The sequence below is a fragment of the Eublepharis macularius genome, chromosome 16, assembly GCF_028583425.1.
Source record: "Eublepharis macularius isolate TG4126 chromosome 16, MPM_Emac_v1.0, whole genome shotgun sequence".
Classification (NCBI taxonomy): domain Eukaryota; kingdom Metazoa; phylum Chordata; class Lepidosauria; order Squamata; family Eublepharidae; genus Eublepharis; species Eublepharis macularius.
Window position 1 is genome coordinate 46,412,588 of NC_072805.1, and position 288,358 is coordinate 46,700,945.

Consider the following 288,358-nt stretch of genomic DNA (forward strand, 5'->3'; position numbering starts at 1 on the left):
GAAAAAGGAATTAAAGTTCAGTGGGGAACCCAGCATACGCGGTTTTAGCTTGCTTTGTATTTCTGAGATCTAGCAAGCTATATGCCTAACACAAATTGAGGTACTTGTAGAGAATACCTCTCACCTACATTATGTCTGATTAATCAAATGGAACACACATTAGTGTAGAAGCTAGTGCCAGACTAAGGTCAGGGAGACAGGTTCGAATCCTCACTCTGCCATGGAAGTTGGCTGGGTGACTTTGGGCCAGTCATACTCTCAGCTGCTGTGAGGATAAAATGGAAGAGAACCATTTAAGCCACTTTGGGTCCCCGCTGGGGAGAAAGGCAGGATATAAAAGAATAAATTTACCAGCTACTGGCCACATCTTTTATAACCAATTTGTAGTTCTGAACCAAGGTAACGTTTTTAGAGTGAACAGCCACTTAAATCTCTTGCCAGGATCAGTACTACTCCGTTATCATATCCAGAGGTAGCAAATTTTTAGAGGAATCTTCAGGACCATAAAAAGAATGCAACACACATCTTGGGCCCAGATCCTGCAACATGTCGTTGAACCAACTTGCAAAGACATCCCTGGTGCAACCATGACATGCCATTGAGGGGGGGATTTAGAAGGCCAAATTTTTAGAGGAATCTTCAGGACCATAAAAAGAATGCAACACACATCTTGGGCCCAGATCCTGCAACATGTCGTTGAACCAACTTGCAAAGACATCCCTGGTGCAACCATGACATGCCATTGAGGGGGGGATTTAGAAGGCCAGGACAGCCCAGCATTCCCAGAGAGGCCCTTTATGCTTCACGAACTGCCGATTTGCAGAACTGAACAAGACGAAAAGCAGACAGTTAGCTTAGCGTTCTTTGTAGCCGCTGCTCAAATGAAGAGGCAAATACACTGGTATTCAAAACACACAAGTTTGCTTTTGAAGTCCATGTTCTGTGCATAATGAACCGTTAGATTATTCTGCAGTGAATTTGGCTCCCGCCACAGTGGGCCATTGTTTTTCCAGTCCAAGCACGATGCTGTTCAGAGCGGTCGTTATCTAGCCACCGGGTTTTGAAAAAAAGAATAAAACTGAAATAAATTTGGGCCACAGATTGTAAGGAATTCATAAATATTTATTATGTTTAACAGATGCAGCAACGTTAATGATTTAAAAAAAAATGTAACAGCTGAAATGTTCTTCGCCTGGTCTCTAAACTGAAGACATAAATCCCTCTAGAATCAGCATACCACCTTATTACTAATTTGAAGAGAGAGAGACAGAGACAGAGACAGAGAGATTGCAAAGTTATGGGGAGGATGTATGTACGTATGTATTTACTAAAAATACAGAGGCCCACAAAATGATGAGAAATAAACCCTGCTTGACATAAAAAGGAATCCGAAAGAGCACCCTGGCGCATACACGTTGATTCCATTTCCTGACAGCATCAGAAATGCAAACGTCTGTACATCTCTCATCAGCAACAACCAGCTGCCACAACGGAGCTCCTATTCTCAACCCTTATACCGTCTCAGAATAAATTAGTTTGAAGATAGTTATGATGGTGTGAGCTGCACTCTAATTTTTGCCACACTTGAGTTATATTTGGCGCAAGAAGATAACCAGTCTGCGTCAGAAAGGAGAAAATAAACTATGGCAGAAAAAGAACACTCACATTTTGTAAAGCTTGATAAAAATACAACACATGTAAACAAAAACTTTACCCCATGAGATCCCAGCACAACACGGTTCCCAATTTACTCCAATGTCAATGCATTTTACCAGACATATAAAAAGGGTTTAAATAAGGTTTGTTTTTGTGCTTTGATGTATAATGCAGAAACTGTAACATTTGACTCCCCAATACAATCATGTAGTATTGGGTAAAGAATGGAGTGAGGTGAACTCGACCCCAAAAGCCGTTAATTTAGACAAAGGATAGCTTTTAAATATTGTTAACGGTTATATTATAGGCACAAATACTTTGAAGTGTATTTATTAACCTTGAAAATCAAGCATCTATTCATAAGTTGTACGCATGATAGTACTAGAGACACCAGTGTGTATGTATACACAACTCAACAGCCCAAGCCCTCTACCTGGAAGTTGCAGTGAAATCCTAAGCAGAGTTACTCCAGTCTAAGCCTTTTGAAATCAATGGGCTTAGACTGGAGTAACTCGGTTTAGGATTTCACTGTCAGTCCCACTGGTTTTAATGGAACTGGCTTCTAAGGAACTGTTTTTAAGATGATACTTTGAAGACCACTGAAAACCAAGTCTTTGCTAGTCTGCCAAGCAAGTGCTTCTTTCTCATTTTCTGGCCCCAAAATAGCAACCGCAGAACATATCTAACCTTCAGCAAGACACAAAGATATGGTGAAAAATAAAGAAATTGCACATAAAGTTAGAGCTTATGTATTTCAGAGGTAGATAAGATTGGACCTTGTGGAACAGAGAAGCATCAAGTTAAGAAAGAGCCACCCCCTTAAACCCAAAAGGGAATATAGACCTCTAATATGCAGCCAGATTTATATATTACAGATTTATATATAAAGTGCTAGTAACACTTCTGATCTTGTTTTCCTCTTAAAGATGTACAGTTCCCTTGAGGGACCTTTGTTGGCTGGCCCGTTGAGAATGCTCCTCTGACCAGGCTTCGATGTTCAGCCGGTGCTGGCTTGGGAAGGATGAACGGACCATCCGATCCATCAGTGGCTGAAGAGGACGGAAGTTGTCCACCATCTTCTTTTCTTCCTCTCCGAGGGAGGTAAAGAGTAACATCCGAAACATCTCGAGCTGAGAATGAGAAATGGTGAAATCAGGAGGGCAGAGAAGACAAAGATTCACACACATGCACAAACACATGGACTGTGCTCATGTCCAAAGCTGTGTAAGATCAGATATGGCTGCCCTCTGGAGATGAAATCCAACTACAGCATTTACCACTTATTCCTAAGAGTGTGATCAGTCTACAGCAAAGGAGCGGCAAGTGTCCTTTAAATCAATCTTCATTTTTAATCTGTCCTCAATTCCCATTTCCATGATTTACTTACCAACAAGCCAGAGGATCAATGCAGAAATAACACTCATGGGGCAACCCTATGCAGAATTACTCCAGTCTGAGCCCACTGACTTCAGTGGACTTGGAATGGAGTAACTTTGCATAGGATGGCACTGAAAGCCACCTTAACCCTGGCTAAGCTCCCAGTCATTCATCTAAAGCCTGATTTAGCTGGCTGAGCTAAGCCTCACACGTGCCTCCTGGGAGGAGAGCAAGATTCGGGCCCAGCGGCACATTAAAGACCAACTAGATTTCCACGGTATGAGCTTTTGAGAATTAATGCTCCCTTTATCAGCTGAAATCAGCAGGGCTTGCTTCTAAAGTAAGAGAGCAAAGGATTTCATTGGTTCCCAAGAAAGCCATTGTTTTACTGTCCCTGTTATGGACGAGGTATATTTTTAAAAACATACTTTTTTTTGCAGATAATACTTTAAAATGATAATATTATAAGAGCAAAAACCTAAAATCTTCACATTCAAGATTTGTCAGCTAATTATGCAGGGGTCTCTGGGTAGGCAGCCCCTTCTATATCATTCAAACAAGTTTTAAGAAATGTTTCAAAATCAAACAAAACGGGTGTGAATTTATCAATATTCTTGCCCCGCCACATTCTGTTACCACAGGGGTGGGCAATTGTTTTGGCTCGGGGGCCACTTTGTGGGAGCGGAGGTTAGCGGAGGGCTGCACCTTTTAAAATGATTGCATTCATTAGTTAACTGTGCATTTCAGAAAAGGTATAAATTGTATCATAAAAATCAATAAATATAAATTAAATAAAATAGTGGTAATTTTATTCAATTTATTTATTGTGCTAATTTCGTATTATCTATAGCTGCAAGCACATTTAATTTTAGAATCAGTTTAATGAGACAAATGTACCCTATCACACTTTTCTACTGTCTTGGCGGGCCACAAAAAACTCTGTAGCGGGCCGCATGTGGCCCGCGGGCCGCAATTTGCCCACCCCTGGGTTACCAGAAAGTAACATTCAGATTGCGAGTTACACCCTTCCTTCCCCTTTCCTCTCCTCAACATGCAAGAAAGGAAAATAAAGAGTTTTCTTTCGACGTACCTGGTCTTCATCAACTTCTACTGGCTTCTTCTTGATGATCCAGGTGACGGACTCGGTCAGTGGCGGGGTGGTCAAGGACCCAGCGTAGGTCCAGTAATCCGGGCATGACGGTAACAAGCAGGATGGATCAAATTCATCAAATTCGACAAGCATATCCTGGCAGATTGAAATATCAGGATGAGTTTGGGCCATTTGGGATGGGAGGCTTGGCTTGTCATGTCCATCTTCCACCGACCAACCACGGAGAGAGAATCCTCCGTACTGTACAGGACAACCAGCAACATGTACTGGGTAGAGTGGCTTGACTGACAAAATCCAGTTTTCAAATCCTTACTCTCATAAGGAGCCCACCAGGTGACCCCTGGGCTAGCCTACCTTACAGAGTAGTAAGGGGATGAATGCTGTGTCATCCTGAGTTCTTAAGAGGAAGAGCACGGGGAGGCAGAGGGGAATCTCTCCCAACTCTGAGAGCAACAGACATCACAGATGGATCCATAGTCCCGACAGAGGATAAGTGAGATTATAACTGATCAACAGACTTGGGTCAAACCTCCCAAAGAACGCAGCTATAAATGGTACGGAAATGTTAAGGCTGCTTCAAACATTCTAAGGCCTCTTAACCACTACACCAAAGACAGCAAGTTTGTTGTAGTGGTTAAGAGCGGCAGGACTCTAGTCTGAAGAGCCAGGTTTGATTCCCCACTCCTCCACCTGCAGCCAGCTGGGTGACCTTGGGTCAGCTCTTTTGGGCTGCTCTCAGCCCCACCCACCTCACAGCGTGATTGTCATGAGGACAACAACAACACACTTAGTAAACCACTGTGAGTGGGAGTTAAGTTGTCCTGAAGGGCAGTGTATAAATCAAATGTTATTAGTTAAGACTTAGTGGTTCAGAGAGGCAGGACTCTGATCTGGAGAGCCAGGTTTGATTCCCCACTCCTCTGCTTGAAGCCAGCTGGGTGACCTTGGGTCAGTCATGGCTCTCTCGGAGCTCTCTCAACCTCACCCACCTCACAGGGTGATTATCAAGAGAATAATAATAACACATTTTGTAAACGGCTTTGAGTGGGCGTTATGTTGTCCTGAAGGGCAGTATATAAACTGAGTGTTATTATTGTTATTACCTTTTTCAGATGTGAACTTAACAATGTTTTAAGTGCATGTGTGAATGCAACAAAGTCACAAGTGTATTGTTTGAGTATACTCCTCAAGGATTCACAACTGGTAGCAGGTTTGTTATGTGTGAAGTCAGTAGTGAGCCTTGGCTTGCACCATATGAAACGGCCCTCAGATACAGGAAGGCAAGTCACATTACAACCCTTGTTACCTTGTGTTTAATCGATGGTAAAACCTCAACTAGCTCCTGCAGCCCGCTGTGAAAGGCACCAATCTGTTAAGGCAAAGATGAAAATGGTTGGTTTTCTTCTTTCAGAGCATCCAGAGGTGGCAGCTGCTCCAGGATTAGCAATAAACATTGTTGTGCCTGATCTCGTTGAGTAGGGAAAGAAAACTCTGAACCAATAAAACAACTGACTTTATGTTTACCTGTAAAATCAAAAAGAGTCCAGTAGCACCTTTAAGACTAACCAATTTTACTGTAGCATAATTTGGTTAGTCTTAAAGGTGCTGCTGGACTCTTTTTGATTTTGCTACTACAGACTAACACGGCTAACTCCTCTGGATCTATGTTTACTTGTGTCTGACTTTGCAAGAAACGGTGAATTCCTGTTTTCCCCCTTCTCTCCTCCCCCTTCATTTTTCCTTCCTTCGTAATATTTTTGGTCTCTGTTACCAACTCCCATCATTATGACGTTTCCTGGTTCCCGATATTTGTGATAATTGTAGGCCTCCCATAATATTCGGGAACACCAAATGAAATTGTTGGGAAATAGATTCAGGGCAGATGAAAGGAAATACTTCATTACTCAACAAGTAATTCAATTGTGGAATTCACTGACAGTGAGCATTGGTACCTTTAAAAAGTGAGATTCGAGTCCAGTAGCATCTAAGAGACCAACTAGATTTCCAGGGTATGAGCTTTGGAGAATCAAAGCTCCCTTCGTTAGCTACTGGACTCAAATCTTGCTCTTCTACTGCAGGCCAACCTGATTCAGGCCACCTGAATCTTTAAAGGGCGGTTAGACAGATTAATGGAGAGCGAGTCCACTAAATGGCTACTAGGTGTGATGATCAAAGGGAACCTCCATATACAGGAGCAGTAAACCCCTGAAACCCAGTGCTAAGAGGCAATATTAAGGGAAGCCCTTGGCCTCTATGCCGTGTTGTTGGCCCTGCCCAATTGGTTGGCCTCTGCATGAGACAGGATGCTGGAACAGATGGACGGCCAGTTTAATCCAGTAGGGCTTTTCTGTTGTTTTTATGGTATATTTTTACTTATTTCTGTGATAACGTAAACAAAAAAACCAGCCAACAAAAATGTCAAAATAAGAAGTTATTTAAGTGGCTTTTTTGTGCAAAGTTCAGAATGGAAGAGCGGCAGTTTTGTCGAGAACATACCTTCAAAAAGACTCCAATGACCGCCAGGCCATTATCCTCCATCACAGCTTCTTCGAAACTTGAGTACTTGCAAGAATTCCAATGAACTAAATGCAGCTGAAATAAAATGTAACCCGTATTTGAGAGAGAAAGAAAACCAGAAGCGTGTTTTCTTCAAGAGGCATAACAAACTGCGGTTGACTTGCAAAGACCAAAAGATCTGCAACTGGCAACTTCTGAATCCGGTTGATTCTTTAACATGGATTTGACTTTATTAAATAATTTTTAGCAACATAATACAATCCTAATCAGCCAATGGGCTTAAATTGGAGTACCAATTTAGGGCTGTATCATAGGATCTCACTGGTTTAAAAACACCTGTGCATCTATGGGGGCAGGCAAGACTGCCAAACAGTTTCTCAATATAGTTGTGCTATGGGGGATGGAGATGCTTAGCCCTTTTCTCACCCCAAATCATCCCCTCCATGTGAAACTAGCCTATGGAGAAAAGGATATAGGTCAGTACCAATGTATTTCTCCTGCAAGGTTAATAGCAGTGGGGAAGCGAGGGGAGAGATTTCAATAAATTGACACCCCACCCTACTCCACTGTACACATTGCTACATTTCAGGAAAGGAAAATATTGTGAGATTCAGTTATTCACCTACCCCAAAAACATGTAGGCTGGCCACCATACACACACAAACCCACCCCTTTTCTTCTTCTTACCTCTGCAGGAAAAACTTTACAGTCAACTGTGTGCTCTGAGCCCCAGTCATTTATGGCCCCCCAATGAAAGTGGAACTGCTTCAGCCGGTAGTTGTTTTCCAAGGGGCCTCCTGTAATAACTTTCGTAAAAAGATACAGACGTTAGGAGATGGATGCTTAAAAAGAGACCACTGAACGAAAGATATGCACTGAAATGGCATTTGGGCTAGCAGGGACAGAGCCGCCACAATGCTTGGGAACCAAACGTCTAGTCTTTTCAAAGGGTGGGGAGGTGGGATGCCAAGATGAAAGCAGGTTGGTAGAAGAACTTGGCAGAAAGTAGCTGGAAGGTGGAAACAGCAATAGACAGAGATGGGAACTGCCTGGGTCTAAAGCACAGCTTGGCTTTGCATTGGGAGAGAGGAGGGGGTGGGGTGGGGGGCGTGCTGCAAGAATGGCAAGCAAGCATCTGGCACCCAGAGACTCGTAAACAAAAACACTTTCGGAGGAGAACAGCCACAGCAAGTCTCATGAAATGCTGACGGAGAGTCAGAGCGGGTCTGGTCTGCTTCCACGGGCAAGTGCCTCTCAACTGGCTCACTGGGATATTATAAGACACTTGCAACCTCAGCACCCAAACATGGTCTCTGCTTTGGCTCCGTGGCCAGCCAACGGTGCTTCTGGAATCACGATAAACGCGGGTGACTGCAAAAGCCGGAGTTATTCTCAGAGTTCTCGTTGCGGCAATTATGTCCCACCGCAGGCCCCCTGGTAACAACAACATTTCACGCCAAGTTGTTATATTTTTAATCCACATCTAAATGCCAGGAGATTCATAGTCACTAACGTCATATGCGTCTGTCCATGGTAACGGCTCAGTAAGTCATTGGTCCTTGTTTGCCAAGCCCCTTCTTTCAACAGGGGTGGGGAGGGGGTGGACGCTCACGTGTCAGCTTTCTCAGAGCCAAACTACAAGTGACGCCTGACACAGGTTGGACACTTGTCAGCTTCCCTCAAGTTCTGATGGGAAATGTAGGCAGCTTGGTGGAATGTTGGACAAGTGACAGTTGAAAAGTCCATTGGACAGCAGTCAGAGAGCCAAGCTGCAAGACCAGGACGCCGACATTTCCCCTCAAAACTTGAGGGAAGCTGACAAGTGTCCAACTAGTGTCAGGCATCACTTGTAGCTTGGCTCTTAGAAGCAGGACTGGGTTTCATGATGAGGTCAGCACCTGCCGCTTCTGTCTATGTGAATTACCAAATGAAACCCTTTCAGAGTCTGTAGTCATTTGGCTAACTCCAACGACAGTGCCTCATCTATGTGGGACCCAACCTGCTCAGGCTAAACTCTGTCTCTTCCCCACATCTCATTATTATTTCCCTTTGGCAGGAAACGTAGAATAAGGTCTGTGGAACGTTTGCAAGAATTCTGAGGACGGGCTGTATTTCTGTTGTGTGAATTCAATGAGGACTGCAGCCCTGTGCTGAAAAAGCAAGAAAGGTACCTGGTATACTTAAATAACGTACCAACAGGGGCCAAAGTATAAAAGCTTGAATTCTTGTGAATGGAACTCTGGTTGTGTTAACAACTTGTCCTTTAAAAAGCAGACTGGGGTGGGGATAAATATACTCCCGGCACTTGGGAAGAGAGGTGGCTTAACTCTTTCCCTTTGCCCCACATCCTTAATCAAAAAATGCCCCCCCACTGCTTTAACTCAGGGGTGGGGGGAGGCAGGCATAATATATTTTCCAACCCCATTGAGGATTAAAGTAGAAGCATGTTCAATCACAGAAATGGTGCATGGGGGGGGGTGGAGGAAGGAAGTTAAACACTCCCCCTTCAGAACCACAATCCCAGTCCAGTTTGCTTGTGACATACCCTGAGCGCCATCCCAGAACTCCAGCATTGCTGGCCTTATACAAGGAAGTACTGAATTACCCACAACTGTCTGGTTTTGTTCATAGCTGCGCCCAGAACAAAAAGCTGCCCCCTGGCAAATCTGCATCTATGCATTAACCAGACACCACAGGACTCCCCTCCTGTCCTGTCCCAACAATAAATGTTCCATTAAAGAGATCTGTCACAAGATTTAATCTCCCGTGTGGCAAGACCTTCCATTCATACTCCTGAACCAGAATTGAAAGCCCTTTGTCCCTGCGTGGAGTTTGGAACTCCTGAAATCCACACCGCTTCTGTGATCCACTGACAGACCCTGCATTCTGCATTTTGGAAGGGCTGCCTACAACAAATGCCATGTGCTCAGCTCACTGTCAGCCAGCAGATGGCAACAGCGCAACCCCAGCAAGAATTTCACAGTTGCTTTGTTTTCATGCCACACGACCAGCCTCACCGTTTGCAGGACTCCCCTTCCGATTTCGTCCCCGATGCTGTACTTCTACTTCTTTTCCAACATAAGTTCCTCTTTCCAGCTTCCTGCATTGTTCTTTGTTCTTACTTTAAATCCACATTTCTTTAACTCTTGTCTACCTGCATCTCTCTACTTTTGCTAAAGGGCAGAAGCAAGAAGAGAGAGTAGAGGGAAAGAACATAAAGAAGGAAGCACAAGGGAGAGGTGTTTTTTTTTTAAAAAAGAGAAAGTTAAGCATGTAATATGCAGAAATAAACACAAAGGAAAAATGTTAGAGTGAAGCAAGAGCATGGCTGTCTTTTTAATGCCATCTCAGGAGGTAAACTTGGTTGGCACCAGAAGAAGTAATCGCACATCACAGCCTGAGGAAGAGGCTTTCGCTCATCGGACTTCTAAATAACAATTACACTGCGCCAAATAATTATCTAGTACACTAAATAATTAATTAATAACCAAATAATTATCTAGTACACTAGATGGTATTCTCTTTGTGGGGAGGTGGTGCTCTGTTGTCTTGGTGCTGGAAGGAAGGCAGTGGGAGGGCTTCTAGTGTCCTGGCCTCACTGACAGTCCTTTAGATGGCACTGGATTTCTAGCCACTGTGTGTGACAGAATGTTGGACTGGATGGGCCACTGGCCTGATCCAACATGGCTTTGCTTATGTTCTTATGATGCAATAACAGCAATCGAAGTGATTGTCTGTTTTAACACACAATTTGAAACTGTGATGTCATTCGGACTTCCAGGGAACGAGGGGTGGCAAACTCACAGGCCGAAACGGACATAGCAAATGTTTCCCCTGCAGCAAGGCACAGGGCCCAACTAGAAAGTGCAGAGAGGTGTCTCTCTGGAGGCAAGGACTGCAAGAAAAGCAGCTCCCGGAGGCTGCCGCAGTTAGGGAGAGCCATCCAATGAAACCTGGCAATGCGCGATTTTGTTTAGCAGCTACAGAAGAACGACATACAAAAGTACAGGACAACAGGAAAATTAAGCAAGAGGATCCTAAGAACTCAGACTGTGCAAGGGAAGCAGAGTTATTTCTGTCTGCTGACGGATCAGCCAACATTTCACCTCTACCTCTTTGGGCTGGTAACACGCAAGAAGCCTGCAAGGGGGAGGAGACTGCTCGCTGACTGGCATTATTGATAAAGGGCAATGCTATTTATTAACAGAGTAATCAGAGAACGTTAAGAGTTGGAAGGAATCTCAGAGGTCACCTAGTCCAACCCCTGCCTAGTAGAGGTCTCCCCATATGGGCCCTTGACCCATAACCTGCTTAGATGTTGCATCATGCACTCTATGTCTTGAATACCTTACAGTGCTATCCTATGCAGTATTACTCCGATCTAAGCCCTGATTTTATATAAAACCAGCCAAAGCCATTCTGCAAACAGAAGCAGTGAAATCCTGCGCTGAAGAGCTTCCCTAAGATATTTTCCCCCTGGATACCTCAAGCCTGGCCTGGCTACTGTAAGACAGCCATGAGATTTAAGAGTGAGGACAGACACTGTGCAGTCCACGGCTACCAACTGCAGCCTTCCACCCTGCAGCCATGCACAAACTGAAGTGGCAGCCAACTTGGATCAAGGTCAGCCAATGCCTTCCTTGCAAAATAGCTCATCGGGTAACTAGGTTAAATCAAAATGTGTGCAATACAGCTAACTGACTGAGCGCTGCCAGATCTCTCCAACCACACAGAAACCACATGCAATAAAAAAATCACCATTTACACCTATTGGCTAAACAGCTTCGGGGCTTTTGATGCTCTTCCTTATCTGCTTACACGTAAACATCCATAACATTTGCAGAAAGTACTCCATTACAGTGAGCTCATTAAACTTGGGTCCCCCCCCCCGCTTTTTAAAAAAGGAACTCCTGCAATTTTGGAAAAGCCACTCCGTTTTGTTTCCCCTGCCATTTACTCCAGCTCAAATAATTCCAATAAGAACCAGAGCAAGCTTTGCTGAAAAGCAAGCTCCTATCTTGCCTTATAGATATTTTCAAGTACATTATTCGAGCACTTATCTTTGTTAATGCAAGCAAAGAGATAAGCACCCTCTTATTTCATTAGTGGTTAATGGCTGGAGTTCTGCTTTTTATCTGGGTACCCAGAAGCTTGAAGCGATAGGCAATAATATTGCAGGTTTCCTCCCCAAAACAGTCATGTGAAAACCAAATATTTTTGCAAGGAAAGTAATGTCACAGCCTCCATGGAAGGCAGCTTGCAGAAAATTTCTGCAGAGAGAAGAGTTTTGGAAGTCATACTGGAAGAAAGCCTGCGTTTGGAGAGTTGGATGTAGAGCCGGGAGGCTTGGATTCTGGGCCCTACAGCTCATTGATCCCCTGGCTCTCAGACCAAGCTACCTTACAGGATTGCTGTGAAGATAAAATGAAGATACCACATCACTGCCCTGAGTTTCCTGAAGGATTGCATAAAAATATAACAAACAAATCAGAGGAAAAGGGTCTCCATTTAGGGTCAGTTCTTGTTTGGCATTTACAGCTACAGTTGTTTCAACATTCACAGCCCATACTAATGAATTAGCAGTTTCGAGGGGAAGGAAAATACCCAACGATTCTCACAATTCTCATCTGGTTTATCAAAAGAACTTTACAGAGAGATGTTTGGCTCCAGAATAGACAAGCGCCACTTTCCACTACAGCAAAGCTGCAAAAGCCACACTCCTAAGCTAAGTGGATAACTGTCTCTTTTTTGGCCAATTTAAACGCTTGGCTGGCAAGGCAACGTGCTTCCCTCACAACTTTGCAAGGGCTCAACGTCTTGCTTAAAAGTGGGTGCAAACCATGCAAGGCAACCACACCAACAAGCAGTTGCAAGGGCTACAGAACTCTGGTGCGCCGTCTAAGCACACACCACGGCTCTGCATAGGCTTCAGTACAATTTAGAAGGGGCATTGCGCCTGGACAAAGTCCCACAGGGAAACCCGCTGGCTTTACCACGCTCACACTTAAAATCAGGCTTTCCATTTTTTAACATGTGAATGAAGACTCACAATTCAAGCACTGCACACCAGGGTCCATTCACGCTGTATACAACTGTTTGGATTTTCAGAGACACAAAACAGCTCTCCGGGGCCCAGCTCACGCTACTTATTTCTAAGCACAGTTGTTGCAACTGACCACAGTGCCTACACTTACGAAAGCTTACTCTCGCTACTCTTACATGATTTGTCTGTAGAATCCTCAAATTCGACCAGGAAGCAGTACCCGTTGTTCCACATATGGAGGCAAGAGGCTGGATCGTAGCGTATTTCCAAGGGTTTAAGATGAGGGTCATAAACGCTGTCTCTCCACTGGATGTTGATTGGAGACTGTCGACTGCCCCCAGGAATCGTAATGGGGCTCTGCCACAGAGGGTGCACTAGACAAAAAAGGAGACAAGCGGTACTCTCTCAGGCTGCATGGGCCTCGTATAATTTTTTTTAGATGACTCGAGCAGCAGCAGATGCTTGGAAATGCAGGGTCAGGATCCACAAAATCATGCAAATATTTCTGACTGCCGAAGGGGCCTTTGCTCTTAGATCATTTTCCCTCCATGTCACGTGACAAACCGGTTCTGAAACCGAGTTTCAAAAGCAGCATTCAACAGCCTGTTGCTCAAAATAAAAAGGTAAAGCGAATCCCACCAGGCATGTGAAATAATTCCTTGGATCCCAGCCACGGTCTTTAAATTAACAGTCATATTACACAAAATCAACACGCTGGCACAATTCAGGAGCGGTTAGATTTGCACGGCATTAATGTTCACCTTTCCACGCTGCAACAAGCTCTTTACGTGATCCAATAATTCATAAGGTGGCTTTCGAGATCTTGTTGCAGATTTCACAATGAGCCTTTGACGTTCTAATTCATCCCACCCCCTAATCTGTGCATGTTACCACTGTTATGCAATAAATATAAACACAACCCCTGAAAGGCTTTGCAAAGCTGCTCTGGAAGGGAATTTTACCCCTTTGTCACTCTTTAAGTAGAATAAAACCAAAAGCAGGGACATGTTCTCCAAGGCAAAGAGAAAGGCAGCGTGAAGAAGAGCTTGAGAGAGAGAGAAAGGCACAGTCAACAGTTAGTTTCCATGGTGGAAATGTGGCATGTCTTGGATTTCTGCCTGTCGTTGCTGCACTGTCTCAAAAAAAATCACCAATGAGAGAGGGCAGCTTTTACTGAGGAATATCTGTAGCAGAACAGCAGCCAACACTTTCTTTTTACAATTTCTCACTCTGTTTTTGTCAAGCTGTGGCCAAAAACAAATAGAGGTGTATGCAGAGATGGAGGGAGAACAGCAGGCAAAGATGTAAGGACCCCTTTCCTAACTCTCTCCTGCAAACACCCCCCTCCCTACACAGCTCACCCCCAGATTTTTGAATATGCTTTGAACAGGACACTGTTTTCCTCCTTGTTAAGCAAGGTCATTATGAGCTAATGCAATTTATTTGCAGAGGAAACTCTGGAGGGAGGGACATGGAAATCGGCACCCAGTGAAGACTGCAGAAGTGGAGAAGAAAGGGGAGAGATAATTATAGGGGTGGGGTGAGCAACTATGCCAAATGGGGGGGGAGGGAGGGGTGAAAAGGCTATGCTGCTCCCTATGAAAATCTCTAGGGAGTCATCGATTAGTCTCCCACAGCAGAAAAGCAACCAGGAGTCTGTTGGGACCTCAAAAACTGGCCTGTTTGGCCACGATAAGTTCCAAAAGAATTCCAATCCCTAATTTTCACTGAGCAGCAACTTCCATGGGGCAGAGCCTCCTTTGCCAGATGGGTAAAGATTTATGCTCTCTGGACAGGGGAAGACAGAAAAGGAATTAATTGCCAGTGGCACAGGCGAAGGGGCCACAAACAGAAAAGGGGATCGCGTCTTTCTAGGCGTAGCCCAAAGAGAGACATGATAAAATCAGAATAGCAAAGAGTCCAGTAGCACCTTTAAGACTAACCAACTTTATTGTAGCAAAAGCTTTTGAGAACCACAGCTCTCTTTGTTAGATGATGCATGCATCTGGCGAAGAGAATTCTAGTTCTCGAAAGCTCATGCTACAATAAAGTTGGTTAGTCTTAAAGGTGCTACTGGACTCTACTATTTTGTGACTACAGACTACCACGGCTAAGTCCCCTGCATAAAACCAGAGCGACCCCTTCACCATAACATGAAAAATGCCAACAGCAGCCTTGGAGAATTCTACTACAGGTCAGAATGGAAAAATATGATACAGAGCAGATATGTTAAATGTGGAATGAAGGCAGAAGAAGAGGGTGCATTCGGGTTATCCTAGAGAACTCCAATAGGAAACCCAAATTGCACTCATCCTAGAGAATCCCAGCCCTGCGGATGGAAAACTGGGGGGTGGATCTAGAGAGAAAAAGAAGGGGCAAGCAAAATGTGCTGGTGGGGGGCTCCTGCCAAGGGTACCTACCACCTAGCCTTTGCCATATATTTCTGGAGGGGGTTGGGAGGTGGCTCCTGGAGGAATCTGCTGCTATGTATCTTTTTAAAATCTGCTGCTGGATTGTTTGTTGTGCGTTTTTAAATATTTAAGGCGTTTTATTGGCTTTAAAGGTATTTGTATTTTATATTCGTGTATTGATTGTAACCCGCCCTGAGCCTGCTGCTGCGGGGAGGGCGGGAAATAAATAAATAAATAAATAAATAAATGGGGGGAGGCGTTTGGGATCAGCCCCGGAAATCGCGCAGCACAGACTCGGGGGCGCCGCTGCAGGAGAGCCTGGCAGGGGGGGGGGCAGCGCGAAAGGCGCCCAGGGGAAGAGGCGGCGGCGGCGGCGGCGGCGGCGGGCAAGGGGGCGGGCGGGCCGGGGGGCACTCACGGCGGTCGCGGAGGCGGTAGGAGGCGCAGCAGCCCAGGCTGCACAGGCCGGCGCGGCCCGGGCCCGGGCCCGAGGCGAGGCGGAGGAGCCGGGAGGCGAGGCGCGCCATGGCCGGCCGGAGAGGAGACGAAGCCCAGGCGCCTCGGCCCAGCCGCAGCCCCGGCCCCGCCAGCCCCTTCCGGGCCCGCCTCCGCCCCGGGGAAAGGGAAGGGCCGCGGAGGGCGGCCGGCAGCGCCGGGCGCGAGTCGGTGGCGTGCCCACAGCAGTCCGGGAGGCGTGGAGGGAGCGGGGCGCGGGGCGTGCCAGGCGGCAGGGCCGGGCCCGCTTGCTGGAGAGGAGCCCCCCCCCCGAACGGAGGCGGGCTGGCGGCGAGGCTTCGGGGCCCCCAAGGGGGCGAGCGCGCGGCCGGAGGGGCGCGGGGAGCGGAAGGCGCCCGCGCGCAAAAACGCACGGAGGTGCCGCGCCCTGGCCAGCCCCGCGGGACGTCGAGCCCACTTTTGCCTCCTCCGGCCGGCAGCGGCTCCCCGGGGTCTCGGGCAGAGTCTGGCCCAGCCCCTCCTGCCCGGCCCGCATAACGGGAGCGGAGGCTTCCTGCGGGCCAAACAGATGCGCTGCGCCTTCCCCATCAGGAGCTGCTTTCTACCGGCTCAGCTCTCGAGCTGTCCAGGTCAGCGTTGCCTGCTCAGACTGGCCGCGGCTCCCCAGGGTCCCGAGCAGAGGTCCAGCCCAGCCCTTTTAACTGGAGATGCCGGGACTGAACGGGGGACTTGCTGCATATCGAGCCCAGTGTAGCCCCTTCCCTTTGCTATGGCCTGTTTGTTCCTGCCTTGATGGGAGAAAGACGTGCTGGCCCGAGATCTGTTGGAGACAGATGCCCAGGGTAAGGGGGGCCTCTGTGCTCCTCCTGGGCATGTTGGAGACCATATCCAAGCACAAAAGCCCTGCTGTACTTTTTATTAGCCCCAGGCCACAAAACAGTGCGCAAGATTTCAAGTTCTCCAGAACCCTGCTTCCGGCTGGGTGTTTCGAGAACCACAGTTCTCTGACGAAGAGAACTGTGGTTTTCAAAAGCTTATGCTACAGTAAAGTTGGTTAGCCTTAAAGGTGCTACTGGACTCTTTTCTGTTTTTAAGGGGGGCTGTAAAAAGTTGTTTCAGACCCAGATCTTAAGGCCTGTTGCCTACACAACTGAAGAAGTGAGCTGCGGCTCACGAAAGCTCATACCCTACCACAAATTTTGTTAGTCTTATAGATGCCACAAAAAACCAAATAAGTAGGTACTAGATCAAATCAAGCCTGAATCGTCCCTAGAAGCTAAAATAACAAAACTAAGGCTATCATACTTTGATCACATCATGAGAAGATAAGACTCTCTGGAGAAGTCAATAATGCTAGGAAAAGTGGAAGGCAGTAGGAAAAGAGGAAGACCTAAAACGAGGTGGCTTGACTCAATAAAAGAAGCCACACCCTCCAGTTTGCAGGATCTGAGCAAGTCTGTTAAAGATAGGACGTTTTGAAGGTCTTTCATTCATAGGATTGCCATAGGTTGGAGGTGACTTGACAGCACATAACACACACACACACATAGGCGCTACTGGACTCTTGCTCTTTTCTACTGCTACAGACAGATTAACACAGCTACCCATCTCGATCTGCCTACACAACGAAATACTTCTGCTGATCATAAGAGCTTCCCCCAGGCTGCAAGCTTTGGGCCGTTCCGTCATGTTCCAAACTTCCTCTGTTCCTACCCCCTTTCCTTGCTTTTTTAAAAAATAAAGTGAGCAGCCTGTTTAAAAGCTTTGGGAAACTGAAATGTTTGCTGACTACTCTGCAAAGATTTGGGTCCACCAAGTTGTTATAGTGCTGTTTGCTTTGTGTGGGTGTGTGTTTTTTGGCAGCTGTGTTGGCCTATCTGCAGTCTCATTTATGCAAAGTACTATCTAATAATGCTGTGAAGCTTCATCTTTAATATATTTTAATCAAGGGGGCACTTAATGTTCAATTGGCACACATATTAACAATCACTTGAGTTTTCCGTCCAATAAGAAGAGTCCAAGACTTTGTGCTCCCTGACCTGGATCGCCCAGGTGAGCCTGATCTCGTCATAACTTAGAAAATAAGCAGGGTTGGCCTTGGTAAGTACCTGGATGGGAGACCTCCAGCGAAGACCAGGGCTGCAGAGGCAGGCAATGGCAAACCACCTCTGATAGTCTCTTGCTATGAAAACGTCACCAGGGGCCGCTGTAAGTCAGCTATGACTTGAAGGCACCACACACACACACACACACAAGTCTTTGTGCAGATCTTCCAAAGCTATTGGATGTGCGTCTGAAGAATGGGGAGGTGGGAAGAGAGGAGTCATGTTAAAAAAATACCTTTTGCAAGCTTAGAAAATGAGGGTGGTAGTATTTGTTGTGAAAAAGAATGCACCATAAGACCACAAAATGAAAAATAGGAGAGAGGTCAGCATTGCACCATTAACAGCACAACTGCTACGTTTGGGGCTGAAGGCAGAAACTCGACCCTTGGCATTCCTCTGCCTTGTCAAAGGATGTGGGTTGCTAGTACCAGTAACAGATAACATTCTTTGGAACTGGTGTAGGAAAAAACTGAGGCATTTCCCCTCTTTCCTTCCCTGTATTTTAGATTGTGGCTTCATCTGGGCAGGGAATCGTCTTCCTGCTACTTTTGAGAGTCACGGGTGCCCCTCTGAGCACCTTGGAAGAAGAGTAGAATAAAAACGTATTTGATTGTAAAGCGCCATAGGCATTAATTGCGTAAGAGGTAGTGTTTTGCAGTGGTTAATGCCCAATCAGTATTTGGGAGTGGATCCTTATTCAAATCTCACTCTGCCATGAAGTCTGTTGCTTGAGAAGCATGGAGCAGTCGTGCATTTGGTCCAAACTGCCTCACAGTGCTGCTACTCTGTGCTAAAATGTGATGTAGAATGGTGCCATAATGCATGGACAATTGCATCTGATGAAGTGAGCTTTAGTCCGTGGAAACCTACAGCAAAATTGTATCGGTAGCCAGCTTCGCTTTCTTTGTGTTAGAGCCAAAAAATAATCTCGAGTCCAGCAACACTTTAAAGACTAACAGGATCTTGTTCCACCATAAGCTTTTGTGGACTACAGTCCACAGCTGTGATGAACGTGGGCCAGTTTGGTGTTGTGGTTAAGAGCATGGGACTCTCATCTGAAGAGCCGGGTTGGATTCCCCACCCCTCCACTTGAAGCCAGCTGGGCGACCTTGGGTCAGTCACAGCTTCTCAGAGCTCTCTCAGCCCCACCCACCTCACAGGGTGATTGTTGTTAGGCGGGATAATAATAACATACTTTGTAAACCACTCTGAGTGGGTGTTAAGTCGTCTTGAAGGGCGGTATATAAATAGAATGCTGTTGTTGTTTCCAGACTGTCTATGCAGAAATCTTTGTTACCACTGTAATCTGAGAACACAGAGTATGATCCAAGGAAAGGTATTGCCTCTTTATTAATTCCTAAAAAGAGAGTTTTTTTAGAGCATCAGGGCCAATACGTATAAATCTGACTTCTAAAAATCCTAGTCAGTAAGTATGACGGTATTTGTTAATATGGGTATGGCTAGAAGCCACAAAAGAGCTGAACGGCTCTGACAGATGGAAGTAGCAGTCCTGCCCCTCCAAGAAGAATGCTGCACAAAATCCATAAACCAACAGAGCCGCTTTCTAACACCTGGAGCAAAAGGTGCCCTTTTTTTGGACAGACCTCAGGAGCTCCCTCTAGTGCCAGATGCGGGTAACAGCACAGTGAGAGGAACTGGTCACCTCTCTGAGCAAATACGACTGTTTTCCCTGGACGCTTTTCGTGCAGGGGCCATCGATTGAGTGGGCCTGGCTGCATTTTGGCTGCTGTGTGTATGGTGTGAAGGGGGTAGAACCCACCCCTTCAGAGCAGCCCGTGCATTTTGCATGCGAAAGACCGGCGGTTCAATTCACAGTGGTGGGGAAAGAGTTTTCTTCAGCATCTGGAGAGCAGCTGCCAATCAAGAGGAGACAATGCTGAGATGGCTGGGCCCATCTCTAGAAGTATAACTTAAGGCATCTCCATGTGAAACTGGATGTAAAACTAACAACAACAACAACATTCGATTTATATACCGCCCTTCAGGACAACTTAATGCCCACTCAGAGTGGTTTACAAAGTATGTCATTATTATCCCCAGAACAAAACACCCTGTGAGGTGGGTGGGGCTGAGAGAGTTCTGAGAGAGCTGTGTCGAGCCCAAGGTCACCCAGCTGGCTTCAAGCGGAGGAGTGGGGGATCAAACCCAGCTCTCCAGATTAGAGTCCCATGCTCTTAACCACTACACCAAACTGGCTTTCAAACGAGAACCCAGTAGGGGTCCCCTTTGGAAACTGCCCCCCCCCCCAATTCTTAACTTGCATGCTTTCGTTACATAACTCTGATCTCCCATACCTTTCCGTTCTGTACAGTGTATAAAACGGAGTTCATCATGAGAGTATTCTTATAAAGAGAACAGGGTGGTTGTTCAAATGACCGTTAAAAAACAAAAACCCTTTAGGCAGCTTAACTGCGTTGCTGTGTGTGTTGTACTAGTTTTACTGCTTTTTTGTTTAAGTTTTGTAACTTGCCTCAAGCCTTGGGGAGAACGGTAAAGGAAGTAAATATTTTTATGTACCTTTCTGTTAATGTTGACCTGTGGAATTCACCGTCACAGGAAGGGCAGGTTAAAATAGCTAAACTGAAGAAAGAGCTAGGCCAGTTTGTGTGAGTTTGGAGATCCTTCATTGCTAAATAGGGTGAGGACAATAAAGCCTCAAATGCATTCCACATTTTTAAGTGTTCTATTCTAGGTAGGAAGCAATGCACAAGTTACAAGCGTTATGTTAGTAATTTAATTTCTTTAAAGGCCCCCAAATTATCACTGCCAGTGTTATAATTGTGGCGTTTTTCTTTATATTCTACACATATGTAGCATATAATGCATAATTATTCTGAGCTCTAACAGTTGGAGTCCCTTTGGGTTTCCCCCCATTTTGATATTTTTTAGTGTTGTGTTCACCAGAAAATAATCAAAAGGTCAATCAGTTTAGCCTTCTAAATATTTTTAGGTTGCGTGATAAACTTAGATAAGTGCTAAGATCTGGAGGGAAACGAGGATGTTAAAAACCTGCCTCTGGATTCTTTTTTAAAAGGGAGATTTTTGATCTGTTCTGGGGGAAATCCCAAGAACATGTTGTACCCCAAAACAGTGCAAACTGGATGTGAGCAAGGCCGGCAATACCAAAACCACTCCCAGCTGCCAAAAAGGTTATTTTTGTCAAGAACGGAGTTGGCATCATTACCATGGCAACACATTCCAAATTGAAAACAAATACTATAATGTAAGTATTTTTCTTTCTTTCTTTCTTTCTTTCTTTCTTTCTTTCTTTCTTTCTTTCTTTCTTTCTTTCTTTCTTTCTTTCTTTCTTTCTTTCTTTCTTTCTTTCTTTCTTTCTTTCTTTCACATCCCAATCAATCTACGTATCTCAGCTAAGAGGTCTTTAAAAAGAAAACCCTTTTCTCCTCCCTTGCTCTAGTTCTGGAAACCTCAGTCTTCCAGCTTAATCTCATCTTTTGGTTTTGCAGAGTTTGGCGTTTCTATTTATCGTCTAATTTGCCCATCTTTGTCCATACTTGATTCTGCACAGGAAATATAAGAACTCTTTGCACCAGGACTGGATAGCTTAGCCTCTTCCCCCATATTTCTTCTAACACTTCTAAATATATTGTATGGAATTCATTTTTGCAAGCAATTGCCAACTGACCACACAACCTGTCTTGGCCTGCTTCTGGGTCTATAACAATAACTAGGCCTGCAAAAGCTGCAACTTGAAACTTCTCACAACATACAGCTTAGATTTTTTATTGCACAATGTCTGCCAAACAAGTTGTGCAGGGGCTGGTAATTTTTTTTTTAAGCTGGCAATCCTTTATGTACTACAGATCAATTCACATGTTCATTTCCCAACATGGTGTAATGGTGAGCGCGTGGGACCAGAATCTGAGAGACCCTCGTTCGATTCCCCGCTCTGCCATGGAAGCCTGCTGGGTGACCTTGGGCCATCAGTATTCCCTCAGCCTAACCTACCTCACAGGGTGGTTGTGAAGATAGAATTGAGCAGGGGGGAGGAATCATGTTGTAAGCCACTATGGGTCTCAATCAAAGAGAAGGGCAGGGAATAAATATCTAAAATATCATTTTGTACTGTTGTTACGGCACAGTGACAGCTGCCCTGTCCGTTTCCTGCTGTGTCCCATGTATTGGGAACCTCATCTGCTGAATATTGTGACTTTGTCCCCATTCACAACCGTTTCAGAACTGGGGACAGCCTTGTTCATGGGTCCCCACAGGGTGCTCTGCTGGAGGCCACCATATTTATGGCAGGCTTGCAACAAATGCCCAAATCCTTAAGTGTCTCCTCTCTATTTGAGATGACATTTTTATGGTGTGGAAAGGGAGTCTGGCAGAATTTCTCCCGGATTGCAACGTCCGCCATTCGGGTAAGCCCAGGCAGATCGGCTTTCTAGATGGCTCCATGATGGACATATAACCACTCACTGTATGGGGCTGTGAGGCCAGTTCTCTACCGACCGCTTGCAGCGCCGCAAGGAAGATGAGGCCATTGGTCCCCGGGGGGTTGTGTAACTCCAGGCTATCAGTGGTGCAGAAAGCATTGGGCATTCCATTGTGGACTCGTGCTGCTGCCGGCTGGCCCTTAGCGGCTCGGATCTGGCTAGTTGGAGGAGCTAGTGGGTGTATCTTGTTTGGGCAACAAAACATCTTGCACCGACCCTGTTGGACTGCCACGCTTAGCTACAGGCCACCAGGTACCATCTGGAACACAATGCACAACCTGTTGTCTACAGCCAAGGCCTAAGAGGTCACTGCACCTGCAAGACTCCTTTGGAGAAGGACCTGCTTCTTCAGGATTTACATCAAGAATTAAAAAACACCGAGGTGGGGAAGCGGAGAGGCAAAGTGAAGAGCCTGAAGTATCACTTCCCATGGGACAGGGCCCTCGGAGGAAGTTTCTACTGCTCACCTACATCTCCCAGCTAAAATGTCTGGAGGGCTCTCACACAAGCTGGTGGTGTGGGGGGAAGCCCTGTCTTTGCTTACAGACAGCCCCTCTGACATGCAGTCATTACTGATTGGTAAGAATGGACCACCCAATGGAGATACACACCTAAGGCTTAACCTTGCACAGAATCCTGGTGCCAACTCTGTTCCCATAATAACCACTCAAATGATGCCGTTTCAAGAAGACCCACAACGTGAGCCAGGCCAGCAAAGCTCATTCCCTTGCATGTTCTTGAACACGGTATAGGATATTAAGGGCCAGCAATGCCCTTCTGGCCTATGTCAACACAGCCCAGACATTTAACAGTGGAACCAGAGACCAGCAGAGGGGTTCCTCCATATCGGGCGTTGAATGACTAAAGCTTAAAAGGCAGAAGAATCCCTGAGGAAAAATGAACTTGTGAACTGGAATTTCTGATGATGCATCTGAGAAAGAGAGCTGTGGTTCTCGAAAGCTTATGCTACAATAAAGTTGCATCTGATGAAGAGAGCTGTGATTCTCGAAAGCTTATGCTACAATAAAGTTGCATCTGGATGACTCTTCCAACCCTATGTCCCTTCCAACCCTATGATTCTTTGATGAATGACTGGACACTGTGGCTGCATCTGACACAGTCACGTGGCTTATGTTTTGAGCATTCTTGCAAAGTGAATTTTTCTCTTACTGAGTCAGCCCAAAGAACCTGTGTGTGGCTTAAGAGCAACCCGAGATGGGTGTGGTCATACAATGGAATCACACGCTTGGAGACATCCGGGTATCACTTCATTCCCTGAGGACAGGGAAGGCAAATTTGTTTTCTCTGTATTGGGTGCGTTCACAAGAACAGAGTTTAAAACTGCAAGGGAGGGGGGAGATGCAGAGAAGGCATTCCCCACCTTATGCAGCTCTGATGTCATCACGGGCATGGTAAAAATGGGGAACAGGAATGGTGGACTGTAGGGATCTAGGTTCAGGTTCTAGGTTGGCCATTGGACACAAGTCATGATGCTGTTCTAATTAAATGTACTTCCTGGACAGAAAATATCTTCGGAATCGGCAAGATTTCCTTCTCAGTTTAGAACTGTGCTGCCAGTCAAGCCAAGCTCTTCATCTATAAAATTGGAACAGAATGGCGATCTATAGGGGATTCTTAGAATGTGCTTGGCTTGTTGGGGCTATGATCCCTATGCACATGCTTACTTGGGAGTGAGTTCCACCAAACAGAGTGAATTTTACTTCTGTGAACACAAAGCCAGGGTACTGCAGAGATAAAAGAATTATTCCGAATAATCATAAACAATAACTGCTGTTCTCTTAGTCTGAAGACTCAACAGAAAAGCCCCAAAGCTCTCGGAATGCAACTCTAGTTGCTGTTGTATTGGAACATGAGGAAAATGTTCAGGCTGTTGGCATTTGTTTAAGAAAACATTCGAAAAAGCCAGAAAATGGAAAAACACTGTCAGAGAGACGCATGTGAGTCATACACACTGTGTGTGCTACCATAGGAACCAATGACTAGAAATTTCCTACAGATTTGGTTCAGTGTTAGATCTGGCAGTAATTGTGGCTCGAGATGAGTGAGAGGGAATACGAAAGAGCAGCAGAGAAACTGGGAAATGGTATATATGGTTGGGACATCTGTTCCGTATTTTGCCCCTTGCATGAGCACAGACCTTGACCTCATTTTCTCAGCTCTCCATTCCAGAGAAATCTCTCCCAAGGAAGAAGTTTGTGTTAATTAGCAGGAGAGATTCATTACTGCAATTCGTTCCGCGGGATTGATTGACTGTTCCAAAGGGACTGAGCAGCGTTTCCCTTCATTCGAGGCTGTTTCCAAAGCGTAAATGAAAAAGACGGAGCTTTTCATGGCTGGAGCACAGAAGAACTGCCCTTCTACTGGATGCATGAGCCGACAAGTGCATTGGTTGCAAATGAATCATTCTAAATATGAGGTCTTGCTGCTTGGTTGCTAGAGAGCTTTTCCATCCGGGAGAACAGCCGTACTCTTCCAACAGAGTGAAATGTTGATTTCTGAGGGGCGTGCTATGCCCTGGGCTTATTGAAATGCCCGACAGGCTATGGGAAAGGGCTTGTTTTGACACTTCAGTCCTGCCCAAATGCTCAAATGAATGCAGAACCATTCACCAATCTAGTGGCAACTTCTGGTCAACAACAAGGGGGGGGCTTGTGTGCAAGGAAAGGCGTTTGAGTGACAGGCCAATAAGGCTCTCAATAATTGTTGACGAAGCCTAGATAAATTGGGTGAAGTGAGGCTGTAGACAATTGGATTTGCAGGGTTGGATCCAGACTAAATTTTCTACTGATGGAAGAGGAGATGTAACTTTGCACTGATTCCCCGTTCCTGATGCAGATCTTTGATCTGCCCCTTGTGACATGTCCCCCATTCCCCAGGAGTAGCATTGTGCAGGGCTCAAAGGACTGCAGTGTGGAGGGGGGTACAAGGAGCACATTATGTTCCTCCGGCAGATGTGTCTTCTGTTGCAGAAAATTCAGTTTAGATCCAAGCTACAGACTGCATCACCTGCCCAAGGGATTCCTTCAACTGGGCCCTTTGAAAGCAGTGGTCCCAGAGGGGCAACGCAGGACAGAACACAACTCTTGGCTGACGTGCACCTGTGAGAACCAGTTCGGTGTAGCAGTTAAGAGTGGCAGGACTCTAATCTGGAGAGCCGGGTTTGATTCCCTACTCCTCCGCTTGAAGCCAGATGGGTGACCTTGGGCTAGTCACGGCTCTCTGGAGCTCTCTCAGCCCCACCCACCTCACAGGATGTTTTGTTGTGGGGATAATAATAATTCGCTTTGTAAACCACTCTGAGTGGGCATTAAGTTGTCCTGAAGGGCGGTATATAAATCAAATATTATTATTGTTATTATTATTCAGGAGCAGCACTGTGGATTTGAACTAGCCCATGTTTAGAAGCGCCATTGGGGTTGGATTGGGGGGGGGGGAAGAAGTCCAGGGCTCTGGCTCATGGATTCTGCAGGGGGTCCCCTGATGCAGGCTGCAGGTAGCAGCGCTACTGAACACAATGAGACTGCTTCTCAATATGCCCAGGATCAGGTTACACCCTGAACTGTTTGGAAAGGTGGCATAAAACTGGTTTACATAGATAACTGCTCCTTGGAAAAGTAATTCCTCCAGAATGGTGGTCAGTCCTTTACGGCACCAGTGCTTGCTGCAACCCACGTGCAAATATTTGCACGTCTCCGGGTTCTTTGCACACCTTGAGCAATAGAACTGATCACCCTTTTGAAAGCTCGCTTAACTTTATAACTCTTCTAGCAACAACACCACAATTATTTCTAGATTCAACCTTCCGTTCACGGCACTCCCTCGAGAGACATTTTGGAGTGTTGTTTGCAGGGCTTTTTTTCTGGGAAAAGAGGTGGTGGAACTCAGTGGGTTGTCTTCAGAGAAAATGGTCACATGGCTGGTGGCCCCGCCCCCTGATCTCCAGGCAGAGGGGAGTTGAGATGGCCCTTGGAGGGCCATCTCAACTCCCCTCTGTCTGGAGATCAGGGGGCGGGGCCACCAGCCATGTGACCATTTTCAAGAGGTTCCGGAACTCCGTTCCCCCGCGTTCCCCCTGAAAAAAAGCCCTGGTTGTTTGTATCTTTTCCATAGTTGCTCGTGGCAATTAGCTCAGTCTATTAGGGTCCTGCACATCCCTGTGTTGAAGTTGAGGCCGGGAAAGAATGGTTCCCCGAAGCCACCCGGAACCTTTCTCAGCCAAGGTGGAGTCCCACATCTAATGCTGAAAACCATCCTGAAATTGCAGGATGAATAGTAAAGATGCCCCCGAATGTGTGCAGAGTCCATTCTTGCCACGAGGAGCAACTGCTCATGCAAGAGACACTATTTCTAGGGTGTACTTACTCAAGGTTCTTCAGTATCCGCACCTCGCTTTTCAGAAGTTACGATGAGAACATAACATTTGTGTGGTTATTTGCACCCTGTCTTCCTGGACTATGACCAGTTCTTTATCCTCTACAATGATCCCGACCCCAGTCTTAGATAATCTCAGTTATTTATGGCCTTTGGCATTCAGGGTCCATTGCAGAGAATGAGAACTGCTCCCACTTAGTTTGGTTCCTCAGAGATAGAAGCATTTCCATATTGCAAGACAACAGTTCCAGCTGTGGCTTTCTCTGGGCTCATGATTTGCAAATAAATAATTATGAGCTCTAATATACTGGCCGGCTCTGATGAGCAGCATTTTAATCCCCTGCAGCTGCAAAGGAGAAGGAACTGAACGCTGAAAAATAAAGGCTTTGATTCTTCTCCCACCTCTAATTTCCCAATTTGAATTGTGGCAAGAAATTCCGTTTCCCTCAGTCTTTTTTTTACTTCAGTCTCAGCATAAATCTCCTGGCTATTACAGTGGTTCTTACCTATGTCAAAGGGATATGATCTTGGCTCTCGTACATGCATTTATTTACTTCAGCGGCGCTCTGTATTTTTTCCCAAGGGAGACCCGAAGTAGCTCACATGGCCCTCCTCTCCTCCCTTTCATCCTCATAACAACCCGATGAGGTTGGTTAGGCTGAGTGTGTGGGACTGACCCAAGGTCACCCAGCGACTCAGAGTGGAGATTCGAACCCGAGTCTGTCAGTGAGAAAGGAGGGCTACAAATAAAGTAAAATAAAACAATGGTGCCATTTCAACAAAACCTAACCATAGATATGGGTACTTACATGAAGCATACCTGTTTTTATGAGAGCAGGTGACCAAGCTACAAGGTCTTAGGGACGTTGGACGCCGACTCCAGACAACCCGCAGCCCCTGGCTTAAACGTACAAGACTCATTGCCTTCTTGCTTGCTAGAAATACCATTTTGGATCAGCGCCAAATCTTTTGGTCCTGTACCCCGGGGAACTAGTCCTCCAGCACCACAATGCTGGAAGAGCAAGCCACAAATGATCAGGTTTAAGTCAACCCGAAGATCTCCGCTCCTGTTTATGAACTATTCTGTCCACACAGGACACACCCATGGGGGGGGGGGAGAACCCTAAACAAATAGTTAAATTTCAACCCATCCCTGGGCAGGGTTCTTGTTTTGGTGGCGGGGCAGGCCTAGAGAGCTAATGCCCCCCCCCCTTTCCTCTGCTTTTCCAGACAAATTTGGCACTGAGAAATTCTCTGCCTCACAGAGAAGGGCAATTGCTCTCTCCTTGAATGTCATGGCAGCCGTGGAATTTTAGATGCTGGTTTTTGTATAGCTTATTTTAAAACAATCTTTGAAAATTACGTTTCTTTTGCTTTCCAAGACAAGCAGTTTACAGAAGGCAAGGGACAGATAAATCAAAATGGTTTCAAAGAGAAGAGAATGTGAGTGCTCTCGCTGGAGAATAGTTTTAGGAGGGTAGCCGAGTTGGTCTGCAGTAGAACAGCAGGATCTGAGTCCGGCAGCACCTTAGAGACCAACAAGGTTTTCAGAGTATACATTTTTGAGAGTCAAATGTCCTTTGTTCAGTTTCCAACAGATTCCAGATACCAAAGGTATTTGCAGAAAGGAGCTTTGACTCTCAAAAGCTTATACCCTGCAAATCTTGTTGGCCTCTAAGGTGCCGCTGGACTCAAATCCTGCTTTTCTGGCTAGAGAGATCTGTTGGTGACGGACACCATCTATTGCTGATGGCTTCGGTGTACGATGCATACGATATATATGTTACTTGTGTTCTCCGTTATATGAAGCTCTCTGGAGTTTCCCGGCGTAGCTTCAGCCGTGCTGCTACGCCTGGTGCTTCTAGGCTATCCCGGGCTCTACATAATTTAAAAGCCTGCATGCGTTGTCAGTAGAAGCCACGGCAGGAGTTACTCCTAGGCCAGCAAAACCTCTATCCAGCGGTCTGACAGTGTTCTCTCTGACTCTGTAGGCTGAAGGTGGAAGGTGCTGCAATCGAGGCACTTCTGATTACTGGCAGCTTTGCTGAGGCAAGTCGGGTGATGTGGAGAAACCCTCTGATTGGTTTTGCCCATGGATAGCCCTGGGGCTCTTCGATGCGTTTCCCATTTGTGTCTCAGCTGCACCAAAAGACTCTGCACCTATAGTAATGTGGATATGTCATATTTTCAACGAAGTCAAAAGGACTAGTGTCTTGCTTTGTGTTTGCAGGCCTGCTTTACTCCAAGGCTCTTGTGGTTGCTACAATAAAGTTGGTTAGTCTAAAAGGTACTACTGAACTCTTTATTATTTTTCAGCTACAGGCTAACATGGCTAACTCCTCTGGATCTATGGACCTTTTAGGCCAGTTACCTGTGCACGATTCCATAAATTTTGAGAGGTTGATGTTGGCTCCAAGAATCTGGGATCCCTTTTCCCAGCACTGTTCCAATTGACAATCTATTTCTACTCAGGGTCTTTTATGTAGTTGAGGTGTGAGTGAAAAAACCTCTGGCTTGATTCTTGTCTGCCTCCTTTCCCAAAGCTGACCCAATAAGGGTACTAAAATTAAATAATAGTCTAACGGCACCATAAAGAGTAACAACATGTATTTCAACACGAGCTCTGTTGTGATTCACAGCTTACTGCTTCAGGTATGTGGAAATCGAACTAAGAATCTTGCTTAAGAGGGAAGATTAGAAGGGGGGAGAGAGGAGTTAGGGCAGAGAGAGTAAATTCTGCATGTAGAAAAAGGGAGGTGGAAAAGTTAGGTGTGAACCCTGTCACAAAAATCCAAAGTGTGAGCTCTCTGAAAAACAATCAACAGCCACAAATAAGGTCACAGGTTTGAACTGAGAAGCAAGGTGAAAAGCGTAAATTAAAAGTTACAGATACTGGCACAAGGTTAAGAACAGCCAATTAAAATGTCTATAAATTGAGTCCTGTAGAACTGTTTTCGATGGTTGTAAGGAAACCCAGATCTCTGTTTAAGCCAGGATGATGTGATGTTTACTTTCTTGATGAGTTCCAGTTCAGCACTTTCACGCTGTATATTCCCTTTGAAGTATTTTTTGCTGTAGAGCAGTGACTTTCAGACCTGTAATAGCACGTCCAGGGAGATTACAGCGTTCTCCCACTGGTTTCTGGATGCGGTGGTTTCTTGTCCAATTTGTCTTCATTAATTCTCTCACGCAGAGACTGACGTGTCTGTCCGGTGTAGGCACTAGAAGGACACTGCTGATATTGCCTGACTTTACAGGGTTGCCATGGGAGCAACAGAGCTTCGGCTTGTGAAGTGCTTTGAGCCCTCAGTGTTTGCAATAAGAAAGCCAGGCCTTATTCGCGTGCTACTCTCCTGTTGCTCTCCTTTTCAGGCTGCAGGAACAGTCCGTTCCATGGAAAATGATTATAGAGGGCAAGCATCTATGATTCTGATAACTCTTTATGCAGGGCAACCTTTGTTCTGGCCTGGGGCAGGAATCTTTGCAAAACTGTGTGCACAGAGAGTTAATTTTTTACCTTAAATCATACACCGCAGCTCTCGAGTTGCTTGCCTCTGAACAAAGAAGCCCCCTAAACGGATGAAGGCCCTGGACACAATGTCAAATATCAGTTCAGTTGCTGATGCAAAAAATCCGGCTGTACCCTAAAGACTAGCACATTCATTTTGATATTGTACGTGTATTCATTTATTCTTTTCTGTTACATTTTATTTATTTTATTTTTCATTTCATTAATATCCTGCTGTTTTCTTCAATGAGAACCCAAAGCAGTTGACATAGTTCCCCTCTCCTCCAATTGATGCTCACAACAATCCTGTGAGGTAGCTGAGTGTGTGTGAATGGCTCAAGGTCACCTAGTGAGCTTAGATATGGGCCGGGGGTGGGTGTGAAGGAAGAGCCTGCCATCTCCACCCTCCCCAGCTCCAATGGGGATCGGGGTGGTGCGGGAAGGGGCTAGTCAAGATTTCCAAGGTGTAAGCTTTTGAGATACTTTGTATTTGAAAAAGGGAGCTTTGACTCTAAAAAGCTTATTCTCTGAAAATCCTGTTGGGTCTCTAAGTTGCCACTGGACTCAAGTCCAGAAGTCTCAGAGTGATATCATGTCCTTTAGAGCTCTCTCCCTTCCCCAGGCATCATATATCTCTAGGGATTACCCAGATTGAAGCCGGCAACATAGTTTGATGTATTATATATTGAGATTCTCAGCTCTTTATTATAGTAAACATCTTCACTGGAAACCGGAAGCAGACAGACTGCAGACAGGCTCAACAGTAACTAATTTATACTTACAGAAACCACACCCACTTTTAACAACAACCAATAAAATGTGAACAGCTAGAATCCTTCATTTGCATGAACAATATACAAAGTAACTACTTGCAACACAGTGATTGGACTATAAGGCAACAGTTATGATTGGCCATTACCGGCACAAAAGACCAATCGTCTTGTAGGCCTCAGGAGCCTTGGTTCTTGCTCTAGTAATACATAACAAGATGTTTATTACAGATTTTTAAAAAAAAAGATAAGAAAAGGTACAAAAAGGTGAAATTAATAAAAGTTCTATCATGGCTTTTACTTATTTATTTATTCTTAGATTTTGGTTTAGACCCACAGAACTACCTACAACTTCGGTCTGTTTTGGAAACACCCACAACTGGCGAATAGAGGGATTTTTCAACTGGAGGAAAATGAGCGGGGAAGAGGCTCTGCTCACTAGATTGTACTACCCACTGAGGCTTCCAGATAGACTACCTAAAATTAATCTCCAGTTTTGTTTAGAGACAGACAGGGTCATTTCCACTATGCTCTGAGCCAGACTTCTGCTCCGCTCCTGGCTTTCATACTTGCAACTGGGAGCAGCTATTCTACCTCTCCTTTCTTCTTGGAAGGTCAGCAGAGGCACCCAGGTGCCAGTTCCGCCTTATCTGTTTTAGCCTGCTGGGCAATTCTGCACAAGATGCCGTCAGATCAAGGCCAGAAAGAGCTCCCCTGGTTTTTGTTTTTTTAACATCCAGACTGATCGATTGTTCTGGGAAAGCCGGAAACTTCCACCGGGTTTGGTGGTATTATTTTGATGGCCTTATGGGATTTCTGCTGGTTTAAATATTTGCAAACTTGCACTCATACACTCTATTACATTGTTTATTTGAAATGTCACACATTGTGTAATCTGTCTTGACTGAGTCTCAGAGAGAATGGCAGATTACAAATAACACTAAAAGGAAATGGTCTCAAAGAGAAGCATCAGGGATAGGGTCTACAGACTTCACTTCTATGCACTGTCTGTTGCTGTATGATCCTATGGGGTAGTTCTATGTTGACTTTTTAATATGTCACCCTTAGAATAGCGTATGCTTTGTTTCAGCATTTCTTCAGCTCTGTATCAGATTTTCACCGGTTTTAAACGTTTGCAAATTTGCATTTATGCACTGTATTACATTAAACGTCTTTGAAATTGTTGACTGTACGGACTTATCCTGTGTAATCCATCTTGAGTCTCCCTGAGAAAGGCGGACTACAAATAATTTAAATAAAGGTTTTCTTTCAAATGGTTTTTTTTAACGCAACTTCATAGTAATTGCAAGATCTTGTTCCGGATGGACTTTTACGGGGAAGAAAAACGCCCCCGTGTGGAAGCAGCGGGACACTTCAACAAGTCTCTTTAGTAGTTCCCCCAAGAGCCACGCTTGCGCAGCACTCAGCCTCCCCTTCAGCACTACACTTCCCAGCATGCCTCGATCCGTCCCATTTTCCTCCTTTTGCACTACATCTCCCAGCATGGCCCGAGAAGGAACGGAGCCCGCAGAAACCCGGTACGCGCAAAGCCCCCTGGGATGCGTAGTCCCGCGCCTCTCGCGCCTCGCCTCGATTGGTCGGGACCGAATGACAGGGAAGAAGCGGCCAGCTGTTCCTCTTTGCGGCTGCGCGGCCTCTTGAGGCAGGAGACGGGAGAGCGTCGCGAGGGGCGGGGGAGGATCACTGCGCCTGCGCAGTAGCGAATCCGGAGGATCTCTCGCGAGGAAGGACGCCATTATCGCAGCCGCCCGACCAAACACCACGAGAATTCGGCAAGGCAAACGGTAACCTCGCTTCCCCCGCGGATGGCCGGCTCGGGTCGAGCTCCGTGGCTGGGGCTCCGGGAGGGCCACGGCGCGGCTCGTTCACGACACCGGAGCCCCGCTTGGCTCCCCTCAGCGCGGCTGGGCCGCCAGCCGGGCGGGGGAGGGAGGGAGGAGGCGAGGGGCGGGGCCTCTGGGTCTGTCCACGCCTCTTTGCCCCATTTCTGCGAGGGAGGGGGCCGTGGCGCGCATGCGCGGCTTTCTTATTTATCTTTGCATGGGGGGGAGTCTTAATAAGAGTTAATTGATAAGTCATTTATTCCTTTAGTTTAAATATCTGGCTGCAGGTTGATTTTTTTCAACATTTCACAGTGCAGTGCTGAGCAGACTTGCGCCAGTCTAACCCACTGAGTTTTAGTGGGCATATAGTGGCGTAACTCTGTTTAGGATTGCACTGTTACGCGGTTTATAGTGATAAGGAAAGGGGAAAATTAAACATTGCTTTAAAAAAAAGCCCCTCAGTGGTCTATTTTATTTTAAGCATCTATTGAATGTTATTATTTCTAATAATAGAAATGCTTCATTTTTAAAAATATTCTTCTTGCAGGGATGTGTGAGACTTATGTGACATTCCTCCCCTCTTTTAAAAACACCTTTGGACGTACTATTTATTTATGTTATTTATAATCTGCCTTTCGCACTGAGACTCAAGGCAGGTTACCCACGGAGTCAGTACAGTCAGTTTCAAAGACATTGCAACAAACGATGTCATAGGGTATATAAATGCAAGTTAGCAAAGATTTAAAACCAGCACAAATCCAGTACAGAGTTGAAGAAATACTAAAACAGAGCATACGCAATTCTAAGCCTGACATATTAGAACAACACAGAAACTGGCCACTAGGATCGTACTTACGACATCTGGCAGTACACAGGAGTGAAGCCCAGTCTCTGTCTCTTTACTGATACATCTCTAGTTCCAAAAGACATTTTTAAAAATTGTATTAAGAAGCGAAAATGGATAAAAAACAATGCTGTTATTTGAAAACTCTTATAAATAAGAGTTTATTCAATTTTGACATTATTGTTAATAATGAGCATAGATTTTTTTAAAAAAATGTCGCCTTTGTTCTAAAGAACATCCATGGTCCCTCATCCCCTTCCTATCTCTTAGACATAATTGTTTCATGTTTTTAGAAGGAAAAAAAAAGTTGGGCAGAGAAAACCAGTTAAATTTAGACCAGATTGCTTACAAACAAGCAAACAAACAGAGCACGAGAATAGCTAGCAAAGATCCAAACATAAAACCAACAAGGTGAGCAGAATGAAATATACAATAAAGTATTTTCAAAATGATCGAAAGAAGTTGCAGCAATCCTAGCATTTTGGATCTTTTTAATAGGTTTGTCATGGCAGAAGGCTTTGTGCGCCAGAGTTCTCTCTGTCAGGCACATGACATATCACACTCCATATGCAGAAATGTATGGTTCAGGGTAAAAAAAAATGCAAGATTTTGCAGGGGGACTTAACACCGGGAGGCTAACGATAATATAATTCGGTGTGATAAGCACTGTTTTACAACTGGGCATTGATCAGCCAAACTCAAGGTTTTTGCCAATATTGCTTTTAATACCACTTTGCAGGTGTTCAAAGAGTTTCTGATAGTGTTTTATTAATTGCTGCACCAATTCTGTAAGGCAGTTTAGTTGCAGACGAGTTGGGGTTAGGAAGTGGCAGCTCCTCTAATGCCACACAGGTGGAGGTGAGATTTGAGCCCAAGCTTCCGTGGTTCAGAACTCACTCTCTTGTTAGACGGCACACTGATTGAAACTCTCTTTCCCCTCTCTTTTAATTCCTTTAATGCCAACAGGGAGGGTGTAATTGAACTGAGGCCATAGTACTGAGGAAAGAGAAGATTTTAATCCGTTCTCCTGTATCATCCTCATCTCCTGCTGGGGGAACTCTAAAGAGATTGCTGATACTGTGATAGATCGCCAGCATTTTCTGTGGGCAAGCCTTCGGCTTCTACCTCTTATTAATTAAGCAAAGCACCTTACATTTAAAATACACATATCTTTTAAATTTTAAAGATTCATGATGCAGAAACCATCATACTGCCCCTATTAGCAAGAGAAAAAAGGTAGATGAACAAAGAGGAATCGCGATAATACATTGATACTGTAAATGGGAGAAGATGATTAAGAAGCATGTGTATAATCATTTTTTTAAAAAGAAACTGCCTTCATTTGGATGCTCACCTTGCCTATTCAGTAAAGGATCTGGAAGGCTAATCTAGAGGGATCTTGAAGGGTGATAAATTGACTGTGGCGTAGACTTTCATGACTCAGAGCCAGCTTTGCAGGGACACGAAACGTTACGCTCAGTGGGCAGAAACGTTGTAAACACACATGCGCATGGGGGTTAAAAAAGAAGAGAGAGGTGTGGGAGGCAGTTACTGCCAGCAGGTCCGGCATCAGATAATTCCTGGGCCTTTTTTTTTAATACTGCCATCCATGTTTTGATCTCACCTTTCCTCTGAAGAGCTTAAGGTGGCGAAAATGGTCCTTCCCTCTTTCATTTTATCCTCACAACAAGGTAGATTTGACTAACAGAGCATACTGAGAAAGAAAGATCACTCAGTGCATTTCATGGTGAGCAGAATTCGAACCTGGGTCTCCCAGATCCTAGGCCAACACTCTGTTACTATGTGCACATTTAGTCTAAAGATTTTTGTGTTGATTGCTGCAGACTCCCCCTCTGGAATTCCTCATTCAGGAACATGCATTTTAAAATGCCTCCCTGTTTGCTGCAGAAAGTAAGCTCAACATAGAGCAACTTGTGTTGCTTATCAGGCACCTCTCTCAGGGATACTTTATCATACAACTTAGGCAGTTTTGCACGACTGAGAGAGTTGGTGCTTGTGTGTGTAACTTCTGTGTTCTTAAGGGGTTAGAACTGCATGAAAAGGAACTTTTTTGTTGTCGGCTATTGTTTATACAGCACCATCTGTGCTTGGCATTATAACACCAGCCCCCTCCCTAAGCCTAAGTAGCTCACCATGTAGTTATTGGGGTGGGGAGAAAAAAGAAGGTAGCGCTTTAAATTATGTTGTAAAGGTCCTTGTATATAGACTGAGTGATATATAAGGTAAGGGAAGAAGCAGGAGGGAGCAGAGATGGGAGAGGCAAAAATGAGCCAATTAGAAAACAGGAGGAAGATTTCAGCTTAATTTGTGTTACTGAATGCACTTGGAACAAAAGTTGACTGAAGCCCCCCGTATTTGGGGTCAGAAGCAAGCAAGGCAGATTCCTGTTGCTTTAGTTAAGAGGATTTGGGGTAGACGGACTACCCCAGCTCCTTGATGCTCCATCCTTTCTTCCACTTTGGTCGAGAAATTATGCTGATGTTGTCATTGCTGTTTTTCTCTGTCCCAACCAACTTCCTTTCATCTTTACCATCTTGAGCAAGAACAGTAAGAGTCAGGCAATTGATGTCTCACAAACCAGCAGTCCAGCTCTCTTCATCTCTCGTTTTCTGCTGCTCTAGATACTAATAATCATGTGCCTTCATGAGAAGGTGGCATTTCACCAGGTGGCGCTCTTCCCTCGGACATTTCGCCATTCCATCACTGCAGTGCAATACAAAAATTGTGGTCCCAACAGATCAGTTCTTGCAGCAACTGTACCCTGTTTTCCACGTCCTTAAGGTAACGCCACATAGCTGTTGCATGCAGGGTTTGATATTTTGTCCAACTGGTGGCAGTCATCTGAAATATGCTTGGAGTATGACCTCCTTTAAAATAAGCACTTGAACTCCAAACAGTTTTTCTGAGTAACTTGTTTCGATGTGATTTCAGTTGCATCAGTTTGACAAAGCTGCATGGCTATTGGCTTTGTTCAGATTTATCTAACGCGGATTATAAGCAACCCCCCTCAGCTATTGCAAACAGTCTCCATCTCCTTTACTGTCTGATCTGGTGAAACATCCCGTATCGTAAGGCTCTTGTGTAGACCTGTAGTGCAGCCTCATAGGGAATGCTGTGCGCAGTGCTGAAGGCTGTTTCCCAAAAAGAATATTGCAGAGCTGGGAAAAGTTCAGACGAGGCCAGCCAGGATGATTAAGGGAATTAAGGGGTTTCCTATGAGGAAGGCTTAACCACTCTGGGAGGGCTCTTCCATTTAAACTGTTGAGTGAGAGAGAAGTATTTCTTGCAGTGAGCGGTTGCCTTGTGGAGTTTACTGGGTGGTACAGATGGATTTGAAAGATTCCTGGAGGAGGAAAGGGGGTCTTCACAGTCAGGGGCAGCAATCTTCTGAATGCTGGTGCTAGGAGGCAATATCCATAGAAGGCCTGGGCCTCTGTGCCCTTTGTTGGGCTCTGGGTCAGCTGCTTGGCCACTGCGGGAAACCAGATTCAGAACTAAACAGATCGCTGCCCTGATCCAGCGGGGCACCTCTAACGTTTTTCAAATGAATAATGCAAAGTCCAGGTAATATCCTGCATTCACTTACTTGGAGGCGAGTCCTGCTGACTTAAACAAGATTTAATCTCAAGTAGATGTGTAGAGAATTGTTGCTTTAGTTTTTTCCCCCCTATCCCTTATTAACTTGGGGTAAAGAAAAGGTTAGGCATATGGCTTAAAGTGTTGAAATAGTGTGCTGGGAATGTACGAGAGCACGCCCTTGGCAGCACAGAAATGGTAACTTCATCTAGTGTTTGGGTTTATTTTAGATGGCAGAAGGCTGTGAAGCGGGTCTGGAGTATGTTGGAGCTCAACATCCTTTGTCCTTCTGTGGGGCGGAGTTGCAATCCACGGGATAGGTGCTCAGCCCTCTTGCTCGGGTTCCTGCCATTCCTGCTGCCAGAGAGAACAGTGGAAAGGAGAAACCCCATCTGTATTGAGGTCTCCATCTGATATCGCATAGTGAGCCTTGGGCCACCGTCATGCTTTCCCCAGTTCTCTGTTTTCACCTTCTTATAATAAAAGTTATTTTGTACCTGAGAATAATCATCATCTTTTGAATCTATTCTACCATTCCTGCCGACTCCAATCAGTAAAGCGCATCTGCAATTCTTTTTCAAATGTGGTAATTATTGTAATCGAGTCTCGTGAAATTAAAAAAGAAGAAGAAGAAGAAGAGCTTCCCGCTATAAACTGGCAACTGTCCATCTTGGTTTGAAAAAGAGAGAGCTCTCCCCCTCCACTCCCAAGTATATCTACTCTATCAAGAAAGATGACAAACTCCATTATCCCTCATGAGGTGGTTTGTAAAAATAATGTTCCCTCTACTGCGGGAAAGGGGGGGGAGACATTATTTTTACAATAGACATGTGGAAATAAAAGATTCTCTTTGTGTACTTTGAAACAAAGCTCCAACCACAAAACCCCTGTATCCAAGCTATCTGTTCTCTCCCACATATTATCTTTTGCAGGTTAACAGCCTTCTGACTAGGAGTGGTCAGAAGTTAGTTATTTCAGGTATAAAATGAAAACCATATTTCCAGCCAATTAGCACTCTGTATTGTCTTTAAGTCATTTATTAAAAATGAATCTAATCAATCTTGAAATAATCTGTTATACACAGACAGAACACAAATACCTATTACAGTTCCATATATAAAAGAAATTAGAAGCAGATAAGCATACATGTCATAATTCTGTATCCTATATATATCAGATCTAAGAGAGAAACTGGAAGTGTAGGAATCTCACCAAAGTGTTTTCTAAAAGATAAAATAGCATCATGTAACTCAGGTTTGAGGGATTCAGGGCAGGATCTTTTGAGTGTGGCTATTCATTGGCAGGAAATCCATGTGGCTGCCAACATCCTCTGATTTGTCACTTCCGATGGCCTGATACAAGTTTCTTTCTGAACTTAAGAATTCTCTCATAGAGGAGATGTTACTTCTCAGTGAGCTACTTGTTCTTCATTTTGTAAAGTTTTATTCTGGGCAACAACCTCGCTCTAGAAGATTATGCCTTGCAAACATGAAAATGAATTTATTGTCAGGCAAGAGTTTGCCATGTTTTCTGGGCTGTCTTAAAGATAACTTCACAGTTAAATGCTTAATCTAAATATTTCAAGTAATTTAAGGTAAGATCTGCTCAGGTAGTATTTGGATCAAGATGCACAAACTGATGTTTTGACTTGCACAAATGCTAACTGCGGAGAAATATTTCTTTCCACCTTGTACGAATGTCTAAACGTTTTGGTCAAAAACTGTGGACAAACACGAATATTTTGTCCACCTGAAGGCTCCCAGTTTTGTGCTACTTGATATCATTAAAAAGCATCTTGTTTGCTTCTAGTCTTTTAAAGATGCTTGTACCTGGGATCCTTGGAGACGGAGTGCTGCAGCCCGCGGCAGGGGTTGTAATGGAAGAGGGTTGTTTTGTCATTCTTCTCCCTGTGATACTGGTGGTAATGCTTAAAGTTTATCTTGTGGGTGGGTGGGCCAGTATCATGGCGCTGGGGCGGGGGGGGGGAGACAAATCACTGAAGCTCTGGGGGGTGTCTATATTGTACTTTAAAGAAGCACAGACAGGGATCTTGTAGAAAGTTTTCAAAGCCATGCTAAACCCATACTGAATCTTGTTCTGTCTGTGAAAGGTAAGCGATGCTTGGGGGATACACAAATTATAGGATGTGCTTATGCAGGACGAATAGCTGCAGCCAATTGCCCAACAGAAGTAGGGAACCAGATATCTGTAGCACCCGGTCATAAGGATATGCAGATAATATCTGCATGTGATCAGGAATCTGTGGAGTGTCAAAAGTCTCACTACGGAGGTAGATGTCGCAGACAACTGACTTTCCCTGTTCTGGCCTGCCCACCACGGTCAGTTGTCTATATTCACTTGCAGTTGATTTGGAGGAGGTTGAAATGCTGAAGCAACTGTTTTTATATGTATGGATAAAGGCTTACCGGATAGTTGAGCTACACACCTTGTTCATGATTATCAGGCTGTTTCTAGGTGACTGCGTGTGTTTATGGAAGTCTGCACTCCACAGTGCATACGAGACATGACAGACTCAGAAAATAAAATTGTACTTGGTAGAAAAGAACAGCAGGAAAAAAATCAACGGGGTTCAGTATTTTCTCGTTTGAGCTTTTAAAAGGAAGGTAACCAGGGTCAGGGTTGGAAGGTGGTAAACACATTAAGAGCGTGGAGAAGACTTGGGCCAGTGTCACAATGACGTCGATTGCAGAGTCCGGCCAAAAGAAGTACGGTTTGACAGACGCGCTGATGCCTTCGACGACTTGATAAAATTACTGGGCACCAGTGAGGAGGTCTCTTCATAAAGTTAGTTATAATAACTAGATGGAGCCTCCATGCCCAGAGGCAGAGTACCTGAATATCAGCTGCTGGAGGCAAAGAGTAGCAGCTCTTCATCAACATCATACTCGTGCCTATGATTTCTCACCGACTTTTGCAAGGCCAAAAAAGAATGCCGTGTTATGGTCTAATTCTCGCAAGGCAGTTTCGCTGAACACTCTGTTGCTGCATCTGTTAATAACGCTTTTGCCATGATAGCAACATGTGGTGTTTGCCAAAAAAAGAAAAGCGAATCATTGAAACGAATCTCGGCCTGTTCCAGCCAGGAGACCCTAAGAGGGCTATTTCAGAAATATTTGATTGTCGCAAGACGTTTTGTGATCCTGTGTATGCTTAGTTGGGAGTAAACCTCACTGAACTTGGGTGGACTTACTTTCAAGTAATCATGCGTATGTTGGGCTGAAGGCCTTTGGCTGCTGGGAACACCAAAACGTTACAAAGAATAGCAGCAGCCTTATGGACTAATGCTGATCAGTGCTCCCCATTATGCAATCTGGGAACATGGAATATTTTTAATGATTGATGGAGCCTGCCATCCACGGCAGGGAAAAGGACATACATTCTTGAAAGCCCACACCCAATATTTGTGAACGATAAGAAACTGAGAAAACCTCAGCGGTTTTCGAGCATCATTCTCACATTTTTAAGATCCAAGGTGATCCAAGATGAGTTACACGGAATTTTTCCAGCCCATGTGCAAAGAACTGTGGAATATGTTTTCTTGCTACAGCTTTCAGTTGATGGCAGAAAATCAGGAAAGATTTCAAGATATTAAATGAGAGGGAAGAAAAGTAAAAAGCTAATAGCAGTCTCCTCTTACTCCCTTTGCTCATCAGTCCTATAATGTTAGATTTCTACATGCCGAGGTTTTTGTAGTTTGGAGAGGTGGCCGGTTCTGCATGAAGCCTCTTGTTCCAATTGGAATCCTTTTGAGGTCTCACATCCTGGCTAACTCTTGTCCTAAAAGTGGCGCCTTGAGGCCCTCGGGGAGTTGGCATCGCTCCTGCTTACAATACGATTGACCTCCTCTTACTCACAGGCTGCTTCTTATTATGTTATTCTTCTTAATCAATGTTACAATATGTTGACATATGATGTAATTGGTTAGGGAGCAGTGGGCTAGCTTGAGGTGACTCAGATGTAGCTGCCAGCGGGACTGGAGGTGGGAGCCAAGTTCAGGGTATATAAAGTTAGAACAAATCACAGAGGCGAAGGTTTGTGAAAGAGCCGTGTTGGCTGCTTGCATCGGAGTTGGATGCAGGTCCAGTGGACTACCAAAGGACGGAGGAAAACTGGTTGCTGTGACAACTCTGTGTTAGAATGTTCATAACTTCTTACTAGATTTATGAGCTTGAATTTGTCCAGAGGTTTTAAAACACTGGCAAGGGATGTGTGTTTGTGAAGGAAATTACTACAGTACCAAAGACATGTGTGATAGAGGAAAAATGATCCGGAAAGCATAGCTGGTGATTAAAACGGCCAAATATTACACTTCAGATATTGGAAAAACCTTCCTTGTGTCTTTACAAACGTCTCCAGTTAGAATGAGTGGCAGGCTTTGAGAACAGATTTTTGGATGAAAACGTTGAAATGCCCGGGTTAAAATGTTGGTGTAGCTTTATTTTAGCTAGAAGAAATGTTATTACAGTTGAGATTGTAACACGAGAGTTTTTGAGACGTACTAGCCCTACTCAGGGTTGGAGATCCCTCAGTGGCGTGATCAAACCCTAAGGGCCTAACTTGACATTACAGCATCCATGGATCCGACCTGCAGGCACCACTGCAGACACCATTTTGGACCTGAACTTTAGAGTCTGCTCTAGTCCACAAAAGTTTATGCCGCAGTAAATCTGTTATTTTTCATTACAACCGATTAACATGGCAAACCCTCTGGATTTGGCACAAGCTCCTTATTTATTTTGCAAACATTTTGTACTGCTCTGTAACAAAAATATTCTAACAGATTCACAACAAACAGCGACAATTGTAAACATAATAAAACAACCATAAAACCAACAGACAGCGGCACAAAAATATAAGCGACATAAAATTCCAGTTTCCATTATTTAGCCTAGAGGTGGCTCTTACAATGTAGTAGCTAATGTTTGGCTGGAAGGACACTGCCTTTACCTGTCCACAGAAACAGGTGAAAAGTGGGACAAGCAAACATCTCAGGGAAACTTGCAAGAAAGCCCCCTTAAATAGCCCCCGTTTCTTTTTCTTGATATGTTAGCATCTGCTTCTATGCAAAAATCTAGAAAATGTCAATGGCTAGATTTATGTGAGAGACAATGTCCTATTGAAGTCAGTTGTGGAATCCCACTAGTTGTACAGGCTTCAGGTTTCTTATTTCCACCATGATTACCTGGTTAAGTCACTTCCGTTTCATACCATGGGACTTGTTTCCAGGATGCAGTTTAGAGCTGAGGTCTCTGTAATGTTGCATCTGACGAAGAGAGCTGTGGTTCTTGAAAGCTTATGCTACAGTAAAGCTGGTTAGTCTTAAAGGTGCTACTGGACTCTTTCCTATTTTGCTAGTACAGACTAACATGGCTAACTCCTCTGGATGTAATGAGCAGGTAATTAAAAATCTGCAAATCTATCCTGGCTCAGTTTTTCTTGACCACTGGGCTCTTAACCAAATCACAATAATTTTAGCTTTAATTAAAATGAAAAGCACTGAACAAAGAATGGGGATGACAGTATGCCGCTTTTCTGGCTTTGAACCAACTCATAGAAAAGATGTCTCCGTGAAACCCTAAGACACATTTTCAGGAAATGACTCAAATGAGTTATAGCTACATACAGTATCAGATTGATATTTAAATGGATAAACCAATCTAACGCATGAAAATAATCTTATAAAAAAAGATGTTGTCTGAAGAAGGGAGCTCTGACTCTCGAAAGCTTACACACTGACAATCTTGTTGGTCTCTTAAGGTGCCACTGGACTCAAATCCTGCTTATCATAGAAGGGGAAAGGATGCCTTCCTTAAAACGTGTGTGGCTAACGAAGGAGTGTAGCATTTCCAGTTCTGGTGGGGAAAAGCATCTCAGAACAACCCCTTGCATTGCCCCAAAGCGACTCCAGCAGGAACGCTGACAGGGTTCTCGACGTGGGGCCTGGTGTGGTGGGACACTCTGCAAAGGCACGGCAGCATGGGGGCCTGTTCAAGAACCCGCAGAAGTGATTCCCATGAGACACATTTTGCATGCCAAAGGGAGGGAGGGGCTGTGGCTCAGCAACGGGGCATCTGCTTTGCATCTCCAACTAAAAGGCCTCAAGTAGCAGTACATTTGGGGGAAGACTTTTTACAGGCTGAGCCTGTGGAGAGATGCTGCCAGTCACAGCAGACAGTACTGATCTGGATGGCCAAGGGTCTGGCTTGGTATAAGGCAGCGTCGTATGTTTCAGAAGTGCTGTTGCTTAGGGGTGTGGCCCCTGTTTGCTGCAGAAATCCTTTAGTTCATCTCCTGGTAAAGGATCTTTGCTAGCAGTCACTGAGAGGATGCCTTTCTCTGTCTAGGAGTCTGAAGAGCTGCTGCTAGAGTCGGTAGGACTAAGAAAGATGGACTGATGACTGGACTCAGTACTCGGCAGCTTCATATGAGAGCATCCTTTGGAGAAAAGCAAGATTCGGGTCCACTAGCGCTTTAAAGACCGACTAGATTTCCAGGGTGTGAGCTTTCGAGAGTCAGAGCTTCCTTTATCAGATGCCAGAGCCAGACTGGGAGAGCTCTGACTCTCCAAAGCTCATAGCCTGGAAATTGAGTTGGTCTTGAAGGTGCTGCTGGACCTGAATCTTGCTTTTCTGCAACAGACCAGTGTGGCTACCCACCTGAGACGACCTTTGGAGAAAGATGATGGTTCCGTGTTAGATACAGCACATGCGTGGCGCACAAAAGATCCCAGCTTCAGCTCCTGGTATCTCCAGTTAAAGGGTCTCACCTAACAGATGTGGTGAAGTACCTTTCTCTGCTTTGAGTAGACCTGGAGAGCCACTGCCCGTCAGGGTAGGTGGTACTGTGCCAGATGGAGAAAGGGGCATGAGCAGGATTAGTATGTAGGATTTAACAGGGCCTCTTCAGCCATGGCCCCCCGGTCTTCCCTTTGAGGCTTGCCTGGCACCTACCCTAGCAGGTGCTTAATTAAAGTCTGCTTTTAGCCTGGAAACCTTAAAACTCATTTTAAGCTTCTCAGTGTCTTATGTTTTAATGCCGTGGCTGTTTTTTTAATGCTGAGTTTTAAGAACTTTTGATGGTATTTTATGTTTTTTATTATGTCTTGTTTTGTAAGCTGCCTTGGGCTGCTTTCCTGAAGAGGCAGCATAGAAATTTTCTGAATAAATGAATAATAAAGTAATATCGAAACAGATGTAGTTTTTTATAGAGAAGGAACATATTTGGTACCGTTCATAGATGGAGAAAAAGCCTATGATAAATCTGAGCCTGGGCTGGAGATACAAATGTTCTAAAACAGAGTTTTAATCATATTCTTAAATGTTCTATGTACATGACCCAAGATGGTCAAACGCCCTGAAGAAGTGAGCTGTGGCTCACGAAAGCTCATCCCCTACCACAAATTTTGTTAGTCTCGGGGCTCATTTTGAGGGGGAACGCACAGGAACGCAGTTCTGGTAGTTCTCCAAAGAGGTCACATGTCAGGTGGCCCCGCCCACCTGATTTTCAGCCATTTTGGGCCCATTGCGGCCTGGATTCAGGCCGAAACAGCCAGGATAGGTGATGTCAGGGGGTGTGGCATATGCAAACCAGTTATGCTAATGACACACTTTTGGTGATGTCAAAGGGTGTGGCATATGCTAATCAGTTCTGCTAATGAGTTCCTGCAGCACTTTTTCTACGAAATGGCCCCTGGTTATTCTCATAGGTGCTACTGGTCTCTTGCTCTTTTCTACTACCCTAGTGAACAGTAAACCTTTTGCATCATACTTGAAGCTAAAAACACAAAAGTTGTGATATCATGTTGAAAACGGATAGTGAATTGTTTCATATGTGAAGGTTTATGTGCTTTTGACTCCTCTTACGCATAACTGGTGCACGTTGTAAGCTGGTTATAAAATAAAACAGAAGGACTGGGGTCCTAAACCTTGTTGTGCATATGGGCACTTTTGAAATGAGTTGTGAGCACCAACACAAAAATAGATATTAGAGAAGGTGCGAGCAAGCACAAAGTATTTGTGGGAACCGCTATTTCAAATTGGGAGTTCCTCGCAGACTCAAAGGTGGTGCTTTCTGGGCCTTCTGAAACATTTCCTGCTCCAGAGAAGCGGAGGACAGCCAGGGCTGTCTCTTTGCTTTGGAGAAGAAGTATTCGGGGGGGGGGGGGGAAGAAGCATGTAGGTGACTAGAAGCCCATTGGCAGCCTCCCAGGTGCCCATGGGCACCAGGTTGGGGATGGGGATTATTAATTTATGTGAAATATACATGTGACTTTGGTTTTTTTTACTGAGAAGTCAGATTAAAAGTTTTTTTTTAAAAAAAAGATTTTGACTAGGTTTGTCCCTTCGTTAATGCTTGAGTTGAAAGATTCAATTCTTCACGCAAAGGGCTGGGCTTTCAATAGTGTTTGCAGTTAGTGACATTATGAAACAGTAATCCTAGCACAGCTGTTTTATTATGTTAAGACTGGCCAGTTCCCAGGACTTCTGAGAAATGGCAAACTTAATTTGCCAAAATGATAGAAATGGCAACCACATGCCCTAAATCTCTTGCCAGATTTCTTGGGCACCTTGCCACAGTGAATGCAATCATCATAGTTTTCACGGTGATCTGAATTTCAAATGAATCTCTCTTGGCAGCAGAAGTGTTTTGAGTAAACAGCTCTGATGCCGTGTGGTGTCCTCATTTGGAAGAATTTAGAATGCATACTTTTTTTTTGTAATAAGCAGCTGCTGCCTTGGCTGGTCCGGAGGCCTTGCTAATACTATGGTGTTTGCGTTTCAGTTGCGCTCCACCTGCCTCTTTTAATTGCATTCCTGTATTCAAGCGGAAGACAGGAAAAAGGGGAAACGGTCATGCGTAGTTGGTTTTGATTCAGCGCCGAGGGTTAATGATAAATGGCCATCCACCCTGGCAGCCTTTAGATTTATCCTGCCAGTATCTTTTTCTCCGGGTATTAAAAAAAGACCAGGCTGCCCGCCCTTCTCTCTCTCCATTTCCCCCTTTCCCTAACGGTGGGAAATGCAGATCTGGATTGCTCCAGTGGTTTTAATTCAGCTTTTGGAGTCTAGAGATTTCCTTTAATAAGATCTCTAACAATCCCTGACAGGGAATTCCAGAGGGATGGTGCTGAAAAATGTTTGGCTTTAGAACCAGTGTGGAGGGCTGGGGCTGGAATCGAATTTTGCAGGAGCTGAACTGTAGAATCTCTGGAGACCAAAGGGAAAAACCTGATTCAGTTCAAACCTGAGAAGCTTCCAAATCTCATTTTGTGCTGACAAAGAACCTGTAAGAAGGCTTCATTTCTTATATGGAGTTATGCAATTTTTTTGTTCTTGTTATGCAGGCTGTATACGACTTACAGTACAATCAAAAGTCAAGCCTAAATTAAGCAGCTAAAAACTGAGGGCGCAATCCTGCCAAATGTAAGCGTTGCTGAGTCCCGTTGATTTTGATCTGCTTCACTCTCTCTTGCTCATCAAAATCAGCGGAGTTTAAAAAGTGGCTGGATTGTGCCCTTACACGTGAACAATAAAAAATTAATAATCTCATGAATGGGTCAGTCCGTGAGCACTATTAACCATGGGCATTAGAAGCCACACTCCAAAGGAGGGTATTGTAGCAATTCCTAAAATAGCTTGGGCTTTGGTGTATTTCAGAGGTGGCGGCCACCCTCCCTGTGTGTCCTTGTCTACAGACAGAATAACCAAGAGGACTTCCTGAACCGGCCGGGGAATCTCAGTGAAGCAGCTGTCGGAGCAGCAGCCCCAGTCATCCTGGCAAGTAACCATGCCAATAAATATCAGGGAAGGGGTGGAGAGAACCTCTCTCTCTACAGCTGTTTACGCGCCTTTTACAATATTTTCTGTGTAGCTGCCATTATTTTCACAATCAAGTTGCTTATCAGCGCAAGGTCCTAGAAGATTAAAACTGTTTAGGACCTTGCCCGCTAACTTCAGTGGACTTAGTAAGGTTTAACTCTGCTTCGGTCTATACTGACATTGTATATGCTTGTAATGAGAGAGGCTGAAGAATGCTAAAAAGACAGATTCTGCTCTGTGCCCACCCTCCATCAATGCAAACTTTAAAAAATGGCCCAATTTTCTGCCTTCACTGATCCCCAAGATGGGTTACGGTAACTTGAAAAACAAACAAAAATACGGTAGAAAACAATACCCAGCTAAAAACATCCTAATCAAAATATACTACAAAAAGTCTCCCACACCTTAAAACCACAATTCTAGCAACAAAACCAAGAAGTCCCAAGTCTAGAGTCTATGCAGCAGCTGAAAGGGAGCACGGCGTACCTGCCCAGTGGAGGCTCCCGTTGAAAGGGCTGCCCTCAGATGCCTCTGCAGCAGTCATAGGAATGGAGCCAGGAGGGGCCCTTCCACTCTTGGGAGGTCATTCCACAGTTGTAGCACTTTTGGGTGGCCCCCTTTTGTCTAGCCAACTACCATTCTTCTGGGGGGGGGGGCACACAGTGAAGGACAACTGATGATAGTGCCCCAGGAGGTCTGCAGGAGCAAAGTTGATTTTTCTAATCTGCTATAGTGTTTATTCATTGAGGATGAAATTAGAGGGATTGTGTTATCTGGAGTGTGCCTGGTGTCAGTTATGTGCTTTTTCTTGCTCTCAGAGGTGGTAACTGCTGCTAAACCCCGTATTAAGGGGCTCAATTGGACATATTCCATCAGAAGTCTCAGTTGCAAAAAGCTCATAAATTGCAGGGTAACATGTGATGAATGCTGTATAATATATCCAGAGTGTAATTGTAACAAGTCTTGTCTTAATGATGTTTTTCAGCTTTAGATTTGAATGCATTGACGGCTCCTTGCTGCCGCCTGATTCTGAATGATGACAGAACATGACTTAGCTGATGTGGTTCAGATTGCTGTGGAGGACTTGAACCCGGATCACCCAGGTATGTTGTTGGGAGTGACGCAGGGTGGGAGAAGCAATATAGAGAGGAATACGCACAATAATTGTTGCAGCTGCCTCCACGTGCCACTAGGGTACAAAGGTAGAATGATAAGAAGCGGCCGAAAGAAGGTCCTTTCCTTTGGAGCTGAATAAAAATATTAGGCTAGCGAGGGTGAGAGGCTCCACCTCTCCAGTGCCCTCCTCCTTCAGGTTCGTACTGAGGCCCAGGCATGGTTCAGGCTCCATTCGCTTTCTTGCTTCCAAGTTAGCCTTTGTCATTCGATGGTATTTAGTGAAGCACTGAGAATCTTCTGCTTTGTTTTTGTTTTTTGCAGTTGTGTTGGAAAATCACGAAGTAGCGGACGAGGATGTAGACCCGCCTTTAAAGCGTCCCCGGATAGAGATCAATTGCCAGGACCCCTCAATTAAGGTTTCGTGGATGAACCCGCCTTTTCCCTGATTTATTAAATGAAGTTAGCCTTGGAGTGATAGGAGTGCCTTCCCTTGTGGTCTCGGGTCCTCCGAACTGTCCAATGCAACCACAAGGCTCTCTCGTTATGAAAAGTGGCGCAGGTTAAGACCTAGTCAGCTTTATTATGAGGGTTACTTTGCAAAGAAAGACAACGCTTTCCTAAAGTTATGATGACACCAGCTTGAGCTGGGTTCGTAGTACATGGAATTACACATTTGAGATTGCGAGTAACCATCTATTTCAGCAGCACGGATTAGCAAATACTTCCGTTCCTTAGCCTTGTGTAAGAGATGTGCACTGCACTTCCTCTCTTAACCAGACTAGCTTTAAATTAAACCCCAGCACCAATGTTGAGAGAAGCATGTGTCCTAAGAAGCTTAACTAATCCTATCAGTATCAGATTCTAAGACCTGTGGTTGGCTAGGAAATAATATTTCAGTTGCTAGTTTCTCCACTTTTAAATAGGATCGTAACTTTTGGAAAAATAATTCCTCCTCAGTAAGATCTTCTTTACTTGATGCAACCTCCAACTTAAAGCAAACTTTAATTATAGCTAACAACAAGCCTTGTGTATTTGACACAAACTTCCAACATCTCGCTAGCCTTTGGACAAGTGAGATTGGAAACTTCTGGCTTCAAATCAGATTGAAGTTAGGAAGTTACAGTTCTTTAATATCAAACATCAAAAGGACATATATCTTGATCCTCCCTAGTACAGTTGCAGTGCAGTCCTAATTATGGTTGCTCCGCACCCTATCCGTGGAGTTTTAGGGAAGTTTCAGTAGCTAAAGAAGCTACAGAAATGTTTCTGTACCATGCATCTGACGAAGAGAACTTGATTCTCGAAAGCTTATGCTACAATAAAATTGGTTAGTCTTAAAGGTACTACTGGACTCTTTTTGATTTCAATATGCTGTCATCATGGGGGCCCGCAGATACCTGATGTTGCACCCCTCCCACCCCTAACGTAATACCTAAAAGTGGCTTTGAATGCTACAAGATTGCTAGGTGGCTAATTTAGGCATCGTGTAGGTTTTTTTACCTTTCTTACCGTGAATGGCTTTGATTAACTTCCAGAGGAGTTAGCCATGTTAGTCTGTAGTAGCAAAATCAAAAAGAGTCCAGTAGCACCTTTAAGACTAACCAATTTTATTTTATTGTAGCATAAGCTTTCGAGAATCAAGTTCACTTTGACTTCGTTTCTCTAACTTTTCTGTTACTTTTAAATAAAAATCCACTAGAGGGCGCACTAGAAGTTTCTTAAAGTTTAGCAAAATCAAAGCCAACTATTATCTTTTTTGTAACAGGGAATGTATGGAAAAGCAGAATAGAGAGATTTTGCTTTTTTAAAAAAAAACAAAAACACAAAAACCACAGGATTATTTCTTTATGCATGCTGATTCAGAGTGTGATCCGTTAGGAGTTTTTCTGTCAAAGACATGCTCTTCAGAACCTTCCATTATTTCCAGGGGCATTTATTCTGCAGAACTAAGAACGGTCCCAGTTTTCTGAAAAGAAGGACATTGGGGCTTTTGGCATTTCTGATCTACGATGGGAGTCCTTTCCCGTATCATTTTGAAAAAGGGCAACAACGCCTTTTCATTCCAGACAGGTCCCAGGTCTTGTCTCATATTTGAGCCCAGTGGCGCCTATTATTATTATTGTTGTTGTTGTTATGGTTGCTGGTATGGAGTATAATTATTTTAAAATCTAACTCCCTTTTCATTACCATGGGTATTGCATGTTTGTAAACGTCTCATCCTTAATGCCCACTGAAGGGATAAGTAGGTGAAATAAACTAGGACTTGCAAGTGGAACCTGCTTTCCTGCAGGTCTCGCCGTGGTAGGCTAAGCCTCGGTAATGCAGTGACGCTCTTATCAGTTTTTTGCAAAGGATTACGTTTAGTAACTGGATAGCTAGATAGTGTTCCTTGGATACATATTGCATTTATCTGGATTTATATATATATGTGTGTGTGTGTGTGTGTGTTCTCTGAAGATAATTTTTAAAAATTAAATCCTTGATTTTATTTTTCTTCCCAGTCGTTCCTGTATTCCATTAACCAAACAATATGCCTGCGCCTGGATAGCATCGAAGCGAAGCTGCTGGCCCTGGAAGCCACCTGCAAGTCCCTGGAAGAGAAGCTGGACCTTGTCATGAATAAGCAGCACAGCCCTATCCAGGTCCCCATGGTGGCTGGCTCCCCGCTGGGCGCTACACAGACGTGCAACAAAGTGAGATGGTAAGGCGCGGGTGTGCCGGCAGGTGCATGCTCTCTGCGCCGTATCTGCTTGGCGTTGGGCAACTCTCTGGGTAGCTGTTAGGGGCTTGGTATGCAGTCTAGAATGAGGAATGAATTAATCTCGGAGGCGGTTGAGCTGCCAGCTGTGTGGTGGTACTTTCAGTTAGACGGAGACTAAACAAACCACCTTGATTTGTGTATGACTTGGAACTATTGCCATGTAATGCCTGGGCTTTGGCCTCTGTGCATGGGGAACATTCCCTGTCGAACAGCCTAGCCCCCCCCCCTTTTTCCAAAGAGGGTGTCCTACTCTCCTCTTTCATCTGGCAGATGGATGGCTCCTTGGCTTGGCCTGTCCAGGATCTTCCTTTGGCCCTCTGATTGAAGAATTTATCTTCCTGAATTAAAATCTCAGCTCTCCTTTTAGTTTTTTAAAAAATTAAGTTCTTACGACTGTGAAGATGAACTTGGAAAGTGCCTCTCACTTCAGTCATTCCGATTGTAGCACATCACTGGCAGAGATTACAGGAAGATTGCACCAGATGTACAAAGGAAAAATCTGGATTGAAATGAATAGTATGCGGTTGCTAAAGCCATTGTCTGTGCTGTGTACTGGTTAAGTAGTTGGGCTGCGATGGAACACTTCTCTGGTTCAAACCTCACTACTGCCATGAGCTCAGTAGGTGGCTCTGGGTAAGCCACTCTTCTCAGCCTCGGCTCTGTAGATGCATTGTGAGGATAATAATAACCCTGACTGTGTTCACCACTCTGAGTGGAGCACTAATTTGTTCCGAAGAGCGGTATGCAAATGACCTGCTGTTATAAACTGATGAGACGTGAGTTCATGTAGGCAGAGCTTTTTTTCAGCGGGAACGCGGTGGAACGGAGTTCCGGAACCTCTTGAAAATGGTCACATGGCTGGTGGCCCCGCCCCCTGAGCGGCGTGGAGGGCAATCTAAGCTCCCCTCTGTCTGGAGATCAGGGAGCGGGGGCCACCAGCCATGTGACCATTTTCACAGAGGGCGATTTAAACTTTAAAAACTCCTCCTATGTTCCAGCTGACCCAAAGTGACGTCATTGTGCGGTCTTCAGTTCCACCACTGAGTTCCACCACCTCTTTTCCCAGAAAAAAAGCCCTGCATGTCGGTATTCAGTTCCTGTACTTAGACCTTAGTTGTGAAAATGTTTTCTACTTAATAAATCTGATGTTTTTTCCTCATGCAAGGATTACTCTGGTTTCACCTTTTGTAATTTATTCTTGGTTACACTTCCCTGGAAACTTCCCTTTGAGCGCTTCATTCTCTCCTGCACAATCGTGTATTCTTGATCTGTGTTTGTAGTCTTTAGCGTCTTTGTTTTAATGCACTGGCAACTCCGTAGGTTTCTGAATATTTTTCTGGTATGTGACGTTAGAAAGCGATCTCAGTATTGCAGGTGCCTTGGATACTGTACAGAAAGAACCTGTTTGCTTCTCGCCTCGTAAAGTGAGTCTTCCACATCAGCAGTACAGAACGTCTTTTGTTGGCATACAGATTCATTCCTATCTGATTTGGCATCCAAGTTTAGCTATAGTCCCCTCTTGCATGGTTTCTTCCCAACTCTTGTACCTCTCATGCCCAACTCTTTACTATTTCTTTCCTGATGAACATTAACAGTCATATGCCGGTATGCCTGTATATTTTATGAAAGGACTATTCATATTCTTGCTAGGTTTTGGTGCACACATTAAAATGCTAATAGAGGTTATAGTACAGTCCATCTCAGTGCAGGTTAGATATCCCCACTCTTATAGTAATGTAAAATATCGTGCTAGTAATCCTACTTCTCTTTTCTGTAGAGTCCTTTTTTCAAATGTCTTAGATTTTTGAGCGGGAAGCGCCCCCCAGTTTCTTACAAACAAAAGACTATGGAAGTCCTGCATTTGTATCACAAACTGGTTCCCACACCAGTGGGAATTTCAGCATGCCTCAAGTTTTGGGAAACCTTTTTTTTTTCATATTTGAATTTTTCGAATCAGAAGCTTTCTGAAAAGTTGGGAGCAGGGGTGAGACTCTGTTTCCCTTAGAAATTTTGGAGTCTTGAATTATGTCTGTGACTACTGATAGATGACTTCGAAACATGCAAACATTTCTTCTTTATTTATTTATGTCATTTATAGTCCGCCTTTCTCACTGAGACTCAATTACACAGTGCAAGATTAGTACAGTCAGTATCAAGGACATTTCCATAAACAATGCCATAGGGTAAATAAATACAAGTTTACAAAGACATAACATCTGCAGGAATCTAATACAGAGTTGAAGAAATGCTGAAACAGAGCATAAGCAATTCTAGGACTGACATTAGACAACATAGTAGGATCATAATTTCTGAATGTGTAGAATTTTGGGTATGTTGCTATATCCGTGATATGTAAGGAAGTTATTTATATGTCACCTGTTCACCCTGGAATACATAATCTTAAACTTTGTTTTGCTTCTGTTGGCCTCCTTCTCAAAAGGCTCTTTGAAGGAGATTTCTGGAGGCAGCTAACCTGGTAACACATCTGGGATGAGCACCCTCCTTCACTAGTTTTTGCTCATTAGGGCCTGATGCGTCTCCGATGGATTTAGTGTGCGACCTGAGGCTGCGTTTCGCCTGTGAAGACTTGGGGGCCCCTGATAGGCTTTCCGAGGGAGTTCAGCCATTTATCTCTCACCTGGGGAAGTCATTTTATTGAAAAGGTTTTTCCCCAGGTGGATAGTTTTGTGAGATGAGATACGTTATAGAGAGATGATGTATGACCTTGCTCTGTTTTTTGCTGCTGTTAAATACCGGCAGAACGAGCCTGGCTGTTTTATGGTTTCATCGTAAATACCGTCTTCTGTAAGAGGGAGCGGAAGTTTTCCCTCTTCAAGGCTGTGCTGTAGGTAGGCAGCCAGAGCAGGTGGAGGTCATTATGACTTGCCTTATATTTAAAAGCCTTTAATTAGATTGGATGCTTTACTAAATTGTTTTGCTCTTTGGGTTTAAGGCAAAATAGCTTTGGGATTTCCCCCTTCTAAGAGGCATTTCTTTTTGCAGAGAGCATCAGCATTACTATATTAATGAAATAAGAGCAAAATGGATTGTGTACCGACTCCATCTCTCCCCGCTTCAAACCCCTGGTAACTTTGTCAGCAAGGAAGTAAAAAAAATGTTTTTACTATCTTAACATGCTTCATTGCTCCAGGAGCATTACCTTCCCTTGAAGTTGTAAGTTACTATAATTCTGCAGGAAAGACCTTGCTACTCTTCGGGAAATGATGGTTTCAGTCCATCAAACGATGTAGCGACAACGGCCTCTTCCGTCACTCTGGCTTGTGACTGTCCTTAAAAGTGGCAGTGATCCTAACTCCAGAGGTTTTCTAATCTGCATTTGATGGGCAAGGCGGTTCAGTGGACCACTTTTTTTCAAGGATATGACAGGGAAATATAAGGGATTTAGATGCCAAAGGTATAATGCATTCCCCGACCGGTATAATGGTCAGGGAAATGCAGAAAGAGTGAAAAGGAAGTCCCTGGCAGCTTTCACAGAAATGCATACATTTGACTTGAAGACTCTCTGCCTTAACAGTCTCCTGGGTGGAGACTGTGAATCAGAGAATGTAAGCCTCTCTTACTCAGGAAGTTTTACGCCTGATATGGAGTCACTGTGGTAAAAGATTGCCTTGGTTCTGTACTGGTACATTCCCCATCTCTCCCTTCTTGTTATTTCTAAGACAGATGTGACGCTGACAGTCCTTTTGCATCCACTCTGTCTCTCTTCTCACTTCTCACGCCTGGAAAAGCAAATGGTTTGGAGGCTTGTCAATTTCAGCGGGTATTTTTGGTACATTCCCTGAGCAGGAAGCGCCCACTTCTGCCTCCTTGGTGCACTGGCAGTTCCGCATTTTTTTTTTGCATTGCAATGAAAAGATTGGGCGGAGCAGCAAAAGAGTGCAGAACAGATGGTGTTACACGCCACCGCAGTGTCTTGTTTGTATGCCCAAAGAAGTAGATTGGCTCTTTTTCCTCCTCAAAAACAAACTGCCTCTTGACATTGTGGTGTTTTCTTTCCAGTAGTTCCTTCTGGCATATTCATTTCAGAGCCTGTCGGGGGGATGGTTTGCCCTGCTTCTCTAAGTGTCAGTCTGTGGTTGGAGAGCCATTCTTCCCAGATGCTGTCCCGTTTATGATTGCTTGGGCCAAACACTGTGTTTGCATGTAAAAGCGTATTTCTTCAGCAGGTTGTTGTATAGATTTTTAGAGACCTGGGGACTGAATGTTCATTTGAGCCCTGGCCACGTTATTTCTAATTTCACCCTGTGTCAATGTCATATTTTCCCTCAGCTGGAAAAACTAGATATGTGTGCACGTATTTAACATGTGGATTTAACACAGCAGAATGTTAAAGGTTTTTGTTGGGTAGCCATGTTGGTCTGCGGTAGAACAGCAGGATTCAAGCCCAGTGGCACCTTGGAGATGAACAAGATGTTCAGGGTATAAGCTTCTGAAAGTCAGGCTCCCTTCTTCAGACACATATCTGAAGAAGGTCCAGAGGAGTTAGCCATGTTAGTCTGTTGTAGCAAAATAGTAGAGTCCAGTAGCACCTTTAAGCCTAACCAACTTTATTGCAGCATAAGCTTTCGAGAGCCACAGCTCTCTTCATCAGATGAGAGCTGTGCATCTGATGAAGAGAGCTGTGGCTCTCGAAAGCTTATGCTGCAATCAAGTTGGTTAGTCTTAAAGGTGCTACTGGACTCTTTACTATATCTGAAGAAGGGAGCTCTGACTCTCAAAAGCTTGCACCCTGAAATGTTGTTGGTCTCTAAGGTGCCACTGGACTTGAATCCTGTTCTTAAGGTTTTACGTCCTGAATATTGAAAGGAAGGAGGGAGGAGGTATTGAACTGATTTGCCAATTTCAGCATCCTTCCTAAGGGTACTTATTTTCACATTTCATCAGTTAAAATAACATACGATGTCAAAGAGGATTTTTTTTTTACCTCTTCAAGAGTATGTTTATACTTAGTGACTAACAGTATTCAGTTGATTGTAAAAATTATATTTTCCCCTTTTCATGGAGAAAATTTTGGGGCAGTTTCACTTCTGGACTGACAGGAGGCCAAATTGTTGCAAGGTTGTATTTAGTAAATCCATCATAAGCAGGTGTGAAGTCTTTGGATTGAAAGGGGTCTGGGTGTAAGCTCACCCTGCTGCATTGAGCAGAAAGTGATCGGTTGTTTCAAAATGGATCAAATGATACCCCTCTCCCCTTTCAGGCACACGCTCATGCTCTTTCTTTTCAAAACAATGTTTTAATATCCCATAAGTAAGGAAAATTGTAATAGTGATTAAAGCAATAGATAAGACATAAATATGTAGCTTTCAGCCTTATCTACCAAGCCAGGCCTTTGTGTTTCTTTACAGATACTCTATTAAATTTTGTTGCTAAGTTAATATAATAGAATGAGAGAAGTTTTCAGGTTTGTGTTTCACCTGGAGCTTTCAAGTAGCCAGGAATCATCTGCCGTTATTCAGAGGTGCATGTGTGTGCATAAGCCCCAGGAGAGCAGCCATATTATTCTTCTGCAGCAGAACCCGCAGAGACTAGCACGTTTGTCACGGGGTGATCTTCCATAGGCCTATTTCGATAGGTGACATGTGCATTCTAAATATTTTGAAAACATCCCAGCTCTCCTCAGCCTTGCCTGCCTTTATTCGGCTCTGCTCATCTGCCAATCCCGCTTGTTCGTCCCACCGCTCTGGCCCCGTGCCCCACTCTCTTTAATTTCCTGACGGACCGGCTCCACACATACCCTACCTTTCAAGAAAATATGCTGACCAGCCTCAGTTTCCAGCATGGAAACTGGCACTGGCCTCCTCTTTCTTCTTTGCAGTGTGACATCCGACATCATTGTGTGGTAGCCTTTACAGTTCTGTTGATGGGCTCTTACGTTGTGCAAGTAGCACCCGGAAGAATATTTGGCATTCAAGGACCAACACGTGGGTCGGGAACCAAGAGAAAAAATCTATACATGGATAAAGAAGGAGGGATGTTTATCACTTTCTTGGGTGAGGTTATAGATGCAGAGAAGTTAGCCGTGTTAGTCTGTGGTAGCAAAATCAAAAAGAGTCCAGTAGCACCTTTAAGACTAACCAATTTTATTTTAGCATAAGCTTTCGAGAATCAAGTTCTCTTCGTCAGATGCCTGATACAGAGACTGGACAAACACAGGAGAGCAAGAGAGGGAAGAGGCAATTAGGGGGGGGAAGGAGCAATCAAAACATTCCTTTGCCAGTATATGTAAACATCTCCTTTTGGTGTGTGTATCAGTTGGCTTCAAAGGAGTTTGCCCTGTTAGTTTGTAGAAGCCAAACAGCTAGACCATCCAATTCCAATGCAGTATGGGCCTTCGACAACCACAGCTCTCCCTGCCAGATGCATCTGACAAAGAGATCTGTGGTTCCCGAAAGCCCACGCCAGGTACCACTGAGCTCCCCCAGACCCCACCCTCTGTAAAGAAAATCTGTTACCTGTGGTAATGTGATAACCATTCATAGTCCCTATTCAGTCCCAGCTTGACAGAGTCAAATTTGCATATGAATTCCAGTTCAGCAGCCTCCCGTTGGATTTTGTTTTTGAAAGGTTTCTGTTGAACTACAGTGACCTTTAAGTCTTTGATGGAATGTCCTGGTAGATTGAAGTGTTCTCCCACTGGTTTCTGGACGTTTCCATTTCTAATGTCAGATTTGTGTCCATTTATTCTTTTGCGTAGAGGTTGGCTGGTTTGTCCAATGTACAGAGCAGAAGGACATTGTTGGCACATGAGGGCATATATCAGATTGGAGGATGAGCAGCTGTAAGAGCCAGAGACAGTGTAGTTGATGCCATTGGGTCCTGTAATTGTATTCCCTGGGTAGATATAGGGGCAGAGCTGGCATCTGGGTCTGTTGCAGGGCCTGGTACCTGTGCTGGTGACTCTGCTGGCCGATTCATGGTTGTGAGTGAGAAGTCGTTTAAGGTTGGGGGGCTGTCTGTAGGCAAGGAAAGGTCTTCCACCCAGGGCTTCTGAGAGAGAGGTATCATTTTCCAGGATGGGTTGTAGCTCCCTGATGATACGTTGGATGGGTTTGAGCTGGGAGCTATAGGTGACAACCAGTGGTGTTCTGTTGTTAGTTCCTTTAGGTTTGTCCTGGAGTAGGCTGTTTCTGGGTACTAGTCTGGCCCTGTTGATTTGTTTCTTCACTTCATTTGGTGGGTACTGTAGTCCCAAAAATGCTTGTTGTAAATCTCTTAAGTGCATCTGACGAAGAGAACTTGATTCTCGAAAGCTTATGCTAAAATAAAATTGGTTAGTCTTAAAGGTGCTACTGGACTCTTTTTGATTTGGGTGAGGTTAGAAAGACAAGACTGTTGAGTGCACAGTCTTTTAAGGCTTGCTAGCATATTCTAGCTGGAACAATTAATAATAATAATACAATTAATAATAACATTCAATTTATATACCGCCCTTCAGGACAACTTAATGCCCACTCAGAGTGGTTTACAAGGTATGTCATTATTATCCCCACAACAAAACACCCTGTGAGGTGGGTGGGGCTGAGAGAGTTCTGAGAGAGCTGCGACTAGCCCACGGTCCCCCAACTGGCTTCAAGTGGAGGAGAGGAGAATCAAACCTGCCTCTCCAGATTAGAGTCCCATGCTCTTAACCACTACACCGAACTGACTCTCGTCAAACCGTCGCCCCTTTGATACGTGATCGGTGTGTGTTGTGATTGACAAATGGGCTACCAAGCTGTCATTAGGGACCTAGTGCACAGCCATCATAAACAGAGGAACAGATTTGTAGCAAACTTAGTAAGCTTTGCTGGGACGTCTTCACTGCCCTTTGCAAGCTAAGGAGCACCAGTTCTAGTTGGTGAAGGAGGAGTGCTAACTTTCTAAGTTTCATAGACCAGCCTATGACAACCACATTTCTTGAATGTTATCCACCAAGCTACAAGACCCTTTCATGCACTAAGTATCCAGATTGATTGCAGTGAACCCTTTAATTCATGCAGCTCCCCAAACCCAGTTTTAGAAGCTTTTACTTGGTATGGACTGACTTGTTGTATAGATGTGTTCTCTTTTTTAAAATAGTTGGATGTGAAGTTCAAAACAATTGAGTTGGAGATTTGGATGTTCTTAGAAACAATCATCCCATAAAATTATTGGGAAACCATGCATCTAAAATTTTCTTTCAGTGTGGCAACAAGACTGGAGAGCCGGTTTGGTGTAGTGGTTAAGAGTGCGGGATGCTAATCTGGAGAACCGGGTTTGATTTCCCACTCCTCTGCTTGAAGCCAGCCGGGTGACCTTGGGGCAGTCACAGCTATGTTAGAGCTCTCTCAGCCCCACCCACCTCACAGGGTGATTGTTGTGGGGATAATAATAATAACGTAATTTGTAAACCACTCTGAGTGGGCATTAAGTTGTCCTGAAGGGCGGTATATAAATCGAATGTTGTTATTATACGTTCCCTTTCAGTTGCCTACTTTATCAGGTATGCACAACAATACCTTCTTGTGTGTGTGGAGCCCAGAATCTCAGAAGCCACTGAGGTTTTCTATCTGTCTAGGCGATGTGCTGGACGTAGGTTTGGGTTCAGTTTCAGCCATGGTGTTAATGGGAGCCCTTGGACAATTTGTGGCCTCTTGTCTGCAGCTGCTCAGTTACAAGCCTGTGAACTTTGATGGCCTACCTCCCAGGGTTGTTCTGAAGATGCTCAGAGGTGATCTTTATCGAGTCATCTGTTTTTTTATGTTTAAATAGTTTCATTTTAGTCACTGATTGTTAGAAAAGCGTTTATTTTAACTCAAGCAGCTAAGTGCGGAATAAAATCAAAGGGTCATGATGGGAATTTGCTGTGTGCAACAAAATGTAATCTTGGTTTGTATGTGTTTGTTGTAGGTGTGGCTGGATAATAGGCAGGGTGGCTTGTTCTCTAGCCCAGTAAGATCCACTTGATTTGGGTGTGTTTGGCGTTGATTAATGGGACGTACCCTGGGATGTATCCTTGGCCCTGCTGCTGGGAATGCTCTTTGGCTCCGGATTCTCTCCCTCTCCCACTTCCCCCCTGAATTGTACCTCTAGAACTGCTCTAATCTTTTGTGATGTATGCTGTAGTGTAGGTGTTTAAAAATGAGCTTCAGAAAAGGGAATTACTTTAGAGCTGTAATTCAAGGATGAAAGTGAGAGAGAAAGAATTGTCAGAGAAACTGAGGTCTGTAGTGCCTCTTGGGAGGTAATGCGCAACAAGAAATGTGGGCCCTGAAATAAGTGAGAGCTTAGAATCCTAAGGGGAGAGTAATTAAGTTGTAAATATACACATTTGCCATCAACACCAGTGCTAGGCTGTCTTCGAGTATAAGCAGCAGCGTTGGGTGAGCGGCCTTTTTTCCCCTCTTCATTATGTTTGAATCATAAAGATGTTCATTGATTGTAATAAACTATCCCGCAGACGTGGCCAAGTGGTTTTAAAAAGGAAAATAGTTTGTCAGTTTTAATCACAGAATGTTGATGGCTTAGTCTCCGGGGTATGCAGTAATCCTTTTCTTTTTCATATACTTAAGAGTAGCAGATGTGGTAACACTCTGGATAATGTACTTGGCATTAGCTTATAGCAGAATCCTCCTTCCACACACCAGACCCCAAGCACGCCGATGAAGGCAGCTGGTGACGTTCAGGGCAGGGCTGGGGCTGGGGCCCGTTCCCTTCTTTGCTGTATCGGCATAGCTGGAAGATTTTTGATCCTCATTGCAGATAGGAACTGCAGAGTCAAGGAATGAAGCCAAGTGAACAAGCAGCTCATCTTAGATACTCAATAGTCCTTCCTTCCTGCGCTGCGTTTTAATTCCTGCTTTGTGTGCTTTTAATATGCATTTTAGTTTTGATTTTAATTGCGAATAATAATGTTTCTATAATGTTTTGTCTTAACTGTTAGCTGCCTTGGTGGTCCTCCTGATTTGGCAGAAAAGTGGCACACAAATTTTGTAAGTAAGTAAATGAGTAATAGAACGTAGCCTAGTCATACACGACAGAGTTCTTAGAAGTTAACTGGGAAGGGAAATCACTGGTCGCTCTCATTTTGCATGTGGAGAACTGAGCCCAAGAACAATGTGGCCAATATTTTTATGCTATTGTTTTTGCTTGTAAACAGCCTTGAGCAGAGGAGGCATGTACATTCCCTAAGCAAAGCAAATAAAGCAATCCAGTCCCCCAAGCAGGTTCATGAGTGAGGACTGTGACTCTCAGGCAACACGGAAGACAGAGTCGTAGAGAATTGGTAGGTCTCCATGGAATTGCATGTTGTATCATTTCTGTAATCAGAGGTGAAGGAGAAACCATTTTGAGCCTCCCCAAAACAGCTCTTTCACAAGGTCAGTGGAAAAATTAAAAGTAACCATTTACCCCCAATTTGGCTGTGTGTTTGTGAGTGTGTGCGCACGCTCGCAAGTGGAGCACAATAATTCATGCGCACATTGCAGGATTACATTCGACACACCTCCATAAACTAAGTGAGATCTGAAATGAGCTCTCATGGTATTTCCCAAGGCATTAGCTAAGCGGTTTCTAATAAGCCGTTTTTTCTTGATAATTGAAGGCCTCAGGTGGCATCTTGTGTTTGTCGGGCAGCTGATAGATAAACAACAGGATCGGGCGGAACTTGCTGGTTTTTTTGAGTGTCTCGAGGGGACTAAAACGGAGTGCGTTGGAATTTTTAATCACGTCTCTTAAGGCAAAAAAACAATACAGTTTCACGTTATGAAACATTACCGTAAAATATCTTGTAAAATCTTTAAATCTCTGCAAGCCAAGAACTTTATGAAAGATTTAAAAGAAGAAAAGGAGCAATTAAGAAGGTGACAACCCAAACTAGAGAAGAAGAATGTAAAAACATGAAAAATGAGACGACTGTGTTTTGAGTTCAGATATTGCCGATCGTTGAAAGACTGGGTTTCCTTCTAGACAGTCCAAAATAACCAATTGTGAAGTGAGAACCAGTTGGGTAGAAAGAAGGATTAGTTCTGAATTTGTGTGATTGTAGAGTGAATTATTCAGGAGGGATTTCTACTTAGATTATAGGGCTGTGTCGTATAAGAAGCAGCTCAAAGAGACACTAAGCGTAGACCAGAATATTGGGTACTATCTGCTGTTCTAGATACTTTCCCACTGGGTAGTTCGACATTGCTTTAATTCAGAAAAGTTTCATCTCTGTGTTGCTAGTTTTCAGATTTGTGGCTACCATGTCCTACTGTATCTGTTTTCATTGAATGTTCCAACTGTTGATTATTCACTTGCAGTATGTAATCTGCCTTGGATCTCGGTGAGAAAAGCAGACAGTAAATAAACAACAACAGTAATAAAATAATCCTAAACTGCTTCTTTTGGAAAACCCATAGACACACTGCCTTCTTCACAAGAAACGTATGTGGGGTTGTGTCCCCCTGTGCGTATTTTGAGGTCCCAAAGGCTCCCGTCGGGGCAGGTAGACAGGACTGGAAAGGTTCTTCCTGGAGGAGTGGAGAAGTCCGTAATCACAGAGGAGGCAAAGTATTGTCATATTCCCCATTTTTAATTGGTTGCCCTTGTATTTCAGGTGCTTGTATGAGGAGGGGCTGATCTTTCCTTGATTTGTCCTCTTCTGTTTCAGAGGTTTAGGGCATGTTCTGTGTAAGCCCCGGGTTCCATTTCAGTAGATTTTGCGGGTAGAGAAATTCTCTGTGGGTCGCCCTCCAGTTGGATTGGCAGCTGTTGTCAAGGGCAAGAGGATATTTTCAGAAACCATTTTTCAGAGCTGTCATCTTTAGCGGTGGACGGTACTTCTGGAGGCCCGTAAGAAACATCGACAAGGCCTTGCCGTTATAAAGAACACGGTTGCATTTGGGCTGCAGGGGGCAGAAAAGCTTCGGCTGAAACGTTGGCACTGAGTGCTCAGAATGCTTGGCAAGGAGAGTCCTGGCTTTAAGTGCCGCCTTCCTTGTAGCATGACTATGAAATGGGGCACCTGACGCCCAAGGTGCCCTTAAGCAATGAAGGACTGGAAAGGATGGCTGCGGGGAGATGCGTGCGTGCATATAACGTCTGAGTCCTAAATAAGCATAGTGATTGCTAATTGCTCCAGAAGATTCTGAGAATGTAGCGCCAGCCCCCCATTTAAAATGTCTGGCAGAAAAGAATGTCCCTGGCTACCGTATTAGCCTCTGTGTGTTGTAAATAGGTTAATTTTAGTCTAAAAAGCCTACAAGGGTATTTTATTCAGTTTAGCTTATTTAGGAGAAATTAAGCAGAACTCATAGTGGCTTGGGCCCATTTCCAGCAAAGTAAGTCTTGGGAAAGTGTCCACAAGTTCATCTTCCACATGTCTCATTGGGTTCTGGTTGTCTTCTCTGTTCTTTGCAGTCAAAAACTGATAATAAGGACCCGAATTTGAAAAAAGCTTTGATTTCTTCCTGCCCATTGTGGATGGGTGCCCTAGAAGATGCTGGCCCGGTTTGTGGAGTAGCGGGCAAAAGGAGACATGAGACTGCTTGCACCCTTTATTGGGGGCTGAGGTATTGCATTAGTCCAGAGGCAAGGCTGAAGGTGCTCTTTGCCAGATGGAAGACAGAAACCCAGGCTGGCCCCCCAGGATCGGGCAGGGGCTTCTCCGCAGGACCTCAAAAGGAAGTATGCTGCCGCCAGTGGTGGCAAAAGAAGGTTTTTGGCAGAGGTTGTTCCCACAGGTGCTGGGCTTGAGGCAAGGACAGAAGTAGATAAGCCTGGTTAACAAAGGTGGGCATCTTTGCTGGAGCTGGAAGACTAGCAGCTGAGCTTTGTTAAAAGGGAGACTCCGCCTGTGTGTGCCTCATTGTAACGTTTGATTATTTTGCTTGATCCCAAAGGGTCTAAGGAGGTTTTTCTGTGGTTGGAATAGAAAAAGAGAGAAAAAGGACCTGAAATGGCGGTGGAGGGAGGATGCCTGGATTTCAGGAGCAGCGGCCGTGGGGGGAGAGCGCAAGGACCAGTGCAGGGGACCGAAGGTCCTGCTCTACCCCCACCCTCCACAACTTAGTTTGTGAGGCTTCGCTGTGGTCATAAAAGTCTCTTGGTGCTTGCTTTAAAAGATCCCAGGCTGCCTCCAACTGCTGGCTCTCCTTAGCAGTGACACTGGCCAGATTTCTTCCCTTCCTCAACCAGCCCTGTAGCTTAAAAAGAAGCAAGGCGAACTGGTTCTTCGGAGACCCTGTGTCGCTGCAAATTTAATTATCAAAGTCTTTCGGTGGTGTTTAAAAATAACAGGCCTCATTAAAAGAGAGTCTGAGCAAGCTATTTTTACGAACATCCAGGTCCCGTAAAGCCCAGGCAGCAACAAGCTGCTCTCTTTCTTGGAGGAGGATCTGTGAGTCTTTGGAGCATCGGTCTGTGCTCTTTGCAGTTGAACGTGTCCTTTTTATGAATGGTTGCAGTGGACGATGCCTTTTGTTAAATGGCCGTCCCCAGAGTGGAAGAAACCACAACAGACTTGGTCTAAAATAAGTTTTCCTTATTGGCTGGCAAAGCTTGACTTGCATCCAGGAAAGCACCCCCATGTACTAGTCTGCTTGTGCAAACTTTAAGGGCTCTTTGTAGAGCTGGGTTTGCAGGAATGAATCCCCCGCATAAATGTCTTCTGTAGCTTAGCAGAATCCCCAAGTTTTTCTCGCTTGGCTGTGTTGAGAAGATTTTTTTCCATGCCTAGAATGTTCTTGTTGTTTTAATAAATGCAATGTTTGCCTATTGAGTTTGCAAATTGACCACAACTTCATAAATCGTTCGTATCCTTGAATCACATTGGAAGGATAGCTGGCATGTTTTGGCTTTTGCCCATCAAGGACAAGGTGACAAAGGTCATTATTAGAATGTCTTGCTTGTTTTGTGCTCTGGATGGACCCCAAGCCAATGCTAGGGATGCTAGCAGGCCCGGCGCGTCCATGGAGGCGGTGCTGGCAGCCGCCTCGAGCACTGTACTCTGAATGAGGCGCTGTGCCGGCCCCTGATGACCCCCCCCTGACCCGGAAGCAGGCCGCGTCTCCGTTCGCCTCTTCGCCGCTGCTGCCTGCCTCGGCTCGGCTCCCTGCAAGCTGGGCGCCCAGGCGGCGTGGCAGCGAGTGGCAAAGCGAGCGGGGAAGCGGGCCGCCTCCCTGCCCCCTCACCACTGCTGCCTGCCTCAGGTGAGGGGGGGCGCTCCTGCGTGATGACATCACTTGTGAGGTCATAGCGCAGGGCTGGAATGCGCGTGCTCTTTGCGTGCGCACACAAGGTGAGAGGCACAAGTAGGTATCTCGCCTCGAGCGCCAGAAGCCCTGGCACCAGCCCTAGATGCTAGGGACCCCAAGCAAGGTATGAATTAACTATTATAGTTTTCTGGGTGATGGAATGGTGATTGTGTGTGGTGCTCTGCTCTGACCAGGGAGATGCTTATGACATGAAATGCTTTGAAAAGTTTTCCCATGCAAGCATTTCATACATTCTCCTCACTCCATGCCCACCCTTGCTGGTTTCTCCTTTTTTTCTTGCAAATGACGAGTAGTGGTTAATAAGAGCGGCAGGACTCTAATCTGGAGAGCCAGGTTTGATTCCCCACTCCGCCACTTGAAGCTGGCTGGGTGACCTTGGGTCAGTCACAGCTTCTCAGAGCTCTCTCAGCCTCACCCACCTCATAGGGTGATTGTTGTGAGGATAATAATAACACACTTTGCAAACCACTCTGTGTGTGGCATTAAGTTGTCCTGAAGGACAGTATATAAATCGAATGTTGTGGTTGTTTTATTATTATAATATTTGCTTTATGTCAAGATTTCAGAGGTTAGGGCAGAAAATCATGTAATGTACTGGCAAGCAGCATTTCATATTAAAGCTTAATTTCTATAAGCTGTTTTGGTGGGTGATTTTTGTCTGAAAAGTATTATAAAGATAATAGACTACGTCCGCATGCATAGACTCATCTGAGGTCTTGCAAGAAAAGCTGGCATTGTATCAGCCTAGTAAACCTAGTTGAATTGAACAGCATTCCTCCATATCGAACATAAATGTACACACCAGCAAGTGGCACATGTTGAGAAATGAGGTTGTAAACCCCTTAATTGGGTTGCGTTAGCAGAGCCTATTGTAAGAGTGATGAAACAGTCTGTCCGATGAATCTTTAAAAGTTCTTTAAAATGACACGCTGTTTTCAAAACGTGTGTAAGAAAAGGCATCTATTCAGCACGTAGCATTCTTGAGGCAAGTACATATAGGATTTTATTCATAAAGCCAGAACAAAGAATCTGTTTCGAGCCTGATCTCTCTGCCCTCCTCTCGCCTCTTTCACCCGGTGGAGTCTTTCTATAAATAGCCCTTTTGGTCTGAGGCTGAGAGGGGAGTAAGCCCTTGTCCAAAATGTTCCAGTGTGAGTTTTTCCATACTTTGTTTCCATCCATCTGGCAGAACTCCTTTGATCATTTACCTTGAGGGCAGTGAAATGTCATTTTGGTTCCTTCTGTTTTGTATTTTTGCTTTCCCCTGCTCTCCAAAATAGTAAAGCCATCTTGAAAAGGAAGAGGAGAGGAGTTAAAGTGGCCTCGTCAGATGCCAAAAGTTCTCATCTTTTGTTGGCCACCTTCTAGATGAGTGACAGGTTCTTGGCCAGGAAAAGCTAGAAGCTAATGGTAATGGATATGAGTCACACACAGTTTCCATGTTAAAAATCACCTCTGGCAAGAAAATATTAGTGAAGACCCCCCCTCCCCCCTTGCAAAACAGAGGCCAATATATGAGTACTTGAAAAATACAAAACGTGTGGTTTTATTAATGCTTTGAGTTTCAGGTATGCCATATATCATTGTCCTAATAAATGTGTGTTTGATTTTTTATTTTTCCCCACATTGAGACACAGACAATATAGCTAATCAAAAAATTGTTTGTGGTTGGCATTCCCCGGATAAACAGAGTGTTCTGAGCTTTCAGTATTTCAGGGGACTGGAGTAATGGAAAAAGGCCTCTGAATACAGCCTTATCCAAACGTTGCATTTGTTTCTGACCTTTCTCAGATTCCTAAGTCAGTTTGATGAAGCTGAACTGGCAGCTAAAGAAGCAAGAACCTTCATATTTGGAGTCTAGACAGACAACAGTGATACTGGCTAATGCCAGTTAGCTCAATGACAGGTTTCCTGGTTGACCTTCCTGTATGACAGCAGAATCTCCTTTTCATTGGAATGGACTTTTAGAAAGATAAAATAAATCCTACACCTTCTGTACCTGCCATTCATCTTGGCAGTGGAAATGGGCTGATGTGTTGGCTTGGTTGTGTGTTTGTTTATGGCCTCAAGGGCAGCGCCCCCAGTACTATCCATCTGATTGAGGTTGTTTCCCCGTATAGACATGTGATATCATGTGGCAGCCAGTGTGGCAAAATGTGGCAAAATGGTTGAAGCTGGGGTTTGAGTCCCTGCTCTGCCATGAATCTCACTGGTGGCTTTGGGGGCAGGCACTCCCTCTCTCTCACTCCCTCTCTCTCACCCTAACCTGCCTCTCAGGATTTGTCATGAGGATAAAAAGAAAGAGGTCAGCAACTTGTGTGTGCTACCCTGAGCTCATTGGAAGAAAAGTGAGACTAGAAATGTGGTTCACTGAATGTCATCAATGTATAGAAGTTTTCCTTATGGTTCTTAATCTTATCCAAGATTTAGGCTTGAGACTCAAGATTTAGTCTTGAGATTCCTACTTAGCCCAGAAAATACCCAGTTACTTGGAAGTCTTATTGTGATTGCAGTGTTTATCCTGGCAACCTGTGGATTGTAAAAAGAAGCCTGTGCATTTGAGTTGTGTCTTTTGGTCAGAATGTCGATGCCCGTCAGATATTGTGACAATAACATCAAGTAATGGGAATCTTGACCACAGCTGGGTAGCTAGCGAATCTTGCCGTCCTTGCAAGCCCATTCTAAATAACTGATATGCTGAGCCAGTAGATAAAGTTGTTATAGTGTTAGGAAAGAGAAAACGTCAATCCTTGTGAAATGAGCACATTAATTTAATTGCCCACACCTTAGATTGCTCCTTCCTCAAATGTTTTCCTCTGGACTTTTATTGAGGGCCCATCTTCCCTGGCTTGAGAGTGAAACCAACATCCTGTGCTGTCCTCAGTTTTTGCTCCTGAGAGCCTAAAACTGGGATGGGTGTGCAGAGAGGCAGCTTGCCTTCAAGATCTCCTTTTTGGTGCATGAGAGAAATGTATTATTCTGTTTCAAAGTCAAAAGAGTTTATTGTCTATAGCCATATTCTATTTTTGTCTATAGCCAAATATTCTATTTGGTAATGAATTTACCAAACTTCACTGCATCCCCTTATCAGAGAGCTTCTTAATAGGCAATGAGATTATATAATTTGGCTCCCCTGTCTTGTCTTAATATTTTGTGAGCCATCCCCTTTCAACTGGCTTTATTACCCATACCTACAAAACTATGCAGTACTCCATATCTTGCATGTGCAGTGATAGAGAGCATTGTTGAAGAGCCATTTCACCTGGAAGAATTTTCCTCCCAGGCTTGTTAATGAATCCAACACATGCAGTATCAGTGGCCACATTGAGCAGTTCATCAGTTCGTGGGGCTTCCGTACCAGCTTGAATCTTGGCACCTCTGTTTGTACAAGTGGAGCTGTGAGCGAAGGCAGCTTGCACGTCTCTCCAGTCTCTGAGAAGTTCCTTTTGCCAGAGATTTTGCTGAGCTGGACAAGCAGATGTGTGGCCTAATTCAGTGTCACTTTAGGAAAGGGCACAATTAAAATGGAAAAAAGCACGGGCTGGGTGAAACCAAATTCTCTGCAGTGCAGAGGATCCGTAACCCCTTGTGCTAGTTAAATTAATTACTAATGGCTTCTATCAGGGCATTTCCTCTCCTTTCATTTTTTAAGTTGTTTTAAGTTAATTAAATGCCATCAGGCACACTTTAAAATGGCCCACAAAAATGAATTAGTTCTTTAAAAAAAGAACTTTCCCGTTTTATATCAATTTTCATTTTTAAGATTTTCTATTCAAAGGGAAACTAAAGAACGAGCGAAAGCCCGAGGTCTCCATAAATGGAAGCTTAATTTTATTGCATTTATCTCTCTGGCTGCAATTAATTATTCAGAGTGTTCATTAAAAATTACAGTCTTGGTAAGTGACACTTCTTGAACAGGCATTCTGAGTTTATTGAAATTGAAGGATGCGATGATAAGGAATTGGATGTCCAAAGGAACAGCCATAAAGTATCTCAAAGGAGCTTCAAAATGTCATTTAAAACTCAGAAGTGGAATTGTAGAGTACCTGAAAAGTTTTGGTGGGACGTGAAGCGAGGCATTCAGTCTTGTCTTGGGTGGAGTTCTTTCCACCCACTGGAACTGGGAAGCATCCAAGGGGAACTGCTGCTCTGTAAAAAGTGCATGGCGACCGACGGCTTGTTCTCACAATAGCCTCCTTCCTGTGTGCTGCTGAGCCCGTGTTGATCACTGGACAGAGCAGGCTGCGAACATATCTTGGACTAGCATTAGTGAGAGTTGAGACAGCTTAGCAAAACTTGGGGCGGTGGGGGGGGGGCGTGTTCTATGGGACAACTAGCAATCTGCAGGGAGCACTGGAAAAAATTCTAATGAAATATTTTCTTTTTAGAAAGAATGAAATGCTTTTTAAGACAAGATTTTACTCACTCATCACACGCAGGGTGAGATTCGAGTTCTGTAGCACCTTAAAGGCCAGTAGGATTGCCAGGGTATAAGCGTTCAAAGGATCTGACGAAGGGAGCTTAGACTCTTGAAAGCTTACACCCTGGTAATTTTGCTCACCCACTGCAGACTAGCATGGCTGCCTACTTGAAACCAACAAGACGTGCAGGATGCATATTGTTTTTGTAAACTACCTTTAAGACTAACCAACTTTATTGTAGCATAAAGCTTTCGAGAACCACAGCTCTTTTCGTCAGATGTATCTGACGCAGAAAGCTGTGGTTCTCGAAAGCTTTATGCTACAGTAAAGTTGGTTAGTCTTAAAGGTGCTACTGGACTCTTTACTAATTTGCAACAACAGACTAACACGGCTAACTCCTCTGGATTTGTAAACTATGACAGCATCAGAAAATGGTTCTAGGTACACTGAATGTTTTCAAGGGTATATGTGGCTAATTTTTGTCCAGAACTGATGTATTGTTATGTGTATGATGATAGAAGGCTATCGAAGAGTTCATTGTTTTCAGTGTTATAAGATTTACCATTATAGCCAAATATATTGCTAGTCCTGCTGGGACTATATGAGGCTGTTTCTGTCCAAATCAATTTGTTTCTTCTGATTACCACAAAATCTGTGTTCTCTGTTTTCAGTGTTTATTTTCAGGTGGTAAAAACTGTGTGCTAAGACAACACATGGTGCTCACAGTTTGTGTCTCTCTTCATTTCTAGCATTGATTATGTTTGCAGCTTTGCTTCTTGAGATTTTAAGAAATAAATGCCTCACAGTGCAGACCTAAGCAGAGTTACACTTGCCTAAGCCCATTGACTCAGCCGGGTATAACTCTCCTTATGGCTGCACTCAGAGGCGATTATGCCTTAAAATCAAATACACATGCCGAGCAGTACAATCTCATAGCTAACATTTCATATTGTTAAAGCATTAAGATGAGCTTGGGGTTGAGAGGAAAGCATGTATCACATATATTTCAATTTCCCCTGACATTTCTGGGTTTTTTTCTCCTGGAGGGCAGGAAAGCCCCAATTTTTTCAGTTAGTGAAGGCCGACATTACACTTGACTTCCCCCCCTGCTCTTTCTGCCACCTCCCTTGTTGAATTGGAAGGGGGGGGGCATCTGTTGCTTTCATAACTTCCCACAGAGGAAACTTGAACCGTTCTTGGATTTGTAGGAGTTTGCAGACTCTTTTCTTTCCCTGTGTATGCTTTGCATTGATAAAATACGAATAATTGTGCCAGAGGTCAGAGGGCATTACATAATTCCACTGAACCAATCATCCCCTTGAAAGAATTATGAGTTCTAGGAATAGCACAGAGATCAAAATGTGATGGATTACAAGCTATAACATTTGGTACATAGTAAACAGCCTTGAAACCAGGAAAGAGGAAAGGGGAGAGAGAAACTAAGCATATCCAAGCTTTGCATAAGTTGCTGTACTTTTTATGGAAGAACTCATTAAAAGATCAGGCTGTAGTTTAACAGATGACTGCAGAGCCTCTTCTCCTTTTCATTCTTTTTATATTTGTCTCTGTTTATTGTCTTTACAGTGTCGTCCCTCAGACCACGGTAATACTTAACAACGATCGTCAGAACTCCATCGTAGCCAAGATGGTGGGGCAGGAGGAGCCACTGAGCAGAGGAGCAGATTCACTGGAAAATATCCTTAGCAAGTTAGTTGTTGCCCCTGTGTCATGTCCCCTGCCCCCCCAACCCCTTTAATGCTGCATGCACTGTTTCCAACAAGAAAGCAGCTCTTGATTCTGTACAAAAAGAAACCAAAGCAAATATTCTAAGCAAATATTCTCTTAATAATGGGGGCGGGGGGGGAGGGACAGAATAATTTCTAGGACCTTTACACAACAGAGTATCATACCTTGGACCCACGGAAGAAGGAAAATAACATTGGGACACAGGGTGTGTGTCTGCTATTTGTGCATGTGTTTTGTGAGGGAAACTTTCCCATCTCTAAAGAGCATGTGACCAGTTCTGGGAGAGGCTTTCTGAAGGATTAGCTGGACCTGCGTCTCAGCAACAGAGAAACAGGCTCCAGTTTATTGCCTCTCTACAAATACCTCTCCACCCCTCAAACTTGTAAAGGAAAGGAAACAGTTGAGGATGACAGCTCTGTCGAGGGGCTTGATTCCCTGAGCAGATTCTTTAAGTCAGCTCCATATTTGGAAAGTGGCTACAGTTGAGGTTTATGGAGTTGTAAAGAAAATGTCCCAATCCACATGGGAAGCTCCGGCTTGCATGTCTCTTCCATGTTCCCAAATATACCACTTTTCAGCTGCACCCAAGGCTAGGTTTTCATCTACTCATAGTTATTGCTGAAGCCCTGTCCGTAGTATATTGGTGGCATCTTAACTAGATTTTGCTATACTGTTCCCACTGATGGAATCAGTGATTCAGCAGAGCTGAGAGATGTGTAGCCCCTGCACTGATACCAACCAACCTGCATGATTGTGCTTTCTCCAAATTGCGTGAATGCCCTTTTTCTTTCCCAGTGCCATTCCTGGACGTAGACAGAACACCATCGTAGTGAAGGTCCCAGGGCACGATGACAGTCACAATGAAGATGGGGAGAGTGGCTCTGAAGCCAGCGACTCAGTCTCCAACAGTGGCCAATTAGGAAACCAGAGTATTGGAAACAACGTTACCCTTATTACCCTGAACTCTGAAGGTATGTGGAGCACAGTTTAAGGACATGGGCCACATTAGGGTTGGCGTGAGTGCTGGAACCGCCGTAATCTGAAAGCGCAACAGTAGCTTATGCACACTTCTGTAACGACTTTGTTCAAAGAGCACCAGAGTTAATGGGACAGCTTTGAAGTGAACCCTGTGGCTATTTTCGAAATGGTCCACTGGGGAAGGTATTGCTTTGCTTTGTCTCGAGGAACAACGAATGACAAGCCTGGTGGTAGTTTGCAAAAAGTTGGTGGCAGTGGAGAATAATCTCTCCCCGTGGTTTAATGTCACTAGAACACAGTGTACTATAATTTTTAATGCAGCAGATGGTATGAGAAGCACAATGCATTAAGCAATATCAGCGTGCAAATAAATGAGCCAGCTTTCTTTCATTAGCTGCTGTTATTGGTGCAAACAGAACTTACATTCCTGGGGCATATCCAGAACAGTGTCGGTTTTTCAAGGGACCCTGGTGGTCTAATAGATCAAAAGCACTTGATTTAAATTTTTAAAAATGTATGAGGATTTCAGAATGGTTTCTTCAGGCTGCAGTTGTGCCTCAGAGTTGAAATGCAGCTCTTTGGAAGCAGCGAGGAAGCAACAGAATGCACCAGCATGCTGCCTCCTGTAAGTCATTATACCCCTTTGTTAACGTGGAACTCTTCTGAAAGTAAACAGTTATTTTGGCAATTCTAAACCCTTTTTTTAAAAAAAACAACACAGGAAATTCCCATCAAAAATGTATTGTTTATAAGATAGCCTTGTCAGCAATTTCTGTTTCCAAAGACGGCTCTGTTCTGCTCCTCAAATCTCAGAAAATCAACAATACTGGAATGCAACCACCATTTTCAATATGTCTCTAATAATCTTCCTTTAGTGCGCTGTGTTTAGCAACCATGTTCAGTGCAAAATAAAAACGTTCTACAACTATCAGTCCAGTTGAGCATGGCAAAGAATATGCAGAGCAGAGAGGGGGGGGGGCGCTAAGGACCCAGTTATCACTGTCAGCCTGTACCTGGGCAGTCCCATTTTAGACTGCAGGCAGAGGCTTCCATCCTGTAATGGTCTTCCATTCCCCCACCCCCACCCCCCATTCCTTCATAGAGAAAACTAGATGTCTGGGAAAACGAAATGTGCTGGAGCCACAGAACAATCTAGCTGGGACAAAAACTGGGTATTGTTTCAGGATTTCAGAGGAAACAAGGTAGAAAGTTACAGGGCGAAATGTGTCAAATCATCAGGGTAAAAAAAACACCCGGTCTCACAGTTGCATAGACCGAAAAGATTTCTGGTTTTCTGCTACTAGGTGGTAACTTGTTTCTGATCGGCCTGACCACCTACGACATATGCACTAGGGTCAACGTTGCCTAGAGCAAGAGATCCTTGCATCCATCGGCAGCGTGGACCCAGAACTTGTCTTTCCTGGAGGAGACAAAATAGCCGCCAGCGGAAAGGGTGATTTGCAGTTTTATTGAGCAGCAGGTTTGTAGGGCTAGCTCCTGATTAGGTGGAGTCATTAAACCTCCAGGCTAAAAGTGGTATGGAATTTGGCGGCTCTGTGGCCTTGCTGGATTTATCTGTTGGTGGATGTTCCAGTTTCCCCATGTCTGACTTGTTACTTGGTGGGAGGTGGTTCTGGGACTGTGGCCTTGGAATAGGAACAGGAAATTGCATCTTCCTGGCTTCCTGGTTTGGAATTGTGGCCTTTTCCTTCTCTAAAAGCACCATGACTGGCAAGATATAATTCATTCAGAGCGCTCTCTCTGGTTTGCTGGAGCTAAAATATGATTGCAGAATTGGTGCCACTTTTTTGTGTGTTTCCATGTGCGGCTCTATATTGCAATAACAGCCTTTGCAAAAAAAAAAAAATTACGAGTGGTTTCTTTCTTCCCTCCCTCAGCTGAGAACTGAGAGAGTTGGCATAATGTGGTCCAGTATTCAAAGCAGCAGATGACAGTTAACACCTCCTGCCCCCAAATATATATAGGGAAAGGCAATAATTTTGGGTAAGTTGTTTGTTTAAAGGAAGCTGTTTCTAATGGATTAAAAAGAGGTTGCCGCTGTCTGACCTTTTCAACATGATTCTTTGGCTCAGATTTTCACACAGACAGATGTTGACTTTTTAGCTGGATTATTGTATTTATAAATGCTGACCAAACAGCCTTCGGGAGACTCATCAATTAAAGCTTCCACTGAAATTTATGTACAGATTTGAGGACTCAGATTAATAATAGCTGTTCCCTTTAGCCACCCCCACCCCTTCGGCGCTGCCCTTGTGATTTAAAATAATAGGAGTTACAATAAAATGTGCAGTGCTTCAAACAGCTGTATATAATTTCACACTCCATGCTTGAACAACAGAGTTTTGAGGAAGGCCGCCACTAGTCCAGTTCTGAAGGAGGAAAACTGAGACTGTATGACTTAATGAGGCCACCTTTCAGAAAGGACTTTGATCAAAAGGCTTGTGGTGGCTCTGTGGCAGAGCATCTCCTTTGCATGCATAAGGTTCCCAGTTCAGTTCCTGGCCTCTCCACTTACAAGGATCAGGTGATGTGAGAGACCTTTCCCTGAGACCTGGGAGAGCTGCAGCCCGTCGGAGTGGGCAACACTGACCTCGATAGACCAGTGGTCTGACTTGGTATAAAGGCAGCTTCATGCGTGTTCTGCTGCCGTGCAGAAAAGTATATAATTAATCCTGTGCATCCGATGTGCCTTTCAACCTGTATCTTAACTTAACAGTAGCCTTACAAAATAGATCCAGAGGAGTTCACCATGTTAGTCTGCAGTAGCAAAATAGCAAAGCGTCCAGTAGCACCTTTAAGACTAACCAACTTTATTGTAGCATAAGCTTTCGAGAGCCACAGCTCTCTTCGTCAGAAATAGTTTACAATATGGAACGGGCTGTGGGTGGAAGAGATACGTTCAGCCCAGAGGCTGTAGAAAATTCTAAACTGGTCCTAAAATGTTTGTTCCTTGGTGAGTGCGCATAAGGGTTGAAACCAACTGAAGGGCCATAGGGGTGATGATGAACCCAGCACTTCAAAGCCACCCTGCCCCCTGCAGTTCTGTTATTGTTAAAGTGGACTCCAAACCATTCTGTTTTCAGATTCGCTGTCCCCAGGAAGCTGAAACGAGTCAGGCCAAGCCCTGTCTCTGAATGGCTTGCGCTCATCCAGGGGAGCCCTTTATTTGGAGGGCAACAGCTTGAAAACTGTAGCTGTCAACAGCTCATTACTGAGACACAGAGCAAGCCTTAATTGACACATTGAAAATATATGAAAATGCATAATTTTCTTATCACCATGAACCAGTGGCTTATTTTTACAGTATTATTTTATGCTCTAGGGGGAGCTCTATGTCAATTGAACTTAAAATATACATATATTTGTATATTTGTGTGTGCCTGTATGCTTAGTGCAGTATAATATTTTGCAGATATTTCCATTTTCTTTGTCTCTTTAGAACCTATATAACAATGTTGTTTTATAAATGCAGCCCTGCTCAGTTGACCTCTGGGCAGTGCTGCACCCTACTTCTTGGGTGCAGGGTTAGTTTAGGAATGGCATAGCTGAATCACTTTTTTGCTTCATTCTTTATGCTACATTCTTTATGCTAAGGAATTGGATGGGCGGTATGGGTTCCTAGCATCAAATATATTCTTCCACGGCAAATATGTTCTTCCCTATATTCCTCCACGGCAACTTCGCTCGTCTGAACAGGGTCTCCTCCAGGTGCCACCCTGCACATGGGTGAAATCAACAGCCGCTCGTACGTGGGCTTTCTCTGTGGTGGCCCCTACCCTGTGGAACAGCCTGCCTGAGGAGGTCAGGAGAGCCCCCACTCTCCTGGCTTTCTGCAAACGATTTATTCAAAATGAATTATTCAAAAAGGCTTTTGTGCTGTAGGGAGGGGCTCTCAGATGCTTCGCTAATGAGTTAAGGACCATACACTTCACCACTACGTTGTCTTACATACCACCTGCTGTATGTGCTCCTATGAGCTACTTGTGCTTCATGTAGTCTAATGTCAGCCCTAGAATCGCTCATGTTCTGTTTCAGCATTTCTTCAACTCTGTATCAGATTTTTGCTAATGTGATGCCTTTGTAAACTTGCGTTTACATACCCTATGGTATTGTTTATGGAAATGCCCTTGAAATTGACTGTACTAACCTCACACTGTGTAATCCGCCTTGAGTCTCAGTGAGAAAGACGGACTATAAATGAGATAAATAAATAAATAAAAATAAATAAACCTCTGGGCAATTAAAAATTATGTGCATTGCTTAACTTCTCCGGCTTTGGCAAACCACCTGGGTGAATCTCTAAATTCAAAGACAGCTTCTAGAGGGCCTCTATTCCTCTGTGCCCTGGGTGCTTGGAGAAAATTGTGGTTACTCTTGGCATTGGGGGCATAGAGAATTCTTGAGGACAGAGATCTGTGTGAGGGCTTAAACTTAGTTGCTTCTGTCTCAGGTGGTGCAAACTTTCTTGGGGGACTGCTCGCTAAAAAGAATTCCTGCTTGAATTTGGTCGAGTCATTGTTTGGAGGAGATTCTATATTTGTACGTCAACCACCAAGAATACCTTTCAACACACCCTGATACATCAGGTGAACGGTATTTGTACTAGTTGGTCTCAAGGAGCAAGCGGTAATGGGGTGTAGGGCAAGGTGGCCTACGTTTGGCTCAAGGTATTCAGGGCCAGACCGTTGGATTAGGGACAAGAGATGAGGAAGGCTCCGTCCACTGAAGGAAAAAAAACCTGGTTGGTGGAACAGACCCACAGCACCCAAGTCACTGTCCGGAAGACCAAACAAAGCTAATACCTGTGCTAGTCTTTTCTGGGGTGGAAAAACAAGAGCGTCACATCTGTGTCCTCCACAGTCTTTCCCAGACATTGACAAGATAACGGTTAAAATGTTTTCCAAGTTAACCGTTAAGCGTTCTTTCGAAGCCATCCTCACCTCTCAGATGATTTCTGGAAACTTAGTGAGTTGCTCAACTGTTTCCATGTGCACAGGGTTCCCATCTGGCTTGGCTGTCTTTTGGGAACTACTTATTTTTTGATTATACAGACATTCTTATTTTAGTATAAATGTTTGCTTTTAAAAAATTCTTACAAGTTATAGCATAGCCCATCAAATATTTAAACAAAGCATTCTGCAATGCCAACATTGATCAGTGTGGACGGAGGCTGGACTTGTCAGAGGTTTTGGTAGATGAAAACAGAGTAAACATGCAAGTGAATACAGATTTTGTTTTGCTGTTTTTTCCACAGACCTGAATTTATTACAGAATATGGAATTATTTTTGTTTTTCTTTGCTAACATAAAAACTTTTTGTGACAACATAATTTTGTGGCGAGGCATGGTGGGGTGGCGGGGTTGCTCTGTTTAATCACAATTTCAGTGTCCAGTGGTGCTCAGAACAGGTTATTGTGTAAGGATATTATGTAAGCATACAGATGAATTAATCCTATACATAAATTAACTCAAAAAGGCTTTATTTATCAGACAAGTTAGGGGTTGGAAACTGTAAGCAAATAAGTCAAGCGTGAAAGAAAACTGATGTTATAGCTTAGTACCATCTCTGAACATTAAGTGGCAACCTCTCCTGAGGTAGTATTTTGCTTTCCAGTTGCCAGTCCAGAGGCAAAATTTGGGTATGGGGCGAGCATAGCTGTGCCCACATGAGAAGCCCCAAGGTTTAGGGGCTAGTTCTCTGCCTGGGTGTCCTGTCTGTCTCCAGCCTCTCCCATAACAGGTAGACATTGGGGTGGGGAGACAGAAATGGTTGTAGTTTATTGCTATTTTTCACAGTAGCAAAGCCCCATGTTCAAATACCTGATCACAGCCTGAAGGTCTGTCTATTTATTTCTTCACATTATTTATATCTACCTTTCTCACTGAGTCTCGAGATGGATTACATAGTGCCAGTCAATGTGAGCAACAGCTGGGACATCCAATAAACAGTGCAATAGGGTATGGATTGCGGAAACTTGAAAGCAGGCAGAAATCTGATGCAGAACTGGACTAATGTGGAAACAAAACATTATCCCTTATCCCTTGAAACAAATTTAATTCCTGATCTCCTCCTCCTGTCTCAGTCAAGGCTCTGGTCCTTCTCCTTGCCACTGGGCCTGTAACCGTCCTTGCCACATGGTTAGGCTATAGGGGCAGCAAGCCCTTCAGAGAGTAACTTGCTGTTCTCCAGGCCAGGCTGGGAATACCGCCTCCTTGGTCCCTTATGAACTCCCAGGCCTTGCCAGCCAGCTTTCTCTCATTCTCTCCCTCCTTCCTCCAGCCCTGGCCTTTAATCCCTTTTTCTCTTGCCATGCCCACTCCCTGGCCCCCTTGACCTGCTCCTGAACAGGCCTTTCCTCCCAAGGTAGCCTTTAATCCAAGCAGTCCTTGCCGCACCTGCCTTTCCAATTACTTAATGTGCAGGCTCTCTTAGGGCTGTTCCACTTTCCCAGTCCCTCTGCCTTCACATCCCACCTGGGGATCTCATGGGGTGTGACATAGCAGCCCTCATTAGCAGTACAGCAGGAGAAGGCAGAGATGAGGACTGACTACTCTCCCCTCTTCCAAGTGGCCCTGGAATAAAGCTAGTTGTTAACCAGAGTAAAATGACTTGTGAGTTACAGGTGCAGGCCACAGCAAACACAACTTTCCCAGTCTCATCCAAGTTCATCAAAGGCTCAGTTAGTTGCCTGCCAGCTCAGGGTTTGAGGGCAGGCTGTTCTCGTTATTGTTGGCATCCTTCTACTTTGGCTGGTTTCAAACATCACAGCAAACGCCGATCGGGCTTAAGCAGTTTGTTGCTGTACTCGCTGTTTTGATCTCCCTCTTCCACTCGTGTTGGGTGCATGATTGAACAGGCAGTTTCTGGCTTGATCAAGCTCTGGTTTGCTGTGGCATCTAAATGCAGGTGCCTCGGAGAGTCAAAGTTCACTTTTACACCTGGATTCTGAACCGTTGTCCTGGTTTGTGCGGCCTGAAAGAACTGAACTGAGGCGCTTGCACATGGATGCCACGATGAATTGGAGCTGAATCAAGATGGAAGATGTGTTCATTCAGGTTCTGAACGTTGGAAGAGGAGGGAGGTGGGTGGAGGAAGGAGCGTATATGAGCACAGCAACAAACAGTTGATTGGTGTTTAATTCCCAGCCTGTTGTGACATCTGAATGCAGCTGTACTCTCTGTGGATCTGCTTCCTATATTTCAGAAAGCTTTTTCTGCGTGGTGTGTAAATCAGCGCTGCAGTGAAGGCTGTGGTCTCCGCGGTTTTAATTAGGTCAGTCACAGTTATAAAAATAAACAAGTAAGACAAATGCTGATCGCTGTAATATTCTTAAAACAAGTAATAAACTAAAAATGTTAACAAAATAAGGAAAGCTATTAGTATTCGCAGAAACAATCTCGGTGATCATTGTTCAGCTAATTAAATACTTCAGTTGGACTTCCAGATTGCTTCCAGATATGTGACTGAAAAGCCATTCCGTTATATAAGCATGTACTCTTGCAAGGAGAATTGCACAGCCTGGAAATCTGTAGGGAATTTTACAATATTTCAAATAATTCCTTATTTGTAGTGGGACTCAATACTCCTGTAATACAGTACTAACAATATTCACATTTTGTTCATAAAGAAATCACTTGATGGAGCTGGGAGAACAGCTAGCTGCCATGGTATAGATGTGAGGTGCCTCGGTACCCCCTAAAGAAGTACCTAATGATAGAAGACCTCCAATGTTCTTGCCGTGCCCTAAGATCCTCTACTGTTCTTCTGAGCCTGGGCGTTCTCCCTGATCGCCTGCTGCCTTGAGAAAGAATTGGGAAGCGGTGACGCCTGATGCTGGGCTTTGAGGCTCGTGCTGCTTAACAATGTCCCTTCTGCGGGCTAAGGAGAATGGTGGGGATCCGGTGGGCTTTTCATTGAGCTTCTCCGAGGCTTGGAACTCAGAGTTGGGGAGGAGGGTGAAGCTTGCCTCCACAGTTGCTTTGAATCTCAAAGGGGCTTTGGCCTTTGGAAACTTGACGTCTCAGTCGAGATGCCGGACTTCCCTCTTGGAGAGAAAAGCAGAGTTGGTGGCAAGTGCAGTGTTTGGGTGACTACCGAGACATGCTGAAAGTTATGGTTTCCTATTTAAAACTTCTTGCAGTTGGAAATTATGGAGGGGGGACATTGGGTGCCTTGTGTGCTTTGGTTTCCTCTACACCTGTGGAGCGATCCGGATCTCTGTTGAGATGAGTGCTGGGAAAGAAGCACATACAAAGTTGTGCCTGTTTTCTGGCTCCCTCCCGTTGCTTTCCCTTTTCTTTCTCAAAAGTCCTTGACTGTTGAAACGAAATTGATGGTGGGAAGGACAGGCTCTGAGAGTCTCTGTACGCAAGATGCCTCAATATGTGTTCGTCAAGTGTGGGGAGACGCAATATAAGCCAGGAAGCATAGTTTAAAAAGACAGAGCCAGTGGAGATTGCTCCTCAGAGGATTTGTTAATTTCATCTTTGCCTCCCTGAAGGCTCTGTCAATTTCCCCTCTCCAGTCTAAAACTGGGTGGGATGGCAACCAGAGGGCAGCGAGGAATGGAAATGGGCTGGAGCTGCCTTCCGGAGCCGGGCTTTGACCAGGAGAGATTATAATGGGCTGAAGTTTCCCTTCTGGCATTCCACAGCCCCCTCACACAGCTCCAGTGCATAGCAAAGCCTTTGCCCTGCCCCCGGCTCTGTCTTTTTAAATTACCCTTACCGGCTACCATTGCATCTCTTGACATGTGTTCTTCATGTGTCAGATGTCTTGCGTAGAGAGAGCCTCAATTGTCCTGTGGCACTGGATTAGGAGAAGGCTCCTGGAGAGGAGCTGCTCCTTGAGCTTGCATGTTGCTTGCACAAGCAGCAGCCTTCCTTCCTATTAACAGCTGATCTTGAAGGCTTTTTTTGTGCTCGAGGGGGCTGAATTGAGCAGGCCTGAGCTCCTTAGGTCTTCACTCTCAGGCTTTGTGTAAACCAATAGTTACACTGATGTTTCAGCCAGCAGGGTACTGGCTAGTAGCTTTGGCAGAGGTGCATGCCCTAGCCAAACCGAAGCCTGCCACGACTGAACAGCAGTTCGGAGCTTCATTACCTGAAAAATGCTTCAGTTTTATTGCATGTGTTGATCACTTAAGGGGAAAGAATATGGCGTTTATATTCTGTCAAACCTCCCTATAGATGGTGGATTTGTAAGAGTTAGTAAAATACTACATTAGAGGAAGATTAACTCAAGAAATGACATGGATTGTACAAACTGTACAGGAGCCTGGGACGGTGTTTTTTTCTTTTCTTTTTGGCTACTCTTGTTTTTCATGCGCATCTCTTCTAGGTATCAGGAGAACATAGTAAATGAATAACATCATGAATGGATCTTTGGGTTCTTTTGCAGTTTTTCCAACTGTGTTTTCCCCAGTGCGTCCGTAAGGTATTTGCTGAAAAACAAATCCCATTGTCCCAAGAGAGCTGTGGTTCTCCTTCCAGTGGGCCTTTGGTAGTAACTTATTCCATATGTTTAGAACCCTTTGGGTGATAACATTTTGCCAAAATAATTTGCGTTCCCAGTTTCCTAAGGCTGAGATCATTTTCCTTGGATTTGTTTTCCTGATCATTTTTGAAGAGTTTGTCAGTTTAATAAATCTTCTCCGTAATATAAGGAAAAAAACAATTAAGTCACCAGCAATCCATTTGTCTTGGCCAAAGATAATACATCAAACAGAAGAGCAGCCAGTGTTACAGTAGAACTTGGAAACGGCGCTAGGTTGGAAATCACGGAAGGGCCTGTGTGTGCTACATTTGGGATGAGCTGTTGGGCAACTTAGCAAAGAATGAGACTTGGAAGTTAGTTCTTTCATAAGTAGTAGTTATGCTATTGTCAGGGCCAGGAATTTGCAGTTGAAAAATGGATTGTGATGGGTGATTAGCTCTCTTTTTGGAGGTTGGGAATTACTCTTGTATGTCATAGGCTGATGGGGTGGATTAGGATGCCAGCGAAGGTCATTGGGTGCCCTTGGGACAGTCATCTCTCGCTTAGCAAATTGGAGGAAAAAGAAAACCATGTAGGCTGCCTGAGCTCTTCAGAAGAAGGGCGGAATATTAACTTGACCGATAAATAGAGTGGCTCTTGTAGTCCTTATAGTACAGAGGTTAGAAAGTTGGGCCATTGCTGGGGTGGCTTGGGATGAAATCACTGGTGACTTTGGCCCAGTTGCTCTCTCTCACCCTAGCCTATCTCACAGGGTGGGCATGGGGGAGGCTTTGTTGTTTTTTTCTAAGACCTGTTGAATGAACTAAGTCTGTGCCAAATGTTTCGTAATTTCAGTGTTGGGTTTGGAAATGCGTACTTGGACGGATAGGAGGAATATTTTCCAGAATATCTCTGAATTTTGTCAACATTCATTTTTTTTTTTTTTTTTTTTATTAATTTTTATTGAATTTTGTTGCAACATATAACTTACAATCATAAACATCATTTCAAGTCAGATTAAAAGTTTAGTTTACAATACATTATTAACCTTGTGTTCTTGAGAATTAACAATAATATCTCTTTATGATGACTCAAATATACAGTTAGTTTAGTAGAACGAGAGGTAACCATTGTTTGTTATAACTTGGAAAATTTTTGAGTTGGGCTGCAAATTGTGTTCTTCTATATATTCCAAGAAAGGGAGCCATTTATCAATAAAACCGGTATTTTCTGTGAAACGCTCTGCATTTTGTATATCGTTGCTTATTTTTTCTAAAATAAAGTGATTCCAAACTTTGGAGAACCAAGTCTCAATTGTTGGTAGTCTCTTTGATTTCCAGACTGTTGCAATAGTACTCTTAGCTGCAATAAAGAGTGATGCAATGAGTTCCTTTCTGGTTTTAGGGATATGCAAATTTCCCCATAGGTCTAGAAAAATCATTTTCGGGTCAAAAGGAAGTTCATAATTAGTAATGTCTTTAATTTTCATTAATATCTCCTCCCAAAATTGTCTAATTTTTTTACATTCCCACCAACAGTGGGCAAAGGTTCCCTTTTCGCCGCAATTTTTCCAACATTTAGGGGACGATTTATTAGATATCAATGCTAACTTTTGGGGGGTTAGATACCATCTATGTATCACTTTGAAGGTTTGAAGTTTTGTTACAATGACTTTTGAGGTAAATATGCCAGATGACCATACCTCATTCCAAGCCTCTGAGGATTCCTCAATCGAGCAGTCCTTACTCCAGCTATTTTGGCAACTTAATTGCTTGTTCTCCGTTGCGTTTAATAGTATTTTGTATAGACGAGCTATCATCCCTTTTTTTTGTTGTGAGGAGGAATTTAAAATTTGTTCAAAATCAGTCAGAGGTTCTTTCATGATGTTCCTTAGTTTTATTTTCTCCGTCATGTGCAAAAGTTGTAGATAGCTAAACCATTGTAGTTTACTTTTTAGTTTTCTCTCTATATCTACCTTCTCTAATAGTCCTGACTGTGTGGTGATGTCAATTAGTCTGGTTACTTTTGCCTGTCGCAGTATTAGAATGAGGGACCGGTCCCACCCCGGTGAGAACCATTCTTGATTTATAAATGATGAGAATCTGGATAGTTTTGGGACTAATTTGCTCTTACTTTGGTCCCACGTCTTTAAAATAGACGATATCACAAGACCGGTTTTAATATTTTTTGGTCTATTAATTGGTTTATTCCAAATTATATCTGTGATGTCATAATGCCTTAAAGAGGATTGCGTAATTTTAATCCAATCCGGCAGAGTTGAATTAGATGTTATTTGCAAGAAGTTGGCCAGTCTTGCTGCTGATTGGTATAGTGATAAATCTGGATAGTTGAAACCTCCATTTAGTGATTTCCTCCTCATAGTATTAAACGCAATTCTCGGATGTTTGTTTTGCCATAGGAATTTATTGATCAGTATTTGCCATTGTGCTATTAGCGATCTGTTTATGGTAAGAGGGATCGCTCTAAACATATAGAGAAATTTTGGTAATATAAAAGCCTTTATTAAATGAAATCTGTCATACCACGTGAGTTTTAATTTATTCCAGTTAGCAATGTCTGTTTTAATTTGATTTGTTAATTTAAGATGATTCAATTTTACCAGTTCATTTAGGTTAGGAGAGATATTAACACCTAAATAAGTTATGTGTGATGGAGACCACTGATAATTATATAATTTATTTATTTGTTGGATCATTTTGCTATGGATATTAATGGCAAGGTAATAAGATTTTGTTTGGTTAATTGTTAATCCTGATATTGCTCCAAAATTTGTAAGTAGGGTTGAGAGATAGGGCAGCGAATTTAATGGGTCAGTTATGTATAACAACATGTCGTCTGCGAACAGGCTAATTTTGAATTCTGCGGAATTAACTTTTATTCCCTTTATTTGATCATTTTCTCTGATGGCAGCCGCGAAGGGTTCAAGGGCAAGAGCAAATAATAGGGGAGATAGGGGACATCCTTGTCTTGTGCCTCTTTTTATATATATGTTTTCTGAGTGCATAGCATTTACTTTAATATTTGCTATTGGTTGATGGTAAATTGCTCTAATTATATTTAAAAAATTTTCTCCAAATTCCATGTATGACAGTGTTTTTAAGAGGTATGATAGTTCTACCGAATCGAAAGCTTTTTCGACATCTAATGATAACAAAATAGTTTCCATGCTGTTGTGAGTACAATGATCTATAAGGTTTAGTGATTTATAAATATTATCTGTAATGTCTCTTTTTGGTATAAATCCTGATTGATCTGTATGTATGTAGTTAGATATGAATGTGTTTAAACGATTCACTATGATGGAAGTGAAAATTTTATAATCGTGGTTGAGCAACGATATGGGGCGGTAGGATGCTGATTTCAAAGGGTCTTTTCCCTGTTTGTGAATCACAATAATGTCAGCTCTCTCCCAGGTGGGAGGCATTTTACCTACATCTAGAATTGAGTTGGCCAAATTAGTCAGATGTATTGCTAATAAATTTGTATATTTTTTATAAAATTCTGCCGGATAGCCATCCGGTCCTGTTGCTTTATTATTTTTAGCATTTTTTATTGCATTTATTGTTTCTTGTATAGTGATGGGTTTGTCAAGAAGCGTTCTGTGTACTTCCTCTAATTTCTTGAGACTTTTTAGTGATTTTAGAAAATAGGCTATTTTCTTTGGGTCAGGATTATTTGAAGTATATAGTTGTGTGTAATAGTCTTTGAAGACCTTGAGGATTGATTCTGATTTATATTGTATGACATTTTTGCTGTTATAAATTCTGTTGATATTATTTTGTGACCTTCTTTGTTTTACTTTGTATGCTAAAATGCGAAGAGTTTTGGGAGAGTTGGACCAGTGTGTCTGCTTAGCAGCCAGCAACTGTTTATATATTGTATGACTTTCCAAGGTCTCTAAGATTTTCCTTTGCGTTAGGAGCTCACTATATGTTTTTTTACTACCTGTTGACTTGTGTTTGATTTCTAGAGCCTTAATATTATTTATTAACTCTTGCTTTTGTTTCAGTTTTTCTCGATTGATTTTTGCTGTAAGAGCTATTATGTGACCTCTGGTCACTGTTTTTATTGTGTCCCAAAGTATGTGCGCCCCAATTTCATTAGATAGGTTCTCTGCAATAGCTGTTTCTATTATTTTCCCAATTTCCTTAGTTGCGTATTGATTAAATAATAAATGCTTTGGTAGGCACCATTGATTGCTTTTCTGTGTCTTGTCATCTAGGTTGAGTGTCATTGTTACCCATGCATGGTCTGAGATTGTATTATTTCCAATTTCTATTTCCTCTACCTTGTCTATAATAGTATTGGAGCTTAATATGTAATCTATTCTTGTATATGTGTTATGTCTTTGTGAAAAATATGTAAAATCTTTTTCTCCTTCATGATAGTGTCTCCAAGTGTCTATTAAATGATATTTCTTTAAAATAGCTGCTAATTTTGTTGTTTTGTGTATATTTTTTGTGTTTTGGTTATTGAAGTTCGATTTATCTAATTGATGATTTATTATGTAGTTTAAGTCACACCCGATTATTAAGTCTCCTTCCTGAAATGTAGTTAATTTCTGCAATGCTTCCTCTATAAAGTCTAATTGGTGTATATTGGGAGCATATAACGAGGCTAGTGTAAGTTTGTGTTCCCCTATTTTCCCTTTAACAAAGATGTATCTACCTTTTTTGTCTTTGAGAGTTTTTATTTGTTGAAATTGTATATGTTTTGCAATTAGGATGGCTACTCCTCTTGATTTGGAATTACCAGGTGCATGGTATTGTGCTTGTAGCCACCTAGCTTTCAATGAATCAGTATTATTATATCGCAAGTGGGTCTCTTGTAGAAAAATTATTTGTGCTTTAGTATGAGCTAAATTCGAAATCACTCTCCTTCTTTTAACAGGATTTCCCAAACCTCTAACATTGAAAGATAAAGTTTTGATTTTAGAACACATTTCTATCCTTGATTGTAATAATTACTCAAGTTCTATTCTTGTTTTCTATATTGTTGTTGACTCACTCTATGTTTTCCGACTTGGCTTATATTTTATAGTCTGAAGTATAAACTACTACTGCAAGTTGAATTTTCCCAATTATAAGCAGGCATACATTATAATACCGGTTTTTTTGATTAATCCGTCTCAAAATGAAAAAAAAGGGGAAATTATTTAAAAAGGTATTGCTATTATCACAATATTTTCCTTAGTGTGCTGTTTCAAAGATATTCTGTTTAAACCACTCTCTTCAAAACGATGTATATATATTATTAATACAATTCTTCTTTATTCTCCTTGTATCATAAACCTTTCAAATTATTTAGAGTACAGTCCAATAAAACCACTTGTATCTCTTCACCTCTTAGTACTGTTTTAATTCCTCTCTGTGTAAGTACCTCGTAGTGTTGTTCTTTCTCCCTTTTATGACCTTTCCTTCTCTTGGTTTCCTATCTTCGTTGCAAACTTTGAACTGCTTGTATTCGTCTCTTTTTTTTTTTCCCTCCCCCTCCCTATAACCACCCTAACCCCCCTCCCTTTCTTATACCCCCTCTCTCCCCTTCTATACTAATGAACTATATCAATGAACTATAGAATATAGATTTTTATTACTTTTACTTTTTTTTTTAAATTATTGCTATTATTTTTTTTATTTATTATTATTTTTTGTTTATTAATTTTTGTAATATTTATATATTTTTTTTTAACAAATATTGTTTTTTGTTATAAAGATTGCTAACTATATAAATCTATATGACTGATATATGCAACTAATTAACTATTCCAACACCCTCCCTTTTTCCCCCTTTTCTTCCCTCCCACCCTCACCCCCACCCTCACTCCCTCCCTATTACCACCTTGTACCGTAATGAACTAAACGTATCACTTCGTTGATTATATTATCAATGTACTATATTCCTATTAAAATTTATTCAAGGTTAGCCCTCTCAAACTGATGAGTTAACTTCACTCACCGGTTGTGGAAATCAACCTCCCTCCTTATCCACTTATGAGAGCTAAACAGATCTATATGAGCTATGTTAAGAGCCCCCCCCCCCCAAACCTCTGAGTTTGTACTTCTATCTACAGTTACACCACTTCTTATTTAAACAGGCTGTTATACTATCAATCATTTTACCAATACGTTGAGAGACAATGATGAGATAATTCAAGTGTCTCTGATGGGGATCTTGCTCCCTTTCTGAGGGGATAGTAGTTCAGAAGATTTTCTTTTTTGGTTTTGCTTGTTCGTCTCCATCGGCGTTTCCAGCCCGACTGCGTTTAGTAACTCCAGTCCCGTGTCTATATCTGTTGCTGTATACCTTTTGCCTTGATGAAAGACCATAAGTTTGCATTGATCCAGCCATTTATATCTTCTGTTCGCTCTTTGCAGAGTCTCAGAAATTGGCTTGAGTTCTCTTCTTTTGGCAAGTACTTCCTTTGGCAGATCAGCAAAAATATATACCAATTTGCCTTCACATTTGAATGATCCTCGTGTTCTGGCTTCTTCCATTATCTTTCTTCTTGTTCTTTGATCTGGTATCTCGATAATTATATCTCTCGGGCGGTCCTTATTTTTATTTTGGTGATAGGGTCCCACACGATAGGCTTTTGTGATATAGGGATAGACTCCTTCCTCTAGCTTTAATTGCTTAGCAAGCCAGTTGGCAATAAAGTTTGTGAGATCTGTGTTATACGTATGCTGTTCATCTATCCCCCTTATCTTAACCTGATTTTGCCTGGCATTTAGTTCGAGTTTCATTAGTCTGTCTTGTTGTTCTGTAATTAGTTTTTGCATGTCTGTGACGTCCTGTAGAGCTTTCACACTCACTTCCATAGCTTTATCAGCTTTATGGTTAACTGTTTGTAAATCGTGTTTTATGTCCGTGAGTTGTGTTGTGATCGGATTAATGAGTTTGGCCATTTGATCTATAATGTCTTGCTTTAATTGTGCTAGCTGGGGGTCCAAATATTTTTCTGGTTGATTTACCTCAGTCGCGCCGTTTTTTACAATGAGGTCCGCCATTTTAGTTTCCTCCGTCTTGCCGCGTTCCTTCCCCTTCGGCTCTCCCGGGGTCGCGAAGAATGTTTGTAAGTTTTTCACCGCTTTCGTGTTGTTTTTCTTTTTCTTGATGGGGTTTGTAAGCATTATTTTCTTTTACTTTTTCCTTCTTGTGGTGTTTATTGGCAGGGTTTGGGATCAGGAGGGTCGGAGCGCTCTTAACATGCGTCCATTCCTCTCCGCTGCGACGCCACGCCCCCTTCTGTTGCCAGACTTCTATTTTTGATGTTTTTAAAAAACTACATTTGCCTGATCTTTTCCCCCTCTCTCGCTTCAGCGTTTCCTGGAGGCTGCCATGCAAAAAACGTCAACATTCATTTTTTAAAAAAAAATGCTGTTTCCTGACATTTTTTCCCTGATTGGCTATTTCAATCCCATTTTTTTTTCCGTTTATGAAGTCATTTTGTTCCTGGGAATAGCTACATGCGCAGTCATAGCTATTGGGCGGGGGGGGGGGGGTTACATTATTTTGTGAATGGTCACAGTGCAATGTAGCCAATCAGATCAGGTTATGGCTTCAGATTATAGTCACATGACTATAGTTTCAGGTGGGTAGCCGTGTTGGTCTGCAGTGGAAGAGCAAGATATGCATGCAATAAAAGCATCTTAATGACCAGATTTCCAATATATGAGCTTTCGAGAGTCAAGGGAGCTTTGACTCTTGAAAGCTCATACCTTGGAAATCTGGTTGGTCATTAAGGTGCTATTGGACCTGGATCTTGCTAGTCATGTGAGTGAATCCAGCCAGTTGGGAATCATGTAGTAAGAAGGTCGATATTATGTAGCCAGGTAATTTTGGACATTTGCAGCAATCATTGACAAATATCCCAAAGGTGTGTGCTTTTTGATGAGGCTGAAAACATTTATCAGTAAAACTCTCTTTTCCGTTAAGCCCTTGAATAAAAGCTGTGTAGTATTTCAGCAGATACATTTAAGACCTCACAGCTCACATAAAATCAGGACTATTTCAAGCACGCTGTTTGTTTATCACAAAGGAGGTTACATTGGCCTGAGTGTAGCCATTTATAATATTAAATAGTAATAACAACAACAACAACATTCTATTTATATACCGCTCTTCAGGACAACTTATCACCACACTCATAGTGGTTTACAAAGTCAGTGTTGTTATTATCCCCACAAACAGACACCCTGTGACGTAGATGGGGCTGAGAGAGCTCTGAGAGAGCTGTGACTGACCCAAGGGCACCGAGCTGGCTTCAAGTGGAGGAGTGGGGAATTGAACCCGGCTCTCCAGATTAGAGTCCCGTTGCTCTTAACCACTACACCAAAGACCAAACTGGGGCTGTTCTATTTTTTAAAGTTAGTTTTCATGTTATTCTCCATGATGAGACTTAGAACATCATTTTTGGAAAAATAAATGTTAAAAATACTTTTGGAGGTGAAAGGAAGTGTGAAGTAATTTTTCTCCCATGGCTGAAGGCAGGGTTGGTCCATAGTTTGTTTAGACACTAAACCCCTTTTATTAACCGAGTGGCATCATAATGATTCCTTTCCGCTCCTCAGAAGTCCTTTAAAGGCATAGCACTATCAGTCTCTTTGCCAAAATTCTCAGTTTGCTGGGGTATATGAATAGTTAACTTTGTAGGCTTTTCCATCAAACACTCTTGGGGCTGTATTATTAATAGTTTGGGAACCACTTACATAATTACTGCGTTGTTTTGGCAGCTCTGGATTTTGTGGAGCAACTTCATATTTTTAAAAGTGATGTCAGCCAAGGGTGTACTATGTAAATTGGTATGAACCTCTGCCACAGAGGAACTAGAATGGGCAACTGAGCCCTGGTACAACCCCCAGGTTTACCTGGGTTCTTGGGCAAAACATGGTCCAAGAGTCACACTTCATCTCCTGGTGATTTTAGGGGTGTAGTACATGAATTCTCAAGTGCATCCGTGGCAACGGGGAGGTAGAAGGTAATGAAAGATGTGAGGAGCAATGAAGTTGCAGGAGCCATGGAGGATGGTGGCAGCAGCGTCTAGATCTGAGATCCTAGGGACCAGGCATTTGTGGTCCCCTCCCATCTGTGATTTGCCGGAGAGGCCACCAATACTGTAGTACTCAATAGATGCTAGCAACTGTTACGCAGCATGACATAATACTGCTGTACCTGGCAAATAAGTATAATTTGAGTATTTTGTTTCTTGCTTCTACTTGCTCGTTTTCCATCTCTGTTTTATTTCCATCGCTCAGCTTATTTTTTTTACATTTGGGTCCTAATTGCATGCATCTTTCCCTAATTAGCTTTATTTCTGTTGTCACTTAGACCCTGAAGTATTTTGCAACGAGGGGTACAGAAACTGGATTCTTTTCCTAACTGTTCCGTAAGTGCTGTGCCCGAGAATCGTGCTTAATGTGGTCTTTTCCAATAGCTGGAAATGTTCTAATTAACATTTCCTTCATTCCATCACAGTTTTCTTGAAGGGGCCGCTGCTTTAGCACTTTCCCAAATGTCATTTTAAATTTGGTCTCTTGGATACATCACATCCCTTCCCTTTGTTTGTGGTTTCTGTATTTGCAGAATGCGCTTGCAATTTCACCTTTCGATGTCTTTTCAATGAAGCCTTTTTAAAACAAGGAATTATCTGACTTACAAGCAGGGCTTTTTTTCAGCTGGAACGCAGTGGAACGGAGTTCCGGAACCTCTTGAAAATGGTCACATGGCTGGTGGCCCCGCCCCCTGATCTCCAGACAGAGGGGAGTTTAGATTGCCCTCTGCGCTGCTGAGCGGCGCGGAGGGCAATCTTAACTCCCCTCTGTCTGGAGATCAGGGGGCAGGGCCACCAGCCATGTGACCATTTTCTCCGAGGGCAACCCACTGAGTTCCACCACTTCCTTTCCTAGAAAAAAAGCCCTGCTTACAAGCAAAAATTAAATGAAATCTTTGCTGTTTGTTCATCATGGAGACATTGAATCCAGTGGCTCCCTTCCACGAAGTCTTTCTTCAACAGAGAAAGTCTTCTATTGGAGGAAGACTTACAGTGCAATCCTAAGGAGAGTTACTCCAGTCTAAGTCAATTGAAATCTGTGAGTTTAAGACAGGAGTAATTCTGTTTAGGATTGCACTGTTAGCGGGCAGTGATTGTTCGATCAAGTTGGGTGGAAGAGAATAATTGGATCCATTCTGACAGCAAATTGCTGTATAAAGCTTGCTAGAATTCTTGCAAAGGATGCTACAGGTTGAATTTTGGTCTGACCAAACAAAGTTGATCTGTTGTTCTTAGGCTACACACTCAAGAGTCACTTATTAATAGAGGTCAGCTGGACCTTAAGTGGTAGGACACTCTACAGACTCTTTATTTGTAAATGTAAAATGCATTGGACCATGGGGATTCTAGTTTTTTAAAAGTATATATTTATTTAGAATATTTCTATGCCACCCCTTCAGAGCCCTGCTTAAGGTGGCTTACAATTAAAACACACAGCATTAAAAAAGCTATTAAAAACAAGCCATTAGACTTAAGCAGCATTAAACAAAAGCAGACTGTTTAAAAACGTATAAGATAAATCCCCTAATTAAAAGAACGAAATGATGTGTTTTAGCCTGGGCCCTAAAAGACAGTAAAATAGGCGCCAGGCAAGCCTTAAGGGGCAGGGGCGTCCCAGAGGTGAAGTGCCACCTCAGAAAATGCCCTGTCTCTAATTGCCGTTCTCCTCAGTTCTGAAGGTGGGGGCACAGAGAACAGGGCTTGAGAGACAGATCTTAGCGAGTGTGCTGGATAGTATGGGAGGAGATGGTCCTTCAGGAAACCTGGCCGCAAGCTGTTTAGGGCCTTGAAGACAAGAGCCAGCCCTTTGAATTGTACCTAGAAACTAGGTTGCCAGGTCCCCTTACCCTCCTGGCGGGAGGGGGTCCCAGTGCCTGCCTTCTTTGTGCTCCAGGACCCTCCTCACATGTGTGCGGCCCCGCCAGTGCGATGACATCACTTCCAGGAAGTGACGTCATTGCACAAGGCTGGGGAGCACGTGTGCGCTTTGCTGCGGGCGCTTTGCTGTGGGCTCGATTCAGCCTGTTTGGGGCCCAAATTGGCCCACAGTGAGTGCTCTCGGGGCAGTATGATGATGTCAGTGCTGTCATCATGCCTTGGGGGCCCGTTCCCTGCCTTTTGCCCCGCTGGCCAGGTAAGCGGTGATGGGGGGCAAAATGTGGGAGCAGGGGATCCCTCGCCCTCATGGGGGGAATGGGATCCCTACTGGAAACAGATGGGCAACAAGTGTAGATCTTTCAGCGCAAGGGTAATACCTGTAACCTTACAAGTCGACCTGGCGGACTTAAGTCAGTCCTTTCCTATATTTATTGGTATAGTTTGCATTAGAGAAGTCGTGATGTTCCTGGCTGCCTCCGGCTTCCACAACCTGAAGCCATTTTGGAAGTTTTGCAACCCAGCCTTGCATCCTACTCATGTTGAGGATCTGGTTATTCTGGCGAAGCGGACTTCCAAGCCTAGGTTTCGAGGGAGAGAGACCTGAAAACACCCTTTGCACACTTTCTTTCTAACCAGGATGCCCTGAGTTGTGTATCAAATTTAATTTTTCTTGGTGTTGTGGACGTAATTTTGCTATCACTTGCAGTGGATTTGGAACTAGATATTTGCATGCGTCTTTGTCATATCTGCTAAAACATTTTGGCCTCAACTTCGTAACTCAGAACCACCTGGGCTTCTTGTGCTCTCAAAGGCTGGAGTCCATCATGCCTTGCTCAGAATAAATGGGCTTCTTGTTCTTTTTTCGTATACGGGATACGACCCATCCTGTTTATACCACAGAAACGTCCCAGCGGAGAACATCTTTGTATTCTCTCTGCTAAGCTTGATTAAAGGCAGGGTGTTTTTGTAAAAGTCTGAGCAGATTTTTAAAAAAAGAACAAAGAGGCTTTGGCCAAAGCTTTTAACTTTTCAGAGAAGGATGGCATTGAACTAAAAACACGTGTGCATGCCGCACATATGCATGTTTCCTGCGAAGGTGTTCCGTAATTTTTGTAAAGACATCACTATTCAAGTAATTAAACTGTGCAAAAGTGACAGGATTCTGAACCAGTTCTATGAGCTTTAGAAGGGTTGCAGACTAAAGTGTGGTAGAAAATGAGAAATGGACATAAGAAATGGATTTTTTTTTGTAAGGCATTTGTGGAGAAACACATTTTATAGTTTGGGAATCAACAGTGAATGGTTTCTGAAGGCTGGTGTGGCAAAGAGGAATCTTCTTGTGGGATTTTTTTTGCACAGCATCTACAATGTTTTTGTATCATCCTTCTGTTTCTTTGCCAATAGTCTCCATATTGGAAGTTTAGATGGTTGCACCTTTAAAAAAAAAATCTGGAATGAATATTTCAAAAGCTGGTGTGGTGGGCCCTGTCTCGCTCCCACACCCTCCATTGCACCTCAGATCCTTGTCTGTCAAGATTTGCGTTCAAGCTGTATCACAGCCGACATTGGTTGACAGATGCGTAAGAACAGCTTTTATTTGACTCCACAGTGACATATGAAAGCCAAATCAAACTGAAAAAACTTAGCTCTCCAGCCAAATGTTTCTGCTTAAATTCCTTTTTGTTTTGAAAAGATTTCTATTTATTTTCACATAAAAGGCACAGACAAATAAATAATTGTTCTGAGGAGAGTTTCCTGCTTTTTTTTTTTTAAATACGGCAACACCTGGAGCAACAGAAATCTAAGTTAGCATGAATAGACGGCTGTCGCGAAGCGTATATATCGCTAGGAGCCTGCCCTCTAATCCCTATGCTTGCCACTCACTCAAAGTCTGCCCTCCCCCACTCCCCCACTCCCCTTCCTTCCTTCCGCTGCATGAGTCCAAGGCCAAAATATCAATGTGATGCTATCCTGGATGCAGGGCTTTTTTTCTGGGAAAAGAGGTGATGGAACTCAGTGGGTTGCCCTCGGAGAAAATGGTCACATGGCTGGTGGCCCCGCCCCCTGATCTCCAGGCAGAGGGGAGGTTAGAACCCTGAACTCCCCTCTGTCTGGAGATCAGGGGGCGGGGCCACCAGCCATGTGACCATTTTCAAGAGGTTCCGGAACTCCGCTCCCCCGCGTTCCAGCTGAAAAAAAGCCCTGCCTGGATGTCTCCTTGGACTCACAGACCCACAGTCAAGGATGATTAAAGTGTAGTTCAGACATAACAGTCAAGCTATGGAAAAGAGCAAGAGTCCAGTAGCACCTATAAGACTAACAAAATTTGTAGTAGGGTATGAGCTTTCGTGAGTCACAGCTCACTTCTTCACAAAAGCTCCTACCCTACCCCAAATTTTGTTAGTCTTATAGGTGCTGCTGGACTCTTGTTCTTTTCTGCTGCTACAGAGAGACTAACACGGCTACTCATCTTGATCAGTCAAGCTATGGTTTAGCTGTAATGAGAATGAGGTTTGGGTATCCTTGGGCCTCTGTACTCTCTCCACCCTTCTGCTTGCATCGTACCCTCCTTGCATAAGGTGACTTAATGAAAGAATTCTGGATTTGTAACAAATCACAGTTTCTCTTCATGTCTGAATTACAAACCTTGGTTTCTGCTCTTCCCTCCAAATCAAGATTCCAGGATACGTTTAGAATCCTAGTTTTGAGGGAAGAGCACCGGCCATAGTGCGGCTCTAGAAGCCTTTATCTGGCTGCATGAAAAGGGAGAGGCAGGGAGTGTGTGAGCATCGGATCCCCCAACCTGATCTAAGCACACTTGGCTGAGCCTTTCAGTGCCAATTGCATAGCCAAGCTAGAGGTATGGGAATTCTAAAAGGGTAACTGGCACCAATAAATCAGTGTTATCTTGTGTTTTCACCTGTCTTGAGATTACAAGTCCTCCATGATTTGTGCTCTGACATCATTGTCTGAGTTTTGAATTTTTCCGGTGTTAAAATTGATGATAGTTCATTAAAAATCTATACATATAGGATATCCTGTGCATTTGCCAAAGTATTATTTAATTGCTCCAGAGAGAGGGTTTTGTATTCCTAGTGCAAGAAGTGGTTTATTTTCTTAAGGCTGTTTCATCATTGTGCCTTTCTAATACAGCTACCGGGCATCCTTCCCTGGACTGGATGCCAGATTTGCACCCAGCTTTAGTTAGTCAAATAAATAAAAATTATTTTGATGAAAAGAACCAGTTAATTCTTTAAATATTTATACAGGCAGGTGTTTCATTGGCTTTTATTTTATTTTAAAGGGATGATTGATGGAACCTAGGGAGAAATCGGCGGCTGAAATTTGCCTCTCGATTTACTGCTAATGCTCATATGTCAGGCTAGTTAAGGCTTTGCTTCCCAGCAGAATAAAGGAAGTAGCAGCAAAGGGTCAGCTGTCTCCTTGGGAGGGATCGAGACACACGCGTGCACACATTATTGGCGGGGAGCGGATTCATTTTGGGTTGTCCTCATGACACCGGGTTTCTGCATACCGAGAGTTTAGATTCTCCCCCGTGATTTGTTTCTACAGCAACCAATGTTTGTGTTACTACCCTATTCCTCTGGCCCTTGCAGGCATGCTCTGCGAAGGCAGCCTCCTCTTTAGTCGCAGCAGGTGGCCGGCTGACTTACAAGTTTAGAGGGCAATAAACATAATACCTCTCGGAAGAATTGGCTTTGTGAAGGAAAGGGGTTTTCTTTGTGCAGTGGAATGAGATCAAAAACGAAATGTCTGACCCAGAAATTACATTGAGCGGAACTTGCGTGAGCGAGTCTTTGCGCTCAGAGAATAGGCAAACGTTAAACGGATAGGCTGCCCGCCCCACTGGAAAATGGGTTAAAAATAGCAGTGCCTGCTGATAATGCTTCACGTTTTGCTTTTCACGAACACCCTGTGCCTTTTTTGTACGTTCTGAGAAGTCCTATGTCCAGTGAGTCAAAGCTGTGCCTTTCGTCCCGTATTCTGAGCAGGGATTTCTCTTAAAAGTGTCTAGGGGGAGGTGGGAGGGGGTGAATAAAGGAAAGCTGCTTATTGTCAGGTTGCATTTTCCAGTCCATGATCTTTGCAGCACAGAAGCCCTTTGATGGTCCTTTCCAGGTCTCTGTCAGGAAAGGCTTCATTTCAAAGGCATCACTCTTGACACAGAGAAATTAAATAGAATGACACAATCAAGAGTCTTCTTTGGATTCAGTCAGAGAGAGACCCTTTGGTGTTTTTGGGTAAACCAACCAAGACATAGTGGCAGTAATACCATATTACTGACTCAGTCTACATTTACGGTGCAAACAAACAGAATTTAAAGTGGTTTAACTGTGATGATGGAGCTGGGCCTGGGCACAGTTTGAGCTGATCTGCTGCCCACCCAAATGACCTGGACATTTTCTGGACTAGCATCTGCAGGAATGGCTAGGGGTGAGGGTGGGCGAGGAGGAGGCTTGGAAAAAACCAGCTAGCCCACAGAATAATCCCTTGGCAATAGTTCTTGCTCTGCCAAGTACGGAGGGCAGCAGGCTTGACTCTCAGTGTCTGCAAGACTTGCTCAGATGGTGCCGTGCATCTTCTCAGTTTTTCACAGCAGTTTTGAAAGCTAGATGGTGAGTAACCTCAGTTCCCTACCTAGGAAGTGAGGATTACAGATTACACCACATAGCCCATAGATAAACTGAGTTTCGAAGCCTGCCCCACACTTCGCCTGTGCCAGCTCCCAAAGGTTCACGTGGGCGGTGGTGTGTGGGTTTTTTTTCCAAAGTGGCCCTGCAAAAGCCTAAGCGGATGGACTTTGAAAGCTCTTCTAATTTAGCCTTTCATGCTGCCCCAGTTCACCTGCATGAATCCTGGATCAGTTGCTAGTTACATCAGTGTGCCTTTTATGAGGTGTTCGACAAATGATGCTGAGCATCGAAGCCGGTTGTTGTGCTGGGGTTTTATTGCTTTCTTCTTGGCATGCCATCTAAGAGAAAGCAGGCCACTTAACTCAAGCCAAGGGCAGGAAATAAAGACCGTGATTTTCAGGGGTCATGCAAAATGTGGAAATGGCTCCTCCATCTGAGCTCCTCATGGTTAGAGCCTGAAAACAAAACATTTATGAAAAACAGCAATCCGTGACTTTGTGTCGATCGTAGCAAAGAGGGTGGGGCTCCTAAACAGCTAAAATAAATCAGCAGAAGAGTTTCTGATGTGCCTGCAGGTTCAAAGCACACCTTGCACCAACTTCTTTTATTGATGGGCTAGGCAGAGGTGATGCTGCAGAGCGAAAGGTGTGGGCAGGTGCTCCCGTTGACAAATCATCAATCTCCTTTCTTGGGAAAGCAGAATTGATGGCACCGATGGACACTTGGAGCTGCCTTCCATGGAGTCTGTCAAGATCAGTCTTGTTGGCTCTGACCGACGGGCGCTTCAGGGTCTCATAACATCTATAAGCTGGATATGCTGAGGGTTGAACCTGGGACCTTCTGCTATATCAGTACTAGTGCTGAAAATTTTTTGGAAGAGTGGAAGTGGCAATAAAGCCAAAGAAGGGCCCGATAGCAGTGAGAAAGGGAGAGAGGGAAGAGGGAAGGCGGTAGAAAAGAGCTGGGGTAGTAGCAGACTGTAGGTAAGGAAAGCAGGAGGGGGCAAGCAAGACATGCCTCGTGGCTTTTGGCTGTCCAGTGGCTCTGGTGTGTGGCAGTTGTGCTTAGGAGCTTGGCTGGACCTGGGACCTTAGTGTATGCCTAGCCACTCTGTAAAAGATGAGATTTCAGATGCATTGTGCTTTGTTGTACAAAAACCATTGCAAAAGGGGGGAAAAAAGAGAGAACAAAGCATCTTTGTCTGGTAGTTGGTGGCTTAAGAAAAGTGTTTCCTCTGCCCCTGTTGCCTCAAACCACTTGCAGAGTTTGGCATTTTTCAGTGCTTGGGGCCAACATCATAAAATTTGCCTCCTGCTTCTTCTTATGACCTTAGTCTGGATCGGCTAGAAGATGCATGGGAGATGAGCTACAGTGATTCACTTTCACGGCTGGGTCTGCTGATTTGGTAAATGACGTGTTTAGGAAAGAACGCAGACTCCCCATTCAGTAAGTCTGAAAGAGGACACAAATCCATTTGTGTCTGAAAGCTTTGGTTACAGTTGAGTGACTGCCCTTAATAAACCCTGTAAGTAATTAATCAAGTAAATTGCCACTTGCCACTGCTTATGTGTTGCACTTTCCAAGTTTGTTCCCAGCTCTTGCTGAGTCAACAGTCCTGTTCCCATGACTGTAGTGACTCATACTCCAGATTTTGCTGACAAAGATGACTTCCATTTTTTGTGAGCTGCTCTGCTTATCTTCTGTGGTTTTCTGCTTATCTTTACTGAGGTTTTCAGTACCCCGTGGTCATGTTGCATTTCACAGGACAGGAAATTCTGGCTGGTTTTCCTGACCTTATGATTGAAGAGTAGTTTTGAAAGGTGACCATATTCATTATTTAAAGAAGACCCCGGGCCTCCCACCTCCCTCCCGCCGACTGACACCCACAGTTTCTACTGCTACGTTGAATGCTACCCGCAGCCAGAGTATCTTGATCATCGCTGGAATTGCTTCATGGAAAATGGGACCGTGGCTGCTGCATTTCTGTTCAAAGTGTGATCAAGTTTATTCCAGAGTTAGGGTTGGTAGTTTGCACAATCGGAGCCCTTGTCACAGTTTAGTCCCCTTTCAGGGCCTGCCTACTCTTGTTGCTAAATTTTTAGTTTTCGTTTGTAGGAAGCTTGCCAGTTAGAAATCCTGTGAGTCATCCGATTTAGATCTTCGTGAAAATTAATGACCAGATGGATAAAATAATGCATGCTGTCATCATGCTGCTTCCTCTGCACGTTTAATGATGAGAGCAGTGATGGGGTCTGAGGGGCATCCGTTCAGGTCTCCACTCCGCTATGAAGCTTTATTGCGTGATCTTGATCCAGACACTCCTCCTCACAGCCTAACCTACCTCAGAGGGTTGTTGTGAAGATAAAACAGAGGAGGAGGAGAAAACCACATTTGCCACCTTGAGCTCCTTGGAAGAAGGATAGGCTAAAATAGCGTGAAATCAGAAATATAGCCACTTAAATAAAATCAAAAATATCTGTGTTGGGTGGGGAGAACTTCCTACGGTCAACAAACTGTAGGGTCTATGACGTACTTTATGAAAATGGAAATGCTGCACACAGTAACCTCTAGCGATATGAACGGTTCTTTTCTTGTTTGTGTTTTAGAGGATTATCCTACTGGAACTTGGCTGGGAGATGAAAACAATCCTGAGATGCGGGTGCGCTGCCCCATCACGGCTGCAGACATGCTACACATCAGCACCAACTGCCGCACAGCCGAGAAGATGGCGCTGACGTTACTAGATTACCTCTTCCACCGAGAAATCCAAGCCATCTCCAACCTCTCTGGGCAAGGAAAGCATGGGAAGAAACAGCTAGATCCTCTCATGATTTACGGCATTCGCTGTGAGTTCGTTTTCCTCTCTTGCCATAAGCACATATTTTAAACGACGCTCTTGGCCAGTTGAGAGGGTCAAGTGAAGTTAAATCCGTAGCAAGTCTAGATTAAGACAGTTTCTCATTGCTCTTTTATGGCGTGCCTCAGGGCATCCCTGCCAAGTATTACATTGAGTGCAGGGCTGCAGAGGGGCTTTTCTCCAGGAGTCTTACTATGAGGGTGAAAACATGGCTATCATCTCCCAGAATTGTTCTGACATTTTAGCCTTCATCACAGTCTCGCTGGACACAGTTTGAAAATGACATGAGACTTGACTCAGGGCAAGCCGAACATCATGTTAAGCGGTGTGCATAAACCCCGCATGTTGCCTGGGTAACATACACACATCTTGCTACTGCCTCCTTCCTTGCCTTTTTTTTTTTTTCCATGGAGCCTGAGGGCAGAATCCTGGTTTAAACAAACTTTGGTTACTTGCAGTATGCGATGCAGGTTGCCCACGTGAACTGAAGTTAACCCACCCACCTCGAGCCAGGATTCAAAGCCGAATTAAGCTCTGTTTTAGAATTCAGACTTGAAGGGGGAAACTAGGTCCCGTTAATCAGGGTGCCTGCATTTTTACATTGCAGGCAACTGGAGTTTATTTTAAACCAGAATCCCTTCACAGTGCTCTGCTTGGGGGTGGGGGCGGGGAGTGAGGCGCACATGGCAACAAGTTGAGTTTGTGCAGGACAGCTTACTGTTGGCTTAATGCAATGTCAGAACGCAGCCCAGCTGCTTTTTGCAGTGCTGTGGGTTTAACAATTGCAAGATTACAGTCTAAATGGAAGACTTTCTGAGCCTGGGAAAGCTCTGCATATCAGTTTTCCACTTGTCCCGATCAGAAATTTGTGGCTACACAGTCAGTTTTCTCTCTGTAATTCCTGAAATCAGTGAAAATTATACTAGAATGATCTTCATCTGCCCCAAATGATCAGATTCCATTTTTACAGCTCTGCAGAAACGGGGGGTTTGTGTTGCTTTACCTCCAGGCAGATGTTTTGTAAACTTCTATTTAAGGAAAGTTCCACAAGGACCAATTAACATTGTAGTGCGCTTCAGAGCTCCCTTGCAGGGACAGCCCAAGTCCTGTTTTCTGTTTAGAATGTCACTCTGAATTCATGTTAGCGTTGCAACTGGAGAACATGCCCAGGTGTAGCACACATTCCTGATGTAGAAAGCAATTGAAACAATAAAACCTAGTGGTAATAATAGCTGTATTTGGAAACACAGATGTTGCGCAAGTATTTCGCATAATGACAGACTGGATCTCTGTTTCTGATCAGCTCGAAACAGGCAGTGTAAATGGTCTGGCTACTTTGGCTGCTGCTTCCAAGTGAGACGAACATTTACTGCTTTGTTTTCCATGCGTATCGTTTCAAAGGTGAAATCTCTGTCATGTGGAAATGCACAGAACCAGAGCGGATTTTGTTGCTGCTCATAAAGGGATATATCCATCCACTTAAGCGAAAAGCTGAAATTGACATGCAGCTTAACCAGAGCCCTCCTGCAGTGTGCCGCTGATGCAAAGCAATTTGAGGCTAAGCACATTGATTTAATTGGTTTTATTTTCAGCACCTATTAGGTGCTGAAGTCTTGCGTTTTCTCTCACTCTCTCTCTAGGCGCGAATACTTTGGAGGCAGTTAACTCCTGCTAGTTAATGAGACTGCAAAATGAGTCTCATTAATGAGACAGCAAAATTTTGTTTGGAAGGTTGAGGTTGGGTTATAGGTATGCCTGGAATGCTCCCAACCAAGGGAAGGGGAATATCTGAGCCAGCCAAGAGACAACTGTTTCCTGGTAAAGCAACATGGCATCAATAACACGCAGCACTGATCGGATTTATTTCAGCTTCATTAGCCAAAGTGCTCCATCTCCATTCTCCTTACCCAAAATGGGACAGCATTTATTTATTTATTTACAGTCCCCCCTTTTCACTGAGACTGAAGGCAGATTACGCAGTGCGAGTCAGTACAGTCAATTTTAAGGACATTTCAATGAACACGTAATAGGGTATCTACATGCAAATTTGCAAAGATTTAAAAACAGCCAGAATCCGATATGAAGTTGAAGAAATGCTGAAACAGAGCTCCTGTTTTCCCTGCTCCTGGGCTTTGAGCAGAGGAGTACCAGACTGCACAACTCTCACCTTGTGGAAAGAGTGGAGTTACCGGGTCAGTCAGTCTAGGCATCATGCCAAGCCATAGTTAGAGAAGCTTAACTCTGATGTCATTCAACTGGGTGGGGGGCGGGTTGGCACTCAAGGCTATGGTAGAGTTTTCTGCAAGGTTTTTTTAAAAACAAAATCCTAAATCAGGACTAGACGTTGCAAAAAGCACCCACAGAATACCTTGCTGAGCTCTCACAAGGACCTCTCACAAAATATCAGCTGACTAGACAACCCAACAAAACACCAAGGCCCTCCCCACAAAGAGGTGAAGAGGTGGGGAAAGTGAAAGAAGGGGATAGAAAATGGGGAGGGGAGACAAACTGCAGGGACCGTGAGGGGAGAGAGGAGGAAGAGTAGCCCCCATGAAGAGAGGGATGAAGGCATGTAGGTGGCCAGGAGGGGGGGGGGGAGCAGGATCCAAAGGATCCTGGTACGAAAAATGGTACGAAAAATGGTACGAAAAATGGGTGGGTGGTGGAATAGGATGCCATTCTCCTTCTCCATGAGACCAGGGAGGCTCCCTTTTGTTGTGCCTGAAATTGCAAAGCCAACTAGTTGGCAAACCAGTGTCAGAAACCACATTTTTGAAATGGGCTTTGGTGTGACCTGAATTGACAGACCATGAAAATGTCTATTGCTTCATCTCCGGAGGGTCTTGCATGATACAGCAAGGTGTGGACTTAAGAACTGACAAGGCTAAGTACTGAGGTGATGAAAAAAAAAGGAAGCTGATTTTCAACCATGCTTTCTTGTTGTACCAGTGGAGGCTCAGACTCCAGGTTAGGCTACCATCGATGGTGTGTTATGACTCAAGTTACCCTCCCTTCGCTGTTCTTGTCCATCTTCTGAACTTGTGTGCATTCTGGATTTGGAAAGAAAATCCAAGACTTGACATCAAGTGAGGAAAGGCTCTTCAGAACTCCTCTCCAAAGGCACACAAAGGCAGTGGGAGATCCACCAGCAACCCTCCAAAACCTCTGTGAATATGGTTGAATGAGAGGCTTCCTTAGCTTTAGGTCTTCTGCTGGAATTCCCTTCGCCACCGAATCCCCCCGGCTTCCCTGCATCACATGGCCCCATCCAGCCGAAGAAGCTGCAGGCAGACTAGGGTGGCCCTTGAGAGCAGAATGGCTCCCCATGGCCCCCTTTTCAATTTGGGTGCTAAGCTGCCATCTCTTGTGCCAGGCATGCAGTCAGTTCCACTTGCGCTCTTGCCAGAGTCACTTTCCGTATGAGTCTCTTCTTTCAGCTTGTCAGTGGAAAGATTTTTTGTCCCTTTCCTCCTTCTGGGAAAAGAGCCCCCAACCAAATCTGTATTTAATAGAAAGTATTTTGAAAAGTATATAGTACTGAGAAGCCACACTTTCCAAGCAAAGGGAAATACGCTTATTAAAAATTCTTGATCCGTTGCATCAGGCTTCCCACAAAGCGTTTATCTTTTGAGGGGTACGTTTTCATTGGGGTTGCCTACTGGAGGGGCAGCCGTGGTCATGGAGCAAAGGGTTTTTTGGACCACTAATGACACCAAGGCTAGTAAAATAAGGGGGATTTTCCCCCCTCTGGATGAAATCTGATACAAGTACTTCAGTGGTTAGGAGTTGCATTGTGATTGAAAATATAGGCTTAGATTACTTTGCATTAATAACTACAAGGAAGTCCTGTGAAGAACTTTCTAGCCAGGATATTTGACTATAGAAAGCTAGAGCTGCGATCAAACGACACTTCCCCTTGTTTGAGCTTCAGGCACTTCATTATAGTCGGGAAAGTGGGCTGTGAAGTTGAAGAAGGGGGCTTCCATGGTTAGAGGGGAAGGGTCTTCTCGACATTCAATGCTGCCAATTCCAGCAAGCTTTTAAATGATTCCCCTGGCAGTACAGATGGTTTGGAACAATCTTCATTCTTATTTTTATTATTGTTATTTATTTCTGATAGTAATCTCAAAGATATACACAAAAAACATGACTATATCATTATCATCCAAATTACATCTCAACAGTCCTCCACTACTTTAATCATCTCCAGAGGGGAGAGGAATGATTTAAGTTCTTGTTTTTATTGATGCATTGTTACCTCCTAGCACAATGTCCACTTGTGGAACACTTGTGTTTCCAGTGATACTGCTTTTGTAACACGTCATGTATTTTATTTACATGAGTCATTTGGAGATGCCAGTACAAAATGTTGGTGTTCATAAAATTGTTTGTTTACATAGAATTTTAAAAAGCTGTGTGTGTGTGTGTGTGTGTGTAAAAATAATAATAAAAACATATCTTAAAACCAACAAGAAACAGCAACATATAATTAAAGCAATTAAAACCAGAGCTAAAATACACACACAGACATAAAAACAACAATTAAATACTGGACAGGGAGGAGGGATCGCTGAGGGAATGACAAAACAAAGAAGTCTTCACTCGCTGGCGGAAGAGGGCAACAATCTAAAACCAGATTGGATAGGATCTAAACACCTAGGAAAGCTTGAAGTTGTCCAGCCTCCACCTGTTCAGTCGCTTTGCTCTGCAATGAAACACTTGAGACAGGTCAATAGTTATTGAGATCTCCTGGGTCTAGGGCAGGCTGCTTTAGAAGTGGCCTCACCACAGCCTGTTTCACGGCTGGGGCAACCAGCCCCTTCTCAAGGAGGCGTTAACCACCTCTTGGACCCTGTCAGCCAGCCTCCACCTGGCAGATTTAAGCCGGGGTTGTTAACTTAATAGTGGTTTTATGTCAGACCTCGCCCGAGTTTAATTACAGAATTTTGCTGGGGAGAACTTTTCATGGGGAGTTTGAATCTGAGTGTAGGGCAACCCCCTGTTGTAAGGAATGTTGTGCTAATACGCAGGGCCAAGTTTCCAAGCTGAACACAGGCACTTGGTATTTAGTGCTATATCCTTTTCAGACAGTTGGGCGAGGGGCACGGCTTAGTGGACGGGCACTTGTGCATGCACGCAGTCCAAGGTTCAATTCTGGGAAATTCAGAGCAAGGAACTCGTGTATCAAGTGTTCAGGAAAGAGCTTTCAGATCTTGCAGAGTAACTGCCAGTCAGAGTAGACAACGGAGAGCTGGATGAACCCATAATTTGACTTAATATATAAGGCAGCTTAATACACATCTTTCGGTTCACATCTTTTGGAGGCATTGCAGAAAGGTGGACCAAAATTGGCACCAGAAGCCCAAAAAGGTCAGGAAGAGAGTGTAAAATTTAAAACACATCTTTACATAATTATTAATAATAATCTCTGTAACATCAAATAGAGTGTAATAACCTGGCTTTCTAGTCTATTGAACTTGCTATCAGTGTAATTCATCTGCTGTTGGATATGTTTCATCTGGAACCCATCAGTGTTTAAACTAGTCCAGACAGGCTGCTGCAGCCTAAAACGCAGATTACGCAAGCCTATCAAAACAGAGCAAGGAAAATAAGCTTTTATGTTCTTTCTGTTGAAGTTCATCTATGGGTTCCTGATTTGCAGGTACAGGCCTCTTCAGGAGCTGATTGACAAGCCAGATGCCGTTGATTGTTTAGAAGATCTAAATAAAAAAAAGAGAGGGGAGAATCTTTCTGGAGCATCAAATTTTCTAGTGCAAAGTTGCAAAAGCTCCCTGTACAGAAGAATAATTTATGCTTTTATGGAGAAGTTGCCCACAAGCTATGAAAAAGGGTTCATGGGTGTAACTTACTGCTCTACCACCTTCAGAAGCAGTGGCGTCAGCAGCTTCCTATGGATTAAGCCACTTTGTGGATGCCCCCTGAATGGAATGGGTGCTTATATGTAATAAATATTTTAAATAAATAAGTACCTTCCCTATTTTGCTGAGTTTCAGGTGGAGGAACAGACCACCCCCATTAAATTACATGGAATTCTATACAGGTATGAACCTACCTTACACCAAATCAAACCACTGGTCCATCTGTCTGCGGCTGTCTTGGGTTTCAGACAGAGAAAAGTTTTTCCTAATATTTGCTACTTGAGACTCTTTAAGAGGCGACGGCCATTATTAAGCCTGAGTCCGTCAGTATGCAAGGTGCGATCCGAGGGTAGTCTCTTGACTGCCTTGTTGTTGGTAGAATTGTCGCTTTTGCTAGACCGTTCTATCCTGGCTTGTGAAAAATATCCAATTTTTGGCTCCTTGTGTAGATTGCATGGAACAGGACTTCAGTTAGCTTCAGGGCAGGTTCCTTGTACAAGTGATTCAAGGTTAGTGACACCACAGTTTGAGGAGGGCAGCCCAGCTGGAGTGAGAGGTATGGATTGTGTCCATAGTTGCCTGCTGCTTGGAAGGAAGGTACACTCTGGGACTTGCCTTCCTCCTCGTGATGACTGTGATTTTGAGAGGCAATGGATGCCCCATTACCAGGTGTGCTTACAGGTGTGTCCCATTACCAGGTGTGCTTACAGGTGTGTATTACCAGGTGTGTACAGTAGGCATGCATTTGTGTGAATGAGGCCATTTCTTCCTTGGGCAAAAATTCACCCAGCATAAGAGATAAAACTCTTTTCTGCCGCTTTTCGTATCTGTTGTCAAAAAGCTGCAGGTTTAGGTTTTAACACCCAGTGTGAGGAATAACATGTACAATTCTAAGGGACCTTGAAAACAAAGAGACAAAGCTCTGATGCAGAGATGGAAGGAAAATGGAAGAATATAGAATAATTGGAGAAAGTTTATTGAGGGGAATGGGCACAAAGCACATAGTCAAAGTAATACTTCAGTACATGTGTGTGTTACGTGCCGTCAGACACAGTCCCGTTACTCACACAAGACCGTTGTCTAAATGAATCTCAGAGAACGAAGGATTGGAGAGAGAGGAAAGAAGCACGGGGAGATTTGACCTATCCTTCTAATTGAGATACGGGAAAGCTGTGGGGTGGGAAGGAGGCAAACATGGGAGGGGTTTTCACTGCAGAAGCCTTCCCAGATAAAGTGAGCAAGAAGAGGAGGGGTTCTAAATGAACTAGGTGCCAAATTTGGGAGTAAAATTCATCATTATTGATTGATTTGATTTATAGTCCACTTTCCCCGCAGGTGGGATCAGAGTGAATTAACAACATACTAATACATACGATAAAACACTGGTAGCAATTCTATAAATACTGTACGAAAAACATCCTAAAGCAGCCCACGTTGCATCCCATATCTCAGACAGAACTGAAGTCTCCAGGGATTCTTCTGTGTGGCAAAAGTAAGGCAAGATGGAGTGGCTCCTTGATTGGACCAAGATGCTTAGAACGGTAGTCATGGAGTTGGCAGTGCCTGATTAGGTGATTTGTGGGCCTTCTTTTGTTCCAGCTGGCACCTTCCTGCGACCGAACTAGTCCGCCAGTTTATTTCATGATTGAGGATTCAGTCATGCAATGTAGTCTTCTGTTACCTATTCTCCTAACCAACCTCATCTCCTTCATTCTGCAGCTTTCCTCTGGAACAGCTCCCAGGCCAGGGCTTTCCAGACTTTCTTGAGTTTGGCAGAATCGGCTGGCTGGTAAAGGGGGTAAAGATGAATGCCAGCCAAATGGCAACAACCTGTTGTCTCTGCCTCCCATCCTGACCCATTTCCCATCCTGATCCTATGCCATCCAAAGCCTGTACGGGTGGCAAAATACTCTGAGCCGACTTGGGTCATTACGTGCAAAAATGGTCCTGAGATGGCAAGACACTGGCTGCCTTCAATTCAGCTATTTTAGCAGTGGTGTATTCCCTTGCCTCTGTTGAAGTGCTTCTTGCCCACTAGAGCCCAGTGCAGAATTTCAGCAGGATTAGAGATCAACAAGATTTTCCGTGTAAGCTCTTGAGAGTCAGGGCTGTCCTTCTTCAATTCACTGCCCCACTGAACTCCAATCCTGCTGTTCTACTGCAGGCCAACCCCCCTACCCATCTAAAACTGTCCTCATTAGAATTTCAGTGGGATTTATTTCCAGGCAGCAGCTTTAATTTATAAAAAATAGCTGAAGCCATGTCAAAACCTTCTTGGGTTGAATACTCGGGCTCTCCAAAGCATAAAAGACGTTGGCTAGGAAGGAGCAGCTGCAGGGAGCATGCCACATCCTCCCTCCCTGCTGCTAGAAACAATGCCAATTACCCAGGAACTGCAGGTGTCAAAGGAAACAGTCCAAAAGCTGGAGGGCAGCTTTTAAAATGTTGTGTCCAGTCAGCTGTCTGCTGCCTTAGGGATCATTTGCTGATAGATGTGAGGTATAAATCCTTAAATATTTACCAAATGATAAGCCCCAAAACTGAGCATGCTAAATCGTCTGCGCTGCAAAATTATTTGCGTTGATCTATCAAGCTCAGGTCTTGAAGAGTTTAATGATTCGCCACATTGGTTATTTAGAAAAGGAGGAATGGGGCAGGATTTCTGAGCAGGAGGGGAGGGACTTCAGCCCCCAAATATGGTGTCAGGCTTATTGTCTGTTTTGCTTTTGCTGGTTTTGACTTAATAGAAATTTGTATTAAATTCCAAACATTAGTTGAACATTCCTCTCAACCAGAGTTCAGCTCATAAAAAGCTATTACTGCACAGGCTATAAATCTTACTGTCGTATTGCTGCTATTTTCTGCCTTTCCCCTCTCTTTCCACTAAGCATCCCTGCACCAGGTGTTAAATCTGGAAGCTGATAATACACTGCCTTTGCCCAATGCTTTAATGAGATGGGTGTGCCTGCGATTTCTGAGCCATACCGCTCAAAAGCTGCGCATGGAACACTTGGATTCCAGCTGCCGAGCCCAGAAACAAAAACTGTTCTCTTGTTTAACCCGCTACCTTGTTTCAATCAAATGCTCATTAAGCACCTTACCCAGCCTGTCAAGGAAATGTGTATTTTGCTCACACCAGACGAGTCGCTTAAGGTTGCATGCTGTGGGGATGAAATAAAAGGCCTCTTTTGGAGAATGCAACCACATGAAATTAAGCCTGCGCCGAGGAAGGCTGAGGTTGAGAACTGCTTGGTCAATACACTTAAAATAAATGGTGCCTTTTTATTGTAACTGCAGTTACAAATCCAACTCTTAATTAGCAATAGGGTTGGTCAGATCTGAGGGGGTGTATTACAGCTGTGCATGTCCATTTCCATATCAGAGACTTCAACTGTTTTCTCCTTAATTCCCTGCACATTATCTTAATAGGTACAGGTAGGGAAAATTAACACCAGAAATAGCTTAAATGTTTTGTGGATTGTGTCCTTATTGCATTCAGAAGAGGAAACTTCTAAGGAATCACAGGGGTTGGTCGGTAACTGGGGGTGCAGAAGGGAAGGGGCTGAGCTCCATCTCTGGGATCTGCCCTACCAAGTGCCCTACGATAGAAGCCTGGATGGCTGTGCAGCCTCTCTGCAAACACTTTCTCCTCTTATTGGAGCTACCAGAGGCTGGCTGCAGCTTCAAACTTCTTGTAAAGCAGTTTAGTCCTGCCATATGGAAGGAGGCAATAACACCCTTCAGGGCTAGGTGGAAGACAGATCCAAGTGTCCAGGCTGCAGCCTTGTGCATGTCTACTTAGAGACGAAGCCACCCGTTAGGGCTTGTTTCTGTTGAATGTGCTTAGCATTGCTCTGTGTTAATTTCTAATTGCAGTTATAAGGGATGCCATATGGGCTAGCATCTGCTTATAGGCTCCATAGAATCTCATTAGAGCTTGACTCTGGCGGTTGCCCCCATCCCCACATTTCTTAATGCTTCCATATATGTATTTTGTTTGCAGTCTCTGGCCAGTTGCAGTTTAATAAACTTAAAATAAAGGCAGCAATTTCAGGAAAAAAAATAAATGTTTGGCAAAGCGTTGTCTCTCCCGCCCTGTTCAATGTCCCCTATCATTTAAGAATACTAAAGCAATGATTTTATCTTTCCAACACATTCTTGCAAACAACCCCCTTGCTCAGAGAATCATAAGCGTTCCACTTAATCATGCAGAATATGATACAAGAAACCACTCCGTTCCAAGAAGACCTAGAGATGGAAAGAGCTTAACGATTGGCTGTCCCTTAGCATCTGTTCTTCCGTGTTCTGTCCAAGTTGGTTTTAAGTGAAGCTGTTCTCCTGGCTCTGAGGAGAAACATACAACACAAGTCAAATCCTTTGTGATGGACCTGAATGTGCCCCATTCATTTCAGACAATCTTGCTCAGGAGATCTCCTGGGTCATTGTACCCGAGAAATACAAAAGTATACACAAACCAAAGAAGCCTCACAGATTCAACATGGACAGCATCATGCGAATTTTCTTCTGTATTCCATTTTTGTGTTTATGTGAAAAATTGCACTCCTGACAGCAAAGCCAAGTGTCCATCTGACTGGAGTATGTGTCAGTGTCTGTGAAGTAGAGATGGGCACGAACCAGAAAAAAACAAACCATGCGGTTCGTGGTTCATCACATTTCACGAACCACAAACTTTCACAAACCTGCCCCGGTTCGCGAACTACTTCGTTTGGTTCCAAGCCAGCAAATCACCACGTCCAGGTCAGCAGAAGGTCACTTCCAGGTCAGCAGAAGGTCTGCAGAAAGCCCATTTCCCGTTGCCTAGGAAACTGATTGGCGCCAGGCTGTCTGCAGTGACAAACTGAAAAATGAACGAAACGAACCACCCTAAAGTTTGTGGTGGTTCGTCAGAAATGGCCTCTGACGAACCGCTGGTTTGTGAACCACAAACCGGCCTGGTTTGTGCCAAACTTCGGTTCATATTTTGGTTCGTGCCCATCTCTACTGTGAAGTTGTGATTCTTGTTCTCTTTTTCTGCCCAACTCAGTAAATTGGAGCTGCTGAAAGTGGGCAGATATCCCTCCCTCTGGGCAGCAGCTCAAATTCCCCTCCAGCTTGCTGTTTGTACAGTTTTAATTTTGATGCATCTTCACCCGGACACTGACAGTCTACCTTTTTAAATTTACAGTGAAATACCTATCCAGCTAAGTGATGCAGTGTTATTAGCAATCTTAATTTTTATCTTGAGAGGCACTGAGCAGTTGATATCTGGTTTATACCTCAAGGCATTGCCTGGGCTCTGTCCAAGAAACCATTTCTCCCCTCTTTGTAAAATCCCTCAAATTCAAAGCAATGCAGTACTGGAACGCCCAAGAAATGTGAATCAGCTGTGTTGTGGCCCTCGCAGTAGTTTGTCTGATTATATGTGGGGAAGACTTGGAAAATAAGGCGTGCCGTAGACTTTGGCATCATCCTTCTTCTTGCTTGCCTATCCTACCTTCTCATGCCAGAGTGGAAGACAAGTTCCCCATTCTGTGGGGAGATTTGATAGTATGGGGGCTTTTCTTGCAGTCTTCTCCTGTCTTCCTCTATGAGAAAGGACTGGAGGCTGAGTTTGTTTGCATTCTAGCTTGCCCGTAGCATGTAGCCTGTGATTTTCTCTTACAGGGCTTAAACTCAGAAGGCAGCCCTGCAACCATTTAATCCTCATCACCAAAAGAGGAAAAACAGTCCTACGTTGAAGCTGTTCCCTTGCGTGAGAATTAATGTACTGGCTCATCTGGAAAATGCATTGCATGGCCCAAGGAAAGGGAAGAGTTCGTGAAGACTTTGAATTGCATTCCAGACAGTTGCGTTGCCTATCCCCCCCCCCCCGGTTCTGAAGGGGTTAAACCATCAAGATCGAGCCAGCCGATAGTGCCATTGTTGGCAAAATGTAAATAAGCTCAGGCAGCCATGGAGTTTCTGTCATGCCCGCGCACTTTCCAAACCCACAAGCTCCTTTGGAAGGGGAGAAATTTTCGTTGTTGATTCCGAAGTTAGTTTTTCTTGGCGGCACATGGGGTGGCTTTTGCCATCCAGCTGCAATTCTGTGATGCTGTGGAAAAGAGCTTATGTAACAGGATGTCTCAGGAAGGCTTTTACATTTTTAAAATATATATTTATGTAGAAAGGGAGAGCAAGAGAGAGTGCAAACGAGCAGGGGTGGAAACCTGTCAATTTTTTTTCCATCAACAAATTCTGATATGCTGAAATTAAATCATCCTGCTCTTTAAAAATATAAAGCAGTTTTTTTATTATTATGATTAATTTATTGCTCCAGGCTGGAAAGCCAAAAGACAATGCATAAATTGCTGACAGCACATATTCTAGACTGGAGGAGGCCTTGCGGCTTTGGGTGACAGGTGATACTAATTTAAATGTCAAACTTTGGTTTCAAGCTGTGGGTTGCCCCATGTGAAAGGAACAGAGCTGCGGTTCCCCTCCTCAGCACATGGCTCCTTATATCACTTGACCCTTTATTTGGAGATCTTGAGCTGGTGACACTCGAGCTGCATCCAGACAATATATTTAACCAACGTATGTGTGCGAAAAAGGCTTGACGTCGGTCTTCTGAGCTTCTCTTGCCTCCCTTCTTGTGCAGTGACGTAATTTTGGTTAGAGACCAATTCTAGATCTCTGCAATGTCCCAGTCCTGGTTTGGGGTGGGGAGGGGACTGACTCTGATTTACCTGTGCAACTGCATTGATATTCTTCGAGAAGAAAGGGGGAGGAAGAAAGTGCGCGTGCAAGTCTGGCAACACACAAAGTTTGTGTATGTCATGTTAATGTTGGTTGAAAGTGATGTGTGTGAGCAGCCAAGTTTTTATCTAATGTTTTCAATCTTAAATAGCCAGTGACCTGGTATTGTGAAATGCAGTGTTGTTTGCCTGGTTCGTTGTCATGTAGGATGTCCATAAATGATGTTTTGACTGTTGATTGTACTAAATGTCCTCAAAGCTTTCTGAAGGTTTGTTTCTACTGGAGAGTACCTTCATATCGTGTTATAATAAAATATTTGGATTTGAGTCCAGTGGTACCTTCGAGACCAACAGGATTGTCAGGTTATAAGCTTTCGAAAGTCTGAGCTCCCTTCTTCAGATACCTTCGCCATCTGGTATTTATCTTTGGTATTTGAAGAAGGGAGCTTTGCCCCTTAAAAGCGTATACCCTGGAAATCTCGTTGTTCTCTGTTTTGTCATTGGACTCAAACCCTACTGTTCTGCTGCAAACCAACATGGCTACCTACCTGAAAATAAAAATATTTGTATCTGAGCAGTGGCTAGAAGCTATTGTCAGAAATGCCTGCCATGGAGTTTTCTGCACAATGTGAACTGACATTACACTTACAGCTTGACACCAAAATCACTGTTGGAGGGAAGACCTCAGTAGCAAAAAAAAATCTAATATTAGCCAAGTGACATTTTTTCAAGATTTTACTTTGCTGCATTTTTCTGAATACACTATTTTCCAATATTGCTACCCTGATTGACTCAGGTAGGCACTCTGTCCATTCACGACTAAGAAATGTATTTATTTTATTTAAAACATTTTATGCTGTCTTTTGCCCAATTCAGGGTCCCCATCATAAAACATTTCAAACATAAAAAGCATTTAAAATGCAAGAATATATAAAACATTTTAAATAAGTAAATAAAACACATGAAAACAAACAGGAAGGAGGGCTAAGTGTTCGTAGTGAGGGAATGCCAAACAAAGCAAAGTCTTCATCCGTTGGCGCAAGACAACAATAGAGGAAGGCAGACACCTCTTTCTAGGGAGGGAGTTCCAAAGTTTTGATACCACCCATTGAAGGTTGCCAGTTGCCACCCATCTAGTCTCCAAAAACGACCAGAGCGGTTGGGTAGGTACATATTGGGGTAGATGGTCCTGCATAGATCTCTTTTGATTCTTCTCGAAAGGTTATCTGATGCTACTGTGTAGACATGACTCCCTTTCTCCTTTGTATTGTGTCAACACTATAAAAGTGGCAGGGGTGTCCTAAACCAGTACCTTTATTCCTGTGGCTTTCTTTATGCATCTCTGCTCTTGGATAGCCATGGAAAATCTAAGGAATCGCTCAGATATCTTAGTTTTTTTCTAAACCATATCTGCACTTGTGGAACTCTTGATTTATTCTTTCTCCTGAAATAGGAGTTGTGCAGAAATGTGGAAGATGAATAACATAAATAAAAGTAAATAAATTGATGCGAAATAAGTATGGAAACCAAGACATTTGTGTTGATGCTTTTCTCATATTGTGGGTTGTGCCGCAACTTCCATTCCTTTTCATCTTGATCCACAAGCACATGCACAACTTGAGAAGTGAAGAAAAGCAAAGCTGAATAGGCCAATTCGTGTGTGTGTGTGGTCTCTACTGGAAAGTGCCAGCTACTGGCTCTAAACCTACTACTTTAGCTGGTTTGTGTAGCACACTAATTTAACTGTAGTCATATGTAATCATGTTACTAGTTCAGGGTGGAAGTTCACATTTCAATTGTACATTCCCTTGAATTTGATAGAATTGGACAAGTAAGGTTTGGGACAATTGTCCATACCAATGGGACAATGATTTCTATGTCAGAAATTGAACTTGCTGGATTAATATTGGTTCCCTGCAGTGTAAGAGTGCAGTTCTGGGCAAACTGGGATGCATAATGGAAAACATAAATTCTTCAGCACTCTTGCCTTCCTGAGGCTGACTTATTAAAGCAGGATAGCTGAAAGGATTTATGAGTCCTTCCCTTATCCCATTGCACAGCTGACAAGCATAAATTCATTGTCTGATGAAGCGCTTCCTTTTCTGCTTTTTGCTGCTTGGACATCCCTTTTGACCTCTTTAGTTTGATGCTCCTATTTGCAGTGACATCTGGAATCTCTCTGTGGCTTCACTAAAAATTCTGATTTCTTCTGTGTACACTGTGGGGAGGGTGGATATTTTCATCCTCGAAGCACTGCAGCTGGAAAACTCCCCAGTGCAGTCTTCATGTAGGAATGGCCAGGCTAGCATTCCTCCACCCCCCCTTTCCTGCCTGTAGAGTTTAGTTCGTGAGCAACGGTTGCTATGTTTCCAGGTTATTATAGATATTTGTGGGGCCACAGAATGAACCGACTCATGTTCCAGTATGATAGTGCCGGTAATAATGCCCCTCCTTGATGCTCCAGTTTTGAATAACCACATGTGTACATAGGTGAGAACTGCTGCTTGAGAATGGATTTTCCACAAATTGTTCCCGTGGTGTAATAGCAAGAGGGATCCTAGATGTCTTTTGAGTCCTTCTCTTGGTGGTGTCCTTAGAAAATAGCTCGTGTGTGTGTGTGTGTGGGGAAGGCCTTTAGACAAAGGTCCATAATGTATCTGCTTTTGGAGCACAAGTTTTTCACTCGTTTATTCTTTGTTACGTTCACAGCCCATTTTTTCAGACAGCAGATGATTACTAGAGATGCAGGCCTCTGCTTTCAGCCATTCAAACTAAAAAGGACAAGTTTCACAAAGGAATAGGAATGGTGGGGAACGGCAGGAAATGATAGAGTGCATATGTAAAGTGCCATCAAGTGGCAGCCCCATGCAGTTTGTAAGGCAAGAGATGAACAGAGGTAGTTAGTCCTTTCCTGCCTCCATAGCAACCCTGGACTTCCCTGGTGGTCTCCTACCCAAGTACTAACAAGGGCCAACCCTGCTAAGCTTTGGAGAGCCTGGGCCATCCAGGTCAGGGTAATGGTGGAATGAGGGGATCAGTTTGACTGTGATGGCATCCATGCCCCGTTGGGTCCGGGTGGACTTCCTTCTGCTCCTGCTTTTCCTGGGGGGGGGAGGGCCACAGCGGCCCAGTATCCCTTGCATTGGGGGTGGGGGTGGGGGGCAGCGTGTTCCTTGACTTGGTTCTGCAGCCTCATCGCAGCCGGCAGTTAGAGCAACAGGGAGAGCAAACTGTATGGGCTTCAGGTGGCTTTGCTTGTGTCTGGTGCACAGCCTTCCTCGAAAGCCTTGCAGGTGTTAGTTATTTAAGGCGATTAGGAGGTTAAAGACACAATCCTGTCTTTCGGCAGGGCTCTAGAATGTTTCACCAGCGGTAGGTCTTTTAGCAGAATGAGAGCTGTTACCTCACAGGTTCTGCCCCAGTGTTGACATCTCTATCTGTTGGCCTTCTGTGGGTGGGCTTTCTTTTATTTTGCTTCTTCTCCCCCCCCCCCGCCCACCCGCTTCCATTTCAGTTGTAAGTTTAGCCATGAATGTTACCAGGTTATTGCCGATTGAAGTTTTACATGCTAATACCCTGCTGTGCTTATGAAATACGAACTAGGCCTTAAAGCTCTGAAATGCACCCGCAATGACTCTCTTAAAATGCTTTTAATATGAGAGGGAGGTATGAGCACAGGGCCGTTGGGGAAGACTGAGGCCTGGAGGCAAAGACCCGACATCCGAGGGGCTTACTTGTTCTCTTTCGATCAAATTGTATACTACTAACTCAGAATTCAGTTGTCAAAAACTATTAATTTTATAGAAAACTTGGGTTTCTTATTTGCCTTTGAAAATGTTTGCCTCCTAAGGGTTTTTTTCTCTATAACAGCACCATTTTGTTACAACAACTTGTTTTTAGGAGGATTTGGAATGTAAGGAAGCATGTGTTTCCTAAATGCATGCTCGCTTCCAAGGGCAGGCAGGTTGGCAATATGCAGGACGTAGATTAGGCAGCTGTGTCCTCCACTTCTTTCCGTCCCTGGACTAGGTTAACAAGGTGCTGTAAAGGATGGTAAAAGTTCATTCTTTAACCAATCCCTATCAATGGCACTAGAAATCCATTCCAGTTTCCTCCATTCCTGACGTGTGAACCCTGGCAGTTCTGTGGTGTAGCTCCTACATCCATAGACTGCATGTTTGAGTCTGTTGACCTGTTCATGGTGCACTCGACGAATCCAGCCGAGCGTGTGCTGTTCTACAATTGCTAGTAAGAAAACCTACTTCTTGTGGGTATTGTGACATGACTTTTTCATTAAAATAGCTTGTTGGATTTTAACTGGGAACTCCTGAAATGCTGACGATGTCTAATACATTAGTTTTCCATTTATTTTTGACCATGTTCTCCTGGAAGCTCAAACCATGGGTTCCTACCACATTTGAAAAGGCATGTATATCTGCTGTGGTTGCCCTGTTTTTAAACCCACCCTGCATTTAAACCATTGTCAAGCTTCATGGCGATTGCCACAAAACCCAAGTGAGGCAAACGTTGCCCATTCTTACTGTGGAATGCTCCTGCTCTTCGTTTCCCAAGAACTCCTACCCTGGAATCAGGATGCGATGGAGAAAGTGCAAAAAGAGATACCATCTCCTAGTCATGCTTCTCAGGATAATAGCAGTTGTCTCTTAGTGGAATATACCGTTGTTTTCATGGGCAACTCTTAGCAAGCAACTGGTTTGGGGTTCCCTGCGGGGTGGGGGGAATCCTTTTTTGCATGGTATGAGAAGACAACTGGACCTGGAGCTGCTGCCCAGATGGAGACAACTGTCTCAGGGGACAATTTCAAACATCCAGGGAGGGGGAGGGGTTCTCCAGCCTCTGTGATATTGTAATTGGTTGAATACTATAAAATGCTTCTGAATGGCAGGAGTCTTTTTTAGATGGTACTTGTGGACAGGTCTCTTAGGAGGTTATGAGAGCAAATTTCCCAGAAAAGTTGTGATATTTCCTTCCCTGGAGATTTGAAAGAAAAGGTTGTGTGCAAGTGGTTCTGACATGCGGATGTCAAAGTCGATGAGTACTACTGGTTTTAATAGTTATTCTTACTCCCATGGAGACTCGGGTGGGGCGGGGGGCTAACAGAAAACTCAAAGCAGCCTCCTCCAACTGCAGTTTACAGGATTCCATGTGGGAAGATCTGATAGTTAAATGACCAGCGTAAGCTAGTTGTCTAGATGACTTTCTTTCCAGGCCTGTGACTTTACTAATGGAGTTGTGCTCTGTGTGGATAGGTGCATGAGCAGCGGCAGAAGTTTGACTAGGCAACAGCCGTACATTCCTAAACCTTCAGGTGCAATGGTGTGAGCTCTGCAGATGGGTTGTCAGTTTTACAGAGACTGTGGATTTTTAAACCATGTGCTCTCCTTTTCTATATTTCCTTTGCTTTATAGGTCACCTTTTTTATAAGTTTGGAATTACAGAATCTGACTGGTACAGGATCAAGCAGAGCATAGACTCCAAATGCCGAACAGCTTGGCGGAGAAAACAGCGGGGCCAGAGTCTTGCAGTCAAAAGCTTTTCAAGGCGCACACCTTCCTCATCGTCTTATAGTGGCTCAGGTAAAGATCATCTTCCTCTGCCCCCACTAATTTAACATCTGGGCTGCAGAAAGAAGCTGTGGTGCATTTCCTGAGCCAGAGATGGCCTGGAGATGAAGTTGCCGTGTTCACCTTAATGTCCTGTATACATTTCTGCTTTCCTTTGGCTGTTTCACAGGGCTGCTTTGTCCAGTTTTCTCACTCTTGGGAAACAAAGTTCTTCAACTACCTGTCTCTTAAAAGCAGAACAGTGAAAAATAAGCAAGTGCATTTATACGTATTTATATGTGTGTAACCAGCACAGTTTAGATTACCTTTGTGTCAAATATGGGAGCCTTTGAATGGCTGCTGCTAATATGCAAAAAGAAAATAATGTCTAACCTTTTGTGGGATATTTTGCAGTATCTGATGAATGTGGACCACTAGGTTATGGTGGTGAGTAAGTTTTAATGCCAACTCTGTGTGTTTTCCTTTGTCAAGTGTGGGGCTCAGGAGTTCTGTTTGTGGGGCTGAGAACTGAACGCGCGGCGATACCTGAATGAGGATCCCATTAGCCGTTGCTGTCTTGCTTCTCTAGTCTGCCTCTGGATAATTCCCCGAGTAGTTTTGGAGTAGATCTGCACCATTCCCACAATGCATCTGAATGGGGGCCATTTCAGGTTTTGTTCTCCTGCCTCTGGAGAGGTGGGCTCTGACCCATGGATGCTTATGGCAACATAGATCTGCTAGTCTTTAAGGTGCCACATGGCTCTGGGTTGCAATTGTTCCGTGAAAAGGCTTCGATTTTTCTGCGGCTTTAGTTCGTAACAGGAAAGGAGTAACGCATGAAGAAATCAGCCCTACCGAGTATCTATCCCATTTGTCAGGGCATTCAGACAAAGTTTTTCCTCCACCCTGAAGAGATGTGTGCTTTCTCACCAATCCTAGTGAGCAGCTCCGCGTTGGTTTAATAGTACATTTTTTAAAAAGCAAAATATTGACCCTAGGAATATCCTCCAGGGATCCTTCTGGCTCATGCTTATTTTAAAAGTGGGGTTGTGGGATGTTTGCATGTCATATATTAAACGCAAGCAGGGGTTTGGAAGAGAGCCCAAAGGAGATGAAATAAGTTTATTTGCCCACATGAAAGTTTGGTTGCATGTTAACACTAACCACTGTATTGTAGGCAAGGAAGGACGAAATCTGCTGTTAGTGGAAATTTTTATACGCTCAGCCCGATAGTTCTTAACAAAATGACAGCTCTTCAGTGTAGTGATAACCACCAGCTAGATGGATGAGTGAGATTTTTTCCTGACCTTCCCTTGATTTGTTTCTGTTGTGCATCATCTCAGCATCACATGCAGGTGTATCTGAGCAGGTGGGCAATGTGCATGCTGCATGGAAAGTTCTTTCACCTGTAGGGTGATGTGGAGACAAAACACATATGTGACCCAGCTGCAACTGATAAACAACTCCCCACCAAGCAAATAACCTGATCTTGCCCTCTCTTCAGCTGGACAAATGAGTCTCCCTGTCTCTATTTATTTAACTAGTCAGCTGACTGCAAAACTGATTTTAAAGTGTAAAGCCTATAAGCAATGTAGCAAGACAGGAGAAACAAAGAGCAGCAAGATGTGAATGCAAGAAAAGCAGCCATGTTCTACAGAAGTAGGTCTCGAAGGCGGGCTTCGAACTTTTCCCTGAAGACTAAAAGAGATGTGTGCATAGGCGTGCTGTCTCCTTCTGCCTTTATGTGGTGCCTTGCTACACCTGACCTCACTTTGTTTACAGAAGGAACTGTCTGTAGACTTCTCTCTACCAATTGCGACAAAAATAATTGCATTCTGGAAAAAGAGATGTTTTCTGTGAGATGCAGGTCAGATCACACAGCTTGTCCTTTAAAGATTAAAACATCCTCTGTGCAAGGACCCTTGAGGAGGGGGAAAGCGCCTGTTCCATTGCCAGGTGGGTCTGGCAAACGGAGGCTTTATCAGCCAGGCTGGGACCATTCATTTAGGCATGGCCAGTGGGTTGGGCTTGCCCAATGAGATTTTTCTTTATTTTCTCACCGCCTTGAGTCCCAGTGAGAAAGGTGGGCTGTAAAGTGAAATAAGATAAGAATCATATCATGCCCTGCTTTTGAAAGCTCTCTAAGAGCTAAACTGCAAGAGACGAATTACACGAGGATGCTCAGATGAAGGGAGTCGCAATGTTAGCCGGGAAGCTGAGTTTTAAAAGACAAATCAGAAGGCTTTGTCAATTTCCCCTCTCTACAGAGCCAGCAAAGATGGCTCCTCAGAGGGTTTGTTTATTTCCTCTTCACCTCCTAGAAGGGGAGAGGTGAAACTGACAGAGCCTTCAGGAAGCAAACAGGAATTTAACAACCCTCTAAGGAGCCATCTTTGCAGCTCTGTAGAGAGGGGAAATTGACAAAGCCTTAAAACTCAGCTTCTCAGCTAACATTGAGACTCCATGTGCGCGTCCTCGTGTAATTCATCTCTTGTAGTTTAGCTCTTAAGTGAAAATGTCCTGTCTCTGGTTGCCACATCCTAACCTTTAATTTAATTTAATTTAATTTAATTTAATTTAATTTAATTTAATTTAATTTAATTTAATTTAATTTAATTTATATTCCGCCCTCCCCACATCAGCGGGCTCAGGGCGGATAACAACAATTCAACATATTAAATATCACTAAAAACTTTAAAACTCTACATCTAATCATTAAAATTACAACTATGCAAATGTACAAATTTCATATATATACATATAAATAAAGAGGCAGCACATAGTTTAAATCGGACGTTCCATACAGCGGTTCTTTCCAGAGCAAATATATGAAGTATAAAATATGGACAACAGCATCTGCATAGGAGGGCATATGATTTAACCCCCTCTCCCTTTAAATGTGAGGGCACAGAAGACAGGACTTGGAGACAGGGCTGCCAACACCAGGTTGGAAAATTCCTGGAGTTTGGTGACGGAGAGGGTGTGGTTGCGGAGGGACCTCAGCAAGGTATAAATGCCATGGACTTCACCCTCCAAAGAAGCCCTTTTCTCCTGGGGCTTTCATCTCTGTTGTCTGGAGATCAATCCTACTTGGGGGGGGGCAGATTTTTAACTGGCAGCTTGGACAGTACAGGGGGACTTGTTCTCTCGGGTACTCTGCCCCCCAGCTCTTTACAGCCTTAAAGGTAAGAACCAGCACTTTAAATGGTGCCCACCCAGAAGCACAAACATTCATGAGCTGTGAGGGGCGCTCCTGGGCAGCTGTTACGAGGGCATCCTGCGTGCTCAAGATGTATAGGGGATATCATTGCAAGCCACAACTCTGGAGACAGAACATGTGCTTCGAGAACACAGAGTCTAGCATTGCCAGAGAGAGGATTCCAAGTCTGTTGCTGCCTGAGACCCCGGAGAGCCTCCTCCAGCCCAATTAGACTATATTGTGCAAAATACCTCAGTTATCTGTCTCCTTATATGGCAACTTCATGTGTCAAAGAGCCTCTTGTGCCGTATGCTTATCACTCACTCCAGATGAAAATCAGCTTTCCTTCAACAGTCGGTAATGTAGCTGTTCATTTTCCCCGCCATGTTCAGGGCCTGCGCTTTTCTCCTCCAGCCAGTGCTCCCGTTTCCTTCTGACGTGCAGGATGGTGGCGCTTGAGCTAGCTGGTGTGTTCCTGTAACTAGTTTCGGTATGGAAAACAGTTGCTTAAATGAGGAATGTTTTGGAAATCTCACTCGGCCCCGAAATGAGCTAGCGGGGAGAACAAAAGAGCTGGTAGCAGTCCAGTCCGCAGAGCAATTTAAATCAAATACATAATACAAGCAATAAATAAAAATAGTTAATCCAACTTTCTTCTCTCTTGATGTGGGAGGATGGTTAGATTGGGCCCTAGCCAGATAGGGGCCTGGTCATGGTTCAATTACCTATAGTTCCCCTATTGCTTAGAGGGGTCTGAGTTTCCTCCCTCTTAGGACTTGAATTTCTCCGTAACGGTCCCGTTTTGCGGACTGGCAGAAAGCAAAAGAACTCCGGGCAGCTGCTGTTCTCCGAGCCCACTTTTGTAATGGAAGACTGGCAGAGGGGGTGGCACAAATCCTCCATCTCTGCCCCAAAGGTTATCCATCACGAGGCCCCCACGTCCTTTAATGTGGCCTTTTCCTGGACGCGGTTGAAGCTGAAATGAGTTGGATGGGCCTGGCATGAAGTTCTTCTAACTCGAAAGCTTCCATACTCTTGTACCAGTCTGTTTATTCAGTAGATAACATATTTTTATCCCACTTTTCCATCTACAATCAAAACTTGAAGAGCATAACAATCCAAAAAAAAAATCAGGGTTTTAAAAAAAAGGAGAACAGAAAAGCAAAGAGCTGCTCACAAGCTGCTCAGGGCGGCTGCATGGTGGGACAGTCGTGTCGTGACCTGTCTCCTGAGCATGAGCAGAGAAGAGGCTAATTAAACTTAAACTAGACCTGACGTGGCAGCCTTCCACCACTGAAGTAAAGACCGTTTGAGAGTAATGGAGCACCAAGCCAAAGGGGGGGGGGAATCCAGTGAGGTTTGTAAAAGATCACACACGCACCCTTTGGGTCTCAGCCCATCCTTCCTTCTCTCCCGCTGCCCCAGGATGTTAATTAAGGTTGTTCTGCATTTGACTGACTGAGCAGGCTCACAGCTGTCACCAGATTTTTATTGAATTTCTGAAAGTAACCGGAGCAGAGTGCTGGGCTGGGAGATCAGTTCCTTCCCACATTTCTTTTGGCACACGGGCTTTAAAAATGTTTCATTTTATGCGCAAGGTATCAGTTGCTGTAGTCTGGGCTGCCCTTCCCAGATCCAGGCTCCAGCATGTGTGTTTTGTTTTGCTCTCCTGACACGGGTGGTAAATGAAGCTGTTGGAACTGTTTATCTGTTCTGGAAAAAGCGGCCACTTTTTTTAAAGTTAGGTGTTGTTTGTCTCTCCGCCATTTTAATTTGCAGAAGCATTAATTCACAAGTGCAAAAGTAGTCCCGGAATTTTCTAGCCATTTTTTTTTTAGTTAAAATTGGGGAAACAGGTAAAAGATTTCTTTATCTGCCTCCCAGAAGAGCTCTTTCTTTGTGTTTCTGAGCGAGTCCATGTTCTGGGCATCCTCCTAGCATCTGGGGGCCGATAATCCTGATGCAGAGATGATAGGACCACCCATAGCTGCCACTATTGGAGGGTGATCAGAAGAAGGCAGTGGCAGACTAGTAAATCATACAGAGATATTGTGGGCACCCTCTGTGGGCCAGTACCTTGGATTCACAAAGAATGCCCGATCATTTTATATATATTTATTTTAATAGGCAAAATCAACAGCTGCCCATGCGTATAACATTCTCAGTGGTGGTCCCCACCTTACGGAATAGCCTACCGCCCCCACTCTTCTGGCTTTTCACAAACTATGCAAAACTGAATTATTCAAGAGTGCTTTTTACTCAGATAGGAAGGCTAAGTATTATCAAAGAGAAGCATCAGTGAAGATACAGGGACTATAGACTTTACTGTCTGTTGCTGTAAGTATGATCTTACTGGGTAGTTCTATGTTGATTTATTTATTTGTTAGTTTATTTTACTCAATTTATACCCTGTCCTCCCCACGAAAGGGCTCAGGGCTGCTTACAACATAAAACATACATTAAAGCATCATAAACTATAAAATTGACAAACCAAATCCAGGCACCTCTAACATTACACGGCTACTATAAAACTACCACAAAGACCACAGGCGCAGACATAATACAAGGCCCAGGGCAGTCACCGTTGGGGCGTGGCAGTCAGGGAAGGGGACAGCCTGCTGGTTCCCATCCAAAGGCCTGGTGGAACATACCCGTTTTGCAGACCCTGCAGGTCCTGCCGGGCCTGGCTCTCCAAAGGAGGAGGGGGTGTTCCACCAGGTCGGAACCAAGGAAGGTAATTGCTTATGCTCTGCTTCAGCATACCTTTAACTCTGTCTTGGACTTCTGTTGGTTTTAGATCTTTTCAGATTTGCATTTATGTACCCTATCACATTTTTTTAAAAAATGTCCCGAATATTGACTCTACTGACTCGCACTGTGTAATCCACCACAGTGAAAAAGGTGGACTTTAAATAACATAAATAAATAAAGTAAAAATTGGGAGGCAGCCTTCTCTAGAGATGAGTAGGGGGGCACTGCTGAGGCAGCCCCCGTGTTAAATCCCTCTTCTAAAATGTTTGTGTGGATGCAGCCAGGTTGTCGGGCGATGCCCCTGCATGCTCCCAACTGCCCATTGACAGGCTGTGCACCAGTCAGCTGTTGTCCTCCTCTCCAAGGAGGCGACTTCGAGCAGGCCTAGCTAAGGGCTTTCCTTGGTTTCAAGCTGCTGGTTAAGATCAGATGGCAAAGAAAAAAGCAACTTTTGACCTCCAGATTTTATGAGATGCTGACAGTCCCCACACAAACCTTTCAAGGATTAGGGCTAGATTATCCTAAGAGGCAGTGCAGAAATTTAAAAATGGAAAAAATGACGAGGCAGCAGCCTGCGGTTTTGTCTTTGTGGTGAGGAACCTTTTATATTTTCACAGTTTGAAAGTCAAACACCCACTTGAAGAGCAGTTATGAATCGCTTTTGTCGGACACATTTTCATTTGTGACTTTCCAAGGGAGCTTTATTTTTTTAAAAAAAATCCACAGAGGTACCTTGCTGTCTGCGTTGGGGTTTTTTGGCAAGTGCTCAGAAGTCAGAATGTGAATACTGTCATTTAAAAAATGAAGCAAAATACCTTTATACACTAGCTTAAGGGGGCTCATTGCTTTGGGAGGATAGTATATTGAAGAAATCTGTCATACAGAATTTTTTCATACTTCGTTCTCCATCTGTACAGATTATTAGCATCACAGCTCACCGCACAGCCACCTGATCCTCAGCTGCCTACCCAAAAAGGGGGATGCAGCGGAAGTGAGGTTTGTTCCTTACAACAGTGGCAGTGGCGACTTTTCTTGGAAGCTAGCTTGAAGCACAATAGTTCAGCTCCATCCAAGCCACAATCCCTCCATATATCAAAGCTGCAAAAGAAAGGCCCAGGTTGTTTACTCCTTGATGATCGGTGATTGTGAAACCTGTGTGCAAGATGTGGGAAATAAGCATTAGTGTAAATATTTCTTCTGCTCATTCGGGGCGATAGGTTGGGCAGTTGTGTGGGAAGGCCAATTTTGGGTTTAGATTCTGCTGTTTCTTTCCCCCTTCTTATCGGAGGCCATGACATTGCAGCCAGATGCTGAAATTCTGTTTACAAGCAGGCTTGTTTTGGCAGAAACGTAGTTGTGAATACATAACTTTTGTTTGAATGTTGTGATTAGGGCATTCACCAGTCCCCCTTTTTAACCCATGAGATGTAAAAATAGTTCTTTATCGTCCACAGAGATGCAGCTGGCCTGCAACAAATGTGGGTTTGTTTGTGTTGTTCCGTTGCAAACACATTTCAGTGCTGCTTTGCTGCGCTGTAGGTCTTGTTACCCCTGGATTAGGGGGACATTTTTTCGTCAGTAAGTAACTCTGTTGGGAGCATCTTTTTTTCTTGGAAGCTCAACACTGCCCGGAAATTGTCTTTTAGAGCAAGTCGGTGGTGTGCTTAGTGCTGAGGCTGGGATTTTCTTTCTTTCCTTCTGGAGTGGTGGATGTATATTCTTCTTTCCTGCTAAGCCTTTGTCCAAATAGAAAAGTTTTGCATTGCCGCTGAAGGATGTTTTCTAGAGCCCTGCAGATTTGTTGCCTGTTTTAATGGCACCTGTTCAACACTGTGTGCATAGTTATAACATGCATGGTTTAGTGAAATCTGTGTGTTGTTTTCTGCAACACTGTGCGAGTCAGGCTTTGGTTGATGGACATGTTATGGAAATCCCCACGTATTTGTAATAGTCCCTTTTCACCCACTTGGGCACGTTCACACAATGTTACCATGTGGGATATGTAATCCTGCACGTTAGCCGAGTGTTTGGTGTGAAGACGACCAGTCTTCAGACATACAGAAGTCGCCAGGCATAGGAAAGAAACCTTTCGTTCACCCTCCCTTATACCTCTCTTGGGCAGAAGTTGCTGACTTAGCTTCCGATGCTCGTCTAGAGGACCACGTCCAAATGTAGCTTCAGCCCACCACATTTTGTTTTAGAGGTCTGTGGTAAAGCGGCTCCTTAGCCAGCTTGTAATAAAAGCTGTGATTTGGACTATTGTGAAATGGGGATTGTTTATTGAGTAGGATCCTGAAATGCATCCCAAATAACATCATGGACACAATGATGACAGCGCTGGTACTGGAACAAGAGAATAAGGCGAAAGCATTTGTTTTCCCTGAGATTGGAAAAAAGCAGGGAACGCAAGTGGTGTCAGAAACTTCTGATCGGGTGGAGGTGCGGAGGGGGCGGGGCTGGGGTGCTTGGTACCAAATGGGCCAGTCCTTGAAATACACTTGCACGCAGGCCTAGAGGCAGGAGGGTCTCTCTTTCTTGTTTCGGATCCTTTAGCAGACTCAGGGCCCCATTTTTAATTAAGGTTAGGACTTGAACGGTCTCAGTAGACTGCCTGAAAGTGTCTGATTAGTTGTATATGGGTTATAGACTGTCATAGTCCTCTTCTTAATTTCATGCTAATTGGGTATTGCAGTAATGAGGTACTTCCAAAATGGCAGTAGTTTAATGAGCGAGGCAGTTTCCTTGTGCGACCATTCAGTTTGTTGCAAATTCAAGCCGCTGTGGGGTGAGGGGGGGGGGATGGGAACATTTAGGATTATAGATTTGGACGCACGGACTGACCAGCTGTTAAGTTGTCTAGTGGGTTTGAACAGCATGTTGGAAACATGAAGTCACAACTGGATGGACTGAAGGTAATCATCGAGTTGAAAACGGGGGTGGGGGGGTGGGATAAAATTTGCTTTCCAAATTGGAATCTGCGCTAATGAATCTGGAATCATTTCTGAGTTAGTATAACAGAATGGGTGGAAATGGGTTGCGTGAGCAGATTTTTTAAAAATTCAGTTCTCACAGCTGGGCGAAAAGGTGTCTTCTATTCCTCCCACCCCTTGGAAGTATTACATAGTTAATTTACGAAGATGTAGTTATAGTTCAATAATAAAAAGGTGTAATTATAGAACCTGCTCTTGCTGCGGGCAGAGAAACAGACTTTGGATCAGTTCCGCTCTGATGACGTGCGTTGGGGGATGGTCGCCACCTTTAATGGCTTTGATTTGATTTTCAGCATATTTTAACCATCCGTTCGCTGTTTCTGGTTTGTTTTCCAGAGAGCGCTCAGAGTACAGCGTCTGCCCCAAATGAAATCCAAGCAAGCCAGCCACAAGCCCTGCACTACGCCCTGGCCAATGCCCAGCAAGTCCAGATTCATCAGATAGGAGAGGATGGACAGGTCCAAGTAGTATGTACTCATTTTGTACAGTCGCTTTCAGTCTCCAGGGCAGCTGTAACGTGACACGCTTGCGGATTAGTGTCAGCCTTACAAATACAACCCCACTGACTAAGACACCTTTAGCTGTTTTTTTTAGTTATGCTAACGCTAGTCTTTTCAGTGTGTTGGTGCACATGTACATGCAAAATGGCATGAGTAATAGTCATTTTGTATAGATGTATGCAGGGCTTTTTTTCTGGGAAAAGAGGTGGTGGAAGTCAGTGGGTTGCCCTTGGAGAAAATGGTCACATGGCTGGTGGCCCCGTCCCCTGATCTCCAGACAGAGGGGAGTTTAGATTGCCCTCTGCGCCGCAGCACGGAGGGCCATCTCAACTCCCCTCTGTCTGGAGATCAGGGGGCGGGGCCACCAGCCATGTGACCATTTTCAAGAGGTTCCGGAACGCCGTTCCCCCGCGTTCCTGCTGAAAAAAAGCCCTGGATGTATGGATTTGCATGCAAATGATCGTTACGCCTCCCAGTTGTTCCTTCCGCGTAGAAGCAAACAGTCGGCATTGATTATGCATGTGTACCCCACTCCCTCCCAAAGTACTAGCAATCTGGAAATCCATTTGAGATTAATTTATCCTCATTTTTTCCAGAGTACGTTCTGAAGCATTTTTCGACATCTGTTAGCTGAATTCTGTACATGTGTATCCATTTAAATTCATGTATATAAGCAAAGCTTATAAACATTGACATTAAATTCTTTTTCACAAAGTTTAAATAAAGTTAACACTTTGACCCCAAAACCCACGGAAGGCAGGAAGTTTAAAAGTTAAGTGTGACACTCCTACCATTACTCAAGCTTGTGTGTTTCTTAGAAAGATTGTCTTGGTGGGTCACAGAAAAGCTTGTGTTGGCTTCTGTAGCTTTGTTTCAAAATATTAAATCAAGTGCAATGTTGCATGGAATTTAAATATGTTCCCCGCAGTTAGGTGGAGGGAATGCATACTTTCCCTATGTGTATTTTCATAAGTTTCCAGATACTTGCAGTTCTCTTCAGGATCGGTAGACTTGAGTGAAATCCATCACTTTTTAGACAACCCAGTTTATATCTCTTTGGCAATCAACCAACTAGTTGGCTGATTCTAAGTGCTGCCCCCAGTGTGGGATTGGGAAGGGGGAGTTCTCAGTCCTTGCCAGTTTGGGGAAGGGCCATGGCTTAGTTGTAGAAAACCTGCTTTCCATCTCTGGTTCAATCCCTGTCCTTTGCAGTGGGTCTGGTTTAGTACAAAGCTGCTTCAGAGCTCCCCTGCCCCTTGTTCCTAAAAGTACCATTTATGCCATTCCGTGAACTGGGGGTTAGTTTTATCCACTAGCTTCACTTGAGGCCTTACATTTATTATTGTGTTTTAAAGCATATATCCTGGACCCTCAACTCACATAGCAGCTTTTAGGAACAAAATGATAAAATGATACAATTAAAATCTAAAATGATAAAAACAGAATATGAAACTAACCTGGAAAACAGCAGTATGAACCCGGCCTTGCAGAAGGCACGATACAGATAAACTCAGTGGCCCCCACCCAACACCAATACCTGCAAGCTGCACACTTGATTCTTCAGGGGAAGTGTGGCTCCATCCAGAACGTGTTGCATATCCCTCCCCCGAACAGATGGACCACACTCAATAGAACGGACTCTGGGCTGAACTTAAGTTCACTCGCCATCATCCAACCCAGTAATGATATGGGATGCTTGTTTAGGTTTCCACTGAGTACCCCACCCAACCAACTGAAAAGCAGATATGGAGCCTGATCTCATCAGTATGCTGATGTCCGCTATCCCTGAATGATCAAACCTAGTGTTAAACAGCATGGGTACTAAGATGGCGTGCATGTGCTGGTGGGTGAGCAGAAATCCCCCAATGCTACCATCTGGATCCAGCCAAGTAGGTAGGAGCAGAATCAGTGGAATGCAGTAGGACTAGATCCCATCCCAAGGGAATTCAACTTGCCAGCACGACCTGATGGGTAAACGAATGTCTCTTTCTTTAAATGCTGTACCCCAAAAGAAACAGAGCAGAGCTGTCTTTTCCCACCTCCTCATCAGGTTATTTATGTTTTAAAGATTCTCACTGGAAGCCAGTAAGAGTCTAACATTGTGAAGGGAAAGCGATTCTAATCTCGACATGGATTGGATCCGTGGTCTAATTTTATATACAGTTCCTATTGTCGTGTTTGATACTTTCAGTATGCTCCTTCTCCCTATAAATAGACCATTTCCTTCCAAAGGAAATGAAACTGTTTGAAATAGAAGGATCTCTGTTTCTTTGAAATTCATGTGCAATTGTTGGTGCACTATAATATAAGAAGACCCTTTGACAGAATTCCAAATGGATATCTTTAATCTCGGTTTCATACACAGGCGTATGAAAATACACACAAAGGAGTTTTTAAAACCAGAGTAGCATCCAGTTTACCGTCAGGTAAATTTCTCTCGCAAAAGAACCAGATAGGATTCACAAGGGAAGCTTCTTCACTTTCCTTAATCACTTTTTTAAATCGAGTGATATATTTGATTTTCTTTCTGGAGTAGTTGTAGAGGTCAGCGATGAATAGCAGTGAGATTTATTAAAACTCTTCAGGATAGATACTCTGCTAGTATTGATTGGCACAACTTCAGTAGTGAATGATTTGGAAGGCTGCCCTTCAGTACCCACAGGGAGGGCAGAAGGAGGCACTTTTCCATCAGGGCAAGAATCTAGAGTAAGGGCACATGTTCTTATATGCTTAATATGCTGTATATATTTATACTGACTAATTATTCAGTGGCTGTGTAAGTGATCTTGAAGCATTCCCATGTAATTTTGCAATTGGACAAAGCCATGGTGTTCCTATTGAACAATGTCATCGATTTTGTCAGGATATTTATTGAACTGTTGGGGGCGATAGTGAAATTTTCCACATTGGAACTCAAAATACAAAACGTATAGCTAAAATTTGTATACGCTCAGGCTTTGGCACCAGAGGATGTGGCTTGATCGTTTAGATCAACATCACACTGCCTCTTCTGTCCCCAAGGTCTGTGTGGTTTTTGTTTTAAAGCTGTACCTGCCCAGGTGTCATTGCCGTTGAAATGTTCTTGAACATTCTGTGACCCCTCCACAGCTCCTAAAATGTCTGGTGTGTCTTGCTGGCAACTTACTGAAATTGCTGGTAATAGTGTGCTTTATGTTTTCTGGTTGGCCTGAGGCAGTGGAGGGGGGTGGGGATCAGAACATAATTGCCCCAATGTAGTCCAATCAACCAATCCCAAGCCTTCTCTATTGTACTGATTTGTACAGGATGGGTGTCGGCACACTTGCTCCATAGATAGTTAGGTGGTCTGCAGTAGAACAGCAGAATTTGAGTCCGGCGGCACCTTAGAGACCAAAAAGATTTTCAGTGTAAGCTTTTCAGAGTCAGGGAGCTCTGTCTCTCGAAAGCTTACACTCTGGAAAATCTTATTGGTCTCTAAGGTGCTGCTGGACTCAAATCCTGTTGCTCTATAGGCACATTACAGGAAGGATGAGAAGACTTGTTCTTTCCTTGGAAAGGGGCCAGGAGCCTGAGACTTCAATGGATATTTTCCAGACTGTGTATCAGGTAGAGACTACCCTAAAAGCATCTTAAATGGCAATTTATACCATAGATTCAGCATTCTCTATACACTAGAGATGGGCACGAACTGGGAAAATTCCAAACCATTCAGTTCGTGGTTCATCGCATTTCATGAACCACGAACTTTCACAAACTTGCCCTGGTTCGCGAACCATCTTGTCCAGTTTGTGAACAAAACGGAAACTGATTGATCGGCTCCAGGCTGTCTGCAGTGATGAACCGAAATACAAACCAAATGAACTGGGCCAAAATTCATCATGGTTCGTGAGAAATGAGCTCCCACATCACAGTTCATGAGAAATGACTTCCCACGAAACGGCTCGTGAGAAATGAGATCGTCACAAACTTATTCGTATTTCGGTTCGTGCCCACCTCCACTGTACACTTTTAAGGTACAACAGTGTTTCACTGTAGGGGAAGTTCCATGCCCCACTCCTATAGAGTTTACCTAAATCTATCCCTCTGGTTCTGACTGATGCTTCTTGATGTTTCTTTTTCTTTTTTCTCCTCACGGATCCCACAGGGTCACCTCCATATAGCCCAGGTGCCACAAGGAGAGCAGGTGCAGATCACGCAAGACAGCGAGGTGAGCCACAAACCTATTAGCCATCTGGCCTAACCAGATAAGTTGTTGCTGTGCAGGTACTTTCTTTCTCAGCGTAGCTAAAATATGAGTTTGACCCTTGCGTTCGGCCACTCAAGCAAGTGGAATGTGTGCAAGTCTTGAATTGCCTGTCCAGTTTACTCCGTATTTTTACTTGGTTTACCACTGATCTAAGAGGTCAGCAAGGTAGATCTAAGAGCTGCTTCCAAATTACACTTTTATATTAGACTCCTTTACAAAGGAATGTGTGTGTATGCTTTGTGGAATAATCACAGGGCCGGATTGACAGGGGCACAGGGGGGGTAGTCTGCCCCCAGCGCCACCAGGGAGGGGGCGCCGGGAGCAGGGGCCGGCTGCCAGAGGGCGCAGGCAGCAACACGTGCAGCCTTGCAGCCCCCCGCGCTGCCTTTCGCCTGCCCCGCAGGACAGGGGGCGGCCGGCTTGCCATGGATCCCCTGTCCTGCAGGGCAGGCAAAAGGCAGCACGGGGGGCTGTGGGGCCGCCCGCGCTGCCTTTTGCCTGTCCAGCAGGGCAGGGGGTGCGTGGCAAGCTGGCCGCCCCATCCTGCAGGGCAGGTGAATGGCGCGGGTGGCCTTGCAGCCCCCCCCCCGCGCTGCTTTTGCCTGCCGTGTAGGGCAGGGGGGTGCGCGGCAAGCCAGCTGCCCCCTGTCCTACGGGGCAGGCGAAAAGCAGCACGGGTGGCTGCGCTGCCTTTTGCCTGCCCTGGAGGGCAGGGGGTGCCCGGCAAGCCAGCCGCCCCGTCCTGCAGGGCCGGCGAATGGCGCGGGCGGCCTCGCAGCCCCCTGCATTGCTTTTGCCTGCCCTGTAGGGCAGGGGGTGCGCGGCAAGCCGGTCGCCCCCTGCCCTGCGCGGCAGGCAAAAGCAGCGTGGAGAGCTGTGAGGCTGCCCGCGCCATTCGCCTGCAGGGAGGCAAATGGTGCGACGGCTTCCCAGACCCGCACGCTGCCTCTGCTCCGCCCTGCATGATGACGTCACCGAAGTGACGTCATCACGCAGCACGGGAGTGCACGCGCGCTGTGCGTGCGCACAAAGCGGCCTGGCGAAGGTTGCCCCGGGCGTGGGCAATCCTAGATCCGGCGCTGAATAATCATATGGGATGTTCTCCTCAACTGACAATATATGTATTTGAAAGGTGATACGTGTTTGAAGGTGAAAATAGGAATAAGTGTCTGAATGTGACCTGATATGTGAAACATGGAGAAACTGATGGAAGTTGCTCTGGAGATGTGATTAGATTTTGGGAAGAACCTGGCTGCTGTTGCATGTGCATATCACTTTGGAGGGAGTGACCTGAGATGTAAACTGGAGATTATTCCGGTTCATGTTTCTTTGGATGGAGTTGAAGTAGTTGTAGAGAGCCGAAAGGAAACTGGCATTTTTTCCCCCTTAGATAAATGCTCGTTTTGCTTCTTGTATGTAAAAATTCTATGGGAAATTACACCCCCTCAACTGATTCTAAAAGCTTAATTGCAGATTGTATAGAAATTTCCTTTATACTTGGAGATCCTGAAACTTTCCCCCAAACTGGCTGTGGCCTTCATAATCTGCTGTAACCTATGCCTTTCTGACTTCCATACTAGAATTCTTGTTTGCTCATGAGACTGAGTTTTGATTAAAAATAAAAAAATAAAAGGCATGGCTTGTAGCAGACATGGCAGCATCCAAATAGCAGATATTGGGTCTGTTAGGAATGCTGCATGTTGAACTAGCTAAAGAATACCATGTTCCTCTACTAATTTTAGGCTAGTTTAGGTGTATAGCAGTGTTGGTCTGCAGTAGAACAGCAGGATTTGAGTACAATGGCACCTTAGGATGTCTTGAAAAGGCAGTTCTGACTCTCAGAAGCTTACACCCTGAAAATCTTGTTGGTCTCTAAGGTGCCACTGGACTCAAGCCTGTAATTTTAGACTGGCTCGTTTTCATTTTATGTCTGTTTGCACTTTTGACCATCTAACCAAATAAGTGAAGGATGCTCCTATGTAAAAGTCATGGCATAAAAGAGCTATTTCAGAAACTGGTAAGCAAATCACTATTCCATGCAAGAGAAATTGCCATACTTTTCTTCGCACCCAGAGACTGCTGAGAGGGAAGAAAAGTTGTATAGTTCTTAGAAAGCGTTTCTTAAAAAAGAATGAATTTCCCAAAAGAAATCCATAGTTAAAAGCACTTGTAAGATCCAGACATGTCTCTCTTTGTGAGGTTCTTCTATTCTTGGCTTGTTTACAATTTGTTTATTTATTTTGCAGGGTAACTTGCAGATACATCAGGTTCATGTTGGACAAGATGGGCAGGTAGGAATTCACTTCTTGAAGAGCATTGTGGTTTGCTGTTTACAAGCAGATGTTGCCTGATCATTTCTAAGAAAGTTTTTTGCTGGAACATTTCTGTAGTAGATGAATTCGAAGGCAAAGCTAGTGCGTTGGAAACATTTCTCTCTAATGTTGATGTATCCTAAACTTCCATAACTTTTGGCTTCCTTGATGTTGTGCTAAATGAAAAGGATGTTGCTCTTCTCTGTTTCAGTTGTCAGCATGGGCAGATGTGGTCAACAAACGTTTTAGACATGGGGTTGCATGATGCTAAGATGAAAACAGACCCTTCACTTGGTCGTCATTGTGGAAAAGAGAGGCCATTCACATCTGCTTTTGTTTATCTCAGTCACTGCAAGCCTTCCACGCTAAGGGGGCATCTGGTTGGGGTTATCGGTTTGAAGCATTCTGCACATGCTCAAGCAGCTTTCTTCTCCCCAGCGTCTTGGTAACCTAAAAGACATTCCAGGGCAATGGCCCGATTCCTTCCTTTCCTGGGAAATGCCTTTGTTTTACCCTGGGAACTTATGGTCAGAGACAATAGTCTAAAGCGTGAGCGTACCATGGGGATCTTTAAATCTAGTCACTTGCATTCCAAAGAATAGTATTGTCTTAGGACCGTTCAGACCCGCAAAACCCCCCGTTGTTTTGATATGCCAAGCAGTCGTATTTATGAATGTCCTTTCTTTGGGTTTTCTAAACTTTGACCTACAAATCTTCAGCTTCTTTTGCATTACGTTGCCACTTGTCATCCCCCCCCCCACTTTGATCCCCCCCCCCCCCGTCCTGGTAGTTGCATTGAACTGAGGTCTTGTTTTTCTGGCATGATAATCCATGGAACCAATGAAATCCTGCCAAAAAGAACTCTCTCTACCTCCACATGTGTTCTATTAGCTCGACGTTTCACATTTCAGTGCACGTTTAATAAAAATACAAAACTGCAGAAATAATTAAGCTTTCTGCATTAACTAATGGAGTATATATGAATCTCGAGAACAATGGGAGGGCCTTGTACTTGGCAACAGGTACGGATTCCTAGAGGTTTCCTCACTGTCTATCTTTGCCCTCGCTTGACCTCCTCCTAATCACCACCTCTTCATCTTCCCCACCTCTTGTGCTAAACTTCAGGGAGGGCTCAGTCCCCACCGGGCCTTGTGGAGACACGGCCACAGAGTCCTCTGGGAGAAGGCAAGAGAGGGGAGTACATTGATTGTGTTAATCAACGCCTCTCTCTCTTTTCCTGTGCAGTTTCCTCTGTGTGTCCCAGCACTAGCCCACACCACTACTACTTAGAAAGGGCTTAAAGTAATACTAGAAAAACAGCATCTGGCTAAAGACTTTGGTTTTCTCAGCCCACTCAAATTCTGGCTTTCCAGAAGCTGTGAATTGTATGCTGCTAGGATATGGAGGAAATGGAAGTCTGATGGCAGCCTTCAGGAGTTCTGCTGTCTGGTATTGACTCTCCTTGTTTCGGAATGAGGATATGTTTGGGGAGCAAATTGGACAGATGTTTCAACCTTGAAAGAACAATATGGGTAGAATCAATTAGCAACATCCTTTATAGGGACACCACTAAAATAGATGTGAGCAGTCCTAAAGATGGCAGCAAAGTGCTCTTGTGCGACTTCCCTTGATTTTAATGGGGCTCTGTGGAAGAAGTACCAGGGAACTGTACTCCTCCTTGTGTGTGGATATGTGGTGTTTAGAGCAGGCCACGTTCCAGCTGAGTTTGCAGCATCTATTCCCAGCCAGTTCTGTTGCAAGAGTTTGCACATCACTGTGTGGTGTAAAGAAGAGTCTGTGTTTTTAGTTATTTCACTGCTCTGGCTGGGCCATCCTGCATATTCTGCTGGGCGGCCACCTGTGTCTCTCAGAGACAGCCCAAAGGGAAGACGAAGGGCTTCAGAAGTTGAAAAAGAATGTCCAGTTTATCTGCCACAACATGCAGTAAAGGCTGTTTATTTCTAATTGGTTTGTGCCAAAAAACAAATGTTCTTGTTTATGGAGAAATCCAGCTTTTCATGGGAAAGTCTTAAAGCAGCCCTCTTTAATATTAGTTTATCATGACTGTGTCATCTTCCTTCTCATCAAGCTGTACTATTCATGTGTCACTTTTGATTAATGTAGACAGGACCGTCTAATGCTTGGGAGTCCAGTTGAGATCCAGCATGACCCATAACAGCAAACTTGCAGCAGTTGTTTGTGATGTAAATGCCCAAGCCCTGCTGTTAGTTAGTTAGCTTGTTTTTAAGCAAGTTTGAACTTTAAGAGCAATTGAATTTAGGGTTAATATGAACGAGCTAGGAATATTTGCCCTTTTCAGAAGAGAAGGGAATGAAGCAGCTGCTGGGTTGGCTCCCCCAACGTCTTTCCACTAATTGAGGATCCTTCCTGCAGTGGGAAGGAGTCTTGCTGTGGCAAAGAAAAGCTTCCCCCTGAGCAGGAGAGATTGGGGGCAGCCGACCCATTATTACGCCAATGAAATTTCTTCCTAGGTTATGTTACAGAGTTTGTTCCCCTCCTAGATGCAGTAGTCCTTGGCTTCGAGGGCTAAATGCAGTGATCTGAGGCAGTGAGAAAAGCCCCACGTGATATCTGCATGTGGAGGCTCACTGTCAGCATCCCCAGCCCTTCAAGTGTTGTTGCGTGCTCCATTGACCACCCAGTGCCCCCCCCCTTTATTCTAAATTCTTCTTGCTCCCTCTCCAACCACTTCAACTGCAGAGCCTCTGGGTGCAAACTTGGGCTTCTTTTCTGCCCCGTTAGGCAGTGATGACCTGTTTTCACATTGCCTTCTGCGGTGCTTCCTCTGAGACATTCCCAGAGTGAACGAAGCTGCGTGGGCTCCTCCTGAGACCTGCAGTTCTATAGGATTAATACAGAAATGGTCCATTAGCCTATACCTTGCTCGTATCCTTGTCTGTGCCCCAAGCAAACGTTCCCAGTTCTGAGTTATAGACAGTTAGGGAAAGCCAGAATATCATGATGATGCGTTCCTGTTCAGGAGGACTATTCAGATCCCTGGGTGCGAGCATCACATTTTTAGGTGCCCGATCTGCAGAGGGCTGGACAAATATTTTTAATTCCTAGGCACCAGCCCTAAATCTTCAGGCAGCAGGGATCCTCCTGAGAGCTTTTCCACCCTGTTCTCAGGAATTGTTCTGCAACTGGGATTTCCCCAGCTCCTCGATCCTTCCTTTTAAGTTTGCCAGAGTTAGTATCATCCAGAAGTGGTGCAAGGTCTTTTTTGCTTGGGCATTCTGAACTAAGATTAGTGTTTAGGGCTGAGAGACGTTTTTGAGTTTCATGAAATTTGCAGGAAAGGTTTTCATCAGACATGTAAATGTTAACACTTGACAAAATTCAGCTCAACCCACAGTGCAGGGTGTAGTTTCAACTTATTAAGGTTGTTGTTTACCCTGAGGCTTTATACATGGGGCAGAAGAGAAACTGCAGTACATTCAAATGCAAGTTTGTAGTGTATTTTTAAACAAAAAAACCCCCAAAAAACTGTAACTGAGCACCCCAAGGCAACAATTATTATTCTGTTTTCTAACTATGCAATTTCACTTTCCCACCAGGTTATAATTAAGTGGGTACTTTAAATTTCAACTAAATATATTTTATAACTAATATCTTGCCAACCAATGGGAGGAAAATATTTTTATCATAGTGTAGGACTGTTACAATATGTCTTATGCTTCGGCCTGTCACAAGCGCTTACAGTTTATACCTAAGTTCTTTGGTATTATTAAAACACTTTTTATTGCTACCACCCCCTTTCCTGCATGCAACCAAAAGAGGGCAGTGGTGCTAAAATCATTTTGAACTACTTTTCTAAAAGGTTTGAAGAAAGGCAGAGAAAATTTCAATTGCAGACACTGGTCATCTCATGCAGGCTCTTTGTAAATTAACTCATACTATGGGGACACAGGCGTTCAGAAGGTGGTGGTTCCAGCTACACCACTGACAGAGGCTCTTTCTCTTTTTGTGTATATGAAACTCTTAACTTCTGCGCCAGCTGTGTAGTGGACTGGAAAAGCCTGCTTTCCTGTTTCAGCACATCTGCTTTGAATAATCAAAGCAGAGAAACAAACAAGATTGTTCGAAGAAAAACAACAAAAGGAAAAACTAAACTCCATGCAGCTGGAAATTAGAAATTGTGTTTGCCCCATCTTTTTTTTGGGGTGGTGGGAGGGAGTTAAAAAGAGAGAAATTAGCATTATTATCAGAAAATTGCTGATAAATTATTGAAACAGGTCTTGTAGAGTTTGCTCTTCTTTTTAGAAGTGAAAATATTAATTTGAAGTGAAAGGTATTAAAACTGAGTCCTTGGGTATGTTGGACAGAAGAATTGTCATATTAAAAACTTTGGAATCGATTTATTGTCGAAGGCTTTCACGGCCGAAGGCTTTCACGGCCGGAGGTTGTTGTGGGTTTTCCGGGCTGTATTGCCGTGGTCTTGGCATTATAGTTCCTGACGTTTCGCCAGCAGCTGTGGCTGGCATCTTCTGTGGCTGGCTGGAAGATGCCAGCCACAGCTGCTGGCGAAACGTCAGGAACTACAATGCCAAGACCACGGCAATACAGCCCAGAAAACCCACAACAACCAACTCTGGAATCCTTTTTCATCAGCAGAATAGGTTACCAGTAAACCTGGGAGTAAGCCCCATTGAATAGACTGAGTAGGATCTTGCTTGAGACAGAATTGTTAGTCTTCCCAAAGTTGGAAGTGTTCTTCTTCCCGCGTCCTTAGCACTTGCTTTTCACAATCCAAAATTCTGTAGTTCATTGCCTTGCTCACTAGGAGCTTTACATGACAATTTGCTTCTTTCCCTTCATTCAGCGTTGGGGCATACCCTATGCAAGCATTTGCACACAGGCATTCAAGCGAATGGGGAAAGCTCTGTGTTCACTTCAAAGCGTACCTGTGTTGGAAATCAAGTTGCTTCAGACATATTGAAGGAAATACAAGATGCAAGGCCCTTTTCTTATAGCTCTGTCTTCTCAGGTGAGATGTATTCCTATAAGAGAAAGGGCCTTTTTTTGTGGTGGCACCTCATCTTTGGAGTCCTTTTCCTTGTCTCGTTTGCCTGGCACCATCATAACATTTGGGTATCGAGCAAAATCCAACCTGTCATATCATGCTTTCCATGAGATTTAAGAATCCTCCCTCCTTAGTTTTCTGCAGTATTTAGCTATACCTTTAATTGCCTACTAATCCTATTTATGTGTTTTGTTTTATTTGTGTTAGTATTTTTTTCTGATAAGCTGCTTTGGAGTCTTTAAACCAGAAAGCTCAATAAAGGTTTCTAAAATATATATATTTTGCAATTCACATGAAAAGTGCGGAGGCCATTTCTGCCATTTCCCATTTCTGGCTGCATCATGTTGTGCTGCACCCCATTTCCCCCCAGGAGTATCCAGGCTCTCAGGAGTAAGGGGTCAGGGTGGGGGAGCACGCACAGTGGCTGCAGTGGGAAGGGCAGAAATCCTTTCCATGAACCGACCCATTGCGAGTTGAATAGGATCCAGAACAAGGGGCTCTCTTTTTTTTTGTCGTAATTTTTAATTTTATTAATAGAATTAAAAGCCCAATAGAAAGGGCAAAGAAATAAAAGAAAGAAATTGTGAAAGAAGCATACAGAAAAGAAAAAAAGGACAGAAATTAGAAATAAAAGAAAACAATAATACATATTTCATTTTACATTTTTCTCTACAACATTTATCTTATTTTAGCAAACATCATACTTTAAATTTTAATCTCTCCAAAATTCCACTACTGCTTCCCTTCTATTTAGTTTTCCCACAGATTTATCTTCTTAAAAATCAAAACCACAAATCATCAAATCATTTTTCCTCACTTCACGCAGAAAATCAATAAGGGGTTTCCAGTTAGCCAAAAAAGTCGACAATGATTTATCGCTGATCAAAGCTGTAAGTTTAGCCGTCTCCACTAACTCCGTCATTTTCATAATCCAGTCCTCGATTGAAGGCAATTCTATACTTTTCCATTTTTGCGCATACAAAAGCCTAGCTGCTGTAATCATATATAAAAATAAAATACCGTGCTGATTTTCCAACTGTTTGTCCATTAGTCCCAACAAAAAGGGTTCAGGTTTAAACTGTATAGTAGTCTTCGATATTTTTTGTTTCATCATATGAATTTGAGCCCAACTTTTTTTAGCTTTACAGCAAGTGCACCAAAGATGTTAAAACAGAACAAGGGCTCTTAATGGAAGAACTGCGCAAGTGTCCTGGGGAAGAGTTCTATGCTAGCCATTTTTCCGCTGGTGCAAGAGGGTTGACGGGTGACCTCGCCCAAGTCCTGTCCTCAGCACAACCCCACTGAGCATATTTTTTTTGGCCACGTGAGTCCCATAATGTCCGACACGATCTTCTCTGGAATTAAAAAACAACAACAGGCCAAATCCAACTGATTAAATTTGCAATCGGGTGAGGGCAGTTAGTGGTATCCTGGTCTTTTTCTTTCCTAGTTTGCCAAAACCTAAAGTTAATGGTAAAATGTGGCTGACATATGAGAAAAATGAGCTTAAAGGTCTAGGGAAACCTTTTTTTGTCCTTAGAAGTGGGTGGTAGCAGTTGTTAACAGAGCAGCCAGTTTTAGTGCAGCATTTTACAGGTACCTTAAGCCATTTACAGCTGAGATTTATAAGATTGCCCCTCACTGTTTCATTTTTAAAATAGAATTATATCTGTGTCAATACGGAGGATTCTTTGAAGTATTTTTTAAAGTGGATTAAGAAGGCGTCTCAAATGCACATATTTCTGTCCCGTTTGCAAGTCCTTTTTTTCTTTCCACATTACTATTTGTCATGGCAGACAAAGTGTAGAAAGCACCATCCTCCGGCAAAGTTTCTGCTTTGGAATAACAGCTCTGGGGGCTGTATAATGGCTTGTGATATTAAGTTGAATGTAAAACGTCTAGCACAGGTTATTAAATTTGATGGCTGTGCTGCAGAACTCTTCATGCCTTAATGGGAAGGGTAACTGTGTGAGGGTATTCAGCCCAGACACGAGAGAGTGACTCACGCTGGAGCGCTGGTGTTGGAGAAGATTTAAGTGGCTGGGCGCTCTATACGCTCTCCGAAGCAGGTAACAGAAACCGGTGGAGCCTTAAGGCTGGAATGCAAGCTGTTGAACACCTTTAACTCAGAATCCACCTGCCCAACAGACATACAATCCCGAGGAGGTTAACTACATTAAATTGCCTTGAGCTCCAAAGTTTGCTAAAGTTCTGTTGCTGTGGGAACTCATAGTGAGATCCTAAACAGAGTTATGCCAGTCTAAGCTCACTGAAACCAGTGGGCTTAGACTAGAGTAAGTCTGCATAGGATCTCACTGTATCTTTAAGGATTACTAACTTGGCCCATCCTATCCCACAGGCTGCAGTTGCAAGGATAACACCCCATTACGACGCTGTTATTTAGCAGAACCCCAGTCCTTCCTGTCCATACACACTTCCCCAGAGCAGCCAGCTAAATGTGTATTGAGCCACATTAATGAGAAAGAAACTGTGGATGCCCATATCTCAGGAGAACAAATGGTATGTTTCTTAAATAATTTTGAAAATATTCAGCGGCCCGCCAGCGGTGTAAGAGGGCTCGTTAACTGCAGCGAAGGCCCTCCTGGCCGGTAAGAGATATGCCAACGGCATCTCTTCTGAGGCTCAGCAGCTTGCTAAAAATATATGTTTTTATATAAAAACTGACCCATCGAAGATTATTGAGTTAGGAAAGTGCATTTTGTGGATGTTTGGGACTAGTTTGTAGATTGTATAAGGGAACTCAGATTCACAGCCATCCGAGTAAACTATGTTTATTGGTGATTGACAACTTTATAAACTTTTGCTTTTTTATAGTATTTGTATGCCTGCCTTTCTTCTGATACAGTCAGTTCCCAAGGTAGAGAACAACGAACACCACACAAAATAATCTATTAAAATCATTACAACACACAGTTAAATCAGATTGTTAAAACCAGTACTGCAGCCCCTGTTCAAGCATTGATTGATTGATTACAGTTCTTCCCCTTTATATAAAAGCTGTTATGATCGCTGTTGGATGTTTTTTGTAAGTTATTACTTGGGCAGAAATTGTTGTTTTTATATTACTGTTTATGATTATTTTCTTTTGTTGGGTCAACTTTTGCATGTTGATTTGCACCTTTAAAATGACGATACGTAAAAGGTATGGGAGAAAATGAAACTTGGAGAAGGAAGAAGTTTTGTATCTGTATCTGCAATCCTGCCTTTCTCCCAAGCCAGTTGGGATCCAAGGTGGCGAACAGCAAGAATATTTTGCTAACAAAGCAGTACTCCTTCAGTGTAAAATAGGAGGCTATGTGAGTTCCGTTTATGTATTAGGGGCTCCTGTCCTATTAAGAAATCAGGACACATATGGAGGGTCCTGTGGAAATTGTGGCTCATATCCTGTAGGTGGCCTTTTAGCGTGGTGTTCCAGAGCCCATAGAGAAGCTCTGGGGGCTGTATCGTGAACTTTCTGGGAATGGATGATTTCCTTTGTCTTCGGCATTCCCTAAAGAGGATGCGTTGCCCCATTAAAATTCCATCCACGCAGCCGGGAGTATTTACAGCGCTTTAAAAGATCTGTTCTTTACTTAGAGTATATTATGTTCTTTATTCACCCAAATCTTGTTTTAATACTGCTGTAAACTTAATAAGGAAAGATGCGATAAGACAGGGTAATCTTTTAAAATGAAGGGGAAAATAATTTTCTTTGCCTTCAAAGATGGTGTCTGTGCCTTGGCTTCATCTTATTACAGTTTTTTTTTTTGTAATAAAAACCCTTCCGTGTAGAATAGCAATGATTTCAAAGCTATCTTTCTAAGGAACTCAGGCCCTAATCTATGGAAATAATTCTTTTCTCGCTTTCCTTTTAAACACTCTTCATTTGTGATTCCTTGATAATCTGATGAGAACTCTGCCTTGGCAGTATGCGCTTGGCCAGCAGTTGCCTCGTTTTGTCCATTCAGAAATTGTGAATCTCTGCTAGGCCTTCCAGATGTCTGCGGTCCCCACCCCGGTTCCCATTGCTTTGGGACTTGTGGTGGTTTCAGAACTTGTGGCCTGTTGGCCATTTTTCTTCTTAGGCTGTGTGTGCACATGTATGCCTATCAACAGGGCCTTTTTTCTGGGAAAAGAGGTGGTGGAACTCAATCGGTTGCCAGCACAGAGGGCAACTCTTGGTGGGAGGTGGTACCCCTGGTACCACATGTGCACGCGCAAAGTGCATGCATGCTCCCAGGGCCAATGATGCCACTTTGGGTCAGCTGGAACAAGGGGGGAGTTTTTAAAAGTTTAAATTGCCCTTGGTGAAAATGGTCACATGGCTGGTGGCCCTGCCCCCTGATCTCCAGACAGAGGGGAGTTTAGATTGCCCTCTGTGCTGCAGCGCAGAGGGCAATCTCAACTCCCCTCTGTCCGGAGATCAGGGGGCAGGGCCACCAGCCATGTGACCATTTTCAAGAGGTTCAAGAACTCCATTCCACCGCGTTCCAGCTGAAAAAAAGCCCTGCCTATCAGAATCATAAGGAAGTGTCTGACTGCTGAACTTCAGCATAGACCTCAGCGTTCAAGGCAGCAGGCTTGAGGTGGAGTGGCTGACCCATCTCACTGTTTAATTGCTGCTTCTTTAAAGAACCTGAATGGTTGTGGCTAGTTCAAAGATTGCTTCTTGCCATTCATTGCTAAGGAATTTCTCTAGCTGCAATCCCACGCAATTTTAGACTGGAGAGGTGAAATTGACAGAGGCGATGGTGAAATTAACAAACCCTCTGAGGAGTGATCTCTGCTGGCTCTGTCTTTTTAAACTACGCTTCCCAGCTAACATTGCATCTCCCTACATTTGACGAACACGCACTGAGGCGTCTTGTGTAGACAGCCTCTCAGTCTCTGAAGGGAAGGAGGGAAGGATGTGCCTGGATGTATTCAGAGTTCGTGGACCACATCTATATTGTAATGTGAATGTGTTCTGGCATGTGCTCCTCCCATGTATGTGGTCGCTCTTGCGTATGTGAACCGTTGAGTGTGCTTGCATATGGAAGGAAGGGGCAGTGGGACTAATCCCTGACAATATCCTCATTAGTTAGAAGGGTTTAGTGAAAGCCAGTAGAATAGAACAATGTAGGAGGCTTTTGTTCTAATTAGTTCTATTTAATCTAATTAGTTCTTTTTTGGTACAACCCCTGCAGCCTGTTTAAGGAGCCATAAAACTCTAGTGGGGTTCTTTCATCTGCATTCCTTATAAAGCAATTGAGAGCACATGTGTTCAGGAGGGGGAGAAGTCACATGAGGCATAAGAACCCTTTCCACATTCATTGAAATAATATAGAATGCTCTACAAATGAAGACCACACTTGTCTTGATAGAAAGAACGGGTGGACAGCCATTCCCCCCCGCTCCCCGCCTCCTTGCCCAGGCAGACGCACTTGGATCCCGTGAATGCCCTTTCTGGTGTTCATATGCCTTAATGCTTTCTGTAACCGTTGGTGTTTTTGATTTCCCTTAATTCAATCAAAAGAGGGCAAACCGACAGCATTCTTTTCCTTTCAGGGTGGTGGTATTTTCTTTCTTTTTAAAATAATTTTTGGCTCATCTCAACACTGCTGCGTTTATTTAATAATTAAATTTTATAAATTACTATATTTGTCAGGGTCCCCGTGCTTCTGGAATGTCACAAAATATTTGTGTTAAAAGAACACCCGCTGCAGAGTAGAACAAAGCGCTAGCTTATTTTTTAAAAATCGAGTTTGCTTTTAAAGTTGGTGCAATGTTTTAGTTCGGTATTTGGACAAACTCTGCTGAGAGCTGCATGAAGATAATACCCCCATTTTGAAGAGCTGCAACAAAAGCCTTTCTGTTTTTCAGTTCAGCCCTATCCGAAAAGCCTTCCAAGAGTCCAGGGCCTTTATTTAGCTCTTCCTTTGAGTTGGTACAGCCATGCGCTTTGCCAAAAATAGGTCTCGTTCGTAGGCTGCTTTTGTGGAAATGTTCAGTAAGCCTTTTGCAGTGCAGTCCACAGCAGGGTTACCCCCTTCCAAGTCCATTGAATTTGTTGGGCTTAGAAGGGTGCAACTCTGCTTAGGATTGCACTGTAAGGCTGGTAATTTTGGTCCTCAGCAATGGCTCTGTGTTGTCTGGGTAGAAGCAAAATTACAGCTTGGGGCTATGGAACATGAAATGACAGTGCCAGCCAAATGTCCTTTCTGCTGTGGTGTGGAGTAGGAAAGGGCTTGTGAGCTGCAGGAACCTTTCGGGAGCAGAAGGCATCTCTGTGCAGTGGGTGGGCAGAAGCAGAGCCAGTTTGGTGTACTGGTTAAGAGCGGCGGGACTCTAATCTGGAGAGTGGGGTTGATTCCCCACTCCTCCTCTTGAAGCCAGCTGGGTGACCTTGGGTCAGTCACAGCTCTCTCAGAGCTCTCTCAGCCCCACTCACCTCACAGGGTGATTTTCGTGAGGATAATAATAACACACTTTGTGAACCGCTCTGAGTGGGCATTAAGTTGTCCTGAAGGGCAGTATATAAATCGAATGCTATTATTGTTGTTGTTATTATTGGATACCTCCTCCCCAGTTCCCATTGGCGAGGGATGCTCCGCCTCATGCAGCACTTTCCTGATTACACTTGTAGAGCAAAGTAGCCATTCACTTTATACAGTGCAAAGTAAATGGGCATACTTAGGGACACTGCCGAAGATGTCCAAACTAGAGAAGGGCACGAACAGAAAAAAAAACCCGAACATGATGTTGTTCGTTGCCATCCACGAACAGGGACTCATGAACACTTACAAGCACGACCTGTTCACGAACATGTTTGTGGTTGGATGTTCGTGGGGGCCAGAAGGCTCTCCTCCAGCCATCATCCAAGATCCCTGCTGCACCACTCCCAGAAACCTGACCTGAGCAGGTACCAGGTAAGGTACCAATAATATATAGCTTGGCCCCAGAGCCTGGCAGCAGCCCTGGAACTTGAAGGGGTAGACCCCTACCGCACCACTCCCAGAAACCTTACCTGAGCAGGCAGCAGGAAAGGTACCAATAATAAATAATAGCTTTACCCAGAGCCTGGCAGCAGCCCTGGAACCTGAAGGGGTAGATCCCTATCCCACCACACACAAAGAAAATTCAAGCTCCAATGCACTCTCTCTATCAAAATGCCAACAGCAGCTGTCTCTCCCTCTCCAAAGCCACAGCTGGGAGCCCCCCTCCCCCCTGGTCTTTGGTCATAACAAATTTGGAGCTCCACACTTGAAAGGAAGACCTGCCTATCAAGCTAAATCGGGCTTAGATTGGGGTTTCCAGGACAACAGCAGGAATTCAGACAGAGTTCAGACAATCCCTGCCTAAGTTGCCAAGGGAATTGATTGCAGGTGCCAGACTGTCTGGCAGCAACGAACAAGGCTTGCAACGACCACCTGTTCATTTAGAATGGGGCCTCACGAACAGCTTGTTCATGAACAGCAGATTGGGCTGTTCATGGCTTTTTTTAGTTCGTATTGCTGCTTATGCCCATCTCTAGTCCAAACCTGTCTCTTGCCCTTAATGGCCCCAGCTGTTGAGAATCCAGGCTGCTTCTTATCTGTGTAATTTCCATTTGGGGGGCACAATAGAATGCAATGCAATTCGGGGAACTGACATTTGTCTAAATAGCTATTGGGGGGATCCAGAATAAATTGCCAATCTTTTTGGTTTAAAGGTTGTCCCTTTAACTATGACTATAATTAAACTGTGGGAAGTGGAATCTGGCTTCTGTTCTAGATTCCAGTAGGCTTGTTAGATTCCTGAAATACCCCAGGTTTCCTACAAACAACTGATTTGCAAACTACAAATCATAACTTATTTCTGATAAAGTGACGAACCAGGGATATGGCGAACCTTAAAAGTCTAACCGGTGGCAGCAAAACTGGAAGCAGCCAGTGCCCTGGGAAATCAATTAGTTGCTCTTTTGACACTGAGCACAAACCATGAAGTGAAATTAGAACCTTTTTTTTCTTTTTTAAGCATGAGAGGTGCAGTCTTAACTGAAGATTGCAACAATAGTTAGAAGTATTGGTTGAATCGGCAGACTAGAGTTCAAAGAAACACTGGAGTTTTGGTTCATATGACTACTGATGCAAATGTAATGCTACATAGTGATTAGCTTCAAGGCACATGGGAATTTATACTCAGAGAGGAGGAGGAGCATATGAATTGACGAGGAGCTCTTGGTCTCCTAACCATGGTTTGGCGATCCGATTAAATTATGTCTGCATTGGATCAAAATCTTTTAAGAGCATGTGTTGCGTTCAAGGTGGTGGCTTGGGAACTGGGCCAGACTTCAGTTTCCAAGAGTTACATAGATAAAGGAAATCTTCTGTTTGAATGAAAATATTTTATTTCAATGAACATGAAGTTTTACAGCCTAATTAAAAAAGAGAGCTTGAAGGCAAGCGTAAGGGCGGAGAGGTAATTTGGGTTGCTGCTCAAAAGTTTGCATTCCACAGTATTCGTAAAAAAGATTCTGGCTGTGAACTTATTTTTGCTAACCATGAGATCTTGTTTACACTTGTTATTATAAAGCCATCATATAAAAGACCAAACTTCTGCTCAGCAGGTGAACTACAGGAGCAAGAGGAGGTCTAGGAAATGTTGAGATGTTACTTATGGGGGAAGTGAAATAGCTGTCAGTGCAGATGGCCTGGAAGTGCAAATATGTATCAGGATCTGTTTTAAAAGTTCAGCCTTTCCCTCTCATTTTGTTTTATTGCATTTATATTCTGCAATGCTGACTCGCACAAAATCTCCCCAGGAGGCCTCCCATCTAACTACTTACCAGGACCAGAGCTGCTTAGCTTTAGCAGGGGGTTACCTTGTGACTGTCCCTTCCAACCAGACCTCTGGTTGTGCCTTCCAACCAGGCTTCTCTTCCCCCATCCCTGTGTAATATAATAACATTCGATTTATATACCGCCCTTCAAGACAACTTAATGCCCACTCAGAGCAGTTTACAAAGTGTGTTATTATTATGTTCATGACAATCACCCTGTGAGGTGAGTGGGGATGAGAGAGCTCTGAGAGAGCTGTGACGGACCCAAGGTCACCCAGTCGGCTTCAAGCGGAGGAGTGGGGAATCAAACCTGGTTCTCCAGATTGGAGTCCTTCCACTCTTAACCACTACACCAAATTGGCTCTCTCGTGGCCCCAAGGTAATGTGGGCCTCTGTAACCATGTAACCTAGTGCCCCTGCTCCCACATCTCAGAAGGGTGCAGATTAAGCAGAAGGTGCGTGATCTGCCTGTGGCAATTTAGTCACCTCCCAAGAACCTGCAGTTCCTGTGATGCTGCTTCCTGTCTATTAGTCTATATGCACCACCCCCGATCAATCTATCTGATGTTCATCTCTCCCTTCAAGGTGCTCAGGACGGTATTCGTGGTGCTCCCTTCTCTCATTTTATCCTCACTAAAACTTTTTAGGTAAATTAAGCTGAGCGAGAACAGAATTCCCAAGGTCAGCCAGTGAACTTCATGAAAGAACAGGATCTCCCCAGTCTAGCTCCAAGAGTTAATTCCTGGTAATTACTTTGTCAAGGATCGCAATGGTTTATAGGCCTGGAAGCCACATCTGGGGACCCAAAACCAGATGTAGGGTCAGATTTTTCTCGTTTCCCGTCTGGTCTTTTGATAGTTCTTCCCAAATTCAATATCAGTTTGAGCACACTATTTCTGATTGTGTCAGTCCGCTTGTGAGTATCTTCATAAAGTGCGGATTAGTCTTCTGAGTTCTCATATTTTACAGGCAAAGGGAACATCAAGTATCACCGTACTCCCACTCCCAGAGGAATTGTCAGCCAGGAAAGAACCTGTTGCATTACGGTGAACTACAGTGCACAAAGACCATTTTAGCATGAAGAAGAGACTTCTATCTTTTGTGTAAAGATTGAGACTTTGGTGTAGGGTGGCTTTTGGGCCCTCACTACACTGATACTTACAGCTCTCTGCTTTCTGTGGCCTGTGGCACACGCAACAATAATATGGGCCAACAGCCTTCAGCTTACAATGCCAGCGAATCTGGTCCAGATGTGTTGGCTGCTGCACTTTCCTGTTGAATAGGTGTTTATTTTTTAAAGCGACCCACTCTCTAAATTGCACATAGAATATCTATAGCAGCCTGTCACTTTTGCTGCATTGCTTTTGCCCAGAGGAGTGTTGTTTGAGGTGTCTTTTTCATGCTATGCATGTATAACATTCCTGTCCAACCCATCCCCCTGATAAAAAAAAATTATTTAACACTAACAGTTTAGCACCACAGCCAGTAACTTTCAGTGCAAATATTGAACAAAATATATCACATTCCTACATAGTTGTAAAGCTAACAAAACCTTCTGGCCTAGATTGCTTTTATTGTTACTGTTCTTTATAGAGGGATTATTTTTCTATCAGATTGTTTTTATATTGTTGTTTCCTGCCTTGGTCCTGAGATGCAAAGGAGAAAGGCAGGTATATAAATATTTTAAATAAATAAATGAAAATTCCATAAGAGGAAGTAGGGCAAACCAATTTTAAAGCATTTCATCACTGAAAACCTACTTAATCAACTCCATTTATACGCAGTCCTAAGCAGAAGGCCCTTATTCTGTTCTGAAAACACTCCAGTGTGGAGCTTTGGAGTGAGCCTGTTTCAGGAATGCCTTTCCCAGTGGCAGGGGCAGTGCTATGGGGCTCGGTGACAGTGAGGACTCCTTGGGAGGAGAGGAGCCCCGCACAGCCAGCTCTGACTCAGCCGGAGCCAGCAGTCAGGAAAAGCAGCTGCCAGCTGATTAGAACCCACTCAGCCAGCAGCTGAGGCAGAGCCAGCCCCAACACCCCAGGAGAAGCTCAGCCAGGGGCTTCCAACCCTCAAGGTTTGCCCACACCCAGAGAGCGCAGTAGACCAAGGCAATGAATGGAACTGCAGGAGGATGGCCCAGTGCTCGTCTCCTGGGCGATGAGTAGCATCAAGATAGCTCCCAAGCAGCGGGCTGCGGAACAGCGCATGGCTATAAAGACCAGCCAAGGGGAACGGTTGGGCATGGAAGTGACTTGTCGGAATCCTGCTGTTGCTTCGACCACTCCATTGAACCTTGCCTTGTTCCCGTGACCTCCGGACCATGCCCTGACTCTGCCTTCATGTAGCCCTCGAACTTACTGGTAACCGACCTCCAGGCTTTGCTTTTCGGACTCACCCTTGGCTTGTGACTCCATGCTCTGATCTTGGAATGGACTTTGACCACTCTGCTTGGGCTAGCATTTTGGCCCAGCCCCCGACAGTCAGCATCCCAATCATCTTACTTACCTGTCTGCCCTAAAGGACTGTATGACTGTTAATTGTATTGACTTATACCGTGTAATCCACCTTGAGTCTCACAGAGAAAGGCAGACTATAAATAATGTAAATAACTAAGTAAAATAAATAGAGCTGTCTGTTGCTTGCAGTAGCACGTCGTCTGTTCCAAGGAGCCAGTCTTGGAAGAGTCAGCATATAAATGTTTTAAATAAGAAAGGACAACCATGTGCCTCTGTCTACCCTTCCACTCCTCCCACCTGATAGAGCTGATTCCGCAACGTCTTTCCAAACTCTTGCTACCTAAGGGCCTTTTCAGAAGGCCTTTTCAGTGCAGAAGCCAGAGACTGATCCTGTGATGTTTGTGTTCTGCCCCAAATCCACTGCCCCTCCTTGCAGGCCGCACCCAGGCACATGGACAGCAAAATGGAAATTGTGTTACTGCAGCATGTCCCATTTTTAGCAACTCAGTTAAATGGCTGTTCCCAGGGTTGCCTACTGTGTCATCATCAACCGCATTTGCAAGCTTTGGGAAAAAAAATGTTCTTCGTGTTACTGGTGAAAATTCCCAGCCTTTTGGGGGGTGGGGGTGGGGTGCGGGTAGTGGCAAGAACATCTACAGGCAAGCCTTAGCTTTATCTCATGTCTCTTGATCATGAGTAATTTCTGCCAATGAAACACATTCCCTGAGAATTGTCTTCTCAGACCTTCATGCTTCATCCAGTCTTCTCTAATCAGTTATCTCTCGGCCATATTTTATTAATTAAGCCACTTTAAGCTGCAGAGCTGATCACAGCATATAAAGTATTGCACAAGAGCATAAACAAAGACAACCCTGTGGGTGCAAGTCTCCGACGTGTTCTCCCAGCAAGTCTGGGAGTTATTGGTATCGTGTTCTCATCATTACTGTGGCTTTTAATTCTCATTGCTTGCAGGCTCGTTGGAGCAGAACCTGCATATGGAAGACTCCATAAATGTCTCAGCACTTAAACTGAGGGGGGGGGGGGCGGGGGTGTTGAATCATTTCTTTTTTTGGATCCTCTTGAAGTAAAACAGGACTCAGACCTGATGAGAAAAATGTGCCAGACCCAATTCTTTTCTTCTTCCCTTGTTTTCCTTCTTGGTTGTTCGAATGTGTTTTCCGACATGTTTTTGTCATGTTGAGTAAGCTAGAATGTTTAGATTTGTATTTAACGCCTGTGAAACCATGGACGGGACTTTGGAGAGGCTTTTTTTTTTCTTAATGGTGTTGCAAAGAAATATTTCACTAGGAGTGTTTTGTGGACAGAACTGAAAGTTCATCCAAGGTGCAGTAGAAATGATTTGTTTCTAGGATGTACACTTAACACAGGCAAACAGTTGTTGGCCTGGTTTGTAGCTTTAATGGTTGGGAAATTGTAGGGCTGTTTTGGATGCTGTATTGGGGGAAATTCTTCGCATCTGAGGTACATGGGGGCATTGCAACATGTCAGCCGTGCATCCAAGATCATGGGACTTCTTGAGATGGGAGGAGCTTCCAGATTACACGGTGCTTCAGTATTTATCAAATGGTGTGGCCGGAAGATCCAACCCCAGGACTGCTGCTCCTGGACTGTGACACGTCTTAGAAAAACATGGTGCTGGAACTGCTGCCAGGAATGCTTTTCTGTGAACTCATAGAATTCTTATTTGCAGTATAGAGTGCACCAATGTAAGCCCCACCCTGTCCTCCAGATAAGCTTGCAGGATCAGTGGTCAAATGAGGTCTGCCTACCGAAGGGTTCTTGGTGAGCCGTGAAAAGAAAAGCCACCAAGAACAATCCGGAGCGAAGCTGATGGAAAGCAAGAAGAATCGGATCGAGGAGATAAACACCAAAGGGAACTGGAGTCAAGATCCTGGTTCAATAGCACCTTAAAAACCAAGTAGATTTCCAAGGTATGAGCTTTGGATAGTCAAAAGCTCCCTGGGAAACTGTTGCAGCGGAACGAAAAGTTCAGGGAATCCAGGGGTAGGAACTGGAGGAAAGAAACAGCAGAAAGCCGGAGGAAGGTCAAAAGAGAAGGGAGCGCTGATGGACAGGTTCTGAAGGTGAAACTGTGAAGGCAGTAGGACTGCTGCTGCGCACCAAGATGTAGACCTCACCTGGAAGTTTTGAAGGGTCATTAACGTCCGAGCAGGACTTCTATCGGCCTTTTGGGGAGAACAAAGCCTTCTTCTGGCGAACCTGGAGGGAGTGCTGGTGCTTGGTTCCCATGTCCCTCAGGCAAGCAGCCACTGCTTTCTAAACTGGGGCAAAAGATGCCAAAGTTATAGTAAACTCTAGCCGTCCGATGGTTCTCCACTTTTTGCATACCAAGAAGGAAAATTCTCTGTTAGTAATCCAGATTGCTTCCAAATTGGCTACTTATTTCTGAATACTGGAGCCTTCCTCAAGAAAAAACGTATATTCATAAGGCGCTGTTCATCATGAAGGATCCCCGAGTGTTTTTATAGTTTATATGCAAAGGGCCAAAGTCAGGCACACCCTGTTGCAAGAGAAACCTGTGCTATGTCTTTAAAAAGAATGAGGCTCGATCTGGCCTTCTAGGGTTGATTTCAGTGCCATAAGAGAACATATGCTTACACAGTGTAATGGGTGAGGCTAGAATGTGTGGATTCAGATGCTGGCTGTAGGCCCATAAGTTAACTGTGATCTCAGGGCAGGGAGAACTACGTCCGCTGTTGGTGTCCAGAACATTACAGAAGACAATAGACTTCACAAGCACATAGTATCTGGGCACAGCGTAGAAAACTATCCCTTAATTTAATGAGAATTCGTTCCCCCTTCCCTCCCCTTTTGTTTAGTTTCATGGTCTCTTGTTCTTCATTTCTTTTTCAATCAAACAATTCCCCCCATATTAGAAGTGGCACAATTGGTGAATATTGATTGACGGAGGCCCCCTTCAGAACATTTTTGTGGTCTAAGTAGAAAACAAACATTTTCCTCTTCTCACATGTGAAAACACACATTGGGTGGAGGAGTTATTTTCGTAATGCTGAAGAGAAAACGGAGGAGATGGGTTTTTGGAGAATCAAAGGGTAAGGAAGAGACCCATGGGTAAATGGGAATCCAGACACTGTTAATGCAGCTTCTGGATTATATATGGAAAGAACTTTGCCTATTTCTGCTGGACAAAGCGGGTCAGGAGAAATTGAAGACCGAAGGGTAATGTAGGAGATGATGGAAAGGGAAGGTGAAGTGGTGGTCAGAATGAGGCACAGTGGAAGGCTTAGTCTCCAAGTACGCCCTGACGGAAGGGCTTGGAGGGTCTGGAGAAAGTGCCTGGTTGCGTGGTGCTCTGAATCGCCTCCGGATCTGTACTTCCCTACGAAGCCATTCAGCTGGGTATGCCTTGAGTTTTCCATTGAGAACGTTCTTCCGAGTCCACTGGACATCCAATTGAAGCTTAATCAATCTTAGTTCTAATTCTTTCTCCACCCAAAGATTAATATTCAGCTTATTTAATTGCCTTTAGTATATTGGAAGATTTTTTCTCTCTCTGAGCGCGTCCCCTTGGTATCGTAGATATGTTTGCCGTGAAAGAAAACAGTTCCAACTTGTCTCTTGCTTCTGCAGCTTGGCTGAATTTCAGCGAGGGATTCTGTTGGCAACCACTGGAAGGAAGTGTGGGCTTTCTTCTGGAGGTTATATGTCATCATGTGCAAGATGTTAGAAGAGAGAACAGAAATAGAATGTGTCTGGGGCCAACACTCTTTCTGAGAGTAACCATTTGGCTTATAGTAAGATATAAAAGGGATAAGACTTCAGCCCTCGGCTTGCAAAATCCTGAAGGGGAAGGCTGTGATTTACACAAGTGTATGTACCCTTCATCGCTGATGTGATATGTCTGTGTCTTGCACTCGACCCGAGTACAGAATGTCTCTTGAGAAGCAGCTCCAATAACCTGAATGCACAAACAGTTTGCAAAGATGCTGTCGCATCCGTCAGTTTCCCAGCAGTGGAAGGCGAGGGGCCTCCGTGCATGTTTCACCGGGACTGTTTTGATCCGACATTCTGTGGTGGGACCTCCTCTGTGGTGGGACCTCCTCTGTTGGTGGAGGATAAAACCCTGCATGCTTGAAGCTGCCCTCCCCCTATTTTTATCTGTTTAGTAGAAAACATGTATCCCACCCATCAACCCATAAATGTTCTCAGCCCCGTGAATAGTCTGAAGCTTCTGTGTCTCTGCCTGGGAAGCCTCTTGGACAGAAGGCTTTCTGTGCTTCCAGAAAAGGAATGCGATGGAAGTGCAGAAAATAAATAGCAATATATTTTTTAAAACAATTACAAACCAAATGAAGCAATTAAAATCCCAATAGCCCCAAACAGCACCAGGCCAGCCCAGTCCCATAACAACAGGAGCCTGATGAACCGGATACCCTCCTGAACAGAAATGTTTTAAAAGTGTGCAGAGTTGCTCTTCTTGCAGGAACATCACGGGTGCATGGGAACATTTGTGGGGCTTTGCATCAAGGTGCCTGGCTGAACCCCAGTTACGTTTTTGCTTAACTTTTGTTAACCGCTCGCGCAACGAAAACATGTCCTGTTCTCTGGGTTTCCCTCCTTCCCCATTAGGCTGCAGCACGACAGTCGTATGTCACAGTTATTAGGGCTGGGTGTCGGAAACAGGAGTTGTCCCTTTCTGTGACATCTGGTTGGTTGTGAAGTGTTTGTACATCTGGGTAAGATCTTCTACCTGATGACACTTGAAAACTGTGTTTAAAATGTGAATGAGGTTCTTTGAATATTGGAAGCTTTTTATACACAATGGCTTCCATTATTAGGTTTGGGAGTAGAGGAAAGAGCTGTAGCTTTAAAACAAATGTGTGGCCTTTAATCAGAGCATCCCATTTATCTGGAGAATTCAAAAGCTACTATCCATTGCAAAGGCCTAAAAATGATCCTCCAGCGGCAGAGTCTTCATTTATTTTTAGACAATTGGCCTCAACTGCTGGCTGGCCTTAAAGTGCTTCTTTGATGACAGTCTGTGATCCAGCTGGGTTTGCCGAACTCCTGAATAAACAAAGACAAGGGAAAATAGGGGCGGTGGGGGTGCTTTTATATGTGTGTGTGTGTGTGTGTGTGTGTGTGTGTGTGTGTGTGTGTGTGTATTCCAAAAGCTAGCTTTTAGTAAGCTGCGGGATTGATTTTAAATGTCCAGTTTGTAAAGTCAAATTGTCTTTGATTTATTGTTACGGAGCTCCAAGGATTCTCTATGGCAAGGTTGTGCCCCAAAGACTCAGTGGAGTGAAGAGCTCCAGCTGCCCACACAGCCAGTCAACCTACAAACTTCCAAAACCCAAGAGCTTATGGAAACAGGCTTAGTCCTACCAGTTTAATTGGTTTGCAGATTGCAGAGGAAAATATAACAACAACAACAATGTTTGATTTTTATTTGACCTTTCAGGACAACTTAACGCCCACTCAGAGCAGTTTACAAAGTGTGTTATTATTATCCTCACAACATTCACCCTGTGAGGTGGGTGGGGCTGAGAGAGCTCTGAAGAGCTGTGACGGACCCAAGGTCACCCAGCTGGCATCAAGCGGAGGGGTGGGGAATCAAACCCGGCTCTCCAGATTAGAGTCCTGCTGCCCTTAATCACTACACCAAACCAAATAGATGGTGGTGCTTTATAGCCAAAGCCAATCTACGTAGTACAAAATGTGGGCTGGTAAACAAGCCCAGAATTGTCATTTTTAAGCCCCAAATTATTCCGTCTTACATATACTTTGAAAGGGTTTCTGCAGGTCTGTAGTAAGTTTATAACATGCCAAGTCTGCAGAAGCCCGCATTATTGTTCACTGGCCAGTTTGTACTCTATTTATTTATTTATTTATTACATTACATTACATTACATTACATTTGTAGACTGCCCTCCCCATCAGACAGGCTCTAGGTGCCAATGTAAGTAATTTGTGTTCTCTCAGTTGCCTGAAAACAAAAAGGAACACTCTTTCATTTTACAAAATGTTCTCAGCCATAGGCAAGCGGCTATTTTCCAAGCCTGGAATCAAAAATGATATACACGCACACACAAAATAATGTATCCTGTTTGCCTGTCCTTTGGGCACCTATGAGTCAAACAGCAGATTAGAATGGGACGCGTGTACACACTTTTGTGTTTTAAATGCCCTCTTTCTTCACCTGTGGGCTCCCCAGGAAGTGGTAGCTTGTTTGGTGAGATGGAAGTCTGCAATAACTCCGGATTTGTAGGTCTTGGTAGCAGAAATTCAAACGTTTTCACTGTAAAAATATTTTTTCAGGTCAGAGTTTTAGCTCAGAAGTTGTGCAAATATTTTTACTGTGCACATAGGCCTGTTCTGCAGTGTCTTTTGTTAGACATCCCTTGGTGTGCACACGAGAAACCGTTTTTAAGCATACCTAAAGTATATATGGCCTGCTGAGTTTCAGGGTTTATGCCCAGCTGTTTTGTCAACACAAGAGGTTGATTCTACCGCATGAAACAATTAAGGTGGCTAAAGAAAGCTCTCCAGGAACCTTCTTATAATAATCATATTTGGCTTGGATTAGGGGCAGTCAATCAGTTGATGGCGGTTTCTCTTGTTTAAATGCTGTGGATATCCTTTTGCAAGTGAAGTACCATTCCTGATGCCTAAGGGCTGCCTCACATTACAGAAATAATGAATCCACAGAACATTTTCATGGTAAGTAGAGATGAGCACGAACCAGAAAAGACTCGAACCGTGCGGTTTGTGGTTTGTCGCATTTCATGAACCACGAACTTTCACGAACCTGCCCCGGATTGCGAACCGGTTCATTTGGTTTGTGAAAACATCACATCCAGGTCAGCAAATCGTTACTTCCGGGTCAACAGAAGGTCACTTCCAGGCCAGCAGAAGGCCACTTCCAAGTCAGCAGAAGGTCTGCAGGAAGTCCATCCCCTGTTGCCTAGGAAACTGATTGATCGGCGCCAGGCTGTCTGCAACGATGAAGCAAAAAACAAACCAAATGAACCAGCCTAAAGTTTGTGGCAGTGATCAGAAATGGGTTCTGATGAACCACTGGTTCGTGAACCACGAACTGGCCTGGTTCATGCCGAACTTTTTGATTCATGCCCATCTCTAATGGTAAGTATTATCAAGACAAGTATTTATTCCACTGCTTTGTCAGATCCACCATTTTGTTAAGTGGGTGGCTGGACAGAAGTGATTTTTTATTTATCAAAACATAGACGAAGGTGAAGGTAAAGAGGCTTGTAACAGCACCAGAGCAGTGGAAATCCTTGCTGCTCTGGTCATTGAGCCTGATTTTTTGTATTTGATGGAAGGTTACCATATCATCTGTCCTGGTGTATGATTGTTGAGGCCTCCTTACTTGTCTGGTGGATATCCTTCAAGTTCTGTTGTTCAGTCATGTTGTGGCTTCAACTACTGGCAGTGCTTAGGACACAAACTCATTGAAGGAAGCCACATTAGGCTCTGGCTCCCCACAACGTCTTTTGACTGAGATTAAATGATGAAATAAATGCGAGTTCATATTTCCATTAACACTCAAGGTGGCCTGTACAACTGTGTCTGCTGGGAACTAGTTTTGCCCCTTGGAAAGGAAAAGGAGTTGCACAATATGGACGTGGTTTTGGGGCAGCTCCCTGCCATTCTTAAGTGGAAGCTGTCCCCAGAGATGGCCCCCTTAGCTCATAATTTCCCCTGGCTTCTCTTCTCTGTAACAATAAAATATACTTAGCAAATCTTAAGTTCTAAATATTTTAAGAATGCTGTTGACTCTGATTAGGTTTTTATGATTTAGATTGTGATAAGCTGGCCAAAGGAAGTATAGCTTGGGTCAGAACTCTTCAGGACAGTGCCAAAAGTTGCTCAGGATTTTATGCTTTTAGACTAATCTTCTTGACTCCAAAATCCCCACCTGTCCCAGTTCCAAAGAAAGCATCCGGTAGTGGAGACCAAACAGAATTAGCAAAGCACTCACCCCCCCAAGGGAAAGGGTACTGTTGATCACCGGTTTTGAACATGCAAATGTTCAGCTTGCCCTGACCTAGATAGCCCAGGCAAGTCAGATCTCATCAGGGCCAGCCTCAATTAGTAATTGGATGAGAGACCTCCAGTAAGGACTAGGGTTGCAGAGGCAGGCGATAGGAAACCACCTGTGTTAGTTTCTTGCCATGAAAACTCCACCAAGGGTCGCCATCAGTCAGCTATGACTTGAGGGCACCGCACTCTCCACTCCCAAATGCTCAACTCAGATGTCGAACTCAAAGCGAAGCCTCCTTTGTTTATCCTCAATCTAGAATGCCCATCAGCAGCTGTCAATGCTGACTTTAAAAAATGTTAGAGAGCTGGTGGTTCAAAGTGGCTAAGCAAATGAGTTGTGATGCAAAAGGTCCTTGGTTTGCATGAACACTTTCTCGGCCTCAACCCCCCTATCTGTACTGTGGGAATAATACTGCTGGCCTAATTTACAATTCTGTTGTAAGGATTGTAACAAGATGATGTATGCAAAGCACTTTGAATACTAGAAGCCCTGTATAAGCTCTAGGCATTACTGTTTTGTAAAGCAATTGCTAGTAATATGAAAGCCAGCATGGCATTATAGTTACAACTTTGGGTTAGGAACCGGGAGAAATGGGTTCAAATCACTGCTCTCCATAAAACTTACTGGGTGACCTTGGATGACCTCGGTCATTCTGCTGCAGTCTTAACCTACCTCCCAGGATTGTCATGGGAATAAAATGGAGAGGCGAAACTCTTTGGAGGAAGGGCAGGATGGAAATGCTTCAAATAAATAAGAAATATTTAAGCATTCTCTAGTCGAGAGGAGAAGCGTTTAAAATACATGCCCGCCTCCCTTGTTTTAAAAAAGTACTTCCGTGTTTTGCTTGTTGCAGTGAAGTGTGTACGTTTAACTCTCTGGTCCAAAGGAATGGCATGATTACTGCAGCAGTGAACAGTCATTTGGTTTTACTGGTTTGTTGTTGGGGAAAGAATTTCTTGAATCCCTCTTAATCTTTGCCCAGCAATAAAACCTGAAATGTCACCATAAACTGGATTACCTTGAGTTAAAGTTAATTATGTTTGTAAAGTTCCTGCTGTGGACCTGGAATGTATTACTTGTCTTTAGTACTAGTAAGAGAGGGATCCAGTGAAATCTGGAGCGCTTATGAATTAAAGTTTCATTTCTAAGCCATCTCCAGCTCACTTGATTTAGAACATGGGTGCCAAGGGGCTACTGAAAACCTAGCGACTCCCTCTTCTATTGTTGGCTCAATAAGCTGTTTGTGGAGCAGTGGGGAAGGAAAGAGGCATCGTGCCTTCTGTTTTAAAAACAAAAGTATGGCAATACTGGCTTCTCAGAGCCAAGCCAGGTGTGCCAAGATCATGGCAGAGGGAAGGGGAGGGCCTTACCTGGAAAAGGGGGTGCCAGCTGCTCCCCTCCCTGCAGTCTGTTGCTCCAGGCACATTTCTCCCTTCCCAGCATTAATACAGGAATGAGAAAGGAATGGAGAGAAGACCCATTTCTTGCATGCTCGTCTCCATTGGTTCTCCTCAGCCGCCAAAGGACTACCTCCTCTGTGGTTTCCTTCTGTAGATAAGGGCTTGGAAGCCACGCCTGGGCGCTGGGTCAAGCCGATGGTTACACCTGACTTTGCTGGAGTGCAGAATCACTACTGCAGCATCCTCTTTGCAGGTATTGCCGCCGCAGTTTTAACTTGGCTGCTGCACTGCCGGCCAAAAGTTTGGTGAGAAATGGACGATAGTCTCAGGTGAGTAGCCATATTGCTGTGCTGTAGAAGAGCAGGATTCGAGTCCAGTAGCACCTTAAAGACCAACAAGGTTTTCCGGAGTATAAGCTTTTGAAAGCAAACCTCCCTTCATCAGATATGGAATTGTGAGATGTGGCGTTGTTGTTGTAGATACTGCGCAGGTTAACGCAAGTTATTGTAACGCTTGGCGAGTACATTCCCAAAATAGGAAGCGCACATAATCTTGAGGAACACATGCAAAAAAGTAATGCCTGGTCATGAAAATAATTTTGCTAGGCTTGTTGAAATGTTTACAGCAATATAGGGATGGTAAACAAATCCATACCATTTAAACGTTTACTGTTTTACATCCTTATTCATTTCCCCCCCCAAATATTTATGAGTCTGCCTTTCTACTAAGAATTTGCTGGTAACTGATTGAAACTTACCCACTCCTCCCCACCACTGATTATTAGAGTCGGTGTCTTAGCATTGAAAGAATCCAGAAGTCACAAAATGAAGTTTTTTTGATTTGGGCAAAGATAATTCTGCTGGGATGCCTCCTCCTGTCTGTTCAGATAATTTAGAGCTGCCTGCCAACAATAACAGCGGCATCCATAACTTTGTGTTCTTGCATCTTTTAAAATGAAACATTTTCATACCTGCTTTAAAACAATATTTCCCATTAAATAATTCCTTGGAAATGCAGAAGGGGGGAAATATTAGGGGGAGTGGGACTGGTGAGTGTGATTTTGCATTTTATATACAATCAATTGACTTCATTTTTGTCTGCAAAGGGGGAAAGCCTTTTCTCCCCCTCCCCTGTCTCCCAAATTGTTTTTGACCAGCTTCAGTCATTTGTCACATCGGGAAAAATATGCTTAGTTCTACAGACGGCACACTGTGTCACTTTTCTTCTAATAAAAGTGTTCCTTTGTTGGATGCCAGACGAAAAACAGGAATCTTGGAATGCCTAGGTAGTGGAGGGAATCGATCCCTCTTGAGAAACCCTTTCCTTACCCAAAGTAGTGGAAAATATCACTGGCCATAAAAGGTTGCAGGCGAAAGGGCTTTGGGGTTGCTTGGTTCCAAGAAGCAGCCCAGACAAGTCACAAAAACAACTGCATATCAAATGTAGGTTGGCCAGAAAGGGAAACCCAGCCAAAAGAGGCCCAGGACAGAGTGAGCTAGACAAATAGACAAAAGATCACTGCAGCTTATTGTGTGTTGTGTGAGCTCCCTCTTCTTTGAAGCAGGAAAGCAGAGCAATTCGGCTCAGTCTGGCCTATGAAATACAAACCAAAGCATCTTGAAATATTGACAAGTTCCTGCAGCCCCAATAGGAGGCAAAAGCTGCCCCTGATTTGCAAGCCAGTGGGGAAGGATTGAGCCCCATCTTACTTAGGACATCCCTGAAAGCTGTTACTGCCGTTCCCACTAGCTCTGCCTGGATCCCAAGCCTCTCTCCATCCCATACGCAGCTACCCTTTACCATCCTTCGTAGGGACAAAAGCTTTGAACCCGCGTTTAAACTGGTTTAATTTTATCGAAGTCTCTTTTGTTTTGCAGATTGCATTCTGAATAGTTTTGGAAGACTGAACATAAACAGTTTTCTGGCTCTTAGTGTTGAACTTGTATAGCTGGACCACACCTATCTCTCTGTATATACATTCTTTTGCAGCATCACGGAAGGGCAGGAAACATGCCAAGAGTGTGCTGTGATGTCCTTTAAAGTGTGCATGTGTATTAGATTATTTCTTTCTCACCCAAGACACCTTACAATAGGAGTATCAAAATAAAAATATGTTTGACTGGCTGTGGTTAAGTGGCCTAGGGCTAATAAACCGAAGGTGAGTCCACGCAAAACAGCAGTGATACTGGGTGGTAAAGCTAAGGTCCTAGAGGGGAATGTGTTCCTCATCTTGGAAGAGATTTGACTGGGTTATTTTCCTAACTAAGTGAAGTGTTTGGTAAGAATGTGAAAATCTGCTATTTACTGGAGAAGCTCCTTTTCCATCTCTATCTGGCATGGAAGTTGGCTCCCTACCTTGACCCAGCCAATCTCGCCATGATCTATGCTCTGGTTATTTCTTGGTCAGGCACACCCTATATGGAACTGTCCTAGAAGACAATTCAGAGACTTCAGGTGATGTCAAACACAGCAGCTCATTCATTATCTAGTGCTATCTGTGATGCCCAAAATAGGCCTATTCTGAAAGCATGTCGCTAGCTTCTTGTTTTTTTCTGAGTTCAATAGAAGATGCTGGTTATCTATAAAGCCCCTTGTGGCCTAAGACCTGTACATCGGCAGGTCCACCTCTGATGATATCTTCGTCACCTTCATTCTGCTGATCAAGGTTTATTGTGTGCCATCTTGCACACAGGTGAGAAGGGTGCATATTCCATAGCCTGTTTCAGGAATGGCTCCTACACTGGGCAGTAGTTTCTGGGGGTGGGGTGTGTCAGGAAAGCCCCCACCACTAGTGACCTTTGGAAGGTTTTCCAAAGTTGACTGGTTTAAGACGGTATTTTTGTGACGTCATGGAAGATCTTGCAATAGCATCCCACTGATCAGCCTCAAATTTTCACAGGGTGAAGATGGTTCTCTGGCCCTAAACCTTGTAAGGCTTTAAAGATTAACCCTGAATTAATCCCAGGAACAATTAGTAGTCGATGTAACTGGTAGAGTATTGGCATAATATATCCATCCCAGCGGTGACCTGTTAACGTTCGACACCCTATTGTTTGTTGCAGTTCCTGGATCATCTGCAAGAGAAGCCCTATATAGGGTACGTTACAGTAGTCCACCCTGGATGAAATCAAGGAACGTGTGCGAGCGGCGTATAGATAAAAAGGCACACCGCTTTTGAAGGACAGTCTCTATACTGTACTATGTTGTATATAATACTGTTCTATACTGTGTTTCATGGAGGATAACAGAAATATATAAATGAGTGCAATTGAAGTGCTGGTGTGATGTAGCAGTCCTCAGCTGCAGACCTGCTGTGCATTTTCTAGATTTGCACAACAATTAAGAATGATTGGATATTGCTTTTGGATCATATTGAAAGCATGACAGGGTATGAAATACCCTCTCTGCTGTTTTTTGTCTTAATGGGATATTTAGAGGATATTCATTTGACTGAAGAAAAGACTCGGTTGTCCAGTGTAGGGGATGTTTTAATTAGGCTGTTAGCAGATCTTAATTAGGAAAGGAAGACAATTAAACCTGGGCATTGCTCCTGATGATTTGCAGCATTGAAATCCAAGGTAACGTGACACCTACACACCTCGTTAAGACCGTTGTGGTTATTAAGAGCATGAATTAATAGGATCTGTAACATTTTGATTGACATTTTAGTTGCTTTTTTTTTAAAGAAAAGCTGAACACAGTAATTTTTCGTTAATTGAAAGTGGACAACTCTGTTCTTTCCTCTCTGTGCCGTGGCCTCTCCTCTCCCACACATACATGTATGTCCTCCCGTTGCCAGCTTCCAGTGCTGTTGAAAACGCGTGGACGTGCCTTGACAGATACGTTAAAATATTCACTGCATGTGGCTGTTTAGGTAGCATGAGAGGTATTTAGGTTAGCGTTGGCAGCTTTCCAAGGCTTCGTGATTTGATAAACGATGAACGTGAGCAGGGTTTGTAACCTGCTTTCATCTGTTGTATTACTGCGTGTGGCTTAAGTGCCTTTGGCATTCTCCTTCTAACCCTTGAAAAGATATATTATCCTTTAGATTATGATAATATCATGTGACAGCTGAGAATTCTGTGCTTAATATTGTGTTACTGAAATATACTAATGCATACATCTATCGCTTTCTTGAAATGTAGAGACTCGGTATCCAAACTCAGTGCTTATTATGCTGTGTGATGCTTTTCATCTCCTAAGCGTTGCTAGAATAAAGGAAGAAGATGGTCTGACATGCAGCAGCAGTAGAAATCTACTGTCAAGAGCTGTCAAGAATTTTGGGTTTGTCCAAAAGTGAACAAATTCTGGGAGGAAATCATAAAAAACATCCATGGAATAGTTGGGTGTTCCATACCAAATTCACCAGAATCATTGCTGCTAAATGTCTGGGCAAACAGGTCTGGTTTGTCATCACGGAGAGAACTTATAGCCATTCTAGTGGGAGCAGCAAAAATGATCATTGCAGCTAAATGGAAAGACAATTGCTCTTCCACCTTTCAAACATGGCACAAAAAATTATGGGAGGTTTTTTATATATGAGAAAATCTCACAAGGTCTGAAACAACCTGATATTGAGGACTCCCAAGCCAAATTCACACAAAACTGGTTTCCGCCGCTGACGTACCTCAGCAAACATGACATTCTACCACCCTCCTATGTCCCCCAGGTGCGCCGCTCACCTCCTCCTGAAGCATGTTGGGATTTTACATACGACTAGTTAGCTAAACTCCTCTGACGTTATTGTAGTGCATTCTATCTTCAATTTTAATTTCTTCTAGCACGCTGTTATATTTGATTACTATATTGTATTGTTATTCTTGTAAAATTGAATTATCTATTGCAGTCTCTGTAATATGAACATTTAAAGAACAACAAAGGAATATTAAAAACTAAAAAAAAAAGAATTCATGGCAAGTTCTAGGGTTCTGTAATGGAGGCAGCGCTTTGATTACAGCTAATTGAGCCTGTACTCTCAAAACCCGACGTAGAACTGTTCAGATCCTTGGGATGGTTGTCGTTTCTGTGTGGCGGGAATCCTCTGCCACTGTACTGCCTGGAATTGGGATGTCAGGGAGGTGATGTGTTGCTGGTCCCCAGAGAAGGAGCCCTATCAGCCACCAGGGCCGGCACCTCCATTGAGGCAAGCCCGGCGACCGCCTCCGGTGCTCAGGCGCCGGAGGGGGCACCGTGGCCCGGGGCAGTGGCGCGCGCTGTGAAACTGGCAGCAGCAGCGTGCAGGTGGCTGACCAGGAGGGATGGGAAGCTGCCCACGCGCTGTCCCGGCTGCCTGCCCCACCTGGCCTGCAGCTACTGCAGCCTCCCAGCTCTCCTGCGCTGCTGCCGCCGTCAACACAAGCCCCTGGCCGGGAGCAGCATCCATGTGCCAGGCGTGGCTGGTGTCTAGGGCGGCGCGTGGAGCAACAGAGCAGGAGGGCTGGGAGGACGCACACGCGCCTCCTCAGCCACCCGCCATGTCTGGCTGGGCCGGCAGCCTCCCAGCCCAGCCACCCGCCGCCCTGCAGTCCAGGTGCGCGTGCGCAGGGCCAGGAGCAGTCCTGAAGCTCCCCCCCCCCCCGGCCTCAGGTGCCAGAAACTCTGGCGCCAGACCTGTCTGCCACCGTTTACTTATGTTTCTGGTTTCAGTCAAGGGTCAGTATTTTGGTGAGGGATTCTAGTTGCACATAAGAGGCAACCATATCACAGGCCCATGTATGACCAGAGCTTAGAATTCTTGCCTCATGTGCAATAATGCACTTCAAAGGAGCTTTCCACTCTTGGACTACCTTGGTTGTGAGTACAGAGGTACGGCTGAGACACGCTGTACTCTGGATGTTTTGTGCGATGTTCCGGTGGCAGGTAAGATGTGTGAAAACGGCCCTGTACTAGACATATTCAAATAATGTCAGTATATCAACTGGGATATTGCTTCTTATGACTCGTCAGACAACAGGGCCCTGGGGATTTAAAAAGTAGGGGAGAACAAAGTGCATAGTTCCAGACATGCATGGCAAACCATTCCCAAGGTGGGAGGCTGTCAGCTTTCAGGTCCAGGGGTTTTTATTCCACTGAATTCCTTGACTGAGTTGCTTGTTGCTCCTTTGTATTTCCCTTGCTGGTTTGTTGTCATTATAGAGGATTTTTAAAACCAATTTGCATTATATTTGTTGTTTTTCGTTCTCTTCCTAGTACGTTTTTAAACTGAAAGGTGGAAGGCAGTTTTGGAGTGGAGGCAGGCTAATAAACTGAAGCTTAATTCTACAAGAAGGAACTGCTACTGGTGAACATAAGGTCTGACCCAGGATTTAAGATGACACCTATTCTGGAGGGGGCTGCACTCCCCTTGAAGGAACAGGTCCATAATTTGGAGGTGATCTTGAACACAGGCCTACTGCTGGATAAGCAGGTGGCAGCTGTGGCCAGGGGTACCTTTTATCAGCTTCAACTGGTTAGCCAGTGGCAGCCTTTCCTGGGCAGGAAAGAGCTGCCCACTGTGGTACATGCCCTGGTTACATCTAGGTTGATTACTACAAAGCACTCTTTGTGGTACTGCCCTTGAAGACTGTTTAGAAACTTCAGTTGGTGCAGAACATGTTATATGATAAAATGGAAGAGAGGAGAATGATGTAAGGAGTTTTGGGCCCCCGCTAGGGAGAAAGGGTATAAATGGAATAAATAATCAAGGTGTGGATTTGTGTGTGTATATGTGCATGCTTGATAAATCTGCCCTAAGCAGCCTGCTAAAATCCTTATGAGGTTGTAGCTGAATTCACATGGTGTAGAAATATCCCTTCTGTCTTTGCATTTCCTCCCCAAAACAAGATAAACATGAAATGTCCCCTGCATTCTGAGGAAGAGGAGGAGGAGGTAGAAAGTGGTTCACGTGAGCAGAAGATGCTGGAGGGCATGACTTTAAAAGACAAGTAATAATCAAAAGTCATCTAGAAGTAATTGCCTGACTAAGGGAAATCTTGAAAATATCTTTATTGTATAACCAATATAGCCCCTTGTTACTCATTTTTCATACTTTGATGCTAGCTTGAAAATATTTTTGGGGACTCAGAAGCATTGAGGCCACCTCTGCTTCTTCAACCGCCGTGCCCAGCACTAGCTTGAGATGTAAAACTAGCCTACATTTCATGCCCACTCCCTGTCGTTTTTGAGTTCACGCTGTTCAGTCGAGCATTCCTTTGCACACAGAGGGCACAGTCTAGTGCAAATTGGGCTTTACTGCCCTGTTGTAGTGAATGATGTTTGCAGAAACAAAGCAGCCTTAACTTGGCAGGAAATGTCCTTGGAACCCGTGTGATTATTCCCTACAAGTAAACATATGGAATAAGAGAGCAAGTGCCTGGATTTCAGTGGGATGTGGGCATGCCTCTCTCTGGCCAAGCCAGGCAGGATGGCAGCATTCTTTGGAAATGCCCCACAACAAACAGGGGGTAGGGGACCTGAACCCTCTCCTGACTGCAGCCCCCCTCTCCCGGCTCTTTGTTCCAAAACAACTTGATCTCCGCCCCTGCTCTGTGTGATTGGACTGTTCCAAGTTCAAACACACGTGACTGCTGCCGTGCTGTTCAGATTAGCCCTCATCTCTTGGAGAGCTGTGCAGAATGTGTGTGCATTAGCTCCATCGAGCCAGATCTGACTGGTATCAGAGCGAGTTAGCATACCGAAATGGAAGACTCTGAGAACGGGGATTGGCAAGCCGCGGACGCGTGGAAAAATGCTTTTCCAGGCTAGCTAGAACAAGGGTAGGGAGGGAAATGAAGAATGAATGGGTTTGGAGTCAGTCCTGTGTTAAAATGAGCAAGGGGTTATATGAAAGACAGTTGTTTTATGAACCAAGATTGAGAAGTATCCCCCCCCCCACTTCCCAGCATAAAGTTTGGGCTCTCCCGTTAAAAGGTTCCCTACCCTAAACTCTCTTTAAGAAGACTGCTGTGCAGATGACCTTCACCCCAGGAATCATGTGCGGTTGTCAGCTTCCCATATGCAACTAATAAGCATCATACGTGGGTGCGTAGATCCCTAGCTAGCCTTCTGTAGGGTTTGTGTGTGTTTTTTGATTTGCACAGCATTCGTTTTACAGCGGCAACTTTGGCCAGCACTCCAGGGCCACCAACTTCCCACCAAAGGCATTGCGATGCTTTTCAGTTGAGCTTCCCTCATAACAGTCGAGCAGCTTTCAAAATGTCCTGTGCCTGTTTTTAAGAGAATAATTAATAATCCTTAAAGCCACAGAAGTATCATATCAGGACCCATTTTAACACTCTGTTTCAAATTTCCTTGATTTGGAAGGCCCTGAAGGTTTGTACTTTTCCAGCCAGCAACTGCACCCCCACTTTCATAGCAGCTGCCTTTTATATTGTGGGAAGATGCAGTCTAATCATAGAATCATAGGGTTGGAAGGGACCTCCAGGGTCATCTAGTCCAACCTCCTGCACAATGCAGGAAATTAACCCCCCCCCCAGTGACCCCCTGCTCCATCATAAGTCAGATGCAGAAGGCAGCCAGCAGGGTGTCGATGGAGTGCTTTGTAGTGGCATTTCTCTGTACAATGAACAGGCACTTGGCAGCTAAGCAGCATTTTACCACTCTCTGTCTCTTGGGATGTTTCCACCTGGGGTCTCATCAGCAGCACTGATCCTGTTCGGTGCCATTTGCACATGAGAAACTGGAACACAGATGCCCGCACAGCAAGCGTGCAAGAATGGAGTCCAGAAGATGAATTTCACAGGAAGGACCAAGCTGGCCTTTGTCGCCATTTTATTTTGATGTGCTTTAGCTCATTCCACTTCCTCACTCTTAATTGTACATTGTAGCTGACAGCTGGAGGAGCAGCATTTTTGAAAAAGCCAAGACTTTCCCTTGGGAACCCGCCCCCCTTTTTTCTCTAAAGCATGCAGCCCCAGCATAAAACGGCATCACACCATGTCCTGTGTGGAGTTAGGTTATAATGTGAGGCATATACATGCCCGCCCAGCCCTGTGCACAGATATTTCCACGATGCCTACAGTTGTCATCTTTAATTTGTTAGCAACATGTGTTGTGTTCTGGTTTTTTTTTTCAAAGCAGAGAATTGTAAAAACTTCCACATGTTCCCACAACATATTTTTTAGTTTTATCACAGTTTCTGTTTAGGCTAAGCAGGCTTCATCAGCAGTGCTCCAGGACTAGTTATTTCTATCTTTAAATATTGGCACTCAGTCACCATAATTGACCAAGAAATGGCTGCATCCCTTAGAGGCAGCAGAAAAGGCAATTCAATGTGAAGCACTCTTGATTTCCAGATCCGAGACTAGTTTTGGAAATACTTTGATTCGTAAGAATGTTGCGGTGGGTTCAGAACGTCTTGGTTTCCCTTCCCCTGCGGTGCTGTACACATTAATTGACAGCCTAATGAAAATTGTTCTGGACACCATAATGTCGTGAGCTGTGGGCAATAAATGACCAAATTCATCAACATATTTGCTAGCACTGAAAAAAAGCGTGGATGAGCAAGAATGTTATTTGGTCCTGGATGCTCAAGTGTGCCTTGTTTTCAGTGTGTCAGCCTTTGAAGAATATATACACACATATACCATGTTCACTCACTGATGCATTTGTGGAGAGCTGGGCCGACAGGGATACAGTGCATTTAGTCTGGATCAGCGTTTCCCAACCTGTGGCTCATGATGTATTATGGGGAACCATCACATGCTGCATTCAACTATTCAAAACTATTCAAAAAGTCCTAGAATTATTCAAAAAGGCTTTTCACTCAAATGGGAGGTCTGTATTGTAGGGAAGGGGTTTCAGATGCTTCGCTAACGAGTTAGGGACCATAAACTTCATCACTATATTGCCTTACATATTATCTGCTGCTTTAAATATGTACTCCTATGTACCAGCAGTGTTCCATGTTGTCTAATGTTAGTCCTAGAATTATGTTCTGCTTCAGTATTTTTTCTACTCCATATTGGATTCTTGCTAATACTATGTCTTTTAAACTTGTTTCTATTTACCCTATGGTATTGTTTATGAAATGTCCTTGATACTGTATTGAAATGTACTTGATATTGATTATACTAATCTCATACTGTGTAATCCGCCTTGAGTCTCAGTGAGAAAGGCAGACTATAAATGACATAAATAAAATAAATAAATAAAATAAATTTTAGATTGTGGCTTTAACTTTTGTATTGGAATTATGAAATTGTGTATTTTATCTTTTATTGTGTATTGTTGTTTTAATTTATTTATCACTATATAAATTTGTAACCCGCCCTGGGCTTGCTTTTGGGGAGGGCAGGCAAGAAATGGGGCTGCATTTGAGCAGAAGCACAAGAGTAAAGGGCGGTATTGGCATTGTGGGTTGCTCCCCCCCCCCCGTGCAGCCTGTCTCCTGTCAGTCACAAAGGGCACCCGGCTGCTGGAGCAGGTGCATAGACACTTCATTGACTCCTTGCCGAGCCCCAGGCTCATAATATCCCCTTCAGCTGGCCAGCAATCTGTCTTTTCCACCCAGCCCTCTCCTTCCTTGCTTGTGTTTTTCTCAACTAGATTGGGGGGGGGCAGCGGGCTATAGCTCCTCAGAACTGCTGCCCATCAAAAGTTAACCTTTAACAGTGGGGCAGATGACGTTTTCAGCAACTTGGGGAGGAGGGTGGTGTGGGAGGGGTAGGTGGCTTGTTTCTGTACTAGGGGAGGACAGAAAATTGAGGGGAAATGGGGAAAGTGAAGAAAGAAGAAAAAGAAGAGAAAGAAAAAATAGTAGCAAGGGAGCCATTGGCAAGAGGGAGGGAGGGGAGAGAAGACATTTGCATGCCTGCAGGATGCCTAGCTCTTTGCACAAGCTCAGGGGCATGTTTTCCTTCACATTTAGACTCCAAGGTTGATCCTGTGCAGTTCTGTTAAGTCCAAAGCCATACTAAGAATGAAGTGAGAGGAGGTGGGAAAAGAAGATGGAGTTGGAGGCTAAGGAGATAAAGGAAAGGACCTTTGCTTACTATTAGGCAGGATCCATACGAAGGACATCTCTAGAAACAGTTTATAAAACCAGTGTATTCCCTGGAATCTATAGCAAGAAGACATTATAAGCAGGTACAAAGTGCGCTGAATTACTGTGAGTTACGAGTAGTCTGTAGGTGAAGATTATTGGCTATATAAATAATAATTGGCCCTGAATTCAGTAGTTGCTGAAGTCCATTTACTTTTGCTTGTGGAATCTTTCTCGTGTGCCTCCCAGCTGTAACTACCACTGATAATAAGCACAGTCAAGAATCAATGAAACATTTTTAAAAAGTGTTTGAATGTGATCATAGTAGGAACCGTGGAAGTCGCTGGGAAGCTAGATGCTGCTGCTTCATATTGTTTTAAGGATGCTTACTACCAGGGAAGGAGGCGCTTCTTTCACACAGCTTGTGGAAGTCAGTACCGTGGGATGTGGTGAAGGTTGTTTTTAAAGGGGATTGGAGAGAGTAATGGAGAAGAGGGTGGCCAACGGCTAGAATGTAACCTTGATATACAAAGGCTGTGTACGTTGAAATATCACTTCCTTTGGGTTCATAGTGGAGACAGCTGTGTCTGTTGTGTGATGGTTGTTGGTTTCTCAAAAAAAAACCCCAACCCTGACTAATATTGGCTGCCCCATTACAGTGGCCTCTGTAGAAGTTCATAGTTTGCGAAGAGTGACTTACATAGGTAACTGTACCAAGAAAATTTGTACTTTTGGGTCATCAGACCAAAAAAGTTGGGAAAGATGGGTCTGGATCCAACCCATTAAGTCTCACTATAAAAGCATAGTGCTGTAGCACAGTGGTTAAGTGGTTCGGCTGCAAATCAGCACTCTACTGGTTCGAATCCCACTCCTGCCATGAGCTCAGTAGGTGGCCTTGGGTCAGCCACTCCTCTCAGCCCCAGCTCCCCAGCTGTATTGTGGGGCTAATAATAACACTAACTTGTTCACCGCTTTGGGTGGGGCATTAATCGGTCTAGAAGAGCAGTATATAAGCGCAGTTGTTGTTGTTGTCGTTGTCGTTGTTACTACCTAGCAGTTGGTTGGTCTGAATTTTGCATGCACAAGATATCAGTTCTGAATTGTCAAAGCCGCACTGAGTGCTGTTCTGTGCATGTATGTGTAGATCAACAGTTGTCTAAGAGCCAAGCTACAAGTGACGCCTGACACAGGTTGGACACTTGTCAGCTTACCTCAAGTTTTGATGGGAAATGTAGGCATCCTGGTCTTACAGCTTAGTTCTCCATTTAATTGAAGCTTACAGAACCCCCCCCCCACACCCCCAGTGAAGGGGAAGGGGGCGCCCGACGACAGCCCGACACCTGCACTCCCCTCCCGACTGCATGTTCTACCTCCCATAGACTGCTGCTCTGTAAACCAATTAAATGGAGAGCCAAGCTGCAGGACCAGGACGCCTACATTTCCCATCAAAACTTGAGGGAAGCTGACAAGTGTCCAACCTGTGTCAGGCGTCACTTGTGGCTTGGCTCTAAGGTAAACATGCTTGATCCATGGAAGCATATGCAGATGTGGATGGCCATGTGTCACTAACAAGTGGGAAATGCTGTCTTCTAAATCCTTCCCCAGGGTGGCTATGGGTGAATTTTCTCAGCTCTCTATCATCACAATTGCTTTGTCTGTGCATGTATTGCATTCATGCTAGACTCTGTCTCTCTCAATCAATCAATCTCAGATAATTGTAATATATTTATATAAAAATCCCAAGTCTTACCCACTTGATGAGAGAAACACCTTTACATGTGTAGCCTGCCCTGTCCTAAATCTTCAAGATTGGCAACAGCGTATTAAAGCACTGATAAAACATATGCTGAGATGCAGCTGTTGAAAAGCAGTAATTAAAACTCAGTGAGTATTAAAACTCCCCTCCCCCATGCTGACTGAACCCCAGCCACCCAAAGCCAAGATCCAGATGGTTTCAGCTTGGCTTAACCCTGGCCACCAAAAGCCAGGCTCCAGATGTTTTGATAGTGTCATCTTAAAAAAAAAAAAAAAGTAATAAACTGGGTGTGGTCGTAGTACGTTCTTTCCCCTAAACTTCTAGGCTTTTAAAAGTGTAACTGAACAGTAGAAAGAAAGAAATAGGGAGTCCAGTTCTAAATAGTCAACTTTGGGAGAATTTTCTTGCAGAGCTAGATTCTTACTTTGATAAAGGCTTTATTATAAAAGAAAATTTCACATGTTCTTAAGCCAACTATTCAGAATGGTTGCAGCATAATGCATGGCCACATATTATCTTACGTTTTGTTATTCCAGGACTTTGGAAGTAATGCCCATTTTCTTATAAATCAAGTATCCATTAGTCTCCCTTCTCTGACCCAAAAGTAATTTGTCAAGTTGCTCTTAGATGACCGTATCCCATTCTTGTTTTATACATCTTAATTAATTCACTGTTGATATCAAATCATATAGTAAGAACATTTAATCTTGAACAGAAAAATGCAACAAAAATAATGAATATATATTACAAAATGAAGAAACAATTTGAGCACATTAAATTCAATATTATAATTAGACTTACAGTGTTCAATTTGCCAAGTTTTCCGCAAGTATGTTTTTGTCTCATTTAAGTCTTATCTCCGTATTGATTATACATTTGGGTATCTTGCTACCTTGGTCCAATCATTCTTTTATTGCCATTATTTTTGAAGATATTTGGCAGTATTTTGCCACAAATTTTTTTGCAGCTGTTAATAAATGCAAGACTAATGAATAATAATAATTCTTTTTAACAATCCTAGCAAAGTTACCATGAGAAGTTACTTCTAAGATATCATACCAACACAATCTCGCTAAATATCCCCTCTCATAAATGATCTATCCATTTTTTCTCTCTCCATTTTTGAGCAATCACTATTCTTCTAAAGAGATCATTTCCATTTTCCTGTACAGAACAGGAGATTTTAGAACAGGAGATTCAAGAGTGGTTTCCTGGGAGCAATTGTAACAGCAAAGGAAGTTCACAGGCTTGAAGAGGCAATCCAATGAATGCATCCTGTGTTTGCTGTTCTGACACCTGTGTCTGTGGTTCATTATCATCAGCCGTTCTCTCTTCCTTTCTGTTTGGGCATTGGAGCAGATTCTTGGCTGGTACATGATTTCAGCAGCACTCAGAACCTGTGGTCTGAAAAGATCCACTTACCCACCCACCGTTGATCAAATCAGGAGTGAGCTGGTGGCAGGGGGGGTGGGTAGCCATGCTTCGCTTTGGTTATCTGGGACTATTTGCGCTTTATGCAGTACACTTGCCTGTGGTGAGAGTTGGTTTGGCTTGGGGGTTGGATTGTCTTGTCTTGCCACGAGAGACCTTCGTGCTCTCTTCTGATGTGTCTGTTTAAGGTCCCGGCTTGGCGTATTCTCTCCATTATATAGTTCTGGCTAAGAAATAGAAGCATTTTTCAAGCATTCCTCTTGATTCTCGCAGAATGAGTAACTGTGGAGAAATGTGTAGGAGACTAGCAGCTTCATTTCTTTGACTTGGCACTTTGGTGGTCCGCTCTGGGGTGTTATCTAAGAGAATTCAAAACAATACTAGCTTTTTAAAAATGCATCTTCTCTTCCATATCAAACTTGTTTTGGTTAGCCCTAGTGTTATGTACTCACTTGGAAAAGCAGAGACTGGTGAATGTAATCAACTGCAGAATATAATTTATATAACTTTTTTGAAAAGTCAACACTCCAAATATTTTTCCAGTGGCTCTTTCACCCTCATCCTTTATATCTCAACTATGCCTATTTAATAGTTTCTGAGAAAGTTTAGGGCTGTCACACCCATTGAATGTCTGTTTAATAGCACATAATTTAGCATGTTTCATCCTTAATAACCCAGACTGGAATCCTCTCTCACTTTTTGGTTGAAGGGTCACTTTCATTGCTGTGTTTCCCTTGGCTGGAAGTCTCCTACTATCAAATGAGTGGATAAACAAAGCTTCATCTTCAAAAATTAATTCAAGCAGGCTTTTCCTTCCCTCTTGGGTAGTAATCTATCGTTTTTGCAATGTATGGCTTCAGAGAAATGGGAGAACACAAGGCCATGTACTGTCCAAGCCATCATGGCTTGAGAGCCTTATAGCAGCCGCTCCCAGAACACACCAGTTTTTCAGGTCAAGGTCTGTTTCGAGTTCCACCTTGCAAACAAATCCAGACGTTGTCTGGTGAGCCAAAATCTTTTCAGCCATAGTATGACCTTCCTCAAGATCTTAGAAAGGCCCTTTGCTTTGCTAGTTTTCCAGTGCCACTGCAAAAGAGAAATGGCTTAAAACATACTTTTCTAATTAGGAATTGTTTTAGATGGATGTATTTGTCCAATTATGCATTTTTGGAGCAATGTGTAGGATTCAATTCTTTTGCAAATGTTTCTTGTGTTTTTAAACATTGTGATGTGCCTTGAGTCTCTCTGGGAGAAAGTCAGGTTTAAAACGCTTTAAATAAATAAAAATATTTTGACCCTTGCCTGCCATAACACAAGATCTAGCCAAGCCCCTTTTCCTGAATTACCTCTCCGCTCTGGTCAGAGCAGACCCGTCTAATCAGAAGATTGTGGGAATCAGAAATGATGAATTCTGAACATTCTGAAGCGGATAGGGTAAAGGAATGTGTTGATGGATTGGTGAATCCAGCCTAAGCGATGCACAGAGAACTGAACTTTGGATCTGGTAGGCTGAGTTATATGCTCCTGCTATGTTCTTTCTGCATCGCTTTGAGCAAATGTCCATTATCCTCAATCCTTCCTCTATAAAATAAGATTTTTACTTACTGTGACCAAGGAGTTGATTATGAATTGAGATGATTCTGGAAGTTTTTACTTAACTGCTTCAATTTTGTTATGAATCTATGCTCATAAAGTACTCATTTCCCTTTAAAGTTGCTTCTTTTCCCGTCTTTCCATAGGGAGAGGCCTTGAAGATAAGAGTCTTTGAGTTCTTTCTCTTAGCTCATTTGGAAGACTTAATAGTTGCAAGATCCAAACAGGGATTTTCTCTGTCTGATTTTTAATTTTTCCCTGTAGATTCCTGAAATGTAATCAGATACAATAAATGAGGAAGAAAACAAATAGCTATTACAACTAACAGCTGGTCACAAGCTTATTGTTAATTTGAGTCTTAACAATTGTTATGCTAGTTATTTATTAGTCAGTTGTAAACTCCATTTATTACAACATTTCTCTTAATAAAGCATCGTTATAGCCAATCTATCATAAATTCTATCTGCATGATCTAACATGTTACCCATTAATAGAGAATTGCAAGGAAAGAAAGCCTCCCAACCATACTCAAACACACATAACTGGTGGTGGTGAAAGTGCCTGCAAGTCATAGTTGACTTACGGCGACCCCTTGCGGGGTTTTCATGGCAAGAGACTAACAAAGATGGTTTGCCATTGCCTGCCTCTGCTACGCTGGTCTTCGCTGGAGGTCTCCCATCCAATTACTAACCAAGGCCAACCCTGCTTAGCTTCTGAGATCTGACAAGATCAGGCTCACCTGGGCTATCCAGGTCAGGGCACACAGGTAATTAAACTACCTTAATTTAAAATACAGGATAATCACTATCCGACAGATGAGAAAAAAGTAGATTTGATCTACTCATAGCATAGGCATAGGATATTCCTGTAGAGGATTCCCATAGGGCTTAATAGATCCCTGATTTCTCCCCCTCCCCTGCCACGTGGGACTGCACATGGATAGCGTACCTGCTAGTGAGGAGGACTGGGAAGTCTGAAGATGCCTCCTGCGTCCCCACCCAACCCTCCATCGGCGCCTGATGCTTTTAAGTTGCATAGCGGTAAGAGAGAGAGAGTGGCATATTGGGGAGGGGCAGAAAGGGCTCTATCGAAATTCCTGTGGAAATGCTCTGTAGGCAGACACACCTGTGCTGCCTGTGGATTGAGCCCCGTTTTGTTACATAAGCAACAAGGAAACCGCACTAAACCCATTGGGTCATTCTAGGCCCCTCCGGAGGGTTGGCATATAGAACATGATTATTTTTAAGACTGTCCCTGTTAGGAATATGTGTGCACAGAGTAGTCCTCTTCACTTCAGTGGGACATTATTTCTACCACTGAGGCTGTTGTCATGGTAATCGTTTTGGGGAATTAATGGGGAAAGAATTATATTGCAGAAATGTGTTGGGCATGCTCAGTTGTTTTCTTTTGCATTTCTGAAGTTTTTCCTCCTTGCAGAAGAGAATGGGGAAGGCTCTGCACATATTGGGGCTTGGCTGCTTGTGCTCCAGGGTGGCTTTTGAATTTTGGAATATGTTCTTTAAAGAGAACCTACAGAAGAAGTTCCCTCTGTTATCTGGGCATCTCTTTAGAAGAGCAGCATGATATCTGAGCAACGTGAGGGTTCTCTGTTGTGGAAGTATACACCTAAGAGATTGTAGGTCAGATTTATATTTACACACTGGGACACAATGTGTATTGCACAACCAAAACATTGACTGTGGAAGGAACATCCTCCTGCTGGACTCTGACTGCAGCACTGTGGTGCCGTTGATCGGAATGTCCTCGGTCTTCTGTTGAGGTTCCAAATAAATTGTACATTTTGGTTGTGCTAATCCATGCAACTGCAGTTCTCAGGCTCCGAGGGCCGCATCGCTAAAGGACAGCCTCTCTTTTTTGAACCTATGTGCCAACCGAGATCCTTGCAGCAGTCTTTTCTGGCTGTCTTCTGTTTGGATAGTTCATATGCCTTCAGTGTTGTCAATGTGATATAATGGTTACGGAACCGAACTAGGACCTGAGAGATGCAGTTTCAAAACCCCCTTCTGCCATGGAAGGGGGGAGTTTGCCTGGAACACGTACCCTTTGGTTTGGTTTCTTAAACCTGTGTGCTATGTCGTCCCTGCCAGCCAACCTGAGGTCCCTCATTCCTTGTGGTCTTACATTCCGTAAGTCTGTATTACTTCCCCATCTGCATAGGCCTTCCATCACTGCTTCTGCAGGTCTTGATAGGTTAGCCATTAATTCTAGAATGTCAAAGGCCTTGCTCTTACATTGTGAAGCCCTACAATTTGTAATGATTACAAGAAGGGCATCACTCTCTGTGGAACTTGGCATTGCAATCAAAGAGATTCTTTGTAAATAAAGCATGTAATGAGTGTAGAACAGGCCTGTGTGGGCCCCTGAAAAGACCACCGTAAATGTCGTTAGGGGCAGAGCACAATTATCTGCATAGAATGACAGCATGTTTGTACAATTAGCACTGTGGGAAATTTTGAACTTGGTACCGAAATACCAAGGGTCAGCAGTGGTTCATTTCATAGTTTGTGCCTTCTAAACATTACTTCCAGCTAGTTTCCGCCCCCCCCCCCCCTACACAAAGGCATATATTTCTTCCTAGCACAGGGCTTGGCAAACAAGAGAGAGAAAACACATTCTCTAGCTTTCAGTACAGGGGAAAAGTTGACTTTATATAATAACTGGGATCCCACATACCATTAGGTGTGTTCTGGTTCCAGTGACTTTAGCAGGATTGTGTTAGCCAAATAAGTTAAAGTGGCAGGTACAGGGTTCAGGTTAGGATTGTCAGTCCCCCGCTGTTGGTGGGGGATCCCCCGCTTCCCCCTCCCCTGCTTACCTGGCCGGCGGGGGAAAAGGCGGGAGAATGCACCTCTCAGGGCATGTTCCCAGGTGGCACAGCATGCTCCTGCACAGGAGTACTCCAGGACCCGTTGTGCCTTCCTGGCAGCGCTCCTGCACTCTGCAGCGGGCCAATTTCGTCACTTCCCGAAAGTGACATCATCATGCAGCCTGGGAGCACGTATGTGAAGACAGCAACAAAGGTGATTGCCATGTGAGGGGACCTGGAAACCTGAGTTCAGGTACATGATGCTAATTCAGTGCACGCAGTGACCATAATGTAAAATAAGTATCTGTTTAAAAGAGAACAATCTGTGTTTGCAAAAGAAATGCTCTGCTAGTAAATACTTTTTTTGGCATCCCTCCCTCATGGTCTTGGGCAGTATTTCCCTCTTTTGCTGCCCTGATAGATCCCCAATATGGCACCTCTGTCTATCACCACATTGGCCTTTGCCGAGACCGAAATTCCTTATTTGAGACAAACACTGGTATCTGGTTGTAACACATGCAGGTGGCGTAAATGGGCATGGATGTGCACACTGGGTGTGTCTGTGTGTGTAAATCCGTTTAAAGCCCTGGTTTTCCATTTGGAGGAAGTGACACACGTTATGAATGCAAAGGGAAAAGAGGCCAGAGGACAGCCGTCAATCCATGTAGTGAACTGCAGGCAGAAGCCAAAAGTGAAGCAGCTGCAACGTATTATAAAAATATCAAGATCTCATAGGAAGTCCCGCATGACAAATACTCATAAAACTCTGAGCAGCTTTCATAATGACACAGTTGACTGGAAAGAGGGCTTTTTGTGAACTTTCATACTGTCTGATGTTCTGTTACTTGAAACAAATACTGCAGCCTTTGTTGTGTGATGTATTTTCCGTCACAACAGGTGGTTTGCTATCCTCTAGGGCTGTCAACTGTGAATTTTACAATGCAGTCCTAAACAGAGTGACGCCCTTCTAAGTGGATTTAAAAGAGAATAGCTTGTCTCAGAATTGCACAGTTACTCAGCCATCCACCTTATTAATCAATTATATATATCTATCTAAAATCCCCAAGTCCCTTTTTGGGGCTATTGAATGAAGTGTGAGATAGTTTGTGTGTGTGTAAAGTGCCATCAAGTTACAGCTGACTTATGGTGACCCCTGGTGGGGTTTTCAAGGCAAGAGACAAACAGAGCTGGTTTGCCATTGCCTGCCTCTGCGTAGCAACCTTGGACTTCCTCGATAGTCTCCCATCTAAATACCAACCAGGGCAGATCCTGCTAAGCTTCTGAGATTGGATGAGATCAAGCTAGTTGGTCCATCCAGCCGCCCTGAGCCCATCTGTGGGGAGGGCGGGGTATAAATCGAATAAAATAAATAAATAAAATAATCCAGATGAGATATGTTACAGTTTAATAAACAAAAGCTACTGCTTCATTTAATACCTTTTTCTTGGCCCTGTTAGAGGCAACCTGTGAGAAGAGCCCTAACGGTCTCATCAAACCCGTATATGCCTTTGCCGCTCAGATCTTCCCTTTTAAAATTTTGCTTCCACTGTAGAATTAGTTCCTGCTTTAATTGCTTTATCATGCAGATTAAAGTTTTCAGCTTTATAAATGCATATCTGGAAGATGGCTACCTCTTACTGGTGCATATGAGAAAGGAAAATATAGATGCTTCAGTTTAGGGTTTCCAGCACACTTCTCACTTAACTATGCTGCCTCCCAATCTTAATTCCTTTTGGCTAATGAAGCTAGTGCAGTGTAGTAGTGAAGAGACTGAGCTGTGATCCAGGATGTCCATGAATGCACTTGGTGGCCTTCGCCAAGCAAATGTCAGCCCCTGCCCATCTGCAATACTGGCCTCCCAAACGCAAAGTGTTTTGGATCCCGAAGTGTTATATAGGCCCTTATTGTTCTTGCAATTATTAATGTAACACCGGATTTGAAAGATGCGTTGAATGGAGTACAATCTCCTGTGAACACCCCATTGATATTTTTAAAAATTTCTTTGCTGCCTCACAGGAATACTCTTTTAGTGATTTACAATACAAAGGCACTTGTTTTTACAGAAAGATTAACTTTCTGTAAAAAACATCACCCAGGACAGGATAGAAAACGCACAGATTCTGGAGATTAAACCCAATCCGTCCTGTTTCTATTCATTTCAGTAGAGTTTTTACTAGAGAACTCCCTGTCTGGATTGTGTCCTCTGTGGGTTCTTTGCCTATTGCCTTTCTTTGGAGAATGCTGTAACATATGTAACCAAAAAAGGTGGTTCTTCCTGGAGATAAACTAGGGTAACATTTGGTGTCCTCCTCGCCGGTCTTGGTGACAGAGAGACATTTTGTGCGCGATTCAGGCAAGCTGTGAAGATGAGAGCTGGATTTAAATCAGGTCATGCTGTGAAAATTCATGTAGCATGAAATTTGGAGGTTTCTGTTCATGGCAGTCACGAATGATTTATAGCAAGATGCAATCAAAGAATTTCTTGACGGGGTGGTTCTGGAATGCGAAGATCAGGCTTTTTTCTGGGAATTCAGTTTTGTTCGGAAAGAAAGGAAAATACAGATGCTCTCTGTTGCCTGAGATGCAAATGTGTGACCGACTTCTTTCTTCCTTGTCCTTATGAAGGACCTTTGCCTCTCTTATTTTAGCTGAATACTCGCATAACTGAGCCCAGAACCAGCTCCCAGTATGGGTGATAGTATGAGATCCATCCTTGCTTGGGAACTAAAATGGTTTGTGGTTCCTCCATGCAGATGTAATATATTCTTTGCTGTATGTGGAGGAGAAAAATATTTTTATTACTATATTCAGTGCAGAATCTTTTATATTAATAGCATCTCGGCGTTTTTCATTCCCAAGGCAGTTGCAGAACCCGTATGATAGCTGCAAATCTAATCGTGCTGTAATTTGTATGGAGACCGTATTTTATCTACTCCAAACATTTTTCCCCTTGAAAAAACTTAATCTGTTGTAAGAGTTTCAGAACCTCAAGCTGTAGAAGACTTCTTTCAAAGGTTACATGGAGGAGATGACTTGAAATGACTTTATGAGTTTACAGATTTAAACCGGAGTAAATTTTAACTGGAGCTGGAAACAGTCATGTAAAATGAACCAGCTGCAGTGTTTTTGGAGTTATGCTTTTCTTTCTTCAATGTGGCTCTCGCAGTTTGGCTTTTCTGTCCAACTAAAATTGGTCTCTGCCTGCCCGCCCCCCCCCCCCCCCCCCAGTTTTGAAGCATGTGGCTTTTAAAGGGACAGTAGAGGAGAATTGTGGAGTGCAGAGCCAAGGAGATCCTATTCTAAGTGGTGTTGCAATTTGGGAAGTTTTGTGTGGCTTCTCAGGACACTTCAATAGCATTCTCAAGCTGCTGACTGCCAGCATTGCAATGCCACACATTTGCCTCTTCCTTATTGATAAATTAAGAATTTCTAGCTTTTTAGTTGTGTTTTGAAGGCAGTCTACATTTTCAGTGCTGTGCTGCTCTTGGGAGCTCTCTGTACCTGCGCATTTTTATTCCTTTCTCACAGAAGCAGTCTTCTTAAGCACAGGTAAAGAGAACCTGGGTAGATTCAGCTAAATACTTACAAGCATTGCTCCAGCCTAAAGGGGTGCTCCTTGCTTTTATTTTTGGTTATACTCTAGTTTTATATCCTCCCTGTTGAGTATTAAACTAAGTTACAGAACTGGCAATATATTGGGGAAAACCAGATGTGTGTACTCTAAGAAAACAATAGTTTGAGGTCCAGAACTTTCATAGAAGTCTGCTTCAAATTCACACCCCATATTGCTCTCTGTTTCCCTTAAAGAAATTGGGTAGTATTCAAAAGCCTTTCTTTTTTAAAAAAAACGCCCTGTTCATATACTGATTGGAAAATTTAACATCCATGCAAGACGCTATTAGGACAAGACATCAGAGAGAAGAGGGTTTTGGCTCCCCAAAAGGGTCAGCTGGTAGCAAAATATATTGCCATATGGGAGCCTGTCTCCAGGTCAGCCATAGGCCAGGGAGAGCTAGCTTGAACTGCTTTTGGACTGTCGCCTAGAGCAGTGCAGAGCCCTACAGCGAAGGAAGGTGGAGGTTTATACTTCCCAGCGCTTGTGATGGGTCAGAGAGGAGCCACTGATACCGGGGAGTCTGCAGCAGCTGCAGATATAAGGCACTGCCTTAAACACAATCAAGACGTGGCCCCCTGTCCTATTACTGGCTGCAGGTTTTGGGCCCACCATCTCCGAGTTTCTTATGAAAAGATCCTTTTCCACTGTTGATTCCTTGGGCCACTGAAATAGAATTCAGGCCAAAGGACATGCTTAGAGCCCCTTCCCATCTGCTGTGGGTTTAGGTTGAGATTTATAGCATCCGTTCGTGCTGAGATTAAATTTTTTCTGACTTCCTGAGGGCAGGCTTCTGTCTTAACGCGCTTTTGTTTTTTCTCAGGCCTACCTGGCATTCTGATCTAACTTGAGATGTATTCACTTGAGCCTTGTAGGAGACCGACGGTATACTTTAGAGCAGCATGCAACTTTTCATAAATGGTCTGTGCAGTCTGTTGCTCTACTGCTTTTGGTTTTTTTTTAAAAAAAGAAACTATCCCACTCTCTTAACCCTTGCAAGGGGCACAAGGGAGCTCGCGCTCATAAAAATACAGTACAATAAAAAGATTTTTAAAAAGCAGCCCGAACAATGAGAAATCCCAATTTAAAAACCTAGTCTGCAACCATATATAAAAGTTAAATTTTTGTACAATGGAATTTTGGTCGATGTTTTCTGTATTCTGTATTGTTCAGATTTGTGCTGGTCTTTGACTGAACTGGTTGGTTGGTTGATACACACGTATCAACCCCCTCCTCCCAGTTAAAAGCCTAAAACTAGCCAGGCAAATCTCCAGGTGAGGGAGTTCCATAAGTGGAGCAAAACCACTGAAAATGTCCTTTCCCTTGTCTATCCAGAAGATCTTGATTGTTTGGCAGGAACACATGGGGGAAGGGGTCGTGCCCCAGCCTCTTTGGGTCTTTAAAGGCAATAACCAGCACCTTGGTTTGGACCCAGAAGCAAACAGGCAGCCAGTGCTTTCAGAATTTGCAGAACAAGATCTCTGTTTCCTGCCCCAGATAGTAACAGTTGTAGTTTTCAGACCCTTTGGAAGGGCAACCCCATGTAGAGAGTAGTGTAGTAATCTACTCCAGATGTGATCCATGTGTGGATAACTGTGGCCGTATCGTGCCTTCTGCAGAAAATCCGCAACCAGCACATCAGCCTAAGGCACTGTGTTTTGCAAAGAAGATTTGCACCTCCATCTGTAACTCAGAATCTAAACGTACCCCCGGAGTTGCAGACTTGTTCCTTCAGAGAGAGTATGATCCCCTCCAGAACAGGATGTCTCTACTCAGCAAGTTGTCTCCAACACCAGATAAACCATCAGGAATAAAGTTTCAGGGATAAAAGATATAAGTGGAAATTGCAGATGTTGTCACTACTGGTTCATGTGATAAGTTGCTCATGTTAGCCCGTGCTCCAGGACAGCAGGATGAAAAGTGTTAAGCAGGACCATCCCTCGCACAAGTTTCGGAGGTAGTTGCCATGTGGCTCTTAACAGAATCCAGAATGTCTCTTACCATAAAGCAGATAGTAAGCTTGGGGGTTTCAGAAGAATCTCATATACGACAGACACGGTTGGCCAATACACGGTATCCTCCGGAACCATTTTAGATCCTTTCTGTCTTGTGCAATCAATTTGTTGAACTCCAAAATCCCCACTAGAACAAAAAAGTTTCCATGTGTCTTTCCCAGCGTGAAGTCTAACAGAGCCCCAACCCACATTTTTAAAGGGTTATATAATGCTAACATGTCACGTTATTGGCATCAAGTTGAACAAACTTGATTTTAAAAAGGGGGCGAATATATCTTCAACTACCAAGTTTTCATAAATGGGAAAGCATAATCTGTGTAGCCGTAAGATTTAGAACACGACATAGCCAAACAATCTGACAGCTTGCTAGGATTCATTCTGTCCTTAAGGCTTTAAATAAGAAATAGCATGTTTGGATCATTAGAAAATCTGGTGTGGAAGAAGCATCAATACATTCTTCACAAGGGGATAATAAACATTTGTCCACTCTTTGCTGCGATTAAAGAGAAAGCAGATGTGTGATGATGATGAATTTATAGAGGCTCCCTGTCCTTCCACGATAGAAAAATGGAAAGAAAGCAAGTTTCACCTACATAGAAATGCAGAGAAGTTTCAGGCATCCAAAGGAGAAGGCATTTTTCCTGATGAGTAGAGAGACTAGGTCAGGGGCAATAAATTCTGTGGCTCTTCCGACTAAAACTGCTCTTAAAACTTTATCTGAAAGTTTGTTTTTAGACGTCTGTTTGAGGTCCACGGCACCACCATCAAAATAGTGTATCAGGTTGCATTCTTCTACCTCTCCAAAGAAACTGAAGAAGAGCAAAGACAGCCAGTTAATGATTCCACCACCACCCCTCAAAAAAAAGGTGTACTAAGCCTCTTTGGGCGTACAGACGCTAGAAGAGAATGTATTTATCGTTGGAAAAGTAGATGCCATTAGTGCAGAGGGACGTGACTACGCATTCGTCCAGTAACTGGCCTAAGTAAAGGCGACTTGAGTCCTCATGCAGCAACCAAGCTCTTCTTTAAAAAAAACCCTGCTGAAGGGTTTGTCTTGTGGTCTTTGAGCTGTCCTTTGTGACAAATATATTAGGCATTCTGATTAAGATGCAAGTTGAGCTGATGACATCATGTCTTATGTAAAGTTCAGGAGGCGGCATATTTATTTTCTCCCGTGAACCAGTAGGCGAAAACAGGATCTCGGCTGTCCTGTGCTTCTGTTTGGGTGTGACCTGTGCCATTATGGATTCTGCCTCCTTTTATATAGTTCTGCAACATGCTGTTAGAACAATGTTTTGTTTCCCTGGCAACAAAGGCCATACTTTTATAGGCTGTTTCACTTGTAATTCTTTTTAAAAACCCCTGCTGCCAGTTATGATGTAAATTAAAACATTTGTAAAGTTTACTTACTTTTACTACTAGTTTCTGCGTTTTCCCCCGGTGGAATTTGGCATCGCTCTGATGTTTTGAATATAAACTAAAGAGCTCTTTTAGTTTTTCTAAGAGTGTGATATTATGCCCAAGTGGTACCGAGTGGTAGACTTTGGAAGATCAACACAAACAAAGTTCTTCTCATAAAATTACTGGAGAATTCCAAGCTCATTTGACGAACTAGCGTTCCCATAGTTCGTTTGTGGAATCCAAGATAGTGAGCAATTAAAAATCAGCGAAAGTTTTCACTATGGAAGCAAACTGAGGCCAAGAACAGGAAATATGAGCAGAGCACAAGCACATTTAGACTTGGCCAGGCTTGAAAGACTACAAAAGCCAAAAGAAGGGAGAGGCAGTCTTTTTCTTGGGCATACCTAGAACCTCTCCTGAAGTACCTTGGAGTCACGTGTGTCCCCTCACCATGTTTCAGGCCCCAGGAGATTACTCCAGGTGCCCAAGGTCACACAGTGAGCTTTGCAGCTTTGCAAGGATTCACACAAAGATATTTCACATCCTAACCCAGAGCTCTTGTCTACTAACTGACAAAGGCGCACAGCTGACATACAAGTTTGTGAGTTGTAACCTATGTGTTTATTGTTTCCCAGATAGTTCTCCAGACAGAATTCATGTCTGGGGAGTGACAGTTCCTGGTTGAATTCCAAGGATCCCTGGCAGCGAGCATTTTTTCCAGTCCATCCCCTCATCAGAGTGTGTCATCAATTTCTGCTGATAAGATGCTGCACAGAAATTCGTTAGGATGTTATTTCCTCTTGAACTTTGTGCAGACTCTGGCAGACGTCCACATTTCTAACTAGGCTCTGATGAAACTAATCCCGTAAGGAATTTGATGAGTGGCAAATTAGGCAGGCGACGTGACCCCTTCGGCCTGTGTTTGCATTTATTGGTCTAGAAGACGCTCACACATAAATATGTACAAAGAGAATAAATTCCATTTGACTTTGGAGCACTTGGTCACCATCTCCCATTCTGGCTACTCCATGTCATAACCAAATGTTTTCCCACCAGCCAGACATTTGGGTGAGTCATTCCCTCTCGTTTCGCGTTTGTCTCTTATCAGCATGTGGGACCGGGAGACTTGCGGGGCTTTTGCCCTAGAGCTTCCAGCAGCTGCATCCTAGTTAGACTTCTCCGAGATTGGTATAGACTTCACTGAAATCTGACGAAGAGAGCTGTGATTCTCGAAAGCTTATGCCACAATAAAGTTGGTTAGTCTTAAAGGTGCTACTGGACTCTTTTTGATTTCACTGAAAAAGCCACCCTTTAACAAGACTTAGTTTGTAGGTTTGTACAAAACCCAAAAATAACATTTTTGTAGACAAACATTTCAGTTTCAGCCTTTCTGCGTGTTTCTCTGACTAGAGAATAATTATAGAATCTGGCTCCGGCTGTGCTCCTGAAGCTTGTGGGTTTTTAAGGCTTTCAGGTTTTTGGCCGCCTTGTGAGAGACTGTTGGCCAGTTTGTGTATAAGCTCCATTTTAAATGCTGTTTTTTGGCTCGTGGGTTTTCTTCTTCTTCTAATGGCCCTTGGTTTTGAGCACTCAGATAAAGAGCCCCCCGGGGCAAGAAGGGGTCCATTAAACATCTGTTGCTGTTGGTGTGTGAGCAAGTCGGCCTGTCTGTCAAGGCCAGAGTATGCAAAGTCTCCTTAACTGCTTAAGCCAACTTGAGCCTGAACTATGACCGGCAAATTAGATTTTGGCAGTCTGTCTAAACAAAACAACTTTGCAAATAGAAGGAGAGGCTTTGGAACAAATGTTCTCCAACATCCACAATGGTATTGAATTTGTCTTCACCAACTAGGACACTTCTGTCATTCTGTTCTCATTCTCAGCCCCTGAGCTTCTACTATCAAATGCTGAACACAAGGTATCTCCGTTAAGAATCTTGTATCTGTGACATGCTCCTGCTCTCCAGCAGCAAGCTTAATTGTGAACTCTTGCAGGTGCAAGAGTGAGAGTGCCGGCTTTAGTTTCAGGTTGAATAAGCTCATGTGGACTTGTCACAAATGGAAATTCAGATTCAAATGACCCTGTGATTGCTGTGACCTGGTAGGGGGAAAGTTGGACACTTGTTTGTCTGGACATCTAAAAAACCACCTTGAAGCGGCTGTATAAAGCAAAACCATTTTGGAAAATGATTTACCGTCACTGGGACAAACCAATGGTCCTTGACATCCCACATTCCAACTGTTTTTAAAAAGCATAATTGGAGCTGGAACAGTATGCCAAGTCCCTACAGGATTGCATAAACCTTTCTAATAGCATTCCAACCCCAGCCAGGTATGCAAATACCAGAGTCCTAGAAGTTAGTGCTGAAGTTTTAAGTTTCCAAGCCAACAAGCAAAGGGATCTTCCCACTCTTGGCCACCAGAGTAGTCAGAGTAGTTAACTTGCAACCTGAAAACAAGGAAGTTAGTATCAGATCTTAGGCTCAAGAATCGATTCTCAGAATGAAAATGCTTTAGGGTGATCCAGGAAATACTCTTTGCTGTGGGGTGGAGATCAACTACATACCGAGATCAACCACATACAATAACTTCTAAACAAATTATTCAGTTGCTCAGTCATCAACTGAATTGATAAATGGCTGAGAGTCCATCTGAAGGCGATAGTGGACATTCTGTAATAAATTGCAGTTGGGCTTTGTGTCAATGTGAAAGGAATCTACATGTGGACAGGAGAGAGCATTTAATCCTTCACCCCCACTTAAGTTTCACTAATTGAAACTGACCCTGTCTCCGCAAAAATACTGATGATTTTATTACTGTTGGAAGGAAAATGACAGGCAGAAGATGGTTGCCTGTCTTTCCCCTCTTCCATGGGTTATAACAGCACAGGGATTGGCCAGTTTCATTTAACAAGGAAAGTCAGGTGGAAAGATTAGCCGCCTTCTGGCCCCTCTATAGGGGCTTGACCAAATCAGGGACGCTTATGGCTGAAAGATGTACTTTAAAAAAAAGAAAACTAGGAAGATTTTATCTTGAATCCTCCAGGATCTTGTCTAGTTTCTCCATGAGAAAAAAAAAACTTTACAGGTCCTGATCCATAAGCATTCGAGGAATGTACCCGTATGTAGGCTGCTCTTTTCCCAGATGCTCTTTTGAGGCATCCAGTGTTGCTAACAAAGCTTGGATGCAAAGCTCTCCCCTTAGAATAGCCTCTAATGGGTTGCAGACGAGGGACCTACATGAGGTAACTCGTTTTTCAGAAACAAGATAATATCCTTAATTACATTCCAGTTTTAATCACTGAATCGTTGGAAAGCACTCCTTTGTATCAACGCCAGTTTCCCACTCTGGTTTCCACCATGAAGTGTTCGCTTTGTCTTCTTGTGCAGGGCATCTTATTTGCTTGCTGTCTTTTTTTTTTTTAATGCCTGGAGGGGCTCTGATGATTCCTCATTAAACAGGAAAAAGCATATTTTGATTTCACCAGGAATTGGCTCAGCCTTAAGCTGCCTGTGGGGACTGGGAAATGCCTTTTTTAAAGAAGTATTTCTTCACTATGCGGCAACAGAGTTTACCTGCTTATGCTGTTTTGCAGCCCCATCCCATTCACGTCTACTTTGCAATAAGTATACCTTTGGGTTCTGTGTGATTTACTTCCAGGTAAGCATGCAAGGGGTTGCTGCTTTGGGGCTCAGTGTTTTCTCCCTTCGTATGTGCTCATCGTCTCTTTAGGGAATGCTAAAATATTTTTTTCCCAAGTTCTGAGTTTGAAGGGCTGTTTCTGCAAAACCAGCCGCGTCCTGAGTGAGCCGCACGCAGAGACTCCTCTGATGCCGAAGAGAAAAGGAGGGTCCTCTTCCTATTAGGCTGCCAAGGAGTGAACGAGAGGCGATTCCTTGCTGTGTTCTCAGATCAATGCTGCCTCCTTCCTGCTGAAGTGAACAATGGTGGTGGTGGGGGGGGGGGGGTGGATGTGCAATGTAACAACAATCCTGATCACCATCATCAGAGACTTTCAGTGAACATCTGCGGGGAGACGGATTTGTCAGTCATAGAGAAAAATACCTCTCGCTATAAACCAAGATGGCCTCTTTGGAAACATTCACTGGTGGCATTAAGACAAAACAAAAGATGGCACCTGAGGTATACTACCTCAGAACATGGAGTTTCCATTTAGCCCCCTATAACTGCCCTCTGCCACCAGGTTTTCCTGGCAGCCAATTCTAGGGGGCTGTCTATGTCGGTCTGCCTCACTTAGAGCCAAACTACAAGTGACGCCTGACACAGGTTGGACACTAGTCGGCTTCCCTCAAGTTTTGATGGGAAATGTAGGCATCCTGGTCTTGCAGCTGTAATGGAGAGCCAAGCTGTAAAACCAGGGCGCCTACATTTCCCATCAAAACTTGAGGGAAGCCGACTAGTGTCCAACCTGTGTAAGACGTCACTTGTAGTTTGGCTCTGTGAGAGCCTGCAGTGTCAGCCAGAAGACCTGGGTTGAGGCGGTCTGCTGCTGTTGTGCCCCCACCCTCAACCTGGAGCTGCCGGTGGGGGGGGAGGGGAGGAGGCTGTACCCCTGAGAAGCATTTAGATCTGCAGCCTGGTGAAGGAGAAGATCTGGCCCCTGGAGCTGTTCTTTGCTGCCAGGTTTTCCTGGCTCTCATTTCGGGGGTGGGGGGAGAAATTGGAGGTGGAGAAGGATACCAGATGAGAGCTGCTAGTCATGTTTGGAAGAGCTTCAGCGGGACAGAAAGCTAATTCACATTCTCGTTTTAATTACTTGTGAGCGTCCTCAGAGACCCGTATGGGTGCAGAATATACTAGCAAGATACCTCTCATGGTGATGGGCAGGAGGAATGTGGAGGAAAAGTTTATGCACTGCAAGGATTCCTCAAAGAGAGGCAATCGTTCACAGATTGGCCCCAGTTACTGTAATCAGGAATCCCCTGGGAGCTGTTTGTTGTTGTTGCTTTGTGCTTTGTGCTGCTGCTGCTGCTGCCCATCCTCGTTTTGGTTTGCTGATATTCCAGAAACAGGCACTTGGAACATCCTTTGGCTCTTGCTTCGTCTTGATGCGCTTCTTCTGTGCACAGCAGGTGAGGGGAGGGAATGTGAGCATGGGGCATCAGGCCTCAGTCGTGCAATGGTTGGTTGGTTTGCAGCGTAGCATCGTCCACCCCTTTGAACTGCTTGAACTGTTACACTGCATCCATCTATTGTCCTCTGGACTTGCGGGCCAGTTTCTAGAAGCATGAAATCTAAAAGGCGTGTAAGGAGTCAATGGGGTGCCCTGAAACAGAAGGGGTAGGAGTGGCCGTCCCTGAATAGTGGCAGCTAGAACACCTTTGATTACCCAAGGGTCTTTTCCACGGGCTTGCTCACTCACAGCCAGGGAAAGCCACTATGCTCCTATGCCAGCACTTCAAATGCAGGGGGTGGGGGGTTCAGGCAATTTGCAGCCCCATACTCAAGCATACTGGGCTTGCCGATAGAGCAGAATGACGTTTCAAATAGATACGCCAGTAGGCATCAAGAGTTACATCAAAAACTATTCTTTAAAAAAGGAATAACAAGCACTTTGTGGTCATACCCTCATCAGCATTCTCAAAAAAAGCCCTCTGCGAAAGATTTGCTGGAAGAAGGCTGCCTTGTGTTTCTTTCTAGAGCCCAGTGAAAGAAGCACCCTCCGTAAGGTTGGCACCATAACAGGCCTGAACTGAAGAAGAACGAGAGCTCTGGAGACAAGGGAGGGGGGGGGGGTTACGCAATGAGCAAGACTTCCTGGGTGAAAGCCTTTGGGACACACACCAAGGGATCACAGAAAGACAAGGAAGTTTTGATACTGAACTAAAGTAAAAGGGAAACTGTTCTTTGCAGGCTGCATATGGTTTAAATATAATCAGCCGCAGCCCGCCAGATGTTGTCTATCTCACGTCTGTCACGGTTGCCCCAAAGTGGCATTTCCCATTAGCTTTGTATCATTAACCCTAACTTGATGGGCTTCGAGTTTCTTCTGGGTCTTAAGCATAATTGAGGGCTGTTCAGAGTAAGATATTACCAAGTCATTCAAGACCCAGTGATACACACAAAAACTAAAAGCAGATGATGGATTGGGGCGGGTAAGGGGTGGTGATATTTATTGTGCCAGGAAACAGTTCAGATAATGAAAGCTTTCTGCAGAATGGTTGTTTTTCCTTTCTGCCTCCTGGTAGAATTGAAATTGGTTTCAGTTTTCATAGTACAAATGTTTTAGATAAATAAATAAATATTTTGGTAAGGAATCGTGCAGAGAAAATCTAAACTAGATCCTTCTGGCAGATAAAGTTTTGGCAAATAAAGTTTTGGCAGATTTGCAGTGCGATCCAAAGCAGAAGTCCTTGACTTCAGTAGACTTAGGAAGGGGTAACTCCACATTGGGTTGCACGGTTAAGGTGCTGTTTTGAATTGGAATAATACACCATACTTGAAAATACTCAGCCATCACCTTGGTGGCAGTCCTTCAGTTTTGTACACGAATCCAAGCTTAAGTATATTTCAGAGTGGCTGCTGCTCATTTTACTATGAAGTAAAAGAAGGTTTCTCAGTTGTTCCATCCTTAATGTAACCTGTGTGCTGAAAGCATGAGATCACAGCAGGTAGCAGCTCTCACCCTCTCTTTTGGGGGGAAGAAAACCCAGGACTCGTGCATTAATATCCGTAGCAAGGATACATGGCCTAAGAAGAGTGACTTCACTCTAAACCCGTTGATTTCAATGGGCTTAGATGGGAGTTACTTCTTAGATCGGCAAAATAGTAAAGAGTCCAGTAGCACCTTTAAGTCTAACCAACTTTATTGTAGCATAAGCTCTCAAGAACCATAGCTCCCTTCGTCAGATGCATCGAGGGTATGAAGAAACTCGCCAGAGATATATAGGTGGTGAGGGAAAGGGGGAGAGGCTGCGGGGAGTGAGGGCCATGTAAATGCAAAGCAGTTGCAAAACTCATGAAAGAGGTGGAGTGCGCAATGGAGGCTGGGTGTGTGACCCCTTCCCTCCATTGCTGAATTTGAATGGAATGCCTGAAGGCAGTTACTTCTGGTAATGAGAGAACCACCCAGAGTCTGTGTTCAATCCAAGTCTGACTTAGTCAAATTTACATATGAATTCCAATTCAGCAGCTTTCTGTTGAACTATGGTGGTGACCTTTAAGTCCTTGATGGAGTGTCCTGGTAGATTGTACTCTTTTAGGATTGCACTGTCTGTCTCCCGTGATAGGTCCTAGAGTGGCTGGAGCAGGTGTGGCAGAGAAAGGAGGACTGGAGGACAGAATAGTGGTGGAGAGGGGAGAAGGAGATGATGGAGGAGGCAGAGAAGCTGAATACCAAAGGAGACAATGGTCCTTGTAAAATGGAGCAGACCCCACCTCTGCCCTGACCCAGCCTACTCAAAGATTTTCCCCAGTCTTTGCTGCCTGAAATCCTTTAATGGAAAACACCAAGGATTTAATTAGGAACCTCTCCCTCAATTCCTCACCCTCCTACTATTGTGACTCTCCCCACAGCAGGATTGCTCCTCCTAGCAAGGAATAATATTCACTGGAGACTCAATGGAGCTCTGCTTGCAGGACATAAAGTCTTGCTTTGTTACCTATGAGTCCAAATCCCTGACACTGTTGGTCCTTTTCCTTCCAGCTCGGAGTTTTTAGTGTTTACACAGAGCTTCTTAAGGCCGTTCTTTGCATTATGAAACAGTTCAGTTGTGAATAAGCAGCCATCTTGCAAGTAATCATGTTCTCATGTGTGGAAGTTGCTTCAGTGGCCTTCAGAGCTAAACAATGAAGAAGGAATCAGTGCATTCCTTTTTGTGTGTTGCTGGGTTTTATTATTGTTTTTAAATGAAGAAGCAACCTTGGGATTTGCCCAGCCTAATAAAACCCCCTCCCAAATTACCCAAAATAGCTGCAATAAAAATGTACTCTGCAAACTTAAGCAAGATGGCTTGGCAGCTGAGAGGTTGAAGAACTCGTCCTTTTTGATGGAAACAGTGTTTTGTGTTTTTTACCACACATCTCCCTGCTTGGAAATGTCTAGAGTGAACATATATGTGGTGGTGGCTCCTTGAATAGCAATAAACATTAATGAAGCAAGTTTGTGATCTGGGCAGTTACTGGGGTTTGGGAATGGAGAATGTATTACATTTTAATATTTTCCCCCTCGTTTGGCGGTTCATTGTTAATGGGAGGGGGGTGCTATTGGTTGCAGATGGGAGCTATTTTTGAAAGAAGTGAAGTAGTGGGGGTGGAAGAGGAAGGTCAGAGACGTGTAGCCTGGCTTGGATTCTTCATTCTACTATTACAAGGATTTGTATTATCACCTCCATGGAGGTGAAAAAGCCAAATAGTTACACGTGGTGCTCTTTAAAGTGTGTTTCAGGCTTATCACCACCATTATGCAAGGAGGATGAGGGAGGTTCAGGTTGCACATGCGCCGATTGAGTAATGTGCAAAGGAGCATGCGTCCTAGATAGAGAACCTTCATATCTGCACAGAATACAGCTGGCCTGAAGAGGTACAGTTTGACCCACCACCACATCTCTGCCTATCCGTTACGTATTTGTCCTGCGCTTCCCAAAGAGCATGGAGCAGTGTTTGTGGTCCCCCCGCTCTTACATCCCAAAACATAGTGAGATAGGTTAGGAGGAGAGAGAATGACTATGAATGTTCTGTATATGGGTCTTGTTCTGTATATGGATTGGCAGGATCTAGCGCAAGCAGAAACACCCCCAAAGAGCAGGAATCGCCTGGTTTTGTCCTGCCCTTTTCCCAGGCGTCTCAGGGAGGCGGAACCGGTTATCCCTGCTTCTGTTTTTCCCCTACAACAACCCTGTGAAGTGAGTTAAGGTGGGAGAGGGCTGCTGGCCCAAGAGGATCGCCCAGTCCTAGTCCAACACCCTCGACTATTGCGCACTGCCAAATGATTGGAAGTATTGCACCCATGCTTCCACTTCTGGTGGGCCACCTGAAGTGGTGACAGACGGTGGAGGGGGGAGGCCCTCCTAGGCCCAGGAGAGGGGGCGGTTTCTGCTTCTGCCGTCTTCTCCATCCTTGATGGATGCCTTGCTTTTAATTTTTTCCAGATGTCCAGTGGTTCTTTATGGGAACCCAATTTTTGACCATGGCAGTTACCGCTCATCTTCCCTGATAAACTTTTAAATTAGTTTGGTGTATTTAGCCGTGTATATTTTTTAACTATTGTTTTGCCAAGGGTCTGGCACAATACGGCCGAGGTCGCTGTACCAGTTTACGGTTTGTTTCTAATCAGCATTTTCAGCAAAATGGTTTGAATGTTGTAGGAGGCGCCACCATGACCCTCTCAACCAACTTTTTAGTTAAGTTTTTAAAGATAAGCCTAATAGTGCCTGCTGTCTTCACCTTCCCAAAGCAGCCCAAAGTAGAGAGGAGTCTCTTCAGGGGTCTCTTTTTGGCATGTGCGTGTTTCCTAAAACCATCTGTTCTATTGGAAGGGCATTTCTGTTATTTTTTTTGTTGTTTATTGGCCCTCTTCTATTACCTGTTTTGTATCAGCATGAAAGGATGTCTGAGAAGCCCTCTGGAATTGCAAGGGAGAGTTCAACCTTGGGGCAGGCTATTTGTTTAGGGTCCTTTTTTGTAGAAGGGTTCCTTTTATTTTTTTAAGGTCAGTGGCAGGTAAGGAATACAGAACTGAACTGGTGGTCTAGAGATCCTATGAACGGCCGAACAAAGGCAGTATTCTTGCTCCAGAACCATTTGCCAGAGTTCTCTCGTAGATCTCCTGGCTTTTTGCTAAGCGAGAACAAAGGCTTCCTTGCGCTTGTAGCCACTGTATAATTGTGTTGCTATTATTAGTACTTATCTATTACTTTTCCTGTGTATTTTAAAAGGTTTTGGAAACATCTGACTAGGAACGTTTTTTAAAAAAACCCTCTTAAACTTGGCTAGGCGATGGCACATGGACATTCACTCTCCAGTCACACAGTTCCTGCTCCTTTACCCTGCCCCAAAGTGCCTGTACGCAGGGGCTGCATCATTCATTTCCACAGAGGGACCCAGTAGGCACACACCGAGGGATACAATTGCAGGTGCAAATCTGTATCTGGCATTGGAATTATACAGGGGAGGACTTTATAGGCACACAGAGGCCTGTGCTTCTCAGAGCTTCTGCACCCAGCAGCACACTAGGTCCTCAATGAAGCAAGATGCAATCTGAAAGCTGTGCCTCAAGATCCTTTGCAGTATCACAATGTCCTTACGTTTGGGTCATGTTACAGCCGCATTTAGTCAGACAGTTGTCCCCTCCCTCCTCGGTCACACTGCAAGGGATCTTAGGCCATGCCTCTCAGATGGGACGTTGTGCGTGGCAAAATGCCTCGGACTGACCCAGCTCTCCCACCTTAAGAAATGGCTGGCTCAGCAGCATACTTAATTCCCTTCTTACAGTGTGGCCTAGCTGAGATTTGGGAAAGTTGAGATAAGGGTTATTAATCGTATTTTGTGTACTAGACACGCTCAGAAATTGCTGGGATGCAATATGATAGCTGCCCAGTACATTTTGGGGGCTGAGTTTTATTAGGATTCTTACCTGAACAAGTAAAATGGCTAGAAAAACAGAGATAGTATTTTGCTCTTTTAATGGCCATTCGTTCTGAAGCAAAAATGCTTGGACAGATCCAAAGTAACTTTACTGCACGAGTCCCCAAGTCCAGCTCTCGTGCTGTCTGCGACGTGATTGTTCTTTGAAGGTGGACTGCCAGCATCTAATACCCATGAAAGACATATTTAAAAGAGCTGGAGATTCAGCACAGCTGTGACAATATTTCATTGCTTGTAAAAAGCACACTGCTAAATATTCTCTGTAGTGCTTATGTGAGATGAAATGGAGAGATGTTGAGATGCTGAATGTACTCCTTTATGGGCTTCAGGGGCTTTTTGCATGGCCAGCTGAAGAATGGTTGTTTGGGGGTTGGTTGGTGGGTTGGCTGGTTGGTGATGCTTGTGGACTTTACGGCAGGACTTCTTTTGTCATTTGATAACAAAAAAAGAAAGATGCTAGCCAGCTGGGGAGGATTCAGATGTACTGAGCTGTGACTGAGTCTCTCGATCGACCCGTGCTTTTGCTGAGCAAATTTAAAAATAATACACTGGAAGGCTCTATTGGCTTACTTTCTGAATTCTTTAGCAATAAAAGTATGAGTTGGAGAAAAAAGATGTCTGTTTTCCACCAGTTTTCTTATCTGGTTGGGTCATAATTTCATAGGCAGCACAGTAGCTTTGAATAGAAACTGTAAAATAAATTAGATTTTAATCTGTGCACTTTGAACTTGTTCTCACCCCTGCCTCCTAGGCTGTTTAATTACGAAGCATCTTCTTTGTGGCTGTCTCCATCGGTCCAGCAGCTGTTTGCCTGCCTGCTTGCTCTCTTACATTGCAACGCTAAGCCGAGTACGGGCTTAGACTGGAGTAACTCTGATTAGAATTGCACTGTTCATCTCTTAATCTGTGCGGGACCTTTTTTATTATTAATCCAGGGCAATATATAACATATTTTACGCAGAGGTCTGAGTTGTAGAGAGGAAGAACGCATCCTTCTCAGGACTCCCCTTGTTACATCTGCAGTTTACTTCCAAACAAGTCTGGCATTTGTCCTGTAAACAGAATATTTAACCAGTGAGAGATGACAGGCTTGAACAAATGTACAAAGAGGAGTGCAGCAGAACTGGAGGTCTTACACGGTCCCGAAGCTCCTAGAAAACGATGAATACTCTTGCCTTGGAAGAACCAGCCTCTCTTCCAAATCCTATAAACCTGGCAGGGTTAACTGATATGCTGATGGAGAGTTTACTCCCTCACTTATTACCACAGATCCTCTCATCTGTTTTCCTTCTATGGGTGAGTTAGGAAAGATTAATTTGATCCTTTCCCTATTACAAACCTAGGAATGGAGGTTTGGGGAGCTGGGTGTCTCAGGAGGCTTGCGCAGAATTTAGTAAATTCCTGCTCCTTTTGTGTTTTAAAAAAAATTGCCAAATGAAATTGAATCTCTCTTTCCTTGTTTAATAACCCTCTGAGGTTTGGGGAATTTGAATAAACCGTTGAACTGATAGAATCGCAGCACCTACCCGCAGCGTTGCAGTCAATGGAAAAATTGTGAAGCTATTTTCTGAAACGCCAGCATTGCGCTGTGACGCCTGTTTACCCAGATGGCTTCGAACATTCACTTATTTCAGGCCTGGACCAAGATTTTGGAACTTGGAAACAAAAGGTTTTGTGTGAGAGGTTTTCTTTTCCTGAGATTCATTGAGATATTGTGCAATTCTGGTGTGAGAAGAAGGAAGTCCTATTTTAGAAATGGGTTTGGCTGACCTGTACGAAGGCCACATTCCATTACTTCTTGAAATGTGATTTAATATAATAAATTGACACATTTCAAAAAGAAGATGGCGTATCATTTTCACCTCGATAGTAGCAGCTTGAGAACAAAACTTTCCTAAAATCGAAGGAGTTGGATTGAAGTGAACAAAAGGGTTTAGGAAAAGGACTCTTTTGAAGAGGAGTGTTGGATCTCCCCTCCTGCTTCAGAGCCTTGCGGCGAACTCCCACAACACTTCTTGTGACCCATCCTTTCCTTTCTCACGCAAATGAAACAAATATATTGTGTGAACAGTCTGTCAGGGGGGACCAGAGTTGCACATTTATTAAACTGAAGTGACTGAGTGTAACTGGCCTAAAGCTGGTGGAGTTCTCAAAATGCCACTAATGGGAAGCAGTGTCCTCATGGCATACCGGGGATTTAGCAGTTGTTTGAAAGAGGTTAGTTTTGTATTGCTTTTAAAGGGTTTGCAGCTTTATTTGCACACTGTTAAGTCATGCGAATAAAGGTGCAGTACTTTAAAAGGCAATGTGTCAATCCAGCATTGAAGCAGTATTCAAAAAAACAACGTAGAACAAACAAAGACCCAACAATTTGCAAATGATGGTTTTCTTTGGTATGTTTCGAAGGCAAAACTGACATAATTTTAATTCCTTTGCAAATACTAGTAATGTGCAACAATGAAATGAAGACACTTCCTTAAAATATGAAATGGTTCTAGACCATGAGAGTATTATGTATTAAATATCCACTGGAGCGGTTTATTTTTCATCAGGGATTAATTATCTCTCAAACAAGGTCGCTGCTATTTTCTGGAAGCTCTTTTGGTCTGCGTTGTTACTGACTGAAGGATCCGTTGAACTTTCCTGGTCTCGTGCCTGCTTTGGGTGTTAACAGATGTTTCACAATACATCTGCGATGATGTCTGCTCACAAGATACTGTCTCTCTTGGTTTTGCCTGCAGGTGCTACAGGGTGCTCAGCTGATCGCTCTTGCCTCCTCGGATGCCTCAGCTGGTGGCGTTGATGGATCGCCGCTCCAAGGGAGTGATATCCAAGTCCAATATGTCCAGCTGGCGCCTGTGACAGACCACTCAGCTGCGAATCAAGTGCGTAGATCTTGTCCCTGTTTGAAGGGGGGTGAGGCAAGGGAACTCCCAGAGGGAAGCGATAATGCCATCGACTAGCATTCAGGACCCACCAGACTTGTAAACCTCAAAGGAGGATCTAGCCAGCAGTCATCTTGTTATGCGCCATAATTTGCTTGTCCATACTTGCAACATGGTGCCGTTGCGCTATGTGGTGATATGGAATGGTTTTAGGCTGAAAACCAGGCTTGGTGCCAGCAAAATATGAAATCCCTTTACCCAAATAAACTATTCAAATTAAGTACACTTGTTCATCTGGGGTATCTTATTTTGCTTTTTTCTAGCCACAGGGAGAGGCAAGAACAGCCCAAAGATCCATTCATTCAGTACAGACTTAACATTTCTTCGCTTTCTGAGATTTCATTAGGCATCGCTCTCACATCTGCACACTAATCTGTGTAGTCAAAAGAACCAGTTTCTTTTTTATGTTTTCAGTGGAAGTTGAAACTCTTAAGAAAGTGGAGTTCTGCAATTAATATCAAATTGTAGCCGTGGAGAGTGCCATCAAGTTGTAGCTGATTTATGGCGACCTCTGCTGGGTTTTTCAAGGCAAGAGACTAACAGAGGTGGTTTGCCATTGCCTGCCTCGGCATAGCCACCCTGGTCTTCCTTGGAGGTCTCCCATCCAATTACTAACCAAGGACAACCTTGCTTAGCTTCTGAGATCTGACAAGATCAGGCTCACCTGGGCTATCCAGGTCAGGGATATCAAATTACTTGTTCTTTAATGGCTTGTTTTTTAATGGTTTTTAATGGTTTTTTAACTGTCACCTGCCTCAAGCAGGACTCTGAAGAGGTGACATAGAAACATTCTTTAAAAAAACACACTACAAATAAATTTGTTTTCCCATGCAACTAAGTATTGGAAATGGAAAGCCTAGACGTGTCTAGGGGCTTCACCAGGCATGAGAGATGAAGTCACGATTTCTGTCAAGATTTTGTTGCTCTCACCATTCACTTTGTTCAAAAATTTGCAGTACTCCCAATTGTCATTGTTTTATTATGTTTCTTCAGAGGGTATAATTCAGAATGTTATATTTTTGACCTTTGTTATTCTTGAATCACAAAAGTCTAAGCAGCGAGACCACAAGTGACTGCCCTGCAGGCCAGGGGCGGCAGGAAATTTTGGCCCTCAGGGATAGGAGTAGAATTTGAGTTTCCAGCATAGATTTGGGGCCAATCTTTTGCCCCTCTCCTCTCCAGCACAGGGGCTCCAGATCTATTAGGATGTGTGCAAGAGTGGCCCTGATTCCTGCCACTTTGGACTTGGAGCGTGGCACATGCCCGATAAAGGCAGGCCACCATGGAGTTAGTGAAACCTACCCAGCAGCTCTGGCGCTGAGCGAGGCTCTTGGAAGTGATATGCAAATTAAGTCAGTGGGACAAGCTGGGCCAAAGGAGGTTTCAGGCTCAGCCCCTGGTGCTGGGTGTCATCCACACAGGCTTATGAGCCAAGGATGAGCCAGAGGTGGGGCCAAGAATGCCAGGGGTCAGAGCCAGGAAATCGAGTCAGTCCAAGGTGAGTCACTAAAGGGCTTGGCTGTTCTCAGGTCCAAGAACTTTCTGTACTTTTTCTGTGTCCAAGTGGGGGAAAGCTTTGGCTGCAGAACTGAGAAGACACGTGGGTGCAGCCACAATTGAACAGAATCAACTGCATATGGCCATAGGATCCAAATTAGCTACAGCCTTCCAGTTAATAACAACAATAACAACATTCGATTTATATACTGCCCTTCAGGACAACTTAATGCCCAGTCAGAGCGGTTTACAAAGCATGCCATTATTATCCCCACAAAAAAACACCCTGTGAGGTGGGTGGGGCTGAGAGAGCTCCAGAAAGCCGTGACTACTATCCCCAAGGTCACCTATCTGGCTTCCAGTGGAAGAATGGGGAATCAAACCCGGCTCTCCAGATTAGAGTCCCGCGTGCTTAACCACTACACCAAACTGGCTCTCCGTTCCTTGTCTGGTGGTTATGTGGAACAAACGAGCATGCCGGCTCATAAGGGGCACCCTGCATGCTTTCTTCCCACCCCCTTGCCCGGCCCTAATACCTCTGATACGGCCCTGCCTCTGATGGTGCTTCCTCTCCTAGAGCTTTGACCGTCAGCTTTTCCATTCCAAGCCCCTGTTCTGTAGCTATTTCTAACCTGGCTGCAGCCATTGGCACAGAGCGGCGTGTTCCATTATTTAAGTTAAAATGGTACTCTTTAGCTCGATGCACATCAGAAGGTTTTTTTCCTTCCCTTTTTTTGCCAGTTTGAGCTGCCTCTCTCTATAAATTGTAACTCGGCAACGGTCTGATTTTGTAAGCCAAAGGTCTGGAGTTTGCAGGGGGGCTTTGTATGGGAACTTAGCCTCTCCAAGCATAAGTCCTCCAGTAAGGGGCAGCAGAGCAGTTTGGAATGGCCAAAAGACACTGTTCGTCTTGCTGGACCTCTTTTTTCATACAAGAGGGTAAAAAACAGGTAGAATGGCGTGTCTAGGAGGCGCAGAACACGCAAACTTTTCTCACTAGACAATAGGAAAGTAGCTAATTCCTGACAAAATGAAGGAGGAGGATGGTGTTGGCGTCTTTAGATTTTTAAAACACAGTGAAGTTTTAAGCATGTATAAACTCTGCTGCAAGCATATGTGAACTCTGGTTGAAAACCTGGGAAACGACTCTGTATCTTGGTTGTTGTGGGTTTTCCGGGCTGTATTGCCGTGGTCTTGGCATTGTAGTTCCTGACGTTTCGCCAGCAGCTGTGGCTGGCATCTTCAGAGGTGTAGCACCGAAAGACAGAGATCTCTCAGTGTCACAGGTCTCTCAAAGATCTCTGTCTTTCGGTGCTACACCTCTGAAGATGCCAGCCACAGCTGCTGGTGAAACGTCAGGAACTACAATGCCAAGACCACGGCAGTACAGCCCGGAAATCCCACAACAACTATCGTTCTCCGGCCGTGAAAGCCTTCGACAATACATCGACTCTGTATCTTGCCTGCACACGGTATTCAAAGTGCATTGTGGGAAACTCGGGGTGGTTTGCTGGTCAGTTTTCTTTGTTACTTTTATGTCACATGTTTCTTCCGTTATGGAACTGAAGACGGTACGCACGGGGTTGCGAGGCAGTCTCCCATCCTAGCGCTGAGCAGGCTGAGGTCTGCTTCACTTCAGCAAGGTGGCTCTGTCACGTGCCTTCCACCTCTGTCCTTGACCTAAGAAGAGCTGTGACGATAGAAAAGCTTCCCTCGAAAGGCTGAGCTCTCCACCACTGACGTGCGCTCACACCCCGCCCGAGTTCTGCAGCAAAGCGTTGCATTTGTGTTCGGATCCATTCACACCGGGAGAGTTTGTATCATCCTCCTTGGCTCCATTTTATCCTCACTGCAACCTTTGCCAGTTTAAGAGCAAGATTCAGGTCCAACAGCAGCTCAAAGACCAACTAGATTTCCAGAGTCTGAGCTTTCAAGAGTCAAAGCACCCTTCTTCAGATACATTTAGAAGTGGAATTATGTAGGGTTTTATCCAGCCAGAGAGTGGGAGGGGCATTTGACGTAAGGGTGTAAGATATAATATTAGCTTGATAGAGTCGGGGTGCGAAAAGCAGGAAATCAGCATCTGTAGTGAGAGAAGAATCCAGTGCCCCTCCCAAGCCCTGGGGGAAGGGGGTCCATTGTTTCAAATTTGCAAATAAACTCCATTTCAGCAATCTTGAGATTGTAATTTTCCTCTGATGCTTCTTTGCTTGAGAACTGCTACTCTTAGGTCAATTCTTAGGAATGTCCTAGAAGATTAAAATGATCTCCCGCTGGTTTTTGAATGTTGTGGGTTTTGATGTCAGATTTATGTCCATTTATTCTTTTGCGAAAGGACAATATAGGGAGTTGAAGGGTATGAGGTATGGTAGTCATGTGCCACCCAGCAAGTTTCCATGGCAGAGCAGGGATTCAAACCTGGATCTTCCAGATCCTAGTCTGACACTTTATGCTATGCTGGCTTGGTCTCTTTATAGTACTATGATGTAACTCTCTGATACGACTTGACAGTGCGTACCTAGCAAGGCACAGAGCCCAGGAGGTGGCCTGCAAGTGTTCGGAGCCTCTGCCAACTCCCCTCCCAGAACGCCTGTTGCTTGCGATGGTTGCTGCACCCAGACCTGCCAGTTCTCCTTGTAGCACTTCTGAGCATTTCCAGGAGAATCAAAACCAGAAGCAAACCCTGGTACCTGCCATTCTTCATCTCTGGAAGTTGAGTATGGCTTACGATTGACAATAACATGCAAGGCATGTGGAAATGCCCTGGTCGTGCAAATGCCTGAAAGAGTATAAGCAGCATCATTCCTTAATAAAGAAGGACCGCATTGACTAAGTAAATGGCTCAAGCTAGCATGAGATTCCAGTTTCTCTGCACCCATGACTGGCAATGTGGATAAATCTGCCCTTGTAGCTTGAAAAAGGCACGGCCCTTCCCTGTGTGAAATGCGCTACTGATATAATCCAGCTATTGTGGAGCTGTGATCCAACTCCAAATATTACAGTCTGTGGTGCAGATGCTGGTTAGGGGAGGGAGAAGAAGTGGCACATAGTTACAGTCCTAATCCTAATTATGTCTACTTAGAAGTAAATCTCATTGAGTTCCGTGGGATTTACTCCCTAGTAAGTGTGTTTAGGATTGCAGCCTTATACAGCATGTTTTAAAAATGGATTGGAAGCCTAGGTGGTCCACTTCCATGTACCCAGAAGTGTCAGTGTGAAGCTTCATCCCTTTAGTTTCCAGGTGCCCTACACTGCAGGAGGGGTCTGTTCAGGCCAGTTGCACCATCAGAGTTCTTTGCTCAGTGCATGGAAAAGATCCTCTGATTGCCCGGGTCTGTTTGCAAGCTCCAAGCTGCAAAGTGGATAATGTGGAAAACCCCATGGGCATCCGTTGTTTTAGATGTCCTGGGGACCCCTACCTTGGCTACTGGAGGCTTGTGAGAGCAGCTGGTGGGGCTATTATTTGGCACCATCAATTGAGGTGGATTCAGTCCAAGACAGTGGGAAACGGGAAGACCTCTTCCAGCCTCTACACCTAAGGCTGCCTTTCATTAGCAACTTGATTAGGTTGGCTTGCTTGTAAAGTCATTTTCAGGTAGTATTTGCCTTTCCCAAGATATTTGCCTAATTGAGTCTTTGCTGGGAAATGCTTGTTGTGTGGGACTAGGCACCCGATCGTGGCAATTCCAAGTCAAACCCAGCATTTCTATACCTGCTGAACCACCTGCAACCTTTTTGCCTCCTCTGATTCTAAGACTCTGGGCACCCGTGGAAGCGAGGCATTGCAGACAAAGACATCAGTTGTGATGCTCTAGACTATAGTCTTCAGCGCGGGAGAGTGCTGGCTTCTTGTCTTTCCTTTCCAGCCTAGAAAGCGCTCTGTAGACAGCCAGTGCTGTCAGAGTGATGAAGTGTTCACGCATCGTATAATCAGAAGTGTTCCTTTTTAGCAAACTGCCTGCCTGGTTATGAGCCTTTGGATTTTTCCATAAATTACCTCCCATTGAATCTGAAGGGGGGGGGCTTCACTCGTGACTTCAGCCTCCCTTCTCACCATTCAAATTTGACAGGAGTCGGCTGTTTTGAATCCAGTGATAAATCTTTACATCTGTCTCCCACACCCTTGGCAGCAATGGTGGAATTGCTCTCTTGCAGACACTTTGCCCCATGTTAGATTTTAATATTGTGGTTAACCACAGAGATTTATACCATGCTGCAGATAAACTGAAAGGAATGTTGAAACTTTAAAAATAATGCAGACGAGGCTAGAAATGGGTTTGCTGTTGCTGGTTGGACTGTCTACAGAGCTCAGTGCCCAAGTCGAGGTAGACAAGAAGAGCACAGAACAGGAGGAGAAGCTCCAGGAAAGCTCACTGATCTTTGGGTAGAAAGAAAGCGGGCTGGGGGCTGGGGCAGGAATCCTGTTGCAGTGGGAAATCTGCACCACACAGAACCCTTTTGTGTGTGGGGTGGTGTTTTCTCTCTGTTTATTACTATGCGCCAGTCTGGAGGCACAGAAAGGTTCCACAAGATGCACTTTTATTGGAACCTGCTGTTGCCGTGAGAATATAGATCCTTCTGAGTCACACATAACTCTTCACCAGAACTCAAAGACTTGCAGGCTTTTCCCTGATGCAAGTCAGACAACTGGTTTCGTGCATCTTCTACTCTGAGGGCACTGCTGGTTCTGCCAAACGTGTTCCACCGCAGCTTTGGTTTCTCCAGACACCGTGCCGTGCTGTCTGGACTCCCCTGAAAGAGTGCATGTTACTAAGCGGCCGCCTGGGGACTGGTCGATGCCCGCAAATTAGGAACTGGGGCAGCTAACGTGCTTCTGGTGAGCTACGAAGAGTGAGCGTTCCCGGCACAAATACGTGTCAGCTTGCAGCCTTGTTTGTATGCAGGCTGTTGGTTGTTTTTCCGAGCCGATTGCATCCTTTACTTGCCAAAGTTCTAATGGCTCCTGACGTGAAATTACGGTAACAGCATCAGGGCACTACACAAACTTTGTTTCTCCCCCCCCCCCCCCATTACTGAAATCGATTGAGGGGAAACCGCTTCCACTTAAAAGTCAGCTCTTTGAAAGCCCTCCACATCTGGCAAAATTCCGGGTAATTAACCCAGGGTTTGTAACACGGCAATTAATTTAAGTCTTCCATTTTCCCCACCCAAGAGAGTCTTTCCTCCCAAAAGTTTGGGTGGCCACTTTGACTGCAGGCAAACTGGTATTGTAAATTTCTTTATTGGTAAAAGTGTATTGAAAAAGCAAAATGAGCAGCAACCAACTGTCTCGGAGAATTATCGGAGGAGGACAGAATGAGATAACGGAAATCTATAGCAACATGGTGTTACTAGCGGGACAGCAAAGAGAAATGGGCCATAAGGCATTTCAAAGTCTTGGACCTTAACTGGAAAATGAAGAGCTGCCGTTTTGAACCTCTCAGCCTCACTGTAAGCACTCGCAAAGTGGGTAACAAATTTGGGGAGATGAAAAATCATTTGTTGGGGTCCTGTGTTTTGTTCACTGCATTCACTTCCTTTAGACTTACATGTTTTTCCCCATCAGAGCTTGAGAAGAAGAGCAATCGGGCCAGACAGCAAATAGGTTGGAATTGGTCTCTCTGCCACTATCTGGCCACATAAGACCGTTGTCAGCTTCTACGTTGCCTCTGGAAACGATGTAGAATTCCCTGGGGAAAGCGGCCTGGAGGGCTGAGTGCCAAAGAAGGCCCTTTCCCTGCAGAGGTGGTGCAGGTAGTGCTGTTAGGCAGGTATTCTTGACCTGCCTTCAGGGTCACATTAGAACCTAGCAAAAGGGGTCGGTTTCATTGGTCCCACCATGTCATGAGTAGGGGTCAGTAGTACTTGATGTAACTTTTGGAATAACTGTTTTTAATCTGGGAGTAAACTTGAACCGTAAAGCACTGCCTGCACAGTCCGTACTTTGGGAGGAATCCACAGCATGGTCTCCAAGCTAAAAAGGAAAAATAGCAACCATTCCAGGGGAAGGGGGCTGCTGGCTTAGTCACCATTTTGCATACAGCAGGCCCCAAACTGCCTCCTTGCAGTGCATTTCCAGCAAAAGGATCGCAGCTAGCAAGCGTTTGGAAAAAACATTTTCTGCCAGAAACGTCCAAGAACTGCTGTCAGTCAGTGAGCTAGATGGACCTGGGGTCTGAGTTGGGATAAGGCGGTTTCATATGTTCACGTATTCCCATGACTGAATAAAGGGACAAGGCTGATGCCTCTTTTGAAAAGGGACCCTTTGTCTTCAACTTTTTCTGTCCAGCAGAACAAAAGTAGTTGAGCTCCACTGTTAATCCCTTCATGCAGTCTTTTCCAAGCGACCTGGGGCTAACAGCAGCGCACTATTCCTAGACTTCCTTTCTTCATGTGTTATTTGACGCACACAGCAAGAGAATCACATCCAGCAGAGAACTGTGGGAACCCGTTCAGAGAGTCCACCTGGTGACATGCCGGGGGCCTTCCCTGAAACAGGCTTGGTTTTGACTTTGGTCCCACCTGATCAACACTGCTGAGAAGCATGGCTTTAACCCATCTCTGTCCCAAGCGGGCCTTTTAGTCCTTACAAAAAGGAAGAGGGAGATTGATTGGTAGGTGTTTCAGGACAGACAGATTCTGATGGCTCCTGGCTTCAGTGGCACTGCACCACGTTTGTAGGGACGAGCATCCCAAAATGACTGTGGCTATCGCCTTGCCCTGTGAGCATCCCAGAGGCATATGGCTGGCTAGCTGGGCTTTGGGTTGCCCACCTTGTTCTAGAATTCCTAGTTTATGTACGCAAGATGGCAACTCTGAATTGACCTCCCTCCGAATGGGCAACTAAGCCCTGCTGATGGTATAAAGTTTGGCATGTTTGTTTATCTCCTGTGCAGAGTGCAGATTCTCTTCAGTCCGCTATCCAGCCAGAAATGCAAATAGACCACGGAGCCATTCAGATCCAGTGAGTGAGATCCAGTGGGAGAGCAGCAACCTCCAGCGCCGGCCATCTCAGGCAGCAGCTCCAGATTCCAGCTGAAGAGCATGTCCCTGGCCTTTCAGCCTGAGGGGAACGGTCTTACTGGTGTTTCCTGTACATACAAGTTTGGCCCCGCTCTGTTGATCTGATCGTCTTGGTCTACGCATAGGTCCGCTGATGAAGGCGCTCCCCAGAGCCCGGCAAACAGCTGCAAGGAGCTGCCATATTTACACTCCGGGAGAAAAAGACTCCAAATATATGAGGTTTAGCCATACTCTCTCTTTTTTTTTGTTTTAAGCAAATAATCTTGCAGGAGGCAAAACCTGGTTCAATTAATTAATCAAGAGATTACAAGCGAATTAATGTACCATTCTTTCATTTGTTTTGTGACTCATACTCCTGAAAGTGTGTCGATACCTTATTGGACACATGGCTGTCTTGTGGTGCGTACCCCTTACCACACCAAAAGAATCAAGAGTGCAAATATATTTTGCTGTTCAGAGATTTTTTTTTTGGTATGATCTTTATAACAAAAAAAGAGGTATTTAAGAAAGAAGGAAAACGGAGGGAAGGTCCATTATTACAAACATTAGCTATTTTGCTGGTGGTTTTTCTGTTTCAGTATAATCGACAAGTATTTGCAAAAAACAAAACAAAAAAGATCAAAAAACCCTTCCTGGAAAAGCCTAACCCTTTATTTGTTTGTACTGTTGCTTAACTAGTTTTCTAAGGGGAAAGCTACTATCCAGCAGTGTAATTATGCATTTCTAAGGAAATAAATGTGTATTTATGAACAACAGCCTTTCTCTTCTTCATTCTTGGATTAGAACTCTTTTGATGCGCTCTCATTAACAGATAGGGCGCCCTCAGCTCCTACGCTAACTTCCAACATTGAAGTATTTCTCCTGTATGCTGCTATGGTACAATTTCATTCTGTGGAGGGAGCCAGAGCCATCACAACAGTGTGCAGCATCCAGGCTATATCTCTTCTTGAAAAATTTTGAAAAAAAATGTGTGTATCACTGTTTGGTACCTGAGCATTACAGTGACGTCACTAAGAGGGCACACTTGACCGTTTACGGTTGGGCAGACCATGTCCAGACCAGCCTTTGGAGTTGCAGGCCGAAGGCTAAAAACTAACCAAGTCTGCAATCCTAAGAACATTTTCCTGGAGATAAAATGGGACTTACATCTGAGTAGACTTGCTCCAGATTGTGTTTTCTGTGTGGTTGGCCTTTTGATTTATTATGCATTTAATTACCCACTACTTCAGGAGACATGCAATTAAGAAATGCTGTGCGGCAAATTCCCTTTGTAAAAAAGAATTGCAAATTAGGACTTCACACAAATGTTTCTCTGCAGTCAACATCAAATCCTACATTTTATTTTATTGAATGCTGAACACTTGGAGCCCCTGGATTCGTTTCCAGGGAACTGGCTCTGTTTCTCAATATCAGAAATAATAACTGTTGTAATCTGCAGAGAGCTTAAATAATTGCTTCGGGACCCATTCGGATTGAAGTCGTATTACCTTGCCTGGATGTGGCTGGGGAGGCGGGATGCAAACGTTATTCCGAGGAAATCAAGCTTTGGACCTAGGTGGGCATTTGTAACACACTGGATTGAGCAAAGAAATTGTTCTAGTAAGCGAAGTGCATTCTTTAGAGGGACTGATTTTGTCACACAATGCATTTCTGGTGGTCAAGGCCCATTAAAGGCAACAGAATAGAAATTTTTCAGGGTGGAATGTAGGAATAAGGGCAGGGTTAACACCCTTATTCTTGTAAAATAGTATCTTGGGGATTTTCAATAAAGTTGTCTTTTGCAGTATGATAAATTTGGCTTGAAGGGGAAGGGGGAAAACACACTTTTTCTCTCAGCTGAGGATATACAGGAGAAATTGCAATCAAGGGGGAAATTTATTTGACTGAAGCAAAAATGTGTTCTAGGCTTGACAGTTCAATTGTAGATTGTTTTTTTTTCTACTGTGTTTAATAATAAATTAAAGGCTGGCAAATAGAAAGCTGGGCTGAGCAGACATGAAAGATTAATAGAAACTCTAAGCAGGGAGGAAGATTTAGGAGGTCTGACCCACAAAATTTTCCAGACTTTCTGCGTGACCCTGGACTTCATCGCTTACCTTTGAGACTCTGAAATCTGTTCTGTAAAATGGAAATAAGGAAGGCTTTAAAACATTCCATATCATGTTCCAAGAAAAGCCAAATCCTGCAACCAGACTCCATCATGTACATTAAAACCTTGTGAATATTTACCGGTATGGAGAAATAGTAGTTAGAGTGAAAATCCTCTCGTGTCAGGGCCAATGAAATAATTGTTTTCATGCTCCAGAAGATTATAGGGTTCTGGGATGGGGCAGAATAGATGTTCTCCACTCGCTATATCACCTACAAATTACAGTATTCCGGACTCTGTCTAAAAACAAGTGCTCATAGAAGGGCCGGGAGGACCCTAATAATTTATGATGGCCCCTTGGCCACCACCTTTAGATAGGAAAGAGAAGATTAGACCTCCCAAATTTGTCAAGGGTGAAGTTGGGTGGAGAAGCTTATGGATTCCATTAAAGTTCTACTGCCTTTTCCGCATAAATTGAGTGCTGCTAAAAACCTGACCTTAGAAATAGGAACCAGTCTGACAGCTATCTTTAAAGCAAAACAAGAGAAGGACAATGTGATTGGACATTCTTGCTGTTCTTGACCAGGTGGATCCTTCACTTTTTCCTTATTGTAAAGTACCATCTGAATCATTGTATTTCTTGTTTTTAAATGTTGTTTTATACTTCCTTTTTGCTGAGTTGCGGGTACCGTTGCAAACATAAGCAACTGTAAGCGCCTAGCAGTGTTACTCCAGGCTTCAGACACCCCTGGAAGGGGACCTCTAACCTTCAGCTTGCATGGGCTGACTACCATTACTTCCCAGTGAGAGGGAGGGAAGTGTCTGTTCAAAAGCACTCCTGTCCTTGGCCATTTCCACACACGTTGAATAATGCACTTTCAATGCACTTTAGCAATCCTTTGGAAGTGGATTTTTTGTTCCACACATGGAAAAGCAGTTCCAAATGTTCACTAAAGAGTATTGAAAGTGGATTATCCAATGTGTGTGGAAGCAGCCATAGTTCATTAATGATTTGGAGTTGGGAGTAAGCTGTGAAGTGGCTTAGTTTGCTGATGACACTAAATTGTTCAGGGTGGTGGGAACCAGGGAGGATTGTGAGGTGCTCCAAAGGGATCTGTCGAGGCTGGGCAAGTGGGTGTCAACGTGGCAAATGAGGTTCAACGTGGCCAAGTGCAAAATAATGCACATTGGGGCCCAAAATCCCAAAATATAAATACACAAATGATGGGGTCCAAACTGGCAGAGGCTGACTGAGAGAGAGATCTTGGAGTCGTGGTGGATAACTCACGGAAAATGTTGGTACAGTGTGCGACGGCAATAAAAAAGGCCAACACTATGCTGGGGATTATTAGGAAGGGAATTGAAAACAAATCCGCTAGTATCATAATGCCCCTGTATAAATCAATGGTACGGCCTCATTTGGAATACTGTGTACAATTCTGGTCGTCACACCTCAAAAAAGATATTATAGCACTGGGAAAAGTGCAGAAAAGGGCAACTAGAATGATTAAAGGGATGGAACACTTCCCCTATGAAGAAAGGTTAAAGTGTTCGGGGCTCTTTAGCTTGGAGAAACGATGACAGAGGGGTGACATGATAGAGGTTTACAAGATTATGCATGGAATTCACTGCCTCAGGAGGTGGTGGCAGCTTCAAGCAGAGACAGCTTCAAGAGGGGATTGGAGAATCATATGGAGCAGAGGTCCATCAGTGGCTATTAGCCACAAGTTATAGATGAAACTCTCTGTCTAGGCCAGTGATGCTCTGTATTCTTGGTGTTTGGGAGGGGGGGCGATCAGTGGGAGGGCTTCTAGTGTCCCTTCCCCACTGGCAGACCATATGTCCTTATGTCCAGCTGCTCAACACGTGCCAAGTCTTCATTTGAGATTTACTTGGGCTAAGGATTTTAGGAAGTACTCTGCTGCATTTCCTCCAGATTCCATCTAGATCAGCCTCCTGTGTTTAACCAAAGTCAGCAAGATTCTTGATATCCTCAGGATGCCCATAAGCAGAACATCAGTTTCTCCCGCTGCTGTTGCCCAGCGTCCGCGGGCACACTGCCTCAAACTATGTAGCTGTTGTGGCTAATATCTGTTGATTGACCTCTCGTCCACGAACCTTGCTTTGAAGTCATCTTAGCTAGTGGCTATTTTTTTTAATTGACATATTAGAATCATGTATACTGATGGTTCCTGAGATAACTTTCAAATCTCAGTCAGTATAATACAGTTCTTCTCCACTGAGAACAGTAATCAGCCTTAAAAAGCAGCCAAAAGATGAACCGGCAGCGGGCACGCAAATCGACAGAACTTTGGTAAACAACCACAATAAGAACAGCAGTGAAAATAATTTAACAACCATAACAAACATAAAAGATCTTAAAATGTTAGGACAATAAATGATGTAAAATAGTAACGATGTTGAAAGCCGGGAGTGGTAAAAGGTAGAAGTCTGTGCATAGAGAGATGTTTGTTTGCTTATGTCATTTATAGTCCGCCTTTCTCACTGAGACTCAAGGCAGATTACATAGTGTGAAAGTAGTACAATCAGTATCAAAGACAATTCCATACAGTATCAAGCACATTTCCATACAGTGTAAAGGATATTTCCACAAACAATGCCATAGGGTAAATAGATACAAGTTTACAAAGACATAGCAAGGATCCAATACAGGGCTGAAGAAATGCTGAAACAGAACGCAAGCAATTCTAAGACTGACATTAGACAACATGAAGCACAAGTAGTACATAGGAGTACATATTTAAAGCAATGGGTAATATGTAAGAGCAACGTAGTGGTGAAGTCTATGGTCCCTAACTCATTAGTGAAGCATCCGAGACTGCCTCCTTACATTACAACCCTCCTATCTGAATAAAAAGCCTTTTTGAATAATTCAATTTTGCATCGTTTGCGGAAAGCCAGGGGAGTGGGGGCCTCCTCAGACAGGCCATTCCACAGGGTAGGGGCCACCGCAGAGAAAGCCCATGTTCAAGCTGCTGTTAATTTCGCCCATGTGCAGATTTTACCTGGCCCAGGTCCTTAAAAGACCGTATCAGCCAACAAATGAGGGGAAAGGACTTCCAGAGCCTTGGCCCCATAGCAGGGACGCCCTGGCCTCTTAGACCACTCACTGTTTAAATAAAGGACAACCAGAGCTGAGCATTGCCTGCCAAATACAGTCACGCCACACATTCATAAGAAGGCTTTATGATGCTGGAGGCTGACCCCGGAATCTTCATTGAATGTCGAGGATCAACCCCACAATACACGAAGAACGATTAAAACACACCCCCAAGGACTTATGGAGTGTTTCCCTCTCCTTGCTGCAGCTGGGCACCCTCACTGTTCGGGGCCGAAGCCAAGCGTTTCACGTAAGTGCTGGGTTTCAAGCCCATTTAGTGTTGCTCATCAGAAGCCCTCTTGGAAAGGGAAGAGGTGTTATACTTTATTTCTTGCAAAAAAACCAACCCGTTGCCTCTAAAGTAGAATCTTGCTTTTAACATGAGATGTGCTAAACTAGTGGCTTAGCGAAGAGGCAGAAAACAGCTGGAGGCTGGCCAACATCACCTCCTCTGTGAGGAACACAAATGAAACATCATCTCCTCAGCACACCTGAACCTCCTTTGGCCTCTGATTTTGTCACACCAGATTCAATTGCCTCCTGATTGTTCTTCCTTCAAGGCTGCCTTGTCTCCCCCCCCCCTTGACCTATTAAGCTTATTCTTTTTTCATGCTAACAAATAATCAATACAAGCGGGATACTTTAAATACTGTTGTTGTTTTTAATGGAAACTTCTTCCTTTAAATGAAAGAGACCAGCTAGAGACATACCCCAACACGAGTCCTTTCCCTGCTTGGCTTATTTAACGGCCAGGTAAAAGCTCTGCACCGGAAAAACTGTGTATGCTCCCTGTGCAAAGATGCAGCAAGAGACCAAATGTAAGGCGCTCCTAACACAAATCAGGAAAATTGGTCCCTAGGACTATTATAAAGGCATTAAATCAGAATATGAGAAGTGGCCTGCAGGCATTTTGAAATGTACGTTTCAGGATTCAAGTGCAGGGCTCTGGGGTGATGTTGTGTGTTTCATAGAGGCAAGCTTGCAAAACAAATGTCTGTCCACCCTTCTCTTCCGTTTGCAGTCTTGGCCTTTAGGAATCTACAGAGAGATGACATTTCTTGGTTCCTTCCAGCAGGAGGAGGGTTAAAGCATTCACGAAGAGGGTGGGGAGGGAATCCCTGCTTGGAACTTGAAACTTTCCAGCTGAGCGGAGGATGGAGACGTCATGCTCATCACGGCTGCTCTCAACTCCCATGTCAAAGGAAGTCCAGGGAAGGAGCATCAAGAACTCCAGCGCCACTGAGAATAGAGATATGTAATGCCATCACTTCCGACTTGGGTAAGTAGAGAGGAGCTTTGCAAAAGATTTGAACTCTTTTCGGAGCTGGTCTCAGAACCGGACAGGAAACTTTGAAATGGAGGGACTGCTTTGGGTACCAGTGGCTCAGGCAATCGTCTCTGTGCAAATGCTGTTTGGTTAGAAAGCACTGGATTTAATCCAAGAATCATTATGGAATTGTAATCACCTGTATATACAAACCTGCCAAGAATCTTGAACGGGAGGGAGAGAGAATTATTTGTTTCATAAGAATTATTTTAACTTGGTGAGTGTTGAGGCGGCTTCTGAAAGAGGGTGTACTGAATTTGGTCAGGCGGATGCCTGCTGTGGTGAAACACAATCTCAAATATCTTGGCTCACCTATGTTGTGGGATGCTGTGACTTTATACTCATGCTGTGTGATCTTGAAACAGACGGTGTTTTCTCTGAAGGTGGGGTGATGGCAATGCCCCCTCTGCAGCCCGCTTGAAAAAGCATGTTTTTTGTAAGTAGAAGAGGGCACAGAGAGTGCTGGTGGAGGGGGCTGCCCATCGCTGGACACCATAGCCCTGCCTTCACATGGCCAGGTGGTCCCCTCTTCCTGCATATCCACGCTTTTAGCACAAACTTCTCATAGATTAATGAATGTTTACATGATTTTGTTCATGAACAACTGCTCTGTAGATCACAGACTCAGGCTTTGCTTTGTCCCCCAGAATTATTAACTTCCACTTGGTCCCAGACGCAGACATGCAAACTTTCAAGCTGCACAGGATTCTTCCTCAAGGGAAGAGGGGAAAGAGAAAGAAAAACAAATACATTGTCAGTGTCAGGGATTGTTGTTCTCTGAGGGCTGTAGCATAGTGGTTAAGTTGGTTTGGCTGCAAATCAGCTCTCTGCTGGTTCAAATCCCACTTCTGCCATGAGCTCTGCAGGTGGCCTTGGGTAAGCCACTCCTCTCAGCCCCCAGCTGTATTGTGGGGATAATAACAACACTGACTTTGTTCACCACTCTGAACGGGACACTAATTTGTCTAGAAGAGTGGTATATAAGTGTTGTTGTTGTTGTTGTTGTTGTTGTTATGGCCTGCAGTTGTGCCTTGGGCATAGAATATAGCTTGCTGGGGATTTGAGCTTTCCTTTTTCAAAAACAACTTTCTATCCCTGGAGGCTACAAGAATACACTAGAAAGAGTGAGCAATGGCTGGTGAAATCTCAGACCCACGTAATGGGGTGGTGGTAGTGTGTGTGAGCAAGATAATAAGGCCTCACTCTGTGTTCCTCCTAAAGAATAGTAAAAGCAGGATGAATTGAAGCATATTTGCATACACTATTTAAGCTTGGCTTTCCACATTGGCTGATTAGCTACCTGTGGTTTGACTTCAGTCAATTATTGTCAAGTATTCCCTGAAGCCAAGCTAGGTAGCGGCTCCCCTGTTAAATCCCGGGGCGGGGGTAGGAGAGGGATTTGTTGGCGCTTGGGACCTGATCCAGTCTAGCATCTTGGCAAAGCTTCTCCCTCATTACAATATCTGACAATATTTGACAGGCCAATTCATTCAATCTTTTCTGGCCCGTCAAATGCCCAAACGTAACTCACTTTTCTTGGTACAGTTCTTCTTCCTCCCCCTCCTCCCTCCTCCTCCTTCCTTCTTCCTCCTTCTCCTTCTTTTTCTTCCTCCTTCTTCTTTTTGGTAAAATGCAGAATGTACATAGCTTTGCTCCTTGGTTCCAAGAAAGAAGAGAATAGAACAGCCAGTTCTCTGCATTAAAGATTGGCTCTGACACCTCCTAAGTTAAGTTTGTGGAGGGTGGATTCTCAGCCAAAGTTGCACACAAGCTTCTGAAGTAGAGGGGTGTAAGTGCATCTTCCTCCCCCCCCCCCAGCTTTGCCACCCAGCTTTCAGCTGTAATCCCTTATCAGTACTGTAGATCTTGTATGCACTTGAAAGGACAGATGGTTTAGATATAAGCTCTAAGGCAAACATTTGGGTGTTGGAAGTCCAACGGCTCAAGATGGCCTGGAAGTTGCATTGTGTAACCTGGAAGGTCCTTTTCTCCTCTGTGGGTTGTAGGAAGGGGCTGTGGCTCAGTGTTAGAGCTTTTGCTTGGCATGCAGAAGATCCCTGGTTTGATTCCTGGAATCTCCAGTTAAAAAGATCGGGTAGGAGGTGATGGGGAGGACCTCCATAGAAGACCCTGGAGAGCCAGCCACTGTCTGAGTGGACGATACTGACCTTGATGGACCCATGGTCTGATTCAGTATAAGGCAGCTTCAGGTGTGTTGTGGCTGGCGATTATGGTTATTTAAGCAGCTTTTAGATACCAGAATAAACTTTGGTTTGTTGACCAGATGAAAATAACAGGTTTGTGCATAAAGGGCAGTCTTTTTGCTTCTCATTTCTTCTCTGCAGAGGGAAGTTCTCCTTAATGTTGCCAACTCTGGGGCCAGGTAGCCACAGCTCAAGGGGCACCACAGCTCAAGAAACTAACTGTGGACTCCATAGCAAACCACAATCAGTACACACTATCAACAAACCAGTTGCAAAGCTTTAGTTTGAAATCCTGTCTGAGTGATGTCACAGCTAACTGGGGTTTAATCAAAGTTGGGCTTATAAAGAACAGTGATTGTGATCTCTGAACATAGCCACAGTAGTAAGCATGCACCCTGTGCATGCTTAGAGGACTGCTTTAGTATTGCCTCCCATGTTCCTTAGGTAATCTTCGAGCTAAGCTTTGGTCAACTTTCACTGAATCCAGTTTGAGACAATAGTTTCTTTTTCTCCCTTGTTTGATGATCCTTGGAAGTTGCCTTGCATTACATCTTTAGTATTAGTTCTCTCTCTAGAATTTTTACAGAAAACGTACTTCTGTCTCTCACCAGTGTTGTACTGATGAATTTTCATCTAGCCAGTTGCTTTGGTTTGGGGGTGGGATAGGTCTAGCAAGCAGTAAGGTCTGGCGTGGTTGGTGTTTTCTAAAATCCCCACATTAATAACAATAACAACAATAACATTCAAATTATATACCGCCCTTCAGAACAACTTAATGCCTACTCAGTGCAGTTTACAAATCGTGTTATTATTATCTTCACGACAATCACCCTATGAGATGGATGGGCTGAGAGAGCTCCAAGAAGCTGTGACTGAACCAAGGTCACCCAGCTGGCTTCAAGTGGAGGAGCTTCAAACCCGGCTCTCCAGATTAGAGTCCTGCTGCTTTTAACCACTACACTAAACTGATGTGTGCTCTGACTTGTGCACCAGATTTGCATCATCGTAAGTCATGGTGATGATGATGATATAAACAGTTTAAACTAGTCCCCAAAACTGCCTCCCCCTGGCAATGCCCCCCTGACCCGCTCTGGAACGTGAATTAGAGGGTTCCCTGCCAGGCCCTGTCCAGGCATCAGCGTTCCTGATCTCCAGAGCTGGAACCCCTCTCTCTGTGAAGTGTGTGTCTGCATATTTTTCTTCCTCCCCCTCCCCCAATGCTGCTTTTGCTAAGTGCAGTTTTCCGTTACACAGCTGGGAGACAGACTTAACGGGACAGTCATATTTTCCTAGCATAAATGTCTTCCTTTTTTTTTTTGTTGCTCCCCCACCGCTCCTTGAAAAACCATAAATTCCAGTGGTGTGTTTCTGAAAAAAAGGCCCTTTCTGGGCAGGTAGATTAATGGGATTGTGGGTCCTCTCCGTGAGGTCCTCGTTGAGGCACGATGACTGCCCCCTGGGGAATCCGATGAGCTGTTGCGGGCAACGGTAAAGCGAGAGGCAGGAGGCCTTGCCTGGCAATTATGACAAATCCTTGGGTTTATTCTCAGCCCTAATGTCTATTGAACAAAAATATATTTACATTCAGTCCAAGATGGTTCTGCAGGGCAGCTTGTGGCATAATTTAAAACAGTAATGCAGACAGCACAAACCCCAGCCAGCAGACAAAAGACTCATCTTCAGAACAATAAACTACAACATCAGCTTCAAATTATCTTCCAAAAGTACCACCTTTCACTTTATGCCCAAAAAACAGCAGCCAAGGGGACAAGGCACCACCTCCCTGGACAGAATGTTCCACAGCCCTGGTGCTGCTACAGAGAAGGCCCCGTTGGGTGTGTCCATCCACCATACTTCAGACTGTGAGAGACAGCCTCTCGATGTCTGGATAAACCCAATGGGAGTTGAGAGGTGACTTTGAATCGGGCCCTGAGAGTAACCGGAAGCTAGAGCTGATGGAGCACAGCATGGGTATTCTCCTCCCTATCAGCACTCTGTCTACTGCATTCGGGACCAGTGGTGGTCTCCAAGTACCCTTTCCAAGCCATACTGTAATCTAATCTGCCACAAAGACAGTCCTTGTATTATTCCTTGATATGGTATTAGGAGCATAATATGTCCTGTCTGCTCAGCATTGGTCAGCTGGTTTATGGACACCACACTCCTCCAGCAAGTGGATGGCCATCTGTTGGCCAAACACTCTGGTTCCCCTTGCAGCACCCTCTGTCAAGTGGCTTTGGGAGGGAGGGGTTAGTCTGCCGTGAGAAGAAGCAGAAATTTGGCCCTCAGTTGCCAATCTTCCAAAGAGAGTTGACTGGCAAAGCTGCAACTTCTGCATATAACAATTCAGGCGATGGTTTTCCACAGCTGATTGAGAAAGTGTGTGGATTCTTTCTCAGGATCTGTATGGAAACCAGTGAACAGGCAGGGGGTGGCTGCAGTAGGGCTGCCTGCGACATGCCTGGTGCTTTGGGATTTGGCATCCCGTTCACATTTGGACATATTACTTATCTGGGTCTTCCCAAAGGGGTGCCAAACTGAAATGCAAGCCTGGTTCACAATGGGGAATTTTCTTGTGTGTGTGTGTGTGTGTGTCTGTGAATTTTTCTGCAGCTTTTGCATGCTCAGTAACTGTGCAGTTAGGCCTTGTGTTGGGGGGAGCATACAGAAGCCTAGCAACGTCAATAGCTGTTGTTTAGTGGCCTGTAAGGGCAAGTGGCGCTTCCTTGACAGACCGCACTGTTATTTTCCTGCTACTAAAATGATATCAGCAAAGCTCAGAAGGTGCAGAATGTCTCAAGAAGCTTCGTCAACCATGCTAAAGGACTGAACTGAGAGAAACTCAACAGCGCTTGAGCTGATATTTGGCCAAAGATCTCAAGAGAGATGAAATATGAACTGGACGGTTACAATTATTCTTCTTGTAAACCTTGAGAAAGTTCAAGTTTCTGCTTTATATGCTTCGCATAATGCCTGGGGGTTGTGTACATGTGGAGAGGGCAAAATGAATCCATTTCATGGGTTAGTCATGGTGGAAATTTCATCAGATTTTATGGTTTCATATGAATGGAGGGGGGGAAATCCCATTAAAGAGCATGCCTAATGATTATACAGCATGCAAACGATTCTCAATGGCTGTGCTTTAAAACCTGATAGAGCGCTGTCCATATAGTGATGTATGGAAAGAGACAACTAGGGGGACATGATAGATGCCTGGGGTAGAAAGAATCGACACAGGGGACTTTTTCTCCCTCTCCCCAAATACTAGAGCTCGAGGGCATCCAATGAATAATAATAACAACATTCGATTTATATACCGTCCTTCAGGACAACTTAACGCCCACTCAGAGAGTATGCTGTTGAGTTTCTTTCATGATAGGGCATGAGTTTTCATGAGTCACAGCTCACTTCTTCAGATACAGCTAGAATGCAAGTCCATCTGTCCTTCTATCTTGGAGAGTGGAGTGATTACAGAAGCCAAATGATGACCGCTCGTGAATGAGAATAGCTGGTGTGATTGGATTAGGTGGGATATGCAGAGAAATCAGCCTTGGTAATGCGATAGGAAGCCTAGGTCTCGATTCAGTCGAGGGGGGTGTATTGTCTTGAGCTTCATTATCAGTTGCAATTCAGCAGTCTCTCTTTCTAACCTCCCTTTGAAATTCTGTTGCAGGATAACTGCTGTGTTTCAGTCATCAACTGCGTGCTCTGGAAGATTAAAGAGTTCGCCCACTGGTTTTTGAATATTGTGATTTCTGATGTCAGACTTATAAGTCTTTGTCGAAGGGACTGCCCAGTTTGTCCAATGTAGAAGGTAGATTAGAAGGGCATTGCTGACGTGATGGCATAAATGTGATGGTGCGACAGTCTGCTGGTCTGACTCAGCAGGGCTCTTCTGTCTTTTTGTGGGTGACAAAATCCTGCAGGTCGTGAGCAGTTTTGGTTTCTATGTGTGGCATGCGTTAAGCCTGTGCATGATTTATATTCTTGGCTTTTGTGCTCAGAAAAGCCAGGCTTCTGTTCCAGATTTCTAGCAGTTATGCCAAACATTCTGGCAACTGGTCAAAAATACGTTTTGTTCTAGGTTGGTTGGTGGCCATAGCTTGAAAGCCTGTTCTTTCCTGTGTGTGGTGGATCCAATGAAGACCCGCTGGATTCCAAGTTCTGGAGTTCCATCCACATGTTAAATTTGTTTTCTTTAGAAATTACGTTGAAATAGACTTCTGCGTGTCGAAATTGTTGGGTGACCAGAAAACAGAAAGATAGCTGTATCCGTCCACCACAGTGTCTTCTGGTCCAGCCCCTGTCATCAGACCTCTGAGACGTTTCCGGAAGTTGTATTTTTATTTAGAGAGACTGGCCATATTGGCAAGATGCTAGATCGTTGTCAGGTTCTGCCAAGGGCGCCACCCTGTGAGACGCCGGCCTGCCTGACTTTAGCCTTAAAGGACATTCAGGGAATATGCGGGATCCCTCTCTATGGAAGGAGGGGGGTATACCTCACCCTCACACCATCTCAGTCCACTCACAGGTCCCTTCAACCTGACATTGTCCTGGCTGCCTTCCATGACAGCTGTCCCCATCCAGCTGTTGGTCTTACTCCTCTTCCTCTTCTTTCCGCCACCTCCTCTCGGCTGCGCGCTCTCTTGCTCTCTCTCGCTCTCCCTCGCTCTCCCCCCTCTCCCCCCCCCACTCCTACACAACAACTCACCATGCCCTGTGGGTGGATTCTCCTTATATCCTTTCCCCTATTCCCAGCTCCACCTGCCAGCCACACATCCCTCCGTGCTCTACCTGTGGCCCTTGATGTCTCAGGCAGTCACACCTGTGGTTGCTTCCTTGGGCAGCCTCACCTGCACCTCCTTTGCTGGCTGCTGGGCTTTTCCTGCTAATTGCCTCAGGCAGCCCTACCTGTGGCTGTTTTGCTCTCAGCCCCACCTGGTTCTGGCTGATCCCTTCTAGCCTGTCTGCAGGTTGGGGCGGGGCCCTGTGCTGCCTTTCCTCTACTTCCAGTAAGGTTGCTGGCTGTCTTGCTGCTGGCTGGCTGCCCCTGCTTCCTGTGCCTTCTCCCTCAGGTCTGGGCCCCTCCTGGCTGTCCTCACTCTTCCTGCCTGGGCTCCCAGCCGAGGGTGGGGCTAGCTGGCTTCCACCTGTCCCATCTAACCCTCTGAGGCTTGGGTGCTTCTTTCCCTCCCTCTGGTGCCGGTGGGCTCTGGCCCCAGGTATCAGTTGGGGTGGCTGGGAACCCGTCTCCTGGCTGCCTCCCGTCCCCTCCTCCTGGTAAGTCCGGGGGCTGGGCCTCAGACCCCGGATGCTCGTTTATTCCTGTCCATATGGGTTAGATCTGTTCTCTGGGTCTCTGCTAAGGCCTTATAAAACGATCAGTGAAGGAGTTCTTAATGATGTGGGCTGATCGGGATATTTGCCTTCTTGCTCTCTTTAGAACACAAAATGTTTGATTGGTTCAGACTTGCATCGCTGCCAGGAGTGGCCAAACCAAAATACCTTGCCCTTTTCTTGGCTTGTTCCGAACAATCTGGCACTTTTTTTTTTTTGGCCAATTTTAACAGTTTTAACAAGCTTCCTCTTCCCTGCAAAGTAAACTGACTCACCTCCAAAATGCTGCTTTCTTGAAATGCCGACTCAAGATTTGTTTGCATGCTGTCTCAAGGCCTGCTTGTTTGAAGGCCACTTTCCCCCACAATTTGGCCCTGAAGTCTGTGTTCAGCACCAGAATTGGACCCTCCTGGGACATGATACGGGAAATGCTGTTCCACAGGCCATATCCAAAAGGGAAGGTTTGGGGGAGCATTCACAAGCCACTGCAGAATCGTCACTCTTCCTCTATATATTGTTAGGCTTGACTGAAATTTGGTGCTGCCTGAGACAAAGCACCCTCGGTGGGACTTCGCCATTTATAGGCTTTGCCTAAGGAGCAACCCAGTGTCAACCAGACACTGTGTGAGTGCAAAGTCCCACAACAATATCACATGTACATCAAGCCTCAGAGATGTCAACCAACCTTCACTACTTGAAGCACTGCTTGTCACCGAATGAAAAGGATGGCAGAATCCAAAGCTTCTAATCTTATTGGGGTTGCTTTCTTTCTTAGTAAAGAGTCCAGTAGCACCTTTAAGACTAACTAACTTTATTGTAGCATAAGCTTTTGAGAGCCACATATTGTAGCATAAGCTTTCGAGATGCATCTGACAAAGAGAGCTGTGGTTCTTGAAAGCTTATGCTACAATATGTGGCTCTCAAAAGCTTATGCTTCAATAAAGTTGGTTGGTCTTAAAGGTGCAACTGGACTCTTTACAGTTTTGCGACTACAAACTAACACAGCTAACTCCTCTGGATTTCTTTCTTAGGGTTTATTTGTTTATGCATTTTCCATCTTGCCCACCCCCCTTACTGGGGCTTTAAAGCAATTTGCCAAAAAATGCAAAAAACCTGCAACCTGTGGGCTGCTGTAGCATAGTGGTTAAGTTGGTTGGGCTACAAATCAGCACTCTGCTGGTTTGAATCCCACTACTGCCATGAGTTCAACAGATGGACTCAAGTAAGCCCCTCCTCTCAACCCAGCTCCCCACTACTCTGAGTGGGCACTAATCTGTCTGGAAGAGTAGTACATAAGCACAGTTAACTTATTATTAGCACTAACCTGGATAGCCCAGGTGAACCTGATCTCGTCAGATCTCAAGGTCAGCCTTGGTTAATAAATAGATGGGAGACCTCCAACGAAGACCAGGGTTGCAGAGGCAGGCAATGGCAAACCACCTCTGTTAGTCACTTGCCATTGAAACCCCACCAGGGGTCGCCATAAGTCACCTATGACTTGAGGGCACTCTCTACCACCACCACCACCACCACCTTATTATTATTATTTTAACCCTTGAATATTTATTTACTTCCTTATTCCTTTAAAATATTTACACTCTTAATGTCGCTTCCAAACAGCCAAGCATAAAAACAATACAAAAGCCAATAAAAATAATCAGATTGAAGATCAATTATTTTATTATTTATTTATTTACATCAGTTATACTCTGGCTTTCTCCCCAGTGGAGACCCAAGCAACTTACATCATTCTCCTCTCCTCTATTTTATCCTCACAACCACCCTGTTAGGTAGGTTAGGCTGAGTGTGTGTGACTGGCCCAAGGTCACCTGCTGAACCTCCATGGCAGAGCGGGATGGAGAAACTCAATATGAGTTTCAGGATTGCTACCCCACAGCAATTTACATTTTGCATGTGAAAAGTGACAAATTAACACAAAGACCAATCTGTGGTCATAAGTCTCCTCAGCTATGTCTGCTGCTGGGAGCTCCATAGAAATGAATGAGGGCTAGGCAGGAGCCCTAATTCATGCAAGGATTCCGTCTTGATTTCTGTCCCAGGTCAGGACTGCTGTGCGTTCGCAAGTCTGATTACAAACTTGGTGAGGAGCAGAGACTGAATGCATTTGAGCAGAGATGAGAATTTCCAGAACGGGATTGAGCTGCTCGCTGACGGAACTTCTGTTGTGGACGCCCATTTGCCGCAAAGGAGATGATGAATGAGCTTGCTCATGAGGTTTTGGATTTTCACACCACCGTGCCAGGGCCTTTGGTGGGGAGATGCAGACGGGCTCTGAGATTTTAAATGGAAATGACTTCTAAATGCACTGTTAATCAGAGACAGCTGCTAAGAACTGCAGATTAGAACGCATTAATAAGTATCTGCAGGGTGCCGTGGTCGAGGGCGGTCCTTCCATCGCCGCCTGGCCAAGCTCTTCCTCCACCTGATTCGATCTGCGCAGCTTGTGGATAGCTTTCAATAAACGGGCGGCCTCTAGGTGACCCCAGGCTCAGGGGCTGCATCCAGAGTGAGTCAGCATTGGTCCTGAGGGTGAGTTTTGATTGAACAGGCAAGATCTTCTTGTTCTTGTCAAGAAAAGAGCTCCAGCCCTAACGTGCGAAGCCTCTTGGCTGCTGGGTTTGTTTTCTGGGTTTTGACTGCATGGCTGGCCACCAAACACACGTCTCCCCTTGCTCATCCAAACCTGAGAGCAGCACAAGGTTTTATTTGCACTGCTCTCCAAGTCTTCCCCAGGGGCCTTTTATGGCTGCCCTTGCTTTGCACGCAAAACCTCCCATTGGCCACTCTGAACGAAGGGGCCTGCATAGGTGGAGGGAGCCAGATGGCCTATGGCTGCGACTCTCTGTTCTTTCCCTGCTCTCGATGGGTCCCCACAGAGGCGGTTTCTGCTCCGAATGAATGAGATGAGTGCGTCAGGAAGATGGGATAAGGGAAAGCCACCTGCATGATGGTTCCCCTTTGCAAAATAGACGCTCCTTTCCCATAGCATGCCATGGAATGCTTTGGCGTCCAGGAGGAAGGAAAATTCGCACTGAAGACTTCACACTGAGGATGAGGAATTTCAAGGAGAATTCAGCTGGCTAGCAGGGTGTAAGCCAGGCCTCTTTGAAGGGTTTTTAAATGGCAGAAGGGGAAAGAGGGCATTCTGAAGACATGACCTCACTTGCACTGCCAAGACCCAGCAACAAAACAGGCCTGGCCAGCGAGGTTACACCAGCGTGGAGCAACACACTCCCTCCTTCCCTGCCAGTGCAGAAAGGGGCCCTTGCATCCCATGCTGAGCTCACCTCCCCAAACGCTGCCCCCAGGAGTTGCCCACGCCAGGGCTGGCAACCTGACCTCTTTGCTCCCATCTGCAGCCAAGGATGTGCTACATGTTAGTCTCCAGCTGCCCAACCTGCAGTCTCCATCCCGGGCAAAAACAGGTCTGCTCTTCTTTGCTCAGACTCCTAACAGGGGTTTCCTCTTGGTACTATTTACGACTCTGCTCCTTTTCTTTTAACTGCCTCAGGACGGGCCCCTTGTCTACGACCTGCAGCAGCCACAATGAATCTAACGCTGTGCCTAATAAGCTTGCGAAACCGGCTGAAGTGCAGATGCTAGGAGCTTTGCTTTGAAGCTTAGCCACTAGATCAAAGGTGCAAATTTGAAATGAAAATTTTCTTTGGTTTCATATCTAGCAAGATGGCTTTGCCAAGGGTGTTTAGTTTAGACGGCTCAGAGAAGGCGGCTTAAAATACTTGCACAGCATTAAAACACCATCAAGTGAAGTATCTTAGGGCCAAACTACAAGTGACGAATGACACTTGAACGGCAAGCGTATTCCTCCCTGTTCACTTGCCCTCCACTTGCTCCCCACTTGCTCCCCACTTGCCGTTCAAGTGTCATTCATCACTTGTAGCTTGGCCCTTAAATGCCTTTTCTTGAGAATACCTGTCGGAATCTGAAGTCTGGGTGTTCTTGGCCGTATTTTAGATCACGTAGTGGCAAGGGGCGGAGACTCTAGCATCAGAGGGAGGAGATTCGGCCTCCCCCTTGAAGGGTTGGAATATTGGCGGGTGTTTGAGGTGAGAATGCTGAAATGGGTTTATGGCTTCTACTGGTGTGATGTAGCCGCTCGTTTCCCTCACTCTCCATATGTTGGTGTCTCTGCTTCGGAGGCCAAACATTCGCTTACACAACCGAACCAAATCCTTCCCCTCCTCCTTTGAAATCTCCATCTGATGGAAGCCAGAACAAAGGAACTGGATGCCTTCTCTCTCTAGAGGCTTTGGGTATTAATCCCACTGCTATCTCCATCATGTTTGCACATTAACAAAGCTTATTTATACAAGTGTAGTGGGCTGTTGAACTGCATGGGGGCTGACCCTTGGCTGGAGGTAGAGGGCCGTTTTCCGTTGGCTGCGAGCTCTCTCGTAGAACCGCTTTTTCATCATGTGCAAAGCAGCCCAGAACCGTCTCTTTGCAGACTTTGAAAAAGGGTTAAATATTAGCAGAAACAAATTGCAGGTTACAGGACTGGCCCATCAATAAATGTCCCACGGCATTGGTAGTAGGACACCTTCCCTTAGGACCAAATGAATTAAAATGTCTCCAAGTCAGGAGGGGCCTTTTGAGTTATCTGGGGACTGCGGTGACCTGAAGTTCTGGGGGACTGTACTAATCAGTACTTCATGAGCTGGCTGGCTATCTGCTGGGTGACAGAGGTCATGTGTTTGGTTTTAAGACTTGATTTGCTAAAATAGTTGTACTGTCCATACCTCTCCCAAATTCTCCTTCCACCTTTCAGTGTGGTCAAAAGTGAGAGCTGGAGCCATAGAAACACACTTTGGTATTCCACTAGGGTTGATAGGCCCCCTCAACCTCCCGGTGGGGGATTGCAGCCTGGCACTTACCTGTGGGGGTGGGGGGGGGTGCGCGCGCACTCTTGCAAGCATGCTGATGTCACTTCTGGGAAGTGATGTCATCATGTGGCCCCTGGGCTCTGCAGGGGCCCAGATTGGAGACGCTGTGGAGCGCGGAAGCATTCCTGTCCTCCACAGCAGCCCAAAATGTGCCCATTTCTGTCCAGATCGGGCTTGTTTCAGGCCCGTTTTGGCATGGATTGGGCCTGTTTTGAGCCACTGCAGAGCACGGGAGCTGCGCTCTGCAATGCCCCAAAACGGGCCCGATCCATGCCAAAACGGGCCCAAAACGAGCCCGATCTGGGCTGAAATGGGAGCATTTTGGGCTGCTGAGGAGGGCAAAAGGTGCGCTTCCCCTGCTGGCCAGGTAAGCAGAGGCGGGGAATCCCCACCTCTGGTAGAGGTCTGGCATCCCTATATCCCACTATCCCAGCACTTTTGGGTACAGATTTACTTTGCCACCTGCCAACTGAAAGGCAAAATTCATTTGCCAATTAAAATCTTGGTAAATGCAGGTGGGCTCTGCTGTCAGCTTATGCCGGGGAAAAGTGTCCACATTGCTGCCTAATTGGGATGTGTTCCTTTGCCTCCTCTTCTTCTGGAAGGCCTGAGTGCCTCTGAATTGCTTGTTGTAGGAATGGAAATTAATGCTTTTGTTCCTCTTGTTGCTGGAGGCTCTTGTGGCTGGGTATTCTCTGAGAACAAGGAAAGTGGTGCTTACTGGACGGTGTATTTCAGTCCAGTGGCTAAGAGACCAAACGGACAAAACGTTAAGCGGTTGACTCCAGGTGTAGGGAGTAGGACAGGCAGCCGACCAGAGTAGTCTCTGAATGTCAAAGTCTTTTGGAATAGCAACTAGACCCCTGATAGTCAACGTGTGATGGGCTGCAGGAATGGAGGTTGGGGCTGCCCGGGAGAGGAGGTGTGGGTTTTAGGGGCTGGTTATGGTTCTGAGTTAGGCCTTCGTTCTCTCCTGCCTTTCCTGTTCTGGGCTGCTCTTTGGCTAAGTGGACTCCAAGGCACAGAGGGGTGTCTCTGTGTTGAAACTGAAATGTCACAATTTCAGGAACTTGGCTTGCAGCTAGGACACTTCTGAAGTCTTCTGTCGCCCCAAGCAAAGGACATCCTTCGCTTCCTGGGCCCTTTGGTTCTAGCCAAGGCTTTCCACAAATGATGCAAATCCGAATGATTCAAAAAGGCTTTTTTCTCAGAGAGGAGGGCTGTATTGTAGGGACGGGGGTCTCAGATGCTTCGCTAATGAGTTAGGGACCATAGACTTCATCAGTACATTGCCTTACATATCTGTTGCTATATGTACTGCCTGTGCTTCATGTGGTCCACTGTCAGTCCTAGAATTGCTTATGTTCTGATTCAGCATTTCTTCAACTCTGTACTGGATCCTTGCTAACGCTATGCCCTTGTAAACTTGTATTTATTTGCCCTATGGCATTCTTTGTGGAAATGTCCTTGACGCTATATGGAAATGTCCTTGCTACTGATTGTACTAATCTCACACTATGTAATCCGCCTTGAGTCTCAGTGAGAAAGGTGGACTATAAACAAACACACAAACCCAAACACAAACAAACAAACAAACACACACACAAACAAACAAATAAGAAAGCCCATATGACATTGCTTGAAGGGGCTTGTCTTGGTCTCCACTGCTGGTGAGATAGGCTGGGGGCATGCCAGTCATGTGCTGTGCATCTTCCTCGTTGTACCATCCCAACCCATCCCTCGGGGGGGTGGGGCTCACGTAGAGAACCAGCCCTGTCTGTAGCACATTTGCCAGTGAGGCTGCCCACTATGGGACTGGATGTGGAAGTTATCTTAATGTGCCCAGCAGCCTTGTACTGAGCCAGATGTTTGGTCTGTCAAGCTTGGCATTGTCCATTCGGATCGCGAGTGCTTCTCAGGTTCTTCCCAGCATCCCTTAACCTGAGATTCTTGAACTGGGAAACTGAACCTGACAATTTTAGATTGCAAAGCATATGACCTACTCCTGCACAGAGTAACATCGATACCTCTTTGGAATAAGTTAAAAATTAAGACAAAAGAGTCTGGTGGTACCTTATTGTACCGTATGTTTCTGTAGACTTGAGCCCATTTCCAAAGGGGTAATGGGCCCAATTTTCACACAGAAACAGGATCACGTGGTTTCCCTGTTGCTGGTGCAGCTACCAGTTCGGGGCACCAGCAATGGGATTTTCATACAGCAGATTTCCTTGCAGTTTCCATGCCCCAATTCCCCAGCAGCAGCTACCCCCCCCACTCCAGCCACTCACCACTGGGGCTTTTTCAGTCTTTTAAAAATAATCAGTTTCCTATCATTATATCAATACACTCTTTTAACAATAAATATAACAGGTTCTGTGAATTCCCACTTTTCATTTCAAACTCAAAGTTAAGTGTGTAACCCATTCTGTTATGAAGATATGCCTTTCCCTTTATATATTTGCAAGAGAGTGGGCTAGTGACTTGCTTTAAAAAAAAAGATGGGAATTCACAAAACCTGTTACATTTATTGTTATAACGGTATGTTAATATAATGATGTGAATCTGATTATTTTTAAAAAAGTGGCCAGACAGTCTGGGAAGATGGTTGCCGTGGGAGAGGGGAAATCCAAATATTCCCATCCACGTGGCAGCTATCGCAGCTTTAGTGTTATCTTTCCCAAGACATCACAGCAAAGCAGGTTTTGAGAAAGTTTGGAGAAAAGTCATGGAAACTCTGGTGGGTGCATGAATGAACAACAATGTTGCAGGGAAGCAAGGGGGAAACCACTTCCCAACAGCATTAAACTCAGGACAGATAATCCATGTGGAAAAGACCAGACTTAGCAGATACACATAGGTGTAGAGAAAGGAAATATGAACAATGGGTCAAGAGCAGGGAAATGCAAGCTGTGTGAGCAATCTGTGTCGTTTCTATGTAAGGCTCCATTGTGCTGTAGATCAGTAGCAATTCACAACAGCAGGAAGCGGTGATGACATGGCCTTCCTAGACCAGCTAAGCTAACTTAACACCTCTAGCGTGTGATAGTAAACCATTGTCTTTATTGAGGCTAAATACGATAGTGTCAAGCTACCTGATTAATTCTCTGTCTCCGGCTGTTTTATCCTGGTGGAGTAGCTCTAGCCCACAAAAGCTTCTGCCACAATGAGTCTGTCGTTTTCCTGGAGCCACAAGACTCAGTTTTGCTGGAGCGCCGTAAAACGGGTTACCCTTCTGGGATTCGTCGCAAGCAATTACTGGTCTTGCTTAGATAACGTATCTAAGGTGCCGGAACAAACTGATGATCACCTAGAAAGGACAAATTATATTAAAGACCTGGCCTGCAGTAATGCTTCTCCAAACAGATATAGCGAAGGGCCAGGAGCATTACCAGACTGATCCCTCTTAAAGGTCGCTCTCCTTGTAAATCCTGTATATATTGCAAAAGGGCTGGCAAGGTGACCACTCTGGAAACCCTGTAGATGAGACAGGAGATCAAAGGGCCTAATAGAGCTGGAAGAAGGGGCCAAAAAGGGCAGGCCAAAATACACAAGAGGTCGGAGCCTGTATTTGGAGAGGGTAGATTACAGAGTTTGTGGCTTTACGGTTTAGAAAAAGACAGCAAGGAGTGGGCATCAAATAGACTTATAAAACTGGAGCGGGTGTAGTGAAAATGGGAAAGAGTGCGCTTTATTCCTCTCCTTTAATACTATGAGGAGGGGCCCAATGAAATTAGTGGGCAGTAGATTCAGAATAGAATTCACACAATGCACCATTAACCTATGGAAATCATTGCTGCAAGATATAGGGATGAGAGCTGGCTGAGACAAATTCACAGAGGAAAGGTCCATCAGTGGCTTTTAGCCATGATAACTAAATGGATCCTCCATGTCCAGATGCAGAGAAGTTAGCCGTGTTAGTCTGTGGTAGCAAAATCAAAAAGAGTCCAGTAGCACCTTTAAGACTAACCAATTTAGCTTATGCTAAAATAAAATTGGTTAGTCTTAAAGGTGCTACTGGACTCTTTTTGATTTTCCATGTCCAGAGGCAGTGTGCTTCTGAATACCAGTTGCTAGAGGTGGGGGCAGCAACTGGAAGAAAATCTGGCCTTTGTGCTCTTGTTTGTGAGACTTTCAGCAGCTCCTGTCCTGTTGGCTGCTGTGAGAAAGGGGATGCTGGACTCTTAGGCCCTTAACTAAGGAATCTAACTGTGTGGGATATCAAAAATGTGCAATTTGTTATCTTTCTTCTAAGTTTTATGCTAGTAAAACTGCAAGAAAATGGAAAGAAAGAATTTAAGATTATAGAATAATAAGATTACAGAAGTATTCTCGGGGGTGTAACGATAGACCTGCAGATTTTACTTCAGAAAAGAGGCAGCATTTTCCAAGGATGACTCTTAAACAGACCAGCCTTCTGGATTTTTTAAACTCCCTACAGTATCACCCAAAGAGTTAAAGGATGTCTTCCCTTGTTAAGGGTAAATACCTGAGCTTGCAAAGACAGAACAGCAAAAAAAGGGAGAGCCCTTTTCTCTTGCGTAAGGCATGAGGAAGTCAGTTTTTTCTGTGTTTTGTTATTTAACCAGCTTATTGGCTTTACTGTCTGCTGCACAGCAACCCGTCTGTGGGATATTAGAAAGAATTTGTACAATGAGCAGATATAAAAAGTAACCCTTTGCGAGAAGAAATAAATAAGATTTTTTTTTGTCCTTCTGGTTTTATGAGTATTGTTGCAATAAAAGTTTTGTCATCTGGCAATACTTGCCAGACCCTAAAGAAGGGGCTCCCCCCCTGAACAAATGGAGCATTTTTTAAAAGCAGGGCAAATATTTCTAAGGGAACAGTCTGAAGAAGGCATCCTTTGCTAATTGTGAAAAGTATATGGTGGCCCTTCTCAGCCTTGGTGATTGAATTCGACTTAGACGAACGAATTAAAATGCTTTACTTCAAAGAATGATGTCATATAAAATTGTTTGGTAAAGGTGCAAGCACGGAGTCATTGCTGATCCATGGGGGACATCACATCATGACCTCGGAAGGATGGAAGGCTGAGCCAACCTTGAGCCAGCTATCTGACCCCTACTTCTGCCAGGATCGAACTCAGGTTGTGAGCAGAGCTTGGACCGCAGTACTGCAGCTTACCACTCTGTGCCACAGGGCTCTCAATACTTGTAAGCTGCAGTACTGCGGTCCAAGCTCTGCTCACGACCCGAGTTCGGTCCTGGTGGTCGCCGGCTCAGGAGTGGCTCAGTAATGACTCGGTGCTTGCGGAGGGGACTACCTTTACCTAGAATTGTTGGGTGTATTATTTTGAATGGTAACTGGAGAAAACTACTCCACCTTGATACACACACACATCTGAACCCTGCTTCTATGGAGGAGGAACTTTGCAAGCACAAAACTGACATCCCTACCCCAAATAGTGTTGCCAGCCTCCAGGCAGTAGCTGGAGGTCTCCCAGAATTACAACTGATCTCCAGGCAACACAGACCAGTTCCCCTGGAGAAAATGGCTGCTCTGAAGGGTGAGCTCTATGGCATTTTACCCCACTGAGGCCCCTCTCCCCCCAAACCCTGCCCTCTCCACGCTCCACCCCCAAATTTCCAGGAATTCCCCAGCCTGGACCTGGCAACCCTAAAACATCTATCCATCTCTGAACACTCTTTTTGATGGGTGAGTATTGCTACCATGCTGGTGTGGTCAAGCCAAGAGAAGTTTGCTGTTGTTGTTCATTTAGGCCATGTAGTGGCTGAACATAACATTCTGAAGCAATTACCTGAAGGTTATGCAGTAAATCTTTTAAAGAATACCTCCAAAAACGACAAAGGGACAGGCTGCAGAGGACAGGACTGAAGCTGAGGAAACTTTAGAGGCCAAAGAACAGAAATCTTGAAAACCAAGCAAGAGATTGAGGTGGCTGAATTAGCACAGGAAGAAAGAGAGAGAGAATTAGAGACCATGAAACTTAAAAAAGAATGAGAGACCTAAGGCCAGAGACATGGAGCTGAGAGAAAAAGAAAAGGGGAGAGAGGAGAGAGGAAAAGAGCTGGAAGCTCAAAACTCCATAAGCTGTGAATGGAGAAACTCTGCGTTGGGGCAGCTTTGGGCCAAGTTGGTAGGGTGTTGCCTTGGACAGACACCTGCAAATTTCTTAAGTATCAGAGGAGGGAAAGTTTCTTTGTCAGTTGTGAGAGAGCTTGCAAAGATTTTGGGAAAACATGGAGATGGAGAAAGAATGAATATTCTGAGGAATCAAATGTGTAGTGGTTTGGGAGACATTTATTCTGAAAAAAGGCCAGAGGAGTCTCTGAATGATGATTTGTTTAAAGAAAGAGCTAAGTAAAGGTTTGGAAAATCAATACGCTGCATTGTGAAAACAGGCGTATGGTTTTTATTGTCAGCCTGGACACTGTTTAGCTATCTCTTGCTTAATTTGAAATAAACTGTGCTCTAAAAAAAGGGCAGAAGTAATTTTGGATGGCCCAGGATCCCTCTTCAAAGCTCCTTCCAGAGCAGAGTTTTCCCACTTCAAGCAATTTCCAGTTTGCTTTGCCGCTGGCCTCTTCTGTGGCTGGGTCTAGATCTCTGTTCACATTTATTTTTTGCAGAATGATTGTGCCTTGAGCCCCAGCAGTCACCTAACAGATTTTAAGAAAAATACCCAGAAGGTCTGAATGCCATATGAAGGACTCAGAGAAGAGGACTCACCCTTCAGGGGCAAGGCACCTGGCTGGAAAGTTGCTGGCAGCTTTTAGAAACTGAACTTGTGCTTTTGATAGGTGTTGTTGACATCTTTTTCAGACAAGGCTGTTGTCAGATTTTGATCCCCTGGCCCAGTTTTGTTTGCACGCTTCACAATTTGATTGTCTGAATAGGCATGTTGTACTGATCTGTGAGTTTGTGGTTTTGATTTGAGCCACGAAGCTGGCAACCCGTTGGAGAAGTTCCACAGGCTTCTTGGCCATTCCTTTCCTTGCCCCGGCTGATAAAATCTGGTGATTGGCAGAAATGGGAGGGGATGGACAGGCAGGAATCACTTTAGGCTGAAAAGCATTTGCTCTGGCCCGTTTACTTGCTTCTTCCAACTCAAGAGACTTCCAGCATGCGTAGAAGTTTGGGAAATCTTGCTGAGGCCAAGCAGATGCAAGAATTGGGGGCTGAAAAGAAAGATCAACATCCCATTCACAGACATGTGAAATGTGCAGTTTCCCCATAAATGCTGTGGAATGTTGCGCCGTTGTTCCAATTCCCTTGCAAACTTCAAATGCCATTTTGCCTTTCTTCCTGTGCCTAAAATATTCTTAAGGGCCCTTCTCAGAAGCTCCCCCTTCACCTTCTTCAACATTATGCAGGAATTTGGCAAGTGGAACCTTCTTCCTTTTGAGTACCAACATTTCTTTTTTTAGACTCAAATATGATTTTTTTTTTCTTGCACTGCAGAGGAAAAAGAAAAGCCCTGATTTTTGTGGATACGTTACAATAAAAATACTATTAGCATTCAAATAGCTGTAAAATCAAATCAAATAAAGGCTATATCCAAAGGTTACTGTGGCGCTTGTTAGATTAGAACAGTGGTACCCCAACTTTTTTGGATCATCGCCCCCTCGGTTCCATAAACTCAGCCCCCGTTGCCCCTATCTGGCCCTATAAAAAGCATTATTGAGGATAGTTCAACAGTTCAAAACCGTAACAATTAATTGCACATTTATTCAATATACTAATCTGACTGGAGCTCTGATGGTGTCTTTGCTAAAAATTCCGCTAGCCTTGTCAATCATAAATAAGTGAACAACGCACTTGGAGGACCCATCTCCAATGCCCCTCTGCCACCCCCTTGCCTCTTAGTGCCCCCTTAGGACACTGTCCACTTTGGGAGTCACTGGTTTAGAAGGCTATGGATGTGGACTGTCTTTCTGTGAACTGCTGTCTGTGGCGGAGAACATGTGCTTTTATTTACATATCAGGGGTGGTGCTTTTTTGCTGTTGTAGGAGAGGAGGAGACCCCCCCCCCTTAGCAGACTGGATTTGGGTCAGTATCAGTAGGGTTCTTGCCTGGGAGGGATCCACAACCTGCTTCATCCAGTGTCTGTAATAATTGTATGTGGGTTTTTGCCAGGCACAGCTTTTCAGACTCCTGCAGTTCCATGGCATGTGAAGGTGTTCTGTCTGAACTTTTATGTGTTCAGAAATCCAGGAAGCCTTATGCCGAACTGTTCCTGGTCTTCTTCCCTGTACTCTCTGCTACCGTCTGCCAATCCCAGCTGCTTGAGATTCTTCAAGTGAAAATGCCGGGTTGTTGCACGATCTTTCTATTCCTGAATGGTGAGTGAAATGCACTTTGCTTAAGCTCAGAACACTCTCAAGTTTTCACATGAGCCTCGATTCAAATGAAGCCTCAGATCACTCCCGTGGGCTTTTAGACAGCAGGAACCAGCTCCCACTTTTCCACCTTTGCTTTGACTTTGAATCCGGTCTTTGCCTTCCTTTCTGTTTCCTCCTCGCCAGGCACTCTCCGGACCTGCCGATTCACCCGCTGCACATGCAAAGCAAATAGCTGCTATAATCGCCTCCAGATCTTCCGCTGGCTTTGATCAGCTTAAGTATCAGTTTATCTTATGATATAAATATGTAAAATGTCCCATTTGTTTTTCCTTGCTGGATGCAAATAAATCATTGCCTTAGTTTATACACACCAAGGGGAGGGGAGTGCAGAAGGGCAAGCGGGTGGGTGGAGTGGTTGCAGAAGGCCCATAACTCATAAGAGGTGGAGAAGGCTTGAAGGTCGATACTTCATGACTGTTGATGGATCCTTTTCCAGCACCGCCCCGCTCTGCATTATTCAAATGGGGCACTTTCCATCATCTGCTCTGACCGTTGCCGTTCCAAACGGTGTCACCGAGTGGCATTCACACCGTTCAGTTCCGCAGTCACTTGCTTGCAATATTGCAAAGATGGATTGCACCACTTTGACAAACACACTCCGGAGTTCTCGTAGCTGGCTTGCAGACACGGCCACTCTTGGAGCATTTTAAAGCTCTCGTGAGAGCGCTCGTTATCCCTTGCAATGGAACAGGCTTGCCTTCTTCGTGATTATTTACAGCTGACAAGGCAAGTCGAGTCAAGTCGGCTGGTGTCGAGGTTCTTGCTGCCTGTGGAAACTAGGCACAGTACAAGCACCAGATGTGCTTTGCACATGCACAGCTGTACCCTCCTCCTTACTTCTCATCTCTTGAGGCTGGACCCAGTTGAGCCTGGCTCAGTCTAAACTTGGATTGAGCTATGGGATCTGCGAATAGCAGCAATTTTGTGTTGGGTGATCAAGTGTGAAGGAGGTCATCAGCATGCTTGGACAGCGGAGAGATGCCTCGGAGAGGCATTTCAGGAAGGTGCAGGTTTTCCCCCACTCTTACCCGACCATTTAAAAGGTAAACTGTGTCATTGAGAGTCTCTCTGCATGAGATATCTGACATGTGAAGAACATGTGTTGTTCTTCACGTGTCAGATATCTCTGACTTCCTGCCAGACTTCCTGCCTATCATGTCAGACTTCCTGTCTATCATGTTAGGCAGGAAGGGTAGTTTAAAAAGATAGAGCAAAGGCTTTGCTATGCACTGGAGCTGTGTGAAGGGGCTGTGAAATGCCAGAAGAGAAACTTCAGCCCATTATAACCTCTTCAGGTCCAAGCCTGGCTCTGGAAGGCAGCTCCAGCCCATTTCCTTCCTCACTGCCCTCTGGTTGCCATCCCTCCCAGTTATAGACTGGAGAGGTGAAATTGACAGAATCTCCCCGAGTTGCAACTGATCCCTGGACTACAAAGATTAATTTCTCTGAAGGAAATGGCTGCTTTGGAAGGTGAACTCTGTGGCATTATACCCCACTGAAGTCCCTGCCCTCTCCAGGCTCCACCCCCAAATCTCCAGGAATTTCCCAAACCTAGATCTGGCAACCCTACTGTCGCCCCAGATGCCTCTTTAAATGCTTAGCATTAGCAACCAGGCAGCACGCCTAGCAAGAGCTTGCAGTTGCAGGCCCCCACAGAGTGGTGATTGTTATGTCTTAACAAAAAAAGACCCCACGTCTCAGAAGGCAAAAGGCACATGACAAATAGGTGAGGCTTGGTCGTAAGGGCATTTGCTGGAGGTTGCTAATGACGCACAGCCTGACGGTTTATAATCATCATCATCATGTTTTGACAGTTTGAACTGCAACCTCTCTTGTTAGTAAATAATATAATGCCCAGTCTGGGGTGGGGGGAGCAGAACCAAGGAAGAAAAGCCCAGTGTTGTGAGCAATTATATGAACTGAGAGATCGAGGTGGAAAACCTGGGTGTGCTTGGAAGTGGGTGCTGTTTTGTCTGGACGCTGGAGTAAGAGCCATGAGGAGGGGGTGAATGAGTCCCCGGAGGGTTCACTTTCTTGCATTTCATGTTTGCTTATCTCCTGGAAAACCCCAGGGTGGACGTAATGGTGACCACCAATCCTCACTTGCCTTTTGGCTGTTCCCGCTCCTGTAATGTGACTATCGGTGCTTGAAAACATTGTGAAACATAGCGCTGCCTAAATTGGATGCAGGGAAACGTCCAGAGCAATATTCTGGATGTTTTCTGGAGCTGGTTGCTTCAAGGTGGTGTCGTTTTGGCGCTTGCCTTCATGACGATTTCCCATGCTCTTGGTTTGATAGTTTAGTGCACAAGCAGACAACTGAAGAAGCATCCCTGGAGAAGTCTGGTAACTCCCCCCGCCCGCCCCCCAGTTAACCCCCAAGCCGATAGTGTAGTTCCCTGCACTTGTGGATGAACTACAATGGGCAGCAAAAATGTGTGTGGCAGGAAACCCTCCAAAAATGGAAATCTGGGCAGGTTGATCGATCCCAGCGTTCACCATCAGATTCAGCCTCAGATGGATTTGCATGCAATTGAGTGCAGAAAAAAAAATTAAGCTCCTGGCACACAGAGTAGGAAGAGGTCCCGAAGAAAGTTCCATTCCACTGCCAACAGAGAAGCTTTTCTTATCCATTCCTGAATTGATCCATTGGGCCTGCCCTAGTTGGTAAGACCCTTCACGGAACTCAAGCAGGGATCTTTCTTCGCCCTGAAACTCAAGATCCCCTTTTTGTCTGGAGCTGCTGGGATTTGGACCTGAGAATTGTTACACGCAAACTGAGCTGAGCGGCAAGCCCCTCGTTCTGGGTGCAGCAAATGCGAATGGGGAGCAAGTTCTGACGCTCCAAAGCGAGCACATTGCTGCAGAAACCTGGGCCCCCGAGGAGCACGTTTCATGTTCGTCAGCTAAATATTAATAATGCTTAATCCATATTTTATTTGCGTAACTTTAGCTTTGAGATGTCCTATGGAGTGAGCTTTGGGGAGCGATCCCAAGATAAGATACTGTGCCTAAAGGAGCACCCGATGATTAATGAAACACATTTGCCCTGGTGAGTGAGAGATCGGCAAGCCGCATCAACAATATTTATATTGTCTTTTAAATACTGTTTTTATTCCAAATGTTGTTGTTTTTTTCTTGCTATCTCTAAGTCCTCAAGGACAGATGGAAAAGCTGATGAAGGCAATGCCAAAATTTGAAATCTTCCCTGACTTAATTTTATTCTTTGATCTCAGAGATTCCCACCCACCCCCACCCCCGAGCAGTTTTGTGTCTCCTGGTGCTCTGTCTTGGCCCCTGGCAGATTCCAAGGCATGGCCACTTTCACAAATGATGCCTCCTCTCTCCTCTCCTTAAAGAAGGATCCGGGGTGTGAGCCGTGCATGAGCTGTCAAAAGTTCACAGCAAAGACATTCGCTGTCCCACACTTGTCTGACTGTGCAGGAGATGTTGGCGGGAGCTGTTTATACCCTCAGACTCTCTGCCTTCGCTGTAACAGGGGGCAGAGGATCCATTCCTGACTCACCGTAAGACGACTGGGATGTGGCATGCACAGAGCCTGGTTAGTCTTAAAGGTGCTACTGGACTCTTTTTGATTTTGCTACTACAGACTAACACGGCTAACTCCTCTGGAGTGTTCCAAGTTCTGCAGCTCTTCTAATAAGGCCTTTTCCATAGCTGACTGGATCGCACCAGTTTTTTAGCTGGGAAAAGAGGGAAGACCCCCTTTTGACCACCGAAAATACTGGCTGAGACATGCAGGGGCAGGATGCATAGGTGATGTAGGGAGGATAGGTATTGGATGAGACCGAGCAGAAAAGCTGGAAGAATCCAACCCAGGTAGTTTATCTGGCATGTAAAAAAAGAGGAGGCTGTTTGTCCAGCCACTGTGGGTGGGAAGAGCAAGTCACCACCACCCGATCTTTCCTCCCTTTCTCTCCCTCCGAAGCCCTCTCGCTCTGAGTGCTGCCCCTGAGTCTTCTCAGAATGGTTTGGGCTGTCCTGAGGTGTTGAGAGTCTGTTCTCCTGACCCTCCCTCCTCAAGGGCAGCTGGCTTTTTATTCTCCCCTCCCTGCATTTGACAGCATTCAGACACCAGAGGCTTCGGGGTTCTGCCCCAGCTCCCGATGCTATTGAAGGGCCATGTTAAAGCCATGACACGTGCGGCACTGCTCTTTGTAGACTGGGGAGGCCAAGGCTACACATGTAGCCTGATGCGTGTGTGTCTCCACCGTCCCCCTAAGTGGCTGGTCCAGTCACTACGTTTTCCTAAATTGTGATAATAGCGTTGCCAGCTCCAGGTTGGGAAATTCCTGGAGATTTGAGGGGTGGAGCCTGGGGAGGGTGGGGTTTGGGGAGGGGAGGGATCTCAGTGGGGTCTGATACCCCACCTTTCAAGGCAGCCATTTTCTCCAGGGGCACTGGTCTGTGTTGCCTGGAGATCAGTCGTAATTCCGGGAGATCTCCATCCGCCATCTGGAAGTTGGCAGCCCTACGGCAGCATCCATGGAAAACCTCTTTTGCAAGCAGGTGAAACATTTTCCTGGCAGAAGGAAGAGAGAGACTGCTGGCATGCCATCTGTGGCACACTTTTCCCCACCTGCGGTGATGTGACACTTGTGCAAGTAAAGTGGAAAACAGAATGCCCGGTGAAGAGCTGGCTTTCTGCAGATGAGCTGCACCACACTCCCAAGATCTGTCCAGAAGTCAGGCAGAAGGTAGGAATTCAAGGAGAAGCAAGTTTCGCACCCAGAGAAAGACCAGAAGGCTAGGCGGAGTCCTGACATTCATTTCTGCTTGGATGCCACACGTGGCAGCAGAGCATGCCACCGGTTTCAGCAGGAAGGACAGAGAGAAGCGTGCCCTGGAGCAACATGAAAGCCTCCTCCTCCATCTCTCTACTGAATGTGCAAAATAGTTGATTATCAACGTTGCTTCTAATTACTAGCGGCCTTCCCAGCTCTGCTCTCTGCCCAAGGCCTTGAAAATTAACTGGCACCCTTTTCAGCAAGCACAAGATAAAGGCAGCCATGCGTAATTTTTAAAAGTGTAATTAAATTGCAACTCAAAATTTGTAACTAATTATTTTTTAATTTAAAAGAAACGCCTAATTGCTCAAAAATATCTCTTCCAAGCTTTGTTTTGTGCATGGAAGAAGTTATTGCCTGATGTTGTGAAATCGTTTTTGTGAATTGGGGGGGGGGGGGTAAAGGCCACTAACAGGAAAATCTTTTGGAAAAACATAGGACAAGGATTGACCCAGGGGTGCCACACACACCCTCCACTTTTGGATTTCTTATGGAATTGTGGGGAGTGGGAGAAAAGTGTCTCAGTGCTAACCTATTCCAATGTTAATAGCCCAGAGAACCAGCTGAATGCCATTTTCCTCTAGGCAAACTACAACTCCCACCATGCTTTGCCCTTCTCTTTCGCCACGACTTGCTGAAGGGCTCTGGGCTATGCCTACATTTTACCTTAGAACTCCAGTCCCCCTTCTCTGTCGTGGCTGGCAAGATTTCTCTGTGAGGCCAGCCAAGTTTAAAGCAAACATTAAAGCAAACGCAAAACAAAAATGGCCAAACATGTCTGAGAAACAGTCTGAATTTTTACATTTTTTACGTATCATAAAAAAAACAAACTTAAGGTCAATATTTAACGCAGCAGGATTGATTCATCTGGCGACATTTCCCAAAATTCTGATAGCCGAGGCCCTTTTCCTGAGTACACCTGGAGGAACATTTCACTCATCTTGCTCCTCTAAGGACAGTCTTGTTGCATATCTGTATTGGAATGACGTTTGTTTGTTTGTTTGTTTGTTTGTTTGTTTGTTTGTTTGTTTGTTTGTTTGTTTGTTTGTTTGTTGGATTTATATCCCGTCCTCCCTGCAAGTGGGCTCAGGCCAGGTCACAACATCAAGCAATATATAAATACCATACGATACTATAAAATATAAAACCATATTAAAACACAGTCCAACAAGGACCTCCAAGATGTGGAGTCAGGGCAGAATTATCCCCTGCAGAGACTGAATGGCATGAGGCAAGCTCAGGCCAGCAAATCATTTTGAGATACAACAGGCAGCCTCCTCTGTGGGTGGGCATTTGTGGCTCTCAAAAGACTTTAATTGATGATGATGATATTTAGGCATGCTAGCAGAGTCCTCGCAGCAACTGAGAGTACTTGCGAGTGAACCTTTGTTCGACTTCTTCTCAACCAGAACACTTGACTGGATGTTTAGACAATAGACAAGCGCTGCTGAGTCAGAGACTTCCTAAGAAAACTAGATTTTTTGCTAGGTCAACTCGTTTTCTGAGAATAGCAATTTGCCTGCAGGGTTTACCCCCCACCCCCCCCCCCCCGAGATAGGGGCCGTTTCCACGCTACTTACCTTCAATGTTGCGCAAAACTCGCGCAAGAAGACGCTATCTTCCACGTTTTTTTCACGACGCTCCACGGCATTCCGGGTGAAGGTAAGTAGTGTGGAAACGGCCGGGATCCGTCCCCCCTCCCTCCTGACTGTGGGGATCTGTGGCGTGAGGTCTGGGATGGCTCAAGTTTTGTCACCAGGTGAAAATTATTTTCAGGCTCCTCTCTTGTTGTATGGGTGAAGTCTAGGGGAGAAGTTTTGTCCTTCTTGAGGGATTTTTCCTGAGTTTAGCCCCTTTTCTCTGTCCCATTCGAATGTGGGAATTATGGGGAGAGGACAGACTTGCCCAGTCCCCCACATGCAGTTGTAATGGGGCAGGGGTCTCCCCTTGAAGGTTTTCTAGATTCGCCTGGCCCTTCCTGAATTCTGATGCCCCAAAGGAGGAACCTTTATTTGTGGGTTGGGTTAGTCCTGGTGTAAGTGGTCCACTGAAATTTGGTTCAAGAGAGGACCAGAAAACCAGTAGAAGTTAAAAGCATTCTTATTTATCAACCAGGCTGACCTGGCACATGGATGGATGGACCTCCGGTTGGGGGCATGTGGCTGTCTTGCCTGCTGCCATGAGCACAGTTGGCAACATGTCCAGCCAGGCTCCGTGCCGCTTGAGAAAGAGCTGCCACAGTGGGGTTTGGCGGTTAATTCCTGTATGGCAAAGAATCCTGGTTTGTGCAGCTTGACTCACGCGATGCTCTCCAAACGTTCTTCTCCCGGGGGCAACGTGGCTTGCTTGGCCTGGCCTCAGGGAGGGGGGGGTCTGTACTGTTCCCCCTCCTCTAAGCCTCTAAAACTTCCTGCTGTAGGAGATGCTGTAAGATGGGAAGGGTGGGGGGAGCCTGCTGCTTGGGAAGTCTCTTGTCCTTTTGCATGGAAAATTCTAGTTGCTTCCAGCATTCTTATCTGTTAGGCCATGGAAGGCGATCTGTTGTTACCACCCTGCCAATCGATGCTTCCTTTCTCACAAGAGAGAGCCTGGCGCTGTGCCAAGAAATGGAGCAGTGTTGCCTGATATTTCCGCTGTCAGAATTCAGTCCCTCGTTTGTGTGCTGGGCGAAGACGGGCATGTTGTTTCACACAGGAATGTCCTCTGATTTCCCAGTGGGCAAATTGGCCAGGCTGCCTTGGCTGCAAATTCCTTTGGGGTTGGTCAGAAGTGGCTTGGAATGCGTGCCGTGGTGTGGCCTTGATGTGGCCACTGGAGGCGGGAAGGAATGGCTAGAGGCAGCGCAGCCCTTCCCTTCCCTCGCTGAGCCGCTGCTCCGATTCTTCAGAAGCAAAGCCGTAAGCAGCAAGTCTTTATGAAGAGCTTCCATGGCGAGAGGGGAGAGGAAAGAAGCCATAATTGCGTTTAAACAAAACACAAACCACGGACATTGCTAATATGTTTTAGGATTTCCGGTAAGCAATTAGCTCATTGGTCAGTTGTAAGAGCAGGACCACATGGTGTAAACGGATAGAGACGATACATATTGAAATACGTTGCTTTCCAAAGCTGAATTAAATGTGCATATTGAGTGCGTCCTGCCTGCTTGGGATCTTGTCTCTTGAGAAATTTCCGTCCCAGAAACTGTTGATCAAAATCAGTGTACTGAACTAGCAAGATCTCCTGTCTTTTTTAGTTTTTTAGCTGTTACCCATTGCCTGGCAAATATGGGAGGTGTGTGCATTTCCCCCCCCCCCCATTTTTAGTTCAAGCATTTATCATGTTCTCATTATAACATTTATATTACATTGCTATGCTGCCTCCCTCCTCTCTTCTTCCCTGTTTAGATGTTTTTGCTGCCTTTTCAGGGAACCAAGGCGGCTTACAGAATAAAACTTAATCAAAATAAAACTTATTAATGAAAACATTAATGCTTATTCTGTGAACCTAGGCAGATCATGAGAGGGAGGGCAGGAAAAGTTACATCAGGGCTTAGTTCTCGTGGCCCCTTCTTACATGCCCAGGGTAAGGCTGATCACCACCCTGGGGTCAGATAGCAATTTTCCCCAGGCCAGTTTGTCGAGCAATCCTGATGGAGTTTTGCCATCCTCTGGGCATGGAGTAAGGGTCACTGGATGTGTGTGTGGGGGGGGGGGTGGAGGTATTTGTGAATTTCCTGCACTGTGCAGGGGGTTGGACTAGATGACCCTAGAGGTTCCTCCCAATTCTGTGATTCTATTCTATGATTCTAAAATCCAGCATTTAAAAAAAAAAAACCTCAGCCAGAGCATTAGAGTCAGTTTGGTGTAGTGGTTAAGAGCAGCAGGACTCTAATCTGGAGAACCGGGTTTGATTCCCCACTCTTCCACTTGAAGCCAGCTGGGTGACCTCGGGTCAGTCACAGCTCTCTCGGAGCTCTCTCAGCCTCACCCACCTCACAGGGTGTTTATTTGTTGTGGGAATAATAATAGCATACTTTGTAAACCGCTCTGAGTGGGCATTAAGTTGTCCTGAAGGACGGTATATAAATTGAATGTTGTTATTATTATTATTACAATACTGGCAGCAAGAAACAATAGTTTTCAGACTAAAACCACACTCTAAAAAGGTAAGATTCAGGTCTGGTAGCGCCTTAGATCAGTAGCACCTGAAATTATGAAATGGTATTAAGATCAACCCTTTCTTAAAAGCCTGGGTGAACAGAAATGTTTTGGCCTATGACACCATGGGAAGTGCTGGACGAGTCTCTAGGGGGAAAGTATTCCCTAAGTCTGACACCTGTCTGATGGTGAGGGCGGTCTAGAAATGCAAATAAATAAATAAATAAGGTGCCACGGATGAAAATCCTTGTTTGGTTGCCACCCACCTTACATCTAAAGGCAGGGCGCAAAGAGCAGGTCCTGGGCAGCAGATCTTAACTGAGAAGCTGGGCAATATGGGAGGAGGTGGGCCATGAGGTCCCCTGGTGCTTGCTGCTGACAAGCAGGTGAGTGAGAAGAGAACTCCTCTCCCCCCCCCCACACCCATGCCTCTCCTGAGTGCTCCCTTGGTATTTTCAAGGGGCCTGGCATCTTAATGTGCCATGTCAGATGCACTGGAAATGGTGCCCGAGGCAGCAGGGCAGCAGGAAGGAGAAACGGTTGTTCTCTACACTCTCCCATGTGCTGTCTAGTCGACGGCCCGCTTGCCAGGCCAGCCACAACAGCCCTGTGGTCTAGTGAGAGAGGCAACATCTGAATGTTCAGCGTTTTTTCCCCCATGTTCTCTCCCACCCCTCTTCATTTTTGTTATCATAACAAATGAAATAAATGTGGATTTTTCACAGTTTGGTAGCAAACGTTTCTCGCAGTAATTGCTATACTTGCTAAGATGCACTCGCATTCGAAACCACAGTTTGGCATTTCCCCAGGAGCCGTTGTTTTTACTTCGTTTAATAAACAAGTCGGTGAGTCATCACAGGATAGTGTAATCTGCAACATTTCCTTTATCACATCGTTCTTGCCAAACCATCGCTGCACATTCCCCTTTGCAAGATAATTGAAATCTAGCAAAGAGGCACAGACTCACAGGTCTCCTGCCTGCAGGAGCTTACAGGCTACAGTTTGACAACAGGAGTGACCGCCAGGGGCAGGGGGCAGCGAGGAGGGAATGAGGTGGGGAAAGATCAATGCTAACCAGAATCAGGCTTTAGGTCTCCTATATTTTCGTTGTTTCCTTCCTGGCTGCAACACCGCTCTCTTAATTCCTCCAGTTCCATCTCCTTTCAATAGCTTGCACTGCAGTTCCTCCTCCTCACATCTGTGCTTCTCCAAATTGCTGTTGCAAACTTTTAAAAAACAAACCTGCTGCTCTTTCAAATGTTTGCCTTGAATTTTACTGCTTGCACCTAAGGCTAGACAGGAAAAATATACTCGGTGGATGCCTTTCCCAGCTGGCAGGGCCCTGCTTGGCACAGGCTGGCACCCGTCTGGCTTGGAAATGTTGCTGCTTTCCCAGAGCCCTCCCTTTGAGGTTACGCCTTTGTCTTCTTTCCTGTGTGACGCTTCTCACGTCCTTCCCAAGGCTGGTTTTTTATCCCAGGTAGTGAAGGGGAAGAGACAAATGGGACCCATGGAGGAGTGGGAGACGCAGATGAACCACGGAGGGAATGACGTGCCGGAAGCTGGTTGCGCAGCCCCTGCGTGGCAGCTGAATTACATGAGCCGAGATCAACAGAGAGGCTCCCGGTCCTGACCCAATGATGGTCCAGAATTCTCTGAGCGGAATGAGATGACGTGACCAGCAGCAGGTTGCAGTTTTGGACCAAAGTCTCCTGTGGCAGAAATGAGACTGTGGAAGGTGAACTGCCTGAGATTCTTTAAGAGGCACTGATTGCCAAAGTGTTGGGCATGTGCTTACCGCAGCCCCACAAAGAGCACATTGCAGTAATCTAATCTAATTGTTACCATGGCGTGCACCACAGTAGCAATATCTTTCCCACCTAGGAAAGGCCGCAGCTGGCTCGCCAGCCTGGGCTGGTGAAGGGCACCCCTGAAAGGCCAGATCCAACAGGAGGCCTGGGTCCAGCAAGACCCCCCAAGCAAAGAAGCTGCTCCTTTGGGGAGTGTGATCCCATCCAGAACAGGAGATGTTCCAGTTCCTGAGTCAAACCTTCCCCACAGCAGTCGAACCTCCAATTTGTCTGGCTTAAGTTTCAGCTTTTGAGCCCTCATCCATCCAAAACTGCCTTCAGGCACCTGTCCATGGTGTCCACAGCCCTGCTGGACATGCAAAGTAGAGCTGGGTGTCGTCTGTATATTGGTGACACCCCAGCCCCAATTTCTGGATGGCCTCCCCCAGATGCTTCGTGTAGATGTTAAAGAGCACGGGGGGTGGGGGAACCCTGTAGGACCCCACGAACCAGAGCCCGAGGGGCTGAGCAGCCGTCTGAAGGGGGAGCAAGTTGTACAAAATCACGATCACGGGATTTGAGGGCTTGTCAGCAAAGCAGTATGCAAGTATTTTAAATAAATAAAAGGGTAGGAAAATGTGAACAGCATCTCAGTATTGCAGTTTCTCTAGTCAAATTTGAGTGACCAAGACTTCAAGAATCGACTATTATACCAGTTTCAAAAATCTCAAGACTGAGGTTTGCTTTTAGGTCTGTTACAACCTGTTTAATTTTTAAGCTGAAAGTTTTTTCCCTAAATTATCTCAATGGTCACCTTTTTTCAAATCTGCTTCCCCACATTCTCTTGCTTCTGTACCTTTTTTATACGTAGAGGAGGGGGCCGGTTTAGAGCTTCTTTTTTCTTCCCAGAGGGATCCCGGCCAATCAGGGATCACATTGTCATGATGCTGCCAAAGTACGAGGTAGCCAGTCAGATTTGCCTATGTGACATCATCACTGAGGGCTAAGCCAGCCAAGAGCAAGGGCATTGCTTCTGTTATAAATGTACATTTCAGATTTGTGGATCTGTCACTTGGGAGAGTCTCCAAAGGATCACTGCCCTCGCACTGTGCGAAGGTAAACGTTTTCACCCTCTTTCACAACTGTCCCAATAGATCACCGAGGTGAGGGATTACTTTTGCCTTGCTGCTGAAATTGTGACAAGCACTCCCTTTCACCACATGTAAAAAGAGGCCCAGTTATCTGTATGCCTGGATAAAAGACAGTCATTATTTGCGCGGTTACCAGTTCTTGGAAAGCTCAAAGATATCTCTGCAAATTGTCTTCTTCCTAGCGATGCTTTGGCAGGACCGCTTTGATCAGCAGACAAAAATGTGGAATGAACTAGGGATCCCTTAATGCATTTGTAGACTGATATGCTCACAGAAATGCAAAGTGACAAGTGATGATGTAGTCCAACATTGCCTTCCACTTGAAGGCTGCCTGATTTTGCATGCACGTCTACAGAGGCACCTGATTTAATTTTGCAAGACTTTGGGGGAATGAAGGTGATTGCAGGCCTTCTCCAACCATGCTGACCCCTGCACATCCAGGTACAAGAATAGATCCAGAGGAGTTAGCCATGTTAGTCTGTAGTTGCAAAATAGTAAAGACTTGGATTGAACAGAGAGACTGGATGGTTATCTCATTACCAGAAGTAACTGCCTTCAGGCATTCCATTCAAATTCAGCAATAGAGGGAAGGGGTCACACACCCAGCCTGGATTGCGCACTCCACCTCTTTCATGACTTTTGCAACTGCTTTGCATTTACATGGCCCTCACTCCCTGCACCCTCTCCCCCGTCCCCTCACCACCTATGTATATCTGGCCAGTTTCTTCATACCCTCCAGGCATCTTACGAAGAGAGCTGTGGTTCTCGAAAGCTTATGCTACAATAAAGTTGTTCGTCTTAAAGGTGCTACTGGACTCTTTACTAAGGTGCAAGAATAGTTTCTTTAAATTCAGATTATTGTGACAAGTGTGTCAATGCTGCATGGCAACGAATTGACTATCCTTTATAGTTAATTGTGTGTGGAGGGGTGATGCTTGTCCATGGATTTCTCTACCTGTTCATCCCACCTGGAATTCCATTGGTGTGTGTGTGTTGCTGATTTGGTGAAAGAGCCCTCTAGGAATGGTGGCTTACTGAACAATCACATCCAAATGGCTTAACCTCCAAAGTTTGCTTAATGTTCACTTCTTGCGCCCGACATCAAATGTCAGCTTGGCAGCCGTGAAGTCTCTGTGGGTAGCCAGTTGTGTCCCAGCTGCAGAAGGGGGATATTCCCTGGCTTTTTGCTGTGACCGAAAGAGCGATCATTTTTCCACTGTCATCCTCCAAGAAAGTCTTCCCATCCAATGGCATTAAAGGTGAATATTTTCTTTCCCAAATTGTCCCTCTTTATGACTTTCAAGTGTTGGCAGGTAGACTTGGGAAGTATTTAACACTGATTATTGCCACATGTCGATGCCCTGCTCCTTTTTGTTCCCCTTTTAGTGTCCCTCTGAATAAGATTTTTTTTCTTTTCAAAATGACAACAGCCTTTGTGAAATTAAATAGTTATGTAGGCGCTTTCTTACCAGCAGCTTTTCCCGTCTGCTTTTTCGCTTATCTTGAGGCCGCAAAGATGCAACTGTTGGCAATTGAGAGCGGCTACAAAAATTCTCCTCTTTTTATTGGCCTGTGTGTTTGTGTTGTGACCGTGCCTGGCTTCAGCTGCTATTGCAGCCAGTACCCCTGTTCTGCATCTATCCAGAGTCAATACCCCTTCCCCCCCTACACACACACACAAAAGAAAAGGAACACCACACCCTCTGCAGACATCTGCAAACAAATTACAGTGCGACTTGATTATCTGATCAAGGTGGTATGGAATGAAGGCTGAATTAATGGAGGAAGCAGGGAAAATGATTAGATGGTGATGCCAATACTCCGGGCTTTTTTTCCGTGGGAACGCGGTGGAACGGAGTTCTGGCACCTCTTAAAAATGGTCACATGGCCAGTGGCCCCGCCTCCTGATTTCTAGACAGAGGGGAGTTTAGATTGTCCTCAGCGCCACGGAGCAGCAAAGAGGGCGATCTAAACTCCCCTCTGTCTGGAGATCAGGGGGCGGGGCCACCAGCCATGTGACCATTTTTGCCGAAGGCAATTTAAACTTTAAAAAACTCCCCCCTTGTTCCAGCTGACCCAAAGTGACGTCATTGTGCGGTCTTGAGTTCCACCACTGAGTTCCATCACCTCTTTTCCCAGAAAAAAAAGCCCTGCCAATCCTCATCATATTCAATGTCCCCTTTCACACAAAAACAGTTCTCCGGGGTGAGAAAGCTAGCTGATTTGGTTTCCAAATCATCCTGGTAACAAAAGCAATTGCAAAAATTAACCTGGAGACGTGGGATTTAATTCAACGGCTTCCTTGGCTGTCAGTGATTCTAGTTCCTTCCTCTGCTACTGATGAGCAAGTTTTTGATGAGTGCCTGGCCTTGATGGAGAGCCCAGCTGGGGTGCAATTAGGTGGTTTTTCATTCAGTAAAAGCCCTCCCAAAGAGGGCATCATCTCTGCTGGTGATCACAAACGAATGTGAACATTTGATATTTTAAATGCTCCCTCCTCTGCTTAACAGCCATTTCCCCTGAAAACAAAATAAAGAGATCGGGGGGGGGGGGGGGGGGGGGGGGAATCTTTATTCGAAGCCAAGATTGAGGAGAGGTTCACATTAAGTTTTATTGCCTCATTAATTTCAAGCTCTTGGTATAATAATGATGCGCCTTTCTCCTCGTGCTGTGTTGGGGCCCTAGAAAGTCTCTCTTTATTTGGCTTTTGAAATAATTAGCTAATAATGGAGCAATTGTAATCTCTGCGGAAAAGATGGTTGGGAGCAGGGGGAAAATGCATCATAAAAAGAGGGGGAAATGTACATTCGAATAACAAAAAGGCGTAACAAATCACAGGAAATCGGATCTGACTGATGCCCCCCCCCCCCATTTTCAGCAAAAGACTGCTAGGGAGCAGTGCTGGCCACTCGATCACTCCCCTCCTGTGGCCAGTGTTTTATCTCTTGCGGGGTGACGAGCTGGAAGGTGTCCAGAAGAGGGCAAAGAAGATGGTGAGGGGGTCTGGGAGACCAAGTCCTATAAGGAAAGGTTGAAGGAGCTCAGAATGTTTCGTCTGGAGAGGAGAGGAGATATGATAACCATCTTCAAATACTTGGAAGGGCTGTCATATACAGGATGGCACGGAGTTGTTTTCTGCTGCCCCAAAAGGTCGGACCAGAACCAATGGGTTGAAATTAAATCAAGAGTTTTCCGGTTAAACATTAGGAAGAACTTCCTGACAGAGCAGTCCCTCAGTGGAATAGGCTTCCTCCAGAGGTGGTGGGCTCTCCTTCTTTGGAGGTTTTTAAGCAGAGGCTAGATGGCCATCTGACAGCAATGCTGATTCTGTGAATTTGGGCAGATCATGAGAGGGAGGGCAGGAAGGGTTCCGTCAGGGCTTCGTTCTTGTGGCCCCTTCTTACATGCCCAGGGCAATGCCAATTGCCACCTTGGGGTCAGGAAGCAATTTTCCTCCGGCCAGTTTGGCTAGGAGTCCTGATGGTGTTTTGCCATTTTCTGGGCATGGAGCAGAGGTCACTGGGTGTGGGAGGTGGGAGGAATTTGTGGATTTCCTGCATTGTGCAGGGGGTTGGACTAGATGACCCTAGAGGTACCTTCCAACCCTATGATTCTATGATTCAGTCATCCATTCACCAACGGAAAGGAACCCAACGGGAACCAGGGAGGAAGAGACTATGGGAGGGGAAGTGGTCTCACACCTCTGTGTTTTTACTCCAGCCCCGTTACGCAGCAGATCATTCACTGCCTGTTACTAATACTGTTCCATTGTTTCAGGTGGGTAGCTGTGTTGATCTTAGTAGAAGAGCCGGATTTGGGTCCAGTAGCACCTTAAAGGCCAACTAGATTTCGAGGGCACTAGCTTTCGAGAGCTTCCTTCATCAGATACAATTTAACTTTCAAAAGCTCATATCTTAGAATTCTAGTTGGTCTTTAAGGTGTTACTGGATCTCAACCTTGCTGTTACATTGGTTGTTGCTTTTTTCACATGACAAAGATACAGCACAGATGGTCCAAAAAGGTGGCTGTGAGCCAGACAATCTCTTTCACCCTGTCCTCCATTGCAGGGTCGTTGTGAAGATAAAATAGGGAAGGGCTTGTATATTAGCCTTTTGCTCCTTGGGGGGAAATCTCATAAATAAATAAAGGGCAGTGAAAATTATCCAGGGACTGGAGCCCTTTCCCTGCAAGGAAAGGTAAAGATTTTTAGTTTAGAAAAGGATTAAGGGGGAAGTGGTTTATATGGCATAGAGAATGTGGTCAGAGAGACTTCCTCCCCTCTTCTATCATACTAGAATCTGGTATGAAGTAGAAGGGCGGAGGGTTCAGGAACCAACAAGAGGATAGACTTCACACAATGCATAAATAACGTATGGAACTCACTTCAGCAAAGCATAGGGATAGCAGAACTCTGCCTAGGGTCTGTCTTCTCTGCTCCGAGGTAGGACTTGAACTCCATTTCAATTCCCACCTGCTTGTGTGTGCTCCATTGACCTTTTATGAAACAAAAGGGGGAAATCCCACTTATAAAAAATAATTGAGGACCGTCAAATTGCTCTGTTTGCTTGCTCTGAGCTTACTACATCTTTGGGTTGGAACTTTGTGTGCAGAGCAGCAAGTCTTCACGACATTATCCTCAAACAGAGTGGGGAAGGAACAATTTTAAAACAATTTTTTCAAAGTCACATGTAAAGTCACTAGCTGAACTGACCCATAAATCTGGTTGAGTCTCACTGGATCCAAACACACATTTAAAATGGGGCATGGATGAAAAGCCCCTTAGGCCCAGCCAGGTAATGCTTTCTAACAGTAGGAAATAGTCTAGGAGAAGCTTTCCCTGTGCCATTTGATAAAGAGCAAGAGTCCAGTAGCATCTAGAAGACTAACAAAATTAGTGGTAGAGTATGAGCTTTTGTGAGCCACTGCTCACTTTTTCAGATTCTTCAGGTAGAAGAATCTGAATTTGTTAGTCTTCTAGGTGCTACCGGACTCTTGCTCCTTGTTAGTCTTCTCGGTGCTACCGGACTCTTGCTCGTTGTTAGTCTTCTAGGTGCTACTGGACTCTTGCTCGTTGTTAGTCTTCTAGGTGCTACCGAACTCTTGCTCGTTGTTAGTCTTCTAGGTGCTACCGGACTCTTGCTCGTTGTTAGTCTTCTAGGTGCTACCGGACTCTTGCTCGTTGTTAGTCTTCTCGGTGCTACCGGACTCTTGCTCTTTTCCACTGCTACAGACAGACTAACACGGCTCCCCATCTTGATCTATCTCCATTTGATAAAGAGTATGGATCAGATGGGAACCTCCATGTAAGATGCGCCCGGTTTTCCAGAAGGAGAGAATCCTGACACACAATGCCTTTGTCCGAATGAGTCCTGCCAGAAAGAGCCACTGCGAGCACAGCAGGAATCCACTCTGGCTTCTTCCCCCTTGAGGTCCCCGTGTGCTCCCCTTGCTCCTAGCTCCGCTCTCAACCTGGGCAGCTGCTGTTTAGCCCCATGCACTGAACTAGCGTAAGAAGAAAAAGCCTCCGCCCCTCTCATGGGCTGAGAGGGATGCTGAATTTCTGAAGCGCTTTTTGTACTCTGCAGCTCCATCCACCTCTGATCATGTTTATGGCACAGCTGTATCATATTCACGAGCGACCACAAAGCCCCCTGGGATGAACGCGAGGTTTTGGCTGCCCCTGCAATGGAGGCTCAAGTGTTCCCCAACACATGTGAGATGCTCTGGGTCCCTCGCCAGCTGTTTATTACTCATGAGTGTTCTTTACGACTCTCTCTGCTTGGAAAGGAGCAGCGGTTCCTTCCTTGGAAAGGGGAGTCATGGTTGGAGAGTCTCTGGTGGAGCCACCTCTTTGCAGAAAGCCTGCTCGAGAGATGTTTGTGCCCGCGCACATAGCTTTGGGTCAGTCCAAAGCCGCCAAGAGGCGCGGATTGGCTCACAGAAGCGGTGGATTCAGTTTCTTCTTTTCTTGCTGGTTGTGTTGATTCTCCAGCTGGCACAAGAAAGATTTTGTGGCAGAAACATTTGCGGAAAGTGGGAATGAATGTCCATTGCCAGGCTAGGATGTGTTTGAGGACTGGCATTCAGATCCCAAAAGCATGTGTGAGTGTTTCTACCAGAAGACAGGAGAAGCTTTCCTCCCTTAAGAAATGTCACGATAGATCCAACCAGTGAGCTACCTAATTTTAAAGTAGGATGTACTCATAAGGCCGATTTATACCGCATGGAGGACACAGGTGGGGGCGCGGTCCCTGCCCTTTTTTCTGTCACATTTGTCGTGCATGAGTTGTGGGTTCTCTTCGAGTCAGGGCTTTTTTTCTGGGAAAAGAGGTGGTGGAACTCAGTGGGTTGCCCTGGGAGAAAATGGTCACATGGCTGGTGGCCCCGCCCCCTGATCTTCAGACAGAGGGGAGTTTAGATTGCCCTCCGTGCCGCTCTGGTGCAGAGGGCAATCTCAACTCCCCTCTGTCTGGAGATCAGGGGGCGGGGCCACCAGCCATGTGACCATTTTCAAGAGGTTCCGGAACTCCGTTCCCCCGCGTTCCCCCTGAAAAAAAGCCCTGCTTCGAGTCCTGATCAGCTGTGCCTGATTCAGATTGTGATGGTGGCACACAAGGACTTGTGACTGTGGCTTCAGTCTTGCCCGGTATAATTTTTCTGACGTGAAGCAGACCTGAGCAAGGGGATGATATTTGGTCTTCTGGGAAAACAAACACGTTTACACATGAGTTTCCCTAGCAAGCCGCATACCAGGAAAAGGGTAAGGGGAAAGACTGCAGTCCCTTCTCAAAAAATGCGATAATTGCACACCCAGGAAAAGGAGGAGAATCCACAACTGTGAGTGTTGGGACCCCTGACCCAACCTCTCTAGTTGATAATGTGTGAACCAGCACAGTTCTGCACCCTCTCACCTCGCAGCTTCCTCTTGCCCCCTAAGGTCTGCCCACTGCAAATCTTGGCTTGTGCCGAAGGGTGAGTCAGAGAAAGGGCATCGATACTTCAGTGAAAGATGAAATGGCCGTGGCTTTCTTTTTTGGAGGTCGCCATGAGGCTCCGTAAAGAAGTCATTACTAGACCCTGAAGATATAAACAACCCACAAACTGGGGATAGATCAAGATGGGTAGCCGAGTTAGTCTGTCTGTAGCGGTAGAAAAGAGCAAGAGCCAGACTAACAAGACTATAAGACTACCACAAATTTTGTTAGTCTGAGAGAGCTGGAGCGTAGATTCCCCCAGCCAAAGTGCTGCTAACTTCCCAATTGCCCTCAGCCCCATTCAGGAAGAGGGCTTGGTCCTGCTCATGCCTTACACGGACAACTCACACTTCAGTTTCTGGGCAGCTACCTCAAATCTCAGCTTGGGGCCAACCCTTGGCCACACAAACGTGTGGCCAGGCATTTAGCTCTGAGCGCTAATTTAGGCATTTAGCTCTCAGCAGCAGAGTAATTGTTGATCTCCATCTGTTCTTGCATTTGGTCTTGAAAGAAAGAGAATAATATGAAATAAATAATTCTGTGGGCCTCTTTCCCCCCTCCACTGCTGCCTCAAATGTTGAATGTAAACAGATGTTTGAGACATTCTTCATGATCTATACACATAGTCGAGTAACAACCCGGTGGAAATTGCTCTAATGCAGCAGCCAGGGAGATATGGATCTTCCGGTGGATATGGAATGCAGCACTGAACTCGGTATTTGGAGTCTTGGAAGGGAACCTGACATTCCCAGGCCACTTAAGGACAGCCGGCTTCCGTGGCACGTCTTTAATGTCCTGCAGTGCTTTATGGGACTGAACATTGGTTTGGGATAATTAACTCCTGCACACATGTGCAAGGGGCATTTGACCCAGCCTGGGGTAGGGAGGCTTTGAGCCCTAGCATGTCTGTTTATTTAAAGCGTTTATGTTCTGCCTTTCTTCAAAAAGCATGCGGCGGTCTTATGACAGAAGAAAAATCAAAGCATTAAACGTAAGTACCGAATAATACCCGTTTAATAGCAAAACCAAAACCAACAAAAAGCAGCAACAGCCTCAAAAATATAAGCACCGCCACCCACCCCATTTTATTCTGAGGACCCAGCACCAAAGGCTTTTTAAAAATATAAAATAAAGTCTGGCATAAAACAGCCCATTTGGGGGTGGGTTCAGCCTCCTCAAAGCCCCCCCCCGAAAAGATTTATTTATTCACATTACTCATAATCCACCTTTATCACTGAGTCCCAATAAGGGTCATACAGTATAAGTCCATGACATCAACAGCTGTGATTCAATAAACAATACAATAGGATATGCAAGACAGAACTTTGCAAAGAAACATACAATTCAAATGCAAGAATAAAGCAATGAAACGCTGCTGAAACAAAACGTAACTAATTTCCTGTGACCTATTGAATGATGTGGAAACTACCCCGTAGGATCGTTTCTACATTCTACACAGACAGTACCCAGTAGTATAGTCTACAGCTCCCGTCTCTTTACCAAGGCATCTCTGAACCATTTCCTTACTGCAGGGGTGGGCAATTATTTTGGCTCGGGGGCCACTTTGTGGGAGCGGAGGTTAGCAGAGGGCCGCACCTTTTAGAATGATTGCATTCATTAGTTAACTTTGCATTTCAGAAAAGGTATAAATTGTATCATAAAAATCAATAAATATAAATTAAATAAAATAGTGGTAGTTTTATTCAATTTATTTATTGTGCAAATTTCATATCATCTATAGCTGCAAATCTCGGTTCAAGGCGGATTTTTCTGACTGTCTTGGCGGGCCACAAAAAACTCTGTAGCGGGCCGCATGTGGCCCGCGGGCCGCAATTTGCCCACCCCTGCCTTACTGCACAGCCCTATTGGCTTTCCAAGGCCACCAGTGATGTGACCCAAGTGGCAACTGAGCCAACGCTGTCAAGGCAGGCAGGCAGGCAGGGGTGCCTGCATCAGGGTATGTGATGCTTTTGGCCTTTGCCCCTTCCAAAAAGATTTTGGATTGGCTTCTCAGAATGCTGCCTAGGGGAGCCTGTTTCTTCACTTCCGGCAGTCTAACTGGAAGATCCTGAGAGAAACGGGCGTTCCCAGGTTTTTTTAAAAGGCAAGTAGCAGCGGATTGTTGCTGAGCAAGGGAGGTGATTTCACCCCTCCTCCTCCCCAGGGCTCCGCCCCTCAAAAGCACCACTGCCTCCACTCACTGCTGTTAACCATGGGAGGCAGAAAAGAGAGCCGGGAGAGAAAGCGTGTGCTTTTTTCTGGGAGGGGCATATGTGTCTGCATCAATCATTGCAGCCATGGAAGAGTGGAAGGGTTAAACTCTACTCCTCCAACACCATGGCCACGATCCAAATGGCAGTTCTGCACTGCTGCCTTTAATAAAGTCTTTAATGTGCATCTCCCCGTCCTTGTTCTAACGAAGCCCTCAGTGTGTGGAAAACGTGCTTCTCTTCTTCCCACGCCGGCCACCCTTTCCCTTTGCCTGGCCTTGTGGTTTCTGCTGTTGCTTGTAAAATTAAGTCCAAACGCACAACACATCCAGTACTGCAAGTATTCAAATGGAGCCATCTCAAATCTAATTTTATGTATAATGAGTAAGTTCACAGAACCGGTTTGGCAATGCCGAATGGTCAAGTGGTCACTGCAGAATCTGAGATTCCTCAATCCAGAGAGCTCGTGAAAGGCTACACGTTCATTAAAAAAAAAATCTATGTGCTATATGTTGTTAATTTCTGCACAGCCACAAAATGTCAGCTGAGGACAACTCTTATGCGGCTGGGAGGAGACACCTGTTTTCCACACTTGTTCACTCCCTCTTGCCACTCCATCGCCTCCGGCATCCAGTGCTGCGCATCAGGCTTGAAGAGGGCCCAGAACGTTTGGTTGAGGTTCCAATAAGCATTGCGGTCTTTAGCTTCTTTTCCAGAGTACATTCAATCTTGCAACGTCCCGAAGCCTTTGAGGTCCCCTGCTGGTCCTTTAACTGCCAAATTCAGCAGGGTCAGCATCTCAGAGTGAAGAAGGGGCCATGCGGGCTGGTGGCTGCCTTGCGGGAAGACTGCTTAAACAGCAATAAGGGCTGATAACGGGATGCAAGAAAGCAAATTGGCTTTGCAGATATTACTTGAAGCGGAGAATAGTAATGTGGGACAGGAAGAGATGGGCTGCTTTTGCTGTGGAGCTCATGGTGTGGCCTGGGACTCACCATGCAAAGAGTGATCTGGTTTCCCCACTCGTCTAAAGCAGGCTGCCCTCTGGTGTATGTAGGAAGAGCACTTTCTCTCTCTCCATTGCAAAGGAGAGGCTCCACTGCAAGTCCAATCTTCTTTCTTGCCTCCTGACTATTCCATGGGCCAAATACACCTCTTCTGCACACCTGTCAAAGGCACAGAGGGGGGCGCCACCCTGTCAGCCACTCACTGTCTGGGAGCCTGTGGAGCTTTTATTTACTTAGGCAATTTCTGTGCTGCTTCACCAGAGAACCTACTCGAGCCGTCTTACAAAATAAAGCACGATAAAAACACGAAGTAGTGTAAAAATCTTTCGAAAGTGACAGCCTATATATAAAAAACCTAGCCAGAGCATGAACACAGCGCAAAGAAGCAAATCTGACAAAGTAGGTCCCAGGCTAGAAGCTTTCTTGATACAAAATATTTTGAAATGTCAATTAAAAGCCCCAGATAAAAAGGAATTTAATACTAACAAATTTGCTGTTTTTGTTTGTTTGTTTGTAGCCTTCCTTTCTCACTCACACTCAAGGCCGATTACACACCGTCATTCAATCTGATCAACAGCCAGGACACAACAAAGTGCCTAATGAGTTATATCCGCAACAGAGTCTTCAGAAATCTTTGTTGTAGCAGATCTTTTCCCCTTCTCCAAAGAGCCAGTAAATTTGTCCCAAAGCTCCTCTGGAGACAGGAAGAGGCCCACAAGCCAAAGGAGCCACCAGGCTGGACTCTACAGCAGCTGGTAGAAGGGGCAATCAAGTCATAGCTGACTTACAGTAACTCCTACCGGGGTTTTCAAGCCAAGAGACTAACAGAGGTGGTTTGGCATTGCCTGCCTCTGCCCATCTGGTCTTCTTTGGAAGATCTCCCATCCAAGTGCCAACCAGGGCCAACCCTGCTTAGCTTCTGAGATCTGCCAAGATCAGGCTTGCCAGGGCTATTCAGGTCAGGGTACAGCAACAAAGGAGAATGGATGGTGTGGTTGCCCCTAGATAGGGGTCTGAAATGCAAGTTTTCCAGCCCACAGCCTTTCAAGTCAGTTGCTGGAGTTACAGGTTGCAGCTACAGCATGCATTCGATTTATAAACAGGTGAAACTAGAGCTCTCTACTACTGCAAGCCTCGAATGGAAGAGAAAGAGGCACGTTGTCCCGATTCCTACTTGTCCTTTCAATGCCTCACCCTGCAGGGCCTTTTGCTTGTCTCTCAATCCTCAGAGAGGCATTTTGGGCCGCTTGGGAAAGGCAGGGAAAGAGACACGCCACCTCTGGGAGCCCCTCCACTCCATCCACCCAGGTAGGGGCTTGGCACTGCAGGGCCCTGGTGCCCGTTCCTTTCTGCTGCTTTATCTTTGCCTGTGAGCCCTCTGCAGTGAAAACTGGGACGATAACCCTTCAGAGACCATCAGGAGGGGAGCACTGGACAGAGGCACCAGATTCCTCTTCAATTAAAGTGTAGCCAGTGCTGGGGAAAATCCTGGCGAGTGGCTGGCAGTTGGAGCAGACAACACGGAGCAAGATGCACCCATGGTTTGACTCAGTATAAAGCCGCTTCCTGTGTTTGGCACCTCCAGCTGATGAATCTCAGGCAGCAGACGTAGGGAAAGGCCTCTCTTGCCCAGGCTCTGGAGATCCAGGCCCTGGAGATCCACATTTATGTACATATTAAACAGTTTTAGTCCAGGTAAAGAACTGTTATTTTCTATAAAATTAAAGATTGGCAACCATTTCTCTATAAAATTCGTGGTTTTTGGGAAGTGTGCTACTTGATAGATTTTATCGTATAATTTTTCAGAAATAAAATGATCCCAAATTTTGTTATACCAATTATCGATTGAGGGAGTGGATTTTGATTTCCAAAGTGTAGCTGTTGACCTGAAGGCTCTGTCAGTTTCACCTGCCCAAGTCTAAAACTGTGCTGGAAATGGGCTGGCGCTGCCTTCCAGAACTGGGCTTGAACCTGGAGAGTTTCTAATGGGCTGAAGTTTCCTTTCTGGCATTTCACAGCCCCTTCACACAGCTCCAGTGCATAGCAAAGCCTTTGCCCTGCCACTGGCTCTATCTTTTAAAACTACCCTTCCTGGCTAACATGGCATCTCCCGATACGTGTTCTTTGCCTGCCAGGTGTCTCATGAAAGCAGTTTCAGGAATCACAGGGTCAGCAGTGAATGTGGCCATCCAGAGAGGAGCGACTGAGTGGGTATATGTTGGAGTGGCAAACCAAGAGTTTGGGTAGCGGGAAGACATGGCGACATGGGAAGAGCAGGTTGCATCTGTCACTCACCCATCCATTCAGTGATACTCCAACTTTATGGCCATGTTTGCACATTCAGCACTCCATTGGGTAGGCATCTCCTTATTATTCTAATTTTTTAAAAAATGCTTCCCTTTCCCTAGCCTCGAGGCCAGAAGCCGCCAACCATTTTGGGGAAGTGCCACTCAAGCAAAGCACGTCCTGTTGTTTCTAGACATAAGCAGTGACCTGTTCCAAAACCCCTGCAGAGGCTGGCTATACCATACTGATTTATGACTAGTGACAAATAAACTTACAGAATAGTTGAACTCGGGAAGACCCTTAAAAATGCAGACTTTGTGTTTTTGTATTGCTCAAAGAAATGCTGATCCGTGCACAGACTGGTAATATCATAGTGGATTTTGGCCGGTCCTGATTGGGACGTTTCCACAGTTCTATGTGTTTTGGGCCAGGAGGGCCAAGGACCACCATGACTTGGGTGTACTTTTAGTTACACCTCGCTGAAAGGCACAGATGAGTCTGTTGCAAAGACTGTGACATGGCTGGCCGGCCGGCCGGCCTCCTCCTTTGCAATCAGAACGGAAAATAATAATTTAAGGCAAAAGGACTGGGAACATCCTTGCGTCGTGCTGAGCAGGCCGCAGTGCCAAAGCTGCTGCTCAGAATTTTAGTGACTAACAACACACATGTCAGATTAGATTTACGAAGCATACCGTCTTATTAAACATAATAGAACGCAACACGAGCAACAACAACTGATCAGGTGAAAGCATAAGAAACATGCCGTATCCCTTCACCCACTGAAGCTACAGGGTGGCCATATGGTCACTTCAGAGGCAGCCACATGTGGTCTTTTTAGGGAGGCCAGGAAGAAACTTAGCACCCACGGTCATGCCTAGCTTTGCTCCTAATGTGATGGGAGAACATTGAAACAAGCTGCATTTCTTGGCACGGTATCTTTCTCTCTTGGCTTCTGCTCTGGATTGCTCTGAGCCTCCACTAGCTAGATGGTCGTTTAAACACATTTTTCCCCCTATTACATTCAACGGGCAGGTCAAGAGCTCAGTTACATTTACACCATCTTGTTGCCGTTGTCTTTTCTGCACACGTTCTGAGTGCATCTTGTTCAAGATGAGCACAGTCTTAAGCAAGATGTTAGCAATGCCTAACCACTCCTGTTCCATCGTCCTCCAGACTATCTTTGAATGCCGCTTCAAGCAGCAGTTTCTGTTCTGAATTATTATTTTGCATAAACTCTCCTCTCCCTCCAAATGCAAGAGACCCTTACAGACATCTTGGCCACGTTTCTTAACTTTTCTCTCACTTTCAGATACTTACCAGAGGGTTTAGTTCAGCAACTGGCTCTGTCCAGTTCTTAACCGCGACTTAGCATTTCACCTTTATGACAGTCAGGCCTCTTTACAGCTGGAACGCTCTCCTTTTTCTCAGCTGTAGCCTCTCAGCTTTTAATTCCTTAGCCAAGTTCTGACTTGGGTCTGGGGTGGGAGTTCTCGGACCCTAACATCTCACGTTACTCTTGTTTGGACAAAATGTCTCTGACTGTTGTGAAAAGGAGGAGGCAGAATGGGATCAGACGATCTGGCATTTTGGGCCACCTTTGTTTTACCTTGTCGGACAATCATACATAAACGAGGGGATATTTCGGAAATGCTCTTCACCTGAGTTTCTCCCCATATATTGCCATTCTTGATTTGTCAGATCGCCTCTCCAAAGTGGAGCTGATGTCTTGCCAGCCCCTCCAACCCCAAAATTGTGTGATTCCTCTTAGTTTTCTCACCTCCCTCCTGTAATCTCTTCACTTTTTTTTCCCCTCCAGAAAGATAATCTGCTGGTTTTTATTGTCTCTTCCTTGCTGTTCTCTCTATTCCCCTCCCCTTTCTGTTCTCTATCATTTTTTCCCTTCCTTCCCCACTACAGCTGTACTTCTTTTGTAGTAATGTTCTATGTTGCCCTTGAGGGCTGTGGATCATTTGCCTGTCTTCATTGTGGGTTTTTGGGGGAATGTTTCCATTTACATAGAATAAATATAAGATTGTACTGGCAAGGAAGCTATCCTGCGCCTCTTTTTGCACTTTCAGCTTTGGCCATGTGTTGCAAAGTCCACATTGTGTCTTCCCTACCTCTTTACTAAGAACAATAGTGAGTAACATGTGGGGGTTTGTACTTAAATGTAGTAAGGGAGATGTAATCCTTCAGCTCAGATTAAAATCTCTCTAACAAATGAGCACAGCCTGAATTGAGGGCGGACGGGTTGTGTTTGTTACTAAAACTTTGTAACTCTTGTCAAGGAAAAGCTGCCTTTTGCAAATGATACTAAATTGAATTTTGTTTCAGTTCACGTGAGGACTTATTGAATAGTAAATTGCATGAGACACTAACAAAATCTCCATTCCCCCTTCTCTCAAAGGCTTTTTCTCCTGAAGCATTTTGGATTAGAGCTAGAAAAATGAGCTGCAAATTGAGTCCAGGGGATGGAGGCTGGAAAAGGAGGCCAACCCTGTCCAAACGGTGGTTTGTAAACACGGTTTAGATTTAGCAGAGTTTAATTCCAGGCTGTATACATTTCTAACATCTGTGCAATTGGAACCAGACGTTTGTGCTATATTAATAGATATTTATAGGGAGGACTCCTAATTTTTTCCCCCGTAGCTAATTTGCTTGCGTTCAAAGGTAGCTTTGGGGCTTCTTTGTTTTGGAATAATTTATCTCTTGTTTGGTAAGAATCTTTAGCATTTGTAATGCAAGGAAGAAACTGATCCTGAAAATATATCCCGAGGCATGGGACCACAGAACTGGGAAACCCCAAAAGGCCTTCTGATTTGGCCTCTCTAAGAGCCAGGGCTTTTTTTCAGCTGGAACGCGGTGGAACGGAGTTCCGGAACCTCTTGAAAATGGTCACATGGCTGGTGGCCCCACCCCCTGATCTCCAGACAGAGGGGAGGTTAGATTGCCCTCCGCGCCATGGCGCAGAGGGCAATCTAACCTCCCCTCTGTCTGGAAATCAGGGGGCGGGGCCACCAGCCATGTGACCATTTTCTCCCAGGACAACCCACTGAGTTCCACCACCACTTTTCCCAGAACAAAAACCCTGCTAAGAGCCAAGTTACAAAAGACGAATTACACGAGGAAACACACGTGAAGGGAGTCGCAATGTTAGCCGGGAAGCCGAGTTTTAAGAGTTTGGAAGGCTTTGTTAATTTCCCCTCTGTACAGAGTCAGGGCAATTGCAGCTCTGAGGGTTTGTTAATTTCCTCTCTGCCTTCAGAAGGCTCTGTCAGTTTCACTTCCCCTTTTAAGAGGCAAAGAAGAAATAAACCTTCTAAGCCTTGATCTCCCTGGCTCTGTAGAGAGGGGAAATTGACAAAGACTTCCGATGTCTTTTAAAACTCAACTTCCGGGCTAACAGTGCGACTCTCTTTGTGTGCTCCTCCTCATGTAATTCATCTCTTGTAGCTTGGCTCTGAAACTGCAGTGGGCCATACCTGGGAAGTGGGGGCGCTGCAGGGAACGCTCCTTAAAAAAGAATGAGGCAAATTCATGGAGGATAATAGCCATGGTGATTAGATGGAACCTCCATGTTCAGAGGCAGTAATCTCCGTGCTGGTGCTGGGGGGCAACAACTGGAGGAGGCTTTGGCCTCTGCTCTGCTGTTTGACCACTATGAGAAATGGATGCCAGACCAGGTAAACCATTGGTGTGATCCGGCGTGACTGCCAAGTGTTCAGAAGTGGGCCAAGCTGCCCCCTCCTGTCCATTAACCCAGACCTCTTGAGATTTTACCCTAGCTACTGAAATACGAAAGCATGCCATGCTTTCTAGGAGATGCTCTGGTTTTGCAGTCCAACGAGAAGGAGTTCCCTCACTTGCTCTACCTTAATGCCCTTTTCAGTGGGGTGATTTACAGCAAATGCTTGAGTCCAGCCCTCTTGGCCTAGGTGCTTTTCAGAATGAGGGAACTTTAGGCAAACGTGTGTATCAAGACTTGTACAAGACTCTCCCTCTTTCAAGTTTGTGGCTCAGTTTTAATTGCAACTTAATCTTCTGGAAGAAGATTGGAGAGCTGTGACTCCCCCCCCTTTTTTTCCTTTCCCATCTCCCAGAGACGAGAACTCCTATCCAGTGAGCATTTGCTTGATTATCTTTCTCATGAGTGACACAAGCAGGGCTTTTTTTCAGGGGGGATGTGGTGGAACGGAGTTCCGGCACCTCTTGAAAATACTCGGCAATAGTGCTTGGAAATAATATTATTTCAAAGAAACCTGTGTGTTTCCTCCTCTTTTCCTGGAGGACACAAGCATTGCTTGGCTATGGAAAGCACCAAAACTTGACCATCCTCTTTCCAGGCTACAGTTTAACTGGCTTCTTTTAGTGTTTCACCTTCCGTCTCCCCTTCCTGGCAATATGAGTCTTGAATCGGGACATTCTTGCCTGGCTATACCGGTCTGATAGAATGCCAGAGACTGCGTCAGCAGCACACCCGGTTGAACAGGGCGAAGTTTATTGCATGCGAAATTCGGTGCGACAGAGGCTGGCATGGCTCTATCATGGCCGTGGGTACTGGCTGTCTGGAGCTGGGGCTCTAGTGGCAGAGCCCGGGCACCTGGCTGACCCCCTACCCCATGAGGGCTGGATGCAGACAAGAGGGAATGGCTTGCCCGTTTGCTGAAACACTTGCCTGCAGGCTGCCAGACCTGGAAGTGTGTGCTGATACTCTTGAAGAAGCTCCTGCCTATTCGCCTCGGCAGAAACACACCGGGATCTAGTCTGTCTCTCTCGAACCCTTAGGCCACAACGATGCTTGTGAAAGGTGGCTGCTTCAAGGAGCGAGCCTGCTATAAGGGATAAGGCCTTATTCTTTCCAAGAGGCAGTGAAGGAATCGGGTGGGGCTCATTATGGGCCATTCCCCCTAAAAACTTCCTTGCAGCCTCCAAGTGGCTCATGGGGAGAAGGCTTCTAGCGTTGCCTTCTCTTTTGCCATATACTTTCCTATAGGCAGGGGATTCTCTGCAGGGGACATGCAGTTTTGCAAACCCTCGTTTGCAACACAAGGACTGGCCCTGTTTGTGGGGACGAGGTTTTTGAAACACCCCATCCAGCCTGGGTTCTGTGCCAGCTTTGGGCTTGTTTGTCTCCCTTGGTTATGATTGGCTCCCTCTCTCTTCCTTTTCTTCTGATGCTTTTTTAAAAAAAATCCAGCAATTTGTCAACACGTCCATTAATTTTCAAATGCTGCTGACACTGGATGAGTACACGGCTGGTAGAAATTAGCATGTTGGAAATGGGGCACCTTTTAACTTTATCACATGCAAAGTAAAGCCACGCACTCGGGGCGTGAAATGAAATGCCCCGAACCTGCAACTGGTGATTATGATTTATGTGACGGGGTGTTAAATGAGGAGATTTCTCCTTTCAGCAACAAGAGCCAGCCCTGTTTTTGGTTTCAGATTGCTTGGAACAAACGGTGCCTTGGAAACTTGGTCTCTCTCGGCTCCATTGTTAGGCTTCGAATTGCTGGTTGGGAAAAGAGTGAATGGCGAGCCTCAATTGCATTAAGGAAACACAACCGGCCTTCTTCAGTCAGACTGTGTGTCACACCTATTATTCTGTCTCGGATAGTGGACAGTATCAGATGCCAAAGAAGATACGGATCATGCCCTTGTGGTTAACCTGGGACCTGCCTTTTTCATTCTGCCCAATGCAACTTTGTTTAAATGTTCTCTCTCACAATCTAGACAAGACACTGGAAAATTCATGAATGTTTTGTAACTGCTGAATAGCATCTGTACCCCGCCTCCAGTTCCAGCTGGGACTGTGATGCAAGGAGAGGGGGAATTGCTTTTTGCCCCATTTGGATAAACGTACAGGTCACAGAGAACGGCTTTTGTGATTCCCCTGGTGGCATGCACCGTTTCTGTGATAGGAGAATAGTGTGTGTGGAGAGGGGGGGGGGGAACTACACCATAGCCAGTTTTGAACTTGCATGTACATTTGAAAAGTTTTAGATCTCGCACAAAAGAGCATTGAGAGTAATCTTGGTGTAAATTGTCATTGCCGAAGGTAGATTTCTGTTTTTGAGGCTCTTGGCTTCGTGACAAGACAGACCAAAAAGGGGTTTTATGACATATCTTAAATCAGTGTTGCCCAGTGGTTAGAGTGAGGAATCAGGGCCAAATTTCCCCGTTGTCATTGAATTATGTTTCAATATTTGTTCTGTCTTGGCCTGGCCTGCCTCTTACGATTCTTGTGGGGATAAAATGGAGGAGGGAAGAACCAAGTGTACTCTTCTGGCTGACCAGAAGAGTGCACATGGAGTAGTCTCTCAGCTGATCTTCCCAATGCTGAGTGGGGGGGACAAAGAGAGAGCAAGAATTTTCACTTTGCTGTGATCATGTCTCCCCACTCGGCCAGTCTTTGCACTGACTTCCTCTTGCTTTCACATTTGTGTTAAGGTTCTAGTCCTTAGTGAAGGCTGCCTGCTTATCTATAGTTTGGACAAACTCATAGGTTGGGAGGAGAAGCGGCTGGGAAGGGGAAGCTGAAATCAAGCCACAAGAGGCATATGCTGAGCATCTTTGGTTGATTCTCAGGTGGCTTCCTGATCCGAATAGCCATTGACAGATGCAGTCCTGGTGCACGCAAACTGTTTCAGTGCAAGATGGGTAGCCATGTTAGTCTGTCTGCAGCTGTAGAAAAAAGCAAGAGTCCAGTAACACCTATATGACTAACAAAATTTGAAGTAGGGTAGATCCAGAGGAGTTAGCTGTGTTAGTCTGTAGTTGCAAAATAGTAAAGAGTCCATGATGCATCCGCCGAAGAGAGCTGTGGTTCTCGAAAGCTTATACTACAGTAAAGTTGGTTAGTCTTAAAGGTGCTACTGGACTCTCTACTATTTTGTGGTAGGGTATAAGCTTTCATGAGCCACATCTCACTTCTTCAGATGAAGAGAATATTACTCCATCTTTTTTTATCTGTATCTTTTTGTATCTGAAGAAGTGAGCTGTGACTCACAAAAGCTCATAGCCTACCACAAATTTTGTTAGTCTTATAGGTGCTACTGGACTCTTGCTCTTTTCTGCTGTTTCAGTGCAGCCCACGAAGAAAACATCTGGAGACAGCAGCAGCGGGCGATTTACATGCTTTTCACCACCATGGTTTGAAACTTAGAGCCACAGGACATGTGAGTGGGCAGCCAGCCAGGAAGCCGGTTTCTGTGCTTTTCAAGGGGAGATTGGGAGCGGGGTGTGACTGTGTGGGGTGGCTGTTCGCCATTGTCCCGCAGCCAGGGAACAAGAGGGGAATGTTACTCTGCCATTCCTGATGGTTGGAATTGTGATCTGGCGCTTGGAAAGTCTCTAGGGGAGTGGCATGTGTGTGGTGGAGGTACAAGAAGGGTGGATGGGTAAACGTTCCCGGTAGTCAGCAAGAAAGTGGCCGAGAGATCATCTAAACTCCAGAGACGCTGTTCTGGAACACTTCAGCGGTCCATCTGATCGACCCTCATGTTTTACATGGTAGCCATTCGGCTACCCCTAGAAGGTCTTCATGCAAGGCATGAGGGCCAAGGCCTTCCCCTCGTCTGGCCTCTCAGCACGGGTACTCAGAGGTTTACTGCCAGGGAACATGAAGCCCCGTTTAGTCAATGCCGCGAACAGTCGCTAATCGACATCTCCTCCGTGAATTTGCCTTTTAAAGCCAAGTAAATCATTCTGCAGCAATGAATTCCGCAAGTGAATTACTCCTCTAACAGTGCAGATTTAAGAGGAGTTACACCCTGGCCGTTTCCACACTACTCACCTTCATCCGGAACGCTGCGGAATGTCGCGCAAAAACCGCGGAAGATAGCGTCTCCTCGCATGAGTTTTGCACGAGAAGACACTATCTTCCGCGGTTTTTTCGCGATGTTCCACAGTGTTCCGGATGAAGGTGAGTACTGTGGAAACGGCCCCAGTGAAGCCCACTGGAGTTAATGACCTTTAGAGAGTGCAAATTTATATCTATAAAGACAAGTGTCCTGACTGACTCATCAAAGCCCAGCCCAAACCCCTGGACCTAGAAACATGAACTTTGGGGAGAACATTCCTTTCATGATGTAAACACCCACTAAGAAGGGGATTTGAGAAATTTGCTCCGAGGGGGTAAAAAGGGGTAAAATGTGTTTCCCCACAGGGATACAGCTTCCCTATGTAGCTGACAGGCTGCTGTCTGCTTGCACCACCACCCACTGCCAACTCAGCCACTCTTCCCTGATTGGGCCAGCTTTTCAAGGTCATTTGCATATGCGGGCTGATTGGGGCTCACCCCCCACATTCTAAACAGTCTGCAGTTGCTATTGGGAGTCATTGAATGTGTCCTGAGGTAAAATCCACCTCTCAGTCTTCCCCTCAAAGTTCACTAGGGTTGCTAACTCAAAAAAACAAACACACAAACCAAAAAATGTTACATACCCATAAGTATTATAACTGGGTTTAAAGTAGTTAAATACCATAGCGAAACACGGATATCAAGCTAATCTTCTTATAATTGTGCTGTAAATCTACTGTACGTCAACTTAACCGAGTGCCTCCAAGCTTTAGATTGCATCCATATACAATATAAGCATCCTTCTCTTCTCGTTTTGCCCATGCTGGAAAATCCAGTTTTGAATTTTGGTTGACTTTTCTGTACTTTTCCCAGTGTTACAACATTCTTGTTCTGTACACAGTATCCCCAAATATGGTTGCACCACAGATGTATATACAGGCATTTGTGATACTGGGTATCAGGCTGAAACTCATTCGCCACGTGGGTGACCACCTGCCCAATTTGGAGAGATCTTTTTAGAGCTCTTCACAATCCACTTTGGTTTTCACCACCCTGAATAATTTGGTATCATCCACAAGTTGGCTACTTCACTTCTGAACCCCAGATCATTTATGAACAATTCAACAATCTTATGAGGGCTGAGTTTATTCAGGAGCCTTTCTGTCAAAAACCTTTTGGGAGTCATCAAATCCTAGAGTTGGAAGGGGTCTTGCAGACTGTCTAGTCCAACCCCCCGCCCAATGCAGGAACAGTCCAAGTATAATGTCTACTAGATCACCCTCTGCCAACTCTTGGTCGGGAAATTCCGAGAGATTCTGGGGGTGGAGCCTGGAGAGGGCAGAGCTTAGGGAGGGGAGGGGCCTCAGTGAGGTATAATGCCATAGAGACCTCCCTTCAAAGCTGCCATTTTCTCCAGGGGAACTGATCTCTGCAGCCTGGAGATCAGGTGTAATTCCTGGAGATCTCCAGGCCCTCTGGGAAGCTGGTAGCCCTACCCATATCCACACGCTTGCAAGCCGTGGGAAAAGCTGACCTAGGGAACCCTGTAAAATCCATTTGCTTTGCTTGTAGTAAGAAGCATTTGGAAGTTGATCCAATTCTAGAAGGATTATGGCCCATAATTGGGTCTCGGCTACAGCCAGTTCTGTGATCTCATGCAGGTATCAGATTTCTGCAATCCTCGTCCTGTTACCTTGTTGCTTAGATGCCTCCTCGTCCGATTGATTGAACTGACTTACATGATGCAATCTGCCTTGAGTCTCAGTGAGAAGGGCGGACTGCGAATATAAATAAATAATACATTTTGGACTGCTGAAAGTTGTGGAAGTCGTCCACATGGTACCAGTACATGTCGGACATTGTTTCTGGGAATGAAAAACTCCCCCCATAAGGAGGCAAGCCACCCCTGTCTTAAATGGCAGCCAGTCCCCTGATGCCATTCCTCACAGACGCTGGGGAGAGTCTTTTTCTCAGAGCATCTTTAAAAGAAGTGGCAGGCAGGGTGTGCCAGAAGGCTTGGAAAGGAGGCTGGGTGAACTTCGAAGCATTTCTGCTTTCTTGGACAGTCACCAGAAGGTGCTGCAGGTCATCATGTGCAGAGGCTCTGATGGACTTCACGTTCTGCAGCTTCTCACTGTCACTCCGGAAAACTGGATCGGAGCTTAAGCGCAACCATACAAGGGGGAGAGAACAGCCTGGAATATTTTTGCTTATTAAAGCAACTCGGAGTTTCCACTTTCAGGGCTGGCAAGTAAAAGTCTGAGAACCTGGGGCCTGGAGTGCACGACATTGCCCTCTTCCAAAAGAAACCTAGCCATGTGCCAGTACTTTTATTTATAATATCGAAAGAGTCCAAGCCCTTAAAAAGGTATTATGGTGAGAGCAGGTCTTAACAAACAGATCATGTTCCTGGGATTAGGCTGTTCGAGGCACAGTGGTCCTCTTGCAACGAGAGTGCACCCCACTGCCCGGATTACATGTTGAAACTTACTGGAAACTAACTGGCTTGAAGCTGAAAATTCAAGGGAGTTAATAATTTTAAAGAAAATAGCATCCAGATATCTAGCCACAAACCACAGTGGAGAAATATTCTGACACAAAATCTTTGATTGGTGACTGGTTTATGGGGTTTTTCTTTTTTTGCAAATACCCAGTATATGATGAAGTGCATCTAGTAAATGGCATTAAGAATACAACTCTCTTCCCCTTTCAAAAGTGCTTTTGTTACAAGGTGAATGGAACAAGAGAAGGGATGGCCGTTTGGGGGCATCTGGAGGGTGGTTTTGTGGTTTGAGCTGTTGACGCGACCAGTTGCAAAATCTGAGAAATAAACGGGAAGGAACAGTGAGAATGTCAGAGCTGTTAGCTTAAGAGTCGGTTCGCACAGTGGAAGGGGGTAGCTGCCTTTAGGAATGGTGTCCCCACAGGCTTGTTACTTTTGAAAATAAACGGACATCCTTTATTATTAAGGAGCTCTACACTAAAATAGGATAGGAAGAATGAGCACTGTAGGATGGAGAGGGATACTGAGTTCACACCTTGACCTCGTGAAGGCTCGAGAAAGAAGCAAGAAAAAAAAAAGTTAGCAGGAAGGAAGTTCCGTGAGAACAGCAATCTGGGTAAACCAAGAGAACAGACAAAGGGAAGGATACAAAGGAATCTGACCTGTCCACCTTACCAGCTCTACTGCCCCCTCTGGTGTACTGGTGTGCTCAGTAACGTACGGTCCTTTACTTCCAACAAGAACGATTGTAGCATGAGAAGCCAGTAATGTGATGAGAGAAGAAAGCGGTGATCCCAGTTCAAAGCGCCCCGGAATCTCATTGCTTTCCGCTCTGTCTTTGTTTCCTGCAGCGACCGTGTAAAGTGTGTGAGCGTGCACACTTGGCATCTGTTGTCCAACAGCAGGTCCTTCAGCCTTTCCGTGAGTTTCTGAGGTTGTTTGTCCATCAGCACACACTTTCCATGTTTGCCGTTGTAGCTATTGTGCTAAGCATCTGTGGCCCCACAGCAAACATCGTTGCCCTGTAAAAACAGGTCTGTGGGTTCATATTACATTCAGCCACACAGGTAAGGGTGGCCAACTCTGGCTCGGGGCATTCCTGGATATCTAAAGGCAGTACCTGGGGAGCAATTTCTGTTTCTCCTAACTTCTGGAGCTTGGCAACCTTACACACGAGGATGAAAGCAGAGATGGGACAGGCAAGTCCTGGCCAGCCGAGAGCAAAACACTGAAGTCTGAAGCCGGCCAGCTACTGAAATGTCAGCCAATCAAAACTCCAGTTTGAGAGCCAATTACGGGCTGAAATGACAAATAAATAAATAAATAAATAAATAAATAAATAAATAAATAAATAAATAAATAAATAAATAAATAAATAAATAAATAAATAAAAAGTGGCGAATTGATTTGATGTTAAATCACATCAAATATGGGACCAGGGCAGTTCACAATATATTACCAAACTCCAAAGCTCCTAACTGGAAAGTCCCCTTTTACTTTAGTCTCTCCTGCTCCCCCAATTGTGCAACAACATAGAAACGTAGACAAGTTGAACACTTCTCATCACATTTTTAACCCCCCACCATGAAAGCAGATTCTGAGCAAAGCAACTAGCCTCTAGTAATAGGCTACAGGATGGTTCGGAGGCTATATCTGTGCTTTTATAATCTGGGTCGCCCATCTCCTGTATGTTGTGTGCCTGATCAGTTTGTGATTTCCGGACTTAAGATCGGGGCAGCTCTGCACAGGATTGCACTGTCAGTCATAGACAGAAAGACTCATTGTGCACGCCTCTCTCCCTTGTGGTTTCCATTCGAAGGCCACCATGGCAGGGCAGGAGCGTAAGGAAGAATGGGGACAACTGCTTTACTTGTGTGATCTGTCTGATGTTTCCTTGCACAGGTTGCTCGGGCCGTTTGATTGGAAACCAGACGTGTAGCTCCCATTTTGTTGAATCTTGGACTCAGCCCCTTCTGGCTATTGTACCAGCTCATACTGTGGAAATCAAGTTGGTCTTGAAGGTGCTACTGGACCTGAGTCTTGCTCTATTTACACTTAGGGACATTTTTATAGCCTCTTTGAATGAGAAAGATGCAGGCTCACTGCACTAGGACTTTCCGGCGGTTTCAAGGGATGGTTCAGAGCTGTGTTCTCGCTAAAGTTTTCTGTTTTGCTTTGCTTTGTTTTGGTGGTGGTGGAATTGGAGAGAGGGACAGCGTGAGAAGTTGGGAAAACATCCTTTGGATGACTTCTCTGATGATACAAAACACAGATAAGAACGTCTGCCATGCAACTCGCGTACAGAGGACAGAGATCAACTTTCCATTTTCCACATATGTGAATTCTTCTGTGAGCTGGGAATAAAGAACGGGAGTTTCAGCCAAAGGGGCTTGCAGCGTGTGGGACCACTCAAGGCCTGAGAAGGGGAGCATCTTAAACCCAAAAGGACTTCCAATCCCAACCCCTTGTGATGTAAGGGGAGTTGGTTCCAATAACTGAGGGCTGCGTATGGCTGTCATGGACTCTTTTGTTCACACACGATCTCTGATTTGTTTCCTTTCTGGCAAGTCCTCTCAGCTCTTTTTCTTTACTTTCTTCAAGCTCGCTGTTTAACTTCCTGGGGAGGATCGCCGGTGGCTGGCAGGAAGCTGAGCCAGTGGGCCCTGCAGGACTGGCATCGTTGTCAAGGGCCACTCATTTCAGACCTGAGCCATGGCAGCTGTGAAGGAGTCCATAGCCCAGCTTGCTCCCCAGCTGTTTTCTCTCTCTCTCTCTCTCTCTCTCTCTCTCTCTCTCTCTCTCTCTCACACACACACACACACACACACACACACACACACACAGAGTGTGCCCCCCTCCTGTGCTGCTTTTGTGGCCATTACAGACCGGTTTGCCTGTACAGTAAGTTGTGATCAGCTATGGACTGTCCTCGGCTACCAGTTAATTTGAGCGTGCTGAAATGGAGAACTGAAGTTTGATGGGAAGGGAAAGGAAACCAGCCAGCCTCTTCCACTGGCTTGAAGTCAAGTGCCCTGGATGCGGGCTTATTTTGTTTGTTTGTTTTGTTACTTCTAATCTGCCGTTCTCGCTGAGACTCGAGGCAGTTTACAGTAAGTCAGTAAGACTTACAGTAAGACTCGAGGCAGTAAGTCAAATACAATTACCAGCTGGTAATTACCAGATTCACAAGGTGGGAGAACCCAAAACTGCTTCACCAAGCGACTTGCCAAAGAATTCTCTTGGATAGTTTGCAAGCCCACCTGAAGGATGCAAAGAGGCCATCCTCTCCACAGATCATCTCAAGCCTGCAGCTGTTTCTCTGAGCTCCTTTTTCATTCCTACTCACCAGAGAAAGGCTAAATCTCTGAAACGCTGTCCAAGACAAATGTGACTGTAAGTTTTAGGCAAAAGAGGTGGGAAAGAGCAGTTTTAAGCAGTCAGGGTGGAGCAACCCTCAGGCCACCGATGCCTGGGAAAAACACGGACCTCAGGAATGTTAAAAAGAAGCTGTGGGTATCTGTATCTTTTCAGATCCAGAGAAAGCATTTGCTGAGTTCAGTCTGGCTGCATCAGCCCAGGCACTTTCGGTCCCTTTGAGCATGGTGGTTTGAACAGCTTTGAAAATCACGGTCAGATACCAGTGAGTAAAGCCATCAATAGCAGACGTCTCTCTGGGCCGGCCACAAAGTCAGTTGGGTGCCGGAGTGCATTTTGCGGAGCGCAGCCAGCGGCAAGGGCTGCCAGCTACGTTTCCCGTATGCTGCTTCGCTGCAGCCTGGCAGAGGAGCGTTTGAGGTCTGAATGGGTTTGCTGTTCTACCAGGTACATGAGAAGGACCAGCCAGCTCTTCCTGCCAAACAGCACAGAATGTCAGTGTTTGCCTGACATTATGGAGCAGCCTTGCCTTGGTTCCCTAGCCAGGAGATGCGAAAGGGTGGCAGGTTGCTTTGGGCAATTTCACAAGAGTAGTAACAGCTGTTGTAACCCTGCACTGCATCCATCTATGCAGTCAGGTTAGCACCTTGAACCCTGCTTTCCAAACATAGGCTGGCTAGTCAAAACAAAGCTTTCTCTGCGCTATTTTTATTTCCCCCTTGACTGCGTGGTTTAAACCCCTTCTTCGGCTTTTGATTCACAACTTTGTTTACTTTGCTTTTGCCCTGATCTGTGGAAAAATCCTTCTGTCCATTGGACCAGACAATCAATGGGAACAAAGAAGAGGCTTCCAGAGTGGTGCTGGCTTTCCTTCCCTCGTTTTGTGCCAGTTGGCATCCCGGCTGGTTTGCCGCTGCTGCCGTTGCTGCATATTTTGCAGAATGCTTTTCCTGGTCTCTGAGCTTTGCTGCTACTTGCTTGAATTTCAATACACACCTCAGCACCAGCTCACACAAAAACACACATGCATGTGTGCACACACAGCCAGATTTAATTGGGCCAGAGGTTGAGAAAGAGCCAACGGGCTACTGAGCTGTCTCTGGTTCTGTTTTCCTGTGTCTCTCCCCCCCCCTCCTCCCCTTTTCATTGTTGTTCAGGAAAGCACCCGATCTCCTTTGGGTTTTTTTGCAACTGTCCTCCTTTGATAAGGCCAGTGATGTTTTGTCTCTGAATAGGAGCAGACAAACCTCTCCTGTTTAGGCTTTGCATTTTATCTCTTTACCGAAGCCTGTATGCAGAAAGCACAAAGAACTGCAGCATACTATGAATATTGTTCTTTTTTCTTCCTTCATTTCCTGACCCAGCTGCGGTTTTGTTCCTGGTCACTGGGGCGCCAGATGTGTGCAGTAGTGAAGTGTCAGCTGCATTAAAATGAAATGAGGGCCTTTCTAGGTTGGTGCTTTGGGGAGCAATAATGCGAAGTCCCAAAGTTATCACAGTCTTCCTGACTGAGTCCTTTATTTGTCCAGAGGAAGTGGACCGCTGGGGCATGCCTTTCTGCCCACGTCCTGCTCTTCCCAGAAGGTACCAGCCCTATTGACCACTTGTTGGTTGCTATGTGTGTGGAGACAGCCAGCAATGGGGGCTTACGGCTGCCACTTTGGAAAACTATGCTGATTTTTTTCATGACCCCAAACATGCTAAACTCCTCAAGGAATACCCCCGAGTTCAATGGGCCTTCTAATTTGTTATACAAATGGTTCTGCAGACAGAATTTCCTAGTGAGTTGTGTGTTTCCAACAATTCCGCAAGGACAAGTGTATTGTGTGGTACTGAGTGTAGAATTCAGATATCCCAGCTCCCCCCCCCACCCTTAAGCATGTTTTTATGTGATTGCAAATAAGTGTGTGTGTGCAACCCCGGGAAATATCTGAGAAGCCAGAAAGATGAATGTGGTGATGACCAACGTTGTTTGGGAGTAGGGCTATCTTTCTTGTTCCTCCTGTGACTGACAACAACCAGACTAAATTAAGAAAAATAGTGCACATTGGATAAAAAGATACCTTGTGTATAACAGTTTTCAGTTTGCATAATTTATATGATTCTCAGAATCCTTCCTTTTTTTCTTGACCAAAAATGTGGATTACCTGGGTGCAGAAGTTTAATGTACAGCCCATACATCCCATGTAAAGGATCGTCACATTTTAATCACACCCTTCCTCCAGGAGTGCATGTCGCTTTCTTCTTACCCTTTTTGTCCTTTCAAAAACCCTGTAAGGTAGGCAAGTGTCCGGCCCAAGCACCACCTCCTTCTTGACCCACAGTCCAGAATATGGAGGCAGAATAAATTATACAGATATGTGCAAATGCCATTTATTTACAAGACAGAGGGGTTGATTGCACCGCTTGGCTTTCTTCTAGTGGAGAAAATGTGTAGGGTCTGTTAATAATTTAACCGTGTGTTGTTGTATGTGTGCGTACATGTGCGTGCTTTAGAGCACAAGGCAGCAGTAAAGTGAGTAACGTGGAGGTCTCCATAGCAGTCAAAGCACATGGCGTTGCTCTGATAACTGACCTTTGCATATTCTGGGGTGAGTAAGTGAAACTCATAATGTGGCTTCTGGACAGCAGCTGAAGATACCCAGCTCCTGTTCAGTTACTTTCCATCAGTCAAGACCAGTTTCATGTTAAAACCTCATCGGTATCACTTTTCCTGTAAGGAGCCTGAATTAATGACACGTTTATTCTTAGCACATGGGTCACATGATGATAACTGTGCCTGGTGCGACTGGGAAGCTGGGAACTGCGAGAAGATTGCCAGCCAGATTTCTCTGTGTGTCCAATGGATTCACACGGCAAAGCAGCTTTATAGAGCTTACAGTGTTCTTGTTGAGGAAGTACATAAAGAAATGGTGCCCTCTAAATACATAAGTGCTCCTTACAACCCACCATCATTAGAAGGTGGCATCTGGGGTAGGCTCCTAATCCAGATGCGCACTTTTTGTTCAGGTCCAAAGCTGCATTCAGGAACCGAGTGCAAGAGGCGAAGGCAAACTGAGCATAATTTAATTACTTGTAACCATGACAATTTTTGGGGTCTGAATGCAGGGAGTATCTATCAGGAACCAATGACATATCTAAGAACTCAGTCTTATATATGGGATCCTCCACCCCAGACCCTTGAACTGTGCTTTGCAAACTTGCTTCTGAATTTTTTTCAGGGGAAAAGGAATTTGGCTCAAAAGTTTCTGGTTCTGTCATTTCCAAATCCTGGTTAAAAAACATTCTAGCAGCTGTTCCAAAATTTGCCTTGCTTTGAAGAATCCAGTTACACAAATTCCTGTGACATTTGCATTCCTGAGGTATTTTAATTTTGTTGTGCCAAACCATCTATATTCCCGTAACTTTTTAACTCTTATCAGGCCAAGCCATTTTCATTCTTTGGAGAAAAATGTGTGTGCTTATGCAGCTTTAAAACCACAATGAACTGTGATGCAGTGTATATGCAAGTATGAAAACCTCTGGGACCTTTATTTAGAAGTGAGAAAATGAAAGTTGAACGATGCCCAAGCGGAGGTCATAATGCAGCAATTGTCAGTCAGATTTCTTATGGAAATCCACTGGCCGCCATTAGGAGACAGAAATACAAAATAAAAATCCTTTTAATGTTTCTCTCTTTTACTCACTCTCATTCACAGGCAAAAGCATACACAGGCAAATGAAAGATGCACCATCCATTTCCATTACCACTAAAACAAGATAATTGCAGCAAGAAACTCTGTGAAGCACTTTGAACACTGAAAGTGTTGCATAAATGCTAAATATTATTATGAACATAGAATGATAATGTATCAATATACCACCTGCAATAGTGGCATTATCTGGAGGTGTTCATGTTAAGCTCAGCACTGGTTTTGTCTGTGTTCTGCTACTGCTAGAACCAGAGGGGTTGTGTGGTCACAGTATTGGACTAGGATCTGCAACAATTGAGTCCAGTGGCACCTTAATATCAACAAGATTTTCAGGGTATAAGCTTTTGAGAGTCAAAGTTCTCTTCATCATTCTGGGTGGGAGGTGTTTCCATTGTTCTGAATTTGTGAATGAATGGACCCCTTGGGGCTGAACAGAGACCTAGTATTCTTATCTAACTGCAGATACTAGTTTCTGTTCTAATCAAAACTGCACTCTACCATCTTGACTCCCTTCTTTGTTACACCTCTCTCACCTCCTACATAGGATATAAATGCTCAGGAATCTCCATTCCTACTTATATCTGACGAAGGGAGCTTTGACTCATGGAAGCTTATACCCTGAAAATCTTGTTGGCCTTTAAGGTCTTGCTGGACTCAAATCTTACCGTTTTCCTGCAAACCAACAAAGCTACCCACCTGAAATGGGGAAAGGAGAGCTACCCTGAACTCCTGAACTGTTTGGAAGATGGGCAGGATAAAAATGCAACAAACAGTGAGACATTTCAGCACTGCTCATTCTGAGTGTGTTTTCCTTTTGCAAAGCTCAAAATAATGAGGTGCAACTTCTTCATCATCAGCCCATGTTTGGTTGGGGCCCTTCTCTCCAGAGCATTTGGCTCCACAGACAGTCTGGCCCTGCCCTCCTGTTCTTCTGCTTGGGAGGCCCTGTTGGATTGATCGAAGCCATGGACGAGGGACTGCTCTGAGCTGTGAGCCTCGTTGTTTTCTGGCAAAGAGTTCACGTTCCCTCCGCTGTCAGTGTACAAACCCTGGTTTTCAGCCTCCGCAGCCTTCCACCTTTCCCAATGGAAATGCTAGTGGCAACGTTTTAAAGTGGGTGGGTGATTCTCGTTTCCCTCAAACAGTCGACTTATCTCAAGGAACTGTTTTCAAATAAATGTCTAATTCTGAGTAATAAAAACAAGATCCATCTTGGAAAGTGTAAATGAGCTAAGACTCCATGCGAACTTCTTCCAGTTAATGTTTGTGAGAAGAATTCCCAAGTTTTGCCGAAGAAATAACATCCTTGCAGATGTTGAGAATAATTTAAATTTTGAACAAATGAACCTTTGGTTTGCACATTTCTAAATGTTCTTTGTTTCTTCTTTTTTGATTCCCACTTTCACCCTTGTTTTGAAGAGCTATTCTTGCCTTTATGAAATGTCTGAAACAGACTTAGGTGTTTAAAATATGATAAACTCTCTAAAATTTCAGGAAAGAAGGGGGCACTTGAATCCGCTTTGCCATTTATTGACTGTTACCGTTTCCATCTTGCCCTTTTTCTTAGACTCAGGATTAGAAATAATAATAACGTTAAATGCAAATATTAAATTATCTCTATTTCATTTCTGCCCTGACGAGATCTAAATTAGGGATGCTCCACTTTTGATTTCTGACTGACAACTGTCCGTTTCAGTGGGGAAGACTTTTCTGGAAAACAGAATGTGTCCAGTAATCACATTTTTCAGTGCAATACTAAGCAGAGTTATGCCAGTCTATGCTCATTGATTTCAATTGGGTTAGACTGGAGTAACTCTTCTTAGGATTGCACTGTTGTCTGGAAGCTTCTTTCTTCTTCCAGGCTTGGTCACATGGGTGATTCCAACAAATCAGGGGCAGCGTGCTCCATAGTCAGTCTGATACGGCTAGCTACACGATGATGCGTGGACATCGCCACAAGCAGCGTCTAAAAACTTTGGCCTCGCCCCAACTGTGTGTTAATCTTGTGAGCAGTTTTGGCTCGGAAGTGTGGATCTCATTCCCAGTGACTATAGCATTAGGCTGTCTTTTGTAACTCGAACAGTGGTCTGCAAGCATGTCTGAGAAATCCTCTGACCTTAACCCCCCTGATGTCAGCATTGCTTATTGTGCCAATGAGATCTTTTATTGAGCATGACACTGTGTATAAAACTGTTCTTACTTCCTTTAAGCCTCATCTCTGATAAGTGGTTGAAACAAGGATTTGGATCAAACTGGTAGTTGTCCTTTTGAAGCCTGTGTTTTCACACACATACATTGGGCGGCATAATTTCACAAACTTTTGCTCAGCTTGTTTGTGATCTGGCTATGGAGTTAACTTCCATTCATGGCAGAACTTTAGGATCGCCACGCTCAGTCGGTGGTTCATAGCATAAAGAGCCTGGCACTGGGGCCAGGTAGTGAAGGACTCCATTGTGCAAGTTAGCAAAGAGTCCAGTAGCACCTTTAAGACGAGCCAACTTTATTGTAGCATAAGCTTTCGAGAACTACAGTGCTCTTCGTCAGAGAGACTATTTTGCTACTACAGACTAACACAGCTAACTCCTCTGGATCTATTGTGCAAGTTCTAAGCCCTGCTGCACCAAGGCCATTGTGCCTTTCGAGCTGGAGAGGGGGGCAGTGGACAAGGGAATTGACTTGCATTGATTGCAATAGTCAGTTTTAGTTCACTGGATCTGTAGGAATTACTGGAAAGTTGCATCTTCCATGGCCAGCATCCAGAGATGCATTCTTCCCATGAGATACCATTTTTTCTTGAAGTCAAGCTGCTGTCAAAGTGTGGGCGCACGTGCCAGGTAGACCAATATGCATTAGGGACAGGGGGAGCACTGGTAAAGTGTGCAGTGATTTCACAGGATGTGACATAGAGTGAATATAAAGGGGTCCCCCTGAACACCTAGTTTTCGGAACCATTCAGTTTTGGGCAGCTGGTGCATTGGTTCTGAATGGCCGTGTGTGGTGATTCTAGCCCTCTGGTGGATTTCTGCCCTGAATGCAAATTTGGGTCTGAGATTGGTTGGAGATGGCTCTTGCTTTTTCTGGCAAGAGCCTGCAGCCAGCTGTGGCCTGCCGGTTAGTAAGTGTGATGGTCAGGTGAGCTGCAAGGCCCATGCACAGCTCCAATACCAGGCTGCCCAGAGTTTCTCAGGCTGAAGTGGACTGCTTGGGAGAACAGCTACCCTAATCCAGCATTGCCCTCAGAGCCAAGCTACAAGTGACGCCTGACACAAGTTGGACACTTGTCAGCTTCCCTCAAGTTTTGATGGGAAATGTAGGTTTCCCAGTTTTACAGCTTGGCTCTCCATTACAGCTGCAAGACCAGGATGCCTACATTTCCCATCAAGACTTGAGGGAAGCTGACAAGTGTCCAACCTGTGTCAGGCGTCACTTGTAGCTTGGCTCTGAGGCTGCAGTCACGAATCTTACATACATAGAGAGTTAATAACAGTGCAGGCTCTTCTGAAGGACGCAGTCCCCTGTCAAGATGGCACAGTCTCTAGCTGAAAAGCTGGAAACTCCTCTTCAAGGGCTGAGCCAAAGAATTAATAAGGGTGATAGAGATAAAGCAGAGGCCTTGATATTCTGGGTCAGAGTGCAGCTATGACGAAAGTCAAAAAAGCAGAAGGCCTTAGAATAGCTGAGGGTGGCTGGTTTTAACTGGTGGTGTTGAGAAAATTTTGAAGCAAATGAAAGGGAATTTCCTGTAGGGAATCAAAATAGAATTTTCCCAGCAACTTTCCCAGTTTCCACATTGCTATAACTTCAGCCTGCCTTTCCAGAGAACATAGACCTGGATTTCCACTTCTTCTAACCTCCGGCTTGATGGAGCACTTTTTGCCGATGGCTTGTGCTCTGTGCGTGTGGTTTAATTTTTGCGGTTACTTACTGGCCTTTGAAGAACTTTTGTTTTATAAAAAAGGTTTCCTTTCCTTTTGAAAGTTTGGTAGGAGGCATCGGCACGTCTGCTTGCACGCTGCACCCACCCGCTGCAAGTGATCGGCGGGTGTAATTAAATCCGCTTTCCCATCAGATAAGAGCAGAGCGTTTTGGGCCTTTGCATTTGCTGTGACTATGGGAGGGGGAGAATTTACAAGGGATAAACAAAGGGGTCTGTGCTGAAAAGCTATTAATACATTTCCCTCCTTTCCAAAAAGATGTAAGTGATAAAGATATGGGGCCAGATGTGCTAAACATGGGGCAATTAGCATTCCTCTGGAACGGCGTTCAGAACAGAAGAAAGTCTGATGGTAAAAGGTAGAGCTATTTAGTGCATAACATTCATCTCCATGGAAGTGACTTTTTTGGAAACGATCGGTGCATAACTGTCAGAAAGTGTCCTCTGCTAAAAATCCACCAGACTGTAAGTGGAGCTTTTATTTAAAGAAAATTAAAAACCCACCACTGAAGTATCAAAGACTTCTGGGTCAGATCGATGGCCGTCCAGTTTGGCACTGCAGGCCAGCAGTCTGTCATTTGCCTCTGGGAAGCCCACAAGCCCTGCACGAAGGTAACATTCCCATTGTTTTCTCCTCATAATCTAATGTTTAGAGGTATACTGTCTTTGGAATGGAGGGTCTTCTCTTTAGCTCCTCATGGCCGATAGCTGCTGGTAGACCCTTCCTCTGCTCAAACATAAGCAGCAGAAGCCCAAGGCAGCTTGCAAAGATTGATTCCTGACATGGCTGGAGCCTGTGCTGCCCAGGGAGGGGGGGTTCTTGTATTTGGTGTTTGTCTCCTAGCTTTTGTGTGCCCGCACATGAGAGGAGCCCCGGTTGACGGAAGCAAACACCACCAGGCGGGAGCCACGTCGCATCTCTCAAAGGCCAGTGGGCTGACACAGACACTTAATGAGCACTCGAGAGCGCTTGCCGCAGTCCCACATGCGTCAGTGGGACTTCACACATGATCAGTGCATCAGGAGAGAATGCGTGGAGGAAGCCCATGTGGGCTGGATGGGATGGCTGTGGCCAAGGTTTGCGAAGGATCTGCGAGGCCGACATCTTCCCTTCCTTCCTCCACGATGTCTCATGTCCCACCCTATCCTCTGAAATCGTGGGAGCGCAAAGCCGAGTCAAGGGTCAGTTCTCTCCATGTGTCAGCCAACATAATCTACACATTGGCCTGCAGGGATGGGATTGTGTGAGTGGGAGAAGGAAACGTTTTGGCAGCTTGCGAGGATCATTTGTGTTTTCTTTTGTCTTAATTATTTTTCACTCTGTTTTGTGAGCTGGGACTTCCCCCCTGTAAAGTACTGGGTGGTTCCCCCCCCCCCTTCTCTCTCTCTCTTTTTGGAAACTGTTGAAGAATCAAAAGATCTTTGTTTTCTCTCACAGTATTGCAGAAATGCAAATGTGCATGTGGTGAGGGGTTGCTAATTCCACCCACATTGGTATGCTTTAGTCTTTGACAGTTGTTTGGAAAGGGTCACTTTTTCAGTATTCCAGATACAGTTTAGAAGAGAAACACCTTTGCTTCCCCTCTCTCCGCTCCACAAAACTGCTGGCAGCTTCTCCATTGTGTTTGCTCTCTTGCATCAAACATTGCTAAATAAAAAGGAAGATGTTATCTCCTATACATTCTGACCATAAGCATGCTTTATGGGAATAAGTCCCAATGACTCATCCGGAACTTAGGGGTGCCAATAAGACGCTTGAAACTGCTCTGCCAGATCACAGCAAAGGTCTTTCTAACCCAGCATTCTGTTTCCAAGAGCAGTTAGCCTTTGAGGCAGAAGTTAACGCAGCACCCTTCCCCTACTCTTTAGCCCTAGTGTCAGTACGTTGAAGGCCTGTAAAAATTATTAATCGATCTACTGTCTATTTAAAGCCATCTAAACTGGTGGCCAAACTGGCCATCGTCATGTCATGTAGCACGGGGCCCTATAAGGTAGTTTATGCATGGCGTGAGTTGCTTCCATATATACCTGAAGAAGTGAGCAGTGGCTCACAAAAACTCATAAATGTTGCAGCTTAGTCTTCCGGGAGCCACTGGGCTTTTGGTGTGCTTTCTTTTGTTAAATTTGGGTGCAAAGAGAGAAACTGTGAGTTGTGCACAGCATAGCACTAGTGTTCACACGTGTGCATTTTCTTGCATGTGCACAGAGAGAGAAAGAGAGAGTTATGCCTCCTGGGTATACTTGCTTCTCATGACCCTGCCGGCGGACCTAGGGAATGGCAACTTCAAAAAACTCACGTCAACAAACTTTTGACAAGGCCTCCCCCAAAGGTGAGTCAGGGCAAGTGATGTACCATGGACAGGTACCAGAGTATCAGAGCGGTCCCTGGTAAATGAGGACAGTAGGAGCATATCCGTAAGGGAGCGAGCTAGCTGGGATCCAGGGCTGGGTCTTTCTCAAGCTTACTCACTGAATAAGCAACAAGTGCGGTTGGGGTTTTGGACAAATGTGATTCCAGGGGATGACTGAAAACCCCTTTCTCAACCGAATTGAGCAAGCCGTAGCTTTGATTCTGGTGTGTCAGAAGCTGTTCTGGTCTCTCGTGACTCACTAAGGCCTGAGTTGATATTCTTTGTCTCTTATTACATGAAGGAGACCTGCTGAATTTTCCTGGATTTGGTTTGAAAGCGCGATGGGACTTGCCCACAAAACTGACTCAGCGCAGCTTCATTCCTGTGAACTTCTCCACCGTTGCCTTGTTATTGGAGGGGGGGGGGGATGCAGTCTTGATCTCCAGAGACAAGCCGCCCTGTAGCAGCCACTTCCAGTGTTGGCCCTGTCTTGTATGGAAGGTGGATTGGGCAATGATCCCCACGCCACTGGAAACTCAGAACTGGCCAGCTCTTTCAGACCGAGGGCTAGTTCATACCAAGGTGGTACGACTGGATCAGGGTTGCATCAGCGATTCATTTGACTATGGGTTCTTCTTTACAAAGAAAATTCCCTACTTGCAGAAAACCAGCATGTCAGGGGAAAGACTAAGGTCTAGATTTCTGGGTGGGAATTGGGTGTTCAGCGTTCCTGCTTGGCAGGACTTTTTGGGTGGCTGCAGTGTTAGCCTTGTTACTGGGAAAAAGAGGGTGGTTTGCTTCTCTCTTTTCCAGGATCATCTTGTTCCGCTCTGGAATTTCACACCTCTTTCATGTCTTTCCACCTCCCCCCCCCAACACATCCTACACCCTGAGAACTACAATCTCAAGAGTTTAGCAAGAGGTCATGAGTTAGTTTTATTGCTCAATCAAATCGTAATGCATATGATTTTTTAAAAACATGATGTTCCTAACCAGCCACTACTTGGTTCCGTGATCCGTCCTTAAACATCAGTATGAATCGGGGGGGGGGGTGCGGCGCTCTCCTTTGCTCTGCTGGGATATGTTGTTGGAGAAATGTGTTTCAAAACTATGATTATTATAACAACTCTCTTTTTTGGACAAAACTCAGCATTTCTGGGGCTTTTCATTCTTGGCCACCGTGGTGAGAAGTGATGTCATCTATCTGCAATACTGGCAAATGGGTCAGGGGGTCTCCCATCTGTGAGATCATCAACCGGTTTCCATCTGGCTTTTTGTTTTTCAGAAGGACTGGTTTCATAGTCACACCAGCCTTTTCAGGTTTCATATGTTTCTGCTGCCCGTTGCCCTTCTCTCCCCCCCCCCCCGCTCCGAAAAAGGCTAGACAAGGTACCACGCAGTAGCATGCAAAGGGTACATGGCTCTACGGCACGGCTAGCATTTGTCCGGAAGGCTTGGTACACACGATAGTGAAAGAGTGAAGAAGAGAGGAAAGAGTTTTCTTCTGCACCTGGCATTTTACTCTCGCTTTGATACTGGCTTAGCACAAATCCCTTTCTAGGGCTTGGAGTTACGACATTCTGCCCTCCGCACAATTAAGAACATTGGCCCCTACAATGGTCCTGCATCTGATTTCCCACAAGAGGCAGGAGCCCATAAGCTGAACCCGTTGCAGCATCTTTTTTGTTTTAAAAGAGACATTTAGCCTGGTGAAAATTGGACACTGCTTTGTGTCATTTTGGTAGATCCTAACAACAGGTAGGTCCTACCTGGCTTTTGTTTTTGGACTTTCCTTCTGCATAGTTCTCCACCAGAGGAAAAATCCTTTTACTGAAAGAAGAGTTCTCACTTCGGCTCTGGACCCAGCCCAGTCTCGTCTTGCGAGGTCGTCCTCTTTCTTGTAAGCTTCTCGCCAGAGATCGCTGGATGGCCGTTCTGGAAACACACTGGGTCTTGATGCAATCTTGCCCTGAGTCAGCGAGGAGTTGGACTTGGGTGTCCAAGAACTGCTGTTCACATGTCATCCCTGCCTTGTTCATCCTTGGGTGGCCTTCAGCAAAGCTCCGTAGCTCGGCCTGAGTTTGCTCTCTGAAATCAAGTTTATAGTTCCGCAACCATGTAGTGTGGTGTCCCCCCATTACACCAGAAAGGGAAAATGACAGCAAAAGGAAAGGCAACATTCCTCTTAATTTTCTGTCTTTTTAAAGCTTTTTCTTTTGCATCTGTTTCTTAAAAAAAAAAAACAACTGGCTCCTTGTTTTAACCCCACTTTCCCAACTGTGCAAAAGCCGCTTTCCGTTTTAGTTGCCACAACACAAGTTTTGACTGACAGTATAAAATGGATCCAAGTGCATGTTAGAGTAAACTTGCCTAGCCATCTGCTTCTCAGGGTGGATGTGAGGGTGCGCAGCACAGAGATTCCAAACCTCCAGAAGTGTTTAGTCATGATTTTTTTTTAAAAAAAAAATTAAAAATCAGGCACCAGCAATGGAGGAATAAGAGGGCAATCCGAACCCTTAGCTGGGGGCAAGTCCTGCTGAACAGATGTGAATAGGATTCTGAGTAGACCTGTTTAGGATTGCACTCTGAGTGGCAGCCTTGGCTCCCGATGTGAGAATCCGGCTTGTAAAAGGAGTTTGGACGTGCCTTTACTTGGAGCTGTGGCAACATGATGTCTAGTCCAATATTTCAATTTGAAAAATATGGGATTAGGGAAGAAAAGGCACTTTGGGTGGAAAACTTGCATTATTTTCTATTCTTGTGTGGATCTGTTAAACCTGGATGTCCCCTCGTTGCCAGGCAGGGCTTCTGTCTTACTGGCAGGGTTGCAGAAGCAGATTGGATTGATTAATGGAGGCTGGTCAGCTAGAGGTGGGTCGGTCCCTGGGCGAGAGAGAGAGCAAGCAGAGAAGTCATCCTGTGAATCAGGCAGGGAGGGGAATGCCAAACCACCGCTTTATCTCGGCTATGTGGAAATGATAGAAAACAGGGCTTGCAGAGGCTGCAAGTGGTTCCGAAATGTTCCGCAAATGCATCAGGCGGAGACGTGTCTGTCCACAATGGCTCATGGATTTCTAATCCATGAGTCAGGGAACATATGCATTCAGAAATACTGACCAGAAATTCTGAAGCCGTACCTGGAAACATGAGACTGAATCACAGCAAGGTGTATTTAGGAATGACCTTTATTTATCTGCAGACTGTGTCCTCTGGGAACTTTGAGAAACTCCAAAAGGATGTTCAAAAATGGTGTCTCTCGCAGATAGCTTTGGTGCATAGCTGCATGCAAGAGATCCAGTGTGGCATCGGGCTAGACTAGAATTGGTGAGAGCTGGATTGCTCCATAAAGCTGATTTGGGTGACTTTGGGCCAGCTGGTCCACAACCTGACTTACTTCATGGAGTTCGTAGATACAGAGGAGTTAGCTGTGTTAGTCTGTAGTAGCAAAATCAAAAAGAGTCCAGTACCACCTTTAAGACTAACCAACTTTATTGTAGCATAAGCTTTCGAGAATCACAGTTCTCTTCGTCAGATGCATGGAGGGCAAGAAGAAACTGGCCAGATATATAGGTGGAGAGGGGAGGGAGGAGTAGATGCAAACAGTAGCTTCTGATATGGAGATCAGTTTGCTTGTTTTGTGGTAATAAAACTCATTCCTAGTCCTAGTCCATTGTCCATTGGATATCCTATACTGATAGGTACGATTAGATCTTTTCCTTTTTCTGCACTCTGTAATCTGCCTTGAGACTTGGTGAAAAACCCAGTATATAAATAAGCTTAATAAATAAAAAGTCATAAATAAAAGAAAGGAAGGAGAACTATATTTGCTATGAGCTCCCTGGGAGAAGGGCTGGATAAAAATGTATGAGAGAGTTTTAAACTGGTTTGAGGCCCCAGCTGCAAAGTGGGTGTTCATTTCTTGTTTGCCATATTGCTCTGCTAACCAGGGAACGAGTCTTGAGAAAGCCAGGGTTACTTCCAGACACTTCAGTGGCTGTCTTTATTGTTGGAAAAGTCTCCTTTGCAGGAAAGGTTCTATATGGCTTTGGCTATAATGCCCTGACCTGGATAGCCCAGGTGAGCCTGATCTTGTCAGATCTCAGAAGCTAAGCAGAGTCAGCCTTGGTTAGTAATTGGATCCAACGAAGACCAGGGTTGCAGAGGCAGGCAATGGCAAACCACCTCTGTTAGCCACTTGCCATGAAAACCCCACCAGGGGTCGCCATAAGTCAGCTATGACTTGAGGGCACTCTCCACCACTATCTCTAAGAGTAAAACGAATGTATGGTTATAGAACCCTCACAACTGGGCCACTGATAAACAAAGTTTTCATTCATTCATTCATTTATTTATATTAATATTTATATTATATTCTCACTTAGATGCAAGGCGAATTACATAATGAGATTTGTACAATCAGTGGCAAGGACAAGAGCAGGCATTTCCATACAGTGTCAAGGACATTTCCATAAACAATGTCAGAGTAAATGAATACGTTTACAAAGACATAGCATTAGCAAGGATCCAATATGGAGTTGAAGAATTGCTGAAACAGAACATAATCAGTTCTAGGACAGACATTAGACAACGTGAAGCACGGGCAGTATATAGGAGTATATATTTAAAGCAACAGATAATACGTATGGCAACGTAATGGTGAAATCTACGGTTCCTAACTCATTAGTGAAACATCTGGGACCCCTTTCCTACAATACCGCCCTCTTAGCTGGCATCTCTACTTGCTTGGGAGGAGACCCCGAGTATGAAGAAAAACATGGCTTTGAAAATTAAGCAAAAGAAAATAAAAACTAGTCTAGTGAGGAATAACAGTTCCTCAAGATGGGTGGATGGAATTTTGAGGGTATCTGAGAATCTGTTTCAGGAGAAAAGAGGGGAGGGCAAATTAACACACTCAGACCCCTGAGAGCATGAAAAATCTTGGATGGGGATCTTTGGGGAGGTGGGTGGCATAACCCAACGTTTGATCTTCCTTTCCTGCCCCCTCCCCACCCAAAGTATGCCATAAACAGAGGCAAGAAGTAAAAGAGGGCACTTCATGCCCAGAGGAGCGTGTCTGATTTAGTAAGCAGTTTTCTGAAACGATCCAGATGTTTCAGGCAAGCCATATGGGTACAGGGACAGTCGCTGAACGCTCCTGGTGTGTCACTAGCCAATC

The 288,358-nt window shown here is 44.7% G+C and overlaps 2 protein-coding genes across 3 annotated transcripts; one reads left to right on the plus strand and one right to left on the minus strand.

The window, feature by feature from the left end:
• Positions 1-1,083: 1,083 nt before the first annotated feature.
• On the minus strand, positions 1,084-27,569 carry CA5A (carbonic anhydrase 5A). 2 transcript variants are annotated; one of them, XM_055000230.1, is made up of 7 exons: positions 27,356-27,569; positions 12,881-13,078; positions 7,349-7,467; positions 6,641-6,736; positions 5,451-5,513; positions 4,124-4,279; positions 1,084-2,786 (listed from the first exon to the last, which is right to left on the minus strand). In XM_055000230.1, the coding sequence occupies exons 1-7, from the start codon at positions 27,492-27,494 to the stop codon at positions 2,577-2,579; spliced, it is 981 nt and encodes a 326-aa protein (XP_054856205.1). In that variant the 5' UTR covers positions 27,495-27,569; the 3' UTR covers positions 1,084-2,576. The 2 variants fall into 2 exon arrangements, with proteins under 2 accessions (XP_054856205.1, XP_054856206.1); XM_055000231.1 differs by lacking the exon at positions 27,356-27,569 and adding an exon at positions 15,534-15,793.
• A 4,981-nt stretch (positions 27,570-32,550) lies between these two features.
• Positions 32,551-208,531, plus strand: BANP (BTG3 associated nuclear protein). Its single transcript, XM_055000228.1, has 14 exons — positions 32,551-32,629; positions 46,787-46,906; positions 47,934-48,051; positions 48,386-48,480; positions 50,566-50,765; positions 71,071-71,193; positions 72,028-72,203; positions 99,915-100,154; positions 118,211-118,378; positions 127,622-127,752; positions 131,909-131,971; positions 134,257-134,301; positions 199,053-199,196; positions 207,650-208,531. The coding sequence occupies exons 3-14, from the start codon at positions 47,982-47,984 to the stop codon at positions 207,719-207,721; spliced, it is 1,527 nt and encodes a 508-aa protein (XP_054856203.1). The 5' UTR covers positions 32,551-32,629; positions 46,787-46,906; positions 47,934-47,981; the 3' UTR covers positions 207,722-208,531.
• Positions 208,532-288,358: the final 79,827 nt, after the last annotated feature.

Bases quoted from the DNA above. Each gene is read 5' to 3' on its own strand.
- CA5A (XM_055000230.1), bottom strand. From the start codon at position 27,494: ATGGTATTTCTAGCAAGCAAGAAGGCAATGAGTCTTGTACGTTTAAGC. The intron at 6,737-7,348 runs GTAAGAAGAAGA...ATTTTATTTCAG, and splicing joins GTAAAGTTTTTCCTGCAGAG to CTGCATTTAGTTCATTGGAA. The intron at 5,514-6,640 runs GTATGTTCTCGA...TTGCCTTAACAG, and splicing joins TCATTGGAGTCTTTTTGAAG to ATTGGTGCCTTTCACAGCGG.
- BANP (XM_055000228.1), top strand. From the start codon at position 47,982: ATGATGACAGAACATGACTTAGCTGATGTGGTTCAGATTGCTGTGGAG. The intron at 72,204-99,914 runs GTATGTGGAGCA...TTTGTGTTTTAG, and splicing joins TATTACCCTGAACTCTGAAG to AGGATTATCCTACTGGAACT. The intron at 199,197-207,649 runs GTGCGTAGATCT...TCTCCTGTGCAG, and splicing joins ACCACTCAGCTGCGAATCAA to AGTGCAGATTCTCTTCAGTC.